The sequence below is a fragment of the Neovison vison genome, chromosome 14, assembly GCF_020171115.1.
Source record: "Neovison vison isolate M4711 chromosome 14, ASM_NN_V1, whole genome shotgun sequence".
NCBI classification, from domain to species: domain Eukaryota; kingdom Metazoa; phylum Chordata; class Mammalia; order Carnivora; family Mustelidae; genus Neogale; species Neogale vison.
In genome coordinates, this window is record NC_058104.1 from 35,338,039 (window position 1) to 35,556,887 (window position 218,849).

The following is a 218,849-nucleotide window of genomic DNA, read 5'->3' on the forward strand; positions in this document are numbered from 1 at the left end:
GCGCATAGATATCCTTAGATATCCCGAGCCTCTGGAGCCAGGGAAAGAAAGGACTTAGAGAAAGCCAGAAAACAAAGAAATTGATCTTCCTTTTGTTTTTCCAGTGGTAGCTGTGTTTTGGCAGAAGACAAAAGATGTAGAAGATTATGTGAACAGGGAAAGCCTGTGATCCCAGCCCTGAGAACAGATTTCTCGGGATTGATAGAGAGGAAGGTCAGAAAGAAGGTGGTGAGTTTAGAGGCATGTGCATTACTGAGAAGAAAGGGAGCCCAAGGGCTGCCGGCCCTAACAGTAGATGCCAGAGCTTGAAGGAAGCCCTGACATGGCGGGGGGGGGGGGGGGGGCAGAAGAGCAGACATCACTGTGTGTGGTGTTCCATGAGCCTTGGCCAGCTCCCCCATAGGACTCCAACTGCAGAGGAGGAATCCCCACCTTGTCCACTTCAAAGTTAGATATAACCCCAAGTTCCTTATCTACACAATGGGAACAATAAACCCAACTGTAGGGGTGGCCAGAAGAACTAAATAAAAGCAGATAGATGGCATTAAAACTTCAAGCATTAAAACTCTCAAGCATTAAACGGACATAAAGGATTATTACTGAGCTTTAAAAAAATCATAGGCATGTGTTTGGTTCAGTCGAGCAAAGAGGAGCATATGGTTCTTAGCTGCTTCCCAAACTTTCTTAACTGTTCTGCAGAGAGGGATACACTGGGGATGGCCACGTTGGCTCTAACACATTCACTCCCCTCCACCACAGGTGTTCTTTGGCTTGTGATGGTTTTCTTCTCTGCCGTAATGTGCAGGTGCCCATTATGATACATACATAGATATATTTATACACTGATATCCTGGTACTCATAATTAATATCAAGGCAATGGGGAGGGGTGTTTCTATGGAGAGCAAGGCTTAATGAAATTTTGTGAGTTAAAACATTAAAGATTATGGTGATCACCACTTCCCCCTTATTAATAGAAGAATATGAAATATGAATATGTAATATGAAATATGTAACATGAAATTACAAAATAGGACAAAAATAAGTTCTAACTCTTCCCATTATAATTATATTGGTACTTTTCCAAAAGGCCCAGTCTTTTAAAAAGCTATTTTTTTGAGATATAATTTACACATAATACTAATTTCACATGTACAACGTAATGGTGTGAAATGACCAAGTCTGGTTAACATCCATCAAGACATACAGTTACAATTTTTTCTTGTAAAGAGAATTTTTCAGATCTATTCTCTTAGCAACTTTCACATATATAATACAGTATTATTAACCATACTCACCATTACATCACCGCGACTTATTTATCTTATAACCGGAAGTTTATACCTTTTGACCACCTTTAAAAATTTTGTTTTGGTTTAGATCCTTGCTGGTACAGAAGCCTGTGCTTAATAAGCTAAGTCAGCCCCAGGCTAGTAAGCCGGAAATCTAAAAGGGCTATGGGCTAGGCAGCAGTCTGGGTCTCAGGGGTCCCTCCAACCCTGACTGTCAACACAGAGGGAGCTAATGCACGACTGAGTGAACCCGAAACATTAAGGTAGCAGCAGATCAAAAGCAACTCTCCTGGAATGAGTTTCTTCAAGACGATCTCAGGACAAGCACAGAGCAGCCTGAACGGCGAGGAGGGTCCGGTGACCCTAGACAGGCAGCATTAGACTGGGAAAACCGCAAAGGCTAGCCAGGCCTGTACTTGGCCGCTGGAGACGACCCTGGCCAGGCCCCAGGAACTCACCTTAGGAGGCGTGCCCGGAGAGGGGCGGGGGAGTCGGAGAGGAGGAGGGCGGGGCTGTTGCCGAATTACAATGAGGAGAGTGAAGGGAAGGGATCCAGAGGGCGGGGCAGGGCCAGTCCGAAAGAGAAACGAAGGGGAGGGCGCATTCATAGCGGTAGGGCCAGAAAGAGGGCGAAACCAGAGCAGGGTAGAAGTCGGGGCAGGGAAGGGTGAGCGAAGGCCCGGAAGACGGATGAGCCTGTGCGGCTACCTGCTCAGTAACCCAAACAGGCCCAGACCCAGAAGGCGGGGCCAGGCGGACCCAGAGGCGGAGCAGAGGCGTGTCCAAGAGCGGACATCAGGACAGAGGCGGAGTCGAGACGCAGGGGGCGGGACCAAACGCGGAGGGCGGAGCGCGCGGGGGCGGGGCAAGGGCATGGGGGCGAGCCCAGAGGCGGAGCAGAGGCGTGCCCAAGCCCGGAGGTGAGGACAGGGCGGAGTCAAGACCCGGGGGCGGATCCAAGCCTAGAAGATGGGGATGTGGGCGGGGGAAATGGGCGGAGAAAATCCGGAGGCGGAGGCGGGGCCGGGGCGGGTCCAAGCCCCGAGGATGGAGCGGAGGCAGTAGCCGACTCCGGCCAAGGGACGAAGATCAGACGAAGGACCGCTGCCGGCCCAGCAGGTGCAGCGCCAGGGCGAGCAGCCCGAGCAGCAGCAGCAGCCCGAGCAGCCGTAGGAGCGTTCGCGCCGTACAGCCGCAGGGCCGCTGGCTCGTGGACCGCACATACTGTTCCACGACGTCCGTGAAGCGGAATTTGTCTGGCGCGTAGCCAAGCTGGGCGCGGGCCTTGGTGATCTGGAAGGTGTGCGTCACGGCCACGCTGCGCACCTGCGGGGAGAGGCGGGGCAGCCGAGGGGCGAGGCTATGCGGGTGGGACTCGCTCTCCACCTTGTTTTACAAAAAGGAAGAGAGGGCAGAGCTTTCCCTTTGGACGCACAGCAGTTTTAAAGAACGCGTGGGCTGGATCTTCTGCGGTGCAGAAGGTTTCCTTTGTCCCTCCCATCTGCATTTTCCTCGAGGGCGCCGCCTCCAGGAGGCCTTTTCTGCAACTCCCCCAGCCTAACTGAACTTCTCAGCCCCCCAAAAGGGAAGCCCCCCCGCCCCGCAGTTTCCCTTCCCCAGCCTAGCAAGGCGCTGGGACTCAGCAGGCACTTGCACATTCTTGGATATGCTCTAGGAGAACATGACCGCCCTCTCTGTGGCCTGGGTGCTGCTCTCCGGAAAAAACCACCCCCCGCAACGCTCTAGGCTTCTCTGGCCACAGTCCTAGGGCACAGCCTTCTTTCTCCCATCCTGGTTAAGCTTCCCTAAAAGAGGAATTCAATTATACATAAACGATTACTTTCCAGGGTCTGGGCTGCCATTTCTTCCCCTCTGCTGGGGCCCAGGCTTCAAGGGCAGTACTGATAGCTATCTATAACTGAATAGGCACTGTGCTTGGCCTTATCTTATTTAATCCCCTGAGGTGGTACTACCACCATTTCCTCTTTACATTTTTTTCTTTCTTTACATATTTGAAAATTAAAAACAGAGAGGTTAATTGACTTGCCCAGACTCACACAGGTAACTCAGATTTCAGCCCATGCTCTTCCCTGCTATGCTTGGACTGGAAGGATGCCCTCCCGCCTCATGTCTTCCTCTCTGGTTCCTCAGCTGGACCCTGGGAAGGGGTCGGAGAGAGCAGCTCAATTCTCCCATGGCACAGAAACAGCCCCTGGCCAAGCTGCTAGTCTTGGACGCTTGTAGGGGAGAGGGCAATCTTGTCCCTTTTTGCCCCAACTAGTAAGTTCAGGACCTTGGGGGATACAGCTGGGCGCTAGATCAGCAGGGTCCTGGACACAATGCTCTCAGGCTTAGATGTCACCTTCCTTTGGGAAGTCTTAACTTACTCAGAACTGGCTGAGGTGCCCCTTCTGTGTGCTCTGAAGTTCCTCATGGTTTCCTCCAATACAGCCCTTATCGCAGTTGCCCGATTGACAAGCTGTCTTCCCCTTTGGACTGTGAGCTCCTTGAGGTAAGGGCTATGTTTTGCCTTCGCTACTCAGCACAATGCCTGGCACGCTGTGAGCGCTCAAAAAATGTTCAACGAATCAGATTCTGCAACTGGAGGGCTGGTTAGTATACCACAGATTGACCAGCAGAGGGCGCCAGAGCCACAGTGTCCAGAAACCTTCGCTAAAGAGGGATCCCTTACCCCTTGGTTGTACAGGGAAACCTGTTACGTGAAACCAGAGGGAGGGGAGCTAAGTCCCACCCAACCATAATTCAGTAGCACTTCGGCAGCTAAATCTACATGATTTTGATTCCTGAGTCATTTCACAAGTTGATAGTTAAGCTTGAAAGCATTTAGGTCTGGTATGGGTTCAAATGTCAGCTCTGCTACTTAAATACTCATGGGCAGGTCAGCCCTGTGTGTCTCATTTCCTCTGGAAATGGAGATAACTACATAATCTACAATGCAGTGGTGAAAATTAAATGAGATAAGGCACAATGCCTGGCGTATCCTTCACTCAATAGATGGCTGCTATGGTCACTCTCTTTTCCTCTGCTAGTCTGGATGGCCCAAAGGAGAAACCACATGGAAGTCAGACGGCTCTGAGCTTGAGTATGAAGCCAATGGAACCGTGTGACCCTGGACAAGTCACTAACTCCTTCAGTGCTCAGTTTTTCATAAAACATGATCATAATCTCTTACCTTTCCTAATTTAGCAGGACATCAGAGAGAATCAGATGAGAACGTGAACTCAGAGGATTTTGCAAGTAACGCCAAACACGATTTACAATGTACATTAAAACACCCTCTTTTAGGGGTGCTTGGGTGGTTCAGTCCGTTAAGGTTCCACTCTTGACTTTGGTTCAGGTCATGACCTCAGGTCATGGTCTCAGGGGTCATGATCCCAGGGTCATGAGGTCGAGCCCGGAGCAGGGCTCCACACTCAGCGCTGAGTCTGAGAGTTTCTCTCCCTTTCCCTTTGCCCCTCCCCCAAGTTGCACATGCTCTCTCTAGGTAAATAAATAAAATCTTTTTTAAAAAGTCCTTGAGGGGGCGCCTGGGTGGCTCAGTGGGTTAAGCCGCTGCCTTCGGCTCAGGTCATGATCTCAGGGTCCTGGGATCGAGTCCCGCATCGGGCTCTCTGCTCTGCAGGGAGCCTGCTTCCTCCTCTCCCTCTCTCTGCCTGCCTGTCTGCCTGCTTGTGATCTCTGTCTGTCAAATAAATAAATAAAATCCTTAAAAAAAAAAAAAAGTCCTTGAGGCACCTGGGTGGCTCAGTGGGTTAAGCCTCTGCCTTCAGCTCAGGTCATGATCCCAGGGTCCTGGGATGGAGCCCCGCATCGGGCTCTCTGCTCAGCAGGGAGCCTGCCCCCCCCCACCCCCGCCTGCCTCTCTGCCTACTTGTGATCTCTGTCAAATAAATAAATAAAATCTTGGTTTCAATCACTTAAAAAATAGATTAATTAATTAAATAAAAATTTTAAAAATCCTCTTTTAGGGAAGCCTGGGTGGCTCAGTCAGTCAAGCATCTGCCTTCGTCTCAGGTCATGTTCCCAGGGCCTAGGATCAAGTCCCGCATATGGCTCCCTGCTCGGCGGGGAGTCTGCTTCTCCCTGACTCTCCCCCTTCTTCTGCTCTCTCTCTCTCTCAAATAAATACATAAAATCTTAGAAAAAAAAAAAAAAGAATGAAGTGACAGGGATGAAGGACCAGAGCGCGTCACATTTCAGCCCCGGAGAGCACTCAGCCTCAGCAAAAGCGCAGAGGTTGGGATGATTCGAAAGCTGGTGCTAGATTTGGGCCCACCTGGAAGGTTCTGAGACCTCAGACAGCCATCCAGTTATGGCATCAAAGGGGTGCGGGGTGGGGCCGGTGGGGGTGTGGACCGGGAGCTCCCCCAGCAGCGGCCCCCTTACCTCGCTCCGGGTAAGCAGTGGCGGGACGCTACAGATGGGCCTCAGGGCCAGGTGCAAATACTCCATCACTGCAGCTGTGCGGGGAGAGAGGGGCCGATGACCAGGGTGCCTCCCTCTCTGGAAGCTCCCGGAAGGCCCTCGGGGACAAAGCAGTTGGGGGCATTTTTTTGCTTTGCTCCGGGGAGTTGGGGGGAATCTCATCACTTTGCCAAATCCTCCTGTCCTTGGATTCCTTAAAATCGGCTGCTCTCAGCACATGCTGGGGTGCCTTGTTTGGCTGTGAAACGTGTTTCCCGTAAGTTGTCATTAACCTTAAAGGACTGACATTCGAAAATAAATCAGAGCAGATTCAGTTAGCTCAAATCATGCCTCGTCCAGTGCGGTCTCTTGCGGAGGAGAGAGAGAAGTCGGAGCAGTGGTTCTCAATCATGGGAACCACCGGACCACTTAAAAAAAATGCTCACCCCCGCCTTCCTCTTGGTGGTGCTGATGTAGTTGGTCTTGAGCTGAGGCATTTTGATATTTTATAAGCTCCCCAGTGACTCAGATGTACAGCCAAAGCTACGAAATCGGGGGCGATAGCTCGCTGGGAAGTGGAAATGCATATATCATCCTGTAAAACTACCAGAACCCCTGGCTGATCTCTTCCCACCTGGGGGTCAAAGAGCATCCATCACTGTGACCACGCTGGGCATGGGACGTCACCCCGCATGCGGGGCCTTGTGGGCAAAAAAGTCAGCAGATCCCTGCCTTAAATGGCAAGCATCCCAGGGCCTTTAAAATACAACTGATGGGGCGCCTGGGTGGTTCAGTGGGTTAAAGCCTCTGCCTTTGACTCAAGTCATGATCTCAGGGTCCTGGGATCGAGCCCCGCATGGGGCTCTCTGCTCAGTGGGGAGCCTGCTTCCCCCCCCCCGCCTGCCTCTCTGCCTACTTATGATCTGTGTCAAATGAATAAATAAAAATATTTTAAAAAATAAAATAGAACTGATCTATCGCTAAGGTCTTCCAGGAACGCAGTTGCTTGTGATTTGAGGGTCACTGTCCCCTTGGGCTGACAACTCCGTGCCTGGCTCTGCATTCCGGCTGGAAGGAGGCCAACAGAGGTGGTGGCGGGGGGTCGGGGGGTTGGGGAGAGTAGAGACTGACCTGAAGGGTGAGGAAGCGGCTTCCCACACCCCAAAGGCAGCCTTGACTTTGGGGTGACCTTGGGGTACAAGGTGGCCCCAGGGGACTGGCTGATGCCTCCCGCCACAGGCCCCAGGGCCAGGTGTGGACTCAGCCAAGCACAGGTGTGAATTCTGCCTGTCCCGCTTTCTCACTGTGGCCCAATCACACCCACCCTGCAGGGAGGACAGGGTTTATACCCAGCCAGGACGAGGGGGAGGAGGCTGCCGGGCAAGGGCAGGGGCGGCTCGGCGGACCTGGTCCCGAGAGTGATGGTGTCCTGAGATCCTGTGTCCTCAGTGCCTCACTCAGCTCCGCCTACTCCTGGCCTGGGCCTGAAATGAGGCGGTGCCCATGCGCCCGGCACACAGAGGAATTTTACTACACACACTCCTCTCCTTACCTGCGAGGTAAACCCAGGAAGTAGGCACCTGGATCCAGGGCTCGCTGTATCCCAGCTTCTCAAACTGCAAGGAAACATGGCCTGAGATGACAACAGGTCTTCCGTGGGCCAGTGTGAAAATGTCACATGTTCCCTTTACCCTGGGGCGAGCGGAAGTAACTTCTGACGTCTTGCCTGCTCACCCAAGGGGGAAAACACCCTGTGGCCAGCCCCAACCCCGTGCCAGTCTTGAATGGAAAACTTTGATCTAGAAAAGTCAAGTGGGGCTTGAATGCATGGGTCGGTTGTTTTGCTTTTGTTTTGTTTTGAAAGATTATATTTATTTGACAGACAGAGATCACAAGCAGGCAGAGAGGCATTTCAGAGAGAGAGGGGGAAGCAGGCTCCCTGCTGAGCAGAGAGCCAGATGTGGAGCTGGATCCTAGGACTCCGGGATCATGACCTGAGCAAAGGCAGAGGCTTTAACCCACTGAGCCACCCAGGCGCCCATGTTTTCATTTTTCTCACATAGCACATCCCCTCCCCATCCCCCCAGCTACCCCATCCCTCCCACCCCCCACCCTCCCCCAGCAACCCTCAGTTTGTTTCCTGAGATTAAGAGTCTCTTATGGTTCGTCTCCCTCTCTGCTTTCATCTTGTTTCATTTTTCCCTCCTTTCCCCTATGATCCTCTGTCTTGTTTCTCAAATTCCTTATATCAGTGAGATCATATGAAATTGTCTTTCTCTCATTGATTTATTTCGCTTAGCATAATACCCTCTAGTTCCATCCACATCATTGCAAATGGCAAGAGTTTGGGTTTTTTTGATGGCTGCATAGTATTCCATTGTAGATATATACCACATCTTCCTTATCCATTCGTCTGTTGAGGACATCTGGGCTCTTTCCCTAGCTTGGCTACTGTGGACACTGCTGCTATAAACATTGGGGTGCACGTGCCCCTTTGGACCACTACGTTTGTAATTTGGGGTAAATACGCACAGGTCAGGAGCACCTGAGTGGTTCAGTCATTAAGCGGCTGCCTTCAGCTCAGGTCATGATCCCCGGGTCCTGGGATGGAGCCCCACATCGGGCTCCCTGCTCAGCAGGAAGCCTGCTTCTCCCTCTCCCACTTGCCCTGCTTGTGTTCCCAGTCTTGCTGTGTCTCTGCCATATAAATAAATAAAATCTTTAAAAAATATATGCATAGGTCAGTTTTTTGTTTTGTTTTTTTTTAGATTTTATTTATTTATTTGTCAGAGAGAGAGTGAGAGCGAGCACAGGCAGACAGAATGGCAGGCAGAGGCAGAGGGAGAAGCAGGCTTCCTGTGGAGCAAGGAGCCCGATGTGGGACTCGATCCCAGAACGCTGGGATCATGACCTGAGCCAAAGGCAGCTGCTCAACCAACTGAGCCACCCAGGCGTCCCCATAGGTCAGTTTTTAATCTGGGATCATTCACATCATTTAGTGACTACTGACGTCTGCCTACAGCCAGAGGCACTTATCCAGGGCAGCCGCTTTGGAAATCAGTCTGACGGTTTCTCAAGTGGTTTAACAAAAGAACAGTCTGGCAGCTCCTCAAAAGGTTCAGCAGAGAGCTACCACCAGGCCCAGCAATCCCACTCTTGGGTGTACACCCAAGGGAAATGAATACGTACATACACAAAATACATATACATTAACATAACAGCAGCATTAGTCATAGTAACCCCAAAGTAGAAAAAAACCAATTTCTATCAACTGATGAAAGGGTTAACAAGATGTGGTATATCCCTAGAAGGGAATGTTTTCTGGCAAGGAACAGAATGAATACTGATACAATGCAGGCTACACACAGACCGACTTGGGACTTGGAGAACACAATGCCAAAGAACAGAAGCCCAATACATTGTATCACATGGTTCCATTTATAGGACTTGTCCAAAGAGGCAAGTCTACAGAAACAGAGAGTCGGCTAGGGGTTGTGTGGGGGTAGGGGTGAGGGATGGGGTAAAGGCATAATTTGGGGGGGGGGTCATTTTTTGGAGGGTGAGGAACTGTTCTAAAATTGATTATGGTGATGGTTGTACAACTCTGAATATATTAAAAACCATAGAATTATGTGCTTTAAATAGGTGAATCGTACAGTATGTGAATAATATCTCAACAAAGCTCGTTGATCTCGTTATGCCTGAATGTCTCGAGGACAGATCCTCCAGCCCAGGGCTGCTGGTCGACCCTTTCCAGGAAGCGCTGGCCCCAAGAAGGGGTCTGTAGGGTGCTGGATGAGGAGGCCAGGGTTCTCCGAGGGCCCACAGCATAGGAAGCCCCAGGGCCAGCACCTCCCTCTGTGGCTCAGTCTACCTTCTACTTACCCCTTGTGGAGCTCCGTCGGACAGTATGGGGGTCACACAAGCAAACATGCACAGGGCAAGTCCCCATAAATCAGGAATCAGGCTGGGAGGGACTATGGCAAATCAGGGGAGTACAAGGTCCCCTAAAGGGGCAGCTACACCCAGCTCAGGCCAGTTCCAGTGTTGCCCAGTGGACACTATCAGCCAGAGCTGGTTTTTAATGTGAAAGCTTCTGATTTTCAGGACAGAGGAAAGGACGACATGACAAGGAGAGAAGATGTGCAGAATCCCTGACTTCTCACTCGGGGTGGGGGCGGGTGGATGTCTGGGCACCTACCAGTGGGGCCATCCACTCAAAGAGGTTGACGCTCTCCCCATCGTTGATGTAATATGCCTGGCCGCTCTGAGGAGACAAACAGGGAGGGGAACAGTCAGGCACCTGCCCCCCAGCCTGACGCCACCCTTCCAGATGGCTCAGCAGCTGCCCCGATCTCCCCAATTCCCCTGAGCAGCCACTGAGAAGTCATAGCCATTTCCCAGCCCTGGGGACAGACCTGAGCAATTCCCTTTGAATTCGGGGGTCGTCACCCTGACTAGGTGTGTGACCTCCATAGAGTCACTCTTAACTTCTCTGTACCTCAGTTCCTTCATCTGAGAAATGGGAAGAAAACAACAGGATCTCCCTCTTGGGCTGTTGGGAAGATTACATGGGATGGCATATATAAGATTCTTAGTATTTGGTGACCATGACTTTAGGACCAACACCTGTGTCACAGGGTCACTGCAAGGGGCTTTCTGTAAAGACCCTCTCACCCCAAGCTTCCCTGAGCCTACGGTCCTATAGACCATCTTGAGTTGGGGAGAAATGGGTGTGAGCCAGGAGTCCCCTGGGGAGCATGGGGTGCCCTGCCCACAGCCGGCTGGGTGGGGGAAGGGAAGGAGACTCACAGCCACGTAGCCCTTGGCCGCAGTGAGGGCCTCGGCTGCCAGCACGTGGGCCTGCACCAGATTGCGCACGTGCACCCAGTTCATCCGCGTCCTGCGGTCCCCGAATCGGAACACGAATAGCCTCTTCTTGATGTGGCTCTGGAGGGAGTGATAAACACAGACTCAGGCCTGGAGTGACTTTGAGTACTATTTATATGATGATAACTCCCAAATTTCCAGCTCCAGGCAGAACCCTCTTGCCCAAACCCATGTCCGGACATCGCCACGTGGTGGTCACTTGTCCGTGTCCTGGAGCGAGCGCCTGACCTTCCAGCTCCTGCTCGAGTCCACCCCCACCCCCGCTCCCACCTCACTGGACAGCGCTCGCGGCTTAGGCTGGAACCCGGGGGCCTCTATCAGCCTTCCCTTCTCTGCACTCCTTGTCCAACCCACCTGCAAATCTCACTGGCTCCGCGATTTCACTCTGACCAGAACCCAGCTGCTTCCCACCGCTCGGGGCCGCTGCCCCCCTCCTCTCCCTGGAGACCGAAACAGCCTCCGAACCTGTCCTCACTTCCGCCCGTGGTCCCCACGCTTGCTCTCCACACAGCCAGGGGGATCTTCCTGAATCTTCGATCCTGTGTCTCCCCGCTCAGAACCTTCTGCTCGCCCATCCCGCCAAAAGAAGTCTTGACAACGGCCGGAGAGGCCCTTCTGATCTGGCCCAGCTACCTCTGTCTGCTACGAACTCCCCTGCCCACTGAGCTCCAGCCACGCAGGAACCCCTCAGGCTGTGCGCCAGGCTCCTGTCTCAGGGCTTTGCACTGGCTGTTCCCTCCGCCTGGAAGGCTCTCCCTCCCACCTGGCGTGATGCACCTGCCCCCTGCCCGAGGAGGCTCCCCGGCTGCCCGGGCGCCCAGCTCCCATACCCTGCTCCCCCTTTCCGATTTCTTTCCATCGCACCTCACACCTTCACTCTTCAGCGTTTATCACGTTTACTCCCCATCTCCTGTGAGGACAGAAGCCCCTCCAGGGCAGGAATGGTCTGTTTTGCTCACTGATCTGTGTGGCGAAGCCCAGAGCAGCGACCTTTCTCATTCCCGGGTTTGTACCCAAGCTGCCTACTTGGTTTGAACTACATTTCCTCTCCCACCGCATTTCCTTGGTTCGTTCTCTCTTCCCTTTCCACACAGCACAGGCACCATCCTGGACCTCCCCTGTCGGCTCGCTCTGCTGTGCTCCCGTATTCTCGTTCTTTCCTCCGCACAGGTCCGGCCGCACTGGCTCCCTGACTGTGGCGTCTGTCTCCCTGACCAGGCTGGGAGCGATCGGAGGAAAAGGCCCACAGTCCCTCGTAGCTGTACGGCCGGCACCTGACTCTGGAGGGAGGCCTTCTAGAGGAGACCTTGTGGGGACAGCATGGGCTGAGCTCTTGGGCCCCTGGGGAGCCCATAGGCTCCCTCTGCCTCTCCGGGGTCGTAGCTCTGGGACTCCCCGACCTATGCCTAACCCAGGCAGGTGCACACTGAGCCCTTTGTTCCTGGTGAGTCCGGAGGGGTAGGGACATCTCCCAGAACTAAGTCCGAGGCTCACGATGTTGCTCCACAGAGAGACTGCGGGCTGGAAGGGCCCCGATCCATTCCCACAGCAGCCAGGCTCGTCCTGAGCCTCAGGCCCAGGGCCAGGCTGACATACCGCCACTCGGGGCAGGTGCCTCTGCTCTTCGGGCCCATAGATCCCTGGGGGCCGGAGCACACACGTCCGCAGAGTGCCTCCTCCTAGGATACAGGGAGGGGAGGTCAGGGGCCTGGGGAGGGGTGGTCCAGCAGGGAGACACACAGAAATGCTGTCCAGACCTCCTGGTCCTTGCCTGGTTAGCAGGGAACACAGGCCCTTGGGGCTTCCTTATTCAATTAATTATTCTCAGTCATCTGTTAGTCATTTAACAAACACCATTTAGAGGATGCCCAACCTCTACCCCTAGCACTGGGTCCTGGGAACCCAAGGATAACCAAGAGGAGAATCAAGGATAACCAGGAAATGGTCCCTGCCCTCACGATGCTCACAGGCCAGTAACGGAGGTAAGACCTGGGTGTGCGTATGTCCACGGCCCATGAGAGTTCACCCAGCACTCGACAGACGTAATCTCCTTTCACTCCCTTCAGAGTTAATTGTGCCCATTTTACAGTGTACTCCGTCTTCCCTTGGGGGCCCCTCTCTCTCTGCACAAGGTCTTAGGGGGCTGTCAGTCTGGATGCACCAGAAGTGTCACCGTCCCTTGAGGTGGTGGCCATGGGACCCAAGCTAGGCCAAGGACGTATTCACACCCAAGAACGGGACTCAGCATCACCGACACTGGGATCTGAAATCCTACGAGTGGGTTCATCCTGAAGAGACTGGTCGCCACCTCCTGCTGCCCAGTCCCTGGGGCTGCCCCGACCCTATCCTTTCCGAGCCCTGGTGGTCATTTTTTCTGGAAGTATATTTCCCAAAAACAATCCCACATCCTTCTACTACAAGTTCCTTTTCCCAGCAACTCAGCCAGGGCCAGTGTCATTGGTCATAACCAAACACCCTGACTGCCTCCCCGCCAACATCCCCACTTTACCATGAGGCCGATATAGTGGGTTGAGGGGTGGCCCCCGAAAAAGATAGGTCCATGTCCCGGAACCTGCGGATATGACCGTATTTGGACGCATATCTTTGCAGATATAATGAAGGATCTCAAAATGAGATCATTTTGGATTATCCGGTGAGCCCCAAATCCAACATCTTTGTAAGAGACTCACAGAGAAGACACATGTGTACCCTAAGAATGTGGGGGGCCACCATAAGCTGCTGAGACCAGGAGAGTCTCCCCTAGAGCCTTTGGAGGGAGAGCAGCCCAGCTTGATCTCAGACACCTGGCTGTGCACTGAGAACCACGAGAGAAGACATTTCAGTTTCAAGCTACCACGTTTGCCGTCAATTGTCCCATTTGCCCTGAGCTGAGCTCGGCAATCCTGGGCTCCGCGTCAGAGACCGGGGCCCTCCACGCTGAGTTAGAGGCAGAATCTCAGGGACCTGCTTGTGTTCGCAGGGACTGGAAATCATCCAGGGTGACCATGGCTGGACTCCTGGAAGGCAGGTATCAGGTGAGCTTTTCGGTAAACAGTCTGCGGCTAATTTTAAACTCTGGGCCCCCTGGGCGTGACGGGGGGGAGGTCTGGTTGCAGTGGACATTGGCCGGCGGGGCGCTGGGCCGTGAAGTCAAGGAGGGGCGGAGCCCAGGGTATCCATGACTCCTGAGCACGGAAAGCGGGGGATGCTCATATAAATAATTCTTGGCCAAAGGATTAAGTGTCTGTTTTGCAGGCTGCTGGTCCGGCCAGGGAAGGCCCCAGGCAGAGAAGAGAATTCAACCACATAGTGTCAACCCCCTGGGAAAACCCAGCTGGATGTATGTTTGCACTGGGGTCAGGGGTCAAGGCCTGACAGGTCCAGGGTGCCAGGGCAGGATGGGGAAGATTTTAGGGAAAAGAACCCACGCTCGATGGCTTCCTGAGCTGTGGCAACAGTGAAGCAGGATAGTTCAGCTCCAGGCTCTAGTGTTAGATTAGACCCTCCTGGTATGGGGGGGGGGGGCGGGGGGGATTCAAATCCCACCTCTGCCACCTAAAAGCTCCAGGACCTTCAGGACGTCTGTTCACCCCGCAGCCCCGGCCTCCCCTTTATAAATCCACAGATCATCATTGCAAACATCCGCCGCTCTTCAAATCTACCTGGCTCCTGAGTTTTTATACTTTAGATAGTAAGAGAAACCACGTTTCCTGATTGTTTTTCATTTCTGGGTTTTGGAAAGCGAATAGTGATAATCTGGACAGCACGGAATTTTTCTGGATCAGTCTGGCTCCTGAGTTTGGAAAGCAGGGGACCCCTCAGGTTCTTAGTTCACGCAGAGGATGTGAAGCGTTACTGAGAACTCTGCACATAAAATGAGCATGTATATATACGCATGCTTAGCAAAATAAGTCAATCGGAGAAAGACAACTATCATATGATCTTCCTGATATGAGGAAGTGGAGATGCAACATGGGTTAAGGGGGTAGGAAAAGAATAAATGAAACAAGATGGGATTGGGAGGGAGACAAACCATAAGTGACTCTTAATCTCACAAAACAAACTGAGGGTTGCTGGGGGGCGGGGGGTTGGGAGAAGGGGGGTGGGGTTATGGACATTGGGGAGGGTATGTGCTATGGTGAGTGCTGTGAAGTGTGCAAACCTGGCGATTCACAGACCTGTACCCCTGGGGATAAAAATATATTATATGTTTATAAAAAAATTTTAAAAAATGAGCATGTAAAACAGGGCCAGGAAGTGCTTGGCAAATGCAAACTGTCCATATTCCTTTTTTTTTTTTCCTTTTTAAACAGTGCCTGTTATTATTTTATTCTCATACCAGCTCTTCGAGGTGGATTCTATTATCAGCCCCATTTTGTTACAGGTGAGGAGCCTGAGGCGTGGAAAAAAGCATATTGCCCAAGATCACATTACAAAGGTAGGAGGTGGTGGGGCCTGGATTTGAACTCACCTCGGCCTGAGCCACGGTGTGGGAACAGCCACTGTGTCAAACTGACACCTGTCTATGTTCTTTTCTTGTTTTTAAGATTTTTTAAAGCGTGCCATGGTGGGGGGGGGCAGAGAGAGAGAGAGAGAATCCTGACGCAGACTCCCCACTGAGCAGGGAGCCCAGCGCAGGGCTCAGGGCCAGGACCCTGAGATCGGGACCTGAGCCAAAGTCAAGAGTCCGCTGCTTAACTGCCTGAGCCGCCCAGAGGCTCACCCATCCCCCTTCTAGCATTGCTTCTCTGTGACCACAGGAGGGCGCCGCAGCCCTATCATCCAGTAATTATTGACCTTGGAGCCTTAGAGCTCTCCTTTGCCTGGGCCTTCCTTCCGCGGTGCTCTGCCTCATCCCATATTCAGGATTCTGCACTCTGTTAACCCAAAGAGCAAATGTAAACTGGATCCTCTCCTACGCGGCAGAATAAAGACCCACTTCTCTCTGGCCTCTTCCCTCGCTCAAGACGGTGAGTAACAGGAGGGCAGAGACCGGACCGGACTTTCTCAGGACTGTATCCCCAGTTGGGGGATGGGCACACGGCAGGGGCTCAGCATCTGTGGAGTGATGAGTGACGAAGGTCCTGGGAGCTGTCCTTTCCAAGAAAAGTGAGCCTGAGAGACACAGAAGCTAAAAGCCGGACTCCCCCATGCACTCTGGGGGCGGCGGCAGGGCCCCACGGTACTCACCTGGGAGAGGAGTTCCGTTGGCCATGAGGGTCAGCTGGTCGGCGATGGCTTTGGTTCGCGAGTAGTGGTCCATGTGCTGCCGGAGGACAGGGACAAGAGAGCCACCGGGCAGGGTTCGGCGCCCCTGCTGGCCCCGGGCCCGCCCCTCTGCTTCAGACCACACAGGGGTGGGATTCTGGGGACTCCCCCTGGGAAATGGCCAAGTCCCGAGCCCCAGTGCCATTCCTCTCCCCGAGGGTAGGAGCCACAGGAGCAGAGTGTGGAGCAGTAACAACACTTGGGGAGGCTCCTGCCGGCCCCCAGGGCCTGCTCTGGGATGCGGGCAGATGCTGCACGTGGCCTGAATAGACTTCCGTGTAGTTCTTTAGCGCTCGGGGCTTTCCCCATAATATCCCATTTCCTGCTCACCGCACCCCCATGGGGCAGAGTGGTCAGGCCCAGCTAAAGAAACAGAGGCTCAGAGGAAAGTGACTTGGGCAGAATCCCACAGGTCGAATGTGGCTGGGCTGGCTGAAGGCCAGGTCTGTGTGATTTCAAAACCCCTGCTGCTGGCGTGACCCGCGGAAACAGGAGATGCGTTGTGCTACTCACTTTTGGGGACCCCTTCTTCATGGGACTCACCCTGAGTTGTGAGGTTGACCCCTGTTTTCTACCCATCCCGACCCTGTGGCCTGGTGAGGGGGGGCGGTCCCAGGCCCTGTGGCCCCGCCCACCTCTCCTGGAAGCTAGGTACCTTCTCCAGTGGGAAATATGGCACAGAGTCCTCATCACCCTGTTCTATGGGCTTCCCGCCGAAAACGACGTTGACGGTGCTGGTGTAGATAAGCCTCGGGACCCGCCGACGGACACAAACTGCAATGACAGGACCCAGGGCAACACACACACACACACACACACACACACACAAAGCCCATGTGAGTGGGAGTTTTCTGAGGAGCTGGGACCCCGTCTTGGACACACATCCCGGCCCTGGGGTCCGCCCAGAGTCCAGAGGCGCTCAGGAGGGAAGGGGTGTGGGTCACGTCCCTGCTCTGTGGGGCCCCAGGGGCCAGGCTGGCTCACTCCTTCTCTGGGGGGCCGTAGCCCCTAAGCTACCTTTCTGGGGACAAGTCCGCAGAAAGTCTCACTCGAAGGGGACACACACAAAAAAGACACTCTAGAATCAGAGAGAAAAACAGGATGAGGCAAGACATGCCCAGAGGCCGCAGCTGTGGGTCTTGTATTTTGGGGCTTCATTGACTTTTCTAATCCCAAATCCCTGAAACGCAAACCCTGTGCTGCCTGTGTCCCCAGACATGCTGTGGCCATGCCGACCCACCCCACATGGAGGCCTGGGCAGGTCCACAGTACAGTGAAGATGTGCTGCCCACAGGCCCTCCGCTGGCGTGGGCAAGGGGAGGGGAGGAGGGTCCCCCCTCTGTCCCCCTGCCCTGTCCCCAGAGCTGGGCCTGGCAGGAAAGGGGACAGAGGCAGGAAACACACAGCAGGTCACACTGAGCTCTGAGTGCCTACCACTGATCACCAGTTTGGTGCCTCCAACATTGATAGACTCAATCTGCTCTTTTTGCAACTAAAAGACAAGAGGGAGGTAGGAGAGTCGTGGTATCGCTCAGGCCTGGTCGTGGAAGGCAGTAAGGCTGGGCTTCGGGTGGGGCCAGGCGGGGATGCAGACTGTCCGGTCTGGGCTCAGGAGCAAGGGTCTGAGAGGCCCGCAGGCAGTGCAGGAGCCCTGGGCCCCAGGGCCCAGCTCTGCCACCCCCCCACCCCACCCCCCGGGAGGCCAGCACACAGCTCCATCTCCCACCTGGCCCTCAGCTCCCCAGCCTGCAAAGGTAGGGCAGACCCCCTTGGGCAGTCGGTAGGAGTGAATACACCCACGGGAGGACCTGGGACCCTGGGACGGTGTGTGACACAGAAAAGGGACCCAAAATGTGTGGGGTCATTTCCTCACTCTGGAAGTCTGGGTTTCCTTGGCTGTTGGACAGGGGTGACACTGTCCCTGCTCTAGCGAGGTCGGGGTGCGGAGTGAAAATAAAAACACCCTGTCTACACAGAGCAAGCTGCTTGTGTTCCCCGGGACGGGGCGAAGCCTTTACACCTCCCTTAATTCTCACAATGAACAGGAGGTGGGTTCTGTCTCAATTTTTAGACTATGAGTTTTTTTATTTAATAAGTAATAGAATCAGAAAGTTAAAAATAGTTCAAATAGGGGCATCTGGGTGGCTCTGTCGGTTAGGGGACTGACTCTTGGTTTCAGCTCAGGTCATGATCTCAGGGTGTTGGGGTGGGGCCCAGGCTTGGGCTCTGTGCCTAGCACATAACTTGCTTGAGATTCTCTCTCTCTCCCTCTCTGCTCCTCTCCCTCTGCCCTCGTTCTCTCTCAATAAATAACTAAAAAAAATTAAATTAAATAAATAGAATATTTTTAAAAAACCCTCAAACAGTGAAAAAGGTGTACAGAAAAAAGGAAATTTCCTTCCCACTCCTGATTCCCAGCCTTCCTCCAACCCCCTAGCAGAGGCAACCACTGTTACAGTCCGGGTATTTCTAGAGAAATCTATACTTATGAATATCAGCACACAAATACAAATGAGCGTGTAAATATTTATCCTAGTTTCTTCCTTTTTTAAAAATACAAACAGGAGGATACCAAACACTGTTTTTGTGCCATGGAAATTATTCTGTTATCAGCACATTCTGATAGAACTTCAATGTGCAGATACCTTAGAATTTATTTAAATAGTCCTTAACTGACTGGCATTTACGTTACATCCTGTGTTTTGTTATTATGAACAAAGCTGCCAATGTAGGCGTAGTGTGATTTCGGAGCCTGAGGGTATCTCTGTATGTTCTGACAGGCCCCCTCACAGTGAGGAGGTTCTGACGTGAAAACCAGTACAGACGAGGACACAGAGGCTGAGAGAGGTTAAGTTAACTCACCCTAGGTCCCACAGCTAGAAAGTGACAGAACTAGCACTTGGCCCCATGGATGCAAAATGCGGGCAGGGTTTCGTGTAAGTCCTTCCTGGATCAGGTGTCCCCCATCCAAGTAGTAACCAGGCCCCACCCTGCTTAGCTTCCGAGATCCGCCGAGATCAGGTGCGCTCAGGGTGGTTTGGCCATAGACTTTTCTGGTTTAGGTGAAGGGTGATAACAAACATGCGGCATGGTGGCAGACGGGGTCGGGGGGCATGTATGTGGGAAGAACCAGGATCTGAAGCCTGATCTAACTCCAGCTGCTGTATGCGGGGGCGGGGCTCACCTTCTCAGCACCGGACATTCCATAGGACGCCACGTGGAAGACACAGTCCACCCCTTCGAAGGCACGGTACAGGGCTTCTTCATCGCGGACATCCGCCTGAAACAGAGAAGGAAGAGACGGGGACCGGAGGTTTGGGTCCAAGGCAGAGATACCACTGTGCACCTTGCCAGGTCCCAGCCCTGGTCCCCTGACCCCACCCTGGCCAAGCTCCTGTAGGAGAGGCTGTGGGGGGCAGGAGGTACTAGATGATTCTACAGAGTGTCACTGGCTTCAGCGTCCTGGCCCCATGTATCAAGCTAAGTCGCAGGGGCTATGCTGGCTGTTTTAAGCGCACTGTCTCACTGACTCCCCATCGACCTTCGTGAAGCCTTCCTTCCCTGGATGAGGACACGGAAGCTCCGAGATGTGGAGCCTTGTGGCCATGGTCGCCCGGCTTCAACAGTCCCACTCCAAGAGCCTGTGCTTTTCACTGGCCTCCCATCAGACGCTGTCCCCACACCTCCACCATGAGCCTGGGCCCCCCACCCGTTCCCCGAGATGCTCATCACTGCACCTGGATGAACTCGGTCCCCGGAGACAGCTCCCACTGCGGTCTGCGGAGGTCGAGCAGTAGGACAGAACTGCCACTCTTGGCCAGGCTGGAACCCAGGCTAAAGCCCAGGTAGCCTCCTCCTCCGGTCACCAGAACCTTCTGCCGAGGGGCCTGCATGTGTGTGGCCTGAGTCTTTAGCTGTGGGGCTGATGTAGTGGCTGTCTCTGGCTCACTGGGTTTGGGCCCAGTTCCAGACCCCCTTCTGGGCCGAGGCTCTACCCCTGGTCCAGGTAATGGTGCAGCTGCTGCCCTAGGTACCGGCCCAGGGACTGACCCAGCTCCTGCCCCAGGCCCCAGACCCGGCCCAGGTCCTAATGTAGTACCAGGCCCTGGCCCAGGTCTGGACCCAGCACCAAGCTCTGGTCCAGTTTCCAGAACCACACCATGTCTTGGCCCATGTCCGGACCCAGCACCAAGCCCTGGTCCAGGTTCTGGAGACACACCAGGCCCTGGTCCAGTTTCCAGAACCACACCAGGCCCTGGCCCATGTCCAGACACAGCACCAAGCCCTGGTGCAGGTTCTAGAATCACACCAGGCCTCGGCCCAGGTCCTGACATAGCACCAGGCCCCAGAACAGTAGCAGGCTCTGCTCTAGATCCTGAAGCAGTACCTGGCCCGGGCCCAGGCCCTGACTCCGACCCCAGGCCTGAGACTCCTCCCCAGGCCTGGCAGACAGGGCAGCCCTCACCCTGGCCTGCAGCTCTGCAGGCCTCCGGGGAGGAAGCTGCTGGGTTGGCCTTCATCCTCTCCTGAGCCGTGCAGACCGAGGGATCTGTCCACCTGTAGAGAAAAACAAAAGAAAGGATATTCTTGAGTTGTCTCAAGTCATGTGGAGTAGCAGGCTAAGGGGAACTCCTGGTGGGGCTCAGAGACACTCTGACTTTCCAGGGAAACTGCCCCTTTCAGAATTTTGAGAACTTTCAAGGTGCTGCTGCCTCCCTTAGAAAGAGTCAGAGACAAAGGCAGTCAGGCCTTGGGCTTTACAGCTGGGGAAACTGAGGTCCAAAGTCACAGTGCATGGCTGAAGTTTACACCAAGCATTCCTGATTTCTCTACCAGTTCCCTCAAATCCCAGTTCCTGTGTAGCACCAGAGGAAGACAGATCCAGTCAGGCCCAGGGGAACCTCACCAGACTGGGGGGTGACTGCTTTGTGACTGGGAAGATGGGGACGGAGGGCTTCCTGGAGAAAGAGGGGGAAGGTAGAGGAGGGAAAGGAGGGAGAGGAGAAATAGAGGGAAGAGATGAGGAGGAGGAATCCACATGGGATCCAAAAGGGCTCTGTGCTCAGAAACTGGCACGCCATTCCAAGTGTCGGGCGGCCTCTACCCCAAAAGCTGCTGCCTCCGATTCTCCCGGGCCTGCCTGCTGTGCAGGGGGCTGGCACTACAGGTCTGTCCAAGCCCTCTGCTGGCTTCAGGGTCAGATGTGTGAACCCTGAGGTCCGGCACCGAGGGTCCTGCTGTCCTCACTCCAGACTCCAAATGAGCCAGGCTGGCAGTCACTGTCACCACCATTGTCTCACCCCCACCTCATGCCCACCCCCATTCCACCCGAGGACAGGGTGGGCACCAGGGGCCAGATAATCATCACTGCCAGTAACCATGGCAGCAACGGTGTCTGGGGGGGCCAGCCATTGGCCAGGCCCTGTGGATAGAGACAGGTGTCTCTGCCCTGCATGATGCCGACTGGGTGTAGAAAAGAACGGGCACTGAGTGACTGAGTGATAAGCCCCATCGTTGTTGCTGGTGGTGTCGTGGGGCAGGGACCCTGACAGCTAGAGGGACTCTTATCTTTTAGTCTCCGTTGTCACTGCCCTGCTCTTCAGAGTTGCAGGGGAGGGACCCGGTCCCACCCTGCACGAACGCTGGCAACTTACGGGCTTAACACTGGGGAAACACACCAAATCTGAGTCTAATTCCCCAGTAGAGAGGGGAGAGGAGGCAGCCCCACAGCAGAGCCCTTCTCTACTCAGGACTCTGTTCTGGGGACGGGTCTCTGGGACCAGAGCCATCTTCCTAGCCTGTGCAGATGCTTTTCTTGTGTGACCAACACTGGGTGTGCCCTTCGGCAAAAGCCTTAAAACCTCACTGCACCTCGATGTCCACAGCTGTAAAATGGACCCAAACAATCCTGGCTGCTCCCTCCACCTCATGGGGTGGCCATGAAAGACCAGATGCCAGAGCCCTTGGCGAACCACCGGAAAGCCTGCTCCAGGAGGGCCTCGTTCACTGCAGCACCTGGAACAGTGCCGACGCCCCGCAGGCGGGAAGCCGCTGCGGACTGCTAAGAGCTCTTCTGCACCTGGGACCACCGGGCTGACCCCAGCCGCGACGGCACTGCATTCTCCTGGTAGTCCTGGGCACTGGAGGCTACTGTTCCCATCACCCAGAGCTGGAAACTGGGGCTCAGAGAACATTCACGAACTTGGATGGGATCTCAAAAAATGGGTCGTCCTGGATCCAGGTCACTGGGGACCCAAAGTGGGGTTTGGTGAAAGGAACTGGGGAAGGGGCGTCAGGGACCTCGTGGGGACGGGCAGGAGAGGGTGCTCTGCGCTCAGAGAGCAGCCCGGCCCCGCAGCTCCCGGCGTGTCCTCTGGGGACCCCCCGCCCGCCGCGCCCCCTGCCTCCGCGGCTCCCGCAGCCCCCGCGGCACTCACCCGGCCAGGCTCCCGCGGCGCTGCGTGCTCGCGGCGCTGCGCCCACAGTCTCCGCGCCGAGCCCGCGCGCAGCGAGGCGGCCGCCTCCCGGGGCGGAGCCGGGCTGGGCGGGGCTGGGCGGGGCTGGGCTCCGGGACCGCCCCGCCCCGCCCCTTCCCCGCCTCCAGCTCCCGGCGCGTGAACTGGTTCGTTGTGCGGAACGGCGGCCGCAGGCTCTCACGGAGGGGAAACTGAGGCTGGTCAAACAGAGAGGGGGTGCAGGGGACCTAGCTGCTGGTGGGGAAAGGACGCAAAGCCCCTGCAGGCCAGGCCTGTCCTGCCGCACAGGGGTCCTAGAACCCCAAGAAACAATGTTTCTTTACCCCTTCCCCTTCTGTCTGTTTATAACACTGTAGTTATGTTGAATTGTGTACCTGCCCCACCCCCACCAAATTAACGTGTTGAAATCCTACCCCCACCCCCTCCCCGTACCTCAGAGTGTGACCTTGGAAACAGGCATTGCAGATGTGATTAAAAATAAGGTCCTAGATCGCCGGATATCCTCTGAGTGCCTCTTAATAAAGTCCAGTGATCTGCAGAAAAAAAAAAAAAAGGTCATAGAGAGCAGGGCCTACTGCAATAGGACATGTCCTCGTGGAAGCTGGAAATGCGGGCACAGATGTGCACACAGGGAGAGCATCACACGAAGATCGGAGTTATGCTGCCACAAGGAAGTCCAAGAAGCCAGAGAGGGAGCAGGGGCCTGGCCGGACCTTGACTTCAGCCTCTTCAACTGGAGACGGTCCGTTCCTGGTGTTTCATGCCAGTCAGTGTGTGGTACTTTGCCATGACAACACCAGCAAAGCAAGACAAACCCCAGAGGCCATTTTCCCCGTCTCTGTAGAGGTGACACGGAAGGGCGGCTCCCGAGGCAGTGACCAGACCGAGATCCACTGAGGCAGGGGCTGTGGTCACTGCTGCTTCCCTGGGCCCAGCAAGGAGACCCGCCAAAGCTGCAACTTGACAAGCCTCAGTTAACCCTGGTTTCCTTGCTTGCTTGCTTGTTTGTTTGTTTTAAATAACTGATAAATTTTTACTTCCTTCCTGAAGATCTAGAACATTTCCTGCACCCCAGATGTCCCTCCTATGCCTCTGACGGCAGGCTAACCACTATTCTGACTTCTATTGCCAACGAGAGTTTTGCCTGTTCTTGAACAGGAGGTAAATGGAATTGCACACTATGTACTCTTCTTTTGCCAGCCTGACATTGTTCATAAGATTGAGGCATCTTGTTGAATGAAAAAGATAAATATCCTAAATATTTCACATTTTTTAAATTGTGGTGTAGAAATGTACACGGTACAAATGTCTCACAAATGTATCAGACCGTACAGATATATCACAATGTATTTGTCCGTTCTACCAGTGGTGGACATGGAGGTTGTTTCCAATTTTTGGTTCTTATGAAAAAATATGAAAAATATTTGGTTCTTATGACTAGTCTCCTAGAAATCTTTTTAAATTTTTATTTATTTATTTATTTTTAAAGATTTTGTTTATTTATTTGACAGAGACAGAGAGATCACAAGTAGGCAGAAAGGCAGACAGAGAGAGGGGGGGAAGCAGGCTCCCCGCCAAGCAGAGAGGCCGATGCTGGGCTCGATCTCAGGACCCCCCGAGATCATGACCCCAGCCGAAGGCAGAGGCCTAACCCATTGAGCCACCCAAGCACCCCTATAAATCTTTTTTAAAAATATTTTATTTATCTGACAGAGAGAGCTCACGTAAGCAGGGGGAGGGGCAGAGGGAGAAGCAGACTCCTCACTAAGCAGGGAGCCTGACACCCTGGGTTCATTACCTGAGCCCAAGGCAGACACTGAAACCACTGAGCCACCCAGCCACACCTCCTATATGTCTTCTATGGAATACAGGCATCTGTTTCTCTTGGAGTGGAATTTCTGGATCATTAAGAGTAGGTATACAGGGGACGCCTGGGTGGCTCAGTGGGTTAAGCAGCTGCCTTCGGCTCAGGTCATGATCCCAGTGTCCTGGGATCGAGTCCCACATCGGGTTCCTTGCTCGGCAGGGAGCCTGCTTCTCCCTCTGCCTCTGCCTCTGCCTGCCATTCTGTCTGCCTGTGCTCACTCTCTCCCTCTCTCTCCCTGATAAATAAATAAAATCTTATTTTAAAAAAAAGAGTAGGTATACAGTTTTCCTTCAGTAAAAACTGTCACCCTGTTTTACAAAGCAGTTGAAACAATTCACACCCCTCCCCCGCAGCAATGCATGAGAGTTCTAGTTGCTCCGTATCTTGATAGTGTCAGTCTTTTTACTCTTTGCCCTTCTGGTAGGCGTACAGTGGTATCTCACTGTGGTTTTAATCCGCATTTCACTGATGGGTAAGGCTGCTGAGCACCTTTTCATATACCTATTGTCCATTTGTACCTGTTTGTTTTGTCCATTTAAAAGAATTAGGATATTTATCTTTTTCTTATGATCTTACCTATTTTTTATGTTTTTCTTATATAAATATAAAAATATATTCTTATATATAAGAATATAAATATACTATTTCTTATATAAAGAACTTTTGAAGTTCTTCATATATTCCACATATGAAACTTTTTTGTCTTCTTTTACAAGATTTTATTTGTTCATTTGAGTGAGAGAAAGAGAGACAGTGAGAGGACACGGGTGGGGAGGAGAGGGGGAAGCAGGCTCCTCGCTGAGCAGGGAGCCCACAGGGAGCCCGACGTGTGGCTCAATCTCCGGACTCTGGCATCATGACCTGAGCCAAAGGCAGATGCTTAACCGACTGAGCCACCCAGGCGCCCCTGCATAGGAATCTTTTTTTTTTTCCTCGTAGGAATCTTTTAATACAACTTTATATCACCAAAAATGTACACACATACACATAGATGAACCAATCATCACTTCAGCTTAAGACTCATTTGGATTATCATTTAATTAAATTCAAGCCATTTTTTTGTCTCAGGAGTGACCCCAGACCACATAATACATGATATATTTGCTTCATATGTACACAGCAGGGCCCAGCAGACCCAGCCTGCTTTTCACCTGCTTGAGCAGAGCACTCTCTCTCTCTCTCTCTCTCTGCACTTGGCTCCAGAGCAGACCTGCAATCCAGTTTGGTTGAACAGGTAAGGGGGCAAGTGGGGCAGGTGGGAAGCCCCACTTGTTTCTTTGCCCAAGATGGGCTGAGGCTAAATCTGCATCCCCCCCGCTCACCATGGACCAGGGTGGTTGGAAGCACAGAGTGAGGGGGTCAGGGTAAAATAAAACACTCTGGCTGGTTTCTAGAGCTGGGCTTCCACAGCCAAGCAGGATGCTCACAGTTTACTCCATCAGCCTGTAGCAGGTCCTGGGGACCTAGAGATGGTTATAGGACACCAGCCTCATCCTGGGAGCACACAGTCAAGAAAAGTGGGCAGGGAAGCAAGGAAGCATGCCACGGAGTGCTGGGTGTAATAAGTGGTCAGTGTCATGGCTATGAAAAGGGTTGTCTGGCCAGGACACAATGGTAGGAAGACGGGAGGGTCCCAGCTCTTGGTCTCAGGGGCCTCTTCACAGTGGAGCTGATGCCATTGGAGCTGTGTCTTCATTGATGAGCAGGAGTCACCGGGCAGAGGGTGGTGAGAGGGTGTTCCAGGCAGGGCGTGACGCAGAACTTCCCAGGGAGTGACAGTTCTGTGGCTGGAGTGTAGGGGGTGTTGGGGACAGGGCAGGAAAATTAGGGTGGACCCAGGATGACAGAGCTTTCCTTCCCTCAGCTTCCCGGGAGCCCTGGAGCCTGGGATCCTGTTTCCTGGTCATGGACGCTGGGTTACAGCTTTCCCAAGGCCAGTGTATGCTCAGTGAGTGAGTATTTGTAGGCTGGTCTTTCTGTATAGAGGAGTCATTTCTGGTCCCCTCCCCCGTAGCCATTACTATGAAACAGGACATGCTGTGTGGCCCTTGGAGGATATATACAAGACGGAGAGGCTATCACCTCCTCTTACCTGAGAACACTTGTCTAAAGAGGAGTAACATTTGGTTCTATGTTGTTTTTTTCTGGAGTTGGGACCTAGTGGACAGGAGATAAAGTAAGATGGCCTCCTGGATGCCCAGATTTCTGGGTTTGGTGGGGAGCAGCAGGGCAGGAGCTCTTGGAGGAAGGCTCCCATAACCAGGGAGCACCTGGTCTTAAGGAGGCCCCTGGGGTCTGGGTGGCCCAGAGCCACAAGGCAGGTGGGAGGGGCTGCCTAAAGGGTATACCTGCAGGACTGGGCCTTCCAGAGGAATCTTCTGGCCTTGGTGATCTCCTGGGCCAATCTCCTTAAATCATCTCCTTCAAACGGTGGCAACACGGGATCCTTGGAAAGGGGAAATGAGCGTGAAGTTAGATCCATTAAATGACTGGATGCAACCGGAAAATCCAAAATCTCAGTGGAAAAATTTTAGAGTTAATCAAATGTCGCCTTCTACCCAATGCAGGAAATCCAGAGGCTTTGGTTTACATACCTCCAGGGACAAAGAGCTCACCACCTGTTAAGGCAGTCATTCTGCAGATGGGACACTTTGAGATAAGGTGTGTGAGGGTCTGTGCCGGGAACGGGTGGGCAGTGGCAACCCGAGATGTTCACTGAACTTGACTGAAGTCAGCCCCTCTCTTCCCAGCAGAAGTGGTACCTGCTCCTTACGTCACTGTTACCTGGTAAAATCTGTTCTTCCCTTTCCCTATTCCTTCTAGTAAAACCAAGCTTCGCAGGCATGCTTTTTTCGTTACGTCAACCAATGGAATTCTAGAGGCTAGGGTTAAAGACACAAATTCTCACAATCAGCAAGAGAAGGTAAGGAGAAGAGGAAGCCACGTTCTGCCCTTGGCGGCGAGAGCAGAATGGTCCCATTCTGCATCCAGAAACTATTAAAAGACTCTGATTTGTCGAGGCATTAATCTGAAGACCTTCCCAATATTGTCAATTTGTTTTCCTGTGTTGTAAGGACATGGGTGAATATTTACTACTTTGACTTGTTCTGTTTTCCAAACTATTTGTAATGTTTGTCCCTAGAAGAGGCACTTGAACAAAGGAGTCACGCAAAGCACTGACTTCAAAAATCATGTCACGTCCTGGGAGATGTACTTCAACCAACAAAAAGAAATCTGGAGTTCTGGTTGTCTTACTTGATAATTTGTGGCCCTGAAAATGTTATAACTGACAGCACCATGTTCCTAAAAGGTAGAAACATGTGCATAACTTTTTGGTCAGAAGAGAATGGTGGGTAGTCTGCTCTTATCGCACATGTGTGATGGAAACCGTGACTTTTCTAGATTTACTACTTCGATCATTTGAGGATCTGTTTCAGTGACCTGAACACCGGGAGACAGAAATACGCAGGACTCAAAGCACAGAGGTTAACAGTGTGGGTGTCTGGGCTCTGGCTTTACCATTTGCCATGTCCTTAGGTGTGTTCCTACTCCTTGCTGAGCCCATTTATTCATCTGTTTAATGGGCATAGTATTGTTTGAGAGGATTAAGAGGGGTAGCCTCTATAAAGCAATGACTGTGCACAAAGTAAGTGCTCAGTGAACGCGAACTGTTCTGTTATTTTTTTTAAAGATTTAATTATTTTATTTTATTTTTTTAAGATTTTATTTATGTGACAGAGAAAGACACAGAAAGAGAGGAACACAAGCAATGGGAGAGGGAGAGAGGGAGAGAGAGAAGCAGGCTCCCGGGGATCCCAGGATCATGACCTGAGCCAGAATCGAGATTCAGCCCAACTGACTGAGCCACTCAGGCACCCCAGAACTGCTCTATTATTAAACAAACCTCCATGCCCTGCTTCTTTCCACCCTGAGGAGAGCCAGCCTAGAGGAAGAGCAGCAGGGAGGCAGAACCCCTTCTAGCCAGTAGTTCCTGGTCTCACAAGAGAAGCAGAGATCTTTCCAGTTAAGGGAGGTAGGGGAAAGAAACCCACCTCTGTGGACATTATATTGAGACATTTGAACAGACTCGGCTCCGTGGCTCCGCAAACCTACCCTTTCGTCCACGAAGCCCTTGGTCAATAGGCCGTGGATTCTGAGGAGTGTGTCCTCGTCAACAGGGCAGTGGTAGCGGCCCCCAGTGAGGGTGGCCAGGTTTCTCAGGAAGTCAACCGCTGTCCTAGTCGGGAGAACAGAGGGGCTGGGACCAAGCCTGCTGAAAGCCAGGCAAATTCCCTGCGGCGCCTCCAGCCTATGGGGAGCTCAAGTCTGGGGGGCAGCCTCGGGCCTGGATGCTCTGTGCCCTTGACAACAGTCAGCATCCCAGGTCCAGCCCCTGTCAGTTTATGGCCAGCGGCGGTGGCCGCAGGAAGTGGACTGGCTGCTGTCACCAGTGAGCATGGAAACACATGGCCGGCACATGGTCCTTAATCTAGCTGGTGCCTGCTCCTACGGGTTAGGCCTGGTGGGGGACCTTCATGGAGCACGTGGTTTAGACAGAGCTCAAACAGGCACCCAAGTCAACACAGTTTTGCCAGTGACATTAAAGTCTTTTTCCAAAGAAGCAGAATCTCTCTGGTCCAACCCATGTTCCTCTACAGTGATGGTTTATAAAAACAACCATCACGATGCTACTTTAAGCTCTTTGCCCCTCAACATTCACCAGGGGGCTCCTGAGAAAGATCAGGATGGAGAAGACCGGGAGTGCCTGTGGGAATCGGTGCGTGTCTGCCTCCAGGCTGGAGGGAGTCAGGAGATGGGTTCTCGGATGCAGACAGAGGGCTTTACTCTGGGGTAGCCCCTGCCGGGGCCCTTCTCCGTTCTCACTTACGGGTTGGGGCCCAGGAGAGATCAGGGTCTAAGGGGAGGCCCTGGATGGGGCGAGTCGCTCCGACCTTGGCCCTCACACACGCAGCCCTGGGAGAGGAACACAGCTCGGACCCGGCTCCTTCCTGCCTACCTGTCTGAGCGGTTCAGGGAAATGGTGTGGATTTTCACATCTCTTTCCTCCTTGAGTCTTTGGACTTCGCTCAGGATAAGGCTGCAGCTTGTATCCGGCTTCCCGTCAGTCAGGAGGTACAATCCTTCCACATCAGGAAAACTGAAAGCTTTCTGAAAGAGCGCGCACAAACAGACGGTCTGGCTCAGGGACAGGTGCTCCCCGGGAAGGGCCAAAACCAGCTGCCTGCTGCGCGTCTGACTGGATCCCACTGCCTTGTCCGTGAAGAGTGAGAGCACATCCCCACCCCCACCCCCAAATGTTTCAGCCTACCACAGACCAAGGGGCTGCCAAAGTTTAGGAGAAAGAGCACAGCCCACGTCCTGGCTGGTTAACCCCAGCGAGTCCCTTAACCTCTCTGAGCCTCTGTGTCTCCATCGATAGAATGAGAACAAGAATCCCTTTCTTCTTCTTCCTTGGCTGTTCCGAAGATGAAACAAGGTAACACTTATTCCATCTCAAACTGCTCTTTGTAATTGGAAAGCCTCAGGCTGTGTCCGTAGAGGGGGTGAGGGTATTTCTGGTCGGCTGCTGGGGTTGGGTTCCGGGGGAGGACTTGCCAGTAACGCCTGCAGGATGGAGGTGCCGCCCTGAGCGCCCAGGCGGGTCACCCACTGCATGGCCTCGTGGCATGCCGCGTCGGTGGTCTCCACCAGAGTGTCCCGCCACAGTTGCAGGTCCCCCGCAAAGCTGAGCAGGTTGAAGCTGGGGAGGCAGAGAGAGGAGGGGGGCAGAGAGGCGGTGAAAGGGAGTAGCCAGAAGAGGGCTGGCTGAAGCAACCCCGAGGACAGCATCAGGCCCCCCTTCTGCGGGCTCCGGGGCCCCTCGGGGAGAAGGAGGAGACCGCACACACCGAAGAGTCCCAGTGCAGACCAAGACAGATGAACTTCCCACCTCGGCCCCTTCCAGCATAGGCGATCTCTGGCGAATTACTTAGCCTCTCTAAATCCTCAACTCCTTTTCTGAAAAATGGGCTTAATACCGACAATACCTCGTGGGGGCGCGTGGGGGCGCTGTGAGGATTGAAGGAAATCATGCCTGGAAAGTGCCTGGCGTGTGGAAAGTGCTCAGTAAGTGCTCAGTCTTATTAATAAGAAGGCGAGAATGAGCCCCAGCCTAGGAGAGTCTCCTAGCACCCACCTCTCTGCTTAGAGAAAACTAACGACCCGGAACGCCCCCTCTCTCAAAAAATCAAGTTCAGGGACGCCTGGGTGGCTCAGTTGGTTGGGCGGCTGCCTTCGGCTCAGGTCATGATCCCAGCGCCCTGGAATCGAGTCCCACATCGGGCTCCTTGCTCGGCAGGGAGCCTGCTTCTCCCTCTGCCTCTGCCTCTGCCTGCCATTCTGTCTGCCTGTGCTCGCTCTCTCTCCCTCTCTCTCTCTGACAAATAAATAAAATCTTAAAAAAAAAAAAAATCAAGTTCAGCTGAAATCCACTATTCAAGGCTGCCTGGTGGTTCCTTGGCTCTGTTTGCAATGGTCCCCTGGCTCGAGATGGATTTCTAACAGCTGCTTTACCTCTGCAACAGAGTGTGGTGTTCTTTAGTGCTCAAACAAGCTAGGCCCCCAGGACTCGTTTAGGGTGAAGAGGGAAGCCCCACAAACTGCCCCCCCACCCCCGCTCGCGCCCCTGCTTCTCACCTGTCGCAGTGCTTCCGCAGCTGCTCCCAAATCAGCAGGATCAGCTCCGTCTTCACCTGCTGCAGGGCGGGGCCCACAGACCCCGACGTGTCCACCAGGATGCACACTCGGCTCTCCAACACGGCGCCAAACAGTCGGCGGCTCCCTGCTCCGAGGTGGGGCAGAGGCAGGGAAGGAGTGAGGGGTCGATCCCTCTCCGCCTCCCCGGGGTGGTTTTTTCTCACAGCAGCCGTCAAATACCAAGTCTGCCAAATAGGCCTGTTTCCTGACTGATCACTGATCAGATGTCAGCCCACTGGGAGATGGCCTTGGTGGTGGTGCTGGGGGGCCATCAGTTGTCCAGGGCAGAGCCGGGCAGTGGTGTGGGCTTTGGGAGGTCAAGGTTTTAGCTCTGGCTTTGCCCGTGAGCTGTGATCACTTGCACAAGTGGTTATAATTGCTCTGGCCTTGGGGTGCCTGGGAGGCTCAGTCGGTTGAGCGTCTGCCTTCAGCTTGGGTCATGATCTCAGGGTGCTGGGATCGAGCCCTACGTTGGGCTCCCTGCTCAGCTGGAGTCTGCTTCTGCCTCTCCTTCTGCTCCTCCCTCCTGCTTTTGCTCTCTCTTTCTCAAATAAACAAAAAATCTTTTTAAAAAACTGCTCTGAGGGGTGCCTGGGTGGTTTAGTGGGTTAAGCCTCTGCCTTCAGCTCAGGTCATGATCTCAGGGTCCTGGGATCGAGCCCCACATCGGGCTCTCTGCTCAGCAGGGAGTCTTCTTCCCTCTCTCTCTCTCTGCCTGCCTCTCTGCCTACTTGTGATCTCTGTCTGTCAAATAAATAAATAAAATCTTAAAAAAAAAACTTAAAAAAAAACTGCTCTGAAAACAAAACAAAAAACAAAAAAACACCTCTGGTCTTGAGTTTCCTCATCACTACCATTAAGCGATGGGTCAAAGTAGTGTCACAGTATCGTTTGGAGCTGAAAAGATGTTACAGAGCGTGGAGTCCCTTAGCAGGTCAACGGAAATCAGCAGAGCCTGGCGCTGTGCCCTCATGGAGCTCAGAGTGGGGCAAGGAAGACACATGTGAGATCAACAGTTACGGCTTCGGACAGTGTCCGGAGCACATCCCGGGGAGAATCTGAATTCCGTGGGTGAGCTACCCCTGCAGGTGGAGTGGTAGCGAGCGGAGGAAAGAGGCGGAGGTGTGGAGAGAGCAGCCTGGGCAAGCCCGAGCCGAGAGGGGGAGGAGAGCATGGCGTGCTCCAGGACCGAGAGAAAGCCCACGCAGGGAATCAGGACCACTGGGATGGAAAGCCTCTTGGGGAGAGGGAGGAGAAGTGAAGCTGGTGACGTGGGGGAAGGACTTGGGATTCATCCCAAGGGGAAAGAAAGGACCAGTGGCTGGCCGGGGTCTCACAGACCAGGGCTGAGGGCTGACACTCATACCCACATCCTCTGACCCACACTTCAGTCAGGCAGCTGCTAGCCCTACCCTCCTGGCCCCAGGGCTAAATATGGAAGGTCACCCAGGAGAAAGCCAGAGGGACAGCTGACAAGGCACGCTGTCTTCTCCAGTCACACCTCAGGGACCTCACTGGAGGCAGCAGTGGAAACGATGGAAAAACTGCCACAGAAAAGACAGGCTGCTCTCCAGGAAAAGGTGGACAGAGCTGGCTGGACCCCAGCCCAGGAATCTGCCTCGACTCCTCTAGGCTGTTCTCCGGCAACCCTCATGTCAGCATGAGGACAAGAGGGAGCCATCCTGAGGCATGGGAGACATTCCGTGAGCATGGCCGGCCAGCCAGCCATCCGAGGGACCTCCAACCACATCCCCCCCCGGAGGAGCTGGACGGTGGAAACACAGAGCCAGTCCTCAAGGGCTGTGGTTTCTGCCTCCACAATCTCTCTGATTCTGCCTCCGTCATCCCCAGTTCTTCCAGCAGGCCCTAGTCCTTCGCCTTCCTTCAGCTGTCCTACTGCGAGGTTACCTGATTGCACTCCATCCCCTCCACAGTTCCGCATGGCAACCAGCCGGATCACTACCCATGTTAACTTGATCACTTTCCCCTGATTCACAACATTCAGTGGCTTCCAACTGCTCTTAGGACAAAAGACTAAGTCTGGGCGTGGCCTCGTCGATCTGGGATGGTCTCACCCTAACTCTCCCTCACTCTCAGCGACACTGGCTTCCTTTTTTTTTTTTTTTTAATTTCTTTAGAAAGAGAGAGTGTATGTGTAGGCAGGGAGAGGGGCAAAGGGAAAGGGAGAGATTGATTCTCAAGCAGACTCCTCACTGAGCATGGAGCCCAATGTGAGGCTCCATCTCCCCACCCTGAGATCATGACCTGAGCCGAAATCAAGAGTCCGATGCTTAACCAATGGAGCCACTAGGCGTCCCTCACATTGGCTTCCTTTTAATCTTTGTGTTCAGCATCCCCTCACTAACTGCCTCCCTAGCACCTCAGACATGCCTATCTTTCCTCTCTTTGCCCAGTTAACATCTACTCATTCTTCAGATCTTGGCTGAAATATCACCGCCTCAGGAAAGCCCTCCGTGATTTTCCCGTCCAGGCCTGTCACCCGCTTAAAGGCTCACCCTGCACCACGCCCATCTCCTCTCTATGCGTCATTCTTGTGACATTAGACTTATTTGTGAGATTCTTTGGTCAACGTCAGCCTCCTAAACCATATGCTCCACGAGCTCAGGGGCTGTGTTGGGTGTCGCCTTCCACCATCTCCCCAGAACCTGACGGGAGAGCGGCCATATTGGTTGAATAATGAAGGAATGAGTGCATAAGTGAACTAGCTCTGGGTTTTGAAGTGTTGGTGGCGTTTGAAGTATTAGGTGGCATTGGGGTGCGCACCTGTGTGTGAGGTGGGAACTCCGCTCACGGCATGGAAGGCGGAAGGAGCAGCCGCCTCACCAGCCTTTACACCCTTCCCGGCAGTGAACATGCTGGGACTGGAGAGAGGCACGCGACCTCTTTGTCCCATGTCAGCCTCTGACCCGACAACTACACCTGGAGCTGGCAGCCCCCTCGGGGCTTTGGGAAGCGCAGTCATCACTCTACTGCACATGGTCTGTTTTACCAAGTTCTACTGCAGAGGACTGGACCTAATGAATTTGCACAGGATCCTGAGGGCCTCTCCCTAGCAACCTCTACAAAAGGCTTCCTCTTTCCTTCTGCCTGTTGTCCCAGGAACCATCCAGGCCCCAAAGCCTCAACGCCCCCCTGTCCAGCTCGAGCTGTCTACCTGGCCTCTCGGACTTGATGCTTCTGGCCGTCTCTTGATCCCCAGCCCACCCTTCTCTAGGATGGGAGCCTGGCTCTTCTGGGCCAGCCCGCCTGTTTGCCTGCCCTGAAGGGGCCTTGGTGCTCTTTGTAAAGAACAAGGGGACTCTTCTCTGTTGGGACCCTCTCCCATGACTACATTCATTGACCCCTGTGGGGTCCAGTCAATACTGAATTGAGCTTCTTGAGGGTGAGCACCTCGGTCACATCCAGGAAGGCAAGGGGTGGGGCACGGGGCCTTGAGGGATGGGCCTGGACAGGCTTGCGTTCTCTCTGGTGCCCTTTGACCCATGGTCCTCCCTGATATCCGGCAGTTTGCCTGACCTCGGAACCCAGAAATCATGTGGTGCCAGGATGACCCTCCTGGCCTCACCCCTGACCTGACAGTCTGTGCGCCTGGCCTGGGAAGGGCAGGCCCAGGTCCCTGGGGTTGACCTTCCGCTTTCCTTCACGGCCCTCCCACCCTCCAGGATGCCAGGACGGCAGGCAGGCTCACCGGACAGCAGCCACTGCAGCCTCTGGACATAGCGCCTCATCACCTTCTCTAGGCCCGTGATGTACGCTTCCATTTCCCTGGGCGTCCAGTGGATGTGTCTCACTATCCCCTGGATGAAGGCAAGTCAAGGCAGATGGCCCTCCGTTAGCTACGTCCTCAGATCCTCATCACTGCCGTAAGCAGTTCAGTCAGTTGTGGTTAATCATTTCTAAAACATCTATTAGGCATTATATATTCACTTATAGGCTTTTTTCTTTGATCACGCTACCAGATTTATCATTCTAAAAGGAGAAGGGGAGTTGGGATGATGGTTTTGTGTCAAATATGGTCACTGTGATAATAAAAAAAACATAACATCTTTAAATTTTAAATTAGAAAACCCTTAATGGTAGGACAAGAAGTCCATAAATGTCAAACTAAAAGATGACCACAGACAGAGAAGGAGACTGACAGTTTGATAAAACTCCCATAAAATCTTTCTGGTGAATAATTTTGAACTTGGTGGATACTTCTGGCTTTCTCGTTTCCCCTAATGTTGATAATGTCATATCAAATGGCAAGGGAAGAAATAGAAAATGGGGTCTTCTAAAGAAAGAACCTAGGATTTGTTTTTCATTTGTACGAAACTTCCTTGTTCCAGTGCCAAAACAAAGGAAAAACAAAACAAAACAAAACAAAACGACCTCCAAACTACAAACTAGAGAACACCGTCCCCTCACCCCTGGGGTGGAGACGGGGAGGGAAGGCCCCAGTCCCTGCCAGCCTGGTAGAACCATCAGCAGAACCGGGGTACAGACTGCCGTGAGCTCTTCAGCTTCCGTGCCGTTCTCAGCTATGGTTTCTGATTCCCAGGCTGTGGAGCGTGTCTAGCTCTGGGGGGTGGGGTTGGGCCCTCCCCGGGTTGACTCTTCCTCCAGCGGGATCCGCATTTTCCCTTTGCCGAGAGCCATCCCACTTTGTGGATAGAAGCAGGAAGAGAGGCCGTGGCCCAGACATGCACATGGAGCTCCCCCCAGCACCGTGGCCCATTTGTGGCTGGTCACAGGCAGGGGGTGGGAGAAAGGGAAGGAGCAACAAAACCCACAACTCACGTTGATTTCTATGCTGGGCAGGACGCTGCAGTATTTGGCTGACACCAGCCCCTGGACTGACTTCTGATGAGTGCAGCTGGGACCCATGTATCTGGAGATTTCCATATTCAGTTTTTTTAGCCCATAATTTGCTACCCACTTGAGAATAAAGGAAAGAACTGTTATCTTGGGTAATAGAGGCTTAAATGAATGATGGTCTGATTCATCTACTAAAACCCTGTGTTTGAAATCTGTCTCGTGCTTAAAATGTGAGGTTCTTAGGTCCTCACTGGGCATCCGTGGCTTGTGGGTTCCTTCCCCTGCACTGGGGAGAGAGGCACAGGAAATACGGGGAATGGGGAACACAATTTACTGAGCATCTGCTACTTTTAAGTCTGGTGGACGTTCCTGGTTCCCCAGGATCTATTTCAAGCCTCTCCCACAAAATTCCAGTGGAAAGCCATGATTGGTCTGAAGTTCAGACTCTCAACCAATGAGGAAAACCTGAGTCTCTTTGTCTCTGCGAGAGACACAAGGATGGGCAGGATCACCGCCATCAAGCATGGCTCTGGCGTTGGCCCCATCAGAACCAAGCTCAGACATTTAAAGAATGGCTGTGGGGAGAAAGATGTTCTACCTTCAGGAGAGGAACAAGAAGGGGGATTTCTGTTGCTTGCAACCAAAAGATGGACGCCCCTAAGTGATCTACACAAAATATACTTCGATAGTCATCAATTCTATCAGAAAGGAACAACTGTCTTCATTTTTACAAATGAGGACACAGAGATGGAGTGTAGCTAAATGACTTGCCCAAGGGCATCCAGGTAGGAAGGGGCAGGCTCAGGTTTCAAACGTAGGTCTACGTTACTCTTTCCCCACCCGCCACATTACACAGTCATTGTAAGCACATTTGCCCCCACTTCCAAGTACGTCCATCTTCCTAGAAGTGGAAGGTTGGTGGAAGGAATTATTGCCTGAGGGACACGTGCTGGTGCTGAGGACCTCATACCTCTTGGCTTGAGCAAACTCTATCCTTCCTGGGCAACTGGATGGACGTGCTGACCCTTCGTATGCCCCTTCCTTGAGGGTACTTCTTGTATACGAAGCCTAGGAGAAACAGGGAGGTTATCCTGTACGCCCCCCTACACTCTTCTCCTCCTCCTCTTCCCACTTTGGCTTCCCTTTGCTTATTAATTTCTCTGTCAATCAAGTCAGCTGGAAAATTCCTTAGGGGCAATTTGCTGAAGGGTAGAAGGGAGACTGTCAGGGGAAGCAGACGGTAACTTCCGCTCTCCACACCTCAGTGAATCGTTACTAGAATTTGTACCATTTCGCAGTCATCAATGGTGGAGCCGTCGGGACCTGTGGACACTCATCTCCGCTCCCTTCTCAATTTCCCCATCAGCCTGAGACTGCAGGACCCTTCCTCTGATGGATGGGGGGTCGGTAGTGTCAAGAATTTGCATGCCCCCTTCCCCCGGGCTGGGAGACCTGAGTGGCTTGAGCGTAGGCACTGCTGCCCATGTCCTGGGACAGCTGGAGAGGGTCTCCCTCCCATGGGGCCTGCTGACCCTACAGTTCCTACAGGGCGACAGAGCTGTTCAGACGTTTGTGTAGTCTCCAACTCACCCACGTTATTCCCCGATTCTGTATAAAAAAGGGAGAGAGAGGTCTCTGCTTCCCTCCACGTGGTCTTCCTCCTCCGCTTTGCAGGACCTTCTCTCACGGGCCGGGCTGCAGCTAGGGGACAAGAGGCCTATCGGCTGGAGCAGTCTCGTGGGGTCACGTGGTGACGCTGTCCAGCTTTGTCTTAGAGACCTGTCGATTCCAGCTCTGCTGTGCCCTCGAAACTGGGCGCCAAGATGGCTTTGAGGTCCTGTGGGATGACCCCAAGCCTTCTGGCCTCCCCTGGAGCAGCCTTAGCTGGAGTGGTCATTTACCCAACACCGATGTATCCCAGGCGGGGAGCTAAGAGCTTTCCGGACCCCTGCCTCATTTTAGCTTCCCCGGGCCCCAGGTTACAGACGAGGTAAGAGGGGCTCAGAGTCCACCAGGGCAGAGCCAAGATTCTACCCAGGTCTTGCTGACTCCACCGCTCTGCTCGGGACCATTCTGCCAGGCCTCTGACCTTGGAAATAAGATACATGACCTTGGTGCTATGAGCTGAATACTTTAGGAAGCATACTGATGCCGGTCACGACCAGCCGGCCCTGGTCATTATCCACAGCCCCTCTGGGCCTACATGTCTTTATCAGTAAAACAGGGAATAGAGAGATGAGCTGTCCCACGGGAGGAACTGTTGTAAGCTTTCGATGGGACAATCTTAGCGGAAGGGCTGGCCCATGGTCAAGACTCAGGATCATCCATCACATCAGTGACTCCTAACTCATTCCTCCTCCACAGGGCCTGCTGCCCCGCCCCCCACCAACCAGGAGCTCAGGGGCCGCCGGGCCTCACCTGCTGGGATGCCTGCTCTGCCGCTGGGGGGCCGCCAAGTCAGAGTGTGCAGGGGGGAGCTCTTCTCTCTGTCGGGGTCATCTTTAAGGCTCTAGAAAACAGGTGATCTTTCCCGTCAGTGGCCTGGTCTCCGGGACAGGCCCAGACCATGTGTACCTTACTCCCATCCCAGGGGCTGCGTGTCCAGGAGGCTCTGTCCACACAGGCACTGTCCTCATTCAAAGAACTCACCAGGTTCCAGGAGCCAGCCCAGAGACCTCGCCTTCTCCAGACTTCCCAAATTCTGGGATGAAACCCCAGTCTCAACCTGGGAAGGGAGGGGCTGCTGGGAGCAGAATCTCAAACATGTTGGTCCCATCTCCTGTGGCAGATGTACAGGAGGACTGCGGGTTTTGAGGTTAAAAAAAAAAAAAAGTGTAGGGGCGCATGGGTGGCTCAGAGGGTTAAAGCCTCTGCCTTCAGCTCAGGTCATGATCCCAGGGTCCTGGGATCGAGCCCCGCATCGGGCTCTCTGCTCCGCAGGGAGCTTGCTTCCTCCCCTCTCTCTCTCTGCCTGCCTCTCTGCCTACTTGTGATCTCTCTCTCTCTCTGTCAAATAAATAAAATCTTTAAAAAAAAAAATCATTGGGGCACCTGGGTGGCTCAGTGGGTTAAGCCGCTGCCTTCGGCTCAGGTCATGATCTCAGGGTCCTGGGATCGAGTCCCGCATCGGGCTCTCTGCTCAGCAGGGAGCCTGCTTCCTCCTCTCTCTGCCTGCCTCTCTGCCTACTTGTGATTTCTCTCTGTCAAATAAATAAATAAAATCTTTAAAAAAATAAAAAATCATTGCTTTAAAAAAAAAGTGTATGCATGTGGGAGGGTGTGTATGTGTATTCATGCGCATGTGTGTGTGTACGTGTATGTGTTTAATAACAGCAAGGGAGGCATGCTAGGATGGCCGTGGGATTTGCCAGAATTTTCTTCAGTTACCTGCCCTTCTTCCCGCTGGACCGGGATTTCGGGGCCTCCAGCATAATAAATAAGCACTCAGGTAAGTTCTGTGGCCTCCTGGGCACGTCCGTTCTAAGGGGAGGAGTTCTTCCTCCCTGGGCACAAGGGGAAAGTGATGATGGTTGAACAAAATCACCTGGGGCCCTGGACCAGCTCACATGGCTGGGCGAGCTGCTGTGGAAAAGGCCTGATTGCTGCCGCTCTGAGGGAGCCCCCAGCCCTGTTTCCAGGAGGCTTTTTGGAGGCCTTGGTATGGCCTGAGCCTCTTCTCGCTGAACCAGCTCAGGAGGCAGCCCCCAAGACTCTTGGGTTTATCCCAGAATTTGCCTCAGGGCTGGCTCCTGGGACCTGGAAGAGTTCTTTGAATGAGATGGCAGTAAGCTACACGGGATCCGAACGAATTCCCTCTTCCTGCAAGCGCACTGTGTTCACAAGGACCTGTGGGTCAGTGACGTGCTGAAGGGCTCCGGATATCTGCCTGTCGGCTTCCAAGCACTGGAGTCGGGGTCCTCTGAGGTCCCTCTGATTTCTGCAGTGCGGTGGACATTTTACGCAGGACAGATGTGACAGGCTGCGATGGGAATAAGGCCCGAGCAGGCACGGGCCCACCCTCAGGGTCCTACGAGGCCCTGCCAAGCCTCGTTCCTGCCAAGCAGGAACCCATTACATAGCCTTTGCCCCCGAGACCCCCTTCTGGATAAGCCCTCCTGCCTTACAGCTGTCAGATGTCTCAGTGGGTGCCAATTCCATGGAGTCCCCACTACCGGCTAGGGAGCAAAGCTGAGACAGCCAGGCAGAGTCAAAGGTAGATGGCGAGGAGGCCAGAGATGCCCCCAGGGCCGAGAAGCAGGTCCCCCAGAGGAGCTTCTCCCCCATAAGGTCAGGGCTGGAGGTACTCTGGGGACGCTCACCCCCGAACACCCTGCCTCCACCCATGCTGGGCCTGGGGTTTGGGGGCCAAAATTTCAGAATTTCAAAATCTAGGAAAGACCAGGAGACAAGGTGGCAACAAAGTCCTCTGTGTGTAATTAGGGAGGGGAGTCAAACCATTCTGGCCACTGAGGCAGCGGCGGGTTTGGAGGAAAAGACTTTCTTGGGCTGACTTCTTTGCTTGAATAACTTTGGCTTTTCCTTCAGGAGAACTGCGCTTTCCAGTTCTTTTCCAGACTGTTTCTTCAGGGAAGACACCAGTAAGGCACACTGCACGGGGAGATTGGGAGGGTTAGCAGCACCCCGCCATGGTGTGCCTCCAAGCAGGTGACACCCCTCCATACACAACCCCCCCACACACATACAAACACAGCAGGAGAGACTGGGTCCACTGGGGCCTCTGGACTCCTCTTTCTTTCTTTCTTTTTTAAAGGTTTATTTATTTATTTATTTATTTATTTGACAGACAGAGATCACAAGTAGGCAGAGAGGCAGGCAGAGCGGGGTGGGGGATGGTGGTGAAGCAGGCTCCCCGCCAAACGGGGAGCCCGATGTGGGGCTCGATTCCAGAACTCTGGGATCATGACCTGAGCCGAAGGCAGAGGCTTTAACCCACTGAGCCACTCAGGGACCCCTCGACTCCTTTCTATCCCTAGAATGTCTCCTGGGGCTGAGAGCACTAGGGATCAATCCTATTAATAATAAGCCCCATGTATTATTGGGACGTCTCAAGCACTGAGCTAGTGAATTCCCGGGGGTCTCAAACCCTCTTGCCAACAAGGCATGCCAACTCTGCTTTTAGGGCAAGGGCTATCTTAGCCCCATTTTACAGACGAGGAACTCAAAGCTCCATGAGTTTAAGGGACGTGCCCAAGGCCACACTACTCATATGTAAAGGACCTTCCAATCAAACCCAGGTGTGTCTGGTTCCAAGACAGCTTTCCCTACTCAGACCCATCGGCTCCCCACATACCCCGGGGCCGATGTTGGCAGAATAACGTTTAACACTTGGTGCCTTTTGCCAACACGTTTCTCTACTGCCTGAAAGCGGCCCCAGGGCCTCTCCAAGCAAATGAAGTTTGTATGTTGAATGGAAATCACGTCCTAGGAAGGGTGGGTTGAATCGCTACTGCCCACTAACACTTTATAAATGTTTGTCGGATGAGGGAACAGACTCAGGTGCACTTGAGAAGGGTAAAAAAAAAAAAAAAGCCCCAAAGAAGCGTCCCTCCAGGGAGGGCAGCTGGGGCATGGCTGGGGAGCCACAGAGGAGCCACGGAGGCCGTGGAGGGAGTGAACCCGAAGCTACGGCCCTGCCCTCCCAGGGGCTCACGCTGTGGCAGGGGGATGTCGCCCTGCAGTTGGCAGCAATGAAAATGCCAAGTCAGGCCGAGTCTCCTCCACGGGCTCTTCCTCCCTCTCCACCTTGACCGTGACCCCCTTCATGCTATGGGTCTACCCCCATGGCTTGAACTGCTCCACAACCACCTCCAGCCCCTAACGTTTCCCCCTGTCTTAAGGACCCCCACTGGTCAGCTCCCAAGCCTCATAGACTCCCCTTTGTCCCAGGCCCCCCCTGCCGGATCCCGACAGGATCCTCTCTTGTCATCTCTCTCTCTCGGTCAATGGCAGCTCCGTCTACCAGGTCTCCCAGCAAGGAGCTTGGGAGTTAACTCCAGAATTCTTCCTCCCTCCTCTTCCTCTTCCTTCCCATGCTTTCCATCGCCATAAATTTGGTCAATGCTCCCTTCAATGCTCTCATGTCCCTCTGTCCCTCTCCTCATCCCTGTTCTCATGGCTCCTGACACAACCTGGTCCTTTCTACCCCTCTCATCTCGACAGCATTCTCTGAGGGAGTAACATTTTCGTGAGTCTTCAGTGATAAAGAACCACCTATGGGCAACCTGGGAGGGGACGGCAGGCGCAGAAGCCCCGAGTTGAGGAATGAGTTTGGGAATGAGCTTCCACATTCAAGGACCTCCAAGGAGGCAAGGATGCTAGCACACAGACCTTAACCATGGACTTGTAGGAAACTCCCATGCTTCACCCAAAGGCTTGGTGTCGGTGGATCGAGACATGGGGAGGGAAGCAGACAGGGGATGAGTCGTGTCCCCCAGAAAAATGTGTGGTAGTCCAAAACCCCTGTGCCTGTGAATGTGACCTTCCTTGGAAACGGGGTCTTTGTAAATGAAGATTAAGTTAATGAGGTTATACTGGAGAAGGGTGTGCCCTTAATCCAAAAGGATTGGGATCCCTGCAGGAGAAGAGATGCAGACACACACAGGGGAGTGGAGCCCGTTGAAGGTGGAGGCAGAGGGGCGCCTGGGTGGCTCAGTGGGTTAAAGCTTCTGCCTTCGGCTCAGGTCATGATCTCAGGGTCCTGGGATCCAGCCCTACATTGGGCTCTCTGCTCAGCAGGGAGCCTGCTTCCCCCCTCTCTCTGCCTGCCTCTTTGCCTACTTGTGATCTCTCTCTCTTTGTCAAACAAAAAAAGGTGGAGGCAGAACTGGGAGCTGTGTTGCCACCGCTAAGGTATGCCAAGGATTGCTGGTGACAAGGACTCTGTCCTTGACTAAACTTGAGTTGGTCTCCTCCGAGCGCTCTTCTTGACTCAGCCTTGACTTGGGCCTACTAAACCAAGTTTTAGCAAAGGATCCCGTTAAGCCTGTTTGGCAAGAATCCCCCTACCCTTAATATCTAATTAAGTTCCTCTTAGTAAATTTCTGTCCACTGACCCTTTTGCTATATTGGCTATAAATCCTTAGCAATCTTGGCTGTATTCAGAGCTGAGTTCCATCTCTCTCCTCTACTGTAGTGGTCTCAGATAAAGTCTCCCTTCCTAGTTTTAACAAGCATCCAGTGCAATTTTTTTTTAATTAATTAAAAAAAATTTGGGGGGCACCTGGGTGGCTCAGTGGGTTAAGCCGCTGCCTTCAGCTCAGGTCATGATCTCGGGGTCCCGGGATCGAGTCCCACATCGGGCTCTCTGCTCAGCAGGGAGCCTCCTTCCTCCTCTCTCTCTCTCTCTGCGCCTGCCTCTCTCTGCCTACTTGTGATCTTTGTCTGTCAAATAAATAAATAAAAATCTTAAAAAAATTTTTTTTTATAAACATATAATGTATTTTTATCCCCAGGGGTACAGATCTGTGAATCGCCAGGTTTACACACTTCACAGCACTCACCATAGCGCATACCCTCCCCCATGTCCATAACCCCACCACCCTCTCCCTCCCTCCCTCCCTCCCCCCAGCAACCCTCAGTTTGTTTTGTGAGATTAAGAGTCACTTATGGGTTGTCTCCCTCCCGATCCCATCTTGTTTCATTTATTCTTTTCTTACCCCCCAAACCCAGTGCAATTTTTTAAAACACCAGCCAGCACCAGAAGCTTGAAAGGGCTAAGGAGGGATTCTCCCCAGAGCCCTCAGAGGGAGCACGGCCTCTCTGACACCTTGAGTTTAGACTTCTGGCATCCGAAACTGAGAGGACAGATCTCTCTTGCTTTAAGCTGCCTGGTTTGTGGTCCTTTATACGGCCGCCCCAAGACACTACTAGAGAAGGGCAGTCATTTGCCCCACATCTAAGGCCTACCTTTTGGGAGTAGTTGAAAGCCTTTTCCATCTCAGACATGATGGCATTGATGTCATCGCTTTCGTAAATACCTAGACACGAAGCACACCGTGAGCCTGGAGAAGGCGTGTAGATCCCAGCAAGCATCCACATCTGTACACAGCAGATGTGTGGAGGTGACCTGAGCTGATCAGCCCTACCCCCACGCCATCCGGTGGTGGAGGGGACGGGCGGGTATAGCGCCGCTCCCAGGAGGGGCGCTGGCCCAGCCAACCTCTCACCCAGAGGAAGGATGAATTCAGAGCAATGGTCCTGCTATTCCAGTGAATAAAAATACCCACCTTTGTGTTATTTGAAGTATCTACTGTCTGTAGGGAATACTGCCTTCTTATTTGAGAGGGACTGGACTGCAATGGCTAAGAAGACAGCTTCTGAAGTTGGCCTGCCTGTGTTCAACTCCTGGTTCCACCTCTTACTACCTGTGTGTTTTGGGCTCTTTGTCTCGGCTTTCTCATCTGTAATATGGGGATAATAGTAACCCACTTCATAGGGTTATCGTGAGGAACGAATAACAATATATGTAACACACTTGGAACCATGTCTGGCATGTGATAACTGTTCTAGACAGTGTGCTATTATTAGTAATAGTCACCAACGATAACTTGAATGTGTATGTCTAGCACTTGCCACGGGGAGAGCGGGGTAACAGGAGCCGCAGAGTTCCGGCCCCAGCTATGCCACTAATTTTATAAGCACAGGTAACTCATGTCCCTGGGAGTCATTTCTTCATTTGTAAATCAGAGAGGGTGGAATGTACTAGTGTGTCCTGAACCTCAGTCTCTGTTGTATCCTAACAACGTAGGGGAACTTCACCATTTCCCCTTACCTGCATACCACCTAAACCATTATCTCCTTTATATATATTTTACCAAGTTACTTAAAAGCATATGTATTATTGACGTATGTTAGTTTCAGGGTACCACATAACGACTGGACTTTTGCATATACTGTGAAATGATCACTATAAGGTCTATCTAACATTTTTTTGACTTTTTTTTAAAGATTTTTAACTTATTTACTTGACAGACAGAGATCACAAGTAGGCAGAGAGGCAGGCAGAGAGAGAGAGGAGGAAGCAAGCTTCCTGCCAAGCAGAGAGCCTGACTCGGGGCTTGATCCCAGGACCCTGGGATCATGACCTGAGCTGAAGTCAGAGGCTTAACCCACTGAGTCACCCAGGCGCCCCTCTACCTAACATATTTAAAAGTATATTTTAAAAAAGAAAACTTAAGGGGGACTGGGTGGCTCAGTGGACTAAGCATCTGATTTCTTTTTTTTTTTAAGATTTTATTTATTTATTTGACACAGAGAGAGAGAGATCACAAGCAGGCAGAGAGGCAGGTAGAGAGAGAAGGGGGGAGCAGGCTCCCCGCCAAGCAGTGAGCCCGATGCGGGGCTCAATCCCAGGACCCTGAGATCATGACCTGAGCTGAAGGCAGAGGCCCAACCCACTGAGCCACCCAGGCGCCCCGAAGCATCTGATTCTTGATTTAAGTTCAGGTCTTGACCTCAGGGTCATGAGTTCAAGCCTTGCATTGGGCTCTACTCTAGGCATGAGCTTACTTTAAAAAATAAATAAATAAAAATTTGTAAAAATAATAAATATATTTTAAAAAGGAAAAAGAAAATTCATGTCACTTCTTTTTTTTTTTTTTTAAAGATTTTATTTATTCATTTGACAGACAGAGATCACAAGCAGGCAAAGAGGCAGGCAGAGAGAGAGGAGGAAGCAGGCTCCCTGCTGAGCAGAGAGCCCGATGCGGGACTCGATCCCAGGACCCTGAGATCATGACCTGAGCCGAAGGCAGCAGCTTAACCACTGAGCCACCCAGGCGCCCCTTCATGTCACTTCTGACCATAGAGAGTTAGTGCCTTTTTTTTTTTAAACTTCTATTTATTTTTAAGTAGGCTCTAGGTCCAATGTGGGGCTTGAACTCATGACCCTAAAATCAAGGGTCACATGCTCTACTGAGTCAGGCAGGCCCCCCCCCATAAAGTTAAACTTTTTTTTTTTTTAAAGATATATTTATTATTTGAGAGGAGAAAGAGAGAGAGAGTGTGAGGGACAGTGGAAGAGGGGCAGAGGGAGAGAGAGAACCTCTGTGCATGGCTCAGTCTCACAACCCTGAGATCATGACCTGAGCTGAAACCAACAGTCAGTTGCACAAGTGACTGAGACACCCAGGTGCCCCAAAGTTAGCACTTTTTTTTTTTTAAGATTTTATTTATTTATTTGAGAGAGAGGCAGTGAGTGAGAGCATGAGTGAGGAGAAGGTCAGAGGGAGAAGCAGACACCCGTGGAGCTGGGAGCCTGATGCGGGACTCAATCCCGGGACACCAGGATCATGACCTGAGCCGAAGGCAGTCGCCCAACCAACTGAGCCACCCGGGCATCCCAAGTTAGCACTTTTTAATGAAATGTTAAAATAAGCAAATAACTACTTAGGGGAGAAAAAAAAAAAACCAACAACCTTTTTCTCTATTCTCTTAGATTTCTCCAGCTGGGCAAATAAAACTGACAAAGACATTAACAAGGGAAAAACAGAATATATTAACCTGGGCAGCATGCACACAGGCAGGAGAAACTCAGTAATTCAGAAGGTATGATTAGAAGTTGGGGCCTATGTGGTGTCTTAGCCAAGGACAGCTTGGGGCACCAGGGTGGCTCAGCTGGTTAGGCATCTGCATTCAGCTCAGGGTCCTGAGCTGAATTCAGCTTGAGTCCTGCATCAGGCTCCCTGCTCAGTGGGGAGTCTGCTTCTCCCTCTACCCTTCCTCCCTTACCGTGGTCTCTCTCTCTTTCAAATAAATAAAATCTTTAAAAAACAACAACAACAAGGGTCACCTGAGTGGCTCAGTGGGTCAAAGCCTCTGCCTTCGGCTCAGGTCATGAAACCAGGGTCCTGGGATCAAGCCCCGCATCGGGCTCTCTGCTCAGCAGGGAGCCTGCTTCCTCCTCTCTCTCTGCCTGCCTCTCTGCCTACTTGTGATCTCTGTCAAATAAATAAATAAAATCTTTAAATAAATAAGTAAATAAATAAAATAAAATAAAGTAGGTTTACTTTTTTTTTTTTTACTTTTTTTTTTTTACTTTAAAAAATTGTGGTAAAATATTCTTAACCTAAAATGTACCGTTTGAACCCCCCCCTTTTGTTTTTGAAGATTTATTTATTTATTTGAGAGAGAGAGAGAGAGAGCACGAGCCCGAGGGGCAGAGGGGGAGGGAGAGAGAATCTCACGCTGACCCTGTGCTAAGCATGGAGCCCAAGGCGCAGCTTGATCTCACAACCCTGAGATCAGGACTTGAGCAGGAACCTAGAGTGAAATGTTTAACCGACGGTGCGACCCAGGCGGCCCCCATTTGAACCATGTTTGAAGTGTGCAATTCAGTGCCACTAAGTACTGTCACATCATTGTGTGGCCCTCACCACCACTTGTCTCCGGAATGGGAACTCTGGAGATTTCCGAGTGGGGTTTTTCCCATGCCCCTCGTCTGGAACACATCCACAGCCCAGGGAACTATGGTGGTACCTTCTGGAAGGATGGAGGTCGGGGGGCCTCCCTACCCTCACGCACCTGTGTCTCCAAACCAGTGGAAGCGTCCAGCAGTAGCCTGGGTGACCTCCCGGTAGGCGGCGGCTGTGTCAGTGCGGCTGGCATAGTGGGCCGGGGGCGTGAGGTCCATCTGAGGCTCGCCCACGTAGAAGAGACACACGTTCAGCTGGAGGTCGCAGCCCCCACAGGCCTCAACCATGTAGGCGCTCAGCAGGGGCTGTGGGGGGAGAGAGGGCAGGAGGGCTCCCGTGGCTGAGGGCTCTCAGGTCCTTGGAGCCTAATCCTCTTTCCTCGGGTCCTGTGGGCTGTTCTAATATGTGGTGCCGAGGAAAGAAAGGTATCTGGGGTTGGACAATTAATAGGGCATGGCTGGGGAGCGGACCCGAGAACCTTCCAGAAGCATGGACATCTCCCAGGAGCTTTCGAGGAAGGCAGACTCTCAGGTCCCAGGCCAGGCCTTCCAAACGGGATCTGCATCTTAAAAACAACCCCAGGTAGCCCTTCTGCACATTGACGTCTAGTTTGGAGAATCAGGCTGGAGAAATCTATTGCTAGGCATCCACCGAGGGGAAGATTCGGGGTCTCAAAGGATGCCCAGGACAAGGCCTACTCACCATGTCCTGGTCAGGGATGCCCCCCGTGAAGAGGTAGATGCCCTGGGACTGGTATTTGTCTTTGTCCTTGAAGTCCACTTCCACAGCCTTCCGCAGGGCGCTGAGGACATTCCGGCTTCCCTGACACTGCAGGCTCAGTGCCCACCTGGGAGGCAAGGCGGGCCAACTGAGGGAGGCCAACTGAGGGGGCCAGCTAAAGGAGGCCAGCTGAGGAGGCCAGCTGAGGGGGGCCAGCTGAGGGAGGCCAGCTGAGGGGGGCCAGCTGAGGGAGGCCAGCTGAGGGGGGCCAGCTGAGGGGGGCCAGCTGAGGGAGGCCAGCGGAGGGGGGCCAGCTGAGGGAGGCCAGCTGAGGGGGGCCAGCTGAGGAGGCCAGCTGAGGGGGGCCAGCTGAGGGAGGCCAGCTGAGGGAGGCCAGCTGAGGGGGGCCAGCTGAGGGAGGCCAGCTGAGGGGGGCCAGCTGAGGGGGGCCAGCTGAGGGAGGCCAGCTGAGGGAGGCCAGCTGAGGAGGCCAGCTGAGGGGGGCCAGCTGAGGGGGGCCAGCTGAGGGAGGCCAGCTGAAGGAGGACAGCTGAGGGAGGCCTGCCCAAGGCCCCAGAGGGGGAGGGTGGGGATTCTGCCAGAGAGAGGGACAGAGCAAATGGCACAACAGAGGCTGCCCTCAGACACAGCAGGAAGAGTCTCAGACAGTCACCTACCGCCAGGCGCTTTGTAGGTTTTCATGGCTCACGGCAACCATCTCAGGCCTCCAGCTTTCAATTGTACTTCCAAATCTTGGGAGGGAAGGAAAGAGGACGTGTTCTTAAGGGAGAGATATATCCATGCTACACCCCAGGTTTTTGGGGTCCCCGGGCTGTTAGGGGGACAAAATTCTGATTACACCCCAAAATGTTAGGATGTCACAGGGCTGGGCCAGCCACAAGATTTTCTTGCTAGTCATGATGTGTCACAGTATACTTGCAGTGCGAACAGAGCTGGGGGTCTCAAGACTCAGAGCCAGGAACAGCTCTGGCCAGATTTCTGACTTCCCCACCCCTCGAAGGAGGGAGTCATTGGCCCATTTTAAATTCCCCTAGAACTGGGGCGCCTGGGTGGCTCAGTGGGTTAAGCCGCTGCCTTCGGCTCAGGTCATGATCTCAGGGTCCTGGGATCGAGTCCCGCATCGGGCTCTCTGCTCAGCAGGGAGCCTGCTTCCTCCTCTCTCTCTCTCTGCCTGCCTCTCTGCCTACTTGTGATCTCTCTCTGTCAAATAAATAAATAAAATCTTTAAAAAAAAATAAAAATAAAAATAAATTCCCCTAGAACTGATTTAGCTGCACAACTCAGTTTTTTTTTTTACTCTGTCTGTACTATAGTTTTTTGTTTGTTTGTTTTTTAAGACTTTACATATTTATTTGAGAGCGAGCATGCACACGAGCCAGGGAAGGCAAAGAGAACAGGGAGAGGGAGAAGCAGATCACTGCTGAGCAGGGAGCCCGACATGGGGCTCGATCCCAGGACCCTGAGATCATGACCTGAGCTAAAGTCAGATGCTTAACTGACTGAGCCACCTAGGTGCCCCTACAGTTTTTAATTAATTAAAAAACAAAAACAAAAACAAAAAACCCCACATCATCTCATTTCCCTATGAGATAGAATTTAAATCCTTGAAAAGAGGACTGATCCTCTTTATCACAGAAAGGGTGTTCCCTCTCTGGCTCAAGATGAATTCGTCCACCTGGCCTTCTGAGACTCTGCCCACAGATACCTCCTTCCCCCTGCTCTCTACTCCCCTCTACCCCACTGTCTCTGCACATGTTAAAGTCTGTCCATTCTTTTTTTTTTTTTTTAAGATTTTATTTATTTATTTGACAGACAGAGATCACAAGTAGGCAGAGAGAGAGAGAGAGGAGGAAGCAGGCTCTCTGCGGAGCAGATGCGGGACTTGATCCCAGGACCCTGGGATCATGACCTGAGCTGAAGGCAGAGGCTTTAACACACTGAACCACCCCGGCGCCCAAGTCTGTCCATTCTTAAAAATAACTTCCTCTTTCTCCCAGGGTCCACTCCATTAGCCACTTCTCTTTCCCGGGTCCAGACCAGCTCCCTGGAAAACAATGTCCCACCATCTCCTCAGCTTCTTCTTCCTCCGAGACTCACGTCAGTCAAGCACCTGGTAGGTTCTCTGGCAAATATTAACAATGACCTCCTTCCCCCTCTCATGAAAATATCTACTGTAGTTGGATAATAAATCTTCTACTACAGTTTGATAAAAATTCTAACAACATCTGGAGGGTAAAAATTCCTCCAATTTTATTCCCCAGAAAAAGTTCTGTTAACTTTATATTCTTTTGGATTAAAAAAAAAAAAATAGAAAGTATAGGGGCAACTGGGCCATTGGTAGAGCATCACATTATCACCAGCACTGGGCAGTGTTGTTATTTTGAAACTTTTAAATATTCGGTTGCCAAACTGAATTGCCAAAAAAAAGAGAAATTATATATCATTGTTTTGTTATCAGTGAACTCTACTGCTAAATTTAGTGGATTCCTTTGTTCGTCCCCTTCTGCTTTGCTTCTGCAGGATCAGACTCTGTTCCTCTCTGAGCTGTGGCTTCTTGTACCATCCTCTCCTCGTTCTCCTCCCCATCTCTGGCTGCTCTGCTCTCTCTGTTCCTTTGGTGTTTCCCTTCCTCTGCCCACCCTTGCCAGTTCTGCCTTCGGATGTCCTCTCCTCCCTTCCCATCTCCACAGGTACGCTTCATGCCGTTCTCAACCACACAACCAGAATGTCGGTGGCTCCGAAACTTGTATTTCCTGACAGGAATTCCTCACTGGGCTCCCTACGGCTCTAGAAACTCTGTGCTCGGGGCGCCTGGGTGGCTCAGTGGGTTAAGCCGCTGCCTTCGGCTCAGGTCATGATCTCAGGGTCCTGGGATCGAGTCCCGCATCGGGCTCTCTGCTCAGCAGGGAGCCTGCTTCCCTCTCTCTCTCTCTCTCTGCCTGCCTCTCCATCTACTTGTGATTTCTCTCTGTCAAATAAATAAATAAAATCTTTAAAAAAAAAAAAAAAGAAACTCTGTGCTCAGTGGGGAGTCCGCTTGAGATTCTCTCTCCCTCTCCTTTCATGCCTCCCCACTCATACTCTCTCAAATAAATAAATAAAATTTTTTAAAGTTTTTATTTATTTATTTGAGAGAGAGAGAGAGCGAGCGCACAGCACAGCACAATCTGGGAAGAGAGACGGAGGGAGAGAGAGAGGAAGAAGCAAGCCCCCCACTGAGCAGGGAGCCCAATGTGGAGCTTGATCCCAGGACCCTGGGATCATGACCTGAGCTGAAGGCAGACACTCAATCGACTGAGCTACAGATAAATAAATAAATCTTTTTTATAGATGCCCCAAATAAATAAATCTTATAAGTGGGTTCCTTTTCTTTCTTCCCTAATTTTGGAAAAGGCATGCCATTAGAATATACAAAACTATATATATTTAAATTATAGGCAACTATATATAAGTTATATATAACTATATATAGTACAAGATTTAAGTATATGATATATAATTATATATAATTTAAATAGATAGCTACATATTTTTTATTTTTCCACAAAATTTATTTAAAATCTGGTAAAAAAAAGAACTAAGAAAACAGGTGTGTTGCACAGGTATCAGTAATACATTTTATATAAAATTCTAGCAAACAAAATTCAGCAATCATAATTCCATGACTGACAGATTATTACTGGTTAAATATCACCAAGATCTGAGGTGATAATACAAGAGGGTTGTGATCACCAATGCCTCACAGAAATCATGTAGATATGGATTAGATACATTATGATACATTCTTATTATAGATATGTGTGGGTATATATACATATGCATACACATATATACATTATTTAATTAAGATTTTATTTTTAAGTAATATCTACATCCAGTGTGGGGCTTGAACTCACAACCCCAAGATCCAGAGTGGCATGTTCCCCTGACTGAGCCACCCAGGTGCCCCTGTTAGATATGATTTTTAAAATATATATTCTATATGCAACATTTTTATTTTAAACAAATGTACCAAATTATTTATATGTAAAATATATACTTTTATATGTAAAATATATAAAACATATACTTTAAATACATATAACTTATATGTACCAAATTATTTATATGTAAAATATATACTTTAAATACATATAACTTATATGTATTTTATAGTAAAACATAACTTAAGTATATCTAGTTATATATATATAAATCCATATAATTGCATTTGGAATTGGAATCTTTTTTTTTTAAGATTTTATTTATTTATTTGACAGACAGAGATCACAAGTAGGCAGAGAGGCGGGGAGTGGGGGCGAAGCAGGCTCCCCGCTGAGCAGAGAGCCCAGGGGCTCAATCCCAGGACCCTGGGATCATGACCTGAGCCGAAGGCAGAGGCTGAACCCCCTGAGCCACCCAGGCGCCCCAGGAATTGGAATCTTAAATGCTCGACATACTGCAGCTTGCTAGTCCTGAACTGAGACCTAACACTGGGGCATACCCAGGGGCCCTTCTTTCGCTCTTTTGTGTTTATCGGCTCAGAATCCAAATGGGGCAATGGGCTGAGTTACTTTATCTTGGCTGATCGAGCAGCATGTTTGGAGGCCACTTATCACCTTCGCCCCAGTGGGACTGTCCTGCAGCCATTTAATTATTCAATACCCCCAAACAAGATGACTCGAGTCAGATAAACCGATGGCCGTCCTGGGAGGCTGGGTACTGGTGAGATGCCATCTAGCTACCCGCCAGGAGCCTCCGCCCTGTGATGGCACCATGGCAGGGAGCACACGCGACCCCTGCCCCCTGCCCCCCCCACCCCGGGAGCTAGGAGCTTACGCGATGATGTTGAAGCAGTCTTTGTTGGACAACTGCTCCTCCAGCAGAAGCCGCAGGGAGTGTTGGATATGAATAATGTACATGGAATTGGTCACAGAGATATCCAGCAGTATAACCACCCTAAAAAGAAACACAAGCTTTACGAGGAGAACCGAATCTCTCAGATAATGTTTGTTTTGTTCCATTTTACTATTTAAAGCTTTTTCCAGGGGGGTTTTAGCATGCCAGACTCAACAGCTGGCCAAAATCATCTCTGTGGCGTGAGGTCAACGGGAGTGGGTTTACAACGGTAGACGAAGGGGGTCGTGGAAGCTTCTCTCCCCCGGGGGCTTCTAGTGTGGAGTAAAGTCGCAGGGCGGAGATGGTTTAAGGGCCAGGGGGCTGCCTAGAATGATTTTCAGACACATCCCCTGTTTTAAAGCACCCGCATTCACTATTATCATAGGCTGGGGGCTCAGGAGGGGAAACAGAAACAAGGTAAGGAAATGAGATGGGGAATTTGGTGTATCTGGGCCTCTAGGGAAAGAAATGTATCTTTTTGTTGCTTCTCTCTCTTTTAAGATCCCTAGTCCCATCTGGCCTTCTTTTCGACTTCAAATCAATTCCCAGCTCCACCGTCCACTCTCATTTTGAGACAGCAAGTATGGTTCCATTTATTTAAATTTTTTTTTTTTAGCGTATGTGCTGCCCAAGTGAGCACAAGACAGCAATTATCAATGGCAGAAGAAAATCCGCTGGATGTAGAGTCAGAAGATCTTGGTTCAGGTCGCACTTCCTGTATGACTTAGGCAAGTCACAAAACCTCTCTGATCCTTGGCCTGTTCAACCATGAACTATTCATAATGGGGCTCCTCCCAGGGTTGCTTTGAGAATTAAATGGTAGAATAGTATGGTGCTTTGTATGTGGTAATGCATCCAGTAAGGTATGGAATGGTCAGGATGCTATGAACGGCTCCAGGTCTTTCTCCCTGCTCAGGATCCAGCCCCTCCCCTCACAACAGCACCCTGATTTCCCTTTGAAAAACTCCTCTGCCTCTGTCAGTCCTTTTGATTTGGGTGGAACAGACCCACACCAAGCTTGAAGGGTGGGCATTTGACATTAGGCAGTGAGAACATCCTACCTTCCAGACCACAGAGAATAGCTCCTGGACGGGTCCTGCCCCAAGCCCTGGGAGAGCTAACCTGGTAGAAGGTAAGTGCGGAGCTCAGGAGGCTATCCTGCTATGAGGAAGGGAAAGCCTCCCTGACAACAGAGCCGACAGTGAAGGAGGCATAGCTGAGAGATGGAGATACATTCTTGATACGCATGAACCCCTGGATAGAGCCGTGCCTGAAGACAGCGATCAAATCTATCTGAGAATTTTCAGTTACCTTCAACCAGACCTCCCTGTTTTGTTTAAGCCAATTGGCATTTAGTTTCGGTTGCTTTTTAACTGAAAGAATCCCGAGTAACACAATGATGACAGTATTGATATTGATGATGGTAGTGGTGACTTTTTCCTCAAGGGTTCTGCTGAGTGATCGTTGATCCTTAATCTAAGGGATGGTTTCTGATGCTACTAAGAGGGAATTCATGAGTTGGATAAGTGCTTATGTCACACATGGGACTCACAAAGGACAAGAACACAAGAACACTACTTGAGAGAAGGTACCTTTTCTCGCAGACGGTGCCCCAGATTCTTCGGCTGGCCAGGGAGAGCCACTCAATCCGTCTCTCATATGTCCGAAGAGCTCTGCTGAGCTGTTTCTGCAACAGAAACATGGGCCACACAGAGTGAGCAATGGACCAAAGAGGATGGCCGGTTAAGGGGTCTGTGGAGGAAGGCTGGCTTCTGAGGATGGGGCCATGGGTATCCAGGCAGTATAAACATTCCACTGAATCCTGGGTGAATCTGTCACAAGACCAGGAAGACAACAGTCCACATATTTCATTGCCTGGAATGGGAGAGGAAGTAGATCTTGCCCCCAAAAGATTAGAGACTTCTGTTTGTTTGACAGGCCCCTGCCTGGGGAGCAGGTGGAGAAAGTTCCAGAGGCACCAGGAGGCAGAGCACAGTCTGTTTAGAGGAGGGAGTTTGGTCAATGGCTTGCTGTCTCCATATTCCATGGTACCTTCCACCTGTCCCCTCTTCCCAAAACCCATACACTGACCAACTGGACCCATTACTAACCTGGTACTCATGGAGGAAGGGTGGGTCCACGTGAACATTCTTCACTGTCCCATCATGCCATTCAAACTGTACCATTGCCTTCTGCACTCAGGTGTGGCCAGGATGGGCAACAGATGAACAGAGCACATACGGGGAAGGATTATACATTTAATTGGGGCACTGGGCTCTCCAAACCAGATGTGTGAGAGGGAAATGGGCCTCGAGCACATCTGGGGTCAGGTTATGCCTCCCTGGTCACGGCTAGAGAAGGCTTTGAGGACCGTGGTCCCAGAATGCACCATTCCTGACAGCAAGCCAGGCTGCCTTCTGGGGAGGGTCTTCCAAACATCAGAGCCTTGAGACAAGATACAGTTGGTTTTGGAGTAGCAGCGTCGGGAGACCTTCAAGCATACTGGCCATGGATTCTTAGGTTTGAGAACCCGGATAAACCTTCATGGACACTTGGGAAATCGAATTTTTCATCTTCCACTAAGTCATCACATCCAGCCACTGAGTCACTCATCAGTCTGCTGCTGCTATTATCCATCCCTGTTCTCTTTGGTTCCTCTATCTTTCCATCGAGCTCTCTCTTCTCCTGTTATGCCCACCTTCCATTTCTCTGGCCATCCAACCTTTTCTACTCTATTCTGTCATTGATCCTTCCATTTTTTCCCTCTCCATAGTTCCATATGTTTATGTTTATGTTTCCATCCTTCCTTCCTCCCAGTCAGCTGTCTGGGAAACATTCATTGGCTGCTTGCTTGTACTAGCTACTAGGGATACAAGGTTGGAGAAGACTGTTTGTCCTTTTAAAGGCTCCTACTCTGGGAGGTGGGTTTAGACATGCAATAAGTACACATGTTAACACTTTATAGGAGCTAGGACAGAAGTCTGTACCAAGTACCGTGAGGACACAAGGGGAGGGAGTGTGTTCATAGTGCATGGAGGAAAACCTTCAAGGAGGAGGTGACTTGCTCCCTTATCCCTGATTGCTCCCTCTGGCCCCATTTCCCAGAGTTCAGTTTCAATCTTTGCAAAACAGCCGTTAGAGTAGATGTGATGCGAGTTCTAGAAAGTTCTGGAAAGCTTGCCTCCCACTCCAAGCCCTCAGACCCAGGCCCCTCGTGCTCTGACTTATGACTCTCCTTTCCTGAATATTTAAGAAGGGAAAGGTCACAGAGGAGTCCCCTGCAGAAGAACAGAAAGAACTCTGAATTTGAGTTACCTCATGGATAGTTGAAGAGACTGTTTTCTGGAGAATGGGCACAAATTCCTCCACAGGAGAGAATGCATTGGGTGCCAGAACCTGATAAAGGCTTAGCTTTTTGGCTGTAAAAATAAACAGTGGGGGTTTGAGATACAGCTCTTAAAGCCCCAGAGGGGTTATGCCTTTTCATCAGTCACCTGAGTCCTGGGTTCTGCCCTCTTTGGGGACTTACCTTTTAGGCCATTGATCTTTAGCCATTCTGCAGAAGTCTTGTCCAAGTTTGGGAACTCAATTGTGAGGGGACCCTCATGCTTTGGGGGTTTAGGCAAGAGACCTGTGAGTGGCCCTTTTGCAATCTCTGTGGAAATCTAAATTAAATTTAAAAGCCCATATTACAAAATCGTATTTTAGAGTTGAGAAGTCTTTAGTCTCCCCAGCCCACCCAGTTCCCCTAAATGGAACATCCGAAAACATGACGTGGTAAATTAGAGGCAATTCTGCTGTCCCCTCCTGCCATCCCCATCCCCTTTCCTGGAGGTTGCTGAAATTTCCAGGGTAAGAAGGAGATGTGTCCAGCAACTTGCTTCCTCTTTGATTTGTCCGTCCTCCTGCCCCTTCCCCGCCCTTACCATCAAGATCAGCGCTTTGGGCTCCGGGATGGTGGTGGCCTCTCCATGAACTCCTAACACAAGGCTTCAAAGTAAAAAGTAACTCCTACACCAGATTCTTTCAGGATCCCGGGCCTAGCCCGGCCTTCCCTCACCCACATTTACGAACTGAAAGCCTGAGGTTCTGAGATGTTCAATCGTAACTCACGTTTAAATAAGACACAGAACAGCAATTCCCAAATTTTAGACATTTGAGTACCTCCTTCATGAATTTTTCTAAATCTGAGTACCACTGTACTATTATTTAGAATTTTAAAAAATATTTGATTTTTGCTTTTAAAGATTTTATTTATTTGAGAGAGAGCAAGAGAGAAAGAATGGGGGGAGCAGCAGAGGGGGAGGGAGAAGCAGATTCTGTGCTGAGTAGGAAACTCAATGTAGGGCCCGATCCCATGACCCTGAGATCATGATAGGAACCGAAATCCAGAACCAGATGCTCAACTGACTGAGCTACTCAACTGTCTGTAAAGATTTTACTTTTCTTTCTTTTTTTTTTTAAGATTTTATTTATTTATTTGACACAGAGAGAGAGATCACAAGTAGGCAGAGGCAGGCAAAGAGAGGAGGAAGCAGGTTCCCTGCTGAGCAGAGAGCCTGATGCAGGGCTTGATCCCAAGACCCTGAGATCATGACCTGAGCCGAAGGCAGAGGCTTAACCCACTGAGCCACCCAGGCGCCTCAAAGATTTTACTTTTAAGTATTCTCTACACCTAACATGGAGCTTGAACTAAAAAATCTAAGATCTAGAGTTGCATGCTCCACTGACTGAGCCAGCCAGGCACACCTAGAATTTTTTAAAAAATAAATCAAGAGAGTATGTGCTACAGTTGAGTGCTGTGAAGTGTGTAAACCTGGTGATTCAGAGAACTGTACCCCTGGGGCTAATAATACATTATATGTTTATAAAAAAATTAAAATGTTTTAAAAACATAATAAATAAATAAATAAAATTTTTAAAAAATTAAAAAAAATAAATCAAATATGGGGGTGTCTGGCTGGCTTAGTTTGTAGAGCATGTGACTCTTGATCTTAGAGTTGTGAGTTCAAGGTCCACGTTGGGTGTAAAGAATATTAAAAAAAAAAACAACCAAAATCTTTAGGGGTGCTTAGGTGGCTCAGTCAGTAGAGCAACCAATTCTTGATTTTGGCTCAGGTCATAATTTCAGGGTCATGAGCTAAGCCCCGTGTTGAGCTCTGTGCTGGGTGTGGAGCCTGCTTAAGATTCTTTCCCTTTCCTTTTGCCCCTCCCCCCCCAAATAAATAAATATTTTTAAAGAAATAAATAAATAAAATCTTCTGAAAAATAGACCAGGGGTGCCTGTGTGGCTCAGTGGGTTAAAGCCTCTGCCTTCAGCTCAGGTCATGATCTCAGAGTCCTGGGATCGGCCTGAATCCGGCTCTCTGCTCAGCGGGAGCCTCTTTCCTCCTTTCTCTCTGCCTGCTTCTCTGCCTACTATTGATCTCTGTCTGTCCAATAAATAAATTTAAAAAATAGACCAAATGTACAACAGTAAAGCTTAATTGTTAATTTAATTTTAAAATCTGACTTCCTTTTTTGTACTCAAATAATTTTAGAAAGATGTATTACTACCATATGAGCTAGTTTTAACTACACATTAAAAAAAATTAATCCATGTACCACTTTGTAACTGTCATGCAAACCACAACTGATACATGCATTGCTTTGTGGGAAACTCCTGGCTGAGGTTTTGACATCAGATCGACCCCAGGTTCAATTCCAACTTCATCTGTCTCTGTCTCTGGGATCTGAGGCAAACTATTTAGTCCTCTGACTTCAGATTCCACATCAGTAAAAGATGGGTAACAATATATTTACAGCAGACTGTTGCTGTTATGCTAAAATAAGGTATTTAAAGAAATAGGCATCATGCCTCTTAGAATGAGCCCTCAGTAAATGAGTGAGCAATTCATTGTCTTTTTTAAATATAAACAAATGAAGCCCTGGGTGGCAAAAACCATCTTCAAGATGGCCCACTCTGTGCGGCTGAGGTGTTCATCCTTCTCGAAATTGAGGGGTAGGGAGGGGACAGTGGAAGGTGGGTGGGGTGCGACAAGCCTGCTGGCCTTTCTCTGAAATACATTTTTCAGTCAGAAAATCCATCAGGGGCGCCTGGGTGGCTCAGTGGGTTAAGCCGCTGCCTTCGGCTCAGGTCATGATCTCGGGGTCCTGGGATCGAGTCCCGCATCGGGCTCTCTGCTCAGCAGGGAGCCTACTTCCTCCTCCTTCTCTCTCTACCTGCCTCTCTGCCTACTTGTAATCGCTCTCTGTCAAATAAATAAATAAAATCTTTAAAAAAAAAAAAAAAAGAAAGAAAATCCATCAGGATCCTTTGGCACAGTGGAAGGCCCACCCAGCTCAGAGCTGTGGGGTACAGCAGAGGGCATGGCCTTGCCTTCTCTGTCAGCGCACGGGGGCCTCAGCAGCCACGCTCTCAGAGAGACGGGTGAGAAACGAGGATCCAGTGAGGCCAGCTCCAGAGTCTTCGCCTACACCACCTACCTCCTTCATCATGCTGGTTAGTTCTTCACAGGGGGTCCTATGGCGCAAGGCTTGGATGTGGCCCAGGAGGCTCTGGGCTTTCTGGATTTCTGCCAGCAGCCGGTCCGTGTCCCAGCTAGTGTAGACCTGGGGGTAGGAGGAGCAATCAGCCACGAGAGGTCACTTGGCTTCTAGCAGGAAAGGGCAAGCAGCCGTGTCACTTCCTAAAGCCGAGTGGTGGATTGGTTACACCCAACTTTATAAACTAGGGTCTGGGTGCTGGATAGAGCTGCAAACTTGGTGTGTTCTATTTCTACAGTATTTCCCTGCAGTGTTATTAAATAACTGAAGGGTTTTCTAACCTTAAAGATACAGAGGGCCGCCTGGGTGGCTCAGTGGGTTAAAGCCTCTGCCTTCGGCTCAGGTCATAATCCCAGAGTCCTGGGATCAAGCCCCACATCGGGCTCTCTGCTCGGCGGGGAGCCTGCTTCCCCCTCTCTCTCTCTGCCTGCCTCTCTGCCTACTTGTGATCTCGCTCTGTCAAATAAATGAATAAAATCTTTAAAAAAAAAATAAAAGGACAGTTACAAGCCATGAGGATGGGGAGAACCAGAACACTTGCCCATGGCTAGTGGGAAACAGACTGGCAGTTCCTCAAAGAATTAGACACAGAATTACCACATAACCCAGCAGTTCCCCTTGTAGGTAGATAACCCCAAAGTAATTGAAAACGGGAACTCAGATACTTGTATACTAATGTTCCTAGCAGTTCACAACCACCAGAGAGTGGAGATAACCCGAGTGTCCATCAGCGGAAGAATGGACACATAGACGGCTGTAGATCTAGAAAATAAATCAGCCATAAAAAGAATGAAGCTCGGGCGCCTGGGTGGCTCAGTGGGTTAAGCCGCTGCCTTCGGCTCAGGTCATGATCTCAGGGTCCTGGGATCGAGTCCCACATCGGGCTCTCTGCTCTGCAGGGAGCCTGCTTCCTCCTCTCCCTCTCTCTGCCTGCCTCTCTGTCTGCTTGTGATCTCTGTGAAATAAATAAATAAAATCTTTAAAAAAAAAAAAAAAAGAATGAAGCTCTGAGACCGGCCACGACATAGATGACCCTGAAAACATGATACTAACGTAAAGACGACAGATACAAAATGTGTCTGATTCCGTTTATACAAAATATCCAGAATAGGCAAATCCACCGAGACAGGAAGCAGGCTGGTGGTTTCCAGAGGGTGTGGGGGAGGGGACAGGAGGAGTAATGGGTTCATGAGTACGGAATTTTCTTCTGGGGGGGATGAACATGTTTTGGAACTGGATAAAAGTGGTGGTTGCACAACAGTGTGAACGGACGAAGCGCTGCTAATTGTTCCCTTTAAAGTGGGTGACTTTATGTTATGTGAATTTCACCTCCATGTAAAAAAAATGTAAAGAAGTCACACAGACACACAGATCCAGATCTCTGGCTCTTGGACTAGTGGAAGACGTAGTAGAATGGGAGTCACACTCCTCCAGAGCAACGAAGGGGTTGGGCTGAGGCTGAGCAGAGGCATCTCTCTAGATGGGGTAAGAGCTACCTCATTCTCCACAGCCAACCCCCCCAAATCAGCTTAAGTTTTTCACTATCCTTCTATTGTTTTCTGGGTTTTTGTTTATATTAAAATTAGACAATGAACTTTGTTGTACCACAGGTTTATCAAGAAAAAGAAATGCAGGGGCGCCTGGGTGGCTCAGTGGGTTAAGCCACTGCCTTCGGCTCAGGTCCTGATCTCAGGGTCCTGGGATCGAGTCCCGCATCGGGCTCTCTGCTCAGCAGGGAGCCTGTGTCCTCCTCTCTCTCTCTGCCTGCCTCTCTGCCTACTTGTGATCTCTCTCTGTCAAATAAATAAATAAAATCTTTAAAAAAAAAAAAAAAAAGAAATGCAGACGCCAAGAGGGCCACAGGCTTTTAGATAAAAGATTTCTCTTTTTTGATGGTTTATTTATTTGAGAGAGGGACAGTGAGGGCATGCGTGAGCAGGGGGAGGGGCAGAGGGAAAGGGAGAGGGTAAGCAGACTGCTTACCAGCAGGGAGCCCAATACCAGGCTCCTCCCATGACCCTGAGGTCATGACCTGAGCCGACACCAAGAATCAGACTCTTAACAGACTGAGCCACCCAGGCACCCCTAAAATAAAAGATTTCTTAAATCAGCCAGTTTCATTCATTTACCGTACCTTCCTAGCCCCTGTGATCTGTGGCCTCAACAGAGTCTGGGAAATGGCGTAACCAGAAGTGAGGCAACCGAGGAAAAAGTTGTCTAGACCTTGGCTCCTGGTGTGAAATGCTAGACTTTGTGACACCTGAACCCTGTGAAATGCAGGCATTCATTGGCTTAAGGCTATTCATGGTGACAGGCAAGACACATCCTGCAAGCTTTGGCATTTCAGCCTGCCAGGGGCTCCACACACATTTGCTGATCGTTACCTCCATCACGGACACAGGGTATGTGATGCTGTGATTACCTGGGGCAAAGACACTAATGGGTGGATTGGTACAGAATCGATGGTTCATTCAGAATTGACTGCGGCGGGTCCTCTGCAGTAGCAGGGATGTGTCTTGGAGGAAGACCAGAGGCAACTGTTTCAGACTCAGCTTTGGTGGGAGCAGAGGTGGGGGGCAGAGCCCATGTCGATGACAGCTGGATAGAGATTCAGGATTCTACCACCGAGGTTTTAAAAGGACTCTAGGCTCACTGGTGTGCAATCCACTCATCATGCACGCTCAGCAAAGGATCTCCTGTGACTTCATGCTGTCCCTGTTCTTCCCATATTCATCTTCACCTGATTATACTTGTGCAAACCCATTGAATATGGCAGTGAGGAGGGGAAGCAAGTCCATAGTGTGGTCTGTCCTGGCCCAGGTCCTCCAGGCACAGCCTTGGAGGCAGGCAGGCAGGGAGGAGAGGGGCCGCGTGTTGGCAGAAGGGCTTACCTCTGTTTCTGGGCTGTAGCAGTGGTAGTAGCCCCCAAGAGCTTCTGCAAGGTTCTTTAGGACAGCCTGTGGGGATGGTGACAGGGTCAGCATCCTCACTGGGACAACGCCAGTAGTCCCATAAGCTTCTCCTTGACTGAACCTCCCAACTACCCAAAGGAAGAAGCAAGTACAAGGGGAGTCATGTTCTGGTCCACAGCTTGGTGGTGGTGGGCAATCCATGCATGGAGCCTCCAAGATGGCCCAGCTAGATCCCTATGGCCAATCCAAGGGAAATGTCAGGGAATCCCCAGTACTTACAAGGGGGACTTGATTGTTACATTTGTAGGTGATGATGTGGGTGATGAGGCCCCTTCCCAAGGTGGACTGTTGGATGTAGTTAGACAGAACTTCAGAAGGCTGATCTGGGCTGGGGAGAAGACAGAAGAGGAAAAGGGGGTACCCCAGGTAAGATCACTTTGAGGACATTCCAGAGAAAATGGGAATATCTACCAAATCTAACTGACCACCTGTGTGTCCCAGGTCACTTGTGGAAGATGAGATGTGGAATGGACTGCAGGCCTGGTCTGACCTGGGTGCCCTGCCCAACACCTGTGGATGGACGACTTGTGAACAAACTCTTTCTCTCAAGCCTATGTGTAGAGCCCTGCGCGATGGTCTTTGGTTCTCCAGCCTCCTTCATGTGGTCTGTTACCCACGTAGGTAATGAAACCTACCAGCTTCTCATGATGGTCACCAGAGAATTCAGCTCCTTCAGGGTGAAGATCTTCCTCAGGGCTTGTAGCAAATTGCTGCCTCCCTCAGGCCGTAGCTTCTTCACCCAGAGTTTCAGTTCCTGGAGGCTGAGGAGAAAAATACCCAACCACAGTGCTCTTCCGAGGTGCCAGGCCCAGGGCAAACATGAGCTCATTTTAGACTAACAATAATTCTTTTTTTTAAGGTTTAATCTATTTATTTGAGAAAGAGAGAGAGAGAGAGCATGAGCAGGGGGAGAGGGAGAGGGAGAAGCAGACTCCCCACTGAGCAGGGAGCCCGATGCGGGGCTCGATCCCAGGACCCTGAGATCATGACCTGAGCCAAAGGCAGATGCTCAACCGACTGAGCCACCCAGGTGCCCCAGACTAACAGTAATTCTTGAGGGGAATCCCTTTCTTCCAATTTTATAGATGAGCAAATGGAGTTCGGACTTGCCCAAAATGATACTGTAAGCAAATGGCCAACTCCAGGATTTCAAACCAGGCTGGACTCTAGCGACCCTGCTATTAGAGGTCCTGGGTTAAGCTCCTTCTCTGCACCCCAAGCCACCAAACACTCCCCCAAATGCCGAGTTAACCCCCCTGACCCCAAGAGGGCTCCTGGAGGAGGCACCTTGGCTGTGTGTCTGCCTCTCTCGTGGGCTGGGATACACCCTAGAGCTAAGAGGGAAAGGGACTTCACGCAGCACTTCCTTGATGAAATACCTCCCACGCTACCGGTGTTAAGAGCTCTGCTCTTTCCGTTTTTCTTTTCTTCTGACAGAAAAAAAATAAAAGTAAAGATAAAATAAAAATAAAATTAAAAAAAGAAGATCTCAGCTTGTTGCCAGTAAGTCTGTCTTTCATTACTACAACCTCCCAGGCTCCCTTCCACACAAAGGGAGAGCAGATCCCAGGCAGACGGTCGTCTCCAGGCTGATAGGTTTCAAGTTGGAATTTGATATTATTGTTTTATTTGCTTTCATTGTATTTATTGTGATGGCTGCAATCTAACTACAGCAAGTGATATGGGCTTCTTGTTCTGGTTCTGATTGTATCCTTCAATTATACATGTAGAGTTGATTTTTTTTTTTTAAAGATTTTATTTATTTGTCAGAGAGCGTGTGCACAAGCGGACAGAAGCAGAGAGAAGCAGGCTCCCCCCTGAGCAAGGAGCCTGATGTAGGACTCGATCCCAGGACCCTGGGATCATGACCCGAGCTGAAGGCAGCAGCTTAACCCACTGAGCCACCCAGGCATCCCTAGAGTTGGATGTTTTAAAACAGTACAGGTGGGGCGGGGCGCCTGGGTGACTCAGTGGGTTAAAGCCGCTGCCTTCAGCTCAGGTCATGATCTCAGGGTCCTGGGATCGAGCCCCACATTGGGCTCTCTGCTCGGCAGGGAGCCTGCTTCCTCCTCTCTCTCTGCCTGCCTCTCTGCCTGCTTGTGATCTCTCTGTCAAATAAATAAATAAAATCTTAAAAAAAAAACAAACAGTACAGGTGGGGGTGCCTGGGTGGCTCAGTCAGTTGAGCAGCTGTCTCTCTCTCTCTTTTTTTTTTAATGTCTTTTTTTTTTTTTTTTAAGATTTTCCTTATTTATTTGACAGACAGAGATCACAAGTAGGCGGGGGTGGGGTGGGGAAGCAGGCTCCCTGCTGAGCAGAGAGCCCAATGCGGGGCTCGATCCCATGACCCTGAGATCATGACCTGAGCTGAAGGCAGCGGCTTAACCCACTGAGCCACCCAGGCGCCCCGAGCGGCTGACTCTTGATTTCAGCTCAGGTCATGGTCTTGAAGTCCTGGGATCGAGCCCCAGTTCAGGCTCCATGCTCAGCAGGGAGTCTGTCTGCTTGAGGACTCTCTCCCTCCCTCTGCCTCCCCCCCACCACTCATGCTCACTCTCTGTCTCTAAAATAAATAAATAAATCTTTAAAAAAAAAACCCACCACAAAATAGTACATGTGGCAGAGATATGACCCAAATGACAAATGGCCTCTAGGAATGACTGAAATGAGAAGCTCTTGCCTGTGACCTCATGGTGACTCCTAGGTCTGACATCCTGGAGATTGGGGTCTACCAGGAAGAGAAACCACAGCAAAAAAAAAAAAAAAAAAACAACGCTTTCCTCACCAAGGACCTGCCACCTGCCAGATCCTTATACCTCACCTCCTGTCCACAGGAGCTGAGTGATGGTTAGGTATCTCTGGCCTCACTCAGGTAAGGAGAGTTCAAGGATGGGTCAAGGCCACCCAGTAACTGTCAGAGCAGGACGCAGAGCCAGTGCTGTTGGAGCTGGGCCCATCTCTAGCCAGAAGGGCTCCTCTTTACAGCCAGTGCCGATTCAGGGGACCTCCATCCCAGAAATGCATATACGGTTTCTTCCTAGGAATCTACTCTGGGCTTTGGCAGCCAATCTGGGCTCTGCCACTCTGGGCAAGCACCCTAACCTGAGTCCCAGTTTTTTCATAAGCAAAATGGGGAAAAGAATCCTATTACATGTGCTGGCATAAGAATTAAATAAGATAGCCCATGAAAAGTGCTTAGTGTGGTACCAAACACCTGGTGAGTGGTTAAGGATATTTTCTTCATGGAACAGAAATTATTAGTTACTGGAATAAGTAGAAATTGTTACACATCTTCTCTCTGTCCCTCCATAACCCCACAAACTAGAAACATCCAAATAAAGGACTAGTTAATTCATAGTACATGTATACAGTGGAATACTACACAGCCATTAACAAGGAATGAGGCAGATCTGTGTGGACTGAGGGGAAGACATTCAAATCAAGGGCAAAGGGCAAGAGAGTGTAATGCGTTTGTTTCTGTCTCCGTGAAAGAGGATAAACATACCGACACACGTACATGACACATTGTGGAAGGAGGGAGAAGAAACAAATATTGGGAGGAGAGAGAGAGACTCTCCTTACTTGCACTTTCATACCGTGTGGATTTTTAAAGATGCATTATTTTCAAAATAACATAACTCTCTTCGCTAGTTGGCTAGAGAAAAATGGCGCCTTGTGGTTTTCTTGTGTTTTCATTTTGTGGGTGGCTCGCAAGGGCGGCCACTTTGCCGAAGGTTACGGATCCCCATGTTTCCACTTTGTGAGCTGTCTCTTTGTACTCACACACCTGACGGGGTCTCAGGTCTGTACTGTATTCATTCAAGAAACACACCATCGTGGAGGGAAGACAAAGAACAAGCGGACACCCTGGCCAAGGCCAGGAGGTCACTCACGTGGAGGAGCTGACTTCCGCCGGTTCTGGCCAGAGGGCGCTGGCGGTGGAGCCAAAGGACAGGACATAGAGCTTCTCCTTGTGACTCAGCTGCTCCTCAATGAGGCTCTGGCAGACAAAAGGACATATTGGTTCCCGGAGCCTCGGCCACGTGGAGCCTGGCTTCACTCCTCACATTGGGGCTGGCTCCTGGGGACCAGGGTATCAGCCATGCTGGAACGGGGTTGCTTAGTGGCCCCAAGCCAACACTTGCTTCCTGACCACTGAGTCTCATGGGAGTGTGCCCTGGTGGTCCATCCCATACAGGAAGCCTGTAGCCTGGCAAACCGCCCTCAGAGATCGTGCCCTCCCTCCGTCCCAGTGCTGGAGACTGATGTCTTCTGGACCAGCTCCTCCAGGGCTGCCACACGCTTGGGTCATTGACTAGGAGTGGGGATGAGCCTCTTGGCTACTCTCTCAGCCTGTGCTGCAGCTGGACCCTTCCCAGTGGCATCCAGGGAGGAGGTTGGGGGCCGGGGTTTCTCTCCACAGCACAGGAGGTGGGGATACCACAGTGGACACAACACCAGCCTATGCGATGCATTTGAGCTGCAGCCGATGACTACCCAACGTGACATAGCTCCTCCTCTTCTTCCTGGCTAGGCAGAATTTCATCCAATCCGTCACCAACACGGACCTTGCCCTGGCTAATATGAGACCAAGCCCACCTGGGGGGATCTCTAGAAACTCAGCCCTGAGGACTTGTCACGAAGCCCCGATACCTGACATCTGCTGAGACCAGGAGCGGGGGGACAAGTCTGGATGACTCGCCCATGTTGAGCCCTATGAACGGCCTGAATGCTTGCATCCAGAGCTCTAGGGGTTCCCATAAGAAAAGAGCCACGCCTACATCAGTGCACACAGGTTACAGGGGTTTTCCTTTCTCAGTACTTAATTTGCACAAACTCCTTCCATCCTATGACAGCCCTGGCAGGTGGCCACTGTTGTCACCTGCATTTTACAAATGAGGTAACTGAGGCACAGAGAGATTCGGCAGCAGGGTCACAGCCCAGAAGTGGTAGGGGTGGCTGGGACTTGAGGCGAGTCATCTGCCTCCAGCGTTCTTGGCTTCTTTGTTGTGGACACACCAAGGAAAACAAAACAGGCCCTGGGTCCAGAAAAGGCCAGGAGGCCAGTGCCAGGCTGTGCTGGAAACAGTCCAGTTTCCGGGAGCTGGGGGCTCTTGCGGCAAAGTCTAGTTAGTAGGGACTGTTGTGGTGAGAATACTAGAAGCTAACACAGGAACTGAAAATGAACTTGACACATTTCCTTAACGGTAGGTGCTAATGAAGTGTGAACCATGCTTTGCAAAACACCCCATTTTGCAGTTGCTAGAAACAAAGCCGGTCCACAATGCTCACAAAGGGGAGGGTGTGTGTATGTGTGTGTGTGGGGGGGGTTGTTCCAGGTACTTCTCTGCCTGAGAAACCTACCAGGAAGTCATTTTGGAACTCCTCTTTCTGAGAGCCACTGCTGACGGCTGACACATCAATGACGATGCCGACTCTGGCTCCCTTGATGAGGCCAAATACCTAAAACCAAAGAGGGCTGTGGGAGCAACCAGCACAGCCCTGCGCTTCCCTTAAACCCTCTCACCGGGCAGTTCCGTGTGATGTAGAAGTTGGGACACACCCCTGACCTCAAAAATCAGCAGAAGGCAGGCCCATTTTACAGAGGGAAAAGCAAAACCCGAAGTCCTGACTTCAGTTCTGGGCATCACCTGCTCCTAAAAACCTATTCTTTTTTTTTTTTTTTAAGATTTTATTTATTTATTAGACAGAGATCACACGTAGGCAGAAAGGCAGGTGGGTGGGGCGGCGGGGGGGGGGGGGTGGGAAGCAGGCTCCCTGCCCAGCAGAGAGCCCGATGTGGGGCTCAAACCCAGGACCCTGGGATCATGACCTGAGCCAAAGGCAGAGGCTTTAACCCATGGAGCTACCCAGGCGCCCCACTAAAACCTATTCTTTACGAGTTTTTTTTTTCCTTAATATTTACAGTCCACCCTTATAAAGTAAGCCACGTCCATTAAAGAAAATTCAGAGACCCCAGGAAAGCATCCTTCATAAGACCCAAAGTTCACTGTCTAATGACATCAGCTGATTTTATTCCATTTCCTCTGTCTCCTTATTTGTTTTCCACCCACTCCGCCAATCAAAGGCGGATGTGTCAAGCTTGCAGGCCCCCGCGGTATTTCCGTGAGTTTCTAATTCCGTGCGGAACAGCGAGCACGTTCTCCATGCCGACGCAGTCTCCCTCTGCCGAGGAACGTTCATCCTCCTACAGCTGCTGTGTCGTGAACTGGGATTTGCAGCGACGGATGGTTCTCCAGGGGCTGTGGGTTCCATCGGATGCTTTTTGCCTTAAATCCCACTTTACTACATGCCAAATTTTCCTGCTCAATTCATTTCTTTATGCTCCCAGAGGGGTATTTTATCTCTCTCACACCTCAACATTCCCTATCTAGGCTCCCCCCACAGGCGAGCTTGCCTCCAATTTCACTAAGAGAAACAAGCCAGAGTTTTGTTTTTTAAATCTGTTGAGGCAGAATCTATTAACCTGCCTGCCTCTGCCCACACACTTGCCCTTCCCCTCTGTTAACAATGTATCTAGAGCAACTACCAAAGCTCTAAGGCCAACCCTTTGACTCCCATTAAGGGCTATTGTCTTGCCCAACAGGGACTTTGCTACTCTAATCATCTCCTCTCCTGGACCACCAGATCCTTCCTTATCTACTGTGCTGTTTCCATCACCACACAAATTACAAAATGCTATTGCCCATCTGAAAAAGGAAATAAACCTTGCAGGACCCCACCCCTCCCTCCTGCTCCCCGACCTCATTTCTCTGCTTCCGGTAAGGTTCTCACCTCCCCGCTCCCCAGAAGCTACATTTATCAAGGGGATCAATGACCTTTGCCAAACCCAATGGTCAAATGTAAGTTCTCCAGGTGCACTAATTCTGAGTAGTATAGGACACCCTTTGGCTGTGTCGAGGATGTAACGAGTTGAAGCTCTTAATAAGGACACTTGTCTTTCAGGACATCACGTTTTCTTGGTTTCTCGCCCACTTGCTGGCCAGTTCTTCTTGCCCTCCCCCACCTCCTCCCCAAGTCGGCTTCGTGGGTGGAACGTCCTGGGAACTTGTTAGTTGCAAAATCTCAAGTCCCACCCCAGATCTGCCCAATTGGAGTCTGCATTTTAATAAAAATTCCTCTCCCTACCGCCCCTACCACCAAAAGGGATTGGGCTGCCATCAATGTTTGAGAAGTACAGGGCTAGGGCTCCCTCTTCCTTTTCCTTCCTTATCCACACCAGGATTTGTCAACCCCTCATCTACTGACATATGGACCTGGGCGATCCTCTGTTGTGGGGAGCTGACCAGTACGCGGTGGGATGTTCGGCAGTTTCCCTGGCAATCTCCACTCTCGGTCTCGACAACCAGACATTTCTGCGGACATGGCCAAATGTCCCCTGGTGGGCAAAATCGCAACCCCCACCCCAATGAAGAACCCCTGTTCTGCATTCATTCCCTAAATGATCTCATGTGTCTCGAGGATTTGAATACTATTTGCACACTGACGTGCAGTGCCCACGTGCAGGCAGGGCTCCCTGGCAGCTCCAAACATACGGATTCAATTTCTGGCTCCTTGTCTCTGCCCAGATGGCTGTAAACCTCTCAGACTTCATATGGTGAAACCCAGACACCCTATTTTCCTCCTCCCACCTGGCCGTCTTGTGCGTGGCATTCAACAGACCCAGGCACTTTGGCGGCAAACCCATGCAACCCATCAGCTGTGCTGCGGGCTCCACCTTCGAGACACACCCTGAGTCCCCCCTCTCTCATCCCACACATCCTGGCTTTTGAGCCTAAGTCACCACCATCCGTACCTGGCCTTTGTTCTCTATAGTCAATTTATGAAGCAGCCACGATGATCTTTTTGGAAAAGCCTCACCTATGGAATGAGATCTGAACTCTGCAAGGCCATTCCTGATTCTAGCCTCATCTCCCCCTCCTCCGCTGTATGGCTCACTCTGTGTTTGCTACACTGGCCCGCTTGCAGCTTCTAGAACATGCTAAGCTTGATCCTCTCTTAGAGCCTTGGCATTTGCTGTTTCTTCTGCCTGGAATGTTCTCTCCTAGATCTCTACTTGGGAGTGCCCTCATTTCCTTCAGGTGTCTTTCACAAATGTCTCCTTCTTGACCATTCTAAATAGCCCTCCTTCCGGTGCGCCTGGTGCGGGGTGGGACTCAGTCAGTGAAGTGTCTGCCTTTGGCCAGGGTCATGATCTCCAGGTCCCAGGGATCGAGTTCTGTGGAGGCTGCTTCTCCCTCTCTCTTTCCCCTGCTCATGCTCCTTCTCACTCCCTCTCGCAAATAAATAAATAAAATCGTAAAAAACAAAAAACAAAAAACCTCCATCTATCCTACTGTCTATTCTCTTACCCTGCTTTATTTTTCTCTTCAGCTATCACTAACTTGACCTGACGTATGATTTGCTAATTACTCATTGTCTGTCCTCCGCTGGTCTATAATCTCCACGAAGGTGGGACCTTCCTATTGGTCGTGTTTCTAGTCCTCAATCTGGGACTGGGGCCTGATGTGTAGTTGTCCAATCAGTATCTGTTGAATTCATGACCCAAACGAACGCTGAGGACTCCTAGGACATTTCCAATCCTCAGGCGCCAAAAGGAGTTCAAATCTGGGACCAGTTCTATTCCTTTTAAAATGTACAGAAACTGCCTTTAGAGCTTTTATAATTGAAAACATTCATTCTCTTAAGCTTAGTCATTGGAATTCTAGACATTTATCCTGTAAAGTAACTGGGTAAGTTCATAAGAGGGAATTGGAGCCTGGCAATGCCAGATACTCCCATTTTTCAAGAGAGAGCTAAAAACAGACATAAACATGAAACACCAGAATTTTAAATCTTGGCAACTAACTCGAGAAATATTTTAAACTACGAGGGCCAAGAAAAACGTGGCTGTAGGCCAGATTTGCCAGCACGTCTCTCGTTTATAAGCCCTGCTTTTCTCCTCCATAAATATGGACACAGACACCCAGAGAAGTGAGGCCACTTGCTGACGGGGCCTTGCTGACAGTAGTTGGGAAGCGGGCCCAGGATGGCCTGCCCATCACCCCAGGCTACATCAGCACCCACGGGACCCACGAGTTGGTTTAAGAGTGATTTCTTCTGGGGCGCCTGGGTGGCTCAGTTGGTTAAGCAGCTGCCTTTGGCTCAGGTCATGATCCCAGCACCCTGGGATCAAGTCCCGCATTGGGCTCCTTGCTCGGCAGGGAGCCTGCTTCTCCCTCTGCCTCTGCCTGCCATTCTGTCTGCCTGTGCTCGCTCTCTCTCCCTCTCTCTCTGATAAAATAAATAAAAACTTTTTAAAAAATTAAATAATTAAAAAAAAAGAGTGATTTCTTCTTTGGGATCTAGTCTGGGCTGGTTTCATGTCTCCTCTGTGGCTTCATCAGAAAAGGTATAGTGGGGCATGTGAGTGGCTCAATCAGTTCAGCATCTGACTCTTGGTTTTGGGGCAGGCCATGATCTCAGGGTCATGAGATCCACCCCCACCCTCTTTCCGGCCCCACACTCATGGGGAGTAGGCTGGAGATTCTCCCTCCCCTCCCTCTGCCCCTCCCGCTCATGTGCCCCCTCTCTCTCTAAAATAAATATATAAATCTTTTAAAAAAGAAAGAAAGGGGCGCCTGGGTGGCTCAGTGGGTTAAGCCGCTGCCTTCGGCTCAGGTCATGATCTCAGGGTCCTGGGATCGAGTCCCGCATCGGGCTCTCTGCTCAGCAGGGGGCCTGCTTCCCTTCCCCTCTCTCTGCCTGCCTCTCTGCCTACTGTGATCTCTCTGTCAAATAAATAAATAAAATCTTTAAAAATAAAAAAAATTTAAAAAAAATAAAAAATAAAAAAGAAAGAAAGAAAAAGAATAAAACCAACCCAGAGGAAAGCAGAGCCCAGAGACCAAGAGATGACATCATCTGAGCCTATGGATACAGCTGTGTTTGGGATTTAGGTCTAGAAGTTCCTTTTTTAGCTAAAGCCAGCTGAAGTTGGGAGGTCCTTTGCAACTGAAAGAACAGTGACAGGAATGAGTAAAAGGGGTTGGAGAAAGAAATCCCTGTGTCTTACCTTCCTGCTGTTTTCTGTGAGCCACTGGATTCTCTGCTGATAGAGTTCCACAGCCCTGTGAAAACACCAGAACCGCTCATCAGCCGAGGTCAGCTTCATCACCGAGCGACAGTCACTGAGTTCATGGGAGGAAGGTGTGGATGGGACTTGGGGGTAATGTCTTGCTCTTCTCAAATCCGTGTCTCCTTAGAGCCTTCCGAGTCACCTGGAGATGATCATAAATGTCCGTGGGGAAAGTTCGGCACCAGGTTCTCAGGGGACTGAGTAACCAAAAAAAAAAAAACCCCTCAGTTTCCAAAATGTGGTTGCGGGAACGTGTTTAACTTGCCTTATTGCAAACCATCCCAACGACTGGATGGAGACAGCATGGAACAGGACTCATCACTTGAATTCAACGGACTTGCCCTCACTGAGGACAGGTGGGATTTGGGAGCCTCTACAAAAGGGCAAGCAAGACCTTTGGACATGAAATCAGGGGGCAGTGGGTGGTGGGTAGAGTTTTAAGGTATACATGAGTATGAATAGAGCTGAAGTATGAGCTTCATAATGGGGCGTGCTGGTCTTTGAGATCCAGCTATCCCATTTATTAGCTGCGTGACCTTTGACAGGTGTGGTAGCCTCTCTGAACTTCTAACATAAAGATAATACCAGGGCTCTACCCAAGTCAGTTTGCCAAAAGGCAGTTTGCTGAAAGCTAGTTCCCTGAAGATCAATTTGAATTAACGGAATGGACCTGAACATTCCTTAACATGCTTGATTCATAATTAAAACCAATCAACCAAAATATTGCAAAATTCTTTAAGGACCTCTTTAAACCTTCATACTCGATAAAAATTGCTATAAAAGTTACAGTTAAGGGGTGCTTGGGTAGCTCAGTCGGTTAAGCATCTGCCTTAACCGGCTCAGGTCATGATGCCGGGGTCCTGGGATGGAGGCCCGCATCGGGCTCCCTGCTCAGCGGGGAATCTGCTCCCTCTCACTCTCCCTCTGTGCTCTCTCTCTCAGATAAATAAATAAAATCTTTAAAAAGAAGCTACAGTTATAATGTTTGATAAATCTGGCAAATTGGTCAGTTATCAATTGAACTTGGGATATTCAGCTTGAGAGTGATATTATATTTCCAGTTTCTGTGGGGATTAAACAAGATAATGCATTCAGGCCTTAGTAGAATTCCTGACACATTAATAAATGATAGGTATGGGGCGCCTGGGTGGCTCAGTGGGTTAAGCCGCTGCCTTCGGCTCAGGTCATGATCCCAGGGTCCTGGGATCGAGTCCCGCATTGGGCTCTCTGCTTGGCGGGGAGCCTGCTTCCCTCTCTCTCTGCCTGCCTCTCTGCCTACTGGTGATCTCTGTCAAACAAATAAATAAATAAATAAAAATCTTTAAAATTAAAAAAAAAAGACAGGTATTACTATTAGAGCCTTTTAAGAAACCTCAGGCAAACAGTGATCCTGGGTCAGAGATTGCTACATCGGGGATGGAATGTGTATATAGGCTCAGAAAATCTGGTCTGGGAGTAGGCAGCCTGCATATTTTTCACAAACATTTGCAAAATCTGTCATTGAAAGTGGTCACTTAACGATTACACCTCAGATGAAGGTATGAGGTTTTATGTGCTCACCCAAAGGGCTCACGGATTTTAAAAGGTTGAGAAAACCCAGTTATGGTCCAATGTCTTCATTTGAGGAAAGAGGCCATTAGGACCAGAGGAGGGAGGGACCTGCCCCAAAACCCAGAGATCGTTGTCGGAAAAAAGTTATTTTTAAAAAGATTTTATTATTGGGACGCCTGGGTGGCTCAGTGGGTTAAGCAGCTGCCTTCGGCTCAGGTCATGATCCCAGCGTCCTGGGATCGAGTCCCACATCGGGCTCCTTGCTTGGCAGGGAGCCTGCTTCTCCCTCTGCCTCTGCCTGCCTCTCTGCCTGTGCTCGCTCGCTCTCTCTCTGACAAATAAATAAATAAAATCTTTAAAAAAAAAAGAAAGAAAGAAAGAAAGATTTTATTATTTATTTATTTTGGAGAGAAAGAGAGTTGGGGGAGGGGCACAGAGGGAGGAGGGGAGAGAGAGAATCTCAAGCAGACTCCATGGATGTGGGGCTTGATCTCATGACCTTGAGAAGTGACCTTGATCTCATGTGGCCTTGAGATCATAACCAGAGCCGAAATCAAGAGTTGGGTGCTTACGGCCTGAGTCCCCCCATGGGCCCCTGAACAAAGTTCCTTTCAGGCTGCTGAAATGAGGAAATTCTCGAGTTCTCATACTTACTCAGAAAGCTTGGATTCGAACTGGTGGACGATCTGGGTAGAGAAGTGCACTTTCCTCGTGATATTGCTGCCCTCCTCCCTGAAGAAGCAAAGTCTTAAGAAGGGGGTCTCTGGGGCCTGGGAGCAGGGTGTTGCCAGGCTTGGGGGTGAAGGGGATGGCGCCAGACTCACAGCACGGCGGTGCCCTGGCTAAGCAGGTCAGCCAAGGTGAGCCTCTCAAACTGTAAACTGCGCGTCGAAAGCCAGTCTTCCGAGTCCTCCCAAGCCGAGGGTTGGGTCTCGTCTCCCTGCAGCCTCTATGAGACAGAGCCAGAGTCAAACACAAAAGTGCAGAAAGAGAGGGCAAGGCCGAGGACGCCCTCGGTCCCCTCCACACAGATGCCCGTGGACTGTCAACTCCTACAGGTCCTTCCTGAACACAGTCTGTTCAAGAACTCACCTGGCTCAGGGAACTGGGGAATGGGGAAGCCTGCGTCCTGGGCCAAATAGCTCTGGAAATACTCATTCTCATCCCTCACCTCATCTCCAGTGTGCGGCTGGACAATTCAAGGGTCACTCACATCCTGCCTTATGCGAGACTGAGTATATGGTGGCCAGACCATAGGGGACAATAGGACTCCAACCCATGGCCTTGATAGCAACCAGTCCACGAAATCAAACCACAAGTGTAGCAACTGGCCCAGGATAGGCCCAGACTTGGACAAGGACTGCCAGTTTTCCTATTTTCTATTCCACATCCACCTCAGAACCCACCAGAGAAGGCTAAATATGCCCTCAAAACCAATCTAGGAGACACCTGACTTCTAGTTAGCTCCCCTCCAGCCTCCTCCTGCCAACACTGCCCTTCTGGGCACACCTGAAGCTTTCCCCCTTCTTCTTCTTCTTCTTCTTTTTTTAAAAGATTTTATTTATTTACTTATTTGTCAGAGAGAGAGAGAGAGAGAGAGAGAGAGCACGCACAAGCAGGCAGAGGCAGAGAGAGAAGCAGGCTCCCTGCCGAGCAAGGAGCCCGATGTGGGACTCGATCCCAGAACCCTGGGATCGTGACCTGAGCCAAAGACAGTGGCTTAACTGACTGAGCCACCCAGGCGTCCCATTCCACCTTCTCACTGTAAAGCTTTCCTGATCCCTGCCTTTGAGTCTCTGCCGAACACAAGTGAAGGTGGCTGACTCCCTGCTGGTGCAAACATGCAATAAATTGCCTCTGTTCTCATTTGGGTGCTCTTTATTTCCACCCTTCCATTTTCTGTCTCTTGCTATGAGTTCTGCCTTGCTATTGGTCTGGTGGGTCCTCGACAATCATTTGTTGGCGGATGGAGGCGGGAATGGGTTCATCCTGTCTAGCCCAGAGACCAGAAACAGAAGCAGCAGGTAAAATAGTTTAAATATATGATTTCCTCGCCATCATGGGAGTCTGGCCAGGAAAAGGACTGTGCCCCCTCCCCTTGCTTTTACCAAGTGACACCTGTGTCACTTACACAGTACCAAGCTCCAAATTTGGGTGGTGGACTTGGTGGTGGGGCTGAAGTCATTCATGGCCAGCATTCAACATTGGGGTTGCTTTCTGGGAGCCAGAAGGTAAAGAAAGCTGACTGGAGGCTCTGAGCCCACTTGGCCTTGGTCACCTCTCCTGGAGGCTGGCATTTCTACCTCCCCACAGAGGGTGTTTCTGAGCCCTTCTACGAAGCAAGTGCCGTCATTGGTGCTATGTCTACATTGTGAATAAGATAGAAATGTTCTTGCCTTCTTGGACCTTACATTCTGGCGTGGGTAGGTAGAGAGCAGAGAATACATGAAACCAGTGTGTATAATTTCAGAAAGGAATGGTTCCAGGAAGGACATGGAGCAGGGAAATGTGACAGAGAGGGAGGAGGGGTGGAGACGGGGAGGTCACTTCCTCAGGGTGGAGGGGAGCCGTGATTTCGCTGTGAGCCGAAATCTAGAGGTGAAGAAGAAGCCGGCCCTGTGCATAGCTAGGGAATGCGCATTCCAGGCAGAGGCGTGGAGCAGGGAAGGGGTCACCGTGTTTGTAGTGCAGAAAGGTGGCCACGGAGGTTGGAGTGTGGGATGTGACATGAGAAGGGGCTAGGAAGGTGTACCAGGCCTGGTTTGGAGGGGGCTTCCAGCACAATGCCTGTGCGATATACCTATAATGTATATGTTGCCAGAATTGGTCGTGACTCCCTCTGGGTGTGGCAGGGCATCATGAGGGAGGCCAGCTGATGGGAATTGCCCCTTCAGCACCATCTGATGGCTGGGGAATGGGCCTGTCCACCGTTTAATCTCTCAGGACCCCCTTCTCTATTAGAGATGGCTGAGCCATTCCCGGGCGCCTGCTTGAACCCAGGTGGGGGCTCCTTGGGCTTGTATCTATCAGGGCTTTCCTGGTAGTGGAGCGGTGGACAAGGAGTTGAAAACTCTGCCGGTAGCTCATTGTGTTCCACTAGGCGGGGTAGAGGACACAGGAAGAAGAAAATTCCAGAGAAGAGCAGGAGAGAAGAAAGGAGCACCGTAGGTGGGGTTCTCCACTTGCTCTGTGATGCTGGGCAGGTCAGTGGGGCTCTTTTTTCATCTGTAGAACGGGCATGTGAAGCTATAGCAAAACAGAGTCTTGAGTGTAGCTGGGCCAACAGATCCCAGCACTGATCTGCATCTCCCCCTCAATGAACATGAAATGCTGCTATTACAGTCCAGCCAGCTACTATTGTATGCCCTCGGTTCTGTGCCTGAGGCCTGCTCACTGCCCTGTTCCAAAAGGAGATAGCAAGCCCTAAAGAAGTGGGAACAATACTGACAGCAAACACGTAACAGAATCTGTTATGTGTCAAGCACTGTCCGCCTATTAACTCATTTAGTTCTGCCAAGTCGGTTCCGTCATTACCCTGACGGAAACTGAGGCACAGAGGAAACTGAGGCACAGAGAATTTAAGTCATTTCCCCAAAGTCACGCAGCTGGTAAGTGGTATGGTTAGGACTCAAACCCAAGTTACATAGCTCATGTGAGCACCAAACTATGACTATCTTCACGAAGGACTGAGGGGGAACTGGCTAAAAAGATACCTTTCTCATAGGATCTTATGCTAATTAATTCCTGCCCTTAAACAGCACCTCCTAAAATTCATGGTCCCCGACTCGCACTTAGGGAAACGGTGCTTTACATCATATGAACACTAGAGGTCACTCTCTTCATCTTTCAGGACTTAGACTCCCTGGTTGGTAATTCCGTGCACTGTAGACTGATAATTCACCTTTCTTCCATTTTATTTGTATTTGCAATGATCCATCGTGTTTCAGTACGACGGACAGACAGTGTACATTCTGACTGTAGGGCACACTGGTTACATACTAAGGTATGTGCTTTACAGAGAGAGGAGGAAGATATTTGTGTTGGAACAACCCTTCCTCTCTTTCCCACTGCTATTCGTTTCTGAGGTAAAGGAGGTCCCAGCTGTGGCTGGTAAGGGTACGAGTGGTCCTTGTCCACCTGGGAACTCACCTACTTGATATGAAATGACATGAAGTGAAGACTCGAATTATCAACCACCAAAGTCATTGAAACAATCCCCCAGACTCTCAAGACTATTGACATTTCCTCATTTTCTTTTAATTAATTTTAGTAATTTAATTAAAATTACTTTCCTAAAGTATTTCCCAAAATACTTTCCAAGTATTAGCGTGAATACTTGAGGAAAGTCCAACAGGACCATCTTCCTGATGGATTGCCGGCATTAAAACTGGATTGTTTTGGGGGCACCTGGGTGGCTCAGTGGGTTAAGCCACTGCCTTCAGCTCAGGTCATGATCTCAGTGTCCTGGGATCGAGTCCCGCATCGGGCTCTCTGCTCGGCAGGGAGCCTGCTTCCTCCTCTCTCTCTCTGCCTGCTTCTCTGCCTACTTGTGATCTCTTTCTCTGTCAAATAAAGAAATAAATAAAAAAAACTTAAAAAAAAAAAAAAGAAAAACCAAATCTCTCTTTAAAAAAAAAAAAAAACTGGATTGTTTTTGACAGACTGTCATCTCAAAGACATCATCTTTAAACTCTCATGTAGATTAGGTCGGTGATTTTAGGCCAGACCTGCACCTAACTACTTCTGATGACAGTAGTTTCTACAGTACAGTGAATTCTGTGGTCTAGACCACTCACCCACTGTCCGGTTCATGGACACATTGAAAGGCAGCCTAAAACCACAGGTCTGGTTATTCTTCGAAGTTAATTCTCTTGCCGCAATGCTCTTGCTCTGGCAGCACTTCCTGAAACTGATTTTTGGATCTAGGTTTTAGGGAATCCTAAAAGAAAGACAAATCTCAGAAAGGGGAATTTTAGAATTACATTCCCTAGTCTTCAGGCTTTGATAACACAGTCTTCATATACTCCTGAATATTTACTGATATGGCCAAGAAGGCTATAAGATTTCTATAAACAGCATAGAGATTCCTATCATTTCGAAAGGCAAAGGATTAGAGATGAATGCTTACCTAATAGTTTTCTATCCCGAGATCCTACATGAAGAAAGAAACACCCAGAGTGGGGTGCCTGGGTGGCTCAGTCCCTTAAGTGTCTGACTTTGGCTCGGGTCATGATTTCAGGGTCCCGGGTCAGAGCCCTGTGCCAGGATCCCTGTTCAGTGGGAAGTCTGCTTCTCAATCTGCTCTTCCCCGCTGTCCCCTCTCTCTCTCTCTCACACACACACACTCTCTCATAAATAAATTTTTAAAAAAGAAAGAAAAAGAAACACCCCAAGTTTAACACATTTCACATTCCCTGACTATGATTGGTAAGCACTGTGACTCAGTTAAAGCACTATATTGTATTTACCAGTAAGTCCTGTGTCTGGTTAACATGTGTAACCAGTAGTCCATTGTCGGGATTTTGGCCACGTTCACAAAGATCCTTCTGGACTGGTCGCTTCTTTGGATCTTTGTCATTCCTTCTCCCCAGGCTACAAAACACACAGTGATTGACTGATCAGTGTCCCAGCACTAGACATTGCCTCCATAATTCTAGGGTCTCCAGAGCCATTTATTTATTTATTTGACAGAGAGAGGGACACAGTGGGAAAGGGAACACAAGCTGGGGGAGTAAAAGAAGGAGAAGCAGACCTCCCTGCTGAGCAGGAAGCTGGATGCAGGGCTGGATCCCAGGACCCAGGGATTATGACCTGAGCCCAAGGCAGCCACTTAAGGACTGGGCCACCCAGGCACCCCTCCAGAGCCATTTTTGTCTCTGTATGGTAGCTGGGAAGGGTTCCCGTAGAGTCCTGATAAAAGGTGAACTCCAGGTTCTTAAGACATTTTATTCTATCATTCTGGTAGTGAGAAAACAGAAGTCCTCGGGCATGAGCTGATGCCACGACCATTTATCCAGTCTTGCTTCGAGGCAGGTATTTCCCCCCTCAACGACCTGCAACCAAATGTTGGTGTTGTCTTCATTTGAAAAATCAGAGAGGATGCTTACCAGTGATCTTCCAGAAACGTATTATCTTGACCATGGAAGACAGGACTAATATGTGCAGCCATTTTAAAAACCCCCAAAGCTTATTTCCTAGGGAGAAAAGGAACACCAGAGAAGAGAAAGATAAATGCAGCACAGAGACAATAGCTTTGGGGGGTATCTACAGTCAACTCAACTCTTCTGTCATTCATTCCTTCATTCCTTCATTCATTCACTAATGCTTATCAATTCTGCCAGGTGGTGAGGATATGATGGTGAACAAGGGAACAGAGGCTTCTCAACTTTAGCATTTTGGACATTTTGGACAGGGTCAGTCTTGGTTGGGAGGCTGTCCTGTGCATTGTGGGATCCCTGGCCTCCACCCGCTAGATGCCAGTGGCTTTCCTGTCTCCCAAGTCTTAACAACCAAAAATGTCTCTAGACATGGCCTAAAGTCTCCTGGAGGCCACAGTTGTCCCCAGTTGAGAATCACTGAGGTAGAGCTCACAGTCTAGAAGGGGAAGATGGATGTTAAAAAATTAAATTTAGTATCTATAGAAATTGTGGCAAGTGCTAAGGAGGATGTGAACAGGATGACATGCTAGAGAGTAATCAGGAAAGGGATCTGTTCTGCATAGCTAAGGTGGTCAGCTGCAGGCTTGACCTTGAGCTTTGACCTTCACGAAGGACAGAAAGGAGGTGGCTGTGTAAAGAGTATGGTGGTGGCGGGGGGCACCTGGGTGTCTCATTGGGTTAAGCCTCTGCCTTCAGCTCGGGTAATGATCTCAGGGTCCTGGGATCAAGTTCCACATCGGGCTCTCTGCTCCTCAGGGAGCCTGCTTCCTCCTCTCTCTCTGCCTGCCTCTCTGCCTACTTGTGATCTCTGTCAAATAAATAAAATCTTTAAAAAAAAAAAAAAGAGTATGGTGAGGGTTGGGCTGGTCAGAGAGGGCAAGGAGTGATCATAAGGATTTTATTTATTTATTTATTTATTATTTTTTTAAAAGATTTTATTTATTTATTTGAGAGAGAGGCAGTGAGAAAGAGCATGAGCGAGGTGAAGGTCAGAGGGAGAAGCAGACTCCCCATGGAGCTGGGAGCCTGATGCGGGACTCAATCCCGGGACTCCAGGATCATGACCTGAGCCGAAGGCAGTTGTCCAACCAACCGAGCCACCCAGGGGGAGAAGAGGGAAAAATACTGAAAGGAGGTTGAATTCTTTTCTTTGTAAATGACATCTGCCCTCAAAGGGTCTCTACCCTGCAGCCTAGTCGTCACAGCTTAGAGTCAGCGGTGGACAGGAGCAAGACGGCTCCATCAGAGCCTCTCTGGGAATTCGGAATTAAGAGCTATGGGGCCACAGAGTACATTCAGAAGTGGGGAAAAGCTTGTCTTCAGATAAAGGGGAGTGAGTGATCCTTCCCTGCCTTGGGTCCCCTGGAGCCATTCTCTCTGACCTTCTTCTTGCCTCTCTGCTGGATCCTTCCTGGTCTCCTTTCCAGGCTTATTCTCCTCTAACAGGAATTTTAATTTGGTACTCTTCAAGGCTAAATTATGCCATCTCTACCCTTCTCTCTCTTCTTTTCCTAGACAGTCTTATCCTTCCCTGTCCCCGGCCTCAGCTGTCATGTACACACATTGATGACCCCCAATGGCGTATCAAAAATCCAGACCTCCCACTCTGATGGCAGACCATGTTCATCAACACTGGATATTTCCATCTGGAGTACCTCAAACTCAGTATATCCACAACTGAATTCATATTCCCTACAAACCTACCCTCTTTTCAGTGTTTTCTAGCTTAGAGAAAACAGGCAGTTTCTATCTACTTGTATGAGTCAGAAACCTAGGAATTATTCCCGATATGTTATTCCCATATCTAATCCATCACCTAATCTTGTTAATTTTCCCACTCTCCAGCCTGTCCACATATCTGTCTCCAGTGACCCTCTCTGTCCAGGGCACAGTCATCTCTGCCATAGACAAATGCAGTGGACCTGAACTCCCCACATTCCCCCAATTCCTTCAGACCCTTCAAATCTAGTCTGTTCTCATTGAAGCCAGCGTGATCTTTTAAAAATACAAACCCAACGTCACACCTCCTCTTCTCCCTCCTGCTTCAAACTATTCAAAGGCTTCCTTTCATTTCTAGCATGAAGACTAAGATTCCTATGATGGCATTTGAGGTCTTGCACGATTCGGGTGCTGCCCACCCACTTCTTCAGCTTTCCCTCTTTTCCCCTGCTCCCCCATTCTGTGTTCCATGACCCCTCCCTTCAATTCCTGTAATGGTAAACATTTCCTTTAACCACAGGGCCTTTTCACATGCTGTCTTTGCTCTGGAACATCCCCTCCCCCTCTCTCAACTTATTCTTGATAATTCAGCCTAAATGTCATTTTCGCTGGGGACTCTTCTTCACCCTCTCATCGTATTTCAGGTTCCTTTAGTGTTATGTAAACTCTCACAGAATTTGAGGATACTTCAGGATACTTTTAACTTAGAATGATACATTCTTTAGTGTGATTTTTAAAAATTTTTGTCTCTCTCCCATTAGACCATAAGTTACAAGAGAGCAGGAAATGGCAGGCAATACACACTTGGGGGATGGGAGGTTGAGAAACTGCCTTGGATCTTGGGTGCCTGGGTGGCTCAGTGGGTTAAGCTGCTGCCTTTGGCTCAGGTCATGATCTCAGGGTCCTGGGATCAAGTCCTGCATCGGGCTCTCTGCTCAGCAGGGAGCCTGCTTCTTCTTCTCTCTCTCTGCCTGCCTCTCTGCCTACTTATGATCTCTCTCTGTCAAATAAATAAATAAAATCTTTAAAAAAAAAAAAAGAAACTGCCTTGGATCTTGAATATCTAAATGCTGACCCCAGGCACTTGTGAGAACTGCCTTTACTTTCTGCTCTTGGGTGCCATGAAAAACCCTGTTCCTTATAACTCCCCATCTTTCTGCTTAAGCTAGCTCATTTAGGTTTCTGTTACTTGCAACCACAAAAATATTGGCTAAGACACAGCAAGTGAGAAACTCAGGAGTTGCAGCTTGAAAAATAAGTGTGTACGTTCTTATGAAATCATTAAATAAAATAGTCGAATGATGGTACAGCAACTTGCTTTTCTCTCTGGGGTCTTTAATCTTTTACTCAGAGGATGCTTTGTTTTTTGGGCAGCACCAAGATAATGTAGCAATGTTGTTAATGTTAGAAAAAAATGTTTAAAAAACAACTGGCTTTCCCTCAGGAAACTTGGCTGAGAGACCAGTGGCAGAGACTGTTGAAATAGAAATGCCTCGTGAGCGAGCACTGGACGCCCCACAGTGTCCCAGTTCTCTTTTTTCGGTGAGTGATTAACAATCTAATGAATTCAGACGCCGGCACGACCGGGTTCTAGGTGACTCGTGTGGCTGATGCAGGAGGAGGGTGCGGTCGGCATCAAACTCATGACACAACAGGGTGTTCTAGAAAGCAACAGACCTTGGGTTTCTTCTTCTGCAGAATGGAATGGGGTTCCTGGTAACTGCCCTGCCTGCTTCAACACAGTGGTCAAGAGACCAAAAGACACTGACCAAAAAGACACTGAGAACGGCAAAGAGCTTTGTAAATACAGAGTGCTATAGAAATGCAGAATAGCGTTAGAACAATGTGCTGCTTCTTCAAGGGCTTCAGCATAGGGACATGTAAGCCATCACTTATCCCGTGGACATTTTTAGGGTGTTTGCTGGGTCCCAGAAAAAGCTGGTACTGGGGACACAGAGGAACTGGACACAGCCCTTACCCTCCGGTCTTTGCGCAAATGAAACCTCACTAGAGAGGGCTTCATTGATGATCCCATCTCAAACAGTCTCCACTCGACTGTTTTCTCCAGAACGTGTTTTGTTTTAACATCTGAAGTCCTACGTTGTTTACTTATTACCTTTCTCTCCCACCTGTCAACCCACTAAGAGATCCATGATGGCAGGGACTTAGTTCTGGTCTCTGCTAGAAGTCTTTTGTATACTCAGTGCCCAGAACATAGTAGCTGCTCAAAAAACGTTTGGTGAATAAGTGCACTCAGGGCAGGTCTAGGGTTTCGACAAAGGTGGGCCACGCTGCCCTGGGGGATGGGGCTCGGGTGGGAAAGAGAATATGTAGGCTGGCCCCGAAGAGATGGCATCATGGGCAAAGGGAGAGACGTAGTAGCCCTGGTTAGTGGATTAGAGAAAACCTCCAGCTAACTTCCTGGTTACTAGCTGGGTTCTCCTAAACATCTGGGACAAAACCCCTCCACCCTCCAGGGTTTGTATTTTGAATGGCCAGACAATCTGAGTCTTGCCCCATCTGGTCCATTTTACGTCCTGCTGCCAGGATGATTTTTCCGAGACGCAGGGTTGTCCACCTGTTTCGAACCTACTGGGGCTCCTCACCGCCAGCGATCATCAAGCCGAACCTTCCTTGCAATGTTTACACTTCTTTTAGGACCTGTTCCTTGCTGACTCCTCCCCCTTACCGCCAACCCTTCTATGGGCCCTGGCAACCTCTACTTCCATGCACCTTACTATTTCATACCCTTCTTTGTTGAAGTTGGACCCACCTCTACAAACACCCTGAGCCCTACAAAACCCCAGCAAGTCCTTCGTGAGCCCCATTTTCTGCCCTCCAACCCCCAGGAAGGAAATCATTTAGTCCTATTACTGCCCTGGGGTGCCTCATACCACGATGTCATGGTCCTTCTCCTCAGCAGTCCCACTACTTCTTTGTCTGTGGTTGCACCCCTTACATGCAGCCCAGTGCCTGGCATGTAGGGAGCAGAGGCCCATGGGCCCAGGCTCCCTAAAACCTCTTTCCAGGGCTCAGCGTCTGGGTGTGCCCCACCCCATCTTACCATCCTGCCGCCCCTGTGAAACTCACCCTCACCTGCATTTCTCCACTTATTTCTCCATCTTTGGGAGAGGGGACCCTGGTCATCCCAGGACTCTGCTTTTCCCGGTTCCCACCTCTATGCTCCTCCAAGCAACTCGGCGGCGGTGGAGCTCGCCCTGCCAGGAAGTGTTAGCTGGTCTCCAAGGTAACAGACCGCACCACTGCAGCCTGAAGCAGGGACAGGGGAAAACTCCCTCACCCCAGGGAAGACATTACCACTTCCTTGTTAACAGCCTTTCCCCAGGCACTTTGCTTTTCTCCACCCCTACAGAAGCTTGGAAGCAGGATTTGGACTTCTATTTCTAGATTCTCTGGGTCAGCAGAAAATGATGGTTTAGACCAGTAGAGTCCTGGTAGGTGCTGCCTTCCCATGGTGGGAACTGAAGACAGGTAGCAGAGAACCTGTGCCGTGCCAGGCGGGAAAGCTGGTAACTGTAAACTTTTTCTCAGATTCCCTGGGGCCCCCCCAAACACACACCCTGAGAGAGGTTTGGCATTCCCTCACCTCCACCAGGTCCAGGCCCACCCAAACCTGGCCAATACAGCAGCGGCCTCAGGGACCTCTTGGCCTCAGAAGAGATCATCTACTGCTGTGGTTCCCAAACCCAGGTGCCCATCAGAATCATCTGGGTTGTTTGCTAGGGAAACATCCATAACATTCCCATTTGGGAGACAGATACAGAACTGTGGTGGAGTGTGGGAACATGAATCTTTAACAATGGTCCCAGGTGATTATGATGTAACCAGCCCCTCGCCCATAGCTGGGGGATCTTCTTCAATGCCTTCTTTTATGGAAGTCAAGAGACGAAGTGATGTACCCCATGTCAACTAGCTTGCGAGAGGCTAAGGGATCTCCACTTAGTTTATCTAGGTAATTTCTCAAATGACTGTCTTCACTTTCCGAACCTATAATTTGATCATTTTTAACATGTGCTCCTTGCAGTAATCATCACATGGTGGAGAACCTCTTCCAATGTTGACACTAGCAGTGGCTCCTAAAGGCCAGATCAGAAACAACAAAACCCCTCCCAATAGAAACTGCTTACCTACCACCCGTCACTGGGCAGTAGTCATGGGTTGAGGGTAGAGTGGCGTGTGGGAGGGCGTTTCATCGAAACCAACAAGGCAGGAGAGGAGGCAGATCAGAGAGAGGTAAGGAAGTCAGAAAAGGGAAGAGTTACACGAGGCTGAGAGCAACCAACCGATAGCTACTCTGTGAACAAGGGGTGAGTCCTTGTGCCCACCGTACTGGAAATCCTCTGTGGAAGTGGCTAACTAGCTTTGAGACACCATTTTGGAAGACACGAAGGCCCAAGACGGGTAGTTTTATACTTGTACAGTTTCCTTGGCTCTTGGATACATAGGTCTCAACATTTTACAAGAAGTAAAACCCAACATTGAAAAGTCATTGTGATTGCTTTTTTCTATGTAAGCTTACATGACACACGTATTCTGGATGTAGTTGTGTCGGAGGGATAGAGTGGAGTAAGATTTTCAGCCCGTATGACCAGGCAAGAGGAAAGCTGTGTGTGGGTACCTTCTTTCTGAGCTCTCCTCACATGGTTTGTAGCTCATTTGGGCCCCATGTAGGGAATTAGAGCACAACAGGAATTTGGGTTTCTTACCTTAGTTTCTTGGAAACTGGTCAGGGTGAATCCACCTCTGGTCTTTATTTAGGAACTGTAGCCTGGTTCCATTGCCCAAGATATACTGAGTGTTGATTTCCTAATTCTCCCATTAATTCTATTTCTGCTTCACACACTTTGAAGTTCCAAATTACGGAATACACACTTAGATTTGTTGTATCTTTCTCCTTAAACGACCATTTGCTATGGTCTGAATGTATGTCCCCACCCCCTACCCCTCAGCCCCTGAAGATTCATATGTTGGAAACTTAGCCCCTAGAGTGATGGCATTAGAAAGTGGGGCCTCTAGGAGGCACTTAGGTCATGAGGGAGAGCCCTCAAGAGCGGGATTAGTGCTCTCATAAAAGAGGACAGAGCCCCTAGCTCCTTCTGCCCTCTGAGAATACAAGAAGTCTGCAACTCAGAAAAGGACCCTTACCGGACCACGCTGGCACCCTGATCTTGGATTTCCAGCCTCCAGAACTGTGAGAAATAAATTTTTTAAAAGCGATGTTGCAATGAACACTGTTTTACATCTTTGTGCACTGTGAGATTTTTATTTCTGTAAGATAAAGACACAAAAAGGAAAATGTATGAATCTAGGGGCTTTATTTTCAAAAGTATAGGCCCTAAAAACAAAGTTTCAAAACTATAGACCCTGAAAACAAAGTATTTTCTTCAGGTCACAGCAAGTTCCTAAGTACCTTGTTAGTTTTTTTCAAATCTGGGGAGAAAATGAATTCCAAAGCTCTTTTAACTTGTTGATAGATACTGTAGTGTTGTGCCATATTTAGTTTATAATCCTCCTGCGCTGGAATAAGCAGGTAAGGGTGACTGATGATTTTTGTCTTCAGCATTTAAAACTCCTTTTGGTTTCTTTCTTTCTTTTTTTTTTTTTTTGTAACTGAGATAGGACACATAACATTAGATTAGTTAGTTAACACCTAATTAGCCTTGTGTTCCAGAAGCCACCTTATACTGTGGTATTTTGTGATAGCAGCAGCTCAAACAGACTAAGACAGTATTGTTGTGCAACTTTTTTTTTTTTTTTAGATATTAACTTGTATTTTGCTTTCTTTATTTTCCCCCTTTCAAGCCAGTAGCAGGTGCTTTTTGTTGGGTTAAGAAGTAGCCTGAAGTCTACATTTCTTTCTTTTTCATAAAATCTCACGCTAACTGAGAGATTAAAATGACGTGCCAAAGCACGAGAGGTGAAGGATGTGTTTAATGTCAAGAGAAGCGTGAGTGTATCAAGATTCTTTCAGGTTAAAGAGACAAACCCAACTCAAACTGGCTTAAGGAAAAGAGGGAATTTATCTGCTCAAACAACAGAAAAATCAAAGGATTTTCTGGTTTCGGACATGGCTTGATCCAAAGGCTAATACGATGTTAATAGAAATCTGTCTCCCTTTTCCAGCTCCTTTCTTCTGTGGTCGCCTTATTCTTCAGCAGGCTCTTCATGAATGCTTGGCAGACTTGGACACCAGCAACCCTCAGCGCCCCGCCCTCCCACTCAGCAACCCTAAAAGAAGAGCACCTCTTTTCCAAGAAGCTCCAGGAAAGGCCCAGGCTTGGCTTGGTCATGTGACCCACTCATTTCTGAAACAGTCACTGTGGCTCTGATTGGCCAGACCTGGCTTCTGTGTCTGGTCTTGCAGCCAGAGGATGCAATCAGCCCCTTGAAAAAAGCTGGATTGTTTCGGTTTGAACCACAGAAGGGGACATGGGTACTGGGCAAATATGCATCTGAGGAAAGCCAAAAGGGAAGAAGAAAGAGACAGAGGTCAAGAAATCAGGTATCTGAAAATCAGAAGGGGTTGGGGCTGGCTCAGTGTTTGGTGGCAGCACTTTGAGATGGTAAGACCCAAGAGGAAATGTGTCCTTAGTCCAGGGAGAGTCCCCGCTCACCAAACTTCACCATGCCCCAAACGTGGGATGGACACAGAACTCCTGCACCATTCGGCCTTGAATATTAGAACTCTCAGCAGTACCAAGTGTGGACAGATGACAAATGACTGGAGGGGGCTAATATTTGAACCATGGTCCTCTGCACAATCCTAGGGTAACCCAATAACCAGTAGATTTCCTATTAACAGGGTAGAAGGGATCTACTTAATTGGTTTTTTAAGTGCTACAGAGGGGACAAGATCTAGCCTGTTTGGGGACACTTCCCTGGGTGCTCAATTCCCAAAAGTGTCCTAGTAAAATAAAAGGGTGACATCATCTAGTTCACCAATCAGTGAAGTTACCACTTAGCAGGATTGCAGAAAGCTTGACAGTGAGAGGGGGATAGAAGACTGAACACAAACAGCTTAATAACTTACATACTTTTCTCCCCAACAAATTATATAGTATTTATAGGTTGTTTCTAAGCAGGACTACCTTTTATGGTTGCTTGCATTCCACATGCAGAAGAAACAAACCATAGATTCAGCTGCTCATGTCCGAGCCAAGAAATCATGCAACTGGGACAAGCTATTTTTATTTCCTTCACACTAGCCAGGACAGAAGTGGTTCTCGATTTTGAAGTCAGAGAACCTAGGTTTGAAACCCAGATTCAACATTATTAGTTACTGAGCCTTGGGTAAATCATTCCCCTTTTGATGCATGGTTTTCTGGTCTACAAAATACCACTTCCACTTCACCTCAGGAGGAGGGTTAAGATGGCATATGGAAAAACATAACCTGAATTTAATATTAGTTTCCTTCTCCAAACTCATATTGAGTGCCACTATTTTTTTTTAAAGATTTTCTTTATTTATTTGACAGAGAGAGATCACAAGTAGGCAGAGAGGCAGGCAGAGAGAGGAGGAAGCAGGCTCCCTGCTGAGCAGAGAGCCTTACATGGGGCTCGACCCCAGGACCCTGAGATCATGACCTGATCTGAAGGCAGAAGCTTAACCCACTGAGCCACCCAGGCGCCCCGAGTGCCACTATATTTAAAAATACATGTACTGATTTTCATGGGGTACTTGATATACTTCAGTTAGAATGTCATGTTATCATGGTATATGGGAAGTTCCTGTTATCTAAGGCCTAAGTTCAAGCAGCATTATTTGTAATAGCAAAGAACTTGGAGACTACCTAAATGAAATCAACAAGGGAGGAGGACACACATACACACATACTATACAGCCACTAAAAATGCAGATTTATATTTAGTGACACAGAAAGATACCCATCATAAGTAAAAAAGAAAGTGGTGGGAGGCATGTATAATATGATCTTGCTTTTGTTAAAACTGAACAGGACATAGCCATCACACACACACACCCCATGCATCTATCTATCTCTATATATAGGACAGAGAGAGAGAGTATATGCATCTATATATATAGTAAATACAGCAAAATAGCTGCAAGAAACCTAATAAACTGTTAATAGTGGTAATTTCTGAAAGGTAGATGGGGGGAGGCTTTTAATTTCCTATACTCATTATTTTTTAACTTTACAGACATGTTACTGTAAAAAAACAAAAAAAAATCCCTTTGCCCCAGTTTAGGGTTATGGTAACTTCCTTCTCCACAACAGCACTTGAGACAAGAAAAAGTTACTGATGACCCCAAAACAGCAAAAATTAGGTAACGTGGGGTGACACCCAGTAGGAGTCCACTACTCACCAACGACTTCAGTAAGATATGGGGTACTTAAAAGCTTTCTTAGATATGTGGATTATTTTTCCTCTAGAGCAATTTATTAGCATAATGGAAAGGATTTTCTTTGATTGGTTCTTCAACTGCATTTGCATTTTGCCACAGAGAACAAAGCAATATAAAAGAATAAGTTGTTTTTTAAATTTATTTAAGAAAATATGTCAGTTGTCTAAGACAACCAAATTAAATATTTAAACAAGAAAAGAGTGCCAGAGTGAGGACTCAGCATTTATTTTACTGACTGGCTCTGACAGATAATAGGGATTGATTTAATAGTGACCAAATACAATGGCAGGATTTACTAAAGGGCCATAACATGGCCGGTTGGGGATAACTACATCTAAAATGAGATCAAATCCCTGAATCCATTCCTTTTAGCAGAAATAATTAAAACCACCTTGGCAGAACCGAGTCTTTGCAAAACGTACCAAATATATGGCTTCAAGATAGCTGAGAACCCGAAAGCTTGAAGAAGCCTCCAGAGAGTTCTCAGGATCGACAGGGTGCTTGCATCATCCTGGTCCTCTTTGGGTTGGTATCGACAGTGGAGCACTATGAACTTGGTAGGAAAGGGTCTTCAGTCCACAAATGGTCTTGAGTAGTAAAGGTCCTAGTCTTGAATCCTAAGGAGGTCAATGATACTGGCATATTACACAGTCAAATACCTACCAATAAAATAACCACATTGACTTGAAAGGGCTGATCTAGGAAAGCCTCTGCTTTCAGAAAGATTTTCAGTGAAACAGTCCGGGCAGATAGATGGCTAGGTCTCTCAAATACAGTTTCACAGTTTTCCTTTATAACCTAGGCCAAATTTAATTATGATAATTCAATTCACATGTAAAGCAATGTGCCGGGTCTCTAAGGGAAATGAGAAAGCCACATTCCTCACATTCAAGAGTTTATAATCTAGTGATAGGGAGATGTTTATTAGTAAGAACAGCAGCAACTAACATTGAATGCTTACTATGAGCCAGGCACTTTCCATGCTTTCTCATTTAAACCAACAAGAACCCTATGACATAGGTACTGTTAACCCCATTCTACAGGTAAAAAAACCAAGGCTCACAGAGGCTAAGTGATTTATCAAGGGTCACACAGCTAGTATTTTGGAACATAGATTTGAATCCAGGCAGTCTACTCACCTCAAATAAGTTCTCTTAGAGGTACAAGCCAAAGAGAAAGCACAAAAAAATTAGCTATGTTTCAAATATGAGCAGGACTAGGGAAAACTGTGAGGAGGAGTAGTGCAGTCACAGCCAAGACAAAGAACAGGTGTAGTGAAAGAATAGAGACTAGTTGGTTTGGCTGTGTAAGGTGAAGAGATACAATGATGGGTAAAAAGACGGAGAGACGGACTGAAGCCAGATCAGGAAGCAAGGCTAAGGAAGTTTGCACTTCATTCTGTAGAGTGGGAATGACAGGAACTCAAAGAAATGATATGTTTTCTTTTGTGTTAAGGTAATTTTGGTAGAAATTAGTGGGATTGGATAGATGGGAGATCAGCGGAAGGAAGACCGGTTCAGATACTATAGAACACGAACAGCTAGCTGTCCTAGGTCAACTGTCCAAGGACTTTTTTGTCACAGACATTTCTTCCTGTGTGGGGTGCCTGCTTTGCTATTGTGTGACTTCGGGGAAGACAGTCTGCTCTTCTGAGGCCTTGATTTCTTCATCTGAAAAATGGAAACACTGGATGCGCTCTTTTGTATTTCATCCAGCTCTAAAATCTTGAGTCTCATGAAAAATCTCCTCTTGAAATTCAATCTTGGGTCGTCCGTCTGCGTGTGGAACTGAGGCTGAATTGTAGAAAACTTGAATATGCTTGAAAATACCATCCCATTGTTTTCTCCTCCTGGGAAAAGAACCAAAACTCTAAAAAAATAATACAGCATTATGCTTTCTATCTTTGATACCATTTATAAATACCTACTTTTATTTTGTTGCTGGGTAACTGGGACCCAGAAGAGTTGACTTTGCATGAGAGGAGTCTTCTAGTCTTGGTGTTTTTCCTATAATCTCCTCATACAGTAGTTAGAACAGAGTTGGTGGAGGACTAAGTCAATGAGGTGTCTACGGACTCATGTTATTGTGGTTTTCTTGGCCCCAATGTGGGGCTTGAACTCATGACCTGGAGATCAAGAATTGTATGCTCCACCAACTGAGCCAGCCAGGTACCCTCACGTTGTTTTTAAAGCTAGTCTGTTTTTTTGTAAGGTATTACCAAAGAGAAGGAAAAGTGTTTTCTCCCACTCTCTTACACGTTGTGTACGTCTACCATTACAATTTCCAACTGACCTCTTCAGTAATGTTTATAGAATTCTTCAAATACTTCTCATCTGTGTTATATACACCAGGGTAGATTTGGATAGTGTGAAGATAGGGTGATCAGCTCATCCCTTTTGCCTGAAACTTTCCCAGTTAGAACACCAAAAGTCTCAATTCCCAGGAAACCCCTCACTCTCAGGCAAATGGGGATGACTGGCACCCTAAGAAGATAAGATGCCTTTATGATCCAGAACTCAAGAACATCCAAATCCTACTTTGCCTTTATCTTCCAACTCCCCAAGAGGTTCCTGTAAGGGCCGTTATAAAGAAGAAACAGCAGCAATGGGCAAATGTAGTGCTTTATTAGTGATTATTCGGCTGGGCTAATCCTGAGACCGCTTGAGAAAGCTACAGTAAGGCTGTGACAGAGCACATGTATGACTCTAAAGAGTCTTGAGCCCTCTGTCCTCTCCTTCAACCCAAATTTTAAAATTCTGGAAGCCAAATCCTTTGGCCTGCAGTGAAGTAGAAACAGAAGACTGAACTAAAGATGAACGGTCCTAGGTTTATGTGCGAGGGAGAAAGGCAAGGCGGCTGGCTTTGAGGGCCTTGGCTCAGTGGATCTCTCTGTTCATAAAATCATGACGCAGAAGAGAGAGCCACATATGTGTGGGCTCTTAGTGCCGATGGACTCTTCTGACTGGTAAACATGCCCTAATCCGTGTTCTGGAATACCACCAGCATCTCTTCCCAAGGAGGGAGCTGGGCTGGGAGTGGAAGAAGATGGAGATCTCCCCCTGCCAATGCTAACGAAATAAAACCAAGGGGCGGAGCAGTATCATTGCGTGAATATGTAAAACCTCTGTAAGAAATCAACTTCTGAAATGAATTTTTAAAATCAAAGCTTATTTCAAAGCAATAGGAGCCTTTTTAGTTTCTTTAGTAGACAATTTATTTTGATAAACTTGCTCAATAACAAAAATACAAGTGAAGAAAATTATGTTCATTTTATACAGTTTGTATTAACAATTTGTTTTGAAACTATTAAGTGAAAAATGTTATAACCAATTAGAAAACAATTCTTAATAAAATTTGGGGTAATATACAGACCTTGATCACAAACTCTAAAATCTCTTGAGGTGATACAACTAGTAAGTCCTGTGTAGGGAATCCAACCTACACAGGCCATGTTTTTCCTTCATATATTTTTATCCTTCAAAAATTAGTTCTGAAAGACAGCTTACTGTTTTGAACTGTGAATGTAAATTTAATTTTTAAAAGAAGATCAAAGTGGGTTGATAAAACAGTTACTACAATCGGAGTAACGTGTGGCTAGTAGTCTTTTAATAAAGACAAAATAAATGCAACATGTTCTTCCCATGAAGCCCACGATGCAAAATAATAGCTAAAAGTATATCTAAAGTTAGTTTCCAATACTTTTTCAGGGCCTTTTTTCTAAATCAATAGACTGTATGTCACCAGGACTATTATTTTACTTAAGATATTAAACAGTGAATTCACAGAACATCAAGCAGGGATATCAAAGCTTTAGGCAAAAGGGTAAAAATCAATGAAGTGTTTTGGTCATTTAGAACATTAAAAAAAAAAAAGAGCCATCCTTCAAAAACAAAACAAATGGAAGAGAAAATAGGATAAGAAGACAAGTCAGAAAAATTACATACACACATTAACAACATAGAACATGGATTACCTTTGGAAAGAATCATACTGAAATGTTTGCTTTTAATGAACTGAAGATTGTTCATGTTTACAGATGTTTAGGCATGTTCAATAGGAGCTTCCAAAAATTCCAAACTAATTTAAGTCTTGTGCAAATAAAACCTATAAATAGTTTTCAGCAGATTTTACAGTGATGTTCTTAGGTATGAGAAGAATGCACACATTCTAAAAACAATGTAACAGACAAAAGTTTGACAAATGATTGCACCATAAAACAGTGTTTTATATACAGTTTACAAGATAGGATTTCCTGCTATAAATTAATACTGTACTATATAGTACTTATTATAGTGACCTTTTTAAAAGCAACTGCTGAGAGTTGTCTATCTTTCCACTTACAGGATTTATAGAATTTTATATGAATGAATCCATTTCATTGTTTGGTCAGGAAGAGTACAAAGATCTGACTTCAGATACTACTTGAGGGGATGGTCTCAATCCTGGGTAGCGTGCTGACTGGTTAGAGGGAGTGTTCCTCTATCAGCCCTTTATGCACTGGACCTCCAAGACATGATGAAATTAAAGACAACTTGATGGTTTGGGTAATAGATACAAATAAAACCTTAAATTTTGTCATCTTATATGCAATACCACTGTAAGTGAAAGAAGTAAACAGTGGGGAAATTCTTAGCAGCTGAGAAACTTTCTCTCCCCATGCTCATGATCCAGTTAAAAATATTTTGAGAAACTATTTACAATAAAATTCATCTTTTGGAAGAGAAAAGCTCTTGGTCATATCATAAATTAAGCTGAGCCATACTTTGCTAACACTTTATCTCAGTGGTATAATGGTGACAACTACAACCTTCCTTCAAAGTGATCCATTCGATTAAGAACCAATCAAATCACATTGGGAACTGCAATCCCAAATGTCCATGGAACACAGAATCCAGTGGTATTCTCAGAATTAACGAGACATCAGAATACTTGGGAAAAATAGTCTCCTTCAGTTATTTCCCAAAGGTTTCTTTGACCCTGGGAAGGAAAAGTGTGACCTTCCCCCAGAACACTCAAGGAATGCACCACAGTGGTGGTTCACCTCTTACCCTGACTCTTGAGTGAGCTGAAATACTGGGGTTTTCTTTCACAATACTGTTGAATTAACAGTAAGAAATATGAACATCAAACAAGCCAGTGTGAAACACAGCAGGCTCCTCCATCTTATACTCTGAATATCTGAGGAGGCAGCCCCATTTACGAAGTAACCCTTTTATAATTTATAATTGAGCTTTCAAAACAACAGTGCATTCGTTTCTGTTTGTGTGAAGCATGGACTACATGGCACTCGAGCTCTACTAATAGGGACATTTGGGTTGCCGTTTCACTAGAAAGGAGAAAAACTTAGCTCCATTGCCAAGAAAGAGCCTCCTGCCCCACATTTCAAACAGGAGATTATCTATAGTGTTCATCTGGAAAAAGAACTAAGCACTGATATGAAAGCATGGAAATGTGGAGAAGAGAAATACCGTATTTTAAAACTATTTGTGGATTCGGGGTTTAGCTGCAATGCTGCTTCTAGGAGAAAACGTAAAGCTGTGGGTTTAGTACAGCCCTTTAAAGTAAATGCAAAAATGTTAGCTTTTAAGCAAACAAAGGCATATAGCATATAAAGAAAATACTGTATTGCTCAGTTTTTTTGGTAAAGGAGATATATTAATAATGCTTACATGAAAAGAACATACATTTAGTTTTTATAGCAGAGTGCAGTTAGTGTTGTAGACAGCCAAAGTATTATAAATTGATCTTACTAGTGAACTTTGTATTTATGTAAAGTTGTGTGCTTGAACATAGAAAATGCATTACTGATGTAACAGACAGAGCCGGTAGAAAAAGAGAACCCCTGTACAACAGATGACAGTTGCCAATAATTTAAATAGTGTCAGATTCCCCAAATTATAAGGTTTTACATGATCTTACCTTCTACTATCATATACAAATAAATTAATCCTACAAAGAATTTTAGCTTAACTTAAAATTGGACCTAGAAAGGTATGGGATTATTTGTACCTATTACAAAACCTGTTAAAATCAAGGGCTGCTACAAAGAATGAGGTAAACTGAAGACTCTCTCCACTATGCAGCCTTCAGATAAATGGCTTTTTTTTTCTATTGAGTTCTAGGTTTGCACACCACAGTGTTTTGCTAGCAAAGCATTCAGAGTTCTCTTCCAGGAACTGTTTGCATGTGTGTATATAAATTTACACACACATACACACACACACACACACACACACACATATATACACACTGTATACTGCATCAGCAAAATATATATATTATATATATATATTTATATAAATATAAGGAATATTTCCCCCACCCACCCACCCCAACAACATGTCTCTTAGTGTTTGATTTTTTTTGTTTTGTTTTGTACACAGAGAATAGGGAATTTCAGGATTTTTACATACATTTTAGCAAACAAGTTTTGATCTATTGGCTTCTTGGTGTAGTAATGCAACAGCAAATCATTCTGGTGCCAAAGGCTCATACCATTACAAGGAAGCTGTGAACACTAATTTCTTAGGAGGTGAGGCCAGCCCCACATGAACTTCTCTTGTAACCCTCTGGTCCACCATGATTCATAAATACTTAGACTTTCTTTTCATCAATCATTAGACGTTAAAAACAGAACAACAGAGTCACAAAGGGCCACATGCTTTTTAGTATAAAGCATTCTCCTTCACTAGGTTGCTATCACAGTGCAGACCTGACTGCCTGAATATGCTCAGGAGATTTAGTCAATATTGTCTGTATTTGGTTATGGAAAAGGCTCTCCTTATTGTTTTTTTGTTTTTTGTTTGTTTGTTTTGTTTTTAAATCCAAAGTGCATAGTGAGAACAAATCAAAGCATTTTTTTTTTCCTTTTCAGCATCAGTTTCATCTAAGCATCTTCCTATGAGAGGACTACTCAGATGCCTTGCCTTTGTCCTCCCCCCCTCCAAAAATAAAAAAATAAAATAAAATAAAAAATAATAGAAGAGTTGAGCAGTTTAGACATTCATCAGCCTGGTAAACAAACTTTGCCAGCAAATAGAAGTCCTACTATTGTAAAGAAAATTGATAAGACAAAAAGTACATATGATGACCCAACTACTGTGTTGTTGGGTAATTTATAAGGTTGACCTCCGACTTCATTGATGTAAAATCCTATCGGAAATATTAGGGCAGCCATACAGAAAAGGATCACTGTAAAACAAACCAAAACACAACATTAGTAACATGGTTTGGTGATTAAGAAAACAATGAAAATCTGGCACAAAGGAAGTTTATAAGAAGGGTTGTGGATTGATAACATGGCCAAACCTGTTAAAACACTGACCACTTGTCAAAAGATTTTACATCTTCTACAGATCACGTAATATCCCCAAAGCCTAACAATTATATATAGGAAAAGCTGTGCTAGCCTTTAATATGTGTTAGGATGATTTTGAGTATCAGCATTAAGAAAGGTCTCCAAACTTACTAAGTAAGTGCTTATATAAACTATTCTTTTTTTAAATTTTTTTTTTTTAAGATTTTATTTATCAGAGAGAGAGGGAGCGAGAGCGAGCACAGGCAGACAGAATGGCAGGCAGAGGCAGAGGGAGAAGCAGGCTCCCTGCTGAGCAAGGAGCCCGATGTGGGACTCGATCCCAGGACGCTGGGATCATGACCTGAGCCGAAGGCAGCTGCTTAACCAACTGAGCCACCCAGGCGTCCCTCTTTTTTAAAATTTTAATTAAAAAATTGAATTCCTGTATATTTAGCAGACATGTATTAATTTCAGGTTGTGCATAAACTATACTTGACCACTTAAAATAGTGACTAAGGGCTTGAGCTAGAATTAGAGAGGGGCTGTGTTCTGGTTCCACTACTTATTAGCTGTGCAATCTTAGGCTCCTGGTTCCCTTCTAAAAATGGGGTAAATACTAGAAGGATAAAGACAATGTCAAGTCCCTGGCACTATGCCAGGTTGATAGTAAGTTCTGAATAAATGTTGCATATTATCAGTTATTACTCTGCCAATTCTCCGTTCCTCTCAGTTGATATTAGAAGGAATTGGAGAAAAGGTACAAATATAGTACTATTTATCTTACTCTTATTTATCACTTAGTGGAAAGAACCTCAGACTTCTGAGATGATTAGTCAACTGTCAAGAGTGGTTCTCTCTCATTATGGACAATGTTAGAAAAAAATAAAATCTCTCTTGGGTTTTCTGAGTACACAGGTTAAAATGGGGCTGGGGGGGCTTCTTTGCATTTTGTATGCAAACGCAATGAAATATATTATTTGCTAAAACTTTTCTAGAAAGGTATCTAGAAAACCTAGCATCTGGGCAGAATTCCATGGCCCTCTGTTTAAGAAAACAGCTTGTGGCCCAGGGCTACCAAAGAAATACTCTTCCAACTGTACACAAATTACCTGTTGATAGGCTAGCTTTCCCAAGAGAATGTTTCATGCTTTTTGAAAGTACACTGGTCAAATGTTCATAGTCCTTCAAATTTCTTTGGAGGCAGAAACATTTCTTCAGTGTAATATGAAGACAGGTTACTATACTCACTGCATGTGAAGGGGTGAAGCCTTCCATTATTAACTGAATGAGAAACTTCCTCCAAGTTAAACATATCCCCAGGAATACAGACTAAGTCCTGGATAAATAAAGCAGCTGATAGTTGTCCTAAATTATTTTCGTGTTAATCAATCAACAAATTTAATAGGAGAGACCTTAAACAGCCAATTAGGAATCTTTTCCTGGAAGAAATACCTCTAGGGTAATATCCAAGGTATTAAAAAGTAACTTTTTCTTAATTACTACTGGTTAATAGAACACATCAGCATCTTGTTAGCTTTGCACCACCTAGATGGATTATCTTATATTATACAGACAGCCTACTTCATTTTGGGCCAACAACCACATCAAATAATGTTACATAAGTGAATTTGTACTCTTTCAGGTGCCTACAAAGGAACAAATGAAAAATTCATATATGAATTATTAGATATTTTGGCCTTTCTGTTGTACCGTCACCAGCAAGACTATTAGTGTTGTCAATGCCCACTTATCAGTGTTATTTATCACCAATTTCTAACAGTTCTTATGCCTTAATATGGTTTGGTAAATAAAATGAAACCGTAATCCAAGTAGCTATACATAATCTAACTGAAAAACAATGGGATAAAGTTATTGCTTTAAAAACAATTTGTTGGGGCGCCTGGGTGGCTCAGTGGGTTAACCCACTGCCTTCGGCTCAGGTCATGAACTCCGAGTCCTCGGATCGAGCCCCGCATCGGGCTCTCTGCTCAGCGGGGAGCCTGCTTCCTCCTCTCTCTCTGCCTGCCTCTCTGCCTGCTTGTGATCTCTCTCAAATAAATAAAATAAAATCTTTAAAAAAAAACAAAAACAATTTGTTAATGTTGACTCATATAATCTCAAGGAACACATATAATCTAGAAGTGCTTAGAGATATGCAGATATTACAATTGTTTATCTGTTAATGTGCCAACTTCACTCCTATCTTTTTCTACTTTCTGCTCTAAAATAAAAATCTATCCTTCATAATGGAGTAATCATTTAATGATTATATTTAAAGTAGAGGGGCGCCTGGGTGGCTCAGTGGGTTAAAGCCTCTGCTTTCGGCTCAGGTCATGATCCCAGGGTCCTGGGATCAAGCCCCACGTTGGGCTCTCTGCTCCGTGGAGAGCCTGCTTCCTCCTCTCTCTCCCTGCCTGCCTCTCTTGCCTACTTGTGACCTCTGTCTGTCAAATAAATAAATAAAATCTTAAAAAAAAAAAAAAAGTAGAGTTTAATATTTTACAAGAGTTAAATACTTTCCCAATTAGTTATGAAAAGTTTAATCAAATAATAAGGAAGCAGTAAACTTCTATTTGATCTAATTTTGGTTTTTAATCCAAAGAGTTAGGTTCTCTATACTTTTGGGAAGATTTAGTATAAGTGGATGAGTTTTCTTTTAAGCTCTTGGGACCTGTGAGGTTACTTTAGATCTTAAAATATTATTTCTTTAAAAAAATTTATTTATTTATTTAACAGAGAAATCACAAGTAGGCAGAGGAAGACAGAGAGAGAGAGGGAGAAGCAGGCTCCCCGCTGAGCAAGGAGCCCGACGTGATCCCAGGACCCCGAGATCATGACCCAAGCCGAAGACAGAGGCTTTAACCCACTGAGCTACCCAGGTGCCCCATAAATTTTTTTTTTTTTAAGATTTTATTTATTTATTTGACAGAGAGAGAGATCACAAGTAGGCAGAGAGGCAGGCAGAGGGACAGGGGGAAGCAGGCTCCCTGCTGAGCAGAGAGTCCAATGTGGGGCTCGATTCCAGGACTCTGAGACCATGACCTGAGCCAAAGGCAGAGGCTTAACCCACTAAGCCACCCAGGCTCCCTAGATCTTAAAATATTATTAATGCTGATAATATCTATCAACTTTTGACAAATTTTGGGTCCTATATAAGACTATAAAGACATCACTTCTTATCTTCCATGGCGGAGATTTCTTGATGGTGAGACTCAGATACTGAGTTTACTGGGAGATGGCAATGTAAATTACAGTGGCAGAGTTAAGGATAAGGGTCAGACTTGAAGAAAAAGACACATCTTTGTTACCCTTGCCCCCACAGGCTGGCTGCATCACGTGTGGCTCTCCTCTGAGAGAGTTCCCCACTGTGTAAACCTGTTAGAAAATGTTACCCTGATATTTTTACCAAAACTACAGTTTAAGAGGAATGGAAATATATAAACAATAGAAATAAAGTACATTTTCAAAGGCTGAATGGAAATATCAGGGGGAGCTAAGATGCCTCTCAGAACTGCCACCCTAGTGGACTAGCTCTGGTAACAAAAACAATGTATTTAAGGAAGCGGAGAAGAGGAACGCAGCCCTATGCTTACTTAGATGACATTAGCTATGAGTATACTGCTCAGCTAAAAAACCAAGGTACAGAACAGTATAAATAGAATATATATTCATAGAACATTCACACATATACATATATGTTTCTATGCATAGGACACCTCTGGTAGGAAATCCCAGAAACTGGTAACAATGGTTGCTTCCAGCAAAGAGGTACTAAATGGCAAGGTGATGAAGCCACACGAGACTTACTTTTCCAGTGGCAATCCTTTCTTAGGCTTTGAGTTATGTATTATATGCACATATTATTCTTAGAACTTTTATATTATTTAACTAAAGAATAAAGCGTAAACACGTTACATTTGGAAGTAGCTACATATACTTATGTATCTGTTGAAAGGAACTGAAAAACAAGATAACCATAGTTCTTTCTGTTTATTGGGTTCCAAGAACCAAAGGCTCACATAAGCATTTTAATGCTTTCTTTGACTCATACTAGAGTAGTGTTATTATTAAATTACATTTTATATTTTTGGTATTCAGAGCATATGCCTTCCCAAATGTTAACTAAATCCAGAAACTAAATCCTGCCACTTTGACTTTATTTTATTCCTTAAAGAATGAATTCTATCTGAGTAAGTAATTGTCATCTGTGAGTAAAGAGTCCCTTAAAATTCCTCATCAATTAATTTAGCAGCACTGTCTCTACAACTGCCTGCGGACCCTACTATTCAGAAAAGAACGATCTCAGGAGGTCTGTTTGACCTCAAACAAGGTTATCAACTTGTTATACATTTCTTAATAAGAACGGAGAAGATTTTTTTAGTCAAAGTCAACTTGATCTAAATTTTAAAATTAAGGGAGATGTACAGATAGAAAAAAAACAGAGCCAGAAACATATACATTAAAAAGAGTTTCATAGAGAGATAGGGAGAAACTGAGACTCATGAACTAATATCTCTGTCTTAAGGTCTTTAAGAATAAACTGAGCTTTAACATTAATAAGGATCCAAGGGATTATGGCTTACCCCTACCATACAAGTTCTAAATGAAAATATCAAGTGAAAGTAAGCCATGTTATACTATTCACTTTTTAAAACTTACACAAACCTGATATAATTATAAGGCATTGAATTAGAAGTTAAATCCTATGGTATTTGGCATAAGGAGTGTTATCCTATTTTTTAGAGCAGAGTTTTTCAACAGGGCCTATTGCCACTTTGGGCCTCATAAGTCTTTGTTGTGGGGAGCTGTCCTTTGCATTTGTGGGAGGTTTTGTCTTTATCCCTGGCCTCTACTCAAGATGCCAGTAAGACCCCCTTAGCTGTGACCATCAAAAATGTTTCTAGACATTGACAAATATCCCCTGGGTGGGGGGGATGGGTGGGCAAAATTGCTTTAGAAAGAAGCAAGAAAGCAAAATTACAGAAATAATCTTTCCTTTGTGCATTTTTTGCTGCTTTTAACTTGGGAAAAGCCCCTGATGTGCTGGCAAATTAAACCAATTTTGTAGAGTACAAAAGAATGTATAATATATATCATACCCTGGGGCAGAGCTTAATGGAGTATGAAATGTTGATAAATAATTATTAACCAAATGTGTTGGTTTTTCCAATGGTCGCACAACTCACAGTAGAAACTCAAAATTAATATTAAAAAACAAACCACCACCTTAATCTAATTTATATTTCTGTACATTTTGTTCTAGATTTACTTTTATTTGGTAGAGGATACCAATACCTTCAAGAAGAGTAAAAGACTCAGGCTAGTGATAGCTCTGAGCCCAGACCTGGAACACTTATGTCACAATGTGAGCAAAACCAAAATTCATTAATATAGCATTTCATACAGAGCAATTAATGTTGTGGATGTCTTGATCTTGTGGTGAGAATTCTGAAGAACTGATGGGACTGTGTAGAGTCTACATGACGGCCACAGCAAGTGGTGCTCTTTGATGATTATGGAGTCCTTATGACTGATTCTTGGTATCTTCATTAAATACCAGGGTACATGCCTTCTAGTAATTTAGTAAGCACAGATTACTTACTTCCAGTGAATGCTATCCATCGAGCATATTTTGTAGCTTCTCTCCGCCAGTGGGAAGCCACCAGCAAACCACATGTGACAGTCAATGAAATGATTCCCATGATGATAAAAAACAGTGTGGTGACCCACTCTGGGGGAAGCCGAGGTGGGATGCACGTCCGGTCTCGTCCATGGATTGTTTGACACTGTCGCACGAGGCCCACAGTGAGTGCTCCTGGGGAGATGCAGAAGGTGGGAGTATTTTAATGGGTTTGGCATTTCTGAGAAGTATCCCCCACCAACACTCCTTTAGTCCTTAAATCTTATTTCTGTGTAGGTCACGCAGGCATTTAATTCCACTGAGTCTCACTATTCAGCATTCCATTGTAGTTATACTTAACATACAAAGTGAACTTGAAAAAAAAAAACAAAAAACACCTCACAAAACCCACAAAACACAGTTCTTTCAGTCATTCATTAAACAAATACGTTTCAGAGTACTTTGTATGAGGCAGTGAGTGTTCTGGGCTCCAGGGAAACAACAGTGAACAAGACAGATGGAGCTCCTGGTCTTGCTGAGCTTACACACTAGCCAAAAGAACTGGAACTCTTCTATTCACAGATCCAAGACTCACTGTATATTATCTGATTTTGGATGAGGAGGAAAACACCTTTCAGGAAACTGTAGACAAACTTGAAATACGTCTACTCATAATATATAGGTACAATTAAATAATGGATTAAATATTAGAGCCAATATATTTTATTAAAGTTAAAAGGCCCAAGAACAGGGGTGCCTAGAGGGGGTTGGTTGGTTAAGCATCCAACTCTTGGTTTTGGCTCAGGTCATGATCTCAGGGTCCTGGGACTAAGCCCCACACTGGGCTCTGTATTCAGCACAGAGTCTGCTTGAGATTCTCTCTCCCTCTCCCTCTGGACCTCCCCTGGCTAGCTCTTGTTCTAAAATAAATAAATAAACAAATACATATAAATAAAATCTAAAAAAAGAAAAAGAAAGGTCTAAGAATATTACAATAGAAATACTTTTCAATTAAATTCAAGAAAATGTTGGGAAAACTAGTAGGTTCCTCCCTGTGGTAAGTTCAACAACTCCTGTGCAATGCACAAGTGTTCAGATTGCCAAACCATTACTAGTATGCTTCAGCAGAAAAGCATAAAGTCATTAGTGATAATTTTTCAAATGCCCCTTCTCCCATTTACATAACATGATGGCAATTTTGGTAAAACATTAGGTGCCTATTTTTTTTTAAGATTTAATTTATTTATTTGACAGAAATCACAAGTAGGCAGAGAGGAAGGCAGAGAGAGAGAGGAGGAAGCAGAGTCCCTGCGGAGCAGACAGCCCGATGTGGGACTCGATCCCAAGACCCTGGGATCATGACCTGAGCCGAAGGCAGAGGCCATTAGGTGCTTTTTTTACATAAACATATTCTTGTATCAAATCCAAGGAACTCCTCTATCAAACGTGGGATAAATTAATTTACAGAAAACCAGATAAGGGGAAAATATTTGTTTTATTCTCTTCCCATTAAGAACAATTAAAATGTTACTTTTGAGTGAAAATTGTTTCTTTCTCCCTTTAAAAGCAAGTGCAAATGGGAAAATGTTGCTTAAAACACAAGAAATTTCTGGAACCATTTAAAGCATAACAGATTTCTGCAACTTCTTTTTTTTTTGTTGTCTTATTTTCTCAATTTGAACAAAAATAATGACAATACCAACAACAAAAACATTCGCTCTGCGATCATGACCTTAGCCAAAGGCAGAGGCTTAACCCACTGAGTCATCCAGGCACCCCATCTTAGGTTACTTCTTACTTTCCGTTTATGGACATGACAAAGAGCGTCAGGGCTCAAATTTAACATAACCTCCTGTGCCTGTAGATCTGAGTGGGATTGTTCCTGCTTCCCCTCCTGACTGGCATACCACACCAGGTGAATACAAACAGAACAAGTAAGAAAATGAAAATTAGAGCTATCCCTTCCACAAAGCAAATGGAAATAAGCTGACAGATGTTCGGTTTTAAAAGAATTATGTTCCTGTATTTACAGAAGTCCTTATTACCACAAATTGAGATCAAACACTCTGCAGCTACGTTCTGGAAGAAAAGAAGGCTTAAGCTAGCTGATAGTCATAAGATATGCTGTATATAAGAAAAGCAATTCACAAAATTGTGAATTATTGAATGTCTTTGTGTCCAGCACTGTTATAGTGGTTAGAGATTCCAAAAACTAATACTCTGTCACACTTACAGTGAAAATAGATTTTCCCTAAATAAATTATACAGTCTAGTACAAAGACTCAACATTGTTGCTAAAGTTCTTTTTCATGAGTAAGACTCTAAGTCAACATAGTTTCTTTTCTAGCACAGTCTCATATTTTCCATAAGCTGTCTGGGGAAAGAGATCTGCAAATGTACCTGTGCTGCTACTATTACATCTTGTCAATTCTGGTACTGTTAGTACCCAAACTCACACCAGGTCTTTAAATCTCAACTTTTACCTCAAAGAATTATGTCCCGCTTGTAGATTCAAATCCATTGCTTATGTTGACTTTCCAAGATCTTTTACATCCTCCAAATTCTCTGGACATATCACACAATTGTGTACTTGATTTTTTTTTTTTAAAGATTTTATTTACTTATTGACAGACAGAGATCACAAGTAGGCAGAGAGGCAGGCAGAGAGAGGGGAGGGAAGCAGGCTCCCTGCCAAGCAGAGAGCCCGATGATCCTGGGATCATGACCCGAGCCGAAGGCAGAGGCTTTAACCCACTGAGCCACCCAGGTGCCCCTCGTGTACTTGATTTTAAGGTAATTTCTTTTTATCTCAAACAGAAAATGGGCTTTGAAGGAAGGAACTGACCCCTCTACTTGACTGGTAACCCCCAGAATGGGCTGCAGCAGTGGGCACGAAGCAAGAATTAATAAGCAATTGGTGAACTTAAAAGAATTTAAACGAGCTCGGGACGCCTGGGTGGCTCAGTTGGTTGGACGACTGCCTTCGGCTCAGGTCATGATCCTGGAGTCCCGGGATCGAGTCCCGCATCAGGCTCCCAGCTCCATGGGGAGTCTGCTTCGCTCTCTGACCTTCTCCTCGCTCGTGCTCTCTCTCTCAAATAAATAAATAAAATCTTTAAAAAAAAAAAGAATTTAAACGAGCTGTATTTGAAATCACATAGCATTAAATAGTTTCTTCTACAGACCTTGTCTTGGGGTGATTTCCTAAAGCGCACTAATTAATAATTTAGGCACAAGCTCATTCACTGATTTTTGTTTTGTTTTACCCAACAGGTCTTTTGCTTCTGTAAGGGGCCTGTAATTCCATTTCTCAAACAGCCAATCCATCTTCACCCTGCAGCTGTTTCCTAGGTAACCAATCCAGCCAAATAAAAGACTTGCACACAATAGGAAAAAGGAAACCAGACTAGGAACTACAGCATCTCACAGTAGCTCAGTAGCTCACCTGTATATCATTACACACAAAAGGAAGTCATAATGAGTCTTAGCCTGTTGAGTGGGTATCTTCACCAAAGAGGCTTCTGACTCTCATCATCTATAGATCTAGACACTGCTGAAAAGATTTAACTGAACCAGTCTGAGCATGTCTGTTGCCACAATGAGGATGATTATAAAGCATGTCATCACTACAAGTAAAAGCTGTGCCACAGAAAATCGGAAACACAAGGGCTATAAAGCAGACACACAAACCCAACAGAGTCTGTCAGAGCTAACTGCATCTAGTAAGTGCTTGCCTACCCGGCCACAGAGGGCAGTGGGATCACAGGGTTTCTGAGAAGTCAGGTGTCAGCAGCATTGAGGATCTTGTGGATAGGGAAATACACTTTTTTCCTGCTGTTTTTCATGATTTTATGTCTTTGGTTTTTTACTATGATTTGTCTATGTGTGGCTTAAAATCTACCCTACCTGGAATTTGTTGAGATTCTTCAATGTGCAAATTTAAACTTTTCATCAAATTTGGAGAGATTTCAGTCCTTATTTCTTCAGTTATTCTTTCAACTCCTTTCTTTCTCTTCTCTCCTCCTAGGACTCCCATGATGTATCTGCTGGAAGACCTGGTAATGTCCCGTTGGTCTCTCAGCCGAAGGCAGACACTTAACAACTGAGCCACCCTGTTGCCCACACCCCACTGGTCTCTCAATTGCTCTATTCATTTATTATTATTTTTCTGCTTCTCAGATTGAATCATTTCAATTGACTTGTCTTTGAATTTGCTGAGTCTTCTGCCAACTTTTCATTTCAGTTATTGCTCAGGAATTTTTTTTCTTTATATAATTTCCATCTTTTTATTAGATATTCTCTATGTGATGAGACATTGTTTTCTTGCATTAGGTCTTTATACATGATTTCCTTTATTTTTTGGAATGCACTTACAAGAGCTAAACTTGTACATGTACATTTAAACTCTTTGTCTAGTAACCCCAGTATCTGGGCTTCCTCAGGGGCTGTGTCTACTGACTGCTTTTATTTTTCTTGTGTATAGGCCATACCTCCCTGTTTGTGTGTTTTGTGATTTTTAGTTGAAGACTTAAAAAATGTAAAATATTACAATGTGACAACTATGGAAATCAAATCCTCCCAACCCCAGGGTTTATTGTTGTTACTGCTTACTGACTTTCCTGGAATAGTTCTGTAGAGTTTGGATCATTGCTGTGTCTCTGTTCCATTAGCTTAGTAGTCAGCTAATGGCTAGAATGAGATTTCTTTTTTTTAAGATTTTTTAAAATCATATGTTTGACAGACAGAGCACAAGGTGGCAGGGGCAGAGGGAAAGGGAGAAACAGACTCCCCCTGAGCAGGGAGCCCAATGCTGGACTCGATCCCAGGACTCCAGAATCATCACCTGAGCTGAAGGCAGATGCTTAACTGATTGAGCCACTCAGGTGCTCCTGGAATAAGATTTCTTTAAGTCCTTGAATTGGTGTGTCACTCAGCCTTTTCTCTCTGTGTCTGTTGTAGTACATTTTCACTGGTGCATTAAGCAATTAACAACTCTGCCTTAGTATGCTCTTCCTACTTGCATAGAGCCTCAAGGTTAGCTAGAGGGAAGAGATTAATTAAGACCTTCATAGGTCTTTCCTGGATACGTGAAAAGCCCTAAATATGTGTAGAGCCTTACAGATTCCGAGGGATATGTTGGAGTTTTTCAAAGACTCCTTTGGCCATCCTTTTCCTTTATGTTTTTTAGTTAGTCTTTTGTTAATGTCAAATAATACCACCTCAGCTAAGTACCTGTAATCTTTAAAAATTTTTATTTATTTATTTGAGAGAGAGAGAGAACGCATGAAGGTGGGGGGATGGACAAAGGGAGAGGGACAAGCAGACTCCCCACTGAGCAGGGAGCCTGACAAGAGGGCGGATTCCAGGCCCCTGAGATCACCACCCAGGCCAAAGGCAGATGCTCAACCATCTGAGCCACCTAGGTACCTGCAATGTTAAACAACTACTGCTGATTGTTTTGAACAAATATTCTGGGAGTGAGACTAAGCAAGCTCTGAATCTGGTCAAATAAAGGTAAGGCCTGAGGAGATTTTCAGTGAGCTGACATATCAAATGGTAGCAGTTCTCTGAGGATGGGGCTTTAAGGAACACCAGACCCTCTCGCCTTTCAAGTGGTTGCTGAGCTGCTGGTTTCCACGACTACCAAAGCTGCAAGGCTACTGGCTCTCAAGGCTACTGTGTAGCTGAGGAGAGGTGATGTGTGATCAGCATAACTTAAACTTCCACAAAGCTTGCTGCTCTTGCGAAGATTCAGGTGATTTTCTTAAACAAATGCTTCTTGGATTGCTGTGAACCTCAGTTAATTTCTGAAGTTTTGAAAAAGTTGATCTGACAATTTTACCAGTATTCTCATTGCATTTATGGAGGAGAGGGTTTTCAGAAGTCCGTGGTCCATCATCACAGGGGTTAAACCCAACGCGTCACAATCTGAATCATAGCTTTGACACACCTGGGCAGGTCCCATAATTTTCCTAAACTTCCAGCAGGTTTCTGTGAGCATTAAATAAATGATGAGATAATATTTGTAAGCTACTGCAACTAAATAACTATTACATGTCTTCAGGGAAGTAAAAATTTTTTTTTTAGTTCAAAAATACACAGGGCAGTAGTAGACACAATAATTTAACACAACAGTACACTCATGCAACTCATATTCCAAAATAAAAGGTTGACATCTGATGGTTGCCATGACCGCCAGTCATAAAAAGTACTCAGGACATCACTCCCCTGCCCAACTGCTTTAGTGTCTATGGTTCACGTTGAAGATGAAGCATAAGGTAAGTTCAGACTTGCTGAAATAAAAGCTCTGGGGACAGTCTGTATTTTATAAGAACAGAAAGCTGGGAACATTGAGATTAAGAATGCTTTGCTAATAGAGTGAAATTACAAAATGTTTTGTTAGATAGCAAGTAAACAGAGAATAATCAATAATCTTTTTAGTTTGATTTTCTTTTCCCTCAAACCCCACTGGCTGTTGTATCTCTTCTTTAAAGATTTTTATTTATTTATTGGACAGAGAGAGATCACAAGTAGGCAGAGAGGCAGGCAGAGAGAGAGGAGGAAGCAGGCTCCTCGCTGAGCAGAGAGCCCGATGTGGGGCTTGATCCCAGCACCCTGGGATCATGACCTGAGCCGAAGGCAGAGGCTTTAACCCACTGAGCCACCCAGGTGCCCCAGTATCTCTTCTTAAAATACAACTGTTACCAGCTGTTTGCAAGTAGGACTGTAGTTTGGAGGTCATATCTCATTTTAAAACTGACGAAATCATACCAACACTGTCCTCTCATTGTAGCTTATTCTATTGGCCCTTACTCCATAAACGTGTTCTTCTGTCTAATCCTATAAAAACATTAAGCACAAGATAGCAGTGAATTTCTATTTTAATATCTGCCTTATCAGGGGCCCCTGGGTGGCTCAGTTGGTTAAGTGACTGCTTTTGGCTCAGGTCACGGTCTTGGTCTTGAGAGTCCTAGAATTGAGCCCCGCATGGGGCTCCCTGCTCGGCAGGGAGCCTGCTTCCCCCACTGACCCTCCCCCTTCTCATGCTGGCTCTCTCTCTCTCACAAATAAATAAATAAAATCTTTAAAAAAATAAAATAAAATAAAATCTGCCTTATCAACAAGTACAATAAGGTACCAGAATCTATCCTATTACAATCCTAATCACTGAAGCCCTTAGTATATAATGCATGAAGTCATTAAAGATAAGCTCATCACAATGTTTAAGCTGTCCGTACAATGTTTGAAAAATACATGGAAGAGTATTTATCACGTGATTAACAGTGGATTACTTTGGTTGAACAGGACTAGAAGGTGGAATGGGGCTGAGAACTATTGTACTTTTCATTGTCTTATCTGAGCATAGGTAAATTCATACAATTCTGTCCTTTAAAGAAATGTGCAGGGGGCAAGTGGGTGGCTCAGTGCTTTGCGCCTCTGCCTTCAGCTCAGGTCATGGTCTCGGGGTCCTGGGATTGAGCCCCCACATTGGGTTCTCTGCTCAGTGGGGAGCCTGCTTCCCCCACTCTCTCTGCCTGCCTCTCTGCCTGCTTGTGATCTGTCAAATAAATAAAATCTTAAAAAAAAGATGTGCAGGGAGGGTAGGAGCTATGGTGAATGCTGTGAATTGTGGAAGACTGATGAATCACAGACCTGTACCCCTGAAACAAATAACACATTATATGTTAATTAAAAATATATGCATTCACTTTATTTATTTAAGAGAGGGAGGGGGAAAGGGTGAGGGAGAAAATCTTAAGCAGTCTCCATGCCCAGTGCAGAGCCTGATGTGGGGCTTAATCTCACAACCCTGAAATCATGACCTGAGCTGAAATCAAGAGTAGGATGCTTAACCGTCTGAGCCACCCAGATGCCCCTGTGCATTCACTCTGTATTTTAAAATTCTAAAGTGTTTATAGAGTGTTACATATTAGATTTAAATAAAATGTACTAACTGCACTTACACACTGTGAAATCTTTCAATCATGTATGAATTTAAGCACATGCTCTGGATCTAAAATAAATTAGAGGATGCCAAAGCAATTAGAATAAGGTAAATCAGGTAGAGAACTAAAATAGAATTTAAATTACTGTGTCTACAATTTCTATTCCATTTCAACTCAAGTATCATGAGAAAGCACCGTGGAAGAATCCAGCAGATCATACTGGAATATTCATTGTTTCTTCCCAGAGTGATGTGGCAGAACAAACCCAAAACAATTTTAACATTCATTTCACTAAATGGTTTCCATGTTTTACATGCAGAAGCAAGCTGGTTTAAGGGAGAGGAAACTGGTAAAGGGAACAAAATCAAACAAATTTGGTAGGCCAACTGTTTTTGTGGGCAGAAAAGTTTACAAAAGTATTTTAATAAAAGGGCTGAACATTAATAACTCTACATACAGCCTTCAATCACTAAAAGGTTCATCTGTGGACAATGATCAAGAAGTAAACAAGCAATGCAGCAGACAAAAGTGGCTCACAATCATGCAAGATTCCTGGCCAAAAAGAGCCTTAAAATTAGGAATTTCAGAGCTAGAAAGGATCTCAGAGATCATCAATTCTAATCTCTCCAGTCTAGGGTTTGAAGAACATGGAGGCCCAGACAGGTTAAGTGCTAAGTCCAAGGATACAAAGTAACTAGTAGTGCCAGAACTAAAACCCCGGTTTTCATTAACCACCCCTCAACTATTTCTACCACATGATGCTCACTTCTTGAACACCATTCATTTAATAAAGAATAGCATTCCTAAAAATATCATCAGAAGCATTTAGATTTATATCAGAGCAGACTTAATTACAACTTTGTAAGCACAGAGAGAGTGAGTCTAAGAGGATCCTTCACAGGAGGTCAATACAAAGTGGGAGAAGATATTTTTGTCAGTTCATAGGAGTGACTCCTCTGAGTTTTATTCACTCTAAAATACAGCTTCCTCCCACACCCACACTTCTCGTAAATGTTCAAGGAATACGCCACTCCCAGCTCATCCTCCTTAAAGAAATAACCCAATTTCTTAGTCTCAAGAAAAAAAGATTCCCTGTTTCCTATCTTGAACTTTTTGGTTATTTAAAGACTACTCTCAAACATTACAGTAAACTCATAGTTGTCTTATTTATTTGTATTGTACAGAAAATGTGCACCCCATCACCTTCTTACAAAGAACTTTACAGTGTCAGTCACAATAAATAAATAACTTTCCTGAGGGTATAGCAAAGGTTCCATTGTATGACTTCCAGGTCTGTCAAAATAACTTCTTTTGCTAACTACTTGGTATCTCAACACTAAATAATTCAAAATCTTTTCTTCAATAAATTGTACTTCCTTAATCTACGTAAGTAAAATAATTCTGATTTAAAAAATCACATTTTGGGTGGCCCCTGGGTGGCTCAGTGGGTTAAAGTCTCTGCCTTCGGCTCAGGTCGTGATCCTGGAAGTCCTGGGATCAAGCCCTGCATCGGGTTCTCTGCTCGGCGGGGAACCTGCTTCCCCCCTCTCCCTGCCTGCCCCTCTGCCTACTTGTGAACTCTGTCAGAAGAATAAATAAAATCTTAAAAAAAAAAAATTACATTTTAAACTATTTAGTCACATATTCATTGACCTAACTGGGAGCTATCATACCACAGTGGTAGGGATTCAGGCTCTGGATTCAGATTCCAGGCGCACCATTTGCTGGCAGTGAGATTTCAGGCAAATTATTTAACCTCTGTGTGCCTCAGTTTCCTCAACTGTAAATGAGGATAAAAACAAAATGATCTCATAGTGTTTTACAGATTATGAGGGGGAATATGTGTAAAGCACTTAGAACAAATGCCTGGTACTGAGTAATAAGTTGGTAAATGTTAATTATTATTAATGAGGGGTGCCTGGGTAGCTCAGTCATTTGGGCATCTGCCTCTGGCTCAGATCATGGTCCCAGGGTTCTGGGATCGAGCCCCACATCAGGCTCCCTGCTCAGTGGGAAGCCTGCTTCTCCTTCTCCCTCCCCCACTGCTTCTGTTCCCTCTTTCACTGTGTCTCTCTCTGACAAATAAATAAAATCTTTAAAAAATAAGTAAATAAGTATTATTAATGATATACTGCTTTCACCAAAAGTATGTATTTTTACTTTAAGGAAACAATCTGTGGGATTCCACCTTCTTTTTAAATTTATTGTTCTCTCTTGGGTTTAGATGAAAAATATTATTACAAGTGTTTAATTTGTGTAGATCTACTGAATTATTTAAAAATGAATCAGAGTTGTAAAAGCTTAGAGTCTAGAAAATGCAAGGAAAGCAAGTTTAACACTGAAATGACTGTTATTCTGTGTTGTTAGCAGAGTCCCTTAATTATAAAAGAGGATGGATTTAAGAATGGAGAGTTTTCGAGAACGGCAAAAGTTCTGATTCTGACAGCTGCTCTTGTATTTAATCTTTATGAGGAGTTTGTATTCTCACCGTAATTATATTTGGCTTCAGACTGAAAATGTAAACTGATATCTCCCTCAATTTCCAACATCAGAAAACACTACCTAAGCTTTCACAGAAATATATAACATTACATATGTGGTAAGTTGTGAACTCCTAAGCAAAGACATCGTGGTCTAAGGAAACCATACATTAGAGAAGGTCTCTGCTGAATTTGAAAAGCCTGGCACTATGCCATGAGATACTCTTGACTTTTCTGTCTAGGTCTAGGAGACATAGTGCACTATGCCAAGCTTTCCTTCATTCAGCAGATACTTAGCACATGTTCTATGCAACACAATGTGGGAAGTATGAAGAGAAACACGGACATTATCCTTTTATTTCCAGAGGTTATAATATATACAGAGAGCTAAGATGAACACTCAAAGAAAATTACAAAGCATAATTGTGAGGTGACAGAAAATATATATATTGGTCTCTTCCTCTGAGCCCCTAAAATCCCTGTAATTTCCAAAGTGGTAAGAACACTAGGACCATCTATATTCTTATATTGGTCTTTGACCTTTGTTCCTGACACAGGGCTCCTGAAACCTTTGTAAATTCCTGGGTGATAAGAGTGTCTTTTGTTCTAATGAGGCAACTCATTAGATTCCTGGGTGAGGGCTAGTCACCTGCCACCCCACCCGTTCTCTTGAGAAAAGGTATGAAAATGAGTTAATGATCAATCGCGCCTATGTGATGAAGCATCCCTAAAATCTCAAAAGTACAGGGTTTGGAAAGCTTCCAAGTTGATAGTGGAAGAGAAGCATGCGCAGAGAGATCATGGAGGCTCCATGGCCCTTCCCACATCCCTTGCCCTGTGCATTTCTTCCATCTGGATGTTCACCTATATCCTTTATATATCCTGTGCTCTTTTATAATAAACTGGTAAGCCAAAGTGAGCGTTTCCCTGAGTTCTGTGAGCCACTCTAGTAAATGAATCGAACCCAAGGAGGGAGTCACTGGAACGTCCAATTTTTAGCCAATAACCACAGGTGACAGCCTGGGCCTGCGACTGGCAACTGAAGTGTCTGTGCGGGAGGTGGAGTGGAAGGGGCAGTCTTCTGAGACGGAGGCCCCCACTTTTTTAAGATTTTATTCATTTATTCATGAGAGACAGAGAGAGAGAGGCAAAGGCAGAGGGAGAAGCAGGCTTCCTGCTCCCGCTTCCGATGTGGGACTCGATCCCATAGGACTTTGGGATCATGACCTGTGCCCAAGGCAGAGGCTTAACCATCTGAGCCAACCAGGTACCTGAGAATGAGTCCTTTACCTGTGGGATCTAACACTGTCTTTGGATGGTGTCAGAACTGATTAAAGTTGTAGGACACCTGGTTGGTGTCACAGAGAATTGCCTATTGTGAGGGGAGAAGCCTTTATACATTTGGTGACCAGATGTGTCAGAAATGAAGTGTGCTGTGAGAAGTAAATGAAACTCACAGGAAAAACAGACATGGAAGGGAAGAACTGGGTTTTTGCCTACACAGGAAGGAAAAACCCGAGTTTTACCTTTGTAACAATAGATAGCAGGATGTGATCTAATGCCAAGAGAATTGTGCTGCATAGTGAGACTAGGAAGCGGGAGATAAGCGCTCTATCCACAGGCACATTCTTCATGGAATTTTGAGCAAGAAACTTCACTTCTTTAGGTCTATGCCGCATTTTACAAATGAATTATTTGCTAAGGGGCTCCTGATAACTCTTCACATTGTTTACATTAGCTTTATTGAGGTATACTTTAGATACAATGAAATTTGCCATTTTATGTGTATAATTCAATGAGTTTTGACAACTGTACGTCACTTCAGTCATGACACAGACTATCACCACAAAAAATTCCCTCATAATCCTTTGCAGTCAATCCCTTTCCTGCAAGCTCCCAAGATAGACTTGCTTTCTATTACTAGAGTTTTGTCTCTTACAGAGTTTCCCATAAACAGAATCATACGTTGTTTGCTTTTATGAATAAAGCAGCTACAAACTACAAACCTTTGCATACCGGTCTTTGAACAGACACGTGTGGTGGTGTGGGTAGGCATCAGCCTATCCACTGAGGCCCTGAATAAAACAAAAGGCTAAGGAAGGAGGAATTCACCCTTTTCCTTTCCTTTACAGATACTTTCCCTTAGTCTTGCTTTTAATTTTTTTTTTTTTTTAAAAGTAAACTCCATGTCCTATGGGGCTCAAACTCACGACCCCAAATCAAAAATCACAAGCTCTACTGACTGTGCCAGCCAGGCACGTGTTGCCTTTAAATTTTCTTAACGGTGGTTTTTGAAGGATAAATGTTTTAAGTTTGACAGAGTCCAACTTACCAATTTCTTATCCTACCTTCTATGACTACTTAGCAGTGGAGGGAGAATATCCATCCTACTGTTTTAATCCCAAACTGAGACCTAAGTAATCAGAGACTATATCAGGTAAGGCACCAGAAAACTTTCATTGTTTTTAAAGCTGTCTATAAGGAGATTACCATTGGCTCACGGAAAAAAGACTGCTTAGGAGAACTCAATTTTCCTTATTACATCTGAAAAGATAGCTAAAAATGATATTTCTTCAACTACTTAAAGAACAAATACACTGGGGCGCCTGGGTGGCTCAGTTGGTTGAGCAACTGTCTTTGGCTCAGGTCATGATCCCAGAGTACAGGATCGAGTCCCGCATCGGGCTCCCAGCTCCGTGGGGAGTCTGCTTCTCCCTCTGACCTTCTCCCCTCTCATGCTCTCTCTCACTTTCTCTCTCAAATAAATAAAATCTTAAAAAAAATAAAATAAAAAAGAATACATTTTAAGAATAGCTCTTTATTCCTTATTTAAACAAAACTCAGTCTAATTCAGATGCTTAGAAATTATCAACTGCATTACTTTTGGAAGATTAACTCATTGCAAAATCTAGTCACTGAGTAAATAAGAGATAACAAATGAAGAATAATAACGACAGATAACAAAAAAAAAATAATGACAGATAACATCTGGCAAGAGGGAGAGGGTTATTATATCACAGCAAACCTCAGTTGAAACAACCAAGGATATTACAAAGTACATTCTTATAAAACCAAACCTTGTCAATAATAAAATTATAAAGACTATCATCAATGATCTTCAAGTTCACTCCCAAGATACCTTTTGTATCTTCACATTCTTTCTAGGGAATCTCAATTAGATTAACAGATTCAATTATCACCTATAAGCCAATGACTCACATATTTTTTCCTGGTTGAGAATGCTTAAGATCTACTCTCTTAGCGAATTTCAAGTACACAATAGAGTATTAGAAACTACAGTCATCATGCTGAATATTAGATCCTAAGAACTTACTCATCGGATAACTGAAAGTTTGTAACTTTTTATCAACACCACCCTCTTTCCCTCCCTGCCCTCCCACCCTTGGCAACTACCATTCCACTCTGTTTCTAGAAGTGGATTTGAGCTACAGATATTTTATCTTAGATATTTTGAGAACTCCTGCTCTAGAGATAGGTTTTCTTTCAATACTTGCTTCTAATCAAAGATATGATCCGACCTAAAGAGAAACACCCGATTACATTTGGCAAGAAAGATGTTTCTTAAACACTCTTATTTCCTTTTGAAGTTTAATAGTTTAAATAACCAAGAATCTGGTGCTGATACTTCTTGGACAATTCTATCTCTGGTTTTGTAGCAGCTTAAAAGCAACCATTATCTAGGTCCTTGAGAACTAATGAAGTATGTTGTTTACAGGCCACAAAAGACAGAAAGTTGACAGAACACACCCAAGTACAACTTAATGAAATTAATTTCACTTGCACTAGTTTAAGAGGGATTTTCCTTTTAACTTCCAAAATTAAGGTCAGTGTTTGAAAAAATACTTCCATAGAGTGCTTTCCAAGGTGAATTTTCTAGCCACAAAATAGATAAATCAATCAATAGAACAGAATCAAACACACCTCAGCAGACCAACTACATACAAGATGGCTCTAGAAACCAATGGAAAGAATGGACAATTTAGTAAATTTGGATTATCAACTTGCTATTTAGAAAAGAAGAAATGAATTAATGCACTGAAATAAAATGGGAGATGAATATAAAAATTAAAATCACTGAAGTTAAAAAAAAAAAAGGGAGGGACGCCTGGGTGGCTCAGTTGGTTAAGCAGCTGCCTTCGGCTCAGGTCATGATCCCAGCGTCCTGGGATCGAGTCCCACATCGGGCTCCTTGCTCGGCAGGGAGCCTGCTTCTCTCTCTGCCTGCCTCTCTGCCTGCCTGTGCTCCCTCTCTCTCCCTCTCTCTCTGACAAATAAATAAATAAAATCTTAAAAAAAAAAAAAAAAGGGAAAATACTTGAGTTGTCTGTGTGGTCTTAAAAACAGAGAAGACCTTTCTGTCTATATATGTAAAGTCAGACTCTATTAATTTAAAAAAAACCATTATTGTAATTTAAAGGTAAACAATAGATTCTCCCTCTTCCTCTGGCCCCCTCACCTGCTCATGCTTGCTCTCTCAAAGAAATAAATAAAATCTTATAGAAACATGCATAAAACAAGGTAATATAATGACTGGTTGACAGAATGTGACCAGAGACTCCAAGGAACGTAACCCTGTATTTCCTCTAGGGACAATGATCCAATATTTACTAAATCAGCATTCACAGTGACTTTACAGAACATAACTACCAAAAGAGAATATGTCTTAAGATTTATGTTAGCCAGGGTTCTTTAAAAATAGAGCAATAAAATCACTGCACAGCTCTCCTGTGTATTCTAATCCCATATCCCTCAGCTTCCTGCTTCTCATGGTGATGATACAGCTGTTTCAACTTCCCTTAACTCGAATTTTTCTTCACAGGGCCCTCCAAAGGAATTAAATCAGAATGAGTTACTATTGACACTCAAAAGACTTAAAATTTTATTCCATGAATGATCCTTTGGACAGCCTGAACCTGCACTAATATGATACCCACTAGTATTGAGTACTTGAGATGTATCTGCTACAAAAAAAAATTTTTTTAACACTAAGTAATGCGTTTAAATTTACTGTCACCCTCTTAGCATAAGAAATCTTTTTAAGAAATGCAAAGGGCAGACACTTTTTTGGGGCGGGATCCAATAACTAATCATTTTTATCAGTTTCCATATATCTTTACTACCTATCAACACCCACAACCAGACAATTTATAAAAATTATGAAGATCTAGCACCAAAACTGCCTTTCTTATACCTTTCCCACTCTGGTAAGGTGACACCAGAAAACATGTTCATTTTTCTAAAATACCCAAACTTGGCACTATGAATTAACTACCAACATGTTAGAATCATGACTACGCATAAAGACTACAGAGAAGAGCTGATTCTTTCATTTAGTTATATTATTGCTATTAAACATAAGCTCATCAAGATAATGCACAGGAAGTTGCCAAAATGTGTGAAAAATTATCCTTAACATGAGGGTCATGAAAAGTAGAACAGACCTCTGGTCGGGAGTATTGTAAGGTACAGAACAAGTCTGCTGGGGCTGTGGCCCTAACTAGCTCTGTAACCTCACGCATGTTACTGATATCTGTGACCACTTTCTCCATCTGTAAACTGGGGATAATAAACAGTACCCACCTCACAGGGCTGGGGGAAATTACTAAATAAGTTTATTCTTGCAGGAAGCTTAGAACAATGCCTGGCACACAGATGTGCTTAATAAATTAGGTGTTGTTCCAGCAAACCATAGAAGTATCTTTCAAGTTGTAGTAAGGTAAATTTTAGATACTTTATACCTTGTACAGTAAATTTATGAAGTTCATGATTCCATGAAGTAGGTCAAGCTAAAAACATAAAAAAAAAAAAAAAGGTGTATGGGACGCCTGGGTGGCGCAGTTGGTTGGACGACTGCCTTCGGCTCAGGGCGTGATCCTGGAGTCCCGGGATCGAGTCCCACATCAGGCTCCCAGCTCCATGGGGAGTCTGCTTCGCTCTCTGACCTTCTCCTCGCTCATGCTCTCTCTGTCTCTCTCAAATAAATAAATAAAATCTTTAAAAAAAAAAAAAAGGTGTAAATCTGCAAGTGATGGAATAATGATGAATAACCAAGAGGAACTGTTTCCTGGTCTATCCCTCACTTTGAAAAATGTCAGGTAACTGCTTAAGTGGTTCTACCAGCCCTGCCACCTAACTGAACAGCAGCCAGATGCTGCACAGTACTGCTTATGTTCCTCCTTTGTCCACTCTGCTGCATCCCCCACAGCAGCTGCTTCAGACCTTTCCACACTCCTCAAATTCTCTAATGCCTGCCCAGAGTAGATAACCTTTATTCCCACTTGCAGGAAAAAATCAAGGTCATGCAAATGAAGCAACCTTATTTTGCCCTCTTCTCCACCTCAAACCCTCTCTTAAGTTCAGTGCATCATCGCCAAACTTCTCTGTACCATCTCTCTGTTTATTTTAAAATCTTTTTAATTTCAGTTTTATTGAGATATAATTGATATATCCAATTTTTTTTTTTTTTAAGTAAACTCTATGCTCGATGTGGGGCTTGAACTCACGACCCAAAGAGAGAGTTGCATGCGTTTCTGACTGAGCCAGCCAGGTGCCCCTCTTCACAGTTTGTTTGTTTTTAAGATTATTTATTTATTTGACAGAGAGAGAGAGATCACAAGTAGGCAGAGAGAGAGGGGGAAGCAGCCTCCCTGATGAGCAGGGAGCCCAATGTGGGGCTCGATCCCAGGACCCTGGGATCATGACCTGAGACGAAGGCAGAGGCTTTAACCACCCAGGCGCCCCTTCACAGTTTATTTTAAAGAAGATGAACTCCTTCTCCTTCCCAAACTCCCTTACCCTTCATTTTTCAGAAACCTCATTCCCTTCCTTCCCCTTTCTTCTGCCTTCAATCGTCACTCCTTGGACCAGTGTTGGAGTGTGCTTCTAGTAAATTTAACTACATCAGAATCTTCTGGAGGTAGGGTGGAGTGGGGCGGGGTGGGGTAGGGTGGGTGTGTATGTGTTTCAGAGGTGGGACACTGGTTTAAAATGCTGACACAGGTAACCCTTATTTAAAAAAAAAAAATTTTTTTTAATTTATTTAACAGACAGAGATCACAAGTAGGCGGAGAGGCAGGCAGAGAGAGAGGGGGAAGCAGGCTCCCTGCTCAGCAGAGAGCCTGATGCGGGGCTCGATCCCAGGACCCTGGGACCATGACCTGAGCCGAAGGCAGAGGCTTAACTCACTAAGCCACCCAGGCGCCCCAGGTAACTCTTATTTTTAAAAATTTTGCATTATACCACTTCACTTTAATAAAAATAACCTACATTAGTACTTGTTTTCACTAATGAGAAGAAATCCAAAAAGGACTTTTGCTTTTACAACAGAAGGTGAAAAGTGAAAAAAGTGTTCGGTGCTGGTTTTGTAGCAAGCCATTATAGAAGCAGCACTCACCCCAAACTATACTCCGCATCTCAGCATCAAGCCACCACAGCTTTGAATTGTGTCTGTGAGCATCTGTGCTTTACCTCACCTTTGTGCATCTGTTAGCAAAATGGGACTTAAGATATCAGAAAAGCCTGGTATTTATTTGTATTTATTTTTAAAGATTTTATTTATTTATTTGACAGAGAGAAAGCACAAGCAGGGGGAACGGCAGGGAGAGGGACAAGCAGGCTACCCATGGAGCAGGGAGCCTGAAGGGGGCTGATCCCAGGATCTGGGATCAATACCTGAGCTGAAGACAGACGCTTAACTGACTGAGCCACCCAGGCGCCCCAAGACTATAATTTTTTTTAGGTCTAGGAAGACTCAAAATTTTTTCTAGTTAAATCAGTGGTAATGGCTTCTTCACTTTATACTATTTCAGCTTACGAAAGGTTTCTTAACAATGTTCTACCTTCAGATAGCAGGGGAAACCTGTATCTGGTCTCCACACCCACTGAATCAGATTCCCTAGATGCGGTGCCAGCAACTTGCATTGCTAACAAAATCCTCTTCCTATTCTTGTACATACTAAAAATTGACAACTGTCTTGGACTATGGATCTTTCTTCTCTCTCCCTAAAAATATGCTTATGTCTTTATATAAAAAAAACAAACAAAGCAAACTACATTTACCTTAAAAATTTTTTTTAAAGATTTTATTTATTTATTTGTGAGAGAGAGAGAGAGAGAATGTGTGTGCGTGTGTGTGTGTGTGCAAGTGCTCAAGCAGGCAGAGTGGCAGGCAGACACGGAGAGAGAAGCAGACTCCCTGCCGAACAAGGAACCCAACACAGGGCTTGATCCCAGGATCCTAGAATCATGACCTGAGCCGAAGGCAGCGGCTTAACCAACTGAGCCACCCAGGTGTCCCTAAATTTCCTTTAAATGACTATCTCAGATAACTACATTGCATTGCCTCTATTACTTTGGCTCTTAAGGGGAAATTTATGTCATCTACTCATTCCTCACACCCTTTGTATTAGGACCTAGACTTCACGGCTCTGTGTATGTTGTCTTTTCCAAGATCATTCCTGGCTCTCAGTCTCTAAATTCAAAGATCTGCTCATCTTCACTTTCTTCAGCTCTTCTGTGGCAGGTAACACTGGTAGCTATCTCCTTCATGGGACAAGCTCTGTCTCTGCTTTCCTGAAACCACACTCTTGTTCTCCTATGCTGCCCTTTCTATTAAGTTGGTTCTTTCCTTTTAAGTGTTAAATCCCAGTGCCCTTTATTCTTTCCTGAATTTCCTCTTCCACCTGCTTGGGTGTTCTTCTGGTTTCCCCTATTTTCTCTCATTCATTCAAATACTTATTGCTCATCACTCTATGCTAGGCACTGTTCCGAGTATTGGGCATAAAAAGTTATAAAAGGAGATGAAGGCAGACACTTCCAAAAATACTGTCACTGCTTCAGTCACCTAGTTTGGAAATCTTGAAATCATCTTGTTGCTTGCCTCCTTTTGTCCCTTCTTCTATGTAAAAAAATATCATTCTTTCTATGTAGCTTTTCTTATTTGTTCCTTCCTTCTTTTCACTGCTATTATCCCTGCCCAGGTCTTCAAATTCTAATACCAAAACTATTGTTAAAATTTCTTCAGTATTCTCTCTCCTTCTATTTTACTCATCCAGTTAACATCTACTTACTGAATGAATGCCTCCTATGTCCTAGGCATTGTTCTGGGCACTGGGATACAAGAGTAAGACAGAAACATCCCTTTTTATATGAAGCATATATTAGTAGAGGGAGACAGAGGAAAAAAAGTAAAGTAATAAACAAGGTAATTAGCAGATAGTCACAAATGTCACGAGGAAAATAATATGGGGTAAGGTGTTGGAGAAGCACTATCCTAGATTCTCAGGTGGTTATGGAAGGCCTCACTCTGAAGAGGTGTATCTAGCTGAGACCATACATTCTATCACACTACAGATAAATTAATATTCCCCAAACACCACTTTTATACTATCTCTTGGTTCATGAACTTTTATTTTTTTTATTTTTTATTTTTTAAAGATTTTATTTATTTATTTGACAGACAAGAGACCACAAGTAGCAGAGAGGCGGGCAGAGAGAGAGGGGGAAGCAGACTCCCCGCTGAGCAGAGAGCCCGATGTGGGGCTTGATCCCAGGACCCTAAGGTCATGACCCAAGCTGAAGGCAAAGCCTCAACCCACTGAGACACCCAGGTGCCCCGGTTCATGAACTTTTAAAGGCGACCTACTAATTATAAGGCAAAGGCCAAAATTCCCACCTAACTTTCAAATTTTCCAGAATTCTCCTACAGATTCTCCTTCAATTCACTCTTACTAAGCAACAAAAAGGACGTGCCAGGCATAGTGCTTAGTATTTTTTTCCTCCAAAAGATACCCACCTGATAGTCCCAATAAGCATTACAATTTCATTTTCTGTTAAAAAAAAAAAAAAGAAGAAAAAGAAAAGAAAAAAAATTTTTTTTATTTTTAAGATCTTATTCATTTATTTGACAGACAGAGTTCACAAGTAGGCAGAGAGGCAGGCAGAGAGAGAGAGAGGGGGAAGCAAGCTCCCTGCTGAGCAGAGAGCCTGACGTGGGGCTCAATCCCAAGACCCTGGGATCATGACCTGAGCCAAAGGCAGAGGCTTTAACCCAATGAGCCACCCAGGCGCCCCCCAAAATTCTTTTTTTAACAGAAAAAAAAAGTAATTTTTTTCTGTAAACAAAAAAAAAAAGAAACTTGCCCGAAGTTACTCAGCTAATAAGTGACAATACTGGGCCACAGATAATAATATAACCTGTTATTTATTAACATCTATTATGTGCCAAATTATGTGTTAAGGGACTTATTTGTCTCATTTAGTCCTCATAATTGAAAGAGATAGGTATTCCTATGATTAGGCCACTGATGTGATTATGTGTAATTATTATTAGAACCTGAAGCTCACAGAAGGTTAAATAATCTGCCTAAATCACTAAGTGGTCAAGGTAGGATTAAACTAAGACCTGTCTGATTTCAAAGTCCATGTATGAGACCACTCTGCTCAGTTCATTTAATGGCTCTTTCTCCTGTGTCACCTGGGACAAACTGTAACCCTAGATCAACAAAATGGTTTCCTTTTCCCACAGCTGCACCCAGGCTGCTGAACTCTGCTAGGAAAAAGATATGCAACCGTAATGCAGGGATTGCTTTAAAAAAAAAAAAAAAAAAAAAAAAAAAGGCCTTATAGGCCCAAGTCGGCCCTCATTATAACCTGGGAATCTGTGTTTCCTAGTCAGCTGTCTACTATTCCCTATAGCAGCTACCTCAAGCCTGTCCCTCTCCTCAAATCCTATCTTAGCATGCCCTGCACTCCTAACAGATGACCCCTCAGTTCTCTTACTGAGAAAATATAAGCCATCAGAAGTAAACGCCTTCAACTTTCTACCACCATATCTATAAACCAACTTTACCTGCTTCAATCTTACTTCCTTTCCTCTTTTCACAAAGGAAAATGTACCTTTGCTTCAGGAAGCCTATCCCTCTGCTATGCTCTACCACTCTGCGTAGTATCATCAGGACCTTTGCTCAAGCAAAAATTCCTTCTCTTTGGTGCATTATCAATCCCTCCCTCTCCACTGACTCCTTATCATCATCAACCTAAGCCCAACTATCTAAAAATGACCTACCCTGGACCCCACATTCTTCTCTAGTTAATTAAACTTTTCTCTCCCCTTTACAGGTAAAACTCGACCTCCATTGCTATCTTACTTCACCTTCTAGTCATTTCTTAACCCACTGTGAATAAGGCTCCTACCACACTACTTCACTAAAACTTCTCTCACCAGGGTTATTAACAAACTCTTTAAAACCAATGCACTTTTCAATTTCATATTACTTGCTCTTTGGCAATACTGTTGACCACATCTTTCTTCTTCTCCCCATGGCTTCCAGATGATCAAGTTTTCATTTGGTTTCCCTCTCAAGTCTAGCTCTTTCTCAGTCTCCTGAAAATACTGGTGATCTGAGGATTCTGTCCTAGGTTCTGTTCTCTTTTCCTCCGTCATTCCTTGTAGTTTTGCTGGAAAGTATCACTGCCCGCCATAGCTTCTACAATCAGTCGTACACTGGTAACTACTCCGCATCTTCCATCCAAGTCTGATTTATGAGTTTCAGATTCATACATTTACCTGCTCAGCAGGTGTATTCTCTGGTTCCACAACCTCTGCAAATTCAAAATTTTAATACTGGGATTAAACATGAAAATAAACTCTTAATGTCCTCACTATCAATTCCAAATTCTTACCATCCTTAAAAGGTTAAAAAACACTTTGGCAATTTCTTTAAAAACAAAGCATGCAACTACTATACGACCTAGCAATTACATCCTGGGCATTTATTCCAGAGAAATGAAAATATGGGTTCATACAAAAACCTGCACACGAATGTTCAGAGCAGTTTATCTGTAATAGCCAAAAACTGAAATCTGGGATTCTTGGGTGGCTCAGTCAGTTAAGCGTCCGCCTTAGGGTCAGGTCCTGATCCCAGGGTCAAGTTCGGCACTGATCTCCTTGCTCAGCAGGGAGCCTACTTCTCCCTCTGCCTGCTACTCCCCTGCTTATACTCTCTCTCACACACAGATAAATAAAATCTTAAAAAACAAACAAACAAACAAACAAACTGGAATCAGCCCAGACATACATTAGTGGGTAAATGGTTAAACAAATTCTGATATAGGGACGCCTGGGTGGCTCAGTTGGTTGAGCGGCTGCCTTCGGCTCAGGTCATGATCCCAGCGTCCTGGGATCGAGTCCCGCATCGGGCTCCTTGCTTGGCAGGGAGCCTGCTTCTCCCTCTGCCTCTGCCTGCCACTCTGTCTGCCTGTGCTTGCTCTCGCTTCTCTCTCTATGACAAATAAATAAATAAAATCTTTAAAAAACAAAACAAAACAAAACAAAAATTCTGATATATTTATACCACAGAATACTACTCAGCAACAAAAAGAAATAAAGTACCAATAAGCACAAGTTGGATATCTGAACCTAACTGTGACAGTGAGCAAACAAAACTGCACAGGTGACAAAAATTCAGAGAACTCATTAATACATAAATGAAAGTCAGTATACATATGAATAAAGAAATTCGACTAAACTCTATGGAACTCTTCAATGTCAATACCCTTCAACTGAGGTCCTGATCCCAGGATCCTGGGATTGAGCGGGCTCTCTGCTCAGCAGGGAGCCTGCTTCTCCCTCTCCCTCTGCCTGCTGCTCCCTCTGCTTGTGTTCTCTCTGTGTCAAATATTATTCATTAATAAGATCCTTTAAAAAAAAGGTTGCAGGGGGCTCCTGGGTAGCTCAGCAGGTTAAAGCCTCTGCCTTTGGCCCAGGTCGTGATCCCAGGGTCCTGGGATCGAGCCCTGCATCAGACTCTCTGCTCAGCGGGGAGCCTTCTTCCCCCTAACCCCCTGCCTGCCTCTCTGCCTACTTGTGATCTCTGTCAAATAAATAAATAAAATCTTAAAAAAAAAAGTTGCAGGATATCTTCAATATGCACGAATTGGATTTCCATACACTAGTGATGAGCAATCTGAAAATTAAGATAGTAATGCTTTTACAATAATAGCAGAAAGAATAAAACATCCCAAAATAAATCTAACAAAGTAAGTGGGAACTTCTGGCTTCTGGTCCAGCAATGTAAGGAGCTAAGAAGTTGTTATTTTTGCTCACCAACAAGAAAGATGCTGGATAAACTCAATATCAACAACTCTCCTCAGCCATGGAGGAGCTGAGGACACAGGGCAAACCACTGCCTCTAAAAGTGGACAGAGAAACAGGCCAAATACAGAGAATCACAACTTACTGTAGCAGAAAGCTAGAAATTTCCACAGGAACAATACCGGGATAGGAACACCTAAACTGTAAATGGATAAATCTTTGCAGGTTCAGTGTGGTCAAGTCTGAGTTTAAAATTCTGGGTTAGTCCCGGGGAAATGTCTCACTTGTGTGAGTTTTGCCTACAGAAGCCCTACAGCTCTCACAGAGAACGAAGGAGAAAAATAGCCTTGTGCATCTGGCAGGAAAAATGGGATAACAGCTATTCTGAAATATGCCTAGAGCATCCTGTTCTTAATGAGGCTTGGTCTCAAAAGAAACCATTTCACTAGAGCTTCACTGACTGGAGTTTTACCAGGGCCTAATAGAGCTGGAGAAAGAGAAACAGCCAGCTCCAGCAATTTTTTAGCCTTCACGACTCATCCAAGGAGGGTAGGAGGTACTGAGAAACACTTGTGAAGGTCACAGCCCAGGGGCACATGTTCACTAAAAGACGGAGATCTAATCACAGAACTGCAGAATGCTCTCCTTTCCACAGACATATAGATCAATGGAACAGAATTTAGAGCCCAAAAATAAACCTCATATTTATGGTCAACTATTTTCAACAAAGGGGTCAAAATTATTTCATGGGGAAATAATACTCTTTTCAACAAGTGGTGGAGGGACAACTGGATATTTATATGTAAAAGAATGAATTTGGACCTTTACTTCCTACCATATACAAAAATTAACTCAAAATAGGGAAGAGATCTAAATGAAGAACTAAAACTCTCAGAACAGGAAAAAGCTTCAGCCCACTGGATTAGGCAATCAACTCCTAGATATGATACCAAAAGCACAAACAAAAGAAACAATAAACTGGACTTCAGATTTAAAAAATTATTATTTTTTTTAAAGATTTTATTTATTTATTTGACAGACAGAGATCACAAGTAGGCAGAGAAGCAGGCAGATAGACAGGAAGGGAAGCAGGCCCCCTGCTGAGCAGAGAGCCCGATGCGGGACTCGATCCCAGGACCTTGAGATCATGACCTGAGCCGATGGCAGCGGCTTAACCCACTGAGCCACCCAGGCGCCCCAGATTTAAAAATTTTTTACATCAAATGATACCATAAAGAAAGTGAGAAGACTGGATGGGAGAAAATATTTGCAAATCATGTCTGAAAATGACTTATCTCTTACAACTTAACAATTGAAAGACAATTCAATTTAAAAATGGGCAGAGGATTATTAGACAGGCATTTCTCCAAAGAAGATATCGAATGACCCAAAGCATATAAAAGATGCTCAACATTATTAGTCATCAGAAAAATGCAAATCAAAGCTACAATGAGAAACTACTTCACATCCACTAGGATGGCTACAATGAAAAACACAGGTATAATAAAGTGCTGGTGAGGATTAGAGAAACTGGAATCTTCCTACATTGCTGGTGGGAATGCAAAAAGTACAACCACTTTGGAAGACAGTATGTCAATTCCACAAAAAATTAAGGCTATGATGCAGCAATTTCACTCCTAGAAATGCAAGAGAAATGGAAACATATGTCCACACAAAAATGTGTAAATGAATGTTCATACTATTATTCATAGGTTACAAAAGGCAGAGACAACGCAAATGTCCATCAATTGATGAATAAAATGAAGCTTATTCATGCAATGATTATCAATAAAAAGAAATGAAGTACTGATACATGGTACAGCATAAACTTTGAAAACATTAAGTGAAAAAGCTAGTCTCAAAAGACTACATATTATATGATTCCATAGGGAATATAGGGAAGTTTACAGAGACAAACTAAATTAGTAGTTGCTTAGTGCTGGGACAGCTGGGAGTGATAACTACAGAATACAAAGGGCTACTTTCTGAAGTGATGAAAATATTCTAAAATTGACCAGGGTGATGGTTATTGCATAACTTTGAGAATGTACTAAAAGCTAGTGAATTGTACACTTTGGGGATAAACTGTACAGCGTGTGAATTAAATAACAATAAAAAACAGAGGGTGGTGGGGGGATGGGTAGATGAAAAAATAAGCTCGTCATGATCTAGTCCCTGTTTCCCCATCCAGAGGCATCTAACGTCACACCTCCCTTCACACTGCCTTTATCAGGCACACTAAGCTTTCCGATTCCTTACATAAAACTTGCTTTTCCTTCTACCTGGACCATTTTTACATCCTTCCCTTCTTTGACCAATTCCTATTTGTTGTTCAGATCTCAGGTGAGAGGTCATTCTTCCTGTGGTTCTTTCTAACCTTCTAAGCCTAAATTAAAGGCACTCTGATGTGCTCCCACACCAACATGTGCTTAACATGTATTGTAGTGCTCTTCTTACTGAATTGCAACTAATTGTTTAAGTATCTGTAGCTTTCACTGAAACTGGGTAATTTTTTAAATAAAGATTTTATTTATTTATTTATTTATTTATTTATTTATTTTAAAGAGATAGAGCATATGAGAGCAGTCAGATCTCAGGTGGGGCAGACGGGGAGACAATCTCAGGCTCCAGGATAAACATGGAGCCCCAGTGTGGACCTCCATCTCACTACTGAGATCATGATCTGAGCTGAAATCAAGAGTCAGATGCTTAATCACTGAGCCACCCAGGCACCCCTAAAACTGGGTTTTATTTATGGCATCTTTCCTTAGAGTAGGTGAAAAAAAAATTTTTTTTAAAGATTTTGTTTACTTGACAGAGAGAGAGAGCATAAGCAAGGGGAGCAGTAGGCAGAGGGAGAGGGAGAAGCAGGCTCCTCACTGAGCAGGGAGCCTGATGCAGAGGGCTGAGTCCCAGGACCCTGGAATCATGACCTGAACAGAAGGCAGATGCTTAATCAACTGAACCACCCAGGTGCCCCAAAATAAATACTTTTCAAAGGGTGGGCTAAACTAACTTTAAGTGAGGATCACTTTTGTGATCATCTACCAACTCAAAGAACACTTAAAAAAAATACTTAAGTGGAGGGGGGCGCCTGGGTGGCTCAGTGGGTTAAGCCTCTGCCTTCGGCTCAGGTCATGATCTTTCAGTCCTGGGATCGAGCCCCGCATCGGGCTCTCTGCTCAGCAGGGAGCCTGCTTCCTCCTCTCTCTGTCTGCCTCTCTGCCTACTTGTGATCTCTGTCTATCAAATAAATAAATAAATAAAATCTTAAAAAAAAATACTTAAGTGGAAATATTTAATTGTGAAGAGAAAAGCAATGATGCATAATTTGCCTAGAAATAAGCATGAGGCACTTCATGTTCAGACACTCGAAGCAAATTTTCAAAGAGAAAAACAGTGACCTGCCTTATCTGGTTAAGCTTTGTGCAGACACATTTAAACGGACCAGAAAATATAGTTTTGATTTTCAAATACTTTGTATTTGAATTTTCCTGCAGTGATGCATTTAGGTTCTGAATCCCAGGGAACATCTATTTAGAGGCAAGTCTGCAAAATAAAAGACCCAAGAGAGTACTAAGGCTCAGTGCATTTTCCCTTATCGATTCTGAATCAGAATGAAGGTAGAATACACACTATAGATTCTATCTAGAGTAGAAAATAACAACAAATAATAACTTCATATTTTGCTAGGAACCTTTCAGAATCTGGGGAGGGCAGGAATCTGAAAAAAGTCTTTTACAAATTTTTCTTTCAGGGCGCCCAGGTGGCTCAGTTGTTAAGCATCTGCCTTCAGGTTGACTCATGATCTTGGGGTCCTGGGATAGAGCCCCACATGGGGCTCCCTGCTCAGCAGGAAGCCTGCTTCTCCATCTCCCTCTGCCCCACTTGTGTTCCCTCTCTTGTGGGGTCTCTGTCAAATGAATAGATAAAATCTTTAAAAAAAAGAGAGAGAGACAGAGAGACATTTTTCTTTCTCTCTGTCTCAGAAATTTCTACAAGAGGTCCGAACAACTGCTGAAACACTGGTGAGAAGACAGCAGCATTTTCTATCCAGATGATTTAACTGTTCTCAGCTCAGCTCCAAGTCAAGTGACAGCCAAATCAGACGTTAGTGATACACTGGAAGGAGAGGTAAAAAGCTTTAAAAAGGAAAGCAGAATGAAGAAAAGAGAATTTTCTCAAACCGTAAGATCTATGATAATATGTGACATTACAGCATGTTAGATTTCCTCCCTAGATAGATAAGGCCAGAAGACTGTAAATGTCAACTCAATTAAGAAAGAACAACAGGCTACCTGTTTCATGTTATGAATCATGCATACATCTAACAGCTTAGAGAAAGGGTACTTCCGAACTGGAAGTGATTTAAAATGCTAGGAATGTACAGTAAACAATCTGCCTTTATATGACTTAAAATACGAACACTGCAAAAATCATAAAGGAAACAATGCTCTGATCATATCTACTCATTCACAAATACAGTAGCTAGGGAATGCTTAAGTAGAGTGTAAAAGTAGAGCATGAAATACATAATTTGTATCACCGTTAGGAAAATAAAGTTTTAGAGAAAATTAAAGGAATTATGACTGAGTATATTATACATAATTCCTACAGAGGGTAAATATAAGTAAAAGGTTAATGAAGAAAGGAAGCAGGTATCTTAGAAATAAGTTCAAAACACCCTTTGGATATTCAGTGTATGAATTAACGTGCTTCTGATGATATAATTTTCTTTCTTTAAATTCCAGGGTCCAGCAGCCTATCCATATATGCCTGAAATGATTATAATCAAATATCTTAACTACTACTGCTTAGTGCAACTAAGTAGTCATATAAAGGATAATTATATTTGTATATATGTGTATTATGTATATGCATGGATATGTTTGGTGTAATAATTATATTCTGAAAACTGAAAATAAGAAAACTCCAATAGTTTAACTGATAATGATGATTAAAAGACATACAATACAGTTCTTTTTTTTTTTTAAGATTTCATTTATTTATTTGACAGAAAGAGATCACAAGTAGGCAGAGAGGTAGGCAGAGAGAGAGGGGGAGGCAGACTCTCTGCTGAGCAGAGAGCCTGATGCGGGGCTCAATTCCAGGACCCTGAGACCATGACCTGAGCTGAAGACAGAGGCTTAACCCACTAAGTCACCCAGTGGCTCCTATAATACAGTTCTTAAAATGGATGGGCACAACCTTGCAAAAGAACTGAAACCAGTAATTTAGAACTATGGGAATTTAATGACCTAAAAAAATTATAGACTTTTAAGATCGAAACTGCATCCAGATGTTCTTCCAAAAGGTTACAGTTAGCTAGCTATAATAAAACTCCTGAAGATTATTCTCTGCTTGCTATCAGGCAAGGATCTCCAAAGGAACAGAGAAATGTTCATACTGAGGCAGAGGAAGTGAAGGCAGGGTTAGAGGCAGGAAAAAAATTAGAAATTCAGTCTTCTTGCCACTGCAGAGTAGGTATTTGGCAGCTTTCTTTCTCACTTCCCAAACAGAATCTCAAGTGTCTGGATTCAGAAAAATCAGTTTTACCTTAAATTCTACTTCAAAACCTTGACACTAAAATAAGGGACACTCACAATAAATTTTCTTTCTTCATCACTCATAATCTGGAGGCGGTAAGGTAAATAATGGCTGCCACTCTATTTTGGGTGCTTACTTAGTGCCAGTCATGGTGTTAGGTGCTTTACATATGCTCATTTAATTCTTGAAACAATCCAGTGAGGAAACTTGAGGAACAGGCTAAGTGACTAGGTGCCAGCTAGGAAAAGCGGGAGTTAGAATATGAACAAGTTCTGACTCGGAAGCAGTGCTCAAAGTTTACTATTCAGGAATATTTTTGTAGAACAGTTTGATTTTTCTTGAATGTTTGTCCAGAGAGTTAAAACCTTAGAAACTGGGGCGCCTGGGTGGCTCAGTTGTTAAGCATCTGCCTTCAGCTCAGGTCATGATCTCAGGGTCCTGGGATGGAGCCCTGTATCGGGCCCCCTGCTTGGTGGAAAGCCTGCTTCTCCCTCTCCAGCTCCCCTGTGCTTGTGTTCCCTCTCTCGCCATCTCTCTCTGTCATAAATAAATAAAATCTTAAAAAAAAAAAAAAAACCCTTAGAAACATCAACAGATGATTTCCACAAACAAGTGGCACATTCCCCATAAAATAGCTATTTGGGATAGGAAATACTACAATAATATTCTCCAGGTGTTAAGAAATTCAGGTGATCTAGTAAAAGACTGTAACACTATTTTACATTCTGATTTCTGATTAAAAGCTTTTTAAAAAAATATTAATCTGCTACCTTATTTAAAAAAAATTTATTAAAATTCTGGTCCTCAATCTTCTGGACAATTTCCCTGGTATTTTATATGAAATTACATTTTTAAAATCACACACTTTAAAGATAGTTCAGGAGTGATTTAAAAAAGACAATTCCATTTTGATGCTGCTAATTTAAGAAGAGGTTCTTCAGATGCTGTAATTTTAAAATAAGTTTGGAGATTTACTACACAAAGTACCTTAAAAAAAAGATTCAGCTAAATCTTTGTACAGTTTGATTCCTCTCATCACTTCTACTCAGCAAAATCTCAAATAGCAGCTTGCGTACTCAAGATACCTACATATTTTCCCCCTTCATCATGCCCTTTTCAAAAGACACGGAGTTCATTTAACAACCAGTTACTATGTCTTTGTTTCACTGCTATTTTTACTTGCCTTCTCTAATGAATGGATCACTTCAAAACCACAATTTAAAAAGTAAGACTTGTTCTAGTATCTCTCATGTAAACAATGTAGGTCCGATGATGGCATTCTTTACCATTCTCCCACTATGTGTCTCACAAATCACCGTGTGATAACCTGAATTACAAATAGATTAATGTCTTTAAGAGTGCAGCTCTCTCATGTACAAGTTCCAGGCTTGGTTATGAATACAGACAATATCTGTAAATAATCATGTAAATAATCATGACTTTGACACTAGCTATAATTCAGGAAACTAGTTATTGATCAAGTCGGAGGAATGAGAATCAAAATGAAAAGCTATCAGGTCATCTTAGAATTCATAAAGAAAAGGGTAGGAATAGTTATATACCCTTTAATTTAGGAAGGCAGATTTCAAAAAGGTAGGCATGATTGCATGCAACGAAATTCTTGAAGCAAGAGAGACCCAAGAGGTTAGGGAGCTCTTGAAAATGTGGTTCTGACTAATAATTACAGGTGATGCCAATAAAAGAAAAGGAGGTAGGTACTAATGAAACCAGGATGGTAGCACAGAAATTCATTTGAACAGCACACTACAAACATTAAAAAGGCGGTGTAGTATAAGGAACAGAATACAGACTTTTGAACCCACCTCTACCACCTCATTAAATGATGCCAGGCAAATCATCTCCCTCTTTGAATATGCTTCTTTATCAACAACAGGGGAATAACATTCTTGGGAAGAGCTACTATAGGGATTGCTACCTACTAAGTTCAGTTATTTCTTTGCTGTTCTTTTTGGCTTTAGGCTATATCCTATTACCGTAGCATTCCTACTAACCCATTCCTACTAACGTAGGAATTCTATGTTCAAAAGTTACTTCTTTTTCCCTTGGTAGTTACATTATCAGTTTAGTACAGTTAGGCTCATTGGTTTCAATTTGTATTCAGTATTAGGATTTGCTTTCTTTCCATCATTCTTGATTTTTTGAATATATAAAACACATGCACGTTTAAGCAAAGAGTACTCTTCCTACTGCATTATAGTAGTGGTTCTATTTAAAAGGTAGAAATTCTGGCCATTTGTCCATGGGCTAGAATGTATATTCCAGTGTGGTAACATTTACACATACATTTTAAAACTACATAGCATTCATAATCAATTTAAAGATGATTTATGGCTATTCACAAGAGTCTAGCTAAGAGTCTTCAAAATTAGTCCCATGAATTTTAGTTGACGCTTACACTGCCATGTGCCACGCACTTCGTTTTATGTATGTGAATACTTCAGTCTTCAGAGGCCTCTGAAGTATTTTGGCAAAGATCATGCTGCTAGTGAGTGGCATAAACAGAACGTGAACCCAGACTCCAGAGTCTGTGATGTTAGCCATGTAACTATAATGCCTCCTGCATTTAAACTAATTACACCTATGTTCCTGCCATATGGGAACTACAGAATTTAAACCTTTTCTGGCTTTCATTAAAAAAAAATGTGGACTGGGCACCTGGTGGCTCAGTTGGTTATGCGTCCAGCTTCTGTTCAAGTCATGATTCCAGGGTCCTCCCTGATGAACAGGGAGCCTGCTTCTCCTTCTCCTTCTCTTCCCTCCCCCAGCTTGTGCTCTCTCTCTCTCTTTTTTTTTTTTTAAGATTTTATTTATTTATTTGACAGAGAGCGATCACAAGCAGACGGAGAGGTAGGCAGAGAGAGAGGAGGAAGCAGGCTCCCTGCCGAGCAGAGAACCCGCTGCGGGACTCGATCCCAGGACCCCTGAGATCATGACCTGAGCCAAAGGCAGTGGCTTAACCCACTGAGCCACCCAGGTGCCCTTGTGCTCTCTCTTAAGTAAATAAAATCTTTAAAAAATATATGTGACCTTGGGCGCCTGGGTGGCTCAGTGGGTTAAGCTGCTGCCTTTGGCTCAGGTCATGATCTCAGGGTCCTGGGATTGAGTCCCGCATCGGGCTCTCTGCTCAGCAGGGAGCCTGCCTCCCTCTCTCTCTCTCTCTCTGCCTGCCTCTCCGTCTAATTGTGATTTCTCTCTGTCAAATAAATAAATAAAATCTTTAAAATATATATATATATATATATGTGACCTTAGGAAAATTATTATCATAACTTTCCCATTACTAGTAAAAATTTAAAAGATAATAAGCCAAAATGGACTAAATCTCATAAATATCTGTAAATATTTAGACCAACTCAATTGCACTAGCCATTCACAGATTTCTCTCATTCGATGAATATTTATTAAATGCCACTGGGAGGTAAAGTGAATTAATTTATTTCCTTTCCTTCTACAAATCCCACTGGAAAGACAAGGTAATGTACATATTTTTAAAAATTGTCTAACAGCATGGGAAAATGATAAGGAGATCAACAACAAACAGAATTACTAAAGAACTTCTGGAATGTATAAAAGAACAGGGTCACACAAAAGGAGTAAATGCCATTATAGCCTGTAACAATAGAGTCAAAAGATAACCCTCTTCCTCATTAAATAAGTGGATGAGGGGCGCCTGGGTGGCTCAGTGGGTTCGGCTCAGGTCATGATCCCAGTGTCCTGGGAGCCCACATAGGGCTCTCTGCTCAGCAGGGAGCCTGCTTCCTCCTCTCTCTCTCTGCCTGCCTCTCTGCCAACTTGTGATCTCTGTCAAATAAAAAAATAAAATCTTTAAAAAAAAAAAAGAAGTGGATGAATTCTCCTAAAACGACGACAACAACAACAACAACTCAGTAAAACTCCAAGCTTGGGGAAACAGGAGCTGAGCACAATATGAGGGATGTGTGCGGTATCTAAATGGGATAAAAAGAAAAGTCAGTGGGAAATGCATCAGTTCCTTGATCATCCTGAAAAGCTGATGACATCTGCAACCCAAACTTTTTTTTAATCTGGGTATGAACTGCCTGAATGGTCAAACTGAGGATTTTCTACAAGGAGCTCCTAAAGAGGGAGGGCAGAGGGTAACAGGAGGGAACATATAAGGGATACAACACTTTAGCTAACTCTAGGCTAACACAGAGAACAAAACACTAGCCAAGAACTTATAAGAGCAAAAAAGTAGAAAAAAACAAAAAACAACAACACAGTAGGAAAACCTATAATGCACCCAACCTCCTTGTTAACTGTAAAGATGCTCACAATAAAGTACCATCGCATCTTAAACAGAGGGGGATCTATTTTTTTTTTAAAGATTTTATTTATTTATTTGACAGAGAGAAATCACAAGTAGATGGAGAGGCAGGCAGAGAGAGAGAGAGAGAGAGGGAAGCAGGCTCCCTGCTGAGCAGAGAGCCCGATGCGGGACTCGATCCCAGGACCCTGAGATCATGACCTGAGCTGAAGGCAGCGGTTTAACCCACTGAGCCACCCAGGCACCCCAAGAGGGGGATCTATTTAAAGCAGACATCTTACTAGCTATTGTGGGATTCTAAATGGTTATTGAATGATAACTACTTACTGGGTGGTAAGAAGGTAGACAATAACCCTCTTTAGAGGGTTTAGAGCTTTAGCTCCTGGGCTATTCCTGTATCAGTGACATTTCAACATACAAGAGTTGTTTTCTTATTTTTTTTTTTAAATTTTTAAAGATTTTATTTATTTATTTGACAGACAGAAATCACAAGTAGACGAAGAGGCAGGCAGAGAGAGAGAGAGGGAAGCAGGCTCCCCGCTGAGCAGAGAGCCCGATGCGGGGCTCGATCCCAGGACCCTGAGATCACGACCCGAGCCGAAGGCAGTGGCTTAACCCACTGAGCCACCCAGGCGCCCCTGTTCTTACTATTATTTTTTAAAAAGATTTATTTATTTAATTTACTTGAGAGGGGGAGAGAGAGAGAGAGGGAGAATGCAAGGGGGGGCGGCAAAGGGGTTGGGAGAGAATCTCAAGCTGACCTCTGCTGAGTGTAGAGCCCAATACAGGGCTCAATCAGGAGATCATGACCTGAGCCAAATTAAGAGCTGGATGCTTAACTGACTGAGCCACACAGACATAGGTGTCTTCTGATCCTAATCCACCAAATCTTAGCTAGGTATATATCTGTTTAAAATAAGATTTATTGAGGCGCCTGGGTGGCTCAGTGGGTTCAAGCCTCTGCCTTTGGCTCAGGTCATGATCCTGGAGTCCTGGGATCGAGCCCCATGTCAGACTCTCTGCTTCCCCATGTCAGCCTGCTTCCCCTCTTTTTCTCTGCCTGCCTCTCCGCCTCCTTGTGATCTCTGTCTAATAAATAAATAAAATCTTTAAAAATAAATAAGATTTATTAAATAAATAAAATAAGATTTATTGCTATTTTAAGTGACTTATTTAATTTTTTAAAATTTATATTAAACTCTGAAATTATTTAATCTTTAGGATAATGAAATATAGTCATTCACCTTATGTTTCATAATAAGCAAATGAATAGGATTTTAACAAATGTAGGCTACCTGTGATCCTCAATCATGCTTTACTTTTAGAAATTTCTAACTTAGTTACTGACTTCAACTAATGAGGTCAAGGTCCTGCTAAAGCCTACTCTAGGGGGGAGATCTACTCTAGGGTCACAGACTACAATCCATTACCCACTTAGCAGATGTTAGCTAGAGTAAGAGGGTTAACAGAATGTTAATGGCTTAATATAAGCTGTCATCATTACTGAGAAATCCCCCAAAATACATTACCTTTGACATGTAGAAGAGCACTTTCATATAAACATTTGGATAGGCTGCCTAATACTCTTTTCTCCCAGCAGAAGACGACAGTAATCCAAGTGTCAGGGGCACAGGAAGTGTGTGTGTTAAAACTGAAATGGGAGGGGCGCCTGGGTGGCTCAGTGGGTTAAGCCTCTGCCTTCAGCTCAGGTCATGGTCTCAGGGTCCTGGGATCCAGCCCACATCTGCATCTGGTTCTCTGCTGGGCAGGGGGCCTGCTTCCCTTCCTCTCTCTCTCTGCCTGCCTCTCCGCCTACCTGAGATCTCCCTCTCGCTATCAAATAAATAAAATCTTAGGAAAAAATGAAATGGGAAACCAGGTCTAGCACAGTGATATATCCTAGTTTGAAAAAAAAAAAAAATCAGACTGCCTTTGATGACTGTATGATAGGTAAAGAATCAATTCCATTCAACTTTATGCATCCAGTGTAATAAGAGATTAATCCATTTAGTTGCTTAACAAAACAATTGCTACTATAAATGCCTGTACTGCAGTAGATGTTTCAGATAATCTACTTCAGTTCTTAGAGCCATCTTGAAGGTAAGAGGTATTATCCCTACTCATAGATGAGGAAACTAAATCTTACAGAGGCCAAGTAACATGCTCAAAGTCACACAGTTGGTAAACAGCAGAACCAGACCTCGAAAGGAGTTCTCATGTCAATCCCCATTCTATTTTCACTATGATTTTCTTAATAAAACAGCTGTCTAAGAATTTATCATACATACCTATTTTATTTTAAATCAAGAGATGGGATTCATGAGGATGAAGGGGGAACTCAAACTATTTTTCCATTGGGCCAAATAAAGAATAAGCATTTCGGTAATTTTTTAAGCACAAGCAAAAAACATCCACAGCAAAGTCTGAATCAAAAGCCAAGTTTCGATGGAGGTACGCTTCAAGGGGGCACCTGGCTGGCTCAGTTAGGAGGAGCATGTGGCTCTCAACCTCAGGGTCTTGAGTCTGAGCCCCACCTTGGTTGTAGTGATTACTTAAAAATAAAATCTCAAAAAAAAAAAAAGAAAAGAAAAAAAAAGAGGCACTCTTCAAGTTAAAAATATTTTGCACCAACTTACACCCTAACTGGCATATAAAATATTGTTTTTCTCCTTACTCTGCCCATTATGCAACCCCCGCCCCAAAAAGTAACCATACCAGCTCAGACTAATGGGGCTTTCTATTAAATAAGAAACACTGGATCCAACCTCTTCTGTATCACCTTGGTTCTCCATGGAAGAGATCATCTACCCATCAATTCCTCATCTCCCTCGTGTCCATTCCCCACTGTAACACACACACATAGCACATGCATGTTCATGCACCCATGCACACCTTGGTCTCCACTGATACAATTCTATCTCAGACTATTCCACCTAAGGAAATCCCTTAAACATATATTTTCTGCAAATTCTCTCATCTTTTTTTTTTTTAATTTTATGTATTTATTTGAGAAAGAGAATGAGAGAAGGAGAGAGAGAGCTTGGAGTGGGGAGGGTCAGAGGGAGAAGCAGACTCCCCACTGAGCAGGGAGGCCATTGCGGGACTTGATCCCAGGACTCTGGGATCATGACCTGAGCCGAAGGCAGTCGCTCAACCAACTCAGCCACCCAGGTGCCCTCTCTCATCTTCTTCTGATAGGCAAAGTCAAAAAATGACACAAAATATTATTGACAAACACAAAAAGAATCTCAGTGAAGCACCTATAATCAGAGAAGGAATATCATAAGCCTTTTTTTTTTTTTAAAGGCTTTTTTAAAATATATATTTTATTTATTTATTTATTTGTCAGAGGGAGAGAGAGCGAGCACAGGCAGACAGAATGGCAGGCAGAGGCAGAGGGAGAAGCAGGCTCCCTGCCGAGCAAGGAGCCCGATGTGGGACTCGATCCCAGGATGCTGGGATCATGACCTGAGCCGAAGGCAGCTGCTTAACCAACTGAGCCACCCAGGCGTCCCTTTCTTTTTTTTTTTTTTTTTCAATTTATTTATTTTCAGAAAAACATTATTCATTATTTTTTCACCACACCCAGTGCTCCATGCAAGCCGTGCCCTCTATAATACCCACCACCTGGTACCCCAACCTCCCACCCCCCCATCATAAGCCTTTTTTAACGGAAGTACAGCTGACACAATGTTACAGTAGTGTCAGGTGTACAACTGTGATTCAGCAGGTCTATGCATTATGCTGTGCTCACCACAAGTGTAGCTGCCATTTGCCCCCACACAGCACTATTACAATACCACTGACTACAGGGATGTCATAAGCTTTAAAGTCAAGTTGGCAAATTAAAGTATCAGAGAACTAAGCTTCCTTTTCTTAGCCCTTTTTACCTTTTTAAAAATTCTATTAGCAATGCAACTGTATTGCTCTACACTTTTTTTTGTTGTTATAGAAGCAAATATTTCAGTTGCAACATAGTCTTACTAGGGCTAACCTAGTAATCTAAAACCTATATTGATCCAGAGAACCAACCATTCAACCTACAGATTAACTTTCATACTATAATATATATATTATTTATTTATTTGAGAGAGAGAGAGATGGCACATGCGTGCGTGCATGGGCCGAGCATCTGCCTTCGGCTCAGATCATGGTCTCAGCGTCCTAGGATCAAGCCCCACAACAGGCTCCTGGCTCAGCAGGGAGTCTGCTTATCCCTCTCCCTCTTCCCCTGCTCACATTCTCTCTCTGTGTGTGTCTCAAAGGAATAAATAAAATCCTTAAAAAATTGTTTAAAAAAGAGAGAGAGAGAGAGTGGAGACAGGGAGAGGGACAGAGAATCCCAAGCAGGCTCCACGCCCAGCACAGAGCCTGATGCGGGGCTCAATCTCATGACCCTGAGATCATGACCTGAGCAAAAATCAAGAGTTGGACTCAGGTGCCCCTCATCTTAGAATTTTTTTTAATCAAAGTTGGGAATGACTATATGATAGCTGGGCCTTACCATCAACATGAAAACCAACTGATAAATTTTTTTTAAAAGGCTATATTCTGGGGGCGCCTAGGTGGCTCAGTGGGTTAAACCTTCTGCCTTCAGCTCAGGTCATGATCTCAGGGTCCTGGGATCGAGCCCCGCATCGGGCTCTCTGCTCAGCGGCGAGCCTGCTTCCCCCTCTCTACCTACTTGTGATCGCTATCTGATAAATAAATAAAATCTTTTAAAAAAATAAAATAAAAGGCTATATTCTGTAGATATTTAGCAACTAAATAATAATTTGATCTATGTATATAAGTATCATATTTGTAAAAATTAGGTAAGATTCAGAATGCCAAATATTACCCTGTCTTGATTCTAGTTTGTTTCTATTTGGATATTATATTCTGACTTCAACTATAACATGTCTAACCCAAATTTATCACTTTTGCCAATAAATCAGCTCACTCTCCCACGTTCCCAATTCTGTTCCCTACTCTAGGTTCAAAAAAAATTTTTTTTAAGATTTTAAAAAATTTATTTGATAAAGAGAGAGTAAGCAAGCAGAATGTTAGAGGAAGAGGGAGAAGCAGCTTCCCTCCCCACCAAGCAGAAAGCCTGACACACAGCTCAATCCTAGGACCCCAAGATCATGACCTGATCCTGTATGAAGGCAGATACTTAATCAATAATCAATTATCAACTGAGTCACCTAGGCACCCCACAGACCACCTATTAAGGGACATGGGCATAATGCCTTCGAAACTGAGAAAACTATTTGCTACTTTGTATTTTATATGAGTCAGACTGTTAACCAAATATAAGGTTAGAAAAAGGAATAAAAGAAACCTGTTAAAAAGAATTCAATTAAAAAAAAAAAGAATTCAACTGAGAAAATCTGAAGATCTAATGGGCTTTTTTCAACAATCCAAGAACAAGGCAGCATCCCCTTTAGTAAGTGGAAAAGAACTTTCTTGGTTCAAAATCTTAATGTCAAACATAACACCTCCCACTTCCTGCCACATGCAAGGTTGGACTGAGTACTACCTAAGGTACAGAGATCAATAAATCATATTCTCTGTTCTTAGGGAACTTAAAAAAATAATCTAACAGATTTCTACTAGAAAACAGGAATGACAGACAAATAACCAAGATACAGGTATGCGACCATGAAAAAAAATGTGCAAGGTATTACCAAGGGGCTGAGAAGGGGAATCACTTTGGTAGGGTCTCAAAAAGGGTTTTTTTGTTGTCCCTAAGATACAGATGTAGTGAAAAGAAGGGCCATATGCACCCCAATGTCCATAGGAGTGATGTCCACAATACCCAAGCTGTGGAAAGAGCCAATATGCCCTCAACAGATGAATGGATAAAGATGTGGTCTATGTACACAAGGGAGTATTACACAACCATCAAGAAGGATGAATACCTAACTTTTGCCATCAACATGGATGGGACTGGAGGAGATTATGCTGCGTGAAGTAAGTCAAGCAGAGAGAGTCAATTATATCGTTTCACTTACTTGTGAGGCATAAGGAATAGCATGGAGGATATTAGGAGAAGGAATGGAAAAATGAAGGGGGGGAAAATAGGAGTGGAAGACTAATCATGAGAGACTATGGGCTCTGGGAAACAGAGGGTTTTAGAAGGGAGGTCGTGGGGGAATGGGTAAGCCTGGTGATGGGTATCAAGGAGGGCACAGATTGCATGGAGCACTGGCTGTTATATGCAAACAATGAATCATGGAAAAACTACGTCAAAAACTAATGATGTACTGTACGGTGACTACCGTAACACACACACACACACAAAGATGATAGTTGAAATATGCCTGGAAGATGAGAAGGTCTGATAAAACAGGGACTGGGCAGAGTGAGAGGATACTGCGAATAGGTAACATCAAGTCTAGAGATGAGAATACGGACTGTACTTAGGAAATAGAAAAAAATACAGAAGAGCTAGAATGTAGATCCATGCAGGGAAAAAACGTAGGCTCTCAGGTTGGAAAGGTAAGCTAAAGCCATATTGTGAAGATACTTGAATGCCCTTATGCTGTGGAAGATGAAGAGTCATTGAAGGTTTCCGGTACCAAAACATGAAGTGCTTCATAGCCAGGACTCATGAGCTAGACTTCCTGGGTTCAAATCTCAGCTCTTCCACTTATCAGCTATGTGACCCTGGGCAAGTTATATTCTCTGTATCCCTGTGGAGGCCAGTAACAGCATCTATAATAAGGATATTGCAAAGGTTAAATTAGTAAATACATGTAAAGTACCTAGAAATTATCTGTCTTAAAGTAAATGCTATATAAGCATTTGTGATTATAATATTATAATAATATCTATCCTTTAGTAAGATGAATTTAGCAGCAATGTTTGGAAATGGACTGGAATGGAAATTTCAGTATGCCATTTTACCTTCAAGGACAAGAAATGCCCAAACCTTCGTAATTATTTTAATATTCTTTATATATAATTATTAAGTGTATCATCTGTTAAGCTCAAATGTCATCTCCTTCTCGTACTCCTGGACAGAAAGTAGTTTCATCACGTATTTGACACATTTCTTATGCATATAATTTTATCTTCCCAAATAGACTGTAGGTTTCTTGAGGGTAAAATACTTTTTCATTTGCTTAAATGCAAACTATCATAATGTTTAATACGGTTCTTTACAGACCACACATACTTCAATAAGCACTGACTGTGACGCTGTCTGGAATAAAATCCAGTGGTACTCATAGAATATTAAAGATTTTATTTAAATGAATGGTACTTTTAAAATGATGGGGCGCCTGGGTGGCTCAGGGGGTTAAGCCGCTGCCTTCGGCTCAGGTTGTGATCTCAGGGTCCTGGGATCGAGTCCCGCATCGGGCTCTCTGCTCAGCAGGGAGCCTGCTTCCTCCTCTCTCTCTCTCTGCCTGCCTCTCTGCCTACTTGTGATCTCTCTGTGTCAAATAAATGAATAAATAAATCTTAAAAAAAATAAAATAAAATGAAATGGTTATGGGCACCTGGGTGGCTCAGTGGATTAAGCCGCTGACTTCGGCTCAGGTCATGATCTCAGGGTCCTGGGATCGAGCCCCGCATCGGGCTCTCTGCTCAGCAGGGAGCCTGCTTCCCCTTCTCTCTCTCCCTGACTCTCTGCCTACTTGTGATATCTCTCTCTCTGTCAAATAGATAAATAAAATATTTTTTAAAAATAAAATAAAATGAAATGGTTATAAATGAAATGGTCTTAGAGATCTTTGTCTTTTGTTAGTGGGCTGGTCAGCAGAACCAACTTGAACATGGTCTTTTTTTTTTTTTTTTAAATCTTCTATTATTACAGTTGAAAAGCAGATCCAGTGATGTTCCAGGTGAGTAACTCACTATACATACACCAGAAACGGGGAGACCTGGTGTGATTTTGCTCTCATACTTCCTTACTTGACCCAACCAACTGCATTTATCTTTACTCCTGTTTAATTTCTAATGATAGCAATATATAGTCCCTGGTTGAACAGATCTATATTAAAAGTCAACAGCTGCTTTTTGCTCAATATATACAACAGCCAAGTGTCAAAATGCCAAATGTGAACTTTTATTTATAGCAAAGCTAGTGTAAACAGACATATAAAAAAGTGCAGACTTTTCCTTAATTAAAAAAAAAAAATAAGAGTAGTTCAAAGAAATGTCACTTTGCTTTGAAACGGGAATCATACATTGAAACGTCATGTAAGTAAATTACATATTTTTGGTATATCTTCATAAATACATGTATCACTGACAGCAACACCTCAAATCCACATGCTTTTCTATTTTGTCAACTCTAAAGCAATAAATCCCAAAGGAACATCACATTCTACTTGCTCATGGAATATTTGGTAAGGATTCTCCTCCCTGTAATTTACAGCTAATGAGAGAATACTTGACAAAGTTTGCATAGGCATATTAATTGAAGGGTGACTTTGATCCAGACACTTATTTTTAGGAACCTTGATATTCAAAGATTCTTAGGTTCTTTCACGGCTATTGTTTAACCTCTCTAGGGCGTCAAGAATAGCTTTTCTAAATATTTCTTTTTCATCAGTCTGCAACAAAGAATGACATAATAGAGACATGGTGTCTAATCTGTTGTGGTCAACTGGATCAGGTGTTCCAAGTATTGAACGTTTTAGCAGCCGGCTGCTGGCTGGACAGAGAATTAGAGAAAGCACTTGGGAGAAATTGTGTAGCTCCAAAGCTTCAAAATAAAACATTCTGACTACCAAAAAGATATGATATCATGTTTACATAAATCATCATAGAAAGGTAAAGCTATAAATATGAAATTTTTACCTAGATGCTGTCATTGTTGTCACTTACAGCCTAATCTCCTGGGTTATTTAGGGGATATAAAAGAAGGTCACATGTAAATAATTATCCATTCAAGTTGCATGATTAAGCTCTTATTTACAATCCAACAATAACAATTTCTTAAACAGCAATCCTTCATTATGTGACCAAATTTCCCCTACAAGATTATGTAATATGGCCCAACTGCTTAAATATGCATTAAAATGAAGTACAGAAAAAAATGCCAAAATTCACAGTTGCATTACAGAAGCTAAAGACAGCTAGAAAAAATTTTATTCCATAGACAAAAACTAAATTTTCAGTTATACTATTTGCCAGGTCTCTATAAAGAAACGACGATTTCATATATTCTAAATGTATTTTTAGCCTTTGATATGAGACTGACTCTTGATACTCAACTATAAAGTTTATAGATCACTAGCTCCTGGGTAAATTCCTTTAAAAATAACTTCTGGGGGTACCTGTGTGGCTCAGTCAGTTAAGCGTCTGACTCTTGGTTTCAGCTCAGGTCATGATCTCAGGGTCAGGAGATCAAGCCCCACATCAGGCTCCGTGCTCAGCACAGAGTCCACTTGAGATTCTTTCCCTCTCCCTCTCCCAGCCTGTACCCATGCACTCGCTCTCTCTCTCAAATAAATAAATAAATAAAACCTTTAAAAAAAACCAAAACAACTTCTGAACTAAAGGATTTTCATAATGCACTGCAGTTTTTACTCTTGAACCTGTAGGAGAACAGAAAGTTGGGAGTCTGCACCTGCTAACAGCTGAAAGGGCTGAATAAAGTATTGATCAAGTCTGAACGATACAACTTCTACTAATTAAAAAACTCAACTACAACATGTCAAAAATTAATTAGACGGCTAGTAAATAGCAGGACTGGCATCTGACTACACGCTGGTTTTGGTGGGATTCCAAAACCCGTGTGCCCTTTCTATGACGCTAGGCTGCCTTTCATGTAAAAAACCTCTTCAATCTGTTCCAGAGACATATAAACCCAATGCAGGCCTTGGCTTTGGTACTTATATGTGTCCCATCAAGTTGATATTACCACTACAAAGGACTACAGTCTTTCCTGGATTGGACTCCGCTGGGTTTCAGTTATACTCAAATACAGACACACCATGTTGCCTTAAGTCTCTTTTTAGAACAAAGCAACCTGTAAGTAAGCAAGACAGGTAATAAAAAGGGAAACATTAAAAAATTAAAATGTTTTGACTTTTTACATAATAATTACGACCAATACTGGAGCATTTTGGTATGTACTAGACCATGTGCTAATTCCTTATACACCACGGTTTATTTCCTCACAACCATCCTTTGAAACAAATACATTGTCCCCATTATATAGCTGAGAAATCAAATTACATACCCCAAATTATAAAACTTCTAAAATGGGAATCCAAGAATCATATCTAGATATGGCTGCCTCTAAATCCTGGGGGACCATTTTAATTTTACTCTGTTGCAACTCCAGTACAAACCTAATATTTATCAGAAAAGGTGTTAAACAAAAACACTGCCGTAGGTCATACGCCACTGAACAGTGGAGGTATGTGACTACATTATGCCAGCTTTGAAAGCTTTGTCTTGAACAGCCAAGTGACAGAATTTAAGAAGTCTGGTCTGTCTAATAAATGCAATGGCATCATCACTCTGTCATTTCTTTTTCGAAATGTCCTGCCTTCTGATGATTTCCATTTACTCATGGGTTCTGTCCATATTCTTGGTCCCAAATACCCCTTCTTCAAAACTTTTAGGACTATTAGCTTATATTCTTCCTCCTGAAGTGCCAACATCCCTATTGGTAATAGTAAAAAGAGAGGAATTTGAAACCAAGGTTGTAAAGGAAATAAATGCTTTGTTCAGGAAATCTAATCTCATATTGGAAAATCTGGCCTACACTGTGAAATTTACAGCATCATAAATGATTTCAAGCTTCAAGTATGTCCTGTGAAAACTATAAAAAAGACTGGTCTTTGAATTTTTATGCAAAGTTCTTATTATTTGCCAAGTATTATTTACACTGGTAATGCCACTTTTAAAAAAAAACAAATTAAGAGTGCCTGGGTGACTCAGTGGGTTAAAGCCTCTGCCGTCGGCTCAGGTCATGATCCCAGGTTCCTGGGATCAAGTCCCACATCAGGCTCTCTGCTCAGGGGGGAGCCTGCTTCCCTCCCTCTCTCTCTGCCTACTTGTGATCTCTGTCTGTCAAATAAATAAATAAAATCTTAAAAATGAATAAATAAAAGTAGCACTGGGGCACCTGGGTGGCTCAGTGGGTTAAGCCTCTGCCTTCCGCCCAGGTCAGGATCCCAGGGTCCTGGGATCGCGCCCCACGTTGGGCTCTCTGCTCAGCAGGGAGCCTGCTTCCCTTCCTCTCTCTCTGCCTGCCTCTCTGCCTACTTGTGATCTGTCAAATAAATAAATAAAATCTTAAAAAAAAAAAAAAAGTACCAGTTGGCTCATTTTAAGGAAGTTTTATTCTTTGAAATAAAAGAAATGTACTGGCCCGGGCACCTGGGTGGCTCAGTGGGTTAAGCCGCTGCCTTCGGCTCAGGTCATGATCTCAGGGTCCTGGGATCGAGTCCCGCATCGGGCTCTCTGCTCGGCAGGGAGCCTGCTTCCTCCTCTCTCTCGCTGCCTGCCTCTCTGTCTACTTGTGATCTCTCTCTGTCAAATAAATAAATAAAATCTTAAAAAAAAAAAAAAAAGAAATGTACTGGCCCAAATGTCCAGCTGATGAATGGATAAACTAATTTGGCCATAAAAAGAAATGAAGTACTATATGTTTACTATAATATGGATGTGAGCCTTGAAAACAGGCTAAGTGAAAGAAACCAATCATAAAAGACCACATATTGTATGATTCCATTTATATATAATGTCCAGAATAGGCAAATCCTTAGAGACAGAAAGACTGGCGGTTGCCTAAGAACAGAAAGTTGAAGGGTGATGGCTAAGGGATGGGGGTTTCTTTCGAGGGTATTAAAAATGTTCTAAAATTGATTGTAGTGATGGCATCAGGGAAATACAAATCAAAACCACAATGAGATACCACCTCACACCAGTCAGAATGGCTAAAATTAACAAGTCAGGAAACGACAGATGTCGGTGAGGATGCGGAGAAAGGGGAACCCTCCTACACTGTTGGTGGAATGCAAGCTGGTGCAGCCACTCTGGAAAACAGCATGAAGGTTCCTCAAAAAGTTGAAAATAGAGCTACCCTAGGACCCAGCAATCGCACTACTGGGTATTTACCCCAAAGATAAAAACGTAGTGATCTGAAGGGGCACGTGCACCCAAATGTTTATAGCAGCAATGTCCACAATAGCCAAACCATGGAAGGAACCTAGATGTCCATCAATGGATGAATGGAAAAAGAAGATGTGATAGACACACACACACACACACACACACACACACACACAAATGGAGTACTATGCAGCCATCAAAAGAAATGAAATCTTGCCGTTTGCAACGACGTGAATGGAACTAGGAGGTATTATGCTGAGCGAAATAAGTCAACAGAGAAAGACAATTATCATATGATCTCCCTGATATGAGGAATTTGAAAGGCAGGGGATAGAAAAAATGAAACAAGATGGGATCAGGATGGAGACAAACCATAAGAGACTCTTAATCTCACAAAACAAACTGAGGGTTGCTGGCGGATGGGAGGGTAGGGAGAGGGTGGCTGGGTGATGGATACTGGAGAGGGTATGTGCTATGGTGAGTGCTGTGAAATATGTAAGCCTGATGATTCACAGACCTGTACCCCTGGGGCAAATAATACATTATATGTTAATAAAAATAAGTTTTAAAAATTGATTATAGTGATGGTGGCACAACTTTATGAATATGCTAAAAGCCACTACATGCATACTTGAAATGGGTGAATTTTATGGTTGGTGGACTTATATTTCAATAAAGCTGGGTGTTTTTTTTTTAATTTTTATTTTTTATTTATTTATTTGACAGACAGAGATAACAAGTAGATGGAGAGGCAGGCAAAGAGAGAGAGGAGAAAGCAGGCTCCCCGCTGAGCAGAGAGGCCGATGTGGGGCTCGATCCCAGGACCCTGGGAACATGACCTGAGCTGAAGGCAGAGGCTTTAACCCACTGAGCCATCCAGGTGCCCCAATAAAGCTGTTTTTTAAAAAGCAATTTATTGGGAAAAGACTCAAAAGACCACTGGAGGGGCACCTGGGTGGCTCAGTGGGTTAAAGCCTCTGCCTTCGGCTCAGGTCATGATCTCAGAGTCCTGGGATCGAGCCCCGCATCGGGCTCTCTGCTCAGCGGGGAGCCTGCTTCCTCCTCTCTCTCTGCCTGCCTCTCTGCCTACTTGTGATCTCTCTCTGTCAAATAAATAAAATCTTTAAAAAAAAAAAAAAAGACCATTGGAGAAATTCTGTGAATGCTTCTTAAATTAAAGGCGAATACAATTGCAAGATTTTTGCCCTCTTAGTTAGACTCAAATTCTGTCCTTCACTAAAAGTCATGTCCAGGGACGCCTGGGTGGCTCAGTTGGTTGGGCGGCTGCCTCCGGCTCAGGTCATGATCCCAGTGTCCTGGGATCGAGTCCCGCACCGGGCTCCTTGCTCGGCAGGGAGCCTGCTTCTCCCTCTGCCTCTGCCTGCCATTCTGTCTGCCTGTGCTCGCTCTCTCCCCCGCCCCTCTCTGATAAATAAATAAATAAAATCTTTAAAAGTCATGTCCAAAGTGACTAACAAAATGAAGTTCTGGACAGACTGCTCTGTTTGTTTAAACTGATGTTACAGAGCTCCTTCATGGTAAAACACTTCTGTGATCACTGAAGTTGTTACCACTCAGGGGAAAGCACTATTTAATAAAAATTTCTAGTATTTAATAAACAGGTCTATTTGAATGACTTGTAATTTTAATATTCTAAACCAAGGACCCCAATTTGTAGGCCAGATCCACTTGTAGATCTTAAATGACAGATGTCAAGCACCAAGTCCCCTACCTGAGGTTTACCAGGATTTCCTGTGGAGAAGGTAATGGGCAGCACAACAGGAAAATGATTCCCTCCTTCAAGTCTTTCACCTCCCCAAGCACCTGCCAGTTTTTATACTTGGGCAGAAAGAAATTTCTTCTCCCCAACGCAAAAAAGGTCAGCCATCTCCTAGGTTTCAAATGGCCTTCTCCCCCATGGGGGATGGGGTGAGGCGGGGGCTGTAGCATAATGCTCTTAGCCTATCTGTGTCCCCTCACTTAAACCTTTCCATGTCTAGGGAATGACTTCATTTGACTAGCAGTTTAGTAGGAGAAAAAACTGTGCATATGTGGTCTAACTTTTTGCGCTTGGGAGCAATTTGCCCATAGGTAGTACTCATTTTGTCTCTTCTTTCATGCTGGAAGCCTTATAGGGCAGGTGCCTCCATCCTGCCTGGGAATGGATGATTAATCTGTTCAATTTTGAGATCCAGTAAGAGGAAGATGCCTGTCCACAGATAACAGCCACATTCTCCAATATCCTTTTAATTAAAAATAAAATAAAATTTTGGATTCTATTCTTTTTTCCCCTCAGTTCAGAATATAAGCAGGAAAAAGTGTGTCTGTTATTATGACTCCTTAAACACTCTAACATCCAATCTAAACAATTTTAAAAAGAGTAAGAATGAAAATATTTTCAGGAATAAATATACTAACTACCACACACTACAAAGTGAATGTGAAAACCAACTGTACAGAGGGTAATCTGATCAGACACAAAAGAGGAGTTCCTTAATGTACTGGAAAAGATTTTTGGAAAACATCTGGAACTCTCTGCTAAGAAAACTAAACTATGAAAGATGACAGTTGAGCATAGGATAGTTGGGCATGGGAGGGCATAACTCTAAATGGTCACTAAAATCCTTGGTGTAGAGGAATGATGGCTCAATAAAGGGATCTCTAGATCATTTTTATTTATCAGAAGCAGCATTGCTGAGTTGCTGACTTTCTTAGAATTAACTCAATGAAACTAAAAATCTTTTTCCCCCCCACAAAAATATGTCTCTTTACAGATAAGAAAACAGTTGACAGTGAGGTTAAGGAGCTTGTACAAGCCAAGGACACCACTTTAAGACTAAAACCCAAATCTCCTTCTTCCCCTCTTCTGAAAATCTGGCAAGAACTTCAGCCACTTGAATTTTAACCTCAGGCCTCAACTCACCAAACACCTGGCCGCTTAGGCCAAAACCTTAGGAGTCATTCCTGAGGACTCTTTGTTTCAACCCCTCTCCCACTGTCAGTTAGCCATTTTCCTGGCCTACAAAATAGCCAAACCTGTACAATTCTCTCCATTTTCATTATTCTCATCCTACGCAAAGCTACATTTCTCTCTCCTAGAGTACTCTGCCTGCTAACTGGTATCCCTGCTTTCAATCTTGCCCCTCCATTCGGTAAATAAAAGGTGTGCATAAATAAGATATCGGTAATATTTCAATGAAGAGTTTACCTGAAGTGAGTCTGCAACACTGAAACTCAAATCTCATGTGCAAAGCACTGACATGTGGGAAAAGATGTGGACATGACTGTTCCACATTGGCAAAATATAAAAAGCCTAAGAAATCAAATCAAGTCATGGGTGTTAGGTTGCTCCAAAAACTATAATGCACTATATAAAATGAAAGATATTGTTACTGATGTTGAATTCCAGTAACAAGAAGAAATGTGACCCAACGCAGCAGAATTATGCAATTTTTGCCCTCATATTCACCTGACATTCAATTTTTTTTTTATTATAGGAAACACTAAAGATCCTTTCTAAAGTGCTTCCCTGTGTACTTTCCTCATACGTACAATATCTACTTCTGTTTCATTACATCTTCAAAAGTTTGTGCATAACCTACAAGCTATCAGAGCAAGCCCAGGAAATGTTACCACAGAGATGAAAATAAAATGAATGTACTTTCTCTGTATTTGCACTAATGCAATAAAATCTAACTAATAATTCTGCCAGTATGAAGCATGGTCCACAACCTTATAATACAGTATATTAGCCAGGATATTAGGAAGTTAACCTATTTAGTTTTTGGTTTGTGGATTTTTATTTCCTTCTTTTATTTTATTTTATTTTATTTTATTTTATTTCCTTCTTTTATAGTTCAAGTAGAAACTGAAGAGTAGAGAAACTAGAATATGGTGATGAAAGACTAAATGAAGAACAGTGGATAGGAGTGATACAGAAGGTCCAATGCCAAGAGGAAGATTAATCTGACTTCTGCTAAGCCTGGCCATATTATTCTTGGTATTTCCTTATTACCAAGAACATCTACTAAAGGGCTGCCTGGGTGGCTCAGTGGGTTAAGCCTCTTCCTTCGGCTCAGGTCATGATTTCAGAGTCCTGGGATCAAGCCCTGCATCGGGCTCTCTGCTCAGCAGGGAGTCTGCTTCCCTTTTTCTCTCTGCTTGCCTCTCTGCTTACTTGTGATCTCTCTGTCAAATAAATAAATAAAATCTTAAAAAAAAAAAAAGAACATCTATTAAAGAAAATATGTCAGTTCTCACAGTAGAAAGTCAGAAACTTTATTTTTTTTCTTTTTTTTTCCAATTTATTTATTTTCAGAAAAACAGTATTCATTATTTTTTTCACCACACCCAGTGCTCCATGCAAGCCGTGCCCTCTATAATACCCACCACCTGGTACCCCAACCTCCCACCCCCCCCACCACTTCAAACCCCTCAGACTGTTTTTCAGAGTCCATAGTCTCTCATGGTTCACCTCCCCTTCCAATTTACCCAAATTCCCTACTCCTCTCTAACGCCCCTTGTCCTCCATGCTATTTGTTATGCTCCACAAATAAGTGAAACCATATGATAATTGACGAAAGTCAGAAACTTTAATTTCAAAACTGGGATATGTTATCATACCACAACAGCAATATAACAATATCTAACATTTAATGAGCACTTACTAGATGTCAGGTACTGTTCTAAATGTTTTACGTGCATGAGCTCAATCATAACAATTCAATCAGGTGGGTACTATTAATATTCCTATTTTATAGAGGAAGAACTATAAAGAGAGAGTCTAAGTAACTTGCTCCAAATCAAAGAGCTAATAAGTGATGAAGTTTGGATTTGAATCCTGAAACTTTCCATACTAGTTTACTGCAGTGGTTTTCAAATTACATCTGCAGAACCTTTCAGCTTCAGTATCTTCAGTATTGTTTTCAAAATACATTTTGTCCACTTTAAAAACTGCACTAAACGGCTCCGTAGCTCAGGGGTTAGAGCACTGGTCTCGTAAAAACTGCACTAAAGGGGCACCTGGGTAGCTCAGTGGGTTAAAGCCTCTGCCTTCGGCTCAGGTCATGATCCCAGGGTCCTGGGATCGAGTCCCACAATGGGTTCCCTGCTCAGCGGGGAGCCTGCTTCCCTCCCTCTCTGTCTGCCTCTCTGCCTACTTGTGATCTTTCTGTGTCAAATAAATAAATAAAATCTTAAAAAAAAAAACTGCACTAAATACATCACCATCAAAATCTGCTGTATTTCATGCACTGAAGGGAACCAACACTTAACTTTTTGCTGCTGGGCTGTCACTTCCGTGGAGATCTTGGAATAAAGCTAGTCCTGTCACCTCTGCCATCTTATCTGAACTTCCTGTAAATGTTTCATTGATTTGGAAGGTGTAATTCTGTCCAGGTTTTTTTTTTTTTTTTTAACTCAAGACGAGATCTTTCTGCTCAGATAAAAGTGTACATTGAGCGTACAAATGCTGTACCAGGCAAAGTTCAGGTGCATCTTATCACAGCACAAGTCAATAAAGGAACATCCCATTTAATTTTGGGGGCTTACTGTCTGACATATTTAAGGTAAGAAATATTGGTTAGATATGATTTTGAAAAATTTCCTACTACCTCCTATTATTCCTCTTCCAGGTTACAGAATATTTAACTGAAGGGTTTCCTAAGACGGTGAAGGAAACCGTTAAGAAAAAAAAAACTACCTCCTCCACCCATTTTAGCCACACATCCCCTCTGTCACTCTGGACCTTCTGTCCATAATCCCCTGTCCTTCCACTTTATCAATCACTCCCAGTCAGGTCTTCAATTCTATTGGGTCCACTATTCCATTGACCATGTACCATCTGCTATTCACTGACTAATACGTCAGCTTTTTTCCTTTATTCACCTTTAGTTTTTATCCAACTGAGAATCCATGAGCCATCATTATGACATTTTGGCCAATACGTTAAACATCTTTGCTCCTCTGTCATTCTGTTGCATTTTGTTAGCAAACCCCAAACATGAATGAAACTGTCTACTAGCTTTCACCATGCTCTGGTATCAAAGCAGCTGAGCACTACCAGAGAAGGTTAATAAGGCAGATGGCTTATCACATTCTATGTTCTTGACCACTGACTTCAATGAGGTTTCCATGCTACTAGACAATCCTCCTGTATCACTGGTTGGCATGCCTTCTCTCCAACTATTTACTTATTTCAACCACATTCTACTTCTTTCAAGCCATGAACTTCTGTCCCTCCCATCTCTGCAGCAACTCATAGCTGAAGACTTTGTCTACTGATATGAAGGAGTTATTCCTGTCCTGCACAGTTGAAAATCCATGCAAAATTTGTGACTTCCCCCAAAATTTAACTACTAATAGCCTGCTGACTAGAAGCCTTGCCAATAACATAAATAGCCGATTAACACGTTTTGTAGGTTATATGTATTATATACACTGTGTTCTTAGAATAAAGCAAGCTAGAGAAAATATTAAGATAATCATAAGAGAAAATACATTTCCAGTACTGTATTTATTTTTTCTTATCAAAGAAGATTTGACTTCTTCTTACAGTACTATAAGACTTCTTATCAAAGAAAATCCATGTGTAAGTGGACTAGTGCAGTTCAAACCCATGTTCAAGGATCAACTGTGTATCTTTCCCATGGACATTTACTTTGGGATTCACCTACAAGCACTTCACAAAAAGCATCTTCTCTGTTAGAACAGTGAAACCTCTTCTTATATACCTTACATAAGGTATATAAGATATATAAGATATATAAGGTATCTTCTTCTATACCTAAGTATATAAGGTCCCAAAGTAAGTCTCATGAAAGAAGTCATGGCAAATATAATTAAGATAAAAACAACAGGCCATGAAGTGGATGTCACACATATAACTGCAAGAACTAGTAGTTGATATTGTCAACATTTTCAGAAACAGCCCATAGTTTCTTCAAATTCCAAACCATTCCAAATATTTTCTTATTCACCTTACAAGTTTTAAAAAACAGACAGAATTGACATATAGCATTGTGTAATTAGGCATACAAAGTGTATGCTTAAATGTATTTGATACATTTATATATTGCAATATACAACAGCAGCATTAGCTAACAGCTCAATCACATCAAAATAACCATACATGTTTTACAATTAAAAGCTCTGCTAAAACTTGTAAAGGCAAGAAAAGGAGAATTTTTTAGTGTGTTATTTTAATAACCCGTAAATGTGACAGCATGATTTTGTGTTACTAGATCTAGATGGAGGAGAGAAGGGAGGGAGGAGGGAGCAACAAATGTCCCAGCTACAGCTTTTTTTAAGAGCTAAATATACTGCAGGATAAATACAGAACCATAAGTAATACTTAAGAAGTAACTTTGACAGCGCAGTGATACATTTTTATAACAAATTATTCACGGAGGGAGTCTGACATTCCCAACCCCCCATATTCCCTTCACCTGCACTGAACGAGCAGTTAAAAAAACAAGCTCATTCCTTCATTCTGATCAGCTCTCCTGACAGCTGTGACATTAATTAGAGGTTTGGTCTCACAGGTCTGAGTGAGTGAGTGAGTGTGTGTGTGTGTGTGTGTGACACAGAGAGAGAGAGAGAGAGAGAGAGAGTAAGTGAGTGTGTGTGCGCGCATATGAGGTGGTCCAAGATGAGAAAAATCCTGCAAGGGCATTCACCGGGGACACCCTTCAGAAGGAGGCCTCCGTCTCTCCCGAGGCCACCACCTCTTCCCTGCTGCCTACAGCTCGGTGGTGTTACAGCAGCCACTGCCGCTGCTGCTGGGCTGCCTGAAACTCTAATGTGTTATTTAATTTTGTAACTACTATTAAGATCTCTAAAGCATTTTGTGATGCGCTGGAATGAAAGATGCTCCATGAAATGAAGTTTATTATTAGTATTATTATAGCTCCCGGGCCTAAAATAAAGCAGAATTATAATCACACAGCCTTCAAAGGGAAAATCGGAAGCCACATGCGTCTTAAACACCGCCAAGCGGGCAGGGGACGGACTAGGGCGCGAGGAGGGAGACACCCCCCGCCCCGCCCTCGCCGAGCCCTCCAGCTCCCCCAGCACCTTGAACCCTGCCCGGTCGGGCCACCCGGAGCCCCGCCGCCAGCTCCCTCCCTCCCGGGGCCGGAGCCGGGGCCGGGACATGAGTCCTCACGCAGCTCTCTGGGGGAACTCGCTCGGCCCCGCAGGCTGCCTCCTTCCCAGCGCCAGCTCCGGCTCTCCGCCTAGTTTCTAATTCCTTCACAGGCACCTCAGCTTCCTCCACTCGCTTTCTTCGCGTCTCCCACCTGGACTTTCGCCCCCACCCCCACCCCACTCCCCCAAACCAGGACAAAGCTCGTTCCTCCGCGGCCCCTCAGGTCCGGGGACTGTCTCCCCACCACCCCTCTTCCCCGCCCGGGACCCGCCAGCCCAGCCTAGGTCTCGTCGCCCCTCCGCCACTTTTCGCTCAGCCTGGGGCGCCGCTCCCCTCAGCCCGAGGGTCCCGCCCGCGACCGCGCGTCTTCGTCCCCATCCTCTCTCCCCCCTCGGCCCCCCGGGCTCCCGGTCCCGCAGCCACAGACGCCTCTCGCCCCCGCCCTCCTCAGGCCAGCCCCCGCCACGCACCCTCCAGCCCCGCTTTTCCCCTCAGACGGGTCTCCCTTCTGCTCCCCGCCCTCAGCCCTCAGCCCTCAGCCAATCCCTCCCGCCCGACCCCCGCGCGCCCGCCGCTCACCCGCGGACTCCCCGGTGTTGATCCAGTCCGGGTTGGCGATGCTGGCGATGGCGAAGATATCGGCGGCCAGAAAGAGACATCCTGAGATGATGGTCAGTTTATCCATCTCCCCGCCCCGCTCCCCCCACCCCCCGAGCCCCGGGCAGGCCGCGGCCTCACGCCTCCCGCCCCATGGGCCGCCGTCGGGGCCCGGAGTCCCCGCGCCGCCGCCTCGCGCCCCCTCGGCCCCCGCGCGCCACTCGCGCCCTCCGCGCGCCCGGGACCCGTAGCCGCGGTGCGGCCCGCACAGCCGGAACCGCCGCCCGCCCCGGAACTGCTCCGCTCGCCCGCCCCCCTCACCCGGAAGCGAAAGCGCGGCCCCGGCGAGGCCGGGCCGGCAGCTCCCGGGCGGCGCGGCGACCCCGCTCGGTCTTCCCGGCTCTGCCGCCCGCCTCGCAGCCCCGGGCCCGTAGCGCCGACCCTCCCGACAGCCCCAGGTCCCGCTGCGCTCCGCCGGCCTGTCTTCGGCCACCGGCCTCGCTGCCCTGGAGCGGGACCGGCCCCCCGGCCCGGGCCCTAACCCCGCGCCTCTTCCGGCAGGCCACGCCGCCTTTTGGCTTTCTTGCCAGTAGTAATATGGTCGTCGTTGTTGAATGACTGTTTCGTGACAAGATGCCCCTCGGCCTTTAGGCTTTCCTAAGGGAGACCGGATTGGTAGGCGGGGGACTCTGCCGAGTGACTCGGGCCCCCCTACAGCCCTTGTCACCTTGTCTTCGCATTGCCCCCTCCATGTGGGTCGGCTCCAGGGCTGCCCCTTTAGGAGATCACTGTGGACACCTAGTGGGAGTATTGGACTGGACGTACGAGACAAAGTTCCCACTCTCCGGAAGCTCACTTCCTGGTGGGGGAAGAGACAAACACGTTAAAAATTGTATCTTTTAAAATAAAGATCATTTCAGGTGTCGCTTTGTGTATTCAATGGGGGGAGTCGGTCTGATGGCGGGCGGGCGGGGGTGGGGGGCGGCGACGGAGGCCTGTGGGATACTCGGGATGGTCGGGAAAGGTTCACGGAGATCAAGATCCTAAAGACCTAACCTGCGAGGGTTTGGGCAAGGCTCCTCCAGACCGAGGGAAAAGCAAGTGCGAAGAGGGTTAGGGGAAGGGACGGGGAAAGAAAGAGGTTGACTTGTTCGAGGAACTGTGGAATAGCCTGTTTGGCTTCAGGGTAGTATGAAAAGAGAGAGGTAAGCGGGGTTGGGGGGGGCAGAGGTAGAGCTTCGGGAACCATGGTAAAAAGTCTGGATTTTGTTATAAGTGGAAGGGAAAGGCACAGGAGGTTTTCAGCAGGAGACGGACACGGTCTTATTTAATCTGTGAAGATAGCATAGTGGGGGGGGCAAGATTGAAAGCAGGGATACCAGTTAGCAGGCAGAGTACTCTAGGAGAGAGAAATGTAGCTTTGGCCAGGATGAGAATAGCGAAAATGGAGAAAATTGTACATGTCTGGCTATTTTGTAGGCCAGGAAAATAGCTAAATGACAATGGGGGAGGGGCTGAAACAGAGAGAGGCCTCAGGAATGACTCCTAAGGTTTTGGCCTGAGTGACCAGGCGTTTGGTGATACTATTTACTGAGCTGAGACCCGAGGAGACGTTTTGTTTGGATGGATAAAAGCAAGAACAAAACAAGACCGTGGCATAATTTGTTATGATCAAATACAGATGATCTCTCCATCTACAGTTTTGCTGTCTAGTGGAGGTTTCTTTTTCTTTCATGACTCATGGACCGGATCACCCTTAACCCTAACTTTGGATCCAGCTCGCTCTTTCCTGGATAGTCCCCCATGCAGCAAACAGGAGATGGGACACTCATTTTCTCCTTAAATGCCACATAGGTCATCTCTAGAAAAACCTGGAAAAGTGACATCTGTCCCTATTTTTGGAATGCCTACATGTTCACAAAACTCAGCAAGTTTCAAATTCCACTAAATCCAACAGCCTTGCAGAAACTCACCGAGAGTTATCAGTGTCACCACATAGACTGGGTAAGGAGGGGTTTGATTGCTAGTCTATAGACTTTCCTGTCCAAACATTGGTCTCCTGGGGCAGGGGGTGGGGGGAGCGTTTCAAATATATATATTATAGCATTTCGTTTTCTCCTGCCGCAGAAATTGGCAGAGGCTGACTGATACATTCTAGGGATTCAGATATGCATGTCACATTACTGTAGGAGGGCTTCGCTTTTTATTTTAAGTACTAGAGTTTGATACAGTCATATTCTTGGCTTCTTATCCAGAGTCTTTGTTGCCCAGTAATCCTACATGGGGCACCTGGGTGGCTGAGTCGGTTAAAGAGTCGGTCTGACTCTTGGTTTTGGCTAAGGTCTCAGAGTCCGGAGACCTTAATCTCAGGGTCTGGAGATCAAGCCCCGCATGGGGCCTGTGTTGGGTGTGGAGTCTGCTTAAGATTCGCTCTTTCTCCTTTTCCCTCTGCCCCTCCACTCCCTCTAAAATAAAATAAAATAAATAAATACATAAATAATACACGTATAAATTTCTCCTTCTACCTGGGCTGTACTTCCCAGGATAAGAACAAGCAGTATGATGATAACTAGACTTACCATGGTGATCATTCCATCGTGTATACAAATGTCGAATCGCTATACCCAAAACTAATATATGTCAACTATGCTTAAATTTATAGAAAAAAAAAATAGTGTGAAGTTAAAAAAAATTGAGTTTTTTTTTTTTTTTACCAGTTTAATGGCGACATGTCACTTTAGACAACAGTCATCTATCCCATTCATTCTTACCAACCAGCGTGGTGGGGGCAGGGACGATGGACAAGGACCAAATATTCTGTTTACATATTTCCTGTTAATCCTGTTTTTAGCCCCACATCTCATTCTTGACTTCCAGTGTATCTGGTGTTTCACAGTCCCAAGCCTCTCTGAAATCTATGGGATAGAGCAGTTCCTTTCTCCTCCATATCCCAGTTTAGATTTTAGTAGACGCAAACCCCAAGGGTTAGGAGAGGTGGTGTGATGGAACAGAAAGGTTACAAAACTGTTTTCCATTCCCACCCCTTCTACCGCCTTGACTTGGTAAAGTCCCGTCACCTCCTTGGGCCTCTTTCCCTCCTCTTACTTGATAGACTCCCAGAGTCATGCACTCTGCTGCAGTGATAGAACTTCTCCAAACCTTCACCCACCTGTAAGCAAAGCAGCTGGGACTCTTCTCTTTGGAGAGAGATGAGCCACAAGGATCCTCAAGGCAGAAAATCCTTGCGGACCCAGAAAGCCCACAGGAGGGATCTATGTTGGCAGCCTGGACTCATAAATAGGCATCCTGTGGTTGTTAAGGGGCCATGGACATGGTGTGCTTTATCGTGATGGATGGTAGACCTTGGCCCAGCAGAGGCTGAATCCAGACGGGACCTTGGTGAAAGCTGTGGAGGGGACTGTGTAATCACTCTTCTCTTTAAGGAGTATCTTTGGCCTGACAGGATAAAGAACACACTGCCTCCCCAGGGTGGCGGGGCGGTGGGGGGGGGGGTTGGTTGTGGGGGATCAAGTCCACCATACAGGCCAGGAGTGCGGTGAGGTGAATGCACCATACATATGTATGTGGGGTTTCTGGGATTAGATAAAACAAAAGAACTAAATCCAGAGTTTAACAGTTTGTGCCTTGGGCTCAAATCTCCTTTCCTTTCACAGACTGGGTTCCATTGGAGCGGACTCAGAGACAAGAGATTATCAATTAGCATGCAGGGAGTTTATTAGGGGGCGCACTCACGAACAGGGGAGGGGAGAGAAGGCAGCAGGGGAGGCCAAGGGAGCAGTTTGGTGGTGGTGCAGTCTTGGGAGGCTTTGGCAGACCCCGTGGGGAGCTCTGAAGCTGGGATGGCTGCTCGGAGTGGGGGAAAAGGAGCCAAGGCTTTGTGTCCCTGCATGGACTAGTCATCGGATGCCAGCTACCCCAGGAGTGGGGCATGAGCTTGGGTGAGGCTGCTCTTCAGCCAAGAACAATTCCTTGAGAGGGCTGACAGCTGTGATCTGTCAACCTCCCACCATCCTAGTAGCTGGGGACTGGGTCCTTCAGTCTTCAGGGGGACCAGGTAGCAGAGGGCAACATTTGCACAGTGCACTCCCTGTGCTATGCAGAACCACCTGCTTCTTTTCAGTTCTGAGAGCAGGACCCTGGTGGAGATGTTTTCCTGTGGGAATCTTAAAAGAGGAAGGTTAGCGGGACAAACTACAGCTCCCACCACTGCTGCAGTTCATCTCAAAGCGTAACTGACACACTAATCACTTTCCTCCTCTCCTGCTACCCTAGATTCCTCTCACTTTTTGCTAGCCCCTCTGTGGTCTACGTGGCTTACGTGGTGAGGCGGCTCAGACCTCCATCCCTAAGGAGACTGAGCCACCGGTTGCCATGTATTTCTCAAGCTCTGGCTGTTTTGTCCATTTACTGTCAAAACAGGGCAAAGGAGTACTAAGAGATACTCAGACAGATCATATGGGTGCCAAACGATTCAGTTTTACTATGGTGAAAAATTAAACAGTCTTAGTGTTCCCCTGGGCCTCAGGCCGTGTACACGCCTTCTCTACTGGGGATGGGACCCTCATTATCTCCTGGACAGCAGGGGCATCCAGCTCTGAAATCCCATCTGAGCATCTACGCTCTCAGACCATCTCCATCTCTGGCACTAGCAGCTGCGGGTTGGGTCTAGGAAACACTCGTGAGTTGCAGGGAGTTTCTTAGGGAGTGCTCTTGGGACCCACACCTATGGGGGCAAGGAGGAGAAGCAGAACCTGGCAAAGGGAGCTCAGGTGACAGCAAAGCCACAAAGGGACCTCAGTGGACCCCACAGGAATTCTGGAGCTGGGACTGCCCTCCAGAGTTGTTTGAGTTGGACTGAGGGAGCCAGGTTTTTTACCCTACAGTACCCTTCGGGCCACTAGCTGTACCTTCGGATACTAGCTGTCCTGGGAAGGTGTGATCTTGGGCAAGGAGCTCAGCTAGAAGCAGGGGTGGGGTGGAGGGGCAGGAATAAATCCTTCAGTCCTGAAGGGGGATCTGGACAGCACAGGACAGCAGTCATGACCATTCGTATCCTGCAATCCTACCCATCAGTGTGATCTTGACATCTGCCCTAAGGAGAGTTTTTCGCCTGGGATGGAGGGAAGGCAGACCCCCGGTGTGCTGGGTGCTGATACGCTCCCCTCACCAAACAAACTCTCACCAACCCCCTACTCAAAGGAAGATGGAGGAAAGGATGCATTTCATGAAGGAATTAATTTGATGTCAGGACAGACACCTTGCCAGACGGTTTGGAGGAAGAAACTGGTGATTGAGCATGGGAAGCCACCTGCTGGAGACTCCTTGAGGTTGAGAGCACCAAAATGAACGGCTCTGTTCATTCCCCGTTGTCTCAGCTTCTGCTAGACAGGATTTATCCAACGAAAATCTGCCCTGATTTATTGTCTGGGGAGAGCCACAGAAACGGCCAACGAAACAGGAACCTGCCCAGGTTGACCACGGAAATCTCTGCACAGAGCCCGACACCTTACAAATGCTTGGTAATTATTTGTTGAAAGCACAGATGCAAAGTGCTTACCCTCTCAGTGTCGTCAGAGTGGGAAAACAACAGGACCCATCTCATCACGTTGTTTCCTATTTCTTCTAGAATGTATTTTTGATAATATATAGTTTCCTAAAATTGTCCATTTCATCTGCTTTTTAAATCCGAGTTCCAAAAGGAGAAGACCCTTGTCTTGCCTACTGTTGTGTTCCCAACCTCAGTACAAACCACAAAGCGGGCTTCCCGTAAATATTTGTCCTATGAGTGAATGTGTGTGTGTGTGTGTGGGGGGAGATTATTTTGGAAAAAAGAAGGAAGAATTAATTCCTCTCCTAATCGTGACTCTTTTTTTTTTTCTCAAGCCACCCTTAACCTTTCCTCATTCAAAACATCCATGAAAACAGTGCACTTCCAAAACAGTGGGTGCTGTTGGTGCAACAATATTTAAAAAGACCATTACTGGGAGAGCAGCAAGGGGCTTCTGCGCTCTGCTCCCGCCTCGGCAGACCATTTCACATCTCTGCCGCACCCTCCTCGGTGCTTCTTCCATCCTCCGCAGTTGTTTTCCAAGAATGGACGATTCTCCCCCTCCCCACCCCCCACCCCGCGCAAGTTTTGTCCCCCTCCCCCCAATTTCCACTCACTCCCCTTTCCCGGGTCCCCGGAGGCCCTGTAACCGCACAGTTGTTCCAACTTCTGCCTCCTGGCGGCCATCCCGAGGGGCAGCGCCCGGGGTGGGGTGTCCTCGCAGCCCCGGGCGGTCCGCCCCGCCGCCCGCGGTCGGGCCGCAGTGCGCCGGCTCCTCGCGAGTTCGAAACAGTTGGGAGTTGGACCCACTCCAGCTTCGGCTCTGGGAGGCCCTCCGAGGGGGCCTGCCCTCCTGGGGCCATGAAGAAGGCCGTCCTAAAAGACAAAAAAGGTAACTGGGGAGTGGGGAGAGGGCGACGCCTGGGCGACAAAGCCTTCATCCCTTTGACTCACCTGTGAAATGGGACCGAACGTCAGACTCTTAGCCTGGGAGGAAGCCTCTCCCCATCATTTGTTGAGTAAACGATGCTTTACATACAGTAAGAGCCCCTCGTTGTTAGTGTATAGCTTCGAGTTTTGACAAACGACGACCCACACCATCAAGATGCGGAGAAGTGCAACTCCAGCCCTCCCCACCCCCACCTCCGTCCCTGCCCCCATCCCCATCCCCACCCCCACCCCCACCCCGGCTTTGCGCTGCGCCTTTGCCCCCAGCCTGTACTTCCGTGCCTGGCGCTCCCGATCTGTCTCCTGGAGTGATCTGTCTCCTGCAGTTTTGCCCTTTCTACGGAGAAGGTGGAATCATCGGGTATGGAGTCTTTTGAGGCTGCCTACCTTCCCTTAACCCTGCTGCCTTTTGAGACTGGGCTTCTTAGGTGATCTTATCCGAAGCTCATTTAACTTGCAAGCGGAGGTTGGTGCTCCCAGCCTGCTAAGAGGCCGCTTCTGTGTCTGTCCAGGGACTGGAGGCTGAAGGAGGGGTACGACCTCCTGCAAATCTCTCCTAGAATCCTGAACAGTCTCCCAGTGTGGAACCTTCTTTACACTGGGTTCCTTTATTTCTTTTCTAGAGAGCCTCTGTGGTTCGGGGGAAGGTGAGGTTGGAGATAAGCTCCAATGCTTGCTCAGGAGGGAAGGGCCGGGAACCTGGCTGTGGGGCCCACACCCGGGGGTGGAGGGACTGGCAGAGCCCCTCCCTCAGCAGTGAAGACCACTTCTGGGCCCTCAAAACACCACAGCCCTATGGATTTGCCAAAGGCTCGGCAAAGAACGGTTTGTCACTTGTCCTTGAGGAAAAGTGTGCTGAAAAGGAATGTCCCCAGAAGCTTCCTGTGGACTGAAAATAAGTCTTCCGAGGCGCTTCCTCTTGAGTGAACAACTTGTTTTAAATCACTCTACGTCTGAAACTTCTCTTTTGAGAGTTCTGTAGAAAACGTATCTCGATGCCTCTCCACCACCACCCATTGTCCCAGATTTTCCTGCCAAATGATCTTTTCCTGCTATTTCCACTATCATCATTGCCATTGCATGCATGGGTGAGGACAATAACTCTTTGATTTCCCACTTCCACTCTGGAGCCCACAATCCATGGTTTGTTTTTTTCTTTAAAAAAAAAAAAAGCCAATCTTACTGTGTCCTGCTTAACTCCCTCTTCAGCCCTTGCAGCGATGATGTCAGCCTGTGAAACAGACGGGTGGTCTCTGCCTGTGTTCCTCCCGCCTGCCCCATGCATCTCTCCCTCTCCCTCTGGGTTCTTTCCTGTCTCTGAGACTTCCTTCCTCTCTCCTTGGTCTAAATATTTCCTGTTGGTCCTTTTGACGTCCATTCAAACGTTACCTCCTGCATGAAGCCTCAACTGCCTTCTCCACAGGATACCTTGGCCTCCTGTCAGTCCCCCTCAGGGCTCTCCATATGCTTCCTTCATAGCGTGTGTTACCGTTTGTTATTCGACATACATTTACGTGACTGATGGAGATCTGTCTCTTCCGCTAAGCTGGAAGATCCATAAGGGCAAGAAATTGTTATTTCCCAGCGCACAGCCTGCCTCAGAAAAACTGATCAAGTGCAGAGGTGATAACTGACATTAATGAAGCACTCCGCAGGGGCCGGGCGCTGAGCAAAGCCCTTCAACGGTCTCATTTATACTCATAACAAGCCTCTAAGCTAGACATTTATTGTCCTCACTTTACTGACGGGGAAACTGAGGTACAGAGAGGTTACGAAACTGCTTCGGGCCCCCAGTCCTAAAACTGGCTCTGGGACCCCAGTGATGCGGTCATGTTGCTGTGTAGGTGATGGACTGAAAAAAGTCTCCCTCTTTTCATTAGAAACACAAACTGGCTTCAACGTCAAGTCATCTGTGCACAACTTGAGCAAAACTCAGCAGACCAAACTCACTGTGGGGAACCTAGGCTTGGGCCTGATCGTCATCCAGAACGGGCCCTACCTCCAGATCACCCACCTCATCAGGAATGGGGCTGCGGCCAGGGATGGAAAACTCAAGCCAGGTGACTGTGGTCTTCCCCTGCCTCCCGCCTGTCTGCCTCTGGGGAGACTCGGTTAGCAGGTGTTAGTGTCACCGTAATAATGATAATATTGCTTGAGAGCAGGTTTCTGCATGCCAGCCCCTTACTATCACTTTATCAACCCTCGCTGCGTTGTTTTTCTTCACCAAATTCTGACCTCAAGTCTGTAGGTAGGAGCCGTTGCTATCCCCCCTTCACAGGGGATGAAACTGAGGCTCGGTGAGCTTGAATTCCTTGCCCAGGTTCACCCCCACCTGGCACGTGGGATACACACACAGGTACGGTGTCACTCCAGAGTTTATGGGTCTTGGTGGATAAACCTTCCTTCTTCCGTAGGCAGTATGAATCATCGTTAGCGTTCAGATGCATGAACTCACTTCACCCTCCTGACAATCCCTGAGGTCGATTGTGCATTAAACCACCTTACAGGGGTGCCTGGGTGGCTCAGTGTGTTAAGGCCTCTGCTTTCGGCTCAGGTCATGATCTCAGGGTCCTAGGATCGAGCCCCGCCTGCATCGGGCTCTCTGCTCAGCAGGGAGCCTGCTTCCCCCTCTCTCTCTGCCTGCCTGTGATCTTTCGGTCAAATAAATAAATAAAATCTTTAAAAACAAATAAACAAACAAAAAAAAAACCCACCTTAGAGATGAGGAATCAGATATTTAGTAACTTGCCCACCAGGGATCAGTGGCTTGAACCCTCTCTGTTACACTTCTGAGCCCAAGAAACACCATCCTGCTTCTCTTGTCTTGGGGTGAATGATTTTTTCTTCCAGTTAGAGACGTGTTTTCCAGTGTCTGCTCCGGTTTAGGGCTGTGCTTGGGAGCCAAGGAGACACGATGGGCTGCAAGCGTGGTGAGAGGGAAGAGCCACCGGCTTAGCTGCTCTGCCACTTTGTAGTTCTGTGACCTTGGGCAAAGCCATCTAACCTTCCAGGTGTAGGTCACCTCACACTCTGATTTGGGATAATACCACCTTTGTCAGAGGCAGCTAGGATTTGGAAAGAGAGGGTTTATGAAAGTACTTTCAACACGACAGTTCGGTGGGAATACTGGCAGTCATTTCTCTTAGGCTGTTCTTAGTTTCCCGACTTGGGTTTTGTTGTTGTTGTTGTTTTTAATAAAAAAGGATGGTGGTTCAGTGGATTAAGCCACTGATTTGTAACTCTTACCTATTAGAATTACCTGGGGAGCTTATAAACCTGAGATGCCTATGCCCTGTTTCCCCAGAGGCTCTGATTCAATTGACCTGGGGCTGGGGATCGGTTAGTTCATGGTTTCAAAGCTCCTCAGGTGATTGAGTCTAAGTGCAGCTCCGGGTAGAAGCAGTGGGTTAAAGAAAAGAGATAAACGGTGCCGCTGTGAACATTCACCTCACCTTAAAATCCAAAACATCTTCTCCAAATGTCACTATTTGGTGCTGGGGCACAGAGTACCAGAAAGAGAGATCTGGACTTTCCAGACCAGAGGAAGCCCAGGACAGGTCGTGTGAACTTTTCTGCGTGTTCTCCTTAGCTTCTCTGGGGTCAGGTGACAGACGCTGGTCGGTAACCAGAGTGCATACGCGCTGGAGTGCAACAGGAGTGTGTTTTTATGCGTGGGAAGCAGGACCTATGGTCAGTGGGCTCCTTGAGGTCAGAGGCAGTCTGGAATTCATCTTTTTTTTTTTTAATTAAAGGTTTTTATTTATTTATTTGACAGCCAGAGATCCCAAGTAGGCAGAGAGAGAGGAGGAAGCAGGCTCCCTGCTGAGCAGAGAGTCCCATGCGGGGCTTGATCTCAGGACCCCTAGATCATGACCTGAGCCGAAGGCAGAGGCTTAACCCACTGAGCCACCCAGGCGCCCCAATAAAGGTCTCCATTTTTTAAAGTTTTTTTTTTTTTTTAAGATTTTATTTATTTACTTGACAGAGAGAGATTACAAGTAGGCAGAGAGTCAGGCAGAGAGAAAGGAGGAAGCAGGCTCCCTGCTGAGCAAAGAACCTGACGTGGGGCTCAATCCCAGGACCCTGGGATCATGACCTGAGCCGAAGGCAGAGGCTGTAACCCACTGAGCCACCCAGGCGCCCCCTTAACTTTTTTCTATTTGGTAATTTCTACACCCAATGTGGGGCTCGAACTCATGACTCCCAAGATCGAGAGTCGCATGCTCTTCTGACTGAGCCAGCCAAGTGCACCTGGAATTCATCTTTTAAATCCAGGACTTAACCTACAGTGCTGGCACATTTGGTATGTCTGTGCTTGATAAATGAGTAAGACGTATTTGTCACAGCCATTGTGCAAGGAGTTTCCGCCTCCGTGTTCTCATTTAATCTTTGCACCACTCTGAAAGGTGGGTAACAAGACAAGAGGGTTGGTGAGATGAAGGAAGTGGGTCAATGCACAGAGCTAAGTGGATGCACGGGGCTGGGGTTCCAGCCCATGGGCCCCATGAAATCCTGGAAATAGGATTTCAGTATCAGAGAGAGTCCAGAGTCCCAAATCTCTGCATGACCAGTCAGTCACTTCCCTTCAGTGTCTTGGTTTCAGAGACTGGAATTCAGGGCTTTTGACAATGATGGAAAATTTCAGAGGTGACAGTCCCCCAAGCCTACTATTTCTTTGACCACATTATCTCCCAGCTCCATTGTTTCTTATCCATGTGCATCAAATTTTTCTCTTCTGGTGCTTTAAAATAGGGTTTCCTTGGATTTCCCAGCTTAGTGTTAGTTTATTCTGGCTAAACTTTACAATCCTTTTGGCCAGGATGGTTTTAAGTATAGTCTGATATCTAGAGTCTTAAGAAATTAGTATAACTTTGAAGGCAAAATACAAGTCATATACCAGCCACATTCATTCAGTAAACATTTCCTGAATGCCTACTGTGTGCAGGTATCCTTTAGGCACGGGGTTATAAAGGTGAGCCAAACAGATGTGGTCTGTAACCACCTGGAGCTTATGGAACTCACAGCCTCAATGGGAGAGATGGAGCAAAATAGGCGAATCTATTTTGGCTGCTGCAAAGTTGATTTAACGTAGGTAATCCAGACAAAGTTTATATAATAATGTGGCTCCTACAGTCCATTAAAACAGAAAAAAACTGTGTAATGAGTTTGATATTCATAAATACCACATTGGTATGCCTTAATGAAGGGCAACGTTAATATCTGTTGGCAGAGTAATCACATTCATACGACGGCATGTTTGGTTCACAGCCAGGATGGTCATGGAATTACACTGTTTGTTTTCTGTCTTCTTGATCAAAAAACACGCTTTAACAACATAATTGAGCAGAATGCCAAGCCATAGCTTTCAGCTAAAAATGCTTCTTTTAACATTAGGCATATAAGCTCGTCCAGTGAGGGGTGTTTGTTGTTGGTGGGTTTTTGGTTTTTTTTTGCGGGTGGGTGTGCTGTTGTAATTAACCTTCATAGGATGAACAGCTGTTCCAGACTGCACACTCTGCAGGCAGCTGGGGAAAACCTGTTTCATTTAGCAGTTAGCTGCAGAGCCTTGGCTGGTTTTTACCCTCCGCTACTTTCTAAGACTGAAGTAGGTTTTCTCCACCCTTCTAAGTCTTTTCTTTACTACTTTCAAACTTCAGTTTCTGATAGGAAACTAGGACCTCGCACTATGAAAGTTCGTCTTTGGTATTCCCCAGAGGCTTCCTTTGAGATCAGCAGAATTCTCAACTATCGCACAGTGGGCTGTAGTCTCAGAGAAGTGGCTTCACCCTCTTACCGGAGGTTAGGCTTCGGATGTCTTGCAAAGAGGGTAATTGAGGGCCCCTAGCTTCCCATGCACAACGAGATGAGCCCCCCCTTTGGGACTTACCTGGAGTCCCTTCATCTAGTGTTAGCTATAAAGTCTCCATTAACCATTCGGCAGGCTGTTCTAGTACAATTTGCTAAGATTATACTCACTGTGAGCCCTTCAAAAGTCATTTCTTTGTATTCCTTCCTCTCTTGCTGGGTGTCCTTGTGGTAGTCAGGATTCTTCACTGCAACCAATAGAAAACCATCCTACTAAAGCACTGAATTTAGAACAGTGAGTCTGACAGCATTGCCGGAAAGGCTGGAGAACCACGCTTGGGAAAACGATGAGCGAACACAGGGCCACCTGTCCCCACCCCAGATGAGCGAGCACAGGGCCACCTGCCACCGCCCCCGATGAGCGAGCACAGGGCTACCTGCCACCGCCCCCGATGAGCGAGCACAGGGCTACCTGCCACCGCCCCCGATGAGCGAGCACAGGGCCACCTGCCACCTGTCACCGCCCCCGGCAGCAGGGTGCCGCTCTCACCCTTCTGAATCTCCTGCTCCGGGGTCAGTGACCCAGGTGGGCTTGCCCCGTGGCTGGATCTCCTTTACACGTCCATCACAATGAGTAATTAGTCTTTTTAACACCCACTTTGGGGGGTCCAGGAGCTTGTGATCAAGATGTGGTTTTCCTCCCACATGGTGGGGGATCAAAAGCTCCATGGTTGACTGTCACGCTTCCCTCCCTGTCCAGCAATGCCCTAAAGTAGACAACCTAGCTGTCAAATCCCTTTAACCAACATACTCCCTGTATAGACATCGTAAGCTTAATAAAATCATGCTACATGTCCAGTGTTTTTCATGCAGAATTATATGTTCAACTAATACTGTGCAAGGCAGGAAATTAAAATCAAAGTCTTGATGTTAATACCAGTGGAGGGCACTGGAAATTGCCAGGCAGGTACAAGAGAAACTAGGTCATTTATTCACTTAGTGTAAGTGGTTTTTTAATAGTAATAGCTATTTATTTTATTTGAAACATAAAATAAACTCTTAAGTGACTCTTAAGTGATGGCTCAGATTATAGATGGTTTTTAGCTTCTGACACACCAAGGACTAAAGAAATGCAATAAAAACATGAAATAATACCTACCATTACACCACTATTTTTTTTTTTAAGATTTTATTTATTTATTTGACAGAGAGAGATCACAGTAGGCAGAGAGGCAGGCAGAGAGAGGGGAAGGGAAGCAGGCCCCCTGCTGAGCAGAGAGCCCGATGTGGGACTCAATCCCAGGACCCTGAGATCATGACCTGACCGGAAGGCAGCGGCTTAACCCACTGAGCCACCCAGGCATCCACCATTACACCACTATTAAGAAACATCTTGCATGCATTCTCCATTATGCAAAGGACACTCATGTCACTGAGATGACCACATTTATTAAATAAAGGCTGAAGCCTGGTTTGGGTTCAGAATGAACCAACAATATGAGCCCTTAAAATGAAACACCTCACAGTAGAGCCAGAAGTGCTATGAACCCACTGACCCATTATCTTCATTTTACTGATAATTTTTTCCCTCTTCAGGTGATGTTCTGATTAGTGTTGGCCATGCCAATGTGTTAGGATATACTCTTCGAGAATTTTTAAAACTTTTGCAACACATCACCATAGGAACAGTACTACAGATCAAGATTTACCGAGATTTTATTGACATACCCCAAGAATGGCAAGAAATCTATGATTTAATCCCTGAGACCAAATTCCCAGTAACTCGGTGAGTAGATCTTTTTTTTAGGAACTCTTTTGTTATGCTAGCACGCCCGGGGCCATGTGAAGCACTGGGTCTTGGTTTCTTGGGAGAAGGATCTGCTGGACCAGCGGGGGAGGGATTGGTGAAACCACCACAATCATTTAGTGGGTTCTGAATCCTTTTGGAAAAGTACAATCGACAGGACCTAATGTGAAGCAGATTGATGAGCGCAAGAGCCCTGAACCTGGAGCTCGAAAGAGAACCATCCGATGGGAGCTCTGCCACTTGTCCCCTTGTCCAGAGTTGGCCTTAAACACATGCTATGAATCCCATTCCTTCATTTGTCTCCTGCACATTCAGCTTCTCTCTGGATCCTTTTCAACAATATGGAAGCCTTATTTTAGGCCTCTGCCATCTTCACAAACCCCACCTTGAGGCCGCTGTCCTCTCCCTGCCCCCCTAGCCAAGGTCCTGTCCCTTTGACTCCAATCGGGTGGAGAGATGCTGTAGCAGTTGTGGGCCATTTCCCCTGGAGATGATTTCTCAGGCGCTCTGCCCCCCTGCACCTTAGTGGAGGCCTTGCTTTCTTCACTTGGCCAAGAGACCTCTTGGCAGGGCCACCCACAGCCCTCATGTTCCGGACTCCAGGGGACTCCTCTCAAGTCTACATTACTCTTGGCTTCCGAGCAGCATTCGCCACTGTACAACCCCACCCCCACTCCTGTTGAAATACCATCTTCCCCAGGCTTCTGCCCTGCCCTTCCCTGGGGCTGAATTTTTGGCTTCCTTGTCTCAGTCTCCTGGGCCATCTCTCACTGATGCCTGTGGTTTCTATTACTCTCTGAATATGAGTGATTTTTCAAAATTGTATGACCTTCAAACTTGTACATTTAAATCCTCCCTCTACCACTTGGAAGCTCCATTTGGGTGTATCACGAACCCCTCACACTCCTTGTGCCGAAAAATAAAAAGCCAGCTCACCACTGATCTCCAGTGGCCCTATCTTACTAGCCGATCATTTGCCTCGCTGAACAAGTCAGAAATTTAGGGGTTGTGCTAGATTTCTCCATTCCCTTCTTTCCACCCCCAATAATCACGAGGGCTTGTCATTTTACCTTCCAGCTTTTTTTTTTTTTTTAAAGATTTTATTTATTTATTTGACAGACAGAGATCACAAGTAGGCAGAGAGGCAGACACAGAGAGAGAGGAGGAAGCAGGCTCCCTGCTGAGCAGAGAGCCCCATGTGGGACTCGATCCCAGGACCCTGAGATCATGACCTGAGCCGAAGGCAGCCGCTTAACCCACTGAGCCACCCAGGCGCCCCACCTTCCAGCTTTCTCTCACATTCGTCCATTTCTCTCCGGCCACCACCACCCCAGTAAGAGTCCCCATTCGGTCTCTACCATCCACTCCTGTCCCCTATTCATTCTCTACACAGAACAGTCCTTTTACGATGCAAGTCTGATTTTGACATGTTCCTGCTTAAAATCTTTTAAAACCTTCTCTTCTCGGGACAAACGCCCAAATCCTTGGACTGATCTGTGCTACCCCATGTGGCTAGTGTCTGTCTGTATCAACTGCAGCCTCACCTCATTCTGCTCTCCTCTGCCCTCTCTAGTCCACTTTGGCTCTCAGCTTTTTTGCCTTCTCTTTGCCTCGGGGCCTTTGCACTTGCTCTTTTGTCTGCAACATGTTTAGGACCCCGTCATTACTCATCCTTGAAGGTTTACAGTGCAAACTTTTTCCAAGAGGCCTCACTAAATTAGGAAGCTTTAAAACACTGTCTGGTCCACCCATCTTATGCTTTCAGGGCAACCTGTGTATCTCCATCACAGCATTTCTCCTAATTTCAAGGACGTAATCTGTATCATCCATTGTTTACTCTGTTGCCCTGGGAGAATGCAAATCTCTGCCATTATGCTAAATCTACCACAGGACTTTCCCATGTTTCCTTTATTCAGAGGGAATAAAAATTAAAACCCAGCTTTTGAGGCTCAGACAAATCACTTAATCTCTGTAACCCAGGAGTGCAAGAGACCCTTCGGCAGGTCAGATGCATGAGGAAGGTCTGCAGAGCATAACATGTATAACATGAGATCCTTTTCCTTCAACAATTCAGTGCTCTGATGCAAGAGTGGCTACAGCTGGGTATCTTTGGTTATAGGGATGGGCTCAAGGAAATCTGGCTGGGGACTGGACTAAGAACTAAAGGATGGCCCACATTGCATTGACATTACTTCGTATATTCCCACTTGCGGTCCAAGGGACTGATACGGTCAACAGATGTGCTTTGTTGGTCTCCTACAACAACATTTTGGAAAGTCAGAATAGCGGTGATCTAGAGAGAAAGGAAGATACAGGGAGCTTTGCCAGGGGCCAGTGCTCTTTCTTGACCCCCGGGGGGGTGTGTGGCTACCCAAGTGTTTATATATTTTTTTCCATTAAACTGATCTTTTTTGCATTTTTCTGTACATTTCAAAAATGTTTAAATGAAAAAATTTGAACTTACACATCTAAGATTTCATGGAAAGAATCTGCATCTGTGGTTTCTCATCAAAAATCAGAAGATGGGCTTGCTTTCCCACAGGCTGACAGCGGGACTACAGCTGGGTAGAGTTGTCAGTTCCCTTAGATCAAGCACAGATTGGGGACAGGTTTTTTCCCAAAATCCAAACCAATCATGATGTAGTTAAAAATCACTCACGGTAACACTGCTTACTATGCAGTGGACATTGCTTGACGAGCATTATACCTCTTAATCCTCAGGCCAAGGCTTTTTATTATCCTGATTACAGGCCAGAAAACGGAAGCCAAGAGAGATGTATGTAAACTTGCCAGAGGTCACAGGATCTAACTGTCACTGGGCCTGTCTCCAGAGCAGCGATGTTCGAGAAGAACGTACTGCCGTGGTGTAAATGTTCTCAATTTGTGCTGTGCCATGTAGTAGCCACGATTAAGCATGTGGAATGCGAGGAACTGCAACTGGGGAATTTTAAATTTTATTCAGATTTAATCAGTTTAAATTCAGCAGCCACACACAGCTGGGGGCCCCGTACTGCGGGGTGCAGCTCTCAAGCCTGGGTTCTTCATCATTTGTTTACAGAAGGATTATGCTTCTAAGCATTTTAAGTGTCCAGAGTTTGAGATACAGAATATTAACATCTAAGAATGGCAGACTGACCATTCAAAAGCAAAGAAGAGAGAAACAGAATAGCACAACTCGAGTACGAGGCTAAAACCCATGGATTCAGAAACAAGAGCAGACACTTTCTGAATCCCTTCCTTAACAAAGTGTTTACATCTAAGGCACTTTGGTAATTACATGGTAGGGGACAGGGAAGGAGCACAAAAGGAAAGTAAAGGCTTCTTACACAGAGCTTGTAAGATCTTTTTCAGGAGCAACTGGCACTTTGTGCACACTGGAGAATACTCCACATAATACTTGGGCAGACCTAGTGGTATAAAAACTGTTTCCAACTAACTCTGACCTCTGCTGGCTTATGGTTTTATAATCATACTTCAGTTAGGAAGAACCTGGCTCTACTACTTATTCTTTATAGTTACCTAATACTGAGTTACACAGGATATTCTTTGCAATCTGGAAAAAAAAAGTAACGTGGATTTTTTTTTCCCCCCTATTCACAAGCTGCTCAGGAAGTCCTGGGCATGTCTGCAGGCGAAGTGTTCTGATCCTAAGATCTTTTGAATCTCTTTGCACCCACTAAATCGAGGATGAAGGAAAATCCACATTTTAATGACTAGTAGTTCTCAGGGAGAATGACTCAATCACTAATTATTACCAGAAGAGAAAAACTTTAGGAAAACCTGTTCAAATTCTTGGAAGCAAACAGAACAGTCAGGACTGCAAGAATAGTAGTGATAATGCAAGCCAAGTCTGATAGGTTGGCGGCGCTGGAGGGGCGTTGGAGAAGAAAGAAATTTCTATTTCCTGTAGCAGGACTGATGTGCCAGAGGTCCAGAATCACAAAGACCAGGATGAGGGGGGAGCAGGGAACGGCATCTGTTCGGGGGAGTAGTAAGTCGGCACAGGAACCGCAGGTTTTAGAAAAGCTGAAGAGTTGCTAGCAGGCCAGTGCTGCCCAAGTTTCAACAGTCAAGAAAGCCAGGAGTTGGGGATGTGAGGGTGATTGGGCTGGCCAGGCAGGGGTCCCCTCTCTTCCCTCATCGCTCACGTGTGTCCCTCCGGAAGCTGCAGGGTCGGTTGAAGAGGACGTCTGTCCTTCAGTCAAAGAGGTATGAAGAGCTGTGCTCCTCTGCTGGAACCTCCAAACAAGCTCTCAAGTAAGCCAATAGTTGAGGCAAGTTACAAAAACGTCTTTAAAAGCATCTAGCCAGAGGGGTGCCTGGCTGGCTCAGTTGGTTCAATGACCACCTTCAGCTCAGCTCACGATCTCAGGGTCCTGGGATTGAGCCTCCCATCAGGCTCCCTGCTCTGGGGGATCTTGCTTCTCCCTCTGCCTGCCGCTTCCCCTGCTCGTGCTCTATCAAATTAAAAAAACAAAAAACAAAAAACAAAAAAACATTTGGCCAGCAAGAGATAAGTAGAATACTGAACAAGACACATCTGGACATAGAGGGCATTGTGTAAGTCCATGCTTTTAAACCCAAAAGAGAGGCAAATAATGAATGCTCAGGAGAAAAAAAGAAGACTCAAAGATTTCCCTATCACTAGTGTGTTGAAGATCTTGGAGGCCCACTAATTTCTGAATATGCTAGAAATTGGTAATACCCTGTTATTGTGGTTATTGCTAACCCTATGTGACCCATTAGAACAGAGCTCTGTGGAAGAGATGGCTGGGTTGACTATCATTCTGGAGGCAAATTAACCTACACTTTAAGGCCTGCTAATATTCTGGTCAATACTCTGGCTTAAGTTAGTACAAAGCAATGTGAAATGATCCAAGGCAGAATTCGATTTACACTTAGGAATGGAAACAAACGTAAAGGTACTTTGAAAGAGAAACTGTCGAAATCATATCCTTTCTTTTACGAACCAAAGCGAACCAAGATGTCTTTTAAGACATCTTGTTAGGGGACAATGAATGTTCAGACAATTAACAGTCCATTTCTTTTTTTCATTTCAGCCCAACAAAGAAAACTGAGGAGTCAAAAGATGACCTTTTGGCAAGCAGTGATGACAACGAAGATGTAGTTTCAGATAAAAAACTTAAGTATTATAAAGACCCAGGGTCCCCTGGGCCTCAGTCTGCAACAAGACCAATGTCTATCTCCAGAGAGTGGCATGGATATAAAAAGGAGAACCATACCATTAGTGTAGGGAAAGACATTCAGAGTGACGTGATGATTCACAGAGATCACAAGAAAGAAGTGAGAGCCCCTTCTCCATACTGGACAATGGTGAAGCATGACAAGGAAAGCTCTTCCTCCTCCACCGCCTCCTCCACCTCAGATGCATTTTGGATGGAAGACTACGCCCAGGCTGAAAAGAGCAAGGATCCACCTGTATCGAAAGCTCCCACCCAGGCTGAAAAGAGCAAGGATCCACCTGTATCGAAAGCTCCCACCCAGGCTGAAAAGAGCAAGGTTCCACCTGTATCGAAAGTTCCCACCCAGGCTGAAAAGAGCAAGGTTCCACCTGTATCGAAAGTTCCCTCCCAGACTGAAAAGAGCAAGGTTCCACCTGTATCGAAAGTTCCCTCCCAGACTGAAAAGAGCAAGGTTCCACCTGTATCGAAAGTTCCCACCCAGACTGAAAAGAGCAAGGTTCGACCTGTATCGAAGGTTGCTTAGGAGGCAGTCTGCAAGTTGGTGATCACATAAGCATCTATCTTGAACACACCCAACTTTTGTGCATTGCTCTGTACAGGTTTGCTATACTTACAGTAATATGTGCAGACTTCACAATTCTTTCACAAGTGCATTGTAATGCCTTCAGAGACCTTCTTCCATGTGATAGCCAAACACTGCCCTGGGGCTGGACAGGCCTCACCACCTTATTCTCAAAATAGCAATGTCATTCACATCCTTCACACACTCCCTTCCGAGAAGAACGTCTCATCTTTTACAGCATGCAGCAGAGGAACCCAGGATCAGAATGCATGAACATAGAAAGAATTTCACTTTTTAAGGTAAGTATCACATTTTTATTTAGATATTTAGTTTCTCTTGTTTTGCAAACTTCAGATGCCCTACTTAAAATAAGAGATGTATTTTTCTGGCTGGTTGTTCACATAACAATTTTTCCCCCTTTTTAGCCCTAAGAAACAAAAACAGATGAGCGAGAGGAAGATGAGAAAAAAGACAAAACTCTGTGACACAAGTGAAGATAAATCTGACAAAAAATGAGGCAGTGGGAACACAGGATATGACTACAGGGAATTTATATTTTTAGGAAATAACTCTTTTCCAAAAAAGACGGAAAGGGGGTAGAACCCAACTAATTATTCTGACCCAAGAGGACAGATTTTTAAACTGGTTTTATCTCTAAAAGCCATCAATAATTATCTTAATTTTAATAGTTTCTGATGCTTCTGGACTTTATTATTATGTTCTTGTTCTCCTTTACAGCATCTAAAACAAAGATCTCAACATATAATAAATACTTGATTACCAATAGCAAAGATGCAAGAAAAACACTTAAACAGAATGTTTTATTGACTTTAAGTCAGCTGGGGATAATTACCTGTATTTATATGTTAAGACATTTCACCTCATTGAAAAACAAAAAGATAAATGTTATATTAGAGATCTTTGACTTTCATGTGTTTGCTGCTCTGGGTTGAGAACATGTTCAGCTCCTCCCTGCAAGATGTGTTTCAGTATTACAACTCATCAACAAAAGGTGTATGGCCCAGATTTCCACTTGCCGCCATTGACTTCCGGCCAGAAACAAACTTCTTTGCAGCCTTGAAACAAACAAACAAACAAAAAAAAAAAAAAGAAAAGAAAAAAGAAAAAAATTAACAGAGATAAGAGAATGCATTATCCAGTAGACAAACTTATTTACCCCATTATTTCAAGAGCGTGTAGGATGAGGCATCCTGAGCCAGCAGCTCTGTACTAACCTATTGTGAAGTTAACTATAGGAGAGCGCTGACGCATTATTTCAGTTTGGGACACTGTAAGAAAATAAGCTTGGGCGTTCTGATGAATGTTCCCTCCTATCTGTGGCTAAGCAAGTGTGATGCTCCAGATCGAAGGGTAGCTGTTAAGGGGGTGGGGACGTGAGGAGAACCTCACTGACACTGCGAAATAGGACAGAGGCAGCCTCAGGCCGGGCAGTAGTCTGCTGCTTCTATATTATAACAGCAAATAGTCTGAGCCAGTAAAAATACTGTTAACATAAAAGTCAAACTTTCTCCCACTGTGCTCCTTATGCCACTATATCAAGACCAGGGGCCGGCGGTTTAGGTGTACTACGATGAGCAGCAGCCCCCGTGTTCTTTAAAGCCAGCTTTTTCACGGAGACACAGTGCTAGAGGCAGCAGAGGCTGGGACTCACATGACGATCGTATACAAGAGGAGGACAGCCATTTGGAAGAGTGTGAAAATGACGAACTTAGGGGCCAGCTGAAATCGGGCCAAGACTACTACCTTAAAATAACCTGTTTCTTTTTTCTATTCCCACTGTCGCTACGTAAGGTAGAGCTGTTGGTGAGAAGATGGCTGAGCCCTCTACAATGCAAAAGGAGTTGACATTTTTAATAGAGAAAGAACTGGGGAAAACCCATTGATTTTGGATTTATTCTGTAGTTCATATATTTGTTAGGTACAACAGAGAATACAAAAAGGTGTAAGACGTAGTCCTTGCCCTCAAAACAACTGAATCTCACAATAATATATGTTTAAAAAAAAAAATACACCAATAGCAGGAGAAACGTCTTTGGCTGAGATGAAGGGAAATCCCAAGACGCTGGGCGTGCAGGACTGACGCGACAGAGTTGACTTCTTGGGAGGAGAATCACATGAAAATCACATGAAATTCAACTCTTCTTCACCTTTTGGAACTTGAAATGATTTAATCTATTGGTACTTTAGCTGAATAAGGAAGCTATACACCGAGCTGACAAGGAAGCCATCTGCAGATGTGATGGGAATGAGCCCCTCCCGCCACCGCACCAGCCAGGGGGACGTACACAGCCCAGGGGAGCTTATGCATGCCTTCTGAGATTGGACCACTAAGGTCAAATTATTTGATGTAGAATCAGAAGTTTTTATTCGCTCACGTTTACGACATCGGCGTCAGCTACGGAGTCTATCTGCTGAAGGACTGTGGCTGGCGGCGTGTACGATCCTGCACCCAGCGCCTGGGACCCGACTTCATCCAGGAACCCCTCAGAAGACTCCACTGACATTAGGTAGCCAGCTTTCAGCTTGTTCCTGTCCAGTAAAAGGTATGTAACTAAGGCAGAAGCAGTTTTATAAGAGCAAGGCAATTTGAAAGTATGTTCTCAAACTCAAACCAAATAAAGAATGTTTTCAAACTCAAACATGTTTTGTAAATACACAAATTAACAGCCCTGAAACCTTACAGGCTAAAGGCCTCCATTCTGCCTTCAGTTCATCAGTTATGTGATTATTTATTTAGAAAGCTGTCAATATGAGCTTATACTGGAATCCTAACAGACTGCCTTCCGATTTTACACTAGAACTTAAGGCTACCTTAATGTGAAGTTTTGATTAGTGAAGTAGTAACTCTTGCCTCCAGTACTTTTCTGCTGATGACTTTAGGTATTTCTATTAAAGCGGAACACCTATGTGGGGTCTTAAACACTGTCCACTTAGCAGAATACCGTGTGCTGATTCTCTTATCTACCTGCATCCTCCAGGCCCATTTCTACACTGAGATTTGTCCAGTGAGGGTGGGGCGTGGCTGAGAAGAAAGATGAGGACAGTAGAGGTCTTACATTCTTTGCAGCTTAAATACAGCACAAAGCATGAATCTGAAATAAAAATCCAATTCATAATTCTCTCAGAAAGAAAATGGGTGTTCAATAAGGCTCTCGAATAATTTAACTCTATAAAATAAACTATTCTTGTTTAGCACTCTGTAGCAAGACTTGAATTTACACATAATCATACTTTAATGCAGCAATTTTACCACAGTGTCCGCTTAATTTAAAAAAGATTTACCTTTTTTTCCCCCCCAAGAGAGGAAGGGTGGGGGAGAAGGAGAAGGAAAGAGAGAATCTCAAGCAGGTTCTACATCCAGCACGGAGCCCAATGCGGGGCTTGATCTCAGGACCCTGAGATCATGACCTGAGCTGAAGAAACCAAGAGCTGGATGCTTGACCAACTGAGTCACCCTGGTTCCCCAAAGATTTTTACCTCTTCACTCTAGGCTACCAGAGAGGAGGTGGGTGGGGGGGATGGCTGAGAAAGTGATAGGGATTAAGGAGGGCACTTGCTATGATGAACACTGGGTGATGTATGGAAGTGTTGAATCACTGTATTGTACTCCTGAAACTAATATTACACTTCATGTTAAATAACTGGAATTTAAATAAAAATGTAATTTTTTTTTACCTATAGTAACTTTACCAAGAGATTATTAGTTTGTCCCTTCACAAATGACACCTTACTTTGTTTCTTTCAGTCCAGGAAGACTAATAAGAACGTTACAAGAAAAAGTATCAACTCCATCAAAATGGCAGAAAACAAACATTTCTCAGTATTAATAACTGAAATTCTATTTTCTACACATTGCCATACCTTATAAAAACTGTGCTAAACTTAAGGAAATATATTTTCTTAAATAAATTAGATTTGAAACAGATTTTTCTTAAGTAAATCCAGTGTTTCCATTTATTCTCATCATGTTTTGTTTGTGGTGCAATCATGCAGAACTGCATCCTATTAACCAATCCTTTGTTCCATGTACCTATTACTTAATAAACTGTACTGTACTGTTTAAGAGATGAAATTTTTAGTGTGTTTAGTATAACAGAAGTAATAATTTTTTTTTTTTTAAAGATTTTATTTATTTATTTGACAGAGAGAGAGAGAGAAGCAGGCTCCCGCCAAGCAAAGAGCCCGATGCGGGGCTCGATCCCAGGACACTGAGATCATGACCTGAGCCGAAGGCAGCGGTTTAATCCACTGAGCCACCCAGGCGCCCCGAGAAGTAATAATTTTTTTTTAAAGATTTTATTTATTTGACAGAGATCACAAGTAGGCAGAGAGACAGGCAGAGAAAGAGGAGGAAGAGGCTCCCCACGGAGCAGAGGGCCCGATGCAGGGCTCGATCCCAGATCATGGGATCATGACCTGAGCCGAAGGCAGAGGTTTTAACCCACTGAGCCACCCAGGCGCCCCCAGAAGTAATAATGTTAATGGAACAATTTGAAATGACCAGGAAGTTATTCGTTCCTGGGTTGAAATCTGCCTGTCGTACTTCCTTTGTGGGCAACACTAAACGATCATGAAGACAGTGTGAGTTTCACGATTCACATTTTGAACTGTCCGAAATGGATGGAGTCAAATTTAAGTGTTTTAAAGTGCTGTATGAAAATGCAAGCTGATTTCCGGCTTGGTCTAAATTATGTCTTTTTTGTTAGAGAGACTTGGCAAACTACTGAATGAGAGATGTTGCTGGCACTCCCAGTGAAAACAGTGGGCACTTAAAAACCACCAAGAATCAGACAGGTATTTCAATCTTTTAATCAGATACAGTGATCTGTAGGGGATACCTTCCAAGAACCCCAGTGGATGCCTGAAGCCATGGTTAAAACCGAACCCTATATATACTGTTTTTTCCCTAACACACATACCTATAATTAATTTATAAGTTAGACACAGTAAGAGATTAACAACTAGTAATAAAATAGAACAACTGTCCTGCATTGGGCTCCCTGCTCAGCAGGACGCCTGCTTCTCCCTCTCCCACTCCCCCTGTGTTCCCTCTCACTGTCTCTGTCAAATAAATAAATAAAACCTAAAAAAAAAAAATAGAACTGCAACAATACACTGTAATAAAAGTTAATGTGTATATGGTCTACCTCTCTAATTTAAAAATAACTTATTGTCCCATACTCACCTTTCTTGTGATGATGTGAGATGATCAAATGCCTATGTGATGAGACGGAATGAGGGGAGCAATGTAGTTGTGTTGTGACATAGTGTTTGGCTACTAATGACCTTCTGACACTTAAGTCAGAGGACGATCTGCTTTCAGACCATAGCTGACCCCAGGTAACCATGGAAAGCAAAACCACGGATGGTGGGGGGAGTGGTGGGGGAAACAAGTGGTATTTTTTTTTTTGGTATATCATATCAGTAAAGAGGTTAAAAAAAAAAAGAAATTGCCAATGGTTAAGGCAGAATAGGCACTCTCATATACTGGTGCTGTGATTATAAACTTGTACAACCTTTCTACACTAGGACTTTGAAATATAAAAATAAACATATAAACATTCACATATATTTGAACAGCTTTTGTGATAATATTTATTATAACTCTTGACTCAGCTAGAAATCTATACCAAGAAGATAGTATGAAATACAAAAACGTTTTAAGACCAAAGATACCTTTACTTGTTTACATTTCCAACCATAGGAAATGTCCAACAAGTATATTTGGATACACCAGTTAATACTGTTTATAACGGATTTTTAGTAATCTGAATAAACGAAAACAACACTATAATGGTAAAAAAAGAGGAATCATTGGTACGGAGTAACAGGTCATTTTTTTTTTTATGTGTTTCTTATATTCAAATTTCTACAATAAACATGCTATTAAAGAGGATATAAGGGAGCGCCTGGATGGCTCAGTGGGTTAAGCCTATGCCATTGGCTCAGGTCGTAATCTCAGGGTCCTGGGATCGACCCCTGAGTCCGGCTCTCTGCTCAGTGGGGAGCCTGCTTTCCCTTCTCTCTCTGCCTATTTGTGATCTCTCTCAAATAAATAAAAAAAAATCTTAATAAAGATTAAGTATATATAATAATAGTTAACAATTATGTTTAAAATGTATAAAATGGGGGCGCCTGGGTGGCTCAGTGGGTTAAAGCCTCTGCCTTTGGCTTATGTCATGATCCCAGGGTCCTGAGATCGAGCCCCGCATTGGGCTCTTCGCTCAGCTCTTTGCTCAGCTGGGCTCTCTCTCAGAGAGAGCTCTTTCCTCTCTCTGCCTGCCTCTCTGCCTACTTGTGATCTCTGTCAAATAAATAAATAAAATCTTAAAAAAAAAAAATATATATATATATAAAATGGTCAGGAAAATAAGCAAAATATTAACGATCTCTAGGTGGCAGGATGTGGGTGTTTCCCTTTTATTTATTTATTTATTTATTTGTGTGTGTGGGTTTTTTTGTTTGTTTTTAAATATTTAGTTGACAGAGATCACAAGTAGGCAGAGAGAGAGAGGAGGAAGCAGGCTCCCTGCAGAGCAGATAGCCCGATGAGGCTTCGATCCCAGAACCCTGGGATCATGACGTGAGCCGAAGGCAGAGGCCTTAACGCACTGAGCCACCCAGGCGCTCCTTCCCTTTTCTTTTAAATACTCTTCTCTACCTGTCAATCCTTTTGGGTATATGTCACAATAAAAAAACAAAAAACTTGCAAACAGTTGAAACACAAAACACGGTTAATACTGCAACTTACTTGGCAGCTTGGACGTCTGCATTGGAAAGGTTTCCTTGAGCAATCGTTTTTACTTGGCTATAGGCAGCCTTGATAACCTAGGATAGACAAGAGAAAGCTGGTCATTTCTGATCAGTGCCAGAGACTCCTGAAGTAATCAAATGCCCCTCTACAGAGGTAAAAACATAAGACGTAATAAGGTTGGTTCCAGAGAAAGAGAACAGTGTCCAATTTGGGATTCTTGCCACTAGGTGTTCCTTATTCTTCCAGTGTTCCATGAAGCAGCCGTTTGTACCTCAGTAATAGCCCAAGAAGCAAGCTATGCCATCGATTTATTTATTTACTTATGGTGGGCAGCAAAGCAAGGTTTATTGAGCGATAGCAAACTTTATAATTGCGTGATAGTACAAAGCTCCCAAAGCGGAAAGGAAACCCAGAGGGTTGCCCGGAGCCAAGCTTTTTTGAAAAATAGTGGCAGAGCACAGAGAATGCCAGGATGGTTTAGGAAAAGCCATTCCTAATGCCCTGTAAAGAATAAATACCTCTAAAATCGCCCCAGACTCTCAAAGCATCATGGAATTAATACTGCTATCCCTTACTACTCACTAAGAAGAAAGGAGTAATTCACACAGAGCTGATTTATAAAGCTTATCCCTGCCTGGGATGTCAGAGTCAAGAAGGATTCAAGTTCCAGTGATGTGGGTGGGCGTTTGGCAAATATTTGTTGGATGTGTAAGTTCATAAAACCAGTCCATGATTTTCTCCATCCCACCTTGGTACCATCCTGGGTCACTGACCTATCCCTATTCACCTACATTCTGGGACCTTCTTTCCCTGCACAGCCACACCCAACTTGGATGTAACCTGAATATGCCCTCTCTGTGAAATCCTTCATTCCACAACCCCTGGCCTCAGTCTGTAATCACACAATCCTTGTTCCACTTCATCAAGACCTTTGGTTCCTTGAATTGTCTCCTTTTAATCAAGTCCCCTAGCTTCAGTTCTCTGGCCGAGATCCATGAATCACTCCTTCAGTCACTCTCGTCAGTGTGCCCCACTCTCTTGTCATCTGCCCATACTTCTGACCTGCCCACTCTGCAGGCTTCCAGCCCTGGATCAACCCTATGACCAGCCCCCCTCCACTTTTCCATCAGAAATACTACCAAAGAAAAACTATGAAATGACTAATACGGGACGATATGTGTAGTAAGTGTTGTACGTGACTACGCTGGGAATTTGTGGTTTCTCACCTCCAGGAGATACCCTGTTGATGCCCATTCTATGTGTATCTAGCCATTCATTTCTCCCAAATCTCGTTATTTCAACTCTCCTACCTTCTCTTGCTCTCAGGACATGACAGCCTCCTCCCTCACTGCGATGTACTTCCCCATCTTGCCTCCAGCAGCCTTTGTGTGCAAGGCTAACATGTCCATTTGTACTCTGCACCCCACCCGCTCACCATTTTTCAGACCCGATCCATTTATCGTTTCCTGTGTTCTGTATCTGCTCCAATCTTTCCCTTCAGTATGAATTCTCTCCCACCTAAGTCTCTCAGTGTAAACTCTCCTAAAACCACTACCCACCTCCCCTGCGAATATGAGCTCCACCTGCCAACCTCACATTTCTTCTCATTCATTCCTCAACGCTATACATTTTAGCTCACTTCTGACAATCTGGTGAAAACTGAAATAATACTACCAGTGATGTCCTGGTTTGCTGTAACCACCAGGGCTCTCTGGTAATTAACTGGATGTTAATCCAGACTGGATCAAGATGGTGTTAATCATTCTTTTTCCTGGCCTCTTAAAAACACCAGTTTCTCTTCTTCCTTTCTGGGCCACTTCCCCTAGTCACTTGGTGGGACTCCCAAGTGGGAATTCAAGTTTCAGTTTTCTCCTACAGTCTTTCACACACAACTCTGACTTCAACACAGTCTCTACGTTGAGGACATGTATGTAGGCCTTGGTGTCACCGGAGTTCTCAACGGACATGTCCCAGAGAGTCAACTCAATGCCATCTGCCCAAACAGAACCAAAATACCTAGGAGACACTTCTTCCCTCTTTCCTGGAAGCATGAATAAACTTTTTTTAAATTTTAATTTTTTTAAAGACTTTATTTATTTATTTGATAGAAATCACAAGTAGGCAGAGAGGCAGGCATGGGGTGGAAGCAGGCAGGGAAGCAGGCTCCCCACTGAGAAGACAGCCCGATGCAGGGCTCGATCCAAGGACCCTGGGACCATGACCCGAGCTGAAGGCAGAGGCTTTAACTCACAATGTTTAAAATAAACATTTTTAAGTTGGTTCTAGGCAGACACATGGTAATGATATTACACTATACAGAGCTCTGATCAGTCATGGCTTTCAAACACTCTCTCTTTTTCTTACCAAGAACATGTTAATGGAGGAAAAACACTTGGGAGAGTTGGTGAGTTTGCAACTTACATCTCCAGCTGCGGCAGCCTGCGAGACGGTGTAAATCCCAAAGAGTCCAGAATCTGAGTAACCGGCGTTAAAAGCGGAAACCTGAAATATAACGAAATTTTACTGTCTGTCATTTGACCAGGGAAAACAGGGCCCAATTTCCCAAACAGACAAAAGCCTGGGACCTTCCCGGTACAAGCGAAAGAGATGAATTACGATTTCACGTAACCAGTTCTGGCAAGGGCCGCAGTGTTTTGGATGCGGGTTACTTCTTTCAAAACCATAATGGTTTTAACATTTTTCACTTAAATCTTTCTAAACCAGACTGCTCGCTTTACTTTTTTGCTGGTATTTTCTAACGTTCTTTGATGATTCAAGGTTAACGTAAACATTTATTTACGAACAGTATTATCACAGCGGCAGGAGGGCTGAGTGGTACACACTGTGGGCTTCAGTATCAGACAAGCCCGCTGTGTTCCCCCTGCTAGTGCCGAGGACCCCTCTTTTTGCCAATTCACTCACACTTCTCCGACAGACAAAAGTCAAAGGGCTGGGGGAAAATGCTCAGCAGACGTTACCAGATATCCAAGGGAGCCGCAAGTTCAGCCTCAGGACTGGGTATTGCTGTCTGCAGTCTGAGCAGAGTGTTACGCTCCCTAAGGTGAACACGAATGCTCAGTGTCGTGTCTCCCAGCGTTTATATGGGCGCTTTACACAAAGATCACCTAGGCTGTTTTTAAAAGTACAGACTTTCAAGTTCCTGTAACAGATTTACTCCATCAGATCCCCATAGATGCAATCTGGAAAGCCGCATTTCAAAAACAATTCCAGGGGATTCTTAGGCATGTCAAAGTTGGAGAACCACTGGCCTAGCCCATAGAAAGCGTAAGAAGAAATGCTCTTTAATGATTTGAAGTTTAATGACCATTTTGAGACTATCCTATTCATACCTCCAATTTCTGGCCAAATGCTAAAGTAGGAATTTCCATGAAATGACATCACTGATCAGAACTGAACTGCAGCCACCCAAAAGCATCCTTGACATTCAGAGGTAAAGAGTAGCGTGAAGAAAAGAGCAGCATGAGCGAGGAAAGAGGAAACATAGAGGGAATTTAAAAAGCAGCAGCTAAATTTAATAAAGGACTAATTTAAGATAACGGTTTTCAAACAATGCTCCAGGGAACTCAAGAAGGTTCTACAGAGAAAATTCCAAGGCATTCAGTGTCAAGTAAACATTAAAAAATTTCTTTAAAAGCGAACGCTTTTGGTTTAGCATTGCAACTGGGAAACTGTATGGGATGAAAAAGGTTCCTCTGCTTAAAAAAAAAAAATTTTTTTTTTTTTGAAAACCATCATTTAAGAGAGAAAAACCCTCTAAAAGCCTGAGATACAGGAGAACCATTTTAGATTTCTAAATCAACATGACCATATATAATGAACTCTGCTCAAACCAAAAGCCTGATTTCTGGGCCTGAGACCCACACATACACCCTACACATCTGTTTTGTGAACGAGATGCCTACAGGAAAATCACGTTGTCCTTCAAGTAATGATCAGTGCCCCCTACTCCCTGCGTTCCTTTACAATAAAACTTGTGATTCCTGCCTGTATGCTAATCTATAAGTCTTTTGAGGTTTTACAAAATGTAAAAAGTAAATAGTCCTGTAAAAACTGTTCATCCTCCAGAGCCTTTCTTCCTTGTGAAGAGCATGTTCCCAGGAGCGCCTGGGTGGCTCAGAGGGTTAAGCCTCTCCCTTCGGCTGGGGTCATGATCCCAAGGCCCTGGGATCGAGCCCCGCATTGGGCTTTCTGCTCAGAAGGGAGCCGGATTCCACCGCTCTCTGCCTGCGTCTTTGCCAACTTGTGATCTCTGTCAAATAAATAATTAAAATCCTTAAAAAACAACAACAAACAAAGGGCAAGTTTCCGGGGCAGCTGTCCTGACTTGAGTCTAATAAGACGCTTTCCTACTTTTAGAGATTCTTTAAGTTTTGTTCATTTTGGATTGACAGTATTAAATAGAGGAAGGAAACAGGGGTTGACTTTATTTCTACTCCTCACGGTCAAATGGCCAAAGACTACCTGGTGCCATGTACTGTTATGAAATCATGAATAATATTTAATCCTATAATGCAGTATATCTGTTGCCTTTTAAAGGTTTACTATTGAAGGTCATATTACATTGGGCAAACAATGGTCAATCATTAAAGCAGTTCTGCTTACCGATATTTTTTATTCTTTTAAGTATCATGATTTTGAAAGCTTTAGCACTTTACTCACTGTCATAAAAAGTGTGTTCTAGAGTAACAGCTTTTTGTTCCATCATTTTCCTTTTTCTATTTTAAAGATTTTATCTGAGAGCGAGCAAGCGAGTGCACACTTGCACAAGCAGGGGAAGCAGCAGGCAGAGCAGGCTCCCCAGTGAGCAGGGAGCCTGATGCAGGGCTTGATCTCAGGACTCTGGTTATCCTGACCTGAGCCGAAGGCAGACACTGAACTGACTGAGCCACCCTGGCGCCCCTCATTTTTCTTCTTTACTTAATCTCAAACCGGAGGGGTGGGTGTGTAAACAGTTTCTCCGTGTACATGCTGCACATTTGGTTGGAAAACGTGAAGAGCAATGAAATTCATGAAATAGCCACAGGAACACAAGAAAAAAAAAAGAAAACCCAGAAAACAAGACTAATTAGAATCTAGGAAAATGTTTAGTATCTGAAACTTTATTCTAAAGGGCACTGAAGCATGAATTTCTGATTTTTTAAGCATTCCCCTCTTTCTATAGTAGAATAACTGAAAAGACAGTTAAGTTTTTTATTAGACCCTAAGGAACTAACCTCAAGCCTAGTTATCTCTTCAATTTTATGAAGATTTTCTTTGTGTTCACCTTAAATTTTAAAAGCAGATCAACAGGACTACATTATACATACTGAGCCTTTACAAACAAAAGGACAGATGCGGACTATTCAGACTCACGTCAAACGGCTGGTGAACTCCCTTGGCAACAGCCTGGTACAGAGAGCTGGTAGGATTGCTGCCCCTCTTGACATGCGGTCCAGCACCAAGAACATACTGGAGAACACTAAATGCATTTGCTTCCGCACTTCCTGTGGCAGCACTTTCAGCTACAAGAGCAGCATGAACAAGACTGTCTCCATTCTGCTCTCGGATTTCACCTGGTGCCATTAAGGAGAAAGTGAGGAAGAAAGAGGTTTGGTCACCATTGGCTTTATTCTTCTGTCTTCTCTATGACACAGTATTAACCCAGTAAGATTAAGGTTTTCTGTGGCCTGGTGCTCCCAGCATACCCTCTTGCTCTCCCCACAACACACACACAAAACATGTTTAATATACAACGCCCGAGCAATCTAATCCCTTCCTTCCACACAGAGTCTGTTTGGTGGTAAGTGATCAGGCCTGTCCTACTCCAATACACTACTCTGATGGGACACGTCCTTCTGATAAACCGGCCCTAACAACAAAATGCTTACCTCCACGGTACTTGGCCTTCGTGCCAGGTAAACCGAGCCCACCCCTCATGTTGAGAAACTGTTCTGCAACTTGCTTTAGAACAGGGTGACTCACACCTATTTCAATAGAAACAAAACAGAGCTAGAACCGTAATTTTTAAAATACAAATTGTAAAACATCTGTTTTAAAAATAGTATGTGATTACACAATTCAATTAGAGAACCCGTAAAGAAAACAAGAGTCCCCCCCCGACCATGCTCCTCTCCCAGAGATTCCATTTAGAGTTCACTAATACATACTCATCTAGAACTTTTTTTCTATACTTGCATGAATATCATCCTAATTTTCTTTTCTTTTTAAAATGGTGTTATTCTATTTATATTGTTTCTAACTTGTTTTTCATAATGTATATCTGAGTGTTCTAGAGCAAACATTTAACAGCTATCAAGAATTCCATTATGTGGATATACTATCATTTATTTAATCAGTCCCTTCTTGATGGACACAGCATGTTTCCAATCATTGGCTATTAAAACAATACTGCACTGTGCATCAAAGAACACTTTTTTTTGGGCTAAATTAAAAATCAATTAACATAGTGTATTATTACTTCCGGGAGTAGTTTAGTGATTCTTGAGCACCCAGTGCCCTCCTTAATGCCACCACCCAGTTACCCCATCCGCCTTCCCTCTTCCTCTCCAGCAACCCTCAGTTTGTTTCCTACAGTTAAAGACTCTCTTTTGGTTTGTCTCCCTCTCCGATTTTGTCTTTTAGTTTTCCTTCCCTTCCCCTATGTTCATCTGTTTTGTTTCTTAAATTCCACCTATGAGTGAAATCATTTGATAACTACTGCCTTTTTCTGAAGGACTTATTTCACTTAGCATAATACGCTTGAGTTTCACCCACACTGTTGCAAACGGCAAGATTTCATTCTTTTTTGATGACTGAGTAGTATTCCACTGTATGTACATATACCACCTCTAAGAACACTTTCAAGAGTGAAATGGACCAACAGACTGGGAAAGAAATGTTTGCAAATGATGTATCTAATGAGGATTTAGTATACAAAGTACATAAAAAACTCTTACAACTCAAAAATAATAATAAAAAACCAACCCAATCGAAAAATGGGCAAAGGACTTGAACAGACATTTCTCCAAAGAAGATATAAAATGCCCCAAAAGCACAAAAAGATGTTCAATGTTATTAGTTCTTAGGGAGACACAAAGGGATTGAGATACCACTTCACAGATGCTAGGATGGCCATCACCAAAAAGACAGGTAACAGTAAGTGCTGGTGATGAAGTGGAGATACTAGCTAGAACCCTTGTGTGTCGGGCAGGGGGGCGGTGGGGGATGTCAAATGCTTCAACTGCATCAGACAACAGTTACCACAGGTCCTGGCAATTTTACTTATGATATACCCTGAAGAAGGAACAGGTTAGAACAGGTGGTTTGAACTAAAACTTATATGTGAATGTTTTTATTACAACAGCCAAAAGCTGAAAACAACGCAAATGCCCAAGTGATGAACAGATGAACAGAAAGTGGTAATTGAGTATTTTAGCCAGAAAAGGGAATGGAACACTGGCACGTGCTACAGTATGGATGGACTCCGAAGAGATGCCAAGTGAAAGAAGTCAGTTATGAAAGGCCATATACTGTAGAATTCCATTTAGATGAAACATTGGGAGAGTCAACTCTACAGAGACAGGAAGGAGACTGGTTGCCAGGGGCAAGGAGGAGGTGGAATAAGGAGTGACTATAATGAATACAGGGTTTTTTGGCGGGAGGGGGCGGTTGATGAAAATGTTCTGAAATTAGATAGTGGTAATAGTTGTAACACCCGCTGAACAGAATAAGACTCATAGAACCGTATACTTTAAAAAGGTGGATTTTATGGTGGTTGAATTGCACCTCAATTATATGGTTATTTACAAAACAAATGAACCAAAAAACAATACTGCAAATAATATCTTGGTGCAATTATTTTGTAAACCTGACCAACTGTTTCTGTAAGATAAATTCTTAGAAACAAAATCGCTTTTAATATATTAAAATTTTAATATATTTAAAGAGACCTCCAAAAATATATGACTTTCTATTCCCACCAACAATTTTTGGGAATGCTTAATTTCTCCAAACCCTGGTTAATACTGGGCAGTGTCAATCTTTTAGTGTTTGCCAATCTCATGGATTAAAATTTTAACTATCAGGCAAGGCTCTCTTTTACAATTACTGGCTACACACATATACACACACATTTTCCCCATGAATTGTTTGTGCCCTTCACCTACTTTCAATTACATTCTACTTCTTTAAAACAAAAAACTTGTAAAAGCACTTTGCTTATAGAAATTTGCCCTTTATCGTAGATTTTTCAAATACTGTAATAAACTCAAAGCCAGTAGTTTACATAGTTAAATGTTGGATTCTGCTTACTAACACAAAACAACCTACCAATTAAGATCCTATCACACAGTGCCCATCTGACATCAACAGAGGATGTTATCAAATACGGTTCAATCCTGTGCTCACGTAAACTATAGCTTAAAAAGACTGCTCTTAAAGAAACAGACTGACATGCAAGCAATTCCCAACTTACCAAGTCCAACCAAAGCCATTCTCGCACTTGTGAAATGGTTCTGAACAAAGTAATGCAACTGAGAAAATTAAGAACATTTTGTGATGTTATGTTGGTATAGATACAAAAAGCTGTAAAAAATTAAAACTGCAGGGCGACAGAAAATATTCAGGCTTAAAAGCTACCTATGTAGTGAACTACAGACTGTCTAGTGCTGAATTATACTGCTTTGATTTTTTAAACTATTGATTAAAAGAACTAGAACTTAATGTGGTAATGGTTACATAACGGTGAATATAGTGAAAACTACTAAATTGGGTGCTTTACTTTTTTTTTTTTTTTTTTTAGATTTTCTTTATTTTACAGAGAGAGTGAGCATGCACACACACATGCCCAGGAGTTGGGGGAGGGAGAGAGAGAATCTCAAGAAGGGTGCATGTCCAGTGTGGAGCCTGACATGGGGCTCAATCTTATGACCCTGAGATCATGACTTGAACTAAAACCAAGAGTCAGACACTTAATCGACTGAGCCACCCAGATGCCCCTAAATTGTACACTTTATGTAGGTGACCTTTATGACATGTGAATTGTATCTCAGTAAAGCTATATTGAGAAAAAAAAAGGATTAAAAAACGACCTGAAGAGGCACCTGGATGGCTCAGTGGGTTAAGCCTCTGCCTTCAGCTCAGGTCATGATCTCAGGGTCCTGGGACTGGGCCCTGCATCTGGCTCTCTGCTCAGCAGGGACCCTGCTTCCCCTTTTCTCTGCCTGCCTCTCTGCCCACTTGTGATCTCTATCTTTGTCAAATAAATAAATAAAATCTTAAAAAAAAAAAAAAAGGGGGCTGAAAAAAATTAGAGCACATACTGGCCTGAATTTGAAAAAAACAAGACTAAGCTTATGACTTTTATTATGTGATTTTAGCAGATGTGAAGCAGATTTCTTTCGTCCTTATATAGATTTTTTAAAAAAGTACTATTAACATTTAAAAAAAAAATTAACATTTTATAGTAGGCCTAAAACCTATCCTCAACAGGAGGACTGCTGCTCCCAAAGAGTGAAAATTGGCCCTCGGGGGCAAGAAAAACATTTTACTCCTTTTATTTATAAAACAAATATATATACATGTACATATGTAAACAGACGGACAGTGTATGACATTAAAAATTCACTCTGAGGGGCGCCTGGGTGGCTCAGTGGGTTAAAGCCTCTGCCTTTGGCTTGGGTCATGACCCCAGGGTCCTGGGATGGAGCCCCGCGTCGGGCTCTCTGCTCCACAGGGAGGCTGCTTCCTCCCCTCTCTCTCTCTGCCTGCCTCTCTCTGCCTACTTGTGATTTTTCTCTCTCTGTCAAATAAATAAAATCTTAAAAAAAAAAAAAAAATTCACTCTGAACCAGAGTAGAAAAAATTGGCTGAAAAGGTTCCTAGGGAATGGGTCATAATGTTGAGAATCGTTAGGCTAAGGTAATGTGACTGAAACACGTTACCAGAATTTGTGCCCTAAAGCGAATGGTGCCTTCATCTCTTGAGTCAGTGTGGAATCACATTTTTTCCCCCTACTGAATGCTGCCATCACTCAAAGAATTCTAGTACCAATTTCTTTATAATTTCCTTTAGACCAAGGACATGTTTAAAAATGCTAATAACTTTGAGGTAACCATGGTTAATATCTTAGTATCTTTCCAGGATGGATAAACGCACACCTTATTTTCTAAAAATTGAGACCCTGTGGTATATCCTACTCATAAATTATGTTTTCTACCCTAAAAATATGCTATGGAATTTTTCCCTGTCGCTATTCTTGAATGGCTGAGTAGTATTCCATTCCACAGATACTTAGTAAGTTACTTAACTAGACCCCTAAAGTTGGATATTTAACTTGTGTCTAATTTTTCACAATTGAAAGCAACGCTACAGCAGACATCCTTGTGGACAAATATTTTGCTACGTATGCTCTTTAGCTACCTCAATAATGTATCTTCACATGGGTGATTTTGATGTCTGAAAAATTTCAAAACTCACAAGAGGCCAGTCTTATAAAAAATGTTCACTGTTCAGGTTGAATGGTATCAGTTATAATTTTTTTAAAGCGCCATATGAATGCTAGGCATTAAACTGTTGATTGATAAAGTGAAGAGTTTTCTAACCAGGAAATAAAAGAGTAAAGGGATAGGATATTCAGTTCAGTTTTCTCGAGTGCGCAACCAGAAATGAAATGAGAATAAAAACCTTAACTTCTGAATCATAGACACACTTTGCAAGTATGGATAATTTCCAATTTTTCTTTCAACGTTTTTGATAAAACATTTTCTTTGCAGGATGTAGGAGTAGGAAATTAAGATTATGTACACGCACCTATACTTGCAGGAGATATACTTTGACATTGAATGTTTCACATTTTGGATGTGAAGTTTTATGTTACATATATGGCTATGATATATATGTAAAAAAGTAAGCAAAGCAAAGTAGCATCAGTAGGCTAGCGAGCAGCCTGATGAGGGATGGGGAGGTGACGTGGGTTCATTCCTACCTGCATACTTTGTTGTTAAAGAAGACTTGTGGTCAAAATATGATGAAATTTAAAATGTAAATACTGTTTAAAAAAGACAAATATACACAGAAAAAGGTTCAGAAGAAAACATACCCAGGCAGGAACATTCAGTGCCTTTAGGTATGTGAGATTCTTTTTTTCTGGCTTGCACTCGTTTTCTGAAATGAACATGTCCCTTTGTGAGAAAAACTTCGTTTAGTTAAAAGCTGTAAAAGTTCTTCAGATAGATTTCAGTTAAAAAGGCAAGCTGATGGAAAAATAAAAAAATAAAGCCCTCAGGTGAATTTTTAAAATTTGAAGATTAAAAAAAAAAGTTAACGAACACACCTAAAATGGCAGATGAATGTTCAATTTAATGTGAAAACAAGCACATTTTAAAATGTAATATGCTTTTATCAGTACCTCATCTGGTGTCACTTTTCCAATCCTATAATCAGGACAATACAGGGAATTGGCCAAGGCATTTCGGTAAGCTGCAGCATGCAGATTTTCAAGGACATCTGTAAAATAAGAAAAGAACTTTTTGCGGAAACGTAATTCAAATAAGACAATGTTTTCTGAACCTAGAAAGCAATTAGACTATATAATTTTGATCACCTTATGGCATTCAAATGTCATGAGAGCTTGAAATTTAAAAGTCGGCCTGCTGCCTGGGTGGCTCAGTGGGTTAAGCCGCTGCCTTCGGCTCAGGTCATGATCTCAGGGTCCTGGGATCGAGTCCCGCATCGGGCTCCCTGCTCAGCGGGGAGCCTGCTTCCTCCGCTCTCTCTCTGCCTGCCTCTCTGCCTACTTGTGATCTCTCTCTGTCAAATAAATAAATAAAATCTTTAAAAAAAAAAAAAAGTCGGCCTGCTGAATGTGCTCAGAAAAGTAAGAAATTATATGTAACAGCAGCGTCTACATACCAGGGCTCGCCTGACCACGTCTCTAACTCTAATCTACCTGATATCATCGGGAAAGTATAATGGCCTGGGTTTCAGTCTGAATCCAGTTACAGTTCTGCCACCAATGTACCGTGTGACCTTGGGAAAGTCATTTATCTTGAAGTTACTCCTAAGGTCTCTAAGTAATGAGGAGGTGTCAGGTTAAGAAGATATATGGAGGGGCAACTGGGCAGCTCAGTGGGTTTAAAGCCTCTGCCTTCAGCTCAGGTCATGATCCCAGAGTCCTGGGATTGAGGCCCACGTCGGGCTGTCTGCTCAGCAGGGAGCCTGCTTCCTCCTCTCTCTCCGCCTGCCTCTCTGCCTACTTGTGATCTCTGTCAAATAAATTTAACAAGTCTTAAAAAAAAAAAAGAAGAAACATGGAAGTGCCAGTGTTAAGTCCTATCGCTAGCTTGCGGGGGTCAGAGTGTACTCCTTGCTGGAGCACGGACAGTCCCTGCTTCCCACTTCAGTCAGTGCCTTTGCTCGTTACTTGGGCAACCTCCCTACGCCAGAACTGTTAGGTGCTGGAAATACAGAGATGAGTAAGACAAAATAAATGCCTGCCCTCAATATGTTGAGAGGGAAAACGGTGAAATTAGGCATGATGGGTGGGATGTGAGCACTAGAGCAAAAGAGCAGCAGGGGTGCAAGGGAAGGGTGGTGGGAATTGGAAAGAAGTAACAGAAGTAAAATCCGGAGTCTTACAGAATGGGTAGGTGTTTACTAGGAGAGTGATTAGGGAGCAGCATTTCAGGCAGAGAAAACAGACAAAGGCTTAAAGTATGACAATGGATTCCAAGGGAAATTGCAGCTAGGAAGGGAAGAAGGGAGAGCAAGAAGCGAGAGAGGTGGGCAGGGGCCAGACTGTGGAAGTTAACATATAGGCTAAGTTGATGAGTCTGAACTTTATCCCACAGACAATAAGAAGCCTTTAAAGGATTTTCATTTCAGAAGGACTGCTACAATGGCAATGCAGTAGATGGACTGAAGATGCGGACTTGGGGGCAGCCAGGAGATGACAGTAACTATCCAGGCAGAAAGGCTGAGGACTGGAGCCTCATTGCTAACAGCAGGGAAGAAGCCACTATTGACACGTCAGTCATCTTTTCTACAATTCTGTATTTCCTTAGTGGAGGTCCAGAGTAAGGAAGATCATACTCCTTTGTAAAAATAAAGTATCGGGCACCTGGGTGGCTCAGTGGGTTAAGCCTCTGCCTTTGGCCCGGGTCATGATCTCAGGTTCCTGGGATCCAGCTCCGCATTGGGCTCTCTGCTCGGCGAGGAGCCTGCTTCCCCCCCTCTCTCTCTGCTTGCCTGTCTGCCTGCTTGCGAACTCTCTCTCTCTCTGTGTGTCGAATAAATAAATAAAATCTTAAAAAAAAAAAAATAAATAAAGTATCACTGTGAAGGAATATTAGCTAGCATCAACCAAGCTCTACTTTGCTCCAGATACTGGAGAGGCTTACGCTCTGGTTGAGGCCCATCCCATGCAGGGTCCTTGCAGCTGGTCACCTGTTTATACTTGAGTGGCCCACCTGCAAACCTCGGCTCCTACTGAAGTTGTAGGACTTCTAAGAGCCAGAGGTGCTTATTTACTGATTTGTTTTGCTAGGCATACTTGTCAAGATTATATATTTAACATTATATAAGCACAAAATATGAACACCAAGAAAGTTCTTATTTTTTTAAAAATTAGAGTGTTTGCTTTGGAAAGATCCAGTAAAGTGGCTAAACAGTAATACCAGCAGCAACCATGAACTGTTGTTGCTGGGTTTGGTATCAACAGACTGTTGAAAAAACACCATATTCTAAATTCTGAAACAGGGACTCTATAATTAACTTATATCCTATCAAAGATGAAAAGCAATCAACAATATGAATGTTTAGAAACACTAGAATAATATAGTTAAGAAACCAGACCAGTTTTGGAAAAGGCAGTTTTAAATGCAAGCAGAGAAAAATTTCAATGGCAATTTCTTCCCTCTACAAATTGATCTTCTCAAAAACCTAATTATCTTTTTTTTTTTTTTAAACAAGGTTTCATTTATTTATTTGGCAGAGAGAGAGAGCACACGCACAAGGAGGGGAAGCAGCAGAGGGAGAGGGAGAAGCACGCTCCCTGCTGAGCAGGAAGCTCCATGTGGGGCTCGACCCCAGGACCCCAGGATCATGACCCAAGCTGAAGGCAGACGTGCAACCTACTGAGCCACCCAGGTGCCCCTCAAAAACCCAGTATCTTAGAAGCAAGTGAACAGAATCTGAAAATGTACTTACGAGCCTGTGGATTCTGAAAAGCTACAGCTTTGTCAATCCTTAGCTGAGACTGAAGGGCAGCCACTTCCCAACGACGAAATTCTGGTGATGTGGTGACATTGAGCAGGAACTCCATTAGAATATCACTACAGAAGACATCAAGATGAGAACTCCGAGTCAAAAATTTAAAACCGATGTCTATGCTACGTAAATGTAATGTTCTCGGTATTAAGTTTTAGGCCTTGTGTAAGCACAATGTTCTACATTTCTGAGCAAGAACCCAAAACCAAAATCAGAGGTCATAAGGCAACATTAAAAGACAACACCTGAGCAGCTACGTATTTCTTTAAAAGCAGGTGTCGTCAACCCATGCAGGTACTTACACATGGTCCCGCAGGCATTCCACAGTGTAGGCCATGCTTTCCCTGGTTGAAGTCACACTGCATCAGAAACAAATTACAGTGAATTATCTAAATCAGAATAAGCTTTCCTTACATCTTTGTTAACTCAACCAATTCCTTTGGAAAAATTATTTTGAAGTATAAAAATACACATATGCATCGACTAAAATACACAATATTTTAGCATTATTTTAAGGAAGGCAACCTTGGCATTTACACATGGATGCACCTTGAAGACATTATGCTAAGTGAAGTAAATCAGTCTTGGAAGAACAAATAATGTGATTCCACTTTCAGGACGAACCTAGAGAAGTCAAAATCATAGAACGCAGAATGGTCACTGTAGGCGGTTGCAGGAAGAGAGTGGGGAGCTTCTGTTTAATAGCTAGAGTTTCAGTTGGGGAACATAAAAAACATCGTGGAGATGGATGATAGAGATGGTTTCTTTTTTTATTTTTATTTTTTTAAGATTTTATTTATTTATTTGACAAGACAAGGATCACAGGTGGGCAGAGAGGCCGGTATAGAGAGAGGAAGGGAAGCAGGCTCCCTGCTGAGCAGAGAGCCTGATGTGGGGATTGATCCCAGGACCCTAGGATCACGACCTGAGCCAAAAGCAGCCATTTAACCTACTAAGGCTCCCAGGCACCTCCCCCCCGCCGCATTTTTTAAAGTTAGCACTACATATTATTATTTTTAAAAAACTCATACCTTAAAGAACATCTTATTCTTCCACAAAATATTTACCTGGAATAAACTAGTTCATCCCTTAACTGCTATATACTAGGCTCACCACATCACTAGATCATACTTTACTTATCCCATGTCCCTGAAGATGGCATTTAAATTATTTCCAGGCTTTACAAAAATAAACAGTATCTTTGCCCAGGTGAATTAAAAACTTAATTTGCAAGATATGCTCCTTCTCAGTATTACTAGATTTTCCTTGATTCTTTTCTACGTAGTTGTATCAATTTATTCCACTAATCGTAGAAAAGATTCTCCCTCTTAACACCGCCAACACGATACATAAATCTGACGGGTAATGGCATCACACTGTGATTACAAGTAAAGATCAGCGTTTCTGGCTTCTGCTTCTGGGTATAGATTGTTCCTATTCTTTGTCCATCCATTTTCTGTTTGCTTGTCTTCTAATTCGTAGTTTTTTATTTTTTCCAAACAACCTTTTCTTTGTTAGGTATGTTGCAAAACTTACTGCCAGTTAGTTGAATTTTCACTTTAAGGCATAAAGATGTTTTACATTTTGATGTAGTTAAATTCAGTTGCCTTCTTCTTCTTCTTTTATTTTTTTAAAAGATTTTATTTATTTATTTGACAGACAGAGATCACAAAGAGGCAGAGAGGCAGGCAGAGAGACAGGAATAATGCTAATCCCTGCTTTGCAGGGAGCCCGATGTGGGGCTCGATCCCAGGATCCTGGGATCATGACCTGAGCCAAAGGTAGAGGCTTTAACCAACTGAGCCACCCAGGTGCCCCCAGTAGCCTTCTTCTTGTGTCTGTTTAACAAATCCTTAATTGCTTTGATAAGACAGAAAAGTTCCCTTAAAATCAAATATTTTCCGGTGTTTACACTATTCATTTACTGTTACTTATTTTTAACAAACCTTAATTTACCACCAACTGCTTCGATTCCACGGGTTATCTTGAAAGATGAAGCTCCTTTAGTAGTCTGGAAAAAGAAAGAACAATTGTATTTTTAGGAATTTCTTAATGCCAAGTTGGCAAACATCACACTTCATCACAATCTAATGTCTAACTGTCAATAGATTCGAAAAGAACTTTACCTAAACAGCGGGTCCTTTTTTAGTTTAAGTATTATAAAACGAAACACACAATAGCTTTTCTTTTCTATAGGATCAAGATACCACAGCATTCCTGAACTAAGTGAGACAGTAAAGATGCTTACCAAACTGGATGCAAGACGAAGCAGATGAGAGGTTCCTAAGTTGTTGGAGTCCTCATGTCTGCTGCCGGCTTTAATGAATAAACCGATTCTTGACGCAGGAGCATAGTTTTCCAGAGAAGCAATCACTAGGCCGTTTGGTAATTTGGTAAACTGTATTTAAAATAAAATGAGATGAGATCAATGCTTTTATATTACCAAAGACAGAAAGGCCATATATGGGTTCCAGTGAGCAACTCAGTGGGACTGACCTCAAGGTCCTGAGGCTGTGAAGGCACTCCTGCAGGGGCGGCCGTGGCTTTCACTTTGGGAGCAACTTTCAGGGAGTAAAACCTCTAAACACAAAAAAGACAGGTAATACACATTTCTCTAAGAAAAGTGTCTTGTATTCTGCTGTGCCCAAGCAAGAGAAGGTGTTGAGTGATAAAATAACCATGGGAATGGGAGGATTTAGCTAACTCATTAATTCCCAGCCACTCTTAAATCTCTACTTATTTATGATTTGTACAGCCTGAAGAAATACCTAACCCTACATGTTCATTTTTTTTTTTAAAGATTTTATTTATTTATTTGACAGAGAGAGATCACAAGTAGGCAGAGAGGCAGGCAGAGAGAGGAAGGGAAGCAGGCTCCCTGCTGAGCAGAGAGCCCCATGCGGGACTCGATCCCAGGACCCTGCAATCATGACCTGAGCCGAAGGCAGCGGCTTAACCCACTGAGCCACCCAGGCGCCCCCTACATGTTCATTTAAAAAAAAAAAAAAATTTTTTTTAAGGATTTTATTTACTTGACAGAGATCACAAGTAGGCAGAGCGGCAGGCAGAGAGAGAGAGGAAGGGAAGCAGGCTCCCTGCTGAGCAGAGAGCCCAATGTGGGGCTCGATCCCAGGACCCTGAGATCTTGATCTGAGCCGAAGGCAGAGACTTTAACCCACTGAGCCACCCAGGCGCCCCAGGCTAGGTAATTTTTTTGTGGTGGGGAGGACATGTTTATGCACTGCAAGATATTTAGAAGCATTTCTGTACCCTAGAGGCCAGCTGGCACTCCCTTTTAGGTTGTTACAACCAAAAATGTATTCAGATGTTGCCAACTACCCCCAGGGGGCAAAACTGGCCCAGCTGAGATTCTTTTTTTTTTTAAAGATTTTATTTATTTGTTAGAGAGAGAGAGAGAGAAAGCACAAGCAGACAGAGGCTAGAGGCAGAGGGAGAAGCAGGCTCCCTGCCGAGCAAGGAGCCCGATGTGGGACTCGATCCCAGGATGCTGGGATCATGACCTGAGCGGAAGGCAGCTGCTTAACCAACTGAGCCACCCAGGCGTCCCCCAGCTGAGATTCTTAAAAGTGTTCCTCCCCTTCCCTCTGGATAACCAGCGCTCCCCTGTGGTAGCACCCTGAAATCTGAGGAGTTTGCTCCAAGTAACAACTATGTTTCGCTTGGGCTTGGTGGAGTCGTCTTAAGCAGCTCCCGAGGGCCGACCAGGAGGCCCTCCTAGAATTCTCTAACAAGTCATCGAGAAAAACACGTTATCCTGGCAGGACACCATAGTAAGTTCTACAACAGTGATAAGCAGTATACATGCATTAGCTCATTTCTTCCTTACAATTCTACTCGTAAGCCCCCTTAACCGTCAGGGAAACTGATGCTCCGTGATACACTAAGAAGCCGAGGCCGGGGCTGACAGGGTGAGGGTGGAGGGTTAGGTCCACGCCGGCCCCCTGGCCCCCAGGGCTCGCGGTTTCCACCTCGGGCACGCAAGTGCAGCAGTGACCTTCAGAAATTTCGCCCCCGACTCGCTTCACCGCCGCTCTCAACCCCTTTCCCTACTCTCTTCAGGTTTTCCGGCGCGAGGACTCTTGCTCCTAGCACGACCTGGGCCTCCAATGCCCGACCCACCCAGCTTGCAGCCCACTTGGCCCCGCAGAGTCCGTCTGAAGGGCAGACGGAAGCCCAAGGCCCCGGAGCTCCAAACCAAGCACCTCCGGTCCGTAGCACCTTGCTGAGAAACTGCTCCCCAACCCTGACCCCATGCCCGCAGGCTCTGCTCACCGAGAGAGACCCGGCTCTGCTTAGCAGCTTCATGGCTCAAGCTCGCTCTAATCCGCCGTCACGGCCGGCTGGAAGGAAAGCAAGATGGTGGCGGACGAGAGGAGTTTCCCAGCCCCCACCCCGCGCGCTCTTTCCCACGGCGGCTACGTGAAGACGACTCTCTAGGCCGACCGCGCTCTACTGCTCGCTGGAGGAGGTTGGGCCAGTCCCGGTCTTTCAAGACGCCGTATAGGCCAACGCAACGTTTTGTACGGAAATACTCAGAAGATTACAAATTTTGCCACTTTTTGAATTCTCGTCCCGGCCCGGATAGCCTGTATCCTGCACTCTGTAATCCTACTCTACGTCTAGGACACCACCCCCCACCCCGTCACTTTGGAGTCTCCCGATCCGGATGGTCAAATGAGACAGCCCCTTTGCCCCAGGTTCCACCTCAAACCGGCCCCGGAGCTCGGGCACCTGCCGCTCCCCGCCAGTCTGCAGAGAAGATTGGGCCCTGTAGAGCAGAGTCTCTGTATCTGTTTGCCTTTCGGAAGAGACCTGCACTTCGAAGCCGGGCATGACTGCTTCTTGCTTGCTCAAGTCCTCACTAGATCATTAGCCCTAGGAGGGTAGAGACCTTGACCCATGAACTCGCTCCTCTGACTCGCGGCACCGGCGGGAAACACGAATGGATGAATGCTGAAATCCAGGTAGTCCTCCCCCCCCCACCCACTAAGGTCTCTGCTCTCGTGAAATTTATATTCTAGGCTGGGGCTACCTAGGAAACAAAAACCCAACTATAATTGTCATATGAGAAAAAAGGTTTTGAAGAGTAGGGGTGTATGCCGGGGGTAACTTCTGAGCTGAAACCTGCCTATGGGGAGTCCTGTCACTATCCGGAGGAAGAAAGTTCATTTTTCCGTGAGTATTAACTGTGAATTCGCCTTGTGTCAGACACAAGATTAAGGCGTGGTCTTTGTGCTTCAGGACCTTACAGTCTCTGCTACTGCAGCAAGGTTGGAAAATCAACAGCATCAATACCATTTGGAGTTAGAAATGCAGAATCTCCATACTGAATCGAAATCTGCATTGTACAAGATTCATGTGCACATTAAAATTTCAGGAGGGCTGGTGGTGCTGCAGACATTTACAAGGCATAGACAAACTTATGTCTAGCTCCTTGGCCTGTGACTGATTTACTTCACTCCTACTGTCTAACAGGATTTCCGGTGACATCTAAGACCCAACCTGGCCATTGAGAATCAGGTTCAAATCCAATTTCTGTGCCTTCAGGGGCACCCATCTCAATCCATACCACACCGGAGAGTGACCCAAAGTGTGGTAGACTTAACACCAATGGTGTTGAGAAGCTTCTAAGTTGTTCATAAATGAACACTGTTCCATTTCAATAGTTGTACACTGATTTTGAGTTGTATGGCAAGCAAGGCCGGTAATGAGTTTCCTCTTTAAATACACTGGCCAAAAGAGTAAAAGTAGGTTTAAACAACATTGAGCAAACTATAGGTGATAGATATGGCAAAAATCATGAATGTGTTAACCAGTGAGTGAGGATGGGGAAACACTGCTCTGATCAAGTCGCCCACCTGCTTAAAATTTTTCAATGATTCCCCATGTTTTTCAGGATAAAGTTCAAATTCATTATTATGGGACATAAACCTCTGTTTCCGGTACTTTTTAAGCATTACCCCCAAATTAGTTACACCCCTGAGAGTCCAGTCATTGGAACTACATCCAACAGTTCAACGTAGATGGGACACACACACACACACACACACACACCCCTATTTAGAATGTTCCCTAATTCTTCAATTATACCACCACTCACACCTCAAAACATAACTGTGACCCAAACGAAAAATTCTGTTCAAATGTGGCGGGAACTGAAATATAATTCACAACATCAGCTACATAAATAAAATTCTAAGTTTATTTGTATTTTGCACCACTGCAACATTTACTATTAAGCTGTACACTCCAAAGTAGGACTGCCATCTTGTGGACAGACCTGACACTTTTTATCCGTGTCCTACCTACCTTGGTGACTGCTGCCTAAATGAGGAGGAAGCTGTGTGTGTAGTTGAGCGGGATGCCATTCTTAACATGTGTGGCGTTGGTAGGTGTTGTACATTTCCACCTTGTGCTTTACTTCAGCTCCCAACTAGTCTTACAGCTAATTACATAATTATGGTGATAGAGGAGGCCTGATCCATGAGCTCCAATTCTCATCTTGTGTTGTCACTCCCTTTACCTTTTGAATAATTAATGCTTGGAGTAATAAGACCCCATAATGGAGGGAAGTAGTAAAAGAGCTGAGAATGGAAGACATGGAAGGAGAAAATGGGTGACCCAGAGTATATAAAACAAAGGAGAGAAGAGCGAGGGAAGAAGAACCTCCTCTAGATGAGACTCCAAATTGCTTATATCTCCTTACTCATTACTGTTGCTTATTGAGTGTATTTTTAAAATCTTCTTCCTCCTTTAGAATACCCATTCCTCCTTTAGAATACTCCTTTAGAATACCCAGACTAGCATAAAAACAAGAGGGTAGGTGACAGAAAACCTTGAAGTTTCTCTAGGTTGCCTTACCAGCTCATGTCATATTTCTGCCACAATGCTAGATGAGGTCCTTGAAACTGTTTCTGCATAGAAGACACTGCAAGCCCTGGGAGAGAAAATGAACAGTCAGGAAGACACTAGACACAGAAGACTAGGGGAATACATTGCCCGAAAGCTGTTTTGGCTTTCTTATGGTAGATCAAATCTGTCTCCATGGAGCCCAACTTTCTGCCTTGAGCTGCAGTTGGGTGGGTGCAGGGTTGTGGAGGTGGGTGGGGAGCAGTCATAAGGAAGGAGACTTTAGTGGGGGCAAAACATAGTCCAGGAAAGGTTTTTTTTTTATTTTTTTAATTGTATTCATTTATTTGAGAGAAAGAGCACAGGCAGGGTGAGTGGCAGAAGAATAGGGAGATGCAGACTCCCCACTGAGCAAGAAGCCTGGGATCATGACCTGAGCCGAAGGCAGACACTTAAGGACTGAGTCACCAAGGTGCCCCAGGAAAGTGGTTTGAACTTGGGAACATCACCTTGCCATGTTGGTGCCAGAGGCATTAATCGTGGCTCCTCCTAATCCATTATTCCGATAGTCAGCATTTACTTCCCTGTTCATCTCAGAATCCCTTTCAGGCAAACACCACTCTAAAGATTTTATTTATTTATTTGACAGAGAGAGATCACAAGCAGGCAGAGAGGCAGGCAGAGAGAGGAGGAAGCAGGCTCCCCGCTGAGCAGAGAGCCCCATGCAGGCCTCGATCCCAGGACCCTGAGATCATGACCTGAGCCGAAGGCAGCGGCTTAACCCACTGAGTTACCCATGCGTCCCACACACCACTCTTGTCTGGAGTTTTTTCTCCCTTCTTGGAACTTTACTGTCTTTTACTGATAATTAACTTTTTAACTCATGTTTTAGCTTCCTTAACATCCTTAACTAGATGAAAGAAGAAGCATTATTGGCATTTTCAGACAAACAGAAGTTAAAGGGATAGTATAATGGACTCCCATCTACCCAATGCCCAGTTTCAACCAGAATCAGTATTTTACCTTTCTTTGATTTTAAGCTCGGTAATGGAGAGACGTATGATTTGTAAATGAGTGCACTAAATTGTGCGCGGCCAGGGGCATGGTTATTTTCGATACCTCACTTAAACGGTCAAAAATCTATAGTCAAAGCTGCTTTACTTAATGTTTACTCTCCCATTATTTTTGGATCTGTGCATTTTATTTTAGTTTTTTAAGACTATTTGTCAGAAAGAGAGCTCGTGAACATAAGTGGGGGGAGTGGCAGACAGAGGGAGAAGGCGGCTCTGTGCTGAGGAAGGAGCCTGATGTGGGACCCTGGGATCATGACCTAAGCCGAAGGCAGATGCTTAACCAACTGAGCCCCTAGGTGTCCCATGGATTTGTGCATTTTGTTAAAAAGAAACACACATCCCTTTTGTCTTAGAAACTGCCTTTCACTTTTCTCTTAGTTGTATGTGAGACCTGAGTTTGCTATGCACCTTTATTGGCTGATATCCGGTGAAAAGAGAGAGAGCTCAGGTGACATCAGTGGCGTCACAGGATTACAAAGCAAGAAAGGAAGAGACCTCGGGGATTAACACCTTCCTGAGAAAGTCTAGATGCCAGTGCTCTACTTCTGAGGATGTTCAGTTTAGACCTCATGATTTCAACAAAAATCTGAAATTGTAGAAGCAAGTTAGGCTGATGTAGCTTCCTTTAAATTATTTTATGACACAAGTAGCCAAAGCTACTTTGGCAAGGAGGTCTTGGTAAGTTTGGGAAAGAAAGGAAAGAGAAAAATGTTTATCATGGTTTTGTTACAGCTTCAGTAGAAGTCTTATTTGAATGCTGACATGACTGAGAATATGCTGTCACCTGGTAGCATTTTGTACTAATGTCAGAAAAAATTCCCAAGAGTAAAAAAGACTTGTTAAGTGTTAAAATTGTAAGCCTTCATTTGGAAGGCCTAGGCCATTTTTTGTTACAAAGCCGAACGCATCGGAATCATGTGGAGTACTTGTTAATGCAGATTCCTGGGTTCACCACTCCTCTGACTGAATCAGAATCTACCGGGTCTGGACTCCAGGAATCTTCATTTTATTTTATTTTTTTTTAAAAGATTTTATTTATTGGGCGCCTGGGTGGCTCAGTGGGTTAAGCCGCTGCCTTCGGCTCGGGTCATGATCTCAGGGTCCTGGGATCGAGTCCCGCATCGGGCTCTCTGCTCAGCGGGGGAGCCTGCTTCCTCCTCTCTCTCTGCCTGTCTCTTTGCCTACTTGTGATCACTCGCTGTCAAATAAATAAATAAAATTAAAAAAAAATAAATAAAAGACTTTATTTATTTATTTGACAGAGAGAGCGAGAGCAGGAACCCTGGGATCATGACCTGAGGTGAAGGAAGGCCACCTAATGACTGAGCCACCCAGGCGCCCCAGAATTTTCATTTTAAAAAAATGTCCCACGGGTGAATCTAGTGCATAGTCATAAAGTCTGTGAACACCAGCCTTGCCTCTCCCCTATGTAATAATTAGGATATAGCAGGAGTATATACCTTTACATTTTTGTTGCTCAAACATAAAACACAAAGGACAGAAAGCTTATATTCATTTTTATACACAGAGGGCTGGTGGGGAGGTGTCAGATGCTAGTCGGAACCATCGTTCAATTAGCTTTATAATTTTGGGCGTTTTTGTTTGTTTCTTTCTGTTTGGGCAAGGCCAGGAATACTTGCTCTAGTGTGATCTAATGAAATAAAAAAAAAATTTTAAAGATTTTATTTGTTTGGGGCACCTGGGTGGCTCAGTCATTAAGCACCTGCCTTCATGTCAGGTCCTGATACCAGAGTCCTGGGATCGAGCCCCGCATCAGGCTCCCTGCTCAGTGGGAAGCCTGCTTCTCCCTCTCCCATTCCCCCTGCTTGTGTTCCTGCTCTCGCTCTCTCTGTCAAATAAATAAATAAAATCTTAAAAAAAAAAGATTTTATTCGAGAGTGAGTGAGACAGAGAGAGAGAACACAGAGAGAATACCAGTGGGGAGGAGCAGAGGGAGAGGGAGCATTAGACTCCCCACTGAGCAGGGAGCCTGACACGGGGCTCGATCCCAAGACTTCAGGATCATGACGCCAGCCAAAAGCAGATGCTCAACCAACTGAGCCACCCAGCCGACCCATGAAATAACTTTCTAATCCATATTCATCTTTGATTGACTTCTTATACCAAATACCTTCAAGGCAGCAGAAAAAAAATCACTGTTATTAAAGGCCCTCAGAGGGATAGGTGAGGAAAAAGAATGGGTCGATTAGAAGGGGGAAATGGCTCTGCTCGCTCCCACCTTTCATGGACCCGGAGACTCCCTAGAAAGCTAATGAATCCCAGTTAGAGAGGAAAAGTTTGGCCTGTCTACTTTTGTTAATGTCAGCTTTCCAAGATACTGTGAATTTATAAACCTCACACCGGCTGAAACAGAACTCATTCATGCCCTCCACTTAGCAGTAACTCCTTAGAATGCAAAATAATTTAGGCTTAAGTCATGTTCTAGAAAACTATGGTAAGAGCTGGAAAGAAACTCTATTTGCTTTACACATTAGCCAAGAAAGGGAAAAATAGAAATGGTCTCTGACCATTTTTTCCCTGACCAGCTTTGTCTGAAATCCCTCAGATGCATGAATTTCAATGCTTCACATTATCTACCGACTCTAAGGTCAAACACTTCCTGTGGTTTTGGGAGGGCCTGATACCACACTCAACTTTCTCCAGGTAAAGTCCTTGCAAGGCATGTGGTAATGGACCGTCCCTTGGTGCTCATGCTCGAGGGAGCTGATAAAAGGGAAAGAGGCACTTTCCGTGAGGGATAACTTGAAACAACAGCCATTTCTGGGCACGTGTTTTTTTTTTTTTAAAAACCAAAGCAAAGGCTACACTCAATTCAAAGAAGGGAATAAATCAAAGCTCCTAATTAAAAGAAACAGACAGGGGTGCCTGGGTGGCTCAGTGGGTTAAAGCCTCTGCCTTTGGCTCAGGTCATGATCTCAGGGTCCTGGAATCGAGTCCCATATCGGGCTCTCTGCTCAGCAGGAAGCCTGCTTCCTCCTCTCACTCTCTGCCTGCCTCGCTGCCTACTTGTGATCTCTGTCTGTCAAATAAATAAATAAAATCTTTAAAAATAAAATAGAAATAAAAAGAAACAGACAGGGGCACCTGGGTGGCTCAGTGGGTTAAAGCCTCTGCTTTTGGCTCAGGTCATGATCCCAGGGTCCTGGGATCGAGCCCCACATCGGGCTCTTTGCTCAGCAGAGAGCCTGCTTCCTCCTCTCTCTCTCTCTCTCTGCCTACTTGTGATCTATGTTTGTCAAATAAATAAATAAAATCTTTATAAAAAATAAGTAAATAAAAAGAAAAAGAAACAGACATGCTGTTTGCAGATTTATTTTTCTAGTCACATGTGATATTGCTGACTACATCCCCCTGTCCCTGTTCTATAAAAATGCACAGAAGTGGGAATAGGAAAACTGTAGATTTACAGGTCAGTTTTGTGTCCTGAATTTGCACCAGGGAGAAGTTTCAAGGCAAAAAGATGCTTTTCTCACTTTATTCTTGACTGTATTTTTTTTCCCTGCAATTAAAGATCTGTCCTTTATGGATGCCTGGGTGGCTCAGTGGGTTAAAGCCTCTGCCTTTGGGCTCTGGTCATGATCCCAGGGTCCTGGGATCGAGTCCTATGTTGGGCTCCTTCCTCAGCAGGGACCCTGCTTCTTTCTTCGCCTCTGCCTGCTGCTCTGCCTGATTGTGCGTTCCCCCCACTCTGACAAATAAATAAATAAAATCTTAAAAAACAATTTGCCCTTATATATTACTTATGGAGGAAAATAATCCTCTCAGCAAGAAGGAGTTAGAGCACTAGGATCCTGACAATTCCATCACAATTAAAATAAAATATTTTTGCCAAGATGCCCTTCAATGGACGAATGCATAAAGAAGATATGGTCCATATACACTACGAAGTATTATGCCTCCATCAGAAAGGATGAATACCCAACTTTTGTATCAACACGGACGGGACTGGAAGAGATTATGCTCAGTGAAATAAGTCAAGCAGAGAGAGTCAATTATCATATGGTCTCACTTACTTGTGGAGCATAAGGAATAACATAGAGGACATTGGGAGATGGAGAGGAGAAGTGAGTTGGGGGAAATTGGAGGGGGAGACAAACCATGGGAGACTGGACTCCGAGAAACAAACTGAGGGTTTTGGAGGGGAGGGGGTAGGGGATTGGGTGAACCTGGTGGTGGATATTATGGAGGGCACGTATTGCATGGAGCACTGGGTGTGGTGCATAAACAATGAATTCTGGAACACGGAAAAGAAATAAAATAAAAATTTAAAAAAGAGATACAATTTTTGGAAGTATAAAAAAATAAATAAAATATTTTTGGAGGGCAGAGCATATTTTTTGTTCTTGTCAATTTTGAAATCTCTGAATTTCATCTCAGGAAAGCCAGATAGGAGCCACACACCTGAACTTTCTTTTTTTTATCCCTTCCGTGACCTAATTTGATTGGCCAAGCCCTAACATATTTCCAAACTGGGTCAGGCTCCAATTTTCTTTCTCCTCCAGGATATGGTCCTTGCCATAATGGAATTTGTAAGTGAGGAAGACAGCCCATTAGACCAGCGATTACACAGAGTAAGAAAAAAGAAAAAAGAAAAAAACAACTATGGTAAAACAAGTATGGGAACAGATAACCAAAACATATCACTAGTCTAAACTATGAAGTTGAATTGGTCTTTCTTTTTTCTTTTTTTAAAGATTTTTATTTATTTATCAGAGAGAGAGAGGGAGGGAGAGAGCACAGGCAGACAGAATGGCAGGCAGAGGCAGAGGGAGAAGCAGGCTCCCTGCCAAGCAAGGAGCCCGATGTGGGACTCGATCCCAGGACGCTGGGATCATGACCTGAGCCAAAGGCAGCTGCTTAACCAACTGAGCCACCCAGGCATCCCTGAATTGGTCTTTCTAAATGCAAATCCGATTATGTCACCCTCTTGGCTTTCAGCAGAATTTTACTGAATGCCTGTGTGCTTGGCACTGTGCAAAGTATGGTGATATGATTAACCACAGAAGACAGAGGCATGGGGACATACAGGCTGGTTATCTCTGACTAACAGTGGCCTGTCATTTACATGGAGAGGACATCTGCACTGTGCACACGTTTATTTGTTGGTTATGTATACAGTTACATCCCTCACACAAACAAATTCTACCTGAAAAATGAGAAGAGTGCTGTTAGTTAGCATTTCTTTCTTTCTTTCTTTTTTTTTTTTTTTTTAAGATTTTATTTATTTATTTAACAGAGATCACAAGTAGGCAAGAGGCAGGCAGAGAGAGGCGGGGGAAGCAGGCTCCCTGCCAAGTGAAGAGCCCAATGCGGGGCTCTATTCCAGGACCCTGAGATTGTGACCCGAGCTGAAAGCAGAGGCCTTAACTCACTGAGCCACCCAGGCGCCCCAGTATTTCTTTTGTTCACATTGTTAAAAACATATATTTTGCTATAGTCTATGATAAATAAGTCATTTATCATATTCTTCTGCCACAGATTCGTCTGATGAAGAGCCGCAGGATGTCCCTCTCCATCCCGGCCAGACCACATGCCTTCCGTGCTGCTCCTGTCCACTGATTGCCTCCAAACGCAGACCACCCTTATTTCCAATATTAGCTCCAAACAGTTGGTGCAGGCATTCCAGGATCTGCAACCCCGCACCCTTGAATCCCAGGTCAATCACGAGAGGCATAAAGTCCCAGCAGATGGCAGACCGGCTGCCCTCGGAGCTGCAGCTTCTGTTTGGCCTCATGGCTCAGCTTCACCATTGTGACCTCCTTGGCGCTTCTTGAACATACCTTGATTAAGGTAACCAGGGGAAATCTTCAGTACTGGAATGGATAATTAGTACATAAGTAATTATTTCATAGCTAGGAGGAATAATGTTGTAGGACGTCTTTAGAATCCCAGGGAGAAGAAAGCACTGTAATTGCATAATGACACAGAGGGACGGAGGGCCTACTTACGTCTACATGAATGGGATGAAAAGTTTGGAAACACTAGGGCTCAACAGAGACTTAATTGAGAGGGTCAAGCCTAAGGTTTAGTATCTGAAAGGTTGTTTCAATGATACCTTCAGCTTTTGTGCCTCTTTTACCAGCTTATTTGTCTTGATTTTGGCCTGTAGAATACATGCACTTCCATGCTTACCTACTTGTGATCTCTGTCTGCCAAATAAATAAAAACTAAATAAAATCTTTAAAAAACAACAACAACAACTAAAGGCTACCAGATTCCTTAAAATCTTAAAGCATTTTAAAATTCCATTTTAGGGTGACAGAGTGGCTCAGACATTAAGTGTCTGCCTTCTGCCCAGGGTCCTGGAATCGAGTCCCCGCATTCGGCTTCCTGCTGGGGCGGGGGTTGCCTGCTTCACCCTTTCCCACTACCCTGCTTGTCTTTCCTCTCTTGCTCTCTCTGCAAAATAAATAAAAATCTTAAAAAAAAAAATTCCGTTTAAATACAAGTTTTTTTGGGGCGCCTGGGTGGCTTAGTGGGTTAAGCTGCTGCCTTCTGCTCAGGTCATGATCTCAGGGTCCTGGGATCCAGCCCCACATCAGGCTCTCTGCTCAGCAGGGAGCCTGCTTCCCTCTCTCTCTCTGCCTGCCTCTCCATCTACTTGTGATTTCTCTCTGTAAAATAAATAAATAAAATCTTAAAAAAAATAAATACAAGTTTTTTTTTTAAGATTTTATTTATTTATGTGACAGACAGAGATCACAAGTAGGCAGAAAGGCAGGCAGAGAGGGTGGGGGGGAAGCAGGCTCCCTGCTGAGCAGAGAGCCCAATGTGGGGCTCAATCCCAGGACCCTGGGATCATGACCTGAGCCGAAGGCAGAGGCTTAACCCACTGAGCAACCCAGGCCCCGCACACACTATATTTTAACACTACTTACACAGGACAATTTCAAGTAGAAATCAAATTAGATGACGCGGAGTGACTTCAGTCCTGTACCCGGTAAACGGGTAAAAAAGTCATTTCAAATTTTCCTCAGCATTTCAGGATCCACCTAAGTTTTCCAGAACTTTTACAAAGCTAGGGCACACTTTTGTACACCACTCTGGATCTCGGGGTTTCAGCAAGGTGGGGTGTGCCCGAGGAGAAAAGGGTGGACAAGTGGGAAGGAGCTACAGGCAGGGAGCCTGCGGGCACTCACCTAACCACCAGGGCTGCTTCACTCCAGGAACCACAGGAGGCGCTCGCTCCTCTCTTGGTCCCACAACCGGCACCAACGCCCCCTCCGAGCGGTGTGCTGTGCTCCCCGCCAGCAGAGCCCCAGCCCACCGCAAAACCCACCCAAGACAGCACGCTCCTCTGCTCCTGCAGCTGTCAAAACGCTCTGCGCCGCTTCCTTTCCCCAAATGGCCATGCTTGGGGGAAGGGGCCCAGGTGCCCCTGCGCGTGCCTGGCGCTCTCTCAGCCCCAACGGGGTTATCCCCATCCTCCGCCCCTCTGCGGTGCAGTCCACCTTCTGAACCGCCCCCCCCCCCCCCCCCCCCCGCGCTCCCGGCCAGCCTCTTCAGGTCGAGTTCTGGCCTCCTATCCTCTTCAGCTTCCCGCAGTGCTCCCCGTCCCACTCAACCCCTGCTCCTGCGCACAGACCATTGGGCCTTTAGCCTACATACCCCCACCTCCTTCCGCTTTTCTGTAGCAAGTTCTATCCCTGCCCCTGAGCCCGACACCCTTGGTCTCCCACCCTTTTAGTCCGCCTTTCTACTGACTTGTTCTGTTTCCTACAACAGGTCCTCCTCTTGTGAGGCCCTAATGCGCCGTGCACTTTTTATCCATTGACACGGGTTAGCACTACCCAACCTTGATTAATGTATGCCCTTAAGGTTATTACCTACCTATGCTTCAGAGATGGAATTCGTGTGTGTGTGTGTTTTCTTCTTTAGTTTAAACTTTTAGTCTATGGATTCTGGAAGACCTGGTGTTTCTCTTCCCTAAAATGGATGGAATGAAAATAAACCTCTAAGGAAAGAGAAAAAGGCAAGGGTCATGAGTGGATTGAGGATATCAAAGATTTGAAGAGGGAAACACAACGGAAGTGTGTTTTCCAATAAAAAGAGAAACTGCATACACTCGAACTGGGTACAGATTTTCTTAGTGGAGTCCTGGAGAGACACAGTGTTTGGGGATGGATTGTGATTTGGGGATTTTAAAAATATGGGGGAGGGGAATATTTAGAGAGTAGCTATACATTACATTATATTAGATTTATATGTGTGCAATATATAATATGCATACACTATATATATCACATTATGTATGTATATGCCAATACATGTGACACATGCATCAATATATACAATATTTATATTACATGTAAATTACCTATGAAGGGGAAGGCAGGGGAAGGCTCAGGAGAGCCTCCCAGGGCGATGTGGGGCGGTGCCAGGACCAAGGGCGGCAGGGACTCGCGCAGCGGGGGGTGGGGTGTCTCCGAGGTCCGACCCACCAAAGGGCTGCTCTGGGACTCCGGCACCGCCCCGGACCTGGGCCCCAGTGTGTGCTGTGGCCCAGTCCCCGGCCAGGACCCCCTGTGCCTGCTGTGTGGTGGCGGCAGGGGACGGGAGCATGCCACCAAGAGAGCAGCCAGCCCTCCTGTTCCGAGCCCAGACCCCACGCGGCGCAAGGCGGAATCGCAGCGGCGGGAATGGGCGCGGTCCCCTGCCAGGCTCTGGTTGGCCAGCTGCTGCTTCACCATGGCGACGGCAGGAGGCAGCGGGGCTCCAGCGGCGGGGCAGCTGCAGGAGCCATTCCTACACCGGTGCACTAGCGCCAGGCCCGGCTGACTCAGGCCTCTGCCGCCCCACACCCGGGCCACTCTGTGCAGAGCGGAGGACCCGCAGACCGGCCACCTCCACCGTCCTGCGCAACCCCCTGCCTGCTCTAGGTGCACAGCCACGGGAGGCGAGAGAGGCACGGCGCAGGCGGCGGCCCCTGAACCGCCAAACCAAGGTGCGGGCCGAGCTGTTCCTGCAGGGCTGACGGGGCAAGGAGGGGCAGGGCACTCTGGGAGTCTCTGGAGGCTGGAAATACCCAAAGTCTCCGTGGAGGTCAGTTGTCTGCGTCGGCGTAGACATCCCTGAAATGCACCAAGGATCCTCTCTCCTAGCTGGATGGATGCGTCTGACTGTACTTTTCCCTTCAATGGAAAAGATGCTATTGCGTGGAAAGCTCATGCCGCCGCCGGACTTTGTGTACTGCGACCCGACTTCATCACAACCCGAATAGCCACCCAAATGATGAACAGAAATATCATCACATAAGTACAAACACACTGTGGAATACCACTCAGCCAATTTAAAGAAAAAAAAAAAGGGAGGCAAGAACTTATATGCCCACTTTATTTAAATTAGGTTACTGGGTGGGGGAAATGTATTCACTTTTGTCATTGAGAAAGTTAATCCTGAAGGGGCAGCTTGCTGGCTAGTTGGAAGAGCAGGTGATTTCTCAAGTGGGGGTTTGGGGACAGAGATTCTTTAAAAATAAAATCTTTTAAAAAAATTAACTGTAAGAGGAAAGTAATTAGTATTCTAGATGTGAAACCATTGTTTTTCATGATATTTTTCCAAAATTTAATAATTGCCTTTTGGAAAAAATGGGGGGAAGGTGGCAAAAATCCAGAAAAGCCAAGATTTATTCCATTTTCTTGATGGGCAAGTTTGGCAGCTAATTTACACTCACCAGAATATCCTCATTCTATAGTGACATGTCTTCTCTGGGGAGAGAAAGCAGCAGCCCCCACCTTCAGAATGTGTCAGGTCAAAATCTCAACCCTGCTCTCTGGGCTGAGCTGTGTAGATGTCAACACTGTGCTGGGAAGGAAGGCCTTGGCCTCCGGAAAATGCTGCCTCTGCCAAGACGTGATCCTGTGACCCACTTGCACATCAACAGTGACATTTTTCAATGTGGTTGACAGCAGATTAACTGCTGGAATTTTCACAACAGAATTTCAGTCTTACAGCCCCTGGCCAGCATTTGAAAACACATAGACCGCTAAAGACTAGTGAAACAGAACATGGCAATTTGGAGACCTCATCAGGAAACAGAATCTTCAGCATCTACATTCGGTTCCTCTCACTCTGCTGGCTGAGAAGTACTTACTGGGGTCTACAGGGCATGAGGCACTGAGACACACCTGGTCCCTCCGGGCAGCATTATTCCCACGGGGTAGATAATCATTAAACAAGATGTCTGCGTTGCAATGGGACTGACTACCACATGCACAGAGAAGAGATAGTGGGCTGAACCGTGTCTGCAGGTGTCAGGGGCCTCCGAAGGGAGCCACATCTGACATGAACCAGAAGAGCCAGAGGCTGGGCACCTTCTTGACTCATGCGCGTCACCCACATCCAATCTGTCAGCACATCCCATCAGCTCCTCCTCAACATGCAGCCAGACTCGGGTCGATTAGCAGCACTTCCACCCCTACGACCCCAATCCATTCCCACAGCATCTCTTCTTTTGGAATATTCCAGTAGCCTCCTAAGTGACCTTCCTGCTTCCACCCCCACTGTTCTCAACAGAGAAGCTGAAGTGATCCCAATAAAACCCAAGTCAGGTCACCTCATTCTTCGCTTCAAAATCCCCCCTGTCAGTGGCTCACACCCAGGTCCCTAACATCTCCTTCTCCCTCACCCTGGCCTTGTCATTCCTGGAACAAGTCAGCCCAGCTCTCTCCACGGAGGCCTTCCTACTCCCCCTTCCCTCTGCCAGGGACACTGTGCCCACAGACATGCACAGGGCTCACTCCCTCACCTCTTGCAAGGCTCTCCCCACCTTTGTCCTCAGGGGGCCTTCCCTGGCCATCCCAGCTCAGATGACAGCCCCTTCCAACCGTCCTACAGCATCCAGCACCCCCGAAACACCAGATTCCTTGCCTGTTTCCTGGCTGCTTCTCTCCCCAGAAGAAAGACTCGCTAACTGCTGCACCCCAGTCTGTTTGGGTCCCATCAGGAACTGCAGGAGAACCATGCCTCCGGCCAACTGAGCAGGCATTCAACAATGTGGAGTCACTGCATTCATCTGAGAGGAGATGAGAGCTCATGAGGGTTGGGGAGAACCTAGGAGGAAGCAAGACTGAAGAGGGAGGATGGAGCAGCCGTGCAGACAAAGAAGGAACGTTTGCGTCCCCCTCCAATGGCAACAAGAAGCCATGACCCTAGGCACGGTAAGAATGCATGGGGCTTCCACAAATCTCTGGAATCTGGGGGAGATGTCCTTGGGGGAGGTAGGAGCGCCAGGAAGCTCACCGATCACACTAGCACCATGGCTCAGACCACAAATGGCCATAAATCGGGCTGAGAGGGCAGAAGGAGAGGTGGAGAAAAGGAGGATCTATTTCTAGATCCCAGAAATATTTAGCAGATAAAATCACAGGTCTGCGTGAATGATCACAGAAGAGGGAAAGGAAGTAAAAGCAGAGTTCCAAGATAACTCTTCCCGTTTGCACGTGGGAGAAGGACACAGCGGTTCCATTCACAGAGTTCGGAGGGGTGGTGGTGAAAGGGATCTCGAGTATAGTTTTGGAAAGACTGGATTTGGGATAACTCTGAGACATCCAAATGCAGATCACCAGTCCGCAGCAGGAGACCCAGGGTACCGTGGGAGGAGCATGAAAAGCAAAGAGAGTCATACCACACAGTGCAGATTCCACCTTGGAGCCAATGGGGAATCAAAAGGTTTTCAGTAACACAGTAACAAGAGAAGATGTGGGATTCCAAAAAGAGCACCCTCGCCAGAGCAGGAGCATGTGGTTGGGAGAGGGAGCTGGACAAGAAGCAGGTGGGATGCGGAGGACATGTTGCAACGGAGCAGGCAGGAGAAGGGACCTGAGCAAGGGGTGTGGCCACACGGAAGGAAAAGGGAACAGACTTGCCCTTTGTCACCAATGCAGCTCCCACACGGCTCCTGGGGACGGTCGAAAAACCAGAGCACGTCACCTCCCCGACTTGGAACCCCTCGGTCCTCCCGCATTTCACTCTCCGGAACGCTCTCTTGCTACCCGCTCCCCGACACAACATCAAGTGCCGCTGACACAGCCCTGGGCTTCAGTGTCCAGGCTAGTTTCCCCTGTCTGGCAAACACCTGTTTGTCTTGTGAAGACTTCCCTCCTCCACGGGGCAAGAAGGAAGAGCAGTGCTGGCATCGAGGAGGTGGGCTGGCACCATGAGCAAGGCTGCACGGCTGGTAGGAGTGGGCCTGGCGCGTACAGAGAGGCCACGTGCTTCTACTGTTTGACACAAAGGACCCTGCAGAACAGCAGCACGAGGTGACCGGGCCGTGGTGAGGAAGGGAGAGAAACAGGCCCACTTCCTCTCTTGTCCAAACACACAAAACCAGGTTGTTGTGCCCACCACAAAATACCAATCATCCTCTTTCCCGGCTCATACTAGTGAACGCCTTCCTTCTGAATGACACTGTTCATCACGCTACTCACACCTCCTTCTAGAAAGACTGATAGAGCTAGCTAATCCCAGAACTACCTCGCCTCCTGTCAGCCCTCAGTCCAGAGCACACCCCTGCTTCCTTGAA

At 45.5% G+C, this 218,849-nt stretch overlaps 5 protein-coding genes across 6 annotated transcripts; 1 reads left to right on the plus strand and 4 right to left on the minus strand.

The window, feature by feature from the left end:
- Positions 1 to 2,351: 2,351 nt before the first annotated feature.
- Positions 2,352 to 20,393, minus strand: SDR42E2 (short chain dehydrogenase/reductase family 42E, member 2). Its single transcript, XM_044233018.1, has 12 exons — positions 20,339 to 20,393; positions 19,611 to 19,795; positions 19,058 to 19,153; positions 17,308 to 17,365; positions 16,529 to 16,647; positions 15,796 to 15,871; positions 12,202 to 12,284; positions 10,528 to 10,665; positions 9,917 to 9,982; positions 7,268 to 7,331; positions 5,698 to 5,771; positions 2,352 to 2,616 (listed from the first exon to the last, which is right to left on the minus strand). The coding sequence occupies exons 1-12, from the start codon at positions 20,391 to 20,393 to the stop codon at positions 2,380 to 2,382; spliced, it is 1,251 nt and encodes a 416-aa protein (XP_044088953.1). The 3' UTR covers positions 2,352 to 2,379.
- Positions 20,394 to 25,513: 5,120 nt separating this feature from the next.
- Positions 25,514 to 85,100, minus strand: VWA3A (von Willebrand factor A domain containing 3A). The gene is made up of 34 exons (XM_044233541.1): positions 85,022 to 85,100; positions 80,156 to 80,242; positions 79,517 to 79,640; positions 74,873 to 74,997; positions 74,703 to 74,780; positions 72,435 to 72,489; positions 67,724 to 67,822; positions 66,253 to 66,359; positions 62,995 to 63,120; positions 62,579 to 62,687; positions 62,279 to 62,344; positions 59,328 to 59,453; positions 56,371 to 56,506; positions 56,157 to 56,260; positions 54,953 to 55,033; positions 54,434 to 54,528; positions 52,782 to 52,901; positions 48,620 to 48,694; positions 47,925 to 48,069; positions 47,332 to 47,527; positions 43,717 to 43,787; positions 40,246 to 40,398; positions 38,209 to 38,299; positions 37,381 to 37,491; positions 36,761 to 36,858; positions 35,773 to 35,910; positions 34,682 to 34,790; positions 30,913 to 31,057; positions 29,833 to 29,977; positions 29,234 to 29,385; positions 28,330 to 28,453; positions 26,565 to 26,662; positions 26,309 to 26,373; positions 25,514 to 26,003 (listed from the first exon to the last, which is right to left on the minus strand). The coding sequence occupies exons 2-33, from the start codon at positions 80,215 to 80,217 to the stop codon at positions 26,346 to 26,348; spliced, it is 3,492 nt and encodes a 1,163-aa protein (XP_044089476.1). The 5' UTR covers positions 80,218 to 80,242; positions 85,022 to 85,100; the 3' UTR covers positions 25,514 to 26,003; positions 26,309 to 26,345.
- Positions 85,101 to 96,973: 11,873 nt separating this feature from the next.
- On the minus strand, positions 96,974 to 157,516 carry MOSMO (modulator of smoothened). Its single transcript, XM_044233038.1, has 3 exons — positions 157,410 to 157,516; positions 103,211 to 103,423; positions 96,974 to 97,502 (listed from the first exon to the last, which is right to left on the minus strand). The coding sequence occupies exons 1-3, from the start codon at positions 157,513 to 157,515 to the stop codon at positions 97,318 to 97,320; spliced, it is 504 nt and encodes a 167-aa protein (XP_044088973.1). The 5' UTR covers position 157,516; the 3' UTR covers positions 96,974 to 97,317.
- A 6,341-nt stretch (positions 157,517 to 163,857) lies between these two features.
- On the plus strand, positions 163,858 to 177,582 carry PDZD9 (PDZ domain containing 9). Of its 2 annotated transcripts, XM_044233523.1 has the most exons (4): positions 163,858 to 163,888; positions 165,825 to 166,004; positions 171,346 to 171,535; positions 176,617 to 177,582. In XM_044233523.1, exons 1-4 carry the CDS (start codon positions 163,858 to 163,860, stop codon positions 177,281 to 177,283), a joined length of 1,068 nt encoding a protein of 355 aa, XP_044089458.1. In that variant the 3' UTR covers positions 177,284 to 177,582. The 2 variants fall into 2 exon arrangements, with proteins under 2 accessions (XP_044089458.1, XP_044089459.1); XM_044233524.1 differs by lacking the exon at positions 165,825 to 166,004 and having other exon boundaries at positions 176,617 to 177,573.
- Positions 177,583 to 178,124: 542 nt separating this feature from the next.
- Positions 178,125 to 202,788, minus strand: LOC122895793 (cytochrome b-c1 complex subunit 2, mitochondrial). Its single transcript, XM_044233521.1, has 14 exons — positions 202,656 to 202,788; positions 200,859 to 200,942; positions 200,611 to 200,760; positions 200,309 to 200,373; positions 198,665 to 198,721; positions 198,303 to 198,427; positions 195,505 to 195,602; positions 192,571 to 192,628; positions 189,986 to 190,081; positions 189,471 to 189,670; positions 186,519 to 186,599; positions 184,095 to 184,171; positions 179,719 to 179,872; positions 178,125 to 178,398 (listed from the first exon to the last, which is right to left on the minus strand). The coding sequence occupies exons 1-14, from the start codon at positions 202,686 to 202,688 to the stop codon at positions 178,315 to 178,317; spliced, it is 1,362 nt and encodes a 453-aa protein (XP_044089456.1). The 5' UTR covers positions 202,689 to 202,788; the 3' UTR covers positions 178,125 to 178,314.
- Positions 202,789 to 218,849: the final 16,061 nt, after the last annotated feature.

What these genes read in the sequence shown, in the direction of transcription:
- VWA3A (XM_044233541.1), bottom strand. Translation starts at nt 80,217, where the DNA reads ATGGCTGCACATATTAGTCCTGTCTTCCATGGTCAAGATAATACGTTT. An exon ending in GTAACAATCAAGTCCCCCTT is followed by an intron (nt 62,345 to 62,578) that starts GTAAGTACTGGG and finishes CCATCCCCACAG; the next exon opens with GCTGTCCTAAAGAACCTTGC. An exon ending in TAACCAGCATGATGAAGGAG is followed by an intron (nt 56,507 to 59,327) that starts GTAGGTGGTGTA and finishes AATTTAATTTAG; the next exon opens with ATTTCCACAGAGATTGCAAA.
- PDZD9 (XM_044233523.1), top strand. Translation starts at nt 163,858, where the DNA reads ATGAAGAAGGCCGTCCTAAAAGACAAAAAAG. An exon ending in GGATGGAAAACTCAAGCCAG is followed by an intron (nt 166,005 to 171,345) that starts GTGACTGTGGTC and finishes TTCCCTCTTCAG; the next exon opens with GTGATGTTCTGATTAGTGTT. An exon ending in ACCAAATTCCCAGTAACTCG is followed by an intron (nt 171,536 to 176,616) that starts GTGAGTAGATCT and finishes TTTTCATTTCAG; the next exon opens with CCCAACAAAGAAAACTGAGG.
- SDR42E2 (XM_044233018.1), bottom strand. Translation starts at nt 20,393, where the DNA reads ATGAAGGCCAACCCAGCAGCTTCCTCCCCGGAGGCCTGCAGAGCTGCA. An exon ending in CTGCAGAGCTGCAGGCCAGG is followed by an intron (nt 19,796 to 20,338) that starts GTGAGGGCTGCC and finishes CCACTACATCAG; the next exon opens with CCCCACAGCTAAAGACTCAG. An exon ending in CATATTTCCCACTGGAGAAG is followed by an intron (nt 15,872 to 16,528) that starts GTACCTAGCTTC and finishes GTCCTCCGGCAG; the next exon opens with CACATGGACCACTACTCGCG.
- LOC122895793 (XM_044233521.1), bottom strand. Translation starts at nt 202,688, where the DNA reads ATGAAGCTGCTAAGCAGAGCCGGGTCTCTCTCG. An exon ending in GCAGAGCCGGGTCTCTCTCG is followed by an intron (nt 200,943 to 202,655) that starts GTGAGCAGAGCC and finishes TTTTGTGTTTAG; the next exon opens with AGGTTTTACTCCCTGAAAGT. An exon ending in GAAGGCCAAGTACCGTGGAG is followed by an intron (nt 189,671 to 189,985) that starts GTAAGCATTTTG and finishes TAATGGCACCAG; the next exon opens with GTGAAATCCGAGAGCAGAAT.
- MOSMO (XM_044233038.1), bottom strand. Translation starts at nt 157,515, where the DNA reads ATGGATAAACTGACCATCATCTCAGGATGTCTCTTTCTGGCCGCCGAT. An exon ending in CAACACCGGGGAGTCCGCGG is followed by an intron (nt 103,424 to 157,409) that starts GTGAGCGGCGGG and finishes GCATCTCCCCAG; the next exon opens with GAGCACTCACTGTGGGCCTC. An exon ending in ATGGATAGCATTCACTGGAA is followed by an intron (nt 97,503 to 103,210) that starts GTAAGTAATCTG and finishes TTTGTTTTACAG; the next exon opens with TGATCCTTTTCTGTATGGCT.